The sequence below is a fragment of the Pogoniulus pusillus genome, chromosome 37, assembly GCF_015220805.1.
Source record: "Pogoniulus pusillus isolate bPogPus1 chromosome 37, bPogPus1.pri, whole genome shotgun sequence".
NCBI lineage: Eukaryota > Metazoa > Chordata > Aves > Piciformes > Lybiidae > Pogoniulus > Pogoniulus pusillus.
In genome coordinates this window covers 1,452,025-1,675,949 of record NC_087300.1, presented here as the reverse complement: position 1 = coordinate 1,675,949, position 223,925 = coordinate 1,452,025, and the positions used below count along the sequence as shown (strand labels likewise).

Sequence of the window (223,925 nt, the reverse complement as noted above, 5' to 3'; positions counted from 1 at the left end):
AGAGTCTCACCACCCTCACAGCAGGACAAATCTTTCCCCTAAAGGAAGGCACACAGAAGGAAAATAGCCCAAGGAAAGGCACTTTCAGGTGCACAGCCCAAACGCTGGCTCCCACCCAGAGATCCAGGCTTTGCTGCCCAGCTGGTTCGGCTCTATCGCAGCCCATGGGTGCCACAGCCCTGCCCCATCCCTAGCTGGCACCAAGCCCACGTCTTGGGCTGTTTCCTCACCACAAGAGGGAAGCAGCAACGCCGAGAATTGGACAGATCCTGGGCCAGCTCTTACCAGTCCTCCAGGATTCACAGCTCAGGCCAGCAACGATGGAAGGGGCAGCTCATGGAGACATCATGCCATGGCCAGGGACAGGCCCTGGAGGACAGCTTGTCCAAGGGAGGCTGCTCCAGGAGATGGCTGGGATGGAGAAAGCGCTGCCAGAGTCTTGGTGCAGCTCATCTGGGAACACAAAGTGCACTCTGCAGCATTTTCTCTTCATCAGAGCTATGTGAACACATCAAAAGGCCAGGCTGGGCTGGTATTTAAGCTTGCCCACTGCAGACTGATAAAGCTCAGGCTTATTAAAGTTGTGTTTCTCCCTCCACAATCCCTGTGCCCTGAGTCAGCCTGTCCCATGGTCAGGCTGAGCAGCAGTTATTGTTTAACATCAGGATTAGGGGACAGGCTGCACATAAAAATGGGGACATGCAGGAGTTAGAGCACCTGAGCCCAGAGCCCCCCCCCATGCCCAGGGTCAGCATCGTTCACTTCAGCTGTGATGTTGGTGGAGAGGAAGCCCTGGGCAGGTACTGAGCCCCTCTGTGGCAGCACAGCTGTGTTTTTCTCCACCCTTCTGAGCTTGGTGCATTTAAATCTCTTCAGCTTTGTGACACTGATGAGCTCTGTCCTTCAGATGTTGTTTTTCTCCAGTCCTGGCTCTTGCTGTTGTCCCTGCTTTAAGCCAAGTGCACTTGCACCGAGGGCTCAGCTGCCTCGTGTTGCCTCGTGGAACAGGGGAACAAGGTCCTCCCGGGCCAGGGTGCAGGCAGCAGAGGAGGAGGCAGGTGTCAGGTACAGTAAAGCTGCCTCATGAGCAGTGAGATTCACCCATGGTCGGGTCAGGCTGCCCTGCTGCAAAAGGCCATGGGACCAGAGGGCTGCGAGGACGAGGAAGGGAACAGAACATCTCTGGCAGGAGGAAAGGCTGAGACCTGAGGCTTAGCCTGGAGGAGAGCAGCCTGAGGGGGGGGTCTGATCAGTTTGCAAGTACCTGAAGGGTAGGGGGCAAGAAGATGGGGCCAGGCTCTTTGGGGGTGTCCACTGACAGGACAAGGGGCAGTAGGCACACACTGGAACCCAGGAGGTTCCCTCTGAACATGAGGAGAAAATTTCCTTACTGTGAGAGTGCAGAGCCCTGGAGCAGGCTGCCTGGAGAGGCTGTGGAGTCTCCTCTGGAGACATTCAAACCCCACCTGGACGTGTTGCTGTGTGAACTGCTCTGGAGTGATCCTGCTCTGGGGCAGGAGGGTTGCACTCAATGATCTCCACAAGTCCCTCCCAACCCCTAACACTCTGTGATTCTGTGGGGCTGGATCCCCTTCCCTGGAGCCATCCACCTGACTCTGAGTATCCAGAAGCCCCCATCCAGGCAAGGGCACCACGAGTGCCTGCTGCTGGAGGGAGGTGCCGAGCCGACAGCTTTCCCTTTGCCCCAGAGCAAACAAAGCAGGCTCAGGGGCGCTGCCTGCCCTCCTCCTGCTCTGAAAGAGGAAATGCCCAACCCGTGGGAGCCACAGCAGACAGGACCTGTGACCAATGCAGCCACCTGGAGAGGGAAGTGAGTGCCCAGGAGGGGCAGGGGCCAACCATCTGTGGTTTCTGTCTGGTGTTTGCAATCCAGCAATGGCAACGTCTGTCTTGAGAGGTGACAACAGCCAGCAGTGACCCACAGGCTGCAAACCTCTGCCCACAACACCTGAGCATCTTATGTCCATCTTTGCTGCTTCCCTCCCCACTGCTTCCCTGCCCCCTGACACTCAGCACTGTTCCTGTGATCTGCAGGAGCTGCAGAATACCCCTAAGCACCTGGAGATGCTGCTCAGGAGGTGATGGAGGAGAGCCCAAGCCCTAAACTTTGCTCTGCCAACCTGTCAGGGCTCAAACATCAGCAGCTGCAGGGAATTGAAGGCAGGTTCCAGCCAGGGCAGCTCACCCTGATTTGCATTTCTCAGTCTGGAGGAGTGCTGGACTTTGGGCTGCAATGTGGCTCAGTGTTGCAGCAAAGCTCTCTGCTCTTACATCAGGCCCTGGCATGAGGCAATCACACCGGGCAGGGGATGTTGCACTCAGATCTCAGCACTTCTGCTTCCTGCAGCTCTTCACAGGAACAGTTACTAACTGCTCCTGTCGAGCATGACACCTCTCCCTCCAGAGAGAGATGGCCTTAGTGAGCAGATGGACTTTGACAGGGCTCACCAGGGGCCCCCAGGGCAGCAACTGCCTCTTGGAGTCTCCAAAACTCCTCAGCCAAATCCAGCCCAAGACTTGCCTCAGTGAAGCAGAGCCCAGTGTCACTGACATCTGCTGACTGCAGCCAGCATCCCCAGCACCATCCACAGCTCTCAGTACCTACAGTACCAAGGAATAAACTCCAGATCTGGGAAGCTCTACTGAAGAGCAGAGAGAAGACTGAGGGCAAGCAAAATGCTGCTTTAAGTTGGTCATAATGGCAAAGGAACTCCTGCAGAGTGTTCTGCTCTGGTACAGCTCTCTCCACTAAGCTGACCTCACTCAGATAAGCCCTTGGGTTTAAATCCCTGTGCTGGGCTTGGAGCTGTCAGCCTGCCAGCCCAGACCTTCTCTGCCCACATCTGTTTTGTCTCAGGCTGCATTACAAGCACAAATTTCATTGCAGTTTTCATTGAGCCCTCCCAGAATCCTCCTTCCAGCTCCCCTGTCTGTGAGGGAAAGCAGCCAGGGCTTGGCCCCAGCACCAGACCCTTTCTGCAGAGGCTTTGGAACATGCTAGCAGGGGCAGTGCCATGAGTCCCTCTCCTTGCACTTTGTCCTTGGTTGGTTTTATTCCAGACCATAAGGCTGCTTCTTCCTGCCCAGGGCACATTTTCCTCTTGTCAGCTGGGCTCCTGGATCCAGCCATTTGTTCATCCCCAGTGCCTCCTGCATGCTTCAGCTCCTGGCAGAGAGGTCAGCCCCTACCTAGACCCCGGGGGAAAGCTGATCTGTGGCATCCTCCATGGGGCAAATCCCTCTTCAGGGCTCTTTTGAGGGGCAGCAGCTCCACCTCCCAGGCACAGCCATGCAGCCCCACCACAACCAGCCCGAGAAGCCCAGCGAGGCTCTGGTGCTGGGCTGAACTTTCAGCCAATTCCCCCTCCCCTTGCATTGGCTTTTACCCTGAGGAACGTTGGGAATCTCCCCGTGACAGCCCCCCCAGGCTGCCTGTGTGGTGGGCTCAAGGGTAGGATGTGTTTTGCTGTGGCACAAAGGATCCCCCCAGGGGCTAGCAAACACAAACCACTCACTCACCTCCTCTCACTCGCCTTGTGGGCTGGGGATGTTTGGGAACTCCTCAGCCTTCGGCTCCCAGGGGACTTTGTGCAGCTGTGGGTGGTGCCTGCTTCCCCCTCTCCTTCCACATCACTTCTGGTTTCTTCCAGGAGCCTCACACCATGCTGGGTTTGCTTCCCCAGGCTGGAAATCCACCAGTGCAGATCCTTCCTTTGGTTTCTTGCTCTCCTCCACATGCTTTTGGTGAACGTGTGTCAGGTTTTCTCTCCTCCCCACTTCCCCTCTGGGTTTATCTCTTCTTCTTCTGGCTGCTGGTGTCACTTCTCACAACCACCCCAACCCTCTGGCTTGCTGAAATGATTTGCTCAGTCCCTCTGATCCCTCCATGCACCTGCAGCAGTGAGGCAAGAGACATTCAGGGGCTTTTCCTGACTGCTCTGGGGAAGAGGAAGAGGAGGGCAAGGAAAAGAGCTAGAAGGCAGCCATGAAAAAAATCTGGGTACACCTTGCTGTGTGCAGGTCTAAGGGCAAGCACAGACCTCTGCCAGCTGTGCCCTTGCCTGGCACCATTAACAGCAAGAACCTCACCTGCCCACGTCCCACGGAGCAGGCAAGCCACAAACCTGCCACAAACCTGCTCAGTCAGGCAGCCATAGCCCTGTGGTTGTGATGGAGCCTGAGGTCTCTGCTCTGCCAGCTCTCACTCCCCTTCCTCACAGCCAAGCTCCTCTCAGCTGGGCAGCAGCTGCCTGTAGCTGGTTATGAGGCTGTGCTGTTGCTGCTTGAAGCAGAGATGTCTGGCAGGTGACACCAGGGCACTGAGGAGAGCATCTCCTGCTCAGGGCTCCCTGTTGGGGGGAGGGGCAGGTTTGCCCAAAATCCCCAAGGCATAGACTGTGTTATGGTTGGATCAAGGCCACACAGCCTCTTACAGAGCCACAGAATGGTTTAGGTTGGAAGGGACCTCGAAGCTCAGCCAGTTCCAACCCCCCCTTGCCATAGGCAGGGACACCTCCCACTAGGACAGGTCACTCAAGGCCTCATCCTTGAGTCCTGAACACCTCCAGGGAGGTTGTGGAGCACAGAAGCACTGAATGGGATCTTTGATCACATTGGGTGCTTCTGTGCTCCACAACCCCCCTGGGCAACCTGTGCCAGTGTCTCACCACCCTCACTGCAAACAACTCCTCCCTAACACCCAGTCTAAATCTCCCCTCTGCCACTTCAAACCCATTCCTCCTCCTCCTGTCATTCCCAGACCTTGTCAGTAGTCTCTCCCCAGCCTTCCTGTATCCCCTTTCAGATCTTGGAAGGCTACTCCAAGGTCTCCTCGAAGCCTTTGCTCCTCCAGGCTGCAAAGCCCCAACTCTCATAGCCTTGGATTCCATTTCCCCCCGCTTTGGTGGATTTGGTCTGGGGCAGCAGCTACACCTCCTGCTCTGCAAATCTTCGTCTCTTCGTCGTTGCCTGTGGCTCTGGAGCTCGCCAGCAGCTGCTGGAGCTCAGCGTTCAGCGATGCTCGATCGCCCTCTCCAGGGAAGCGTCTGCGGCACTCGCAGGCATGGCCTGGGGCACGGCTGAGGAGGCAGAACTGAGCAGCCGGCGATGCCCTGACAGCCTGTGATGGAAAGGTGAGTGCCAGGAGGCTGGAGCCAGGCTCTGCTGGCTGCACTGGGTGGAAGCGGAGGCAGAGGAAGCTTCATTTAACCACGAGGAGGATTTATTTTCCCCTGTGAGGGTGACAGAGGATTGGAACAGGCTGCCCAGGGGGGCTGTGGAGTCTCCCTCTATGGACATAACTCAAACCCTGCCTGGATGTGTTCCTGTTCTCGGAGATCCTGCTCTGGCAGGGGGGGGTTGGACTGGATGAGCTTTGGAGGTCCCCTCCAGCCCCTGACACTCTGTGATTCTGTGCCAGGAAAAGGAGGTTCCCCTGCTCATTGGGGTGCTCAGGCACAGCTGAGACCTCTCTGACCTTCTCCATGCTGCCTGGGGCTGGGTGGTTTTGATGGAAGGCATCCAGAGCTGCATCAGCAGCAGGGAAGAGGGAGGTTATCAGCTCTGCCCCTCAGTGACAGCTTCCAGTTTGGTTCCCATCAACTGACAACTCTTCCTCTGCAAGAATGAACACAGCACTGCAGAAAACACCCCAGAAAGATAATTTACAGCAGTCCTGAGCCAGGAAAGCAGCACTCAGCCCCAGGCTATTCCCTGCTCTGCCACAGCTCCACAACCAGCAGGATCCTGTCCAACGGATCCAGATTTCCTCTGGCTACAAAGAGGGGTGGGGTAAGAAAGCAGCAGGACTGCAGCACAGCTTAGAAGCTTCTCCTTTGGCCCTGGGCTCTCTTTTCTAGCAGAAATTACCCTGCTAGGGTGAAAGAAAAACATTCAGGGCTGACTTCTGCAATCTAAGAGCTTTTTCTTCCCCTCCAGCTTGGATTTTTTCTCCCTTGGCATCAGCTGCAGCTGACCCAGCTGTGAGCAGCCCTGCCCTGGGAAACTCTCCACAGCACTCAGCTTTGCACCCCCACGAAGGTCACATCCTGCACTGAGCACTCAGCTGAGAACTCCTGGGAACCAGGGGAGCAGCAGCACTGAGGGGAGGGCTGCAAGACCTGCCTTGCCTGGCTGGACATCAAGTGGCCTCTCTCAGCTGGGGGGAGTTGGCTGAACTTGAGCCACCTGATTTTTGGGGTCCTTATGCCAGAAGCACAGGGAGGTGTAGTTGAGCTCTTCTGTAGGTGCTGGTGTGGGGTTTTGCTGGGCCCCTTGGGACAGTCCTGGCAGCAGCTTGTCCTTGCTGCCTGTAGCTGTGCCAGATCCCTCCCACGGGAGCGAGGCTGAGCAGAGCTGGCAGGGGGGAGGATGCCCTTGGAAGGACTGAGCAGTACTCAGGTACTGGCTGTGGCTGCAGGGGTGGCTGGCTCGGGGATGCAGGATGGGATGGGGCTGGGTGAGCTGCTGCAGTCCTGCAGCCTGCTGGAGAGGAGGCTTAGAGGGAAGCTGTGCAGGCAGTGGTGAGGAGGGCTTGTGAGCCTAGGCCTCCTCAGGAGAGTGGCCCTGGCTCCAGAGCAGCCGGGAACAGCCTCTGGGGCTGCTGTTGAGTTGCAGCTCATGTGATGAGGCACTCAGCCCCCAGCAGCTGCAGGAGCTGCAGCTCTGCCTTACATGAGGGCAGTGACTTGCTTGGAGCTCTCTGACTTTGGTGTTTCTGGGGCTGAGCTTGAAAACGGAGCAGCCCAGAGGTGGCTGAGGGTAGAGGCTCCTGGCAATAACGTGTGAATCAGGGAGCCAGAGTGACTTTATACTGCACTTGTGAGGGGAGGGCATGCTCAGTTCTGGGCCCCTCCATTTAAGACGTTGAGGTGCTTGAATGTGTCCAGAGAGGAGTCCCAAGGCTGGGGAGGGGCCTGGAGCACAGCCCTGTGAGGAGAGGCTGAGGGAGCTGGGGGGGTGCAGCCTGCAGCAGAGGAGGCTCAGGGCAGAGCTCATTGCTGCCTGCAGCTGCCTGCAGGGAGGCTGTAGCCAGGTGGGGTTGGGCTCTGCTGCCAGGCAGGCAGCAACAGAAGAAGGGGACACAGCCTGAAGCTGTGCCAGGGCAGGCTCAGGCTGGGTGTTAGGAGGAAGTTCTTCATGGAAAGAGATTGGCATTGGAATGGGCTGCCTGGGGAGGTGGAGTGCCCACGGCTGGAGGTGTTTAGAAGGAGGCTGAACGAGGCACTTAGTGCCATGAGTTAATTAGAAGGGTTAGGTGCTAGGTTGGACTGGGTGATCCTGGAGGTCTCCTCCAACCTGGCTGTCTCTGTGAAACAAAACCCAACTGTTTTGTGTTGTCTAGCAGAGGTCACCCGAGCAGAGCAGAGCTGGTGCCCTCCGTCTGCCCTCTGTGCCCTGGGTGGGGTGCCCGGCTGGAGACCCAGCCCTGCTTGCTCCTGTGCAGTGAGGCGGGCAGAGGGTGGAAGTGTTTTTCCCTGCTTGTTGGTTTAACTGGGCTGAAGGCTCCTGCCGGCTCTGGTGACTCAGTGCCGGTGCAGACCTGAGCAGGGAGCTGCTGAAACAGAAAACCTGCAGGGTGTGACTCGGGAGCCAGGCCTGGATGTGTTTACAGAGCTCAGACATCAGCTGCCAGGAAGCTGCTTCAGCACAAATCCTTCCAACTGCCCCTGGGCCAGAGAGCTGAGGGCTGGGCTGGCTGCTCTGCAGTGAGCTGGGGGGGCCGGGGGGGTCTGCTCTCGGTGCTGACTTTGCTGTGTTTGTGTTGTGTGCACACACAAGTGAGGGCTGCAGCCCTGCGGAGATGTCCTCAGGCACTCCCCAGTCTGTAACTGCCTTCAGCAATGCCGGAGCTGGAAGGCAGCTCTAAGGTCCCCCCCGGAGTCTTCTCCTCTGCAGGCTGCACCCCCCCAGTTCCCTCAGCCTGTCCTCACAGCAGAGCTGCTCCAGCCCTTGGCTCATCTTTGTGGCCCCCTGGACTCCTCCCAGCAGCTCCGTGTCCTCCTTATGCTGGGACACCAGAACTGAAGGCAGGATTGGAGCTGTGGTATCAGCAGGGCAGAGCCAAGGGGCAGAATCCCCTCTGCTGCCCACACTCCTCTGGCTGCAGCCCAGCACACAGCTGCCTGCTGGGCTGCATGAGAGCTCCTGGGGAGCTTCTCAGCCACCAGCACCCCCAGATCTCTTTTCTCAGAGTTGCTCTCAACCCACTCTGCACCCAGCTTGGATTTGTTCCTGGAACTGGCCTGCCTGATTGTTACCCTGGTTAATGTTTGGCTCAGGTGGAAACCTCTACCTAGTTTCAGGTGTGTCACAGGACTCTTAGTAACCCCAAGGTGTTTACTTTTCACAGCTCTAAACGTTGTGCAGCACTGGAAGTTCATCACTTGTGCAATAGAAGCAGGGCAGTGGCTCACTGCTGACTTGCAAATGATTCATCTGTGCTGCCTGCTTCCTGCAGCACCCCTCAGAGGGGAGCTCCCTCGGAACGCTCTGGCAGGAGACTGTGCCTGGTTAGACCCAGCACGATGGCAGCTGAAGCACTGCAGGCTGGGGCTAATGAAGCTCTGCAGACTTTGTCTTCACTGCATCTTGTGTACAGATTGCTTGGTGGTTGTGGCAGTGCCAGCACAGATGGAGCTGAGCTGCCTCCCTGGGCTGCTTTGAGAGGCAAGGGAGGTGCTGAGGGGGGAAAGCAATAGTGACAGGGGAAAGCCTGGAGCTGTTGGCACTGTGGCAGCAGAGGTGTGATGGAAGGCTGAGAGGAGGAGCTGAGTAATGCACAGAATGCAGCACGTTGGAAGAGAGCTCCAGGCTCAGCCAGCCCAACCTAGCACCCAGCCCTGCCCAAGCAACCAGACCATGGCACTAAGTGCCCCAGCCAGGCTTGGCTTCAACACCTCCAGCCACAGCCACTCCACCACCTCCCTGGGCAGCCCATTCCAGGGCCAATCACTCTCTCTGACAACAACTTCCTCCTAACATCCAGCCTCAACCTGCCCTGGCACAGCTTCAGGCTATGTCCCCTTCTTCTGTTGCTGGCTGCCTGGCAGCAGAGCCTAACCCCACCTGGCTACAGCCTCCCTGCAGGCAGCTGCAGGCAGCAATGAGCTCTGCCCTGAGCCTCCTCTGCTGCAGGCTGCACACCCCCAGCTCCCTCAGCCTCTCCTCACAGGGCTGTGCTCCAGGCCCCTCCCCAGCCTTGCTGCCCTGCTCTGGGCACCTTCAAGCACCTCAACATCCAGGTGCTGCTGGGGTTGCCAGAGCTCTGGGAACATCTCCCTCAGCTCCCCTGCAGGAGGAGAAACCTGCCCAAGCTTTCAGCAGCTGCAGCCTGAGGCCTGAGTTTGCAAGCTGGCAATGGTGGCTTGGCCGTTCCAGGATGCCTGCCCCTCTGAGCTGCAGAACCTCCTCCCCTTTGTGCTCCTGCCTGACCTCTGAGTGACTCCACCGCAGCCTTCAGCTGCTGTCCCGGCGTGTTTCAGGGAAATGCTTTCTGCACAAGCCCAGGATTGGTTTACCAGGAACATTTTCTACTCCTCTCTGGCTAAATGTCAGCCTGACCCCAAAACAAGACGGCTTTGGGGTTTTCTGAACTATCTAAACGATAGCGAGGAAAAACAACCCTGCAGCCCTTGTGATGCCCTTGGTCTGAACTGCAGAGTGCCTTCCTGGGGAGCAGAACCGCCGAGAGAGCAGATCTGCAGGCAGCAGAATGCTATTCCTGCATCTCGGGGGCATGCCCTGCCTTCAAAACCGTCTCCCCAGCGAGAGGAGATGCTGCTGTAGCAGATACCAACACGCTAAAGATAGCAGCAGAGCAACCCCCCCAGCAAAATCTGCTGACGTGAGGCTCCTTGAGATAATTCGGTGGAATTTCGAAGCCTGAAGTGTTTGGTTACAGCAGATTCTGTTTGTCTTTCGCTGAAAGGAAAGGATCTCAGCCTCAGAGTCGTGCCAAGAAACACAGAGCCAAGGGAGGGGGAAACAAAACCATCTCGGCTGGGTTTGTGCAAACACACAATGAAGAGCAGGAACAAAGGTCTGGGTTGGTTGTGTCTGCTGAAACAGAGCAAGTCCTGTCCGAGTCCATCGCAGCGCAGCACCCAGACCTCTCCGGTGTCATTACCTTCGTGTCTGTAGTGCCCCGGGGGGGGTTAGAGCTCTGCAGCCTCAGGTCCCGGTCACTTAAAAACAGCCTTTGGGGTGTGCAGAGCTAAACCTGCCGAGCGGCTCAGCGGCCCCCAGGTGCGTGTTGTGCCTCAAAACAAAACCTCTGCCTGCTGATGCTGCTCTGGAGAGCTTCCTCCTGCCTTGCTGCTACTTAAACTGCGGTTTACTTCAGCTCTGGGTTGGGGTTTTGAGCTGCTTTATTTCGGGATTTTTTTTTTGAGGTTCTTATTTCTGGTTTGGGTTTTTCTGAGGTTCTTTATTTCTGGTTTGGGTTTTTTTGAGGTTCTTTATTCCTGCATTGTTTTTGTTTTGGGTTCTTTATTTCTGGTTTGTGTTTTTTTTGAGGTTCTTTATTCCTGGATTAGTTTTTTTTGAGGTTCTTTATTTCTGGTTTGTTTGTTTTTTGGAGGTTCTTTATTTCTGGATTTTTTTTTTGAGGTTCTTTATTTCTGGTTTAGTTTTTTTTAAGGTTCTTTATTTCTAGCTTTTTTTTTTTTAAGGTTCTTCATTTCTGGTTTGTTTGAGGTTTTTTTTGGAGGTTCTTTATTTCTAGATTTTTTTAAATAGGTTCTTTATTTCTGGTTTGGTTTTTTTTAAGGTTCTTTATTTCTGGTTTGGTTTTTTTTAAGGTTCTTTATTTCTAGCTTGTTTTTTTTTTTAGGTTCTTCATTTCTGGTTTGTTTGAGGTTTTTTTTGAGGTTCTTTATTTCTGATTTGTGGGTTTTTTTTTGAGGTTCTTTATTTCTGGTTTGGTGCTTTTTGAGGTCCTGTTTCTGGTCCCGGAGGCCTCAGCTGAGCCCTCAGTGAGAGGCAGGGAGTTGGGAGGTGTCTAAAGCCTGCAGGATTCGGCTGTAAAAGGGATTTTGATCCAGCCCGGACAAGGTAAAGGCCAAATCTGGTCGGGTTTTAGTGGAAATGATCCCTTGAGGTAGAAGAACATTCGAAGGTAACTGAGGGCAGGCAGCAGGCAGTGCCAGGGGCATCTTCCCACACCAGCAGCCTTCATCTCTGCCATCTCCTCAGGCATCTCGCTGTGTTTTGGCAGGGGAAATCTCCACTTCTGCCTTGGACAGCTCAGCTCTGGAGTTAGGCTTCCCTGCAATAGACACGGACCTGAGCTCCGGGCTCCATGGGCCCGAGCTGCTCTCGTTAGCGACCTGACAGCTGGGGGGGGTCGGGGTCTCTACAGGGCTGGATTTCGCTCTTTGTTTCGGTGAATCCTCCGCTCCCGAGGACCCTCTCGCAGCCGGAGGGGCGGGTTTGGGGCTTGGTTTTGTTGTTCATTATTTCGCCTCTTCGAAGCCCTAACCGGCAGCTGGCGCAGCTGGCGCAGCTACCCCCCCCCGCCCCCGCCTTTTTGTTGTGCTAATTCCCGAGAGAGGAGGCGGAGGGGAGCAGGCGGTGCGGCCCCGGGGTGGGGGGAGGGCTGGCAGGCGCCGCCGGGGACCCTCGGCCCGCCCGCGGCCGCTGCCCTCCGAGGGAGCCTCCGAGACAAAGAGCCGCGGCCGCGGCCGGCGCCGCTCCCGAGCTGCTCTGCGCCCGGCGGATTCAAACGGCGGCCAGGCTGCCCCGCCCCGCCCGGCAACAGGCGGGGCTTGGCTCTCATTGGCCGAGGGAGCAGCCGGCGTGCTCCCATTGGCTGGCGCGGGGCGGGGCGGGCCGGGCGGGGGCGGCCAAGGGTATTAACGGGTGAGGGCAGCGGCCGCCATTTTGTGTGGGAGATCGAGAGGCAGAGAGGGGCCGCGGCAGGAGTTGGAGCGGTTGGAGCTGTGCTTGCGGGGAGGGGGGGGTCGGAGAGTGACGGCGGAGGAGCAGCAGCAGGGTCGGTGTCTAAGGGCCCGGGTGTGTGTCTGTGCTTGTGGGCGAACGAGACGAGCAGAAGTCGGTAAGGGAGGGGCCGGGCGCAGCCGCCGCCATGTTGTGCGCCATTGTTGGGGAGTGGGGCCGGGGGGGTCCGGGCCGGCCGGGAACTGGGGGCAGGGAGGGGTAGGTCAGAGAGGGAGGAAAGAATGGTTGGAAACGAACAGATGGAGCTTGCGAGGGCCGCCCCGGTGGAAGCGCAGCAGCTTGGGTTGTGCTAATGACGTTGCCTCGGCCCTTGGCTGCGGCGGAAAGCTGACAGTGGGCATGGGGCGGCTCTGGGGGAGAGGTGGCCTGGGGGTGCCGCTGGTCGCAAGAGCTGACAGCTCGGGTAGGGGGAGGCGAAGAGATCGGAGTGCGCTCAGATTACAGCCTTGGTGTGAGGAGAGGACGAGCCGTGGGCTGGGCAGGAAATGATTGTAAGAGTTAATCACTTGGCTAGGGAAGGCGAAGGAAGCAGCTGCCAGAGGAAGGGAGCTGTGTTGTAACGGCTGGAGAAGGCTTTGGGGCTGCCATCGGCTTCAGGGGAAGCGTTGGGACGCTCGGGGTCTGTGCGCAGCAGTCCAGGGCGGTGCTTTCCTGGGCTGGCCCCACAGAGCCAGGCGGATGAGTCCTCAAGGGGTGGTTTTCCGGGAGGGTTTCTTTGTGCTCAGTGTCACATTGAAGCCCAGGTTTCCTAAGAATTCATCTCAAAGGATTTTCCTTGGAATTTGACTTCTTTTTTATATTCCTATTAAAAAAAGGGCTTTCGATTGCCTATTAAAGTCTTAAGTTCTACAGAAAGCGTGATAAAAAAAGCTGTCACTTAGGAGCTGTTAGGTATAATGTTGAAGTTGGTAGAAAAGTAAGATAAATAGCATCGTGTCTTAAACTTTGAAGAGTTTTGTCACCTTTTAACAAGTAAGAAACACAACTTTATGAGTTGTCTGAAATATTTCAGCCTTTAAAGTGATTTCCCCCCCTTCAAATTCGAAAGAGAAGCAGTTGTTGCCACAGCCTGAATTCTCGTTCTCTTTCTGTGCAGTGAGACTTCTCCTTTGGAGCTTCCTTGCCGAGAATCCGATGTTGGGCTCGGCTCCCTGGCTGAATACAGAAGATCAGCCCATGAAAACTTCTATTCCCAGCCCAAGGAAGAAGTCCAGCAAAAGGCAGCACCTACTTTTTCAGGCTTGGAAGCAAGAAAGGGGACGAGAGTTGGAGAGTGTGGAATCTGAGAAGACAACTGAAAGGTAAACAGGAGTGGGGGGAAGTGGGAGATCGTTTCAGTGCTTTGTGATAGTATTTGGCTGCCTGGAAGTTGTTAAAGATGATAGAATTGCAGAATAGATTGGAAGGGATCCTAAAGGTTGTCCAGTTGCTACACCTCTGCCACAGGCAGGGACATCTCCACCTAGACCAGGTTGTTCGAGGCCTCATCCATCCTGGCCTTGAACACCTCCGGGGAGGGGACATCTGTACCCTCACTGGGCAGCCTTCTCCACTGTTTTGCCACCCTTGCTGCAGAGAGTTTCTTCTTCGGTTGTTTTGTCTATATAGCAAAGCAGGCAGGGAGAAAAAAACAGAGCCAGTGAGTAGACACAGCCCCAGCGTCTGGTGTGCACGGCGTAGGGTCTGGAACCCCACCCAGTCCCCAGGACAGGATCTGTGGAAGCTCTCCCCCGCCTGGAGAAGTGGCTGCTTTCCATTTGAGGTTCCTCAGTTCGCTTTGGGTTTATCAGAGTCGTTCTCGTGATTTGCCAGAAGTGGGAAGTGGCTTTATCAGGGCAAACTCTGCCCAGATCTTTAGGTGTAACAGCCTTGGTTTAACTATCTCCATGATCAGATTTGGGACTGCATTTTGTGAGTTCTGAGCAGAAAGGAAGGGTTTGTTTAGCAGTTGAGCTGCCTGGAGGAGCAGGGATTTTTTTGTGACCAGGCAGCTAAAGCTGTGACTGCTGATAAGAGCACTGGGGTGCAGTTCCCGAAGCAGGGATTGGTTTATGACATGCTAGTCAGGCAGCAGCAGAATTGATAAGCCACTGCAGAGTCAGTAATCTCTGTTTGGATGATACCCTGGGTTATCATCCAGCCCTCGAGGGGTGTCAGAGCAGTTGTTCAGGATCACTGAAGTGGCATCCAGTATAAATGAGAAAAAAGGCTACTCTGAGTTGATGGGACAAGAGGGAATGGTGAAGTTGAGGCAGAACAGGGTTAGACTCGAGCCAAGGAAGAAGCTCTTCAGTAGGAGGGTGGTGAGAGCCTGGCACAGGCTGCCCAGGGAGGCTGTGGCTGCCTCCTGCCTGGGGATGTTCAGGGTCAAGTTGGATGAGGCCTTACGCAGCTGAGGCTGGTTGAGAGGTGTCCTTGCCCGTGGTGGGGAGGTTGGAGCAGATGAGCTCTGAGATCTCTTCCAACCTGAGCCATGCTGTGATAAATGGCAGTTTTGGTTAGGTTGACTTCAGTTCCCTTGCTTAAAACTAAAATTCACTGAACTATTGTGTTTAAAAAACCCAAAAGCAATGATGCAGACCTCCTCTGACTTGTCCCCGATTTTACAGGTGACATTTAAGTTGAAGATGGGTGGTGGAGAAAGATACAACATTCCAGTTCCCCAGACTAGAAATACCACCAAGAACCATCAACAACTGAAAAATAGGCAGAAGAATAAAGACCAGAACTCCCAGATGAAGACTTACATGAAGAAGGAAAGAGGACACAGCTGCAGTTCATCACCCAGTGCATGGCAGGCCATGCAGAAAGGGGGGAAGAGCAACATGCACTTCCCCAGCAACCAGAGCTGGAGTCCTACCTTGGCAAATCGTAACCTGTTCTTCACACCTCAGACCAACCAGAACTATGCTGGAGCAAAATTTAGTGAGCCACCCTCACCAAGTGTTCTTCCTAAACCACCAAGCCACTGGGTACCCGTTCCTTGTAAACCTTCTGATAAGGAAATCATGACATTTCAGCTGAAAACCTTACTGAAAGTCCAGGCTTGAGCTGTAACTTTGGGTATTTCTGAAGTTACTCAACTTCACAGGGTTCCAGATTGGAGAGTTGTTCCTAACTCAGCTGCACAGGTGTACAGAATCAGATGTTCTTGCTTCAGGTAGTTTAAGTCACTTGGAAGGGAAAGGGGCAGAAGTTTACACTCCCCTCGTGTTTTACCTCAAGAGTTGTGTGCTGTGTTCACTGTGAAATAGTTTTGTTTTCTCTAATGAGTCGAATCCTGAGCAGTCAGCACTTAAGTGTTTATTGCGGGAGTCAGTGGGACTGCCTCCCAGCACGGCCATTGTGACTACTTGGTTAGTGTGGGGTTAGAAAACCAGCTTTTACCTGACTTAATGCAGCATTAACTGGAAAAAACCCAGGCACTGAAAGCTCTTCAGGTATTTGGCTGCTTTTCCAACTTGGCTAACATTTGCTAGTTGAGGAAGAACCCTGCAGGAGAGGGTTTGAGGAGCAGAGCTCCAGCGAGGCACTAGGCAAAGCACAGAGAGTTCTTGGTTGTAGCTGTCAGCTTCCTTTAGCACTCCTGAACTGGTGGCCAAGCGTTTCAAGCCTGTGACCAAAAGAGATGCAGGAAAGGTCATCAGTGCATGTTCCTCAAGGGCTGGAAGAGCCTCTGGGGCAGAGCTGTCCCTGCCCCTCTTCAGCTCAGCAACATTCGAGCGGGATCTCAGCAAGCCACTGTGCCAACTACCAACACTGCATTGCCAGGTGACTGCCAAAGGAAGGAATCCTTTTGTTCCCCTTGCACTGATGAGTTAAAACTCTGCATCTTTGTATCCCTTTTGGATAGTTTAGAGCCCTCTTCGACTTGGGTTACCCTGTGAGGCTGAAGTTCCAGTAGCTTGTGGCAGGTGTTCAGATGTTTCTTAGGGAAGACAGAGCCATGTAAATAAGTGTAAAACTTTGTAGCATATGTAAATGGATGCCAGGCTTTCCTGCACAGAAGTATTTTTAGTACAAAACTGCTGAATGTAAGATGACCACGCTGAGGACGTGGCCTGAGTGGAGAAAAAAAAAATATTTTGTTAAAAAAAAAAAGTTAAAAAAAGAAGAAAAAAAAAAAAGCCATTTGTGGCTGTGCCCTTGCACTTACCATCTGTGAACAGACATTTTACTGGGCTCTGAGCTCACGTTTGAGGCAAAATCAGTGCCAAAAGAGGCTTATTTAGAAAGTTTAAGTAAAATAAAATTTTAAAAACCTTAAAAAAAAAAAATTCTGAAGTTTTAGCTTAGGTGCTGGTGTTTGTACTGGACAGGTGTGAGTGATGGGATGGAATCACACCAAGGTGTGCAAAACCAAATGGAATGTTCTGTGTGGCGGAGGTTTGAGTGCTTCCCAACACCGAAGCACTGAAGAACTTCTATTTCTCAGACAGCAATTGGCATTTATTTTTTGTCCCCAAACTTGCAGAGTGGGGACAGAGGCGTCTTTGGGTGTTGTCACAGTTCAGCTGAAGCTGTAACAGAAACAGCTGAACTGTGATGACAGGCTCCAAGGTGATTTCAAACTAGAGCAATAATTAAAGTGCTGTAATAAGTTCAGCAGAGGGTGGGATGTTCTCTGAGGTGTCTCTCTACATTCAACCCCTGTTGGCAGCTGGCTGAATGTTTACAGATCTATTGCTCCAAATCAGGTGAAATTGGCATTCTTTAAACAGGTCTCTGTGACCTGAACCCTCACCAGTTTATGAACTGTGTCCCAGTTACAATTGTGTCGAGTTCAAATTGTCAGTGGAGAGTGGTGTGTGTACCAATTGGAAACCAAAAATGCAATAAATTAACTTTTCACCCCCTAAAGTATCTGTCTGTTTGGGGATGGGAAGGGGGGATGACAGCATTCTGGCAGGTCAGGGAGCTCTGTAAAGCTCCCATCACTTCAGAACACTGACCTGAAACGTTCCCTTAACTGGTGAGAATCTGCAGTTTACAGGGTAAGAACCAGCGACCTGAGTAGCTCCACTGGGTTGGGTCACAACAACCTCAGGCAGCAGCAGGAGCTGGGAGACTTCCTGAGCTTGCAGCCCTCTGGTCCAAACCTTGCCAGTGCTTTGTGATCAGGAAGCTCAAGAAGGAAGCAGAGCAAACCAAAGCCATCCCAGCACAGCCAGGCTGGTCTCAGCAGAGCCCCTGCCCCCGGGGATGGGTGGCTGGCTTATGACTCCAGGCCAGAGGCTCTCTCGGGCAGGCAGTGCTCAACTTTCAAGAGACTAATTAAGTCAGAAGGTGCTCTCGAGTTATAGTCAAAACTTGTACATTTTATTCCCAATTCACAGGGTTATTTGCACAGATGGAACACAAAACTCAAGGAAAAAAAAAAGGATGTGTATGAATAAAACATTAGCATCTTTTGATCAAACACACTACAGGGTACAGAGTCTTCCCTTCCTAGAATAGTCTCCTCAGTAAGAGCATCTTTAGACAAATACTACAGCAATGGACTACAGACTTTTTAAAGCAAGTTACAAGATAATGGAGAAACCCAGCAATTGTTAATGGGTGATTACGTCCTAAAAATGGGTCGAATTTATCCCTTTTGTACTTCAAAATGGTTCAGCTGCAACACCCCTGCCAAAAAAAAAACGAAAACCAAGTAGCAGTGGTGTGATGCGGATCGATCCAACTGCCCTTCTCTGAACAATGTCAAGCTGTTACCCCAGACTAAACAACAAAAAATTCGAGTAAGAATAATAGTAAAAAAAGGGCCAACTCTTTGCGAGAAGAGAGCTCCAAGTAACAGCTGAGAGCTCCCCCTCTCAATAAAGCCATTGTACTGTACATTGAAACATCTTGAAAAGACACAGAAAGGAGAACATGGAGCTTTTCAGAGACCAGTCTATCACAGTCCCTAATTTAAACACCCAGCTACTTAACCACTGAATTTAGGATCTGGGTGCATGGCCTCGAGGTGTAAAAGAAGTTCCAACAGAGCCTTCTGTGACTGCTGAGATCACTCGGTAACGCTGCAGATACTTGGGAGCACAGCCAGTTACTTTCAGCAGACATCACTGGATTTATATATATATATTTATGTATTTTTCCACACACTACTTCAATTCTAACAAATGTTTGCAGGAATGACAAAATCTAAGTTCACCACAGAAAAATAAAACCATAATCCCCACCCTTCTCGAGACTCCAAAAGAAAGATGCCTACACACATGATCTTTTGCAGCCTGCTTTATGTTCTTGCATTCCAGCTGTGCATAACCTGCAGGTAGCTTGCACAAGACAGGCTCCTGCTTTTGCTTTTGTTTGTTTTCTGTTTTGTTTTGTTTGCTTTGTTTTGTTTAGAGCAGGACTGGGACACCTGCACCAAGGGAGGGAGATGTTATCTAGGTGGGCTGTGGCTTGACTTGCGTGAATGCGTAAACCATTGCCTGCCCTTTTGGCCACATCCTGCTAACTCGTCCCCAACTCAAAGGCCCACAGAACAGCTTCTTCACAATTTTTCCATGGGAGCAAGAACTAGGACAACATCTTTATTCATGCACTCTTGAAACATCGTGGGTTTGTGTTCGGCTTTTCTGGCTTGTTCATATACACAAGTCAAGTCAAAGTTTAGTCCTACCTCTGGGAGAGAAAGAAAGAACCATCAGAACGGGCAGACACTACATGACACTTGCAATGAACTGGCTTTGCAAAACAACTTTAAACTCTGCTATACACAAACGTTGAGGCACACAACATAAGGACATGCTGACAAAATCATTCAGGTATAGTTACTCGGCACTCTTCCATCAGAACCTCAGCCTGGACACAGAGATCTCCTCCTCTCTCCTCCTCTCCCTCCCCTCTTAGCCAGCTCTAGCTGGACTGAAGTCAACCCAGCGACTGCCTGCAGGCTGCGGACTGCAACAGCCGCACTTGCCCTCCACACTCTCAGGGGGACCACTTTTAAGTGGGATTTTATCCATGAAGACTGTATTCATGGAGGAAAGCTGCCAATGGGTGGCGTCTTCTGCTGTCGGGAGCAGAGAGCCACAAGCTAAGCGCAGCTCATCTTACAGAGCCATTAAGTGCTCTATTACCAGAACCATTAAGTGCTTTTCGGTGTCGTTTTCCTTCCCCAAGTTGCACAGACAGATGCCAGGAGGCAACTGGATTTCTAGTGTCAGCAGCCAAAGTTTTACCATCTTCTGCACTGATGGTGCAGGTTTAGATATGGCAAATATAAACCCATAAGGCCAGACCAGAAATTCACTTCTGTATGAATCTTAAGATTGATTTTAAGCAGTTCCTAAACTGGTTCATTATATCTGAATGTAACCCCAAGGCAAGTTCATCCAGCAGTAACTCCAGTTAGACTAATCCAAGCTCATCAGTCTGATTTTTGTCTTGTACCCCTTTCAAAATGTGAAATGTTTTGGTTTTTTGTTTTTGTTTTTTTTCCCACTCAAGACATCAAATGATCATTTCCTGACTCTTCCTGAAATACCACAGCAAGGATTTTACTCCATAAAGGGCTGCAGAGCTCTACTCTGGAGTCCAACTGTAAGGCTACAAGAATTCCAGTGGATCAGTATTTCCTTCATTTCTGTTTTGATTTTATTACAGCAACGTTGGCTAAATTTACAGCAAGCAGAAAATAAAGCTGGGTCTGTAGTTAATTTTTGATCAAAACATCCGAGCTTTGAAAGGTAGTACACAATATTTGTTTAAAAAGAACATATAAAAATACCTTTTTAGAAGCCTCTATTAAGGAAGGAAATACAAAGTTTTAATCCCACAACTTTTTTTTCCCCTTTGCTAGAGCTGCACACTACTTGCTACAGGTTTTTTATATAGACTTTTTTTTCCCTTTTTTTGTTATTTTTAAACTATACATCCAGGAAAAGGCTACAAAATGAAAGGAACGTGCATATAAATGATTGCATAGCAGAAGATGAACATTAACTGCAGAGTAAAAGGGGAAAAAAAAACACCCACAAAAACTAAAAGTTAGAAACTCTATCAAATGTACAAAGATTCTTGGATCAATCCCCTAAGCACTTTTTGCTGCTGGGATTTTGAAGCCATCTGAACGTCTTGAAAGGTCCTTCTGGAAACACTGAACTCCAAAAGCTAAACCATTTATCTTAAAAGAAAACTGAAATCAATGTCTTTACAAACTGCTACAGAAGACAGTGAGGAACACCAGGGGCTGGACACTGGCTTTGGAAGGTAGAGAGGAAGTCCAAACCCAACCCAATACCACCAAAAGCCATTTTCCTAACAAATTAATGTTGCCTTCTAGAGAAATACTGGTAAGGGTACAGAAGGCTTTTGTTAATTTTCACATCCAATTTGCTAAAGAAACTGTTCTTAGTGATAAACTAAATAGCTAGAGATGCAGCTCCTGTTCATATCCAACTCCAAACATTTGTTCTGAAGGAAAGCAAAATCTTTGTAACCAAATCACTATCTGCTCTGAGGAAGAAGTGATTCAGACTTGCTTGCTCAATTGCTTATTGTTTTTGCTGTATAAAAGCAAGGCTTTGTTGCTCAGGAAGAGATGGCTACACTTTGATACCTAGGAATACACCAACTAACCACAGGAGTCATTGGCATAAAAAGTTTAGTTCTTATATACTGTACATACACAACTCCAAACAATCTACTGGTATCTAACAGCAGAAAAACTAAGCACTTTTATGGTTAACTGCTCACTAAAATTTAGAATAGATACAAAAACTGCATAAAATGTACACACAACCTAATATTTAGTTGCTGATCTGAACTGAATTTTCCATTTTCGAGGTGTGTTTCCCCCCCACCCCTCACATGTTCAGTACTAGCAGCCAGTTCAAACGCAGTGAGGCCTCTATCCTGACAAGTCACCACACTGCACCACCTCTGAACGAGCTTCCAAGACCAACTCTCTCCCCATGGAGTACAGGCAGTGTCAGCACCACCTCTTCAGAGGGCAGGCTCAAAGAGAAATCTCAACATCATCTCCCCACAGGGCTCCCTTTACCAAGCTACTGGTGTCAGTGGGCACGGGGAACAGAGAGACCTGCCTCTGAACAACGGAAGCAGAGAGCTGCCAGTCTGCATTTCACAGCAGTCAGTGTTGCACTACAGCTGTCCAGTTTCTTTTTTGTGTGTGTGTTAGCACAAAGCTGAGCATCACAGAACAAGTTAAACAGCTGGTTTAACTGTTCAGCACAAACTGGTACCAATTTCTCTGTGGGTATTGACATTTTTAATAGGACAATGTTGCAAGTTACGATCAATCAAGTCATCACCAATATCTAAGCATTAAAAATGCAAATCTTTACAAAAATATACATAGAGACACCACAACCAAATCAGTAGCTGCCCAAGACATGTAACCAAGTGGACATTCTCTCTCTCTCTCTCTCGCTCTCTCAGTGGCTTCTCAACACTGTTTTAATTTTAACCATTGTTGGCTACAGGGAAAACTGACAAAGAAAATATTTTTTAGCACTGTTGCAACATCATATTCCTGATAATTTAAGTAAACTGAACTGTGTGTAAATGAATCTTACATGCCTAGAAACAACATGGATACGCTGTTAGTGGCCACTGGACTTGGGACTAGTCCACGACCGTGATCTGGATTTTGACCTAGATCTAGAATGTGATCTTGACTGTGATTTGGATCTAGCTGGTTCTTTTTTTCTCGATTCCTTTTCATATCTTGAGCTGGACTTATAGTGTGTTTTAGAATCTGTTTTAGAGGTGCCTCTAGATTTGGTGTGAGATGCAGACCTAGACCGTGATTTAGCCTTCATTTCTTTCTTGGGCTGTGACTTGGATCGTGATCTTGAATTGGACTTAGATCTTGAAAAAGATCGATTGCGGTGTTTGAACCTAGCAGAATAAAGGGGAGAGAGGAGATTTGAATGTAAAAACACTATTCTTAGACATCTAGTACATTAAAAATTGTTCACCTTTTTTTTGAGGATAAAAAATTTTAAGCCTACAGTTAAAGGAATACAATGAACTAGGTTGCAATTTAAAGGGTGTAAAAAGTGTTTTACCTATCATTGTCCGAATGGCTTCTGCTACGACGAGGTCTTCCAGTAGGTCTACTGCTAAAAAGGTACATCAGAAAAGGTAAAAAGGTGACAAAGAAATAAGCATGGATACAAGTGCTCAATAAATTAGCTGTGCATTTGCTTTTAGTTATTCTCCAGCAAAGCACTGAACTGTTTTCATTCAGTGTTTCTGATTTGATTTGGCATGCAAGATACGCAACTCCCACAAGTTACTCCCACAGCAGAAGAGGACTATTCAAAGTAATTAAGACAGTGGAGTTTCTCCTCCAACAGAGTGCTGTGCAGCTGCAGTCAAACACACACACACACCCCTCACTTACTTTCTGGGACTATAAGATCTTCTGTAGCTGTAATCAAAGGAACGACTTCTAGAGCGTCTCCTTTCGTAACTCCGACTCCTAGACCGCCTGTATCTGTCATAGTCATCATAACGAGAGGAGCTGTACAGGTTTCTCCCTTCCTTGGCTTTCATTTGATTTGGTGCTGTAGAAACAAATACAAAGCAGCAATATGGAACATTTTCAGTCCTCTCCCTTTGGTGACACTACCAATCTATAGATGTGGTATGTAGCAGAAGGCTGTCTGGCAATAGGACGAGGGGGAACGGTTTGAAGCCTCCAGGGGGACCTCAGAGCTGCCTGCCCATACCTGAAGGGATCCTATTGGAAGGCTGCAGAGGGACTTCTGATAAGAGTGTCTAGAGACAGGCTAAGGGGGAACGGTTTGAAGGTGAGGCAGAACAGGTTTAGACTGGAGCTGAAGAAGTTATTCTTCAGGAAAAGGGTGGTGAGACTGGAACAGGCTGCCCAGAGAGGCTGTGGCTGCCTCCTCCCTGTGGGTGTTTAAGGCCAGGTTGGATGAGGCCTTAAGTCTAGTTGAGAGGTGTCCCTGCCCATGCTATGGAGGCTGGAGTAGGTGATCTCTGAGATGCCTTCCAACCTGAGCTACTCTGTCATTATTGCATGCCTTCTGTGACTGCTGCATGCCAGTTGCTTTTTTGCTGCTCTGGACAAGAATTAATGCAGCCTTGTGGCCATTATAAATCTTGAATAAAAACCTCAGCTCCCCTTCCCAGCCCCAAATCAGTAAGAAGGGATTAACAGCTCCATAAACACAGAACACAGACCTGGCTAAGGTGTTTTCAGGTCACTTGGAAACTGTTCTCATGTGCCAAACCTATGACTGAAACATTCTAACATTCCTGAATTTAGCCCAGAAGTGAAAGCTCACAGGGACTCAATTAAGAACCCATCTCCTTAGCTGCACAGCACCACACATCACACCTGATGCAGAGCCTTGACTGACTCACAGGCAGCTTACACTGAAGCACGGGGGGATGCCACACAAAGAGTGGCCAGATTCTGGGAGTGCCCTTCCTGCCAGTACAGCAAAGCACAGGCACTCTGGAGCTTGCTTTTTAAAATAATTATCAGGGATGAATGAAGAGCTCAGCCTTCTGTTGTGTCTCCTCTCAGCAGCACATCTATCTGTCCTTCGCACGAGATCCCACTCCTGGCCAAACCCAAAGCATTTCAAACACACTGTACTGTGATGAAACAGCCACAACTGTTCTGCTTTAAGTGCTGCTGTCCACAATGCTGAGGGAGATTTAGTTATTTTGTGTTCAGAAATCTACTGGAAATCCCAGGGCACATAAACAGGACAGAAAAGTTGCCCTTCAGAGCAGGTAATTTCTTCAATAAAAATTATGTGCTCTTGAGGGAAATCCTGGCCATTTAGGTTGTTTCTTTCATAGTTTTATTTCCAGGCTGCCCATGAGTATTATAGTCCTGATTTAGATCAACAAGTCTGTGTTAGGTTCACCAGCAGCCTGCTTTATTTTGATTTGATACCTACTTCATTCTAGTCATTAAGAATACACAAATGCCAGGTTTAAACAGGTTAAGTGCTCTTTCAAGTTAAAGATATGTAAATTCTCTTTACCATTCTCTGTTCACATATTCCATGCTGAACTGAAGTACCTTGATATGTGCTTTTATCCCAAAGCTAAATGAAAATGAAGCTTTTACCTCAGTCCTGGATATCAGGCTGCACTGGGAAATGCCAACAGGAATGACTAACCGGCTTCAACACATCAGCAATGCAATACACGAGAGCTGGGCTACTCATTTGGACAGGGAGAATCTCAACAGCCAACTTTGCAGATACACAGAGAGCTGCAGAGAAAGCTCTTCAGAACTCTCAGCTAGCAGCAGCCATCAGATTGTGCTAAGTGACCGTTGTACTTGGCGATCTGCTTTTAATTAAAGTGAGTCATTAATTGTTACTAGCTAGAAACACCCCCATACGATTCACACAGAAGCAAGCACACATCACTACACATGTAAGGATGCCTGGCATGAAACAGGAAGGCTGAAATGAGAGTCAGATCAAGCAGAGCCAAGGCACTTACTCTTTCGATCCCCCTGTGCAAACTGGATTTCTATTTGCCGACCGCAAATCCATTTTCGATCCAAGTTATGGAGAGCATCTTCTGCATCCCGGACATCTTCGAATGTGGGGAGTGTTAAGGTACTTGGGAATTTGAGAAGCTTACAGATTTGGTATTTTGAATAAAATCAAAAGCTCCAAGTCATTTTCTAGTTTTACAGGTTTTTGGTTGGTTGGGTTTTAAGCTCTTTTGGTCATGCTACAGTACACACTGGAGGTATTTTTGTTAACCAGCAGCTATCTGAGCAGTCTGATAATAAAATTCAAGTCTCATAACATGACCAGGAACTTGGCTATCAGCAAGCAGCTGCTATGCAATACCTTTGCTTTTTTCCTTCTCCCACTTGTACTTAAGCAAAGTAGAAAGCCCAGTGGTATCCTTTCCAAAACACAATTGTCTCTAGTCATTCAGTTCTCTCCATTACAGTGACTTTAACAAAATTCAATTCTATAATTTTAGAATTGGGATAAAATTTTCCCTTTTTATTTCCTCCCCACCAACTGATGTTCAGTTTAAATTATGTCATGCCACAGTCATGTAACAGACCTTCAGCAGTCTGAGGTAAAAGCATAGTCTAAAGCCCTGTGCCGTGGGTCAGGTCAGGTACTCAGTAATTCAGACATTACTGATTTCAATCCCTGAGACTGACCACTACTGCAATTCACACACCAGCTATGGGACCTGAAAGAACAAACTGCCTTTCTCCTTGTAGCAACTCAAGTCATCACCAGCATCATCTCAGCAGAGAATAAGCTATGGTGCTGCAGGAATACATCTGGAGAGCCCCAAATGAATTCAGACCACAGGTACAGTAGCACAAGAAATATGACAGGTTTTGTCAATGGACCAAACCAGAATCATTCATCAACTTACTGCTTACATGACAAACAGAAGAAAAAATGTTATTCTGTAGGATACATCAGGTATGACTCCTTTAATCTTGGCCACCATTCAACTTCATCTTGACCTTTAACTCTTTAAGTGCTTGTCAGAAGGACTTGTCATGAGATGCTTGGCCAAAAATGACAGATGGCTTTATCTTTAACTTTGAAAAACAACCTTTTTCCCCCTTTTGTGGATAAAGCGAAGCTTTGTCTCCCATTATGGCTTGTCCTTCTTCCAGCTTTTCTTTATTTTTTCTTTTCCCAAACTCTCCCTTCTCTTCAAGCCTGATCCTTAAGAGGTCTTTGGCTTGTCTACTTGCCTTAATTGTTGAACTCTACTCTAAAGGTTCTTTCATGCTTTCTCTTTGGGGTCGCCATTACTGTACAGCTTTACATTCTGAGGCAACAACAGAGGACAGCAAATTAGGGGACAATATTAAAGAAAGAAGTTCACCTCATTTTTTACACAATCTGATTTTGATCAAGTGATTCCAGTTCCCATTTGTTAAATTAACAACGAATACCAGCCACAGATTGCTAAGCACAACTTTTACTTACACACCAGTGATAACAAAAACGTGCTAGACAGTTTCGAGGCAGTGAATAAATTGCTCATTTAAATCATAATAGTATTAATTTCAGTGACATAAGCAAGCTCTTATATTACGGAACTCCATTTAAGTTTTGGCAAAAATAATAATAATAATTAAAAAAAAAGGCAAAGAACAACTGAGAGAAGTTAATCTTCAAAAATAACGCAACACCACAACAGAAGTAAGACACTTATTAGATACAAGACAAAATTAAACTGCTTTTTCATTTAGATTTGTTACCTCTTACACAAACTTGAATTTCAAAGGTCAACACCCCTCACTAATCAGCCATCTGAAGAAAGGATATTGAACATAAGCAAATCCTCTGGGACGCCGAGTGTAGAAGTCAAGTGGAACGTATACATCAACTATAGGTCCGTAACGACCAAACTCACGGCGCAAGTCTTCAGACCTAGAACATCACAAACATCTTAAATCAGTTTTTCCCCACTATAAGGCACATGAAACATGCAGATTAAAACAACGAATCACCCTTCCAGACTACACACCTAGAACATCACAAATATCTTCAATCATTTCCCCCACTACTTAAGGCACACAAAACAAAGATTGAAACAACGAATCACCCTTCCAGTCTACAGATCTAGAACATCACAATTATCTTAAATCATTTCCCCCGCTATTTAAGGCACAAAAAACTTGCAGGTTAAAACAATGAATCACCCTTCCAAAATCTAAAGACCCAAAACATCACAAATATCTTCAATTATTTTTTCCCCACTACTTAAGGCACACAAACCATCCAGATTAGATCAATGAATCACCCTTCCAAAAATCTACAATCAGTGCAGTGAACTACAGTGAGAAGTTTTTAGATTCTGTGTGAAGCTTCAGTGCTAGCTGGAGCTGGGTGTTCTAGAATCAGACTACAGCTCTTGGCATCCGGCAAGAGTGTGGAGAACAGCAAAATTCTTTGTGGTGGGACGTCTGAAGCACGAAATGGCTTCATAAGGACATGCTACAATACTGCAACAGGTTGCCCAGAGGTGTGGTCAAGATCTCGCCTCTGAAGACATTCAAGATCAGACTTGATGCAGCCCTGGGCAGCCTGCTCTAAGTGGAAGTGTCCCAGATACTGCAGGGGGGTTGGACAAGATGCCCTTTGAGGGTCCCTTCCAACCCAATGCTATCTGTGAACCAGTGAATGTGATCACTCATCTTATTGGAAGTGTTTGGTAGGGGATGAATGTAGCAAAACATTTTGGAGGAAGAAAATGTTTGAGCAGTTGGTTGTTAAGCAACACAGGAGGCTTTTCTGAAACACTCACGACTTGGGATGCTTAAGATACATCCTGACATTTGGAAACCAGTGTTCAGCAGAACTCTACCACAGAAGTATAAACTGGTAAGTGATGCATTTAATTCAGTGCAGGATGCACTAGCAAAGGTGGGCAGTAAGTGAAAAGGAGGATCTAAGATTTATTGTTATTCCAGTACCTCAGCTCAAGTCTTGAGAGTCATTTTCCAACATGCAAATATCAACTGTGAGGCCCAAAATAAACAGCAGGGGAATATACCAGTCACACCAACTCATATCCATAGAATAATCAATACTTACAACCACGTCAGATAGAACAATACTTGGATGAGCAACCACTCACACCCTTAGGACAGCTTTTCCAAAGAGCTGAGCACAAAACCGGTCAACAGATCCGTAAGCACACTTGGAAAAACGACTGTCCTTGACAGAGAGCTTCCTTCATCACATCATCTCCTCTACAAATGTTTTTGTATCATTTGAGGCCAATAAGCTCTAGGAAAAAGGTCGATGTAATGCCGTATTTATGTGCTATGAAGGAGTTACTACTATAAACTTCCTCTGCCTCATCAGCTGGGTGACAATCTACAGTGCATAGTGAATGATGGCAGAGAGGGAATTATGACAACCAGCGTCACGGGCTCACAATAAGACCATCTCCAGTGTACCATCTAATCCCAAATTTCTAGTGAAAGCCTGAATAGGATCCATGCTATTTTCAAAAGGTTGGAAGTCAGAGCTCTCACTGACTGTTCTTACAGTAAAATAAGCCACTGGAAAGACGAAAGAAAATCCACGTAAAAAAGAATTCATTTGAAGCCCTTTACACTTTGGATCACAATAACGTTCCTAATTCATTCCGCCGTGCCCACACTACTGCTATTTGCTGAATAACTTCGGTGCAAGCTGCCTAGGCAGCACGTTCGAAAATTCAAGGCTTGCATTTTATACAGCTGGACCTCACAGGGCCTCCCCCATAAAAACTAACAACATCGGAGTCCACCTTCTACGTTAATAATGCTTTAGAAACGTTGTGCAGTTGATAACAGACACAAAAGGGAGGCAGCAAACTGCAGAACGGAAATTTGGCCGTTTCCTAGATATATCCAAGCACTAAATGAGAAGCATTGCACAGACTGAAATTCTTTCAATTCACTACGAGAAGTTATTCCGCTAAGCTGCCTTACACATTCGGTCCTTGCGGGATTTTGACACAATACAATTCGCTACGGAGAAAAAGCATTGTTCTGCCCCACCGCACCGAGAGCCCGAAGAGGACACAGCACATAACAATTAATGCAATCACATTCCAATCGAAATAGCTGCAATTACCGTACTAACGGAACCAACTACGTCAAGGATTTTGGGGACACCCACAGCAAACTCGCCGTTTTCTCTCTCCTAGCAACTACCGCCGTGTTTCAGGAGAGCATTCAAAACTCCAGCCGCCGCTGAGCATCGCCAAGGGACACAGGCGGCTCCCCCCGAGGCGTGCACGCAAATCCCGCCTCGATCTCCCGCTGGACAAACTCAAACGCGGCCGCAGAGAGTTCCACTTTCTTCTGGCCCAGCTTTGTTCTGTCTGGACATTGTTTTGAAACCGATCCTCGTGGAGAGGAGGGAAATAAAGCAGCATGGCGAGGACGGAGGAAAATGGAGAAGGGCGACGACAGCGCAGCAAGGAGAAGGGTGAAGCAGCAGGGAGCAGGCCGGCTTCCCTCCGCCTCCCCGCCCATCGCTCCGGGAGGGCTCCCGCACACCTCCGGCGGCAGCCGCCTGCGCGGCCTAGCGAGCCCGCCAAAGCCTGCGCAGCCCCCGCGCCCCGCTGGCGCCCGCCCCCACTCACCGGGTGTCGTCGGCCACGTTCCGAACGAAGAGCGAAGTGTTGGGGGGACGGAGGTAGCGGGACATGGCGGCGCTGGCAGCGGGGGGGGAGGGAGGGAGCGAGCGAGCAGCAGGGCCCAGGCGCTGCGGGGAGCCGAGCGGCTGAGGCGACCCTCCGGAGCTGCACGAGCGCCACCGCCGCCCGCGCGCCGCCTCTCGCGAGACTTCCCGCGGGGCTTCCGGCACAGGAGCGGAGCGGCGGCGCCAGGGCCCGGGGCCTGCCCCACTGCGCATGCGCCCAGGCCCGCCCGGCCGCGCGGCGCTTTGGGCGGGAGCCGCCTGCGCACGCGCCGCGGCCGTTAGCTTTTTCCCGCCCAGGCAGGGCCGGAGCGCGAGCGGCGGTGTCCGCGCGCCGGCGTGAGGGAGGCTGAGCGGGAACGGGAACGGGAACGGGAACCGCAACCGCCTGCCCCCAGCCGGCTCCTCTGCCCGCCAGGGCTCCCTGCTCTGTGCTCTTCTGCGCCGCGGAGTCATGGAATGGGTGAGGTTGGAAGTGACCTCAAAGTTCCAAGGCCTTCTGCCACAGGCAGGGACAGCTCCCACTAGAGCAGGTCGCTCAAGGCCTCATCCAGCCTGGCCTTGAACACCTCTAGGGACGTTGTGCTCCACAACCTCCCTGGGAAACCTGTGCCAGGGTCTCAGCACCCTCACTGAGCCCCCAGCACAAGCAGGACCATGGAACTGTTTGAGCCAGTCCAGAGGAGGCCACCAAGATGCTCAGAGGCTGCAGCAGCTCTGCTATGAAGACAGACTGAAAGAGTTGGAGTTGTGCAGGCTGGAGAAGAGGAGGCTCCCAGGTGACCTTCTTGTGGCCTTCCAGGATCTGAAGGGGGCTCCAAAAAAGCTGGGCAGGGACTATTGATGCTGTGAGGGAGTGCCAGGAGTGGGGGGAATGAAGCAGAGCTGAAGCTGGGTAGAGTCAGCCTGGATGTGAGGAGGAAGTTGTTGAGAGGCTGGAATGGGTTGCCCAGGGAGGTGGTTGAGGCCCCATGGCTGGAGGTGTTTCAGGCCAGACTGACTGAGGCTGTGGGCAGCCTGCTTTAGGGTAGGGTGTTCCTGGCTATGGCAGGGGGGTTGGAACTGTCTGCTCCTTGTGGCCCCTTCCAACCCTGACTGATTCCGTGACTCTGCTCCTCCCTATCCTGTTCTCCAGACCCTTCAGCACCTTTGTTGCCCTTCTCTGCACCTGCTCCAACTCCTTGTCCTTGTGGTGAGAAGCCCCAAACTGCTCACCAATAATGTATCAAAGCAAATAATTATTTTCTAACAGGTTTTAAAAGTGAAATGCTCCCAGTGAGAGTGATCTGTGCTAGTTCAGAATGTTTCTTCTGTTGTGTCCTACAACTTAGTGATGCAGTATTTAGCCACCAAAGGCTTTGCAGTGTTCTCTGGGTTTGCTCGTAGTGTTTCACTGTGTGGTTAGCAGCAGTTACCCAGCAACATCCAAACAGAAGTGTTTCAAGCTCTTATATGGCTTTTTGTGGCACTTAAAGCAGCCTCTGCCTGGGCCTTACCAGTGTCCTGATTTCTGTTGATCTTATTTACATGTAAATCAGAGGGCATTTAATTTAGTCTGCAAAAATAGACTTAGCAGTAAACTGCTATGAGAAAGCTGGGAGGGGACTTTTGACAAGGGCTTTGTAGAGATAAGATGAGAAGGAATGGATTAGAGCTTGAGGAGGGAAGATTTACACTGGCGGTTAGGAAGAAATTCTTTCCAGTGACAGTAATGAGACACGGGAGCAGGTTGCCCAGGCAGGTTGTTGGTGCCCTCTTTCTGGAGGTCTTCTAAACCAGGTTGGATGAAATTGAACAACACCAAGTGCAGGGTTCTACACTTTGGCCACAACAACCCCAAGCAGCACTACAGGCTGGGGCCAGAGTGTCTGAGATCAGCCAGGCAAAAAGGGTCCTGGGGATGCTGGTAGAGAGGAGCTGAAGATGAGGCAGCAGTGTGCCCAGGTGGCCAAGGGAGCCAATGGCATCCTGGGCTGGCTCAGCAGCAGTGTGAGCAGCAGGACAAGGGAGGTTCTTGTGCCCTTGTGCTCAGCACTGCTCAGGCCACACCTTGAGTGCTGTGTCCAGTTCTGGGCTCCTCCATTGCAGAGAGATGTTGAGGTGCTGGAAGGTGTTGAGAGAAGGGCAGCAAGGCTGGGGAGGGGCCTGGAGCACAGCTCTGTGAGGAGAGGCTGAGGGAGCTGGGGGGTGTGCAGCCTGGAGGAGAGGAGGCTCAGGGCAGAGCTCATTGCTGCCTGCAGCTGCCTGCAGGGAGGCTGTAGCCAGGTGGGGTTGGGCTCCTCTGCCAGGCAGCCAGGGACAGAAGAAGTGGACACATCCTGAAGCTGTGCCAGGGGAGGTCTAGACTGGATGTGAGGAGGAAGTTGTTGTCAGAGAGAGTGATTGGCATTGGAATGGGCTGCCCAGGGAGGTGGTGGAGTGGCCGTGGCTGGAGGTGTTGAAGCCAATCCTGGCTGGGGCACTTAGTGCCATGGTGTGGTTGGTTGGGCAGGGCTGGATGCTAGGTTGTGCTGGCTGAGCTTGGAGCTCTCTTCTGACCTGCTTGATTCTATGAATTGAACAACCTGGGCTGGTAGGAGGTGTCCCTGCCCATGGCAGAGGGTTGGAACTGGATGATCTTTAGGATCCCTTCCAACCCAACCCATTCTATGAATCTTATGAACTGCCTGGGAAGCAAAACAAGCACTTCCAGAGCTGCAGCAGTAAAACTCCCCCTGAGGACAGCCTCATTCCAGAACAAGAATACACCTCCCAGCTTGCTCGTGTCATCTTTTATGAACTAACAAATCACCTCCTCCCTCACAGACTGCTCTTCTCCTAGCACAGATGCAGACTCAGCACTCTTCATTGGCATAAAACATCCCCACGAGGTTTTTAAGTAACAGACTCAGTCCAGCAACCTTTTTCTTTCCTCCATGGATTTCTTAACAGCCAAAACCAAACTTAACAGCTCTGTGGTAACTGAAGTCTGACATAGGCCTGCGGCTGTAATAGTGAGATCCAACCAGCAGCACAGAGAGAAATGGTTACAGCTGTGGGCCCTGTGCACTCTGTCCTCCAGCAGAGACACAGAATCTGAACACAGAATCGTAGAATGGTCTGGGTTGGAAGGAATCTCTGCAGGTCATCTAGGCCAACCCCTCTGCAGTAAGCAGGGACATCCTCAACCAGATCATAGAATCATAGAATGGGTTAGGTTGGAAGGGACCTCAAGGATCATTCAGTTCCAACCCCCCTGACATAGGCAGAGACACCTCCCACTAGAATGAGCCACTCAGAGCCTCATCCAGCCTGATCCTGAACACCTCCCTGGGAAACCTGTGCCAGTGTCTCACCACCCTCACTGTCAAGAAATTCTACCTAAAATCCTCTGACACTTCAAACACATTCGTCCTCCTGTCATTACCAGACCTTGTCAGTAGTCCCTCCCCAGCCCTCCGGGACTCTAAGGTCTCCTGGAAGTCTTCTCTTTTCCAGGCTGCAGAGCCCAAACTCTCTCAGCCTGTCCTTAGAGCAGAGCTGCTTCAGCCCACTCAGCAGTGGAGTATGAAAAGGGTCTGGAAGTGTACTCAGGAAAAGCAGACTCTTATGGAAATCACAGAGTGTTAGAGGTTGAAAGTGACCTCTGGAGATCATCCAGTCCAACCCCACTGCCAAAGCAGGGGCACCCAGGGCAGGGTACCCAGGAACACATCCAGGTGGCTTTGGAAAGTCTCCAGCGAAGGAGGCTCCACAGCCTCTCTGTGCAGCCTGCTCCAGGGCTCTGCACTCTCACAGGGACAAAGTTTTCCCTTCTGTTCCCCTGGAACCTTCTCTGCTCCAGCTTGCCCCCAGAGCCCCTTGTGCTGTCCTTGAGCAGAGCCTGGCTCCTGCCCTGAACATCTTTAGCACAGCAATGAGGGCAGCCCTCAGGCTCCTCTTCTCCAAGCTCCAGGTCCCTCAGCCTGGCCTCCGGGGAGATGTTCCACTGGATCTGCAAGGTGTAGCCAGGGAGAGCACAGCCTTAAGGGAAAGGGTAGGGATGTGTGTGTGAAAGGGGAGGAGAAATCAAAATAGTTTGCTCTGGTTTTTCTTTCGGATAAAGATGAGAGCCTGTGGAAAGTGCACTTTATTTTGGCTACATCAGGATGGCACAACAGAGGTAAAATGTCTTCAGACCTTCTTGCTTCTTCTGACCAGTGTTACTCCACCAACAGTCATAGTCTGTGGAAGACAAATATAGAAGACTCATTACAAAGGCAGGACATGGAACTGTTTGAGTCAGTCCAGAGGGGGCCACCAAGATGCTGAGAGGGCTGCAGGAGCTCTTCTCTGAGGCCAGGCTGAGTTGGGACTTCGCAGCCTGGAGAAGAGAAGGCTAGGAGGAGACCTTGGAGTGGCCTTGCAGGATCTGAAGGGGGCTACAAAAGGACTGGTGAGGGACTATTGACAAGGTCTGGGAATGAGAGGAAGAAGAGAAATGGATTTGAAGTGGCAGAGGGGAGATGGAAACTGGATGTTAGGAAAGGGTTCTTTGGAGTGAGGGTGGTGAGAGACTGGCACAGGTTGGCCAGGGAGGTTGTGGAGCACAACCTCCCTGGAAGTGTTCAGGACCACGTTGGATGAGGCCTTGAGCAACCTGTTCTAGTGGGAGCTGTCCCTGCCTATGGCAGGGGAGTTGGAATTGGATGATTTTTGATGTCCCTTCCAACCTAAACCATTCTATGATTCTGTTATTCATTTAGTCTTCAGGAAGTCTGTTTGCAGGTTGAAATTCCTGTAACTCGTGGAAATCCATCTCATTCCACAAGAAAATATATCAAGGGCTTTAGAGCAGAGTGAGAGGAGATGGTCTTAAGTTGTACCAGGGGAGGTTAACGTTGGTAGTGATTTCCACTAACTGTGGTTAGCTTGCAGTACTGAAATCCTGCATCTGCAGCTGCTGAGGGATTCTGTGGGCAGTGCAGTGATTTGGGGGCCAGGATTTGTTGAAGAGCCCTTAATTAGAGCTAATTACTGCAGGATGTTTTTATTCCTTCAGTGCTTTCCTTGCTGTGCCATGATTTTTGAGCACTTACCTCCACCATTTCATTTCCTTTAACTTCTTGCTCATGAGAGAATTTTTCTGACTTGCAGACAAGTTTCCCATTTACCATGTTCACAGTGCACTGTTGGAGCAGATTTAGACATGAGAAAACATCTTGGACATGAGGAGCAAATTCTGCTGTGAGCACAGGCTGAGGGAGCTGGGAGTGTGCAGCCTCCAGGGAAACCTCAGAGCTGCTGCCAGTGCATGAAGGGATCCTGCAGGAAGGCTGCAGAGGGACTTTGCATGAGGGAGTCTAGAGACAGGCCAAGGGGGAACGGTTTGGAGCTGAGACATAGCAAGGTTAGGCTGGAGCTTAGGAAGAAGTTCTTCAGGAGGAGAGTGGTGAGACTCTGGCACAGGCTCCCCAAGGAGGCTGTGGCTGCCTCCTGCCTGGGGGTGTCTGTGCTGCTTTGAGGAGCCAAATTGGAATATTTGCCTCAAATATTTTGGAATGTTTTGGCATATTTTATTTTAAAATATTTTGGAACATTTGAGGCAAATTGGAATATTGTAAGCACCCAGCAACAGAAGAAGAGGACACAGCCTCAAGCTGTGCCAGGGCAGGTTGAGGCTGGATGTCAGGAGGAATTTGTTGTCAGAGAGAGTGATTGGCATTGGAATGGGCTGCCCAGGGAGGTGGTGGAGTGGCTGTGGCTGGAGGTGATGAAGCCAATCCTGGCTGGGGCACTTAGTGCCATGGTCTGGTTGGTTAGGCAGGGCTGGGTGCTAGGTTGTGCTGGCTGAGCTTGGAGCTCTCTTCCAACCTGCTTAATTCTGTGATTTCAATGAGAGAAATTAGATGATAAGCTGTGAAAAGGAAGCACTGCTGATGTCTGCTGCGCTCCCAGGTTCCCTGAGACATATAAAAGCAAGAACACAAACACAGATAAGAGAGTGTGTGAGAGTCTCTATCTGTTAGAGTTGGTGTCTCTGCCTTTCTCCCTGGGCTTTTGCTGTGTAGCCCAACTAGTTCTGCTTCTAAGCCCCCTTGCCCATCCTCCAGACTCAGCTCACATGTAAGGCAGACTCTGGGATGAGGTAGAGGGGTGGAACAGTGGTTGGGAGCCCCTCCTGGGGGCTCTGGTTTCTGGGGGGGCTGCTCTGTTTCTGCATTGAATTTAACTTGTGTATTGCTGTATAGAGCTGTAGATATTTGTGATACATTGTAAATATCTGCTCCTATATTGTGCTCAGCTCTGGATATAAAGCTTCATTCCTTAACGTCCAGCTGTCTGAGTCTAGTCTGGGTGTTTTCATAAGAGCTGGGGGGCAGGTAACTACCAAACCATCACAGTGTTCAAGGCCAGGTTAGATGAGGCCTTGAGCAGCTGAGTCTAGTTGAGAGGTGTCCCTGGGCATGGCAATCTGTGAATCTGAGAGTTTTGAAGTTCAGTTAGGGCAAGAGGAACAGGTAAACAGGAGCTAAATGCTACTGATGTTTCAGAAGCAGAGCTGCTGGTTTAGATTTGAGACAACAGCATTTTGGTAGGAGTTTTAGAAGCAAGGTTTATGTGTGTTGGACTGATAGAAATGGAAAACAATGGGAATGGAGCAGGCAAGGTTCACCTGCACACAGAAACTGAGCTGTGAGGGTGACTGAAGGGATGCCCTGAGCCCTGCAACAGATTTACCTTCAGCTTCCTGCCGTCCATAGTAGTGATGTCAGCCTCCTTTCCCAGCGTGAAGGAGTTGGTTACAGATTGTTTGGGTGTTTTGGATGTCACAACGAAGTCATTTCCTTTCTGTTGTATTTCAACGACAGGCTTAATGTCTTTGGCCATTTTGATAATGTCATCTGGCATTGCTGTGAAAAGGGCAAAACAAAGCACTTTGGTGGGCAATCAGGGAATTGATGTCTGCCTCTAGCCCACATCTGGGGCTAAACTCCAGCAGTTGCTGTCACCCAGTGACCTCTCCCCAGCAGAGAAGGGGCGTCAGGAAAAGAAGTTCCACGACTTGAAATGAGAATGGACTTGTTCAGCCTGGGGAAGGGAAGGCTCCATGGAGACCTTTTTAATGGTCTCTCAGTACTTAAGTGGGTGAATAAGCTGGGCACAGGCTTTTGAGCAGGGCCTGTTGTGACAGGACAAGGGTTGATGGTTTGAACTGAGAGAAGTAGATTCAGACTGGAGGAAAGGAAGAAATGTTTCACTCTAAGGGTAGTGAGACCCTGTCCCAGGTTGCCCAAAGAGGCAGACCTTAAAGTTAACCTAATCCAATGCCCCTGAGTCAGCAGGCACACCTGCAGCTACAGCAGGTTGCTCAGAGCCCCAGACAATCTGACCTCCATAGCAGTGGAGTCATCACTGCTGGGGGGATTAAAAAAATGAGTGGATGTGGTGCTGAGGGACAAGGCCTAGTGGCAGAGGCTTAGCAGCAGTAGTGGGATTATGAGGTAGTAGCTGAGCATGAGGCAGCAGAGTGCCCAGGTGGGCAGCAGAGCCAATGGCATCCTGGGCTGGCTCAGCAGCAGTGTGGACAGCAGGACAAGGGAGGTTCTTGTGCCCTTGTACTCAGTACTGCTCAGGCCACTTCTGGAGTGCTGTGTCCAGTTCTGGGCTCCTCCATTGCAGAGAGATGTTGAGGTGCTGGAAGGTGTTGAGAGAAGGGCAGCAAGGCTGGGGAGGGGCCTGGAGCACAGCCCTGTGAGGAGAGGCTGAGGGAGCTGGGGGGGTGCAGCCTGCAGCAGAGGAGGCTCAGGGCAGAGCTCATTGCTGCCTGCTGTAGCCAGGTGGGGTTGGGCTCTGCTGCCAGGCAGCCAGGGACAGAAGAAGGGGACACAGCCTCAAGCTGTGCCAGGGCAGGTTCAGGCTGGATGTTGTTAGGAGGAAGTTGTTGTCAGAGAGAGTGATTGGCACTGGAATGGGCTGCCCAGGGAGGTGGTGGAGTGGCTGTGGCTGGAGGTGTTGAAGCCAAGCCTGGCTGGGGCACTGAGTGCCATGGTCTGGTTGGTTGGGCAGGGCTGGGTGCTAGGTTGGGCTGTCTGAGCTTGGAGCTCTCTTCCAGCCTACTTGATTCTAAAATTCTCTGGTTCCATGATTCTCTGGTTCCATGATTCTCTGGTTCCATGATTCTATGATTCTAGGTGAGCATGAGAGGAAATTAGCCTCAGGCTATGCCAGGGGAGGTTTAGGTAGGATATGAGAAGCATCTTCTTGACTGAAAGGGATCTCAAATACAGCAGTGCAACCAAAGATGTCTTGCAGAGGCTGCCCTGCAGCTTGAGCTGATTGTTTGAAAGGCAATGAGTCACTTACCAAGAGCTTTCAGGAAGGCTTCAAGGTTCTCCTGAGCATAGACCTGCCAGGTCCCGTTGAAGGCCATGGTGGATGCTGAGGGCAGTGGTGCTAGCAGCAGAGCGAGGGCTCTCCCTGCTCCTTCCCATGCTATTTATAGAAGGGGAAGGGCCAGCCCAAATTGTGAGGTGCCTGGTTAATTATTAGCTGTGAGACAACAATTATTAATCAGGTTATTTGTTCTTAATGATCATAACCTCTAGTTCATTCTGCTTTGTAGAAAGTCTCACCTTGACCAGCCAGCTTGGGTGGGGGTGTTGTGTTTATGGGGTGGGGGTTACTGACCTTGAGTAACCATAAAATGTTACATGGATTGATTTGGTTTGTTTTTTTTTTGTGTTCACAGCTTTTGGGTTTGTCATTTTCTGTTGGATAGAATTCCTCAGACAAAATGACTCAATTCACAGTAGGTGGGAGGCAAGGAACTGCCTAACTCTCACATTGTTCTCTGCTCTGGGCACTTGAGCTTTAAATCATAGAATCATAGAATGGCTTAGGTTGGAAGGGACCTCAAAGCTCATCCAGTTCTAAGCCCCTCTGCCAGTGGCAGGGACACTTCCCACTGGAACAGGTCGCTCAAGGCCTCATCCAACCTGGCCTTGAACACCTCCAGGGAGGTTATGCAGCACAGAAGCACCCAATGTGATCTTTGATCTTTGATCACATTGGGTGCTTCTGTGCTGCACAACATCCCTGGGAAACATGTGCCAGTGTCTCACCACCCTTACTTCTTCCTAACATCCACTGTCAATCTCTCCTCTGCCAGTTTAAACCCATTCCTGGTGGGAATGGTCCCAAACTGTGGACCTCCAATTGCTTGAGAACAGGGAAAAATCCTGTTGGAGTGGGACACTGAGCTGGGGCTTTGTCCAGCAGATGTCACTGGTGTGCATCTAGAACCATTTCCTTATTAATCCTTGTTAACAGTCACTGCATACATGGAAAATTAGACCTTAGGTTCTGTAGGGTCCATAGGATCCATAGGGGTCCTTAGAATCTCTTGGGTCCATAGGGGTCCCTAGAGTCCATAGGCATCCATAGGGATCTATATGGTTCATAGAATCCATCAGGTCATTAAGGTCTATAGGGTTCCTAGGGGTCCATAGTGGTCCATAGGGGTCCCTAGAGTCCATAGGGGTCTATAGAGTCTAAAGGGGTTGATAGGGTCCTTAGGGTCTATGGGGGTCCATAGGGCTCTATCGTGTCCATAGGGGTCTATAGGGTCTAAAAGGGTTGATAGGGTCCCTAGAATCCATAGGGGTCCATAGGAGTCCATAGGGATCTATGTGGTCCATAGAATCCGTCAGGTCGTTAAGGTCTTTAGGGGTCCATAGGGGTCTATAGAGTCCAAAGGAGTCAGTACGGTCCTTAGGGTCAGTAGGGGTCCGTGAGGGTCTGTATGGTCCATAGAGTCCATCAGGTCACTAAGGTCTATAGGGTTCATAGGGGTTCTTAGGGGTCCATAGGGGTCTGTCACATCCATAGGGTCCATGGACACACAGCAAACCCCGGGACATTGCCTGGAGACTGCCAGGAAGGCATTAATGAGGGTGGATCATTTCCTTCTCACCAGAACAGGTTGCTCAAGGCCTCATCCAACCTGGCCCTGAACACCTCCAGGGAGATTGTGCAGCACAGAAGCTTTGATCACATTGGGTGCTTCTGTGCTGCACAACCTCCATAGGCAACCTGTGCCAGTGTCTCACCACTCTCCTGGGGAAGAGCTTCTCCTAATGTCTCATCTCAGTCCAGCTTCTTCCACTCCAAAGCCATCCCCCCTCATCCTCTCACTCCATTGCCTTTGTCCGAAGTCCCTCCTCAGCTCTCCTGTAGCCCCCTTCAGATCTTGGAAGGCAGCACAGAGGTCTCCCTGAAGCCTTCTACTTCTCCAGGCTGTAAACCCCCAACTCTTCCAGCCTGCTCTGAAAGGAGAAGCACTGCTGGGTGATCCTTGCTGTCTGTGCAAACAGGGCTGTGGATTTTGGAAGACATTCATTGGAGTTTGTGTCTTGCACTGATGTTGCTCAATTCAAATAAAGTCTATCCGAGGGGTAGGTGACCTCTCCAGGTTAACTTTTATTACTCCAGCCCAGTCAGTAATTCTATTTTAATAGAAAACCCAGTGCTGGACTCTCTTACAAGTTCAAAATGAGCATCTAACTTTAAAGAAGCTCCCCCTCCTAAGAGCCAGGTCTGGAATTCCATTGGGATGTGATAATAGCTGAGTAGTGAGGGTGTGGTGTTGATAGTGCCTGAGGCTGTATTTGTGCGTGGGGTGTTCCCCGCATGGCTCTGACAGCTCCGGGTTGATACTGGAGTTATTCTAGGACCAGGAACTGATGGAGAGAGGCCAGAGGAGGGCCATGAAGATGATCAGGGGCTGGAACAGCTCTGCTGTGAGGACAGGCTGGGGGAGCTGGAGGTGTTCACCTGAGGCTGAATGTGTTCCTCACTGCCTTGTTTGCTTCCTGTGTGCCTTAGGTTTGGAAGGATCCCTCCTTCAAGGCCCTGATCCAGCACAGAGCTCAGGAAATCTACCTCGTACACACAGGGTCCAGCAGGATTCCAGGTGGACTTATTGAGGAGAACACTGACACCGGAGGTGAGAGTTTAATAGCAATACGCACAAGCATTCGGCAGCTACAGAAGAACTGGCTACAGGGAGGGCAGGGAGGGGTCGGTACAGAAGCAGTCCACTGGGAGGTGAATCCTCTGCCATTACCCACACAGATTGACTGGGAGAGAGCTCCTCTGGAAGGTGACCACACTTGTGCACACACACACTTGTGCACACACACATGCACATGCACACAGCAGAATTCTTTTCTCACAGCTGTCACAATGAACATGCTCCAGTATTGCTGAGACAAAAGCAGAGAGGAACCTGAGCCTTAGAAGAGAGGCACTGCAAAGCAGCAGCAGCAGGAGCTCACTTCTAGCTCAGTGAGGGTGCCTGGATTCATTTAGGCTTTTTCTTTAGCATGCCACCTGCGACTTCCTCCTCTTCCATCCCCACTGGGATCTCTCCATGCTTAAATACACTGATAGTAACCTGCCCTGTTTCAGAGCCATATTTATTCTTGACATAGATGCTGTACTTTCCTGTGTCTTCATTGCAGACTTTCTCTATGGTGATAGTGACAAATGTCCCCTTCACCTCCAGCTTGTAGCGGTCTTTGAAGACAATAACCTTCTCGTTTTTGAACCAAGTGATTTCTGGGTAGGGATCTCCAGATACACAGCAGGTTAAACACAGGGTCTGTTGTCAAACAAAGCAGAAAGAGGTTATGAAAATAGAACTGAGGAAAGACACAGAGTTCAGAGGAGAACACAAAGATGAGCCAAGGGCTGCAGCAGCTCTGCTGTGAGCACAGGCTGAGGGAGCTGGGGGTGTGCAGCCTGGAGAAGAGAAGGCTCCAGGGGGACCTCAGTGCTGCCTGCCAGTGCTTGAAGGGATCTTGCAGGAAGGCTGCAGAGGGATTTTTCCTGAGGGTGTCTAGAGACAGGCCAAGGGGGAATGGTTTGGAGCTGAGGCAGAGCAGGGTTAGGCTGGAGCTGAGGAAGAAGTTCTTCAGGAGGAGAGTGGTGAGAGTCTGGCACAGGCTGCTCAGGGAGGCTGTGTCTGCCTCCTGCCTGGAAGTGCTCAAGGCCAGGCTGGATGTGACCTTGAGCAGCTAAGTCTAATTGAGAAGTGTCCCTGGGCATGGTGGGGAGGTTGGAGGAGATTTTCAAAGTCCCTTCCAACCTGAGCCATTGCAGGATTCTGTGAAATTGAGTTGAGGAGGAAAAATAACAAGATCTTCTCTTCGCTTTCCAGTGGGTGAAATTCCATGACTGCCCACTCCTTTTCCTGATATCCTCCATCTGATCAGGTGGTGCCCATGGAAATCAGAGGACGCATGGGCAGAGGAGAAGTGGGCAGCAGAAAGCAGGGAAGCCCTTAGGGAGCCTGTCTGCCACAGTCCTGGAGAGCAGAGGAGTGGGAGGGCAGCTGCTCCTGGGACATCTCCAATCCTTTTTGGGCCAACAGAGCTCAGAGATGGAGTTCTCTGGGCCTGACTCCTATTTGTGCTCTTTTTAGAGCTTTCCCACATTGTAAAGTGACTCTTACACAGGCACAGGGAGAGTGTGCAGTCACTTGACAGGATTTTCACTCTGCCTGTGTACCAGTGAAGGGGAATCTGACACACAAGTGTAAGCAGCAGGTTGGTGTGATGGGAAAAATCAGATCCAGCACTTCAGACCCTTACTCTGATCACATCCAGTGGGAAGACAACAAAAGCATCTGGCTGTGAAACAGACTTGGGAAGCAGTAACGTCTCAAACCTGCCAGAAAGGGACTTCCGTGCCACAAAGAGTAAAGGGCACCTCCAAGAATGTAGGGGGCTGACAGAGGTGTTGTGGCTGGCACCACTTCACACCTCTGGCCACTGCAGTGGCTCAGAGAAGCTCCTGAGGAGCATAGAGGAACACACACAAGTTGTTTCCTCCTCAGTTATTCTTCTGTGTCCTCGCAGGGGCTGATCATATGAACAGTTACTCAACGTTACCTTGTCCTCCATGATGGTGGCAACATCTGGCAGACCTTGAACAACTCTGGCACGATCTGGCAATGAAAAAGTATATCAAATATGACCTTTTTGTTCTACTCAGCAGCCTAGCACCTGGCTTTGCTTCCCAGAAGGAAGGAAAGTAATTTACTTACACTTCTCTGCTATTGCTGCTTCCCTGAAAGTGAGAGAGAGAGAGAGAGAAATATTCCAGTGGCTTTTTCTTACTCTTTGTATTCTCAGCACAGAAAATGCAATTCAAAATAGATTTAGCTGTGAAAATATTAAGGCAGGAACTTACTTCAGCCTTCTGTGCTCAGCCAGGGCATCTTCAAAGGCTGCAGAGAATGAAGAGGCTTTAGTGCAAGTTGCCATTTATTGAATCTTAGCAGGTTTAGCATAATGCATCAGTGCTGGACTTGCAGGAGTCAGTGCACACAGGCATCTGCAATGAGCATCTACAGCTGCCTGCAGCAAATACCTCTCTGCTTACAGAGAGAAGTGGTGGGATATAGACTCACAGAATTTAGAATGTTTAGACCTCCAGAGCTCATCCAGTCCAACTCCCCTGCCAGAGCAGGATCACCCAGGGCAGGTCACACAGAAACACATCCAGGTGGGTTTTGAAGCTCTCCAGAGAAGGAGGCTCCACAGCCTCTCTGGGCAGCCTGCTCCAAGGCTCAGCACCCTCACAGTAATGGAGTTTTTCCTCATTCTAATAGGGGATTTCCTGTGACTGAGTTTATGTCCATTGCCTCTCATCCTGTCACTGGGTAGCACTGAAAAGAGCCTGGCACCATCCTCCTGACACCCACCCTTCAGGCAGTTCCAGACATTGGTAGAGGCCCCTCTCAGCCTCCTCTTCCCAAGACTGAACAGCCCCAGGGCTCTCTGTCACTCCTCATAAGAGCAGTACAGAATTCCCTCTCCAGTCAGAAGTCCAGCAGAGGAATAAAGCTCCATCTTGAGAACAGTCTTGAAAAGCCTTTGTGACCCCAAAACCACATCCTCTTTTCCAGGATGTCACCTGCAGGCCCTGTTGGCCCAACCAGGGTTTGGACACATCCCAGAAGCAGCTGCCCTCCAACTCCTCTGCTCCCCAGGAGCGATTTGGACTCTGGCAGCCAGGCTCCCTGCAGGCTTCCCTGCTTCCTGCTGCCCACTTCTCTCTGTGTCTCCTCTGACTTCCCTGGGCACTTCACTTTCTTTCTTCACCTAATTCTGTAGCAGGCTCCAGCTCAAAGAAAGAGAGAGGAACCACTGGCCATGCTTTGAAGGAATCTTGGAAAGCAGCTCAGCGATAGCTCACTCTTAGCACCTCCCAGCGTTATTTGGCTCAGCTTACCTTGTCCAGACAAGTCAGTTGAGAGTTTGTGAGAGCTCTTCCCATCAAATAACTCCAGGGTATATTTTCCCTTATCTGCATCTGTTGGGTTCAGGATGTGAAGCCAGACCTGATTCATTGTGCTCCCAGCTTTCAGCCTGTCTCGGCTTTCCACTTGCTTCTCCCTAGGGAAACAAATGATATCAGCCCAGGAGGACTTAGCAGAGCTGCAGAAATCACAGCACTCCTTTTTTCCTTCTCTTCAGACCTAAGCTGAGTAAGAGAGTGGGAATCAGGACCTCACTGTTAATTTTATGGAGAGTTAAGTGCTCAGTCACTCTTGAAAAGCCCACAGGGCATCTGCCTCTGCTTGAGGGCAGATTGCCAAAGCTCTGCAAACTCAGAGTCACAGAATGGTAGGGGCTGGAAGTAGCCTCCAGAGATCATCCATTCCAGCCCCCTGTCAAAGCAGGGTCACCCAGGCACATATCCAGGAGGGTTTTGGAAGTCTCCAGAGAAGGAGACTCCACAACCTCTCTGGGCAGCCTGCTCCAGGGCTCCAGCACCCTCACAGTAAAGAATTGTCTCCTCGAGTTGAGGAGGAACCTCCTGGGCTCCAGCTTGTACCTGCTGTTCCTTTCTTTACCTTAAAAAGCTCAGACTCAGGACAGCTAATGTTGATGATAAAGAGTCACAAGCAACAGCACTCCAGAAGCCTTGCAAGTATCTTTGGGGGCCTTACTTGTGATACCAGCTGGTTTTCATGTAGTCTGTGAAGTACTTCACATCTGTGTAGATTTTGATGCCTTCTTCAGTGGGCTGAATTTTCAGAGGTGTGGCAGAAAGAGCTAACAGCATAAAGGAAAGACTGAAATTGAGAAGGACCTTCAAGAAGGCTCAGTTTTACATGGTAGGACACTCCAGATCCCAGGCAACCTCTCACCATTTCTCAGTGGAGAATGTGACCAGCTGAAAGCTGGCTGAGAAATTTGCCTCCTGAAGACCCTGAGTCATAGAATCATAGAACAGAATCAAGCAGGTGGGAAGAGAGCTCCAAGCTCAGCCAGCCCAAACTAGCACCCAGCCCTGTCCAGCCAACCAGACCATGGCACTAAGTGCCCCAGCCAGGATTGGCTTCAACACCTCCAGGCACAGAGACTCCACCACCTCCCTGGGCAGCCCATTCCAATGCCAATCACTCTCTGACAACAACTTCCTCCTAGCATCCAGCCTCAACCTGCCCTGGCACAGCTTCAGGCTAGGTCCCCTTCTCTTGCTGGCTGCCTGGCAGAAGAGACCATCCCCACCTGGCTACAGCCTCCCTCAGTCTTTTGGCAGGTGGTAGAAAAATGTCAGAATCTCTTCTGGAGCCCTGAGTCTCAGACAGAAACAGTACAGCTTGTCCAAATTCACCTTGCCAGGGATGTGTAAGGAGCCTGCTGGCATCAAACTGTCACAGAATTAATTTGTTAAGTGCAGAGAGTTTTATGTCCCTCAGTTTATTTCCTGACCACCCGCCTTGACAGTTTGAAGGGCTTCTAACACTGAAGGAAATCAGTGCCATGGTCCCTGACCCAAACCCAGCTCCTGAGCAGTTTGCTCTGACTGTGGCACCACAGCCTTCCCCCCTGCCACTGTTCTAGGCCAGCTGTGTGCTGGTCTGGGGCAAATTGGAATCTTTTAATGAGAGAAGTTAGGTGATAGGCTGTGAGGAGGAAGCATTGCTGATGGCTGCTGCACTCACAGCCTTGTGAGGTGTGTGAAGACAAGCACACAAATGGAGATAGCAGAGTGAGAGTCTGCTGGGGTCTGTGTTTCTCCCTGGGCAGCTTCTGTGTCACTAATCCTTCTGCTTCTAACCCCCCTGCCTGATCCTCCAAACTCTCCTGGCACACAAGGCAGACTCTGGGGTAAGGTAGAGGGGTGGGAAGAAGGTGGAAGGGTGGTTGGGAGCCCCTCCTGGGGGCTCTGGTTTCTGGGGGGCTGCTGTGTTTCTGCATTACCTTTAACTTGTGCACTGCTGTATAGAGCTGTAAGTAATTGTAACTGTCTGCTGGGACCTTGTGCTCAGCTGTGAAAGCAAAGCTTCATTCCTTGGCTCCCAGCTGGCTGAGTCTAGTCTGGGTGAGCTCTTAAGAATGTGGGGGGTGCATGACTCCCAGACCATCACAACTGGTGAGACATTGACTTACCACTGAGCCTGCACAGCTCCTTGAGGAGGTCTTCAAAGGCTGCAAAGACAGAAAGATTTGTGGCCATAAATAAACTAGCTAGCAAAAGTTAGGTCTTGCACCCAGACTGGGGGATGAGGAGATTGAAAGCAGCCCTGCAGGAAAAGACTTGGGGGTGCTGGGGGTGGTGAGAAGCTGGGCATGGGCCAGCCTTGGGCACTTGCAGCCCAGGAGGCCAATGGCAGCCTGGGCTGCATCAAAAGCAGCGTGACCAGAGGTGGAAAGAGGGGACCCTGCCTCTCTGCTCTGCCCTGGGCAGACCTCACCTGCAGTGCTGTGAGGCACTTAGCACATGATGGACATGGACCTGATGGAGCAGGTCCAGAGTAGGCCATGAAAATGATCAGGGGCTGGAGCAGCTCTGCTCTGAGGACAGGGTGAGGGAGCTGGGGGGGTTCAGCCTGGAAAAGAGAAGGCTCCAGGGGGGGCTTAGAGCTCCCTTGGAGGTAGCTAAAGCCTCATCCCTGGAGATACTCGAGGTGAGGCTGGACAGGGCTCTGAGCAAGCTGATCTAGTGGAGGATGTCCCTGCTGAGTGCAGAGGGCCTTGGAGTGGATGAGCTTTGGAGGTCCCTTCCAACCCAAACCATTCTGATTCTAAGACTCATCTAATCTGCCAGGTTAATTTCATTGGGTTTAGAATGTGTCAGAGCTGGAGTTGATCTTTTTCCTTTGGGAAGCTCCCTGGGAATGGAGTTTTTGCCACTGGCTCCTTTATTTTTAGATGCTGGGCATTTCTTACTAAATTTAGCTGCCTCTCACTTCCTCAGCACTCCATGTGTGCAGCAGACTGCCTCTCAGAGCAGATTTATGGCTCAGCTTTAAATGATGGATTCCAGATGTCAGGGTAGGATTTAATCTTGGGAACCAGAATCTTCTGACTGACACAGAGTTGAAGTGGCTGAAGCATTACTGAGCTCTTAACTGCAGTGCTTGACAGGATTTATGGCACAGTCCCAGGCTGAGGAATGGTTCTGTGTGGAAATGGCACCAGAGGGGCAGACCTGCAGATTTATTTCCCAATTTCCAGAGCATTTTCAGAGCACAGGAGGGAAAAGCAAATGAAGTGTGCTATGGACAGATTGTGGAATCATAGACTCACAGAACAGGAGGGGTTAGAAGGGACCTCTGGAGACTGAGTCCAATCCCCTGACACTTGACCAATAACTTTCCCTGCAGGTTTTAATCCCTAGAAAGGCATCTGAGTCCCCTGGTGGTCGCTAAGGTGCTAGAGTTAGGAAATATGGGTTTAGATCCAAACTTAACCCCAGGCAGGGCTGTGGGTGTGTGGTACTGCCTGACACAGGCTTCTCTCTTACCTCCTTTTGTGAGATCAAGCTGAGTGTAGTCCTCTCCTCGGTCATCTGAAACCACTGCTTTGTACTGGCCCTCATCTGCTTTGGTTAACTGCCAAAAGTAGGGAAGATTTGTTTAAAAAAACCCACCCCCCTCCAAACCCAAACCTCCCCCAGCAGGGATGGCATTGCAGAGAGGCAGCATCTGGAAAGGCTGAAATTTTCCTCTTCCCTCTCAAGGAATTTGGCTTTGTTCAGAGACCTCTGTAACAACCTCAGTAATTTATTCTTTCATAGAATCAGGCAGGTGGGAAGAGAGCTCCAAGCTCCTCCAGCCCAGCCTAGCACCCAGCCCTGCCCAACCAACCAGACCATGGCACTAAGTGATCCCCAAAGCCTCAGAGCTGGTTTGTTGGTTTGGGGTTTTGTTGCTTTGCTTTTACCTTTTTAATGAGCAGAGCTCCTGCCCCAGTCTGTGGGTCAAACACACCATCTGCTCGGCCTTTCTTGTTGAAGAACCACTGGAAGCTGCTGTCCTTCCTCAGGTTTGTTGCCTGTTTGAAGACAACAGTTACAAGTCAGAGCCTCCAATGCATTTGACTGCTGCGTGCTTGGATGTCCTCCTGCTATCAAGCACCATTTGCATTACAGAATTCCTACAGAGCCTCAGCAACTTCCTCCTCGAGTCAAATTTCTGCCCAAGACAAACATCTCTTAACTGCCCCTGCCCTGCAGATCAGCATTTGGGTGAACACTCTTCACCCCTGCCCCTAACCCTCACATCTGCCATTCAGTGCTAAAGGAACTCAGCCTGCAGCTGTGTCACGGAGCTGGATGTACCTTGCAGGTCAGGAGGACTTCACACTTCTCTGTCACCTTCCATGCCAAGTTCTCTATGAAGTGCGGCCCTGCAAAAGAGAAGAACTGAGCCGAGCAGTCCTGCGGCTCCCAGCCTGGCCTGCGGGAGTGCTTCCATCTAGAGGCGGATGCCTGCAGTGCTTCCCTCTGCACAGCAGCCACCCGGCGTGGAACCATAGAATCAGGCAGGTTGGAAGAGAGCTCCAAGCTCCTCCAGCCCAACCTCCTACCAGCCCTGGCCAACCAACCAGACCATGGCACTAAGTGCCCCAGCCAGGCTTGGCTTCAACACCTCCAGCCACGGCCACTCCACCACCTCCCTGGGCAGCCCACTCCAATGCCAATCACTCTCTCTGACAACTTCCTCCTAACATCCAGCCTCAACCTGCCCTGGCACAGCTTCAGGCTGTGTCCCCTTCTTCTGTCCCTGGCTGCCTGGCAGCAGAGCCCAACCCCACCTGGCTACAGCCTCCCTGCAGGCAGCTGCAGACAGCAGTGAGCTCTGCCCTGAGTCTCCTCTCCTCCAGGCTGCACCCCCCCAGCTCCCTCAGCCTCTCCTCACAGGGCTGTGCTCCAGCCCCCTCCCCAGCCTTGCTGCCCTGCTCTGGACACCTTCCAGCACCTCAACATCTCTCTGGAATTGAGCAGCCCAGAACTGAACACAGCACTGCAGGTGTGGCCTGAGCAGTGCTGAGTACAGGGGCAGAAGAACCTCCCTTGTCCTGCTGCCCACACTGTCCCATGCCCAGCTCTGGAGTAAGTACAAAAGTGACATGGAACTGTTAGAGCAGGTGCAGAACAGGCCAGGGAGATGCTCAGAGGGCTGGAGCACCTCTCCTGTGAAGACAGGCTGAAAGGGTTGGGGGTTGTTCAGCCCAGGGAAGGCTCCAGGGAGACCTTAAAGCAACCCTCCAGGATTTGAAGTGAGCTGCAGGAGAACGACTTTGTACAGAGGCATGGAGTGACAGGACGAGGGCAGTGGCTTTGAACTGGGAGAACCTTGATTTAGGTGAGACATTAGGGAGAAATCCTTCCCCATGCGAGTGGTGAGGCCCTGGAACAGGTTGCCCAGAGAAGCTGTGCAGGCTCCAAGCCTGGAAGTGTTGAAAGCTGAATGAATGTGGTCCCGAGCAAGCTGCTCCAGCAGGAGGTGTCCCTGCCCACGGCATAGCTGTGGCAAGTCCTGAGCCCTCAGCTTCTCTTACCCTGCTTCTTCTTCCACTCTCTGCGCTTCGCTTCGGCTTCCTTTGCAACTTTATCAAAACCTGGGAGGAGAGCAATGGCCAAAGTTAAGATCCTCCCTCCAGTGCTTCCCGAGCACAAAAGGGCTTCCCCTCAGAGCTGTGATGTTTATTGCTAGGGCATCTTTAGGGCATGAGTTAACTCCGGCTCCCACCAAGGACCCTGAGCCATCAATCGTGGTGGTTGCTCAGAGCCTGAGGCTTATTTGCACTGCAGGAAGGGAGCCTGTGAGGAGCTGACTACTCAGGAACCAAAACTGGAGGTGAAAAAATGTGGACTAGAAACTCTGAGGTGAAATTGTTTGCAAAGTAAGCACAGGAGGTGGCAGAAAGCATGGAGCTTGCCTCTGCTTTGCTGCACCTAACTTCTGTTATTTCTGCTGCCTTCATTGTCAGGAAATAAAAATGGGCACTTCCACAGCACAAAGCATCAAACTCATCCCATGTCCTGCACTCAGCATGTGCTGAGCCACTCTGCAAAGCTGCTTAGGCTTCGTGTTCAGCTTGCTTTGTTGCAGGGCCTTGCCCCCCAGCACAGCTGATGCTGGGTCCTGAGCAGCATTCACTGTAATGCAATTAACCACTTGCTTAGTACACTGAAAGTGCAGCCTGGTCCTGCCCTGGGGTAAATCATAGAATCACAGAATCAAGCAGGTTGGAAGAGAGCTCCAAGCTCAGCCAGCCCAACCTAGCACCCAGCCCTGGCCAAGCAACCAGACCGTGGCACTAAGTGCCCCAGCCAGGCTTGGCTTCAGCACCTCCAGGCACAGAGACTCCACCACCTCCCTGGGCAGGAGCCCAGAACTGGACACAGCAGTGCAGGTGTGGCCTGAGCAGTGCTGAGCACCGGGGCAGAAGAACCTCCCTTGTCCTGCTGGCCACACTGCTCCTGAGCTAGCTCAGGATGCCATTGGCTCTGCTGCCCACATGAGCACTCTGCTGCCTTGTCTTCTTCAGCTCCTCTCTGCCAGCACCCCCAGCTCCCTCTCTGCCTGGCTGCTTTCAGCCACTGTCCCCAGCCTGTACTGCTGCTTGGGGTTGTTGTGGCCAGTGGTGGATGTGACAGCACATTGTGCCCTGTCAGACACAGACACTTTGCCAGGCTAGTCTGGAAAACATCTGAACTCATAACTGGGAGTTTCCTTTAGCAGCCCATTTTTATCACCAGAGAGGGCAAAAGCTTCGATCTGTGTTCAGGAGAAATGCAGATCATTTCTGGCAGGATTCCTGGACCTTAAATGGGTGCTGAAATGTCCTCTCCCCATTCCCAGTGTGCCATTCAGAATGGTTGGGAATGCTCTGAGGCCTTAAATGCCTGGCAAACTTTCCACTGAGCATGGGAGTCTATATTTGCTCCTGAATTTCCACTTACATTCATCCACAAGAGCAAGGGTGAAGTGGTTCTTAGCCTTCCCATCTCGCAGCTGGGCTGTGTACATCCCTTTGTCAGCCTCACAGAAGTCCTGGATGATCAACTCCACCAGGCCTTGCCCTCTGACAAAGTTGATTTTGTGTGTCTGTGAAAAACAAAGGAAATAAACCCAAGAGAACAGTTAATTGCTCAGGTCCTGGCACAGCATCTGCTGCAACACTCAGTTATTACAGCAGGGTCTGTGTACAGGGAGGGTTTGTGTGCAGGCAGAGCAGGGTTTGTGTAGAGGCAGAGCAGGAGTCATGAGGAGTTAGAGGCCAATGGGATGAGATTGAACAAGGCCAAGTGCAGGGTTCTACACTTTGGGCACAACAACCCCAAGCAGCTACAGGCTGGGGACAGAGTAACTGAGAGCAGCCAGGCAGAGAGGGAGCTGGAGGTGCTGGGAGAGAGGAGCTAAAGATGAGGCAACAGTGCCCAGGTGGGGTTGGGCTCCTCTGCCAGGCACCCAGGGACAGAAGGAGGGGATGCAGCCTCAAGCTGTGCCAGGGCAGGTTGAGGCTGGATGTGAGGAGGAAGTTGTTGTCAGAGAGAGTGATTGGCATTGGAATGGGCTGCCCAGGGAGGTGGTGGAGTGGCTGTGGCTGGAGGTGTTGAAGCCAAGCCTGTCTGGGGCACTTAGTGCCATGGTCTGGTTGGCTGGACAGGGCTGGGTGCTAGTTTGGGCTGGCTGAGCTTGGAGCTCTCTTCCAGTCTGCTTGATTCTGTGTACAAGTAGAGTAGGATTTATGTATAAGGTAGGATTTGTGTGCAGGCAGAGCAGGATTGCTTAGAGCAGAACTTTGGGATAAAGCTCCTGTTGCAGCCACCCCACACAGCAGCTTCATTCTTGCTGATCTTGGAGACCTTTCATCTCCCTTCTGATTTTCAGTGCCACAGAAGCATGGCAGTTCCCTGCAGCTCTGTGGCATGCAGGAGCATATCTGGGTGACGAGGTGTAACGTTGCCACCCTCCTGCCCTTGTGCAAACACTGCTGCAGCTTTTCAGCATACACCCTGAAAGCTGTCAGGTGCTTACACACAACCATCCTCCTGCTGCCCTGCTGCCTTGTTTGCTCTCAGCAAATATTGTCCTTACAGAGAGCTCAGCAAAGGCTTTGTGCTCAGCCACAACATCTCAGCTCTCCAGTGCAGAAGAGGCAGAGCCTGCAAGACATTTGCTAACCATTGCTTTAACACACACACCCCCCCGGCATGGCAGTAACAGCTCTGAAATCCTCTGCTCCAGCCCTCTCCCTTTGTTCCAGCTGCTGTCTGTGTTCCCTGGGCACTGAACACTGCACTGAACTGACAGGAGGATGATTTATGCTTCTCTTAATTCTCAACTGTTCTCCCCTCTGGCCCTGTCACTCCAAATGTTCTCTAAGTGTTGGACTATTAACTTGATAGGGGAAGGCAAGGAGAGGCTGAAGCAGCTTCCAGTCGGGATCAGGAGGTTGGGGTGCACTGTAACACATGGTGCAGGGCCACAGACTGAGGAAGAAGTCACTTCCCTCACTGCTTTTAGCCTGCACCAGAGTGAACTGTGCACAGGTCAAAGAAATAGAATCATAGAGGCAGAGAATGATTTGGGTTGGAAGGGACCTCCAAAAGTTGTCCAGTCCAACCGCCCTGCACTCAGCAGGGATATTCTGCACTAGAGCAGGTTGCTCAGAGCCTTGTCCAGCCTCACCTTGAATATCTCCAGGGACGAGCCCTCAGCTACCTCCCAGGGCAACCAGCTGCAGTGTTCCAGCAGCCTCCTGCTGCAGAACTTGTTCCTAACAGCCAATCTCCCTCTGCTCTGCTCCCATTTCAAACCATTGCCCTCATCCTGTCCCTGCAGGCCTCTGCTAAGAGTCCCTCTGCAGCCTGCTTATAGCCCCTTCAGCTCTAAGGTCTCCCCAGAGCCTTCTCTTCTCCAGGCTGAGCACCCCCAGCTCCCTCAGCCTACCCTTGCAGGAGATCCTGTCTTATGCTGGCATTTCTTTAGCAGCCACTGAAGTGAGCTGAGTTTCTGCATCCCAGATGAAGCTGCAGGGATGGCTTTGTGGCATCAGATGAGTGATGAGCAGCTGAGGTTTGCTGGCAGAAAGTCCCCCTCTAAAGGGCAGAAAATTCCCCTCTAAAGGGCAGCAGGATTGTCAGAGCCTCTTGGGAGTGGGGCAGCAGGAAAGCTGGGCAAGGAGGGGATGTTCACTGCCACAGCACTGAGGAATGTTACACTGCCTTTAAATAACACCCTCAGTGCTGCAGCTTTGCTTCAGCCTGGGACTGGACAGCTTGAGAAACAGCACAGAATGCTTTGGATTGGAAGGGACCTCGAAGCTCAGTCAGTTCCAATCCCCCCTTGCCATAGGCAGGGACCCCTCCCACTAGGACAGGTCACTCAAGGCCTCATCCAACCTGAGGTTGGACACCTCCTGGGAAGGGCATCCATGACCTCCCTGGGCAACAAACATATTCACTTGCTCTGTGTTCAGCAGGGGGAAGGTAAAGGCAGAACTAAACCCAAAGCAAACCACCCAGCACACACAGGAGTGCTTGTGAGCTCCTTGTCATTGAAGACCAAATGCAGCTCTGCCTTTGGTGACAGCTTTTCAACCTCCAACCACAGCCTCACTTCTCCTTTCTCCAGAACATCAACATTCCATCCAGATAGCAGCTTGATCACTGCAAAACAAAGAGAACCACAGAGGGGAGTTCACAGACAAACCACAGGCCTGGGCTCAGCCAGGGTTGTGCCAAGGTTCCCCTTTCAGGCTCCACACATGAGGTTCCCACTCACAGGGGTTCCTGATTTCATGGCTGCGTTTCAAGAGCTTCTCCAGATCTGAAATACAAAGAAGAAGTCATTTAGCTAAGTGCAGCTGGGCCAAAGCAGATTCATCCTCTTGGCTTAATTGAATTTGTTAATAAGCTTCATTTATGTCTAAAAGAGGATAACAATGACAAAGCAGCAGGTGGTGGTGGGGACCAGAACGGGTTGTGAAGGGACTTGTAGTGATAGGATGAGAGGAGATGGATTGGAGCTGGAGGAGGGGAGACTTAGATTGGAGAGTGGAAGAAATCCTTTAGAGGGAGGGTGAGGGAGACACTGGCACAGATTGCCCAGGGGGGTTGTGGAGCACAGAGAGTGAGGGTGAGTGAGACGCTGGCAGATTGCCCAGGGGGGTTGTGGAGCACAGAGAGTGAGGGTGAAGGAGACACTGGCACAGGTTGCCCAGGGGGTTTGTGGAGCACAGAGAGTGAGGGTGAGTGAGACACTGGCACAGGTTGCCCAGGGGGGTTGTGGAGCACAGAGAGTGAGGGTGAGTGAGACACTGGCACAGGTTGCCCAGGGGGGTTGTGGAGCACAGAATCACCCAATGTGATCTTCGATCATACTGGGTGATTCTGTGCTCCACAACCTCCCTGGAGGTGTTCAAGCCCAGGTTGGATGAGACCTTAAGCAGCCTGGGCTGGTGAGAGGTGTCCCTACCCGTGGCAGGGAGGTTGGCACTGGATGATCTTTGAGGTCCCTTTCCAACCCAACCCATTCTCTGAATCTCTGAACCCAATGTTGATTGTACCAATTCAAGAAGCATGTTCAGGAAGTTTGCAATCTCTGGGATAGTGTAGCTGTGAAATCTGAACTGTGATGGAAAAATGACTTTCTAGAAGCATGGAAGCTTTTCTTAGTGGGGCTGTAAAAGAAGCCAGCCCTGAGCCTTCAAGGAATGAGAAGCATCTTTCTAATGATGTCACTCCCATGAAGTGAACTCAGTCCCTTGCTGTTGCTCTGCAGGAAACTTGACTCTGAACATCCAATCTTAGCCAATTGTGCTTTTTGTTCTGGTCAGTTCTTAGCTTTTACCTTCTTTTGTTAAGGTGCAGCTGGCAGAGATATCATCATCCACATCTGTGACCTCCACTGAATAGATCCCCAGGTCCTTTTCTGAAGGGTCTTTCAGTTTGAGCTTAGATCTAAGAAAGAAAGAAAGAAAGAAAGAAAGAAAGAAAGAAAGAAAGACAATCATCATCATGTTGGAACAAGCCAACCTCATGAGGTTCAACAAGACCAAGTGCAAGGTCGAGGCAATGCCAAGCACCAATCCAGGCTGGGCAGTGAGTGGCTGGAGAGCAGCCCTGAGGAGAGGGACCTGGGGGTGCTGCTGGATGAGAAGCACAACAGGAGCCAGCAGTGTGCACCTGCAGTCCCTTCCAACCCTGACCATGATTCTCTCATTGTCATCATCATCATCTTTTCTTCAAGCCTGATGCCTTCTGCGGCAGACACCAATGCCTTTGTACACCTGGGCCACCCCAAGGGAGTGCTCTTTGTCATTTATGTGTGACACTGAGGAGCAAAGGGACCCTCAGAGCTGCCTTTTGATACCTTGAGGGGTCCTCCAGGAAGGCTGCAGAGGGACTTTTCATAAGGGTGTCTAGAGACAGGCCAAAGGGGAATGGTTTGAAGCTGAGGCAGAGCAGGGTTAGACTGGAGCTGGAAGAAGTTCTTCAGTAGGAGGGTGTGGAGAGTCTGGCACAGGCCGCCCAGGGAGGTTATGGCTGCCTCCTGCTTGGGGGTGCTCAAGGCCAGGCTGGATGAGGCCTTGAGCAGCTGAGTCTAGCTGGGAGGTGCCCCTAGGCATGGGGCACCTCCCCATGGCTTCCATGAAAGAAGAGACCTTCAAAGCTCATCCAGTTTCAACCCCCTGCCATAGGCAGGGACACCTCCCACTAGAACAAGTAGCTCAAGGCCTCATGCAGCCTGGTCCTGAACACCTCCAGGGAGGTTGTGGAGCAGATGAGCTCTGAGGTCACTTCCAGCCTGAGCCATGCTCTCGTTTCATGATTCACAATATGTTGTCTGATTCCTACCTTTGAGACCTGAAGATTGCACTGAATGTCTCATTTCATGGACACCAGAGCTGAGAATCAGGGATTGCAGCTGTGTGTTGTAGCTGCATGTTGGAAGGAGGGAAGGGAAGCATTTGGCTTCACTTCTGTCTCAGTGTTGAATGTGTTCTTCAGTCAGCAGTCCACAGCTCGCTCACTGTGTATGATCTACTCACTTATTGCCTTTCTCCTCAGCCTGCACCCTGTCAGCATCTGGTGGTCCTTTGTAGTCCTTTGCCCAGATAAATTCAGAGGAGTCATTCTTCTCAGGTGCTTCAAAAGCCAGATAAATGAACCCCTCCTCATCCACTCCAAGTTCAATTTCATTTGTGCCTGCATGATGGAAAAACCCACAGGAGATTCCTTACCACACACATCAGAGCTCAGCTTCTGGACACCCAACTCAACAAACCAGTGTCCAGCTGCAGCCAACTCCTTTAGGCAGTTTGGTTTGCTAATTGGCCCCTTTGCTCTGCTCTGCTGAGGCTCAGCTTCTAATACTGTGTCCAGGTCTGCTGTCCCCAGCATCAGAAGGACACAGAGCTGCTGGAGTGGGGCCAGAGGAGGCCACAAAGATGAGCCAAGGGCTGGAGCAGCTCTGCTGCGAGAACAGGCTGAGGGAGCTGGGGGTGTGCAGCCTGGAGAGAAGACTCCAGGGGGACCTTGGAGCTGCCTAACAATAGCTGAAGGGATCCTGCAGAAAGGCTGCAGATAGATTTTTCCTGAGAGTGTCTAGAGACAGGCCAAGAGGAAATGGTTTGGAGCTGAGGCAGAGCAGTGTTAGACTGGAGCTGAGCAAGAAGTTCTTTGGTATCAGGGTGGTGAGACTCTGGCACAGGCTGCCCAGGGTGGTTGTGTGCTGAGGTTCTTGGCAGCACACATGTGGCTGATGTTTCCCAAAGCAGTTCTTCAGCAGAGTCAGCACAGGATTCACTCTCACACAACCTCATATCTCTCCCTTTCATACCAGGTTTGGTTTTAGCCACCACAGGATCTGAGGGGAGCGAAGGAGGTCCAACTCCAGCCTTGTTCAGTGCTCTTACTCTGAAAATGTAGCACTTCCCTGCCTCCAGATCTGAAACCTGCAGGAAACAACAGCAGCAATGAACAGAGAGCTGGTCAGGAAGCAGTAGTGGGATGCTACGTGCAGATACAGACCTTCAGGTGAGTGCTGCCTATGGGCTGCTTATTTATTTGTTTCCACTCCTCTGAGCCTTCTTCACACATCTCCACGGAATAGCCTGTGAGTGGAGCTGCTCCTGTGTAGAGTGGAGCTTCCCAGTGGAGCATCAGGGATGAGTCTCTCACTTCAGTGCACTTCACATCATAGGGAGGACCTGTTCAAAGAAAGGCAGGCTGGCAGGCACTGGCCTCAAAAATGCAGCTGGCAGCACTTTGAGTTGGAGGTCAGAAAGTGGAGAGGGTTAAAATAACAAGTCTCTGATCTAGGCCCACCTGCTTTGTCAGGGGGGTTGGACCAGATGATCTCCAGAGCTCCATTCCAACCCTCCCCCATGCTGGGCCTCTGGGGAGGCCTTCCCATCCCTGGAGGTGTTTAAGGCCAGGCTGGATGAGGCTGTGTGCAGCCTACTCTAGGGTACGGTGTCCCTGGGCATGGCAGGGGGGTTGGAGCTGGCTGATCGTTGTGGTCCCTTCCACCCCTGACTGATTCTGTGACTATGATTCTAATGGACTGCAGAGGTAGGCTCCAAAATAAAGCATGCAGCAGTTGGCTTCTTGTTGCTTGCTTTGGGGTGACATACAAAGACTTTCAGCTATTAGATCCAGATTCTTCCTTCCCTGGAAGCAACAGCACTAAAATGTCTGAGTGCTCTCTCTTCCTTGAGTGTCCTTAGCTACTGGGAGCCTCCTCTACACAGGCCTGGAGTTCTCACAAGCCCCTTGAATTCACAGAAGGGTGATCTGGTGGAACTGGCAACACTTTGCTGACTGTTTTCACTCAAGAGGTACCTGGCTCTGGCATTGTCCACTCCTCACATTTGAACAAGTCGCTGGGCTCTGAGAGCTGCCCAACGCCAGCCATGTTCATTGCACAGGCGCGGAACTCGTACAGGTGACCTTCCCTGAGGCTGCTCACCTGGGGGTGCAGAGGAGCAAAAGGTTATCACAGCCCTGCATGGGCACAGTCCTGAGAGGAGAGGGAGAGAGTTCTGGACTAGAGGCAGTAGAACAAGCCCTGGGGCCAGACTCTTGTGCCCAGTGACAAGACAAAGGCCAAGGGGCACAAACTGGAATCCAGAAGGTTCCACCTCAACAGAAGGAGAAACTTCTTAGATGTGAGGGTGCTGGAAGCCTGCAGCTTGTGGAGTCAGAGAATGGTTTAAGCTGGAAGAGGCCTGCAAAGCTCAGCTATAGACCGGGACATCTCCCACTAGAACAGGTCACTGAAGGCCTCATCCAGCCTGGTCCTGAACACCTCCAGGGAGGTTGTGACCTTCGATTACATTCTGTGCTTCTGTGCTCCACAACCCCCCTGGGCAGCCTGTGCCAGTGTCTCACCACCCTCACTGCAAAGAACTTCCTCCTAACATGCAGTTTCAATCTCCTCTCTGCCACTTCAAACCCATTCCTCCTCCTCCTCTCATGACCAGACCTTATCAATAGTCCCTCCCCAGCCCTTCTGTAGGTCTCTTTCTCTGCAGAGCTTCCAACCCCCATTGTGCTCCTGGGCAAGCTGCTGTGGGTGCCCTGCTGGAGCAGGGTTGGGGGTTGGACTAGGTGATCCCCAGAGGTCCCTTCCAACCTCCACCGTGCTGGGATTCTGTGCCATGTCCCTTGCTGGAGCTGCGTTTCCCAGCGGCTTGGAGGGCAGCGCTGGCGCCCCTGGGACACAGTACCCTGTGCAGGCGCCGAGGGATTGGCTCAGCGTTCACTTCATGCCAGTCTGGCTCAGCTGCGTCGTGCTGGTCTAGGAAATAGCCCAGGATCTTTGTGCCTCCCTTGTGCCTTGGGGCTTGCCAACTGATGGTCATCTCTGCCTTCCCGCAGTGCAGGAGAGCAAAGCCATAGGGTGCTGATGGACAAGCTGCACATCAGGGGAGAGAGAAGAGGCAGACTTAGGCTCTAGGCACAGGGAGCAGAGGTGCAGGGATGGGATGGGATGGAGAGAGCTGAGGAAATCTCTGTCTGCTCCTACCCCGTGTGGTTCTGTCTGTGGTGAGGTCTCCTAACTCCTGCAGTGTAAGTTGTTAGAAACTGAACAGAGTTTTGTTTGGAAGTGACAGCAAGTCGGAGATGTGGCTCAGAACGTTCCTTGCTTGTCCAATAGGAAAGGTGGAAGCAGTGGAGGGATGCAGTGGGGAAGATCGATTATGGGTGTGGAGGAAGGCAAGGCAAGGAGGCAGGAGAGGAGGGAAGGCAGGCAGGAAGAGGTTGCTAGGTTGTGGTTGCCCTAGGGAAGTTCACAGCCCTGACTGCAAGTGACCAGCAGAGCCAAACACTGATGCTGGCAATGTCACACACTGCTAAGCCCAAGTACTGATGAACTCTGCCCACTCTTGACGAGTGTAACTGATGACAGAAGCTGCAGGGCACAAGAAACTCATCTCCCTGGTGCTTTGCTTCTCTGCTCAGCCTGATTCCTGCTCCATGCAGTGAAGGCTGAGTGTGAAAGCTCAGCTCTCAGGGCCTCGTGTGGTGTGCAGGGCAGCACTCACCTATGGCTGGCCTCACAACGATGGGATCTGTCTCTGGTGAGCTCTCACTCAGTCCTGCCTCACTGACAGATTTCACACAGAAGACATACTCCTTTCCAGGCTGCAGCCCGGGAACAGTAAATCTAGGAGAGCAAATGCAGGTGGTTGTGTTTCCTCCAAGGAGAGGGGAAGAGGCTTTGGAACAGCCAACAAAGCCTCTTAGAGAATCAAGGGACTTCAAGGATCAACCAGTTCCAACCCCCCTGCCATAGGCAGGGACAGCTCCCACTAGAGCAGGTTGCTCAAGGCCTCATCCAACCTGGTCCTGAGCACCTCCAGGGAGGTTGTGGAGCACAGAAGCACCCAATGTGATCTTCTGTGCTGCACAACCTCCCTGGAGGTGTTCAGGACCAGGCTGGATGAGACCTTGAGCACCCTGGGCTGGTGAGAAGTGTCACTACCCATGGCAGGGAGGTTGGCACTGGATGATCTTTGAGATCCCTTTCCAACCTAAACCATTCTGTGACTCCCTAAAGGAAACTTTCAGCTCCAGAAGAGGCTGTGGTGGTTGTGTGAGTGTGTGCAGTGAAGGAAGTTCTGTACTTATCTGAAAGAGGACTCCAACCCCAACCAGAAGGACCCAAACTGGCAGCATCAGTGAAGCACAAGAGCTGAACTCACTCATTGCAGGTCACAGGCTTGTTGTTGACTGTTTGCCATTCCTCTGTCCCGGTCTCCCGGCAGTAAATGTAGTAGCCAAGAGGCTCCAGACCATCCTTTAACTTATCCCACTGCAAAACCACAGATGTCTTGGTGTCTCTGAAAGCTAAAACCTGAGATGGTGGAGGCAGAGTAGCTAAAGACACAAAAAAAATGAGTGGGAGGGGGGAAAAGAAAAAAAAGAGGGAAAAAAAGATGTAGAGAAAAATGATTGAAGGTTCTAGAAAGCCAGCAGGGAGTTGGCCTAGTTGGTTCATGCTCCCACCCAGCCAGCCTGGCAAGGTCCCTCTGCAGGACTCTTCTACCCTCCAACTTGTTCTGGTGAGAAGAGCCCAACCCTCACTTGGCTCCAGCACTGATTTCAAAGCAGAGCAAAGTACCAGAGACATGCAAAGGGTTGCTAAGGTTGGAAATGGCCTCCAATATCCTGGGGGCCAGCCCTTACCCCAGCACTGCCAGGTCACCTCTGTCCCATTGCCCTCAGCACCACATCTCCACGGGTTTCGAGCCCGCCCAGGGATGTGGTGCAGGACTTAGTCCTGGTGATCTGCTCCAGTTTCAAGCCATTGCCACTCATCCTATCACCACACAATCATTGAGGCTGGAAGAGACCTCTGAGATTGAGTCCAGCCTAACACCTGTGGTCAGCAAAATTGCTGAGAGTCGGTGTTGGTTCCAGGGTGGGTGACTCCACCACCTTCCTGGGCAGCTCACTCCAGTCCCTGACCACTCTCTCCATGCCAACCTTTCTCTTAATGTCCAAACCAAACCTCCCCAGCTTCAGCTTGAGGCCATTCCTCCTCCTTCTGTCTCCAACTAGCTGTGAGCAGAGCCCAGCAGCAGCCTCTCCACAAAGTCCCTTCAGGTGGCTGCAGCAGCAGTGAGCTCGGCCCTCAGGCTCCTCCAGCAGTGCCCTGTGGAGCCTCTTTGGCAGGCGGTGCCGGAAGCAGGCTGGGATTAGCCACAGGCTTCAACCCTTTCTGATTTCATTAAAAGTGATTCCCTGCTTAGATTTACACTGCCATGACCAACTGCAGAGTAATTAAAGGGGGATTTAAGGCTCTGAGGGTTTCCTGCTATCAAAGCCGCTGCTGTGTAACCATATCCCCTGAAGTTCGAAGGGAAGGGAAGGCAGGGCAGGGGAGCCAGACACTGATCCCGTCCTGCCTCTCCCTTCCCATTTCATTACATATTCATGGGCTCATTACCTAGCTTTGCTCCAGCAGTTACAGGCTCGCTGGGCAGGGATGGGTCACTGATTCCATACTTGTTAGCAGATCTCACACGGAAGCAGTAGGATTTTCCCTCCACGAGGTCAAAGAGTGCAAACCGCGGGGAGCAGGCTGGCAGCTCCTGGTTCACCACCTGCCAAGAGCTGCTGCCTGCCACCGACTGCAAAAGAAAAGGCCTGGGTTAAACTCATGCTTTTGCCTGAGCCTAAGAGCTTCCTGAGCAGTAGCAAATCTGATTTTTCCCAGATGGTCCTTGGGGTCCCCTCCAACTTGGCACTATGTGAAAGACAAGAAAGGAACCTTGGGATTTTGATAGGATCATAGGATGAAGGCTGAAAGAGAGCTTAGAGATCATCCAATGCAAGCTAGGATCATAGGATCAAGGCTGGCACAGACCTTAGAGATCATCTACTGCAACCTAGGATCATAGGATGAAGGCTGGCACAGACTTTAGAGATTATCTACTGCAACCTAGGATCATAGGAGGAAGTCTGGCATAGACCATAGGGATAATCTACTGCAACCTAGGATCATAGGATGAAGGCTGGCACAGACTTTAGAGATTATCTACTGCAACCTAGGATCATAGGAGGAAGTCTGGCATAGACCATAGGGATCATCTACTGCAACCTAGGATCATAGGATCAAGGCTGGCACAGACCTTAGAGATCATCTACTGCAACCTAGGATCATAGGATCAAGGCTGGCACAGACCTTAGAGATGAACTACTGCAACCTGGGATCATAGGATGAAGGCTGGAAGAGAGCTTAGAGATCATCTACTGCAACCTGGGATCATAGGATCAAGACTGGCACAGACCTTAGAGATCATCTACTGCAACCTAGGATCATAGGATGAAGGCTGGAAGAGACCTTAGAGATCATCGACTGCAACCTAGGATCATAGGATCAAAGCTGGAAGAGAGCTTAGAGATCATCTACTGCAACCTAGGATCATAGGATGAAGGCTGGAAGAGAGCTTAGAGATCATCGACTGCAACCTAGAATCATAGGATCAAGGCTGGCACAGACTTTAGAGATTATCTACTGCAACCTAGGATCATAGGAGGAAGTCTGGCATAGACCATAGGGATCATCTACTGCAACCTAGGATCATAGGATGAAGGCTGGAAGAGAGCTAAGTGATCATCTACTGCAACCTAGGATCATAGGATCAAGGCTGGCACAGACCTTAGAGATCATCCAATGCAACCTAGGATCATAGGATCAAGGCTGGCACAGACCTTAGAGATCATCTACTGCAACCTAGGATCATAGGATGAAGGCTGGAAGAGAGCTTAGAGGTCATCTACTGCAACCTGGGATCATAGGATCAAGACTGGCACAGACCTTAGAGATCATCTACTGCAACCTAGGATCATAGGATCAAAGCTGAAAGAGAGCTTAGAGATCATCCAATGCAACCTAGGATCATAGGATCAAAGCTGGAAGAGACCATAGGGATCATCTACTGCAACCTAGGATCATAGGATGAAGGCTGGAAGAGACCTTAGAGATCATCTACTGCAACCTAGGATCATAGGATGAAGGCTGGAAGAGAGCTTAGAGATCATCTACTGGAACCTGGGATCATAGGATGAAGGCTGGAAGAGACCTTAGAGATCATTTAATGCACCCTAGGATCATAGGATCAAAGCTGGAAGAGAGCTTAGAGATCATCCAATGCAACCTAGGATCATAGGATGAAGGCTGGCACAGACTTTAGAGATCATCTACTGCAACCTAGGATCATAGGATCAAAGCTGGAAGAGAGCTTAGAGATCATCTACTGGAACCTGGGATCATAGGATGAAGGCTGGAAGAGAACTTAGAGATCATCTACTGCAACCTGGGATCATAGGATGAAAGCTGGAAGAGAACTTAGAGATCATCTACTGCAACCTAGGATCATAGGATGAAGGCTGGAAGAGAGCTTAGAGATCATCTACTGCAACCTGGGATGATAGGATGAAAGCTGGAAGAGAACTTAGAGATCATCTACTGCAACCTAGGATCATAGGATGAAGGCTGGAAGAGAACTTAGAGATCATCTACTGGAACCTAGTATCATAGGATCAAGGCTGGAAGAGAGCTTAGAGGTCATGTAATGCAACCTGGGATCATAGGAGGAAGTCTGGTACAGACCTTAGAAATCATCGACTGCAACCTAGGATCATAGGATCAAAGCTCGAAGTGAGCTTAGAGATCATCCAATGCAACCTAGGATCATAGGATCAAGACTGGCACAGACCTTAGAGATCATCTACTGCAACCTAGGTTCATAGGATGAAGGCTGGCACAGATCTTAGAGGTGAACTACAGCAACCTGGGATCATAGGATGAAGGCTGGAAGAGAGCTTAGAGATCATCTACTGCAACCTAGGATCATAGGATGAAGGCTGGAAGAGAGCTTATAGATCATCTACTGCAACCTAGGATCATAGGATCAAAGCTGGAAGAGACCATAGGGATCATCTACTGCAACCTAGGATCATAGGATGAAGGCTGGAAGAGACCTTAGAGATCATCTACTGCAACCTAGGATCATAGGATGAAGGCTGGAAGAGAGCTTAGTGATCATCTACTGCAACCTGGGATCATAGGATCAAGACTGGCAGAGACCTTAGGAATCATTTAATGCACCCTAGGATCATAGGATCAAAGCTGGAAGAGACCATAGGGATCATCTACTGCAACCTAGGATCATAGGATGAAGGCTGAAAGAGACCTTAGAGATCATCCAATGCAACCTAGGATCATAGGATCAAGGCTGGCACAGACCTTAGAGATCATCTACTGCAACCTAGGATCATAGGATCAAGGCTGGCACAGACCTTAGAGATGATCTACTGCAATCTAGGATCATAGGATGAAGGCTGGAAGAGAGCTTAGAGATCATCCAGTGCACCCTAGGATCATAGGTTGAGGGGCTGGCACAGACCTTAGAGATCATCTACTGGAACCTAGGATCATAGGATGAGGGCTGGAAGAGAGCTTAGAGGTCATCTACTGCAACCTAGGATCATAGGATCAAGGCTGGAAGAGAGCTTAGAGGTCATCTAATGCAACCTAGGATCATAGATCAAGGCTGGAAGGGAAATTAGAGATCATCTACTGCAACCTAGGATCATAGGATGAAGGCTGGAAGAGACCTCAGAGATCATCTACTGCAACCTAGGATCATAGGATGAAGGCTGGAAGAGACCTCAGAGATCATCTACTGCAACCTAGGATCATAGGATCAAGGCTGGCACAGACCTTGGAGATCATTTAATGCGAGCTAGGATCATAGGATGAGGCCTGGAAGAGAGCTTAGAGATCATCTACTGCAACTTAGGATCATAGGATCAAGACTGGAAGAGAGCTTAGAGATCATCTACTGGAACCTAGGATCATAGGATCAAAGCTGGAAGAGAGCTTAGAGATCATCTACTGGAACCTAGTATCGTAGGATCAAGGCTGGAAGAGAGCTTAGAGGTCATGTAATGCAACCTGGGATCATAGGAGGAAGTCTGGTACAGACCTTAGACATCATCTACTGCAACCTAGGATCATTGGATGAAGGCTGTCACAGACCTTAGAGAACATTTAATGCAACCTAGAATCATAGGATCAAAGCTGGAAGAGAGCTTAGAGATCATCTACTGCAACCTGGGATCATAGGATGAAGGCTGGAAGAGAGCTTCGCGATCATCCAATGCAAGCTAGGATCATAGGATGAAGGCTGGCACAGACCTTAGAGATGAACTATAGCAACCTGGGATCATAGGATGAAGGCTCGAAGAGAGCTTAGAGATCATGTAATGGAACCTGGGATCATAGGATCAAGGCTGGCACAGACCTTAGAGATCATCCAATGCAACCTAGGATCATAGGATCAAGGCTGGCACAGACTTTAGGGATCATCTACTGCAATCTAAGATCATAGGATCAAGTCTGGCACAGACTTTAGGGATCATCTACTGCAACCTAGGATCATAGGATCAAAGCTGGAAGAGACCATAGGGATCATCTACTGGAACCTAGGATCATAGGATGAAGGCTGGAAGAGAGCTTAGAGATCATCTACTGCAACCTGGGATCATAGGATCAAGACTGGCACAGACCTTAGAGATCATCCAATGCAACCTAGGATCATAGGATCAAGGCTGGCACAGACTTTAGAGATCATCTACTGCAATCTAAGGTCATAGGATCAAGTCTGGCACAGACTTTAGGGATCATCTACTGCAACCTAGGATCATAGGATCAAAGCTGGAAGAGACCATAGGGATCATCTACTGGAACCTAGGATCATAGGATGAAGGCTGGAAGAGAGCTTAGAGATCATCTACTGCAACCTAGGATCATAGGATGAAGGCTGGAAGAGAGCTTAGAGATCATCTACTGCAACCTGCCTGCTGTGGGCAGACACCTCTCAGCTATCCAGGTTACTGCAGGTCCCATCTGACCTCGCCTCGAACATCTCCAGGGAGGAGGCATCCACAGATTCTCTGAAGAGTCCATTCCAGAGTCTTGCCACTCTTGTAGTGAAGAATTTCTCCTTCAGCTCCAGTCCAGTCCCCCTTGGCCTGTCTCTAGACACCCTCATGTAAAGTCTCTCTGCAGCCTTCCTGTAGGACCCCTTCAGGCACTGGCAGCAGCTCTCAGGTCCCCCTGGAGTGTTCTCTTGTCAGCCCAGTGCAGAGCCTGGAGCAGCTGAGAAATCAATGATTCTGTTCTGCAGCTTCCCTCCTCTGTGGTTTCCTGCTCTTACCTTTTCCACATAGTACACCAGTGGCTCTCTGCCTCTTGGATCTGGTTCGTCCCAGGCTAAAGCCACATAATCTTCTCTGACCTCCTTTGCGTGGACATTGGTGGGTGGCAAAGGAACTTTGATATGTCCTGTAGGTGAAAAAGGTTGTTCTTGAGTTACAATGAGGCAGGGGAAAGAGTTATTTCACAGGAGATTGTTCTCTGACTGCAGAGTGAGGTTCTGCAGTACAGAGCAGGAGACTTAAACCCTTTGAGGACGTACAAACAAACCAGGATTTTTTAGACTGTGCTGCTCAGGAAGCTTCTAATTGTGGAGTGGGTCAGGGTGGAAGATACCTCTCAGAGCTCCTCTGCAACAACCTCCCCACCATGCCCAGGGACACCTCTCAGCTAGACTCAGCTGCTCAAGGTCTTATCCAGCCTGGCCTTGAACATCCCCAGGCAGTAGGTAGCCACAGCCTCCCTGGGCAGCCTGTGCCAGGCTCTCACCACCCTCCTACTGAAGAACTTCCTCATCTCCAGTCTAACCCTGCTCTGCCTCAGCTCCAAACCATTTCCCCTTGGCCTGTCTCAGACACCCTCAGCAAAAGTCCCTTTGCAGCCTTCCTGCAGTTTCCCTTCAGGCACTGGCAGCAGCTCTGGGGTCCCCCTTCTCCTCTGCAGGCTGCACACCCTCAGCCTGTGCTCACAGCAGAGCTGCTCCAGCCCTGGGCTCATCTCTGTGGCCTCCTCTGGACTCCTCCCAACAGCTCTGTGTCCTCCTCGTGCTCCTTGTGCATCCTCCCATAGCATCTCCCTTAAATTCCTGACCTCATGCTCCTGTTTGCCCCAGAGCCATGGCACTGCAGGACAAGGACTCAGTGTAAATCCCACCTTACCTTCCAGGTCATCCTGGAGTATTTCTATTGTCCTGCCTTCATCATAGGGGATGACTGGAATGGCAAAGAGAGCAAAGTTAGCCAGGAGGAGAAGGTGCCTGGGGCTTGGCAGGAAAGGCAGAGCCCAGGCCTCTGACCTTCTGTTCCTCTCAGAGCCTCTCACACCTCAGCACACAAACGAGGCAGCGTTGCCACTGCTGAGTTACTCTTTCCTTTCCTCTTCAGAGCAGCACTAAGCAGGACCATCAAGGCACAGCATGGTGCAAGTTGGAAGGGACCTCTGGAGGTCATCTGATCCAACTCCCCTGCTAAAGCAGGGGCACCCACAGCAGGTTCAGAGAAACAGAGAATGGTTTGGGCTGGAAGGGACCTCTAAAGGGCATCCAGCCTGAGCCCCCTGCACTCAGCAGGGACATCCTCCACTCGAAGCCTTGTCCAGCCTGACCATATCACAGTATCACAGTTATCACAGTATCACCAAGGTTGGAAAAGACCTCACAGATCATCAAGTCCAACCCTTTACCACAGAGCCCAAGGCTAGACCATGGCACCAAGTGCCACGTCCAACCTTGCCTTGAACTGCTCCAGGGACGGTGACTCCACCACCTCGCCAGGAACATGTCCAGGATTGGAGCCTCAGCTGCCCTCCTGGACAACTGCTGCTGTGTTCCTCCTGGTGCAGAACTTGTTCCTCACACCCAATCTCCATCTGCTCTGCTCTCATTTCAAACCACTGCCCCTTGTCCTGTCCCTGCAGGCCTTTGGGAACAGGCCCTCTGCAGCCTGCTTGTAGCCCTCTTCAGCTACTGGAAGGCAGCTCTAAGGTCTCCCCAGAGCCTTCTCTTCTTCAGCTGGTTCAGGATCACCTCCAGACTTGGAACCTCTCAGAGGAGACTCCACAACCTCTCAGGGCAGCCTGCTGCAGGGCTCAGGACCCTCTCAGCAAGCAAGTTTGTTGCAGAGCTGTTTGTGAGGAGCTGGACAACCTGCATGCACTGCTGCCTGCAGCCTCAGGCTCTACTCGAGGAGCAAAGAGCCCTGCTTTTGGTACAGACCTGTCACTCTCTTGTCCCTGCAAGAGTCAGAGGTGGTAACTGGAGCAGTGGGTTTTGAGGGGTGACTGATGCCCTTCTTGTTGACAGCCTTGACTCGGAACTGGTATGGCTGCCCCTCAGCAAGGCCCAGCACAGGGTACCTGCAGGTCTTCACAGGCCTCTCATTGCATGGCAGCCAATCCTCTGACCCAGCAACACACCTGGAACAAACCACAGCCCATGGCATTCCCGTGGGTGAGCAGGAGCTCTGCTTTGCTCTGCTCAAGGGTGCTTAACAAACAGACCTTTCGATGTAGTAGCCCAGCACTGGGCTCCCTCCATCACTGCTGGGGGGCACCCAGCAAAGGGTCAGGCAGTCTTTGTTGACATCCTGACACTTCAGGTTGAGTGGAGCTCCAGGTGCACCAACTGCTGCTGCTGCAGCATCTGAAGAAACACCAAGTGGCACTGCTTAGGTTTTCCTCATCTTTTCACAGGATCACAGAATGGGAGGGACTGGAAGAAACCTCCAGAGGTCATAAACTATTCAATCAGGGCTGGAAGGGACCTCCAGGGGCCACAGAATCATAGAATCAGTCAGGGTTGGAAGGACCACAAGGACCATCCAGCTCCAACTCCCCTGCCATGGGCAGGGACACCTCACACTAGAGCAGGCTGCCCACAGCCTCATCCAGCCTGGCCTTAAACACTTCCAGGAATGAGGCTTCCACCACCTCCCTGGGCAACCCATTCCAGGCTCTCACCACCCTCCTGCTGAAGAACTTCTTCCTAACATCCAGGCTGACTCTCCCCATTTCCAGCTTTGTTCCATCTCCCCAGTCCTATCTCTACCTGGCATCCCAAAAAGTCTCTCCCCAGCTTTCTTGTAGCCCCTTTCAGACACTGAAAGGTCACAGTAAGGTTCACCTGGGAGCCTTCTCCTCTCCAGCCTGAACAGCCCCAACTGCCTCAGTCTGTCCTCACAGCAGAGCAGCTCCAGCCCTTTGCTCACCCTTGTGGCCCTACCCAGCTCAGGATCTAGGGCAGAAGCTTGCTCATACCTCTAACAAACACGTAAGTGGTCTGCTCCTTGAATCCCTCCAGCGAAGGCACTCGCACGGTGTAGAATCCCTCATCCTCTTTGTGAGCACTTGGCACGGTCAGAGAGGCCTCCTGGTCTTGGTACTTCAGCTCCAAACCTTCTGAGCTCTGCAGCAACTCACCTGTGAAGCATGAGAAAGGCTAAATGGACTCCACCTGAAGTGGCTGAGTCAGGAATGGCTTCTTTAGAATCATAGAAAGCTTTAGGCTAAAAAGGACCTTTAAAGCTCATCCAGTCCATCCCCCCTGTGCTCATCAGGGACATCTGCAGCTAGAGCAGGTTGCTCACATTCTCAAACAACCTGGCCTGGAAAGGCTTCAGGGATGGGGCATTTCCCACCTCTCTGGGCAACCTTTTCAATGCCAATCACTCTCTCTGCCAGGAACTTCCTCCTGACATCCAGCCTCAACCTGCCCTGGCACAGCTTGAGGCTGTGTCCCCTTCTTCTGTTGCTGGGTGCCTGGAATGTTTGCACTTTGCAGAACCTGAGCCCTTAACCTCTTCTGGCAAGCAGAGATATCATCACCTCCAAACCACCTCAGTGCTGTCTGCCTTTTGCAAAGGAGGAAGCCTGCCAATGCAGCAGAACCATCTGCAGGTCAGTTGAGAGGGGCTAAGGGGCAGCTCTAGACTCTGGCATTCCAGTTCTACAACACAGCTATGAACTCAAGGCTGATAGTGATACATGTCTGTGAGCTCAGCTGTGGCATACAAACCATCTCTGAACCAGGCAATGTCTCGTTGGTGTTCAAGCAAGTCAGAAGAGAAGTAACAGGAGAGAGTGAAAGGCTCCTTCTCTCTTGAAAACAGAGGCTGCAGGGGGAAAGCAAAGTCTGCCTCTCTGGCCAGGAGGGATCCTATGAGATAAGAGCAAAAATCAGACTGATGAGGGGACTTCCCACAGCACTGCCACTGTCTTCCCACAGCATTCCCACAGCCTTCCCACAGCTTTCCCTCTGCCTTCCTCCTTGGGATTAGATTATACTTTGATTGCTACTTGAGCCTTGTACTTCCCCTGTGCAGTCAGGCTCAGAGGAAAAGCTAAATCTTGGAGAAAGAAAATCATAGTCACAGAATGGTTGGGTTGGAAGGGACCTCAGGGATCATCCAGTTCCAGCCCCTTTGAATCTGAGTCACAGAATGGTTGGGTTGGAAGGGACCTCAGGGATCATCCAGTTCCAGCCCCTTTCTATCACAGAATGGTTGGGTTGGAAGGGACCTCAAGGATCACCCAGTTGCAACCCCTTTGAGTCTGAGTCACAGAATGGTTGGGTTGGAAGGGACCTCAAGGATCACCCAGTTGCAACCCCTTTGAGTCTGAGTCACAGAATGGTTGGGTTGGAAGGGATCTCAAGGATCCTCCAGATGCAAGCCCCTTGCAGTGAGGAGGGACTGGGGTAGGCTGCTCAGAGCCCTGTCCAACCTGCTCTTCAAACAGCTTCTGACATAAAACTGCAGTGAAGAACCACAGCAAACCTTTACTCACTTCTGTATATTTCTGAATCAAATCCTGACTCCTTCCCATAATATTCTGTAAGACAAGGAGAAAATCCATTCAGCAAACCTCCTGCCAGGCTTTGCTTTCCCCTCCAAAGCACACAAAGCTTTTCCCTCAAACCAGCTTTTAACATGAACAGTGCCATTGTGTGCCAAGCCGTGGCTTCATCTGGCAGCTGATGAGCTGCAGGAGCAACTGAGGAGGTGTCTGCATGGAGAGGGAGTGTTGGTGTCACAAGCAGCACTGAAAGCAGGAGTGTGGCCAAACCACTGGCTGCAGACAGCTTTCTCAGAGGAGGAAGACTATCAGTGAGTAGCTCCTCAGGCTTTAACCAGAAGAGAACTGCTCTGAGACACTGATGGAACTCCTGCAGCCGGGGGAAGTGTTTCCCTACCAAATGCCTTGTTCCAGCAGCCCTGGGTTCTGTGGGGCAGCACAGGTGAGTGCTGGACTGCTTCACCTGGCCTGTGAGAGCACAAAAGGGAATGATCCAGAGCTGAAAGCTAAGACCTACTGCACAGCACAGGATGAAACTGAGAAGCTTTGCTTTGGTTTCTCTAGAAGCCACAAGAAATGCACCTAAAATCCTGGCTGGGCTGTGGTGAATGCAGCTGAGCAGCAGCTGGGCTCAATCACAAGTGAAAAGATGAGGGCTGAGTGTTAACAGCTGCTGAGGAAAGGAATAGAAAGCACAAGAGGTGAAACACAGCCTCATGCGAGGGCCTGGGAGGGCCTCAGAGATGTCTCCAGGGCGACTGAACTGCCGGAGGAACCCCGGATCCCAGAGAGCCTCCCCTGGCACCAAGGACATTCCAGACAGCCTGGGGCCAGGGAATGCCATCAGCCTGCCGGGGGCTGAGGAATGTTTCCAGTGGAGGCAGGATTAAGGCCTTGGTGTAGTCTCTATTTTCAGAGTGGTAAATGCAAAGAGCAAAAGGAAGAATCATGTTACTGGGCTGGCATGAGGCAGGCTCAGGGCAGGAGGAGCCTGCCACAGAGAGCAGTGTCTGAGAGCTGCCTGAATTGCTGCTCACACCTGGTGAAGGACACTAACCAGGCACTAATCAGGTCCATAGTCCATGGACCTTATCCTAGCATCATTCCTGCTCTGCTCCACAACCTTCTTGGGCGGCCTGTGCCAGAGTCTCACAACCCTTCTGCTGCAGAACTTCTTCCTCAGCTCCAGTCCCTCTCTCCCTCAGCCTCAAATCATTTACCCTTGGCCTGTCTCTGGACACCCTCAGGCAAAGACTCTCTGCAGCCTTCCTGTGGGCTGAGGTCACCAAGAGAAATTCTCCCCTTCTGCCACCAGAGTTCTCACTTCCTTAGAGTCATGGATTCATTGGGCTGGAGGGGACCCTAAAGGTCATCACCAAACCCCTGCTATGGGGGACACCTCCACCAGCCCAGGTTGCTCAAGGCCTCATCCAACACCTGCAGGGAAAGGACATGCACAACCTCTGTGGGCAGAATGCCTTCCTAGCCTTCAGAGAGCGCTTGCCTGCTGCTGTGATCTGATGTGCAGCATGGGAAACACCTGGAAGAATCCCGAGAATGTGACACTTTGAACCCAGAGGAGCATTTCCTACTCACTCCTGACGAGCACTGTGGCAAAGGAGCGAGCCTGCCCATGCTGGTTCTTGACCTCAACACTGTACTCAGCAGAGTCTTCCAGGGAGCATCTGGAACAAAACAAAGCATTTCACAGAGTCCCAGAAACATGCAGGCTGGCAAAGCCCCTCAGGGTCACCAAGTCCAACCTAGAACCCTGCTCTGCAAGATTCACCATAGCCCCAAGCACCACATCCAAACCACCCTGAAACACATCCAGGTGGGGTGACTCTAAGAGATCTTTTCCAACCACCAACCCAAGAGCACCATGCCCACTAAAGCATGCTCTGAAATGCCATGGCCACAGCTCTTCTGAGCACTTTCAGAGGCAGTGACTGCTCCACCTCCCTGGGCAGCTCATTCCCCTCCCATTTAGCTTTAAGTTACTGTTGACAGAGAATCATGGAATCATAGAATCATCCAGGCTGGAAGAGAGCTCCAAGCTGCTCCAGCCCAACCTAGCACCCAGCCCTGGCCAATCAACCAGACCATGGCACTAAGTGCCCCAGCCAGGCTTGGCTTCAACACCTCCAGGTACAAAGACTCCACCACCTCCCTGGGCAGCCCATTCCAATGCCAATCGCTCTCTCTGGCAAGAACTTCCTTCTACTATCAAGACAATTCAAAGTGGGAGAGCAGGTCTGCTTCCACTGAAAACACCCCCAGAGTAGAGCAGAGCTGTTACCTGCTGATCTGCAGGGTCAGCATCCCAAAGGTGTTCCTTATCTTGTATTTTCCTGCTGGGGCTAGGCGAGGATCAATCTGGACTCCATTCTTGTACCTGGTTGGACACAAAGGAAGCAGAGCTCAGGAGAGGACAGGGAAACTGCCTGGGGAAATGAGCCCTGGCTGAAAATAAGCCATGCCAAACACAACAGAGGCTCAACAAAATGAGGAATGGACACAACTTCTTTGGCAGGTCTCCCACACCAATCTAAACCAGCTCTGCAGCTAACCCAGATTCCTCCCCATCATGGAATCATAGAGCCAAGCGGGTTGGAAGAGACCTCTGAGCTCAGCCAGCCCAACCTAGCACCCAGCTCTATCCAAACAACCAGACCATGGCTCTAAGGGCCCCATCCAGGCTTTGACTGAACACCTCCCAGGAGACAACTCCACCACCTCCCTGGGCAGTCCCAGGGCTCCTCTGCCTGCTCGCTCCCTGGGGCAGCTTGCAGGATGTCTACAGGCAGCTCAGCTTGATGCTTCCTCCTCAGTTTCTACTCCCTGCTTCTCAGGTTATGTGAGGGAGCTGAGGCAGATGCCTCTTGCTTCTTTGTGTTCCCTGGGGACCTGTGGGAGGTTTGTGTTCTCACTGCTCTTTGAATAACCCCAAGAGGTTGTTCTGGAAGGACACAGGACACCAGGAGCTCAGATGGAGGTGTCCACAAATAATCCAAATGGTTGCACAGCTCAAACCTTCCCTGGAGAAATGGTCAAGCACTTCAACAAAGTGATCCAAGCACACCTTGCACATTGTGGGGGTTTTAGGAGCTCTTTATTTCCAGCCCTCTCCCTGCTATGGACAGTAAATGCTGCAGCCAGGCTCAGTGCATAACAGTTCCACAGCATCTTCCACTCTCACTTCCTCTCCTGTGGTCTGGTGAATGCTCAGAGCTGAGTAAAGCAAAGAGCTGGTTTGGAATTTACAAATGATAGAAGCAGCAGCAGCAGTTCAGTGCTGAAACACTCCTGGTGGCCACAGCAGCCAAACCTTGATGGTGTGTCTGTGTGGTGATGTAGTGCTGGCAGGAGGCTCAGGTTTCTGAGGCTTAAATCTCCATGAATATAGGTCCTGCCCCAGCAGAAGTCCTGCAGGAGTGTCCACTGCCTCCACAGCCCACTGGACACTTTGATGTCTTTGCTGGTTTTGATGGTGGAGAATTGAAAGTGGTTTCTGAAGCCTTCCCTTCCTTCTTTGTGGCAGCACACAGCTGTTGCTCCCCTGGCACAGGGCTGCTACCCACACAGGCAGCAGGAGTCCTCACTGCCCTCTGACCTACCAAGTGGCCTGCGGCGGGGGGGAGGCCAGGGCCGTGCATGCCAGCGTCACCTCCATGCTCTCCCAGACCGTGTGTGCTCTGAGGGGCACCCAGAACATCGGCGCTCGCCCCGACAGCAGCTCGATGTGCTCCTTCTCCACCCGGGCCTTCTCCACAGCCTGTGGCAAGGACAGACTCAGTCAAAGCAAGAGAAGGGACTGGACAAAAGGGACCTCTCTGGTAGTGCTTCAGTGGCAGCAGTCAAAGGCCTTATAGAATCCTTAAGGATTCTACCTAGGAGCACCAGTGCCCACTAAAGCATGCTCTGAAGTGCCATGGCCACAGCTGTCCTGAGCACTTTCAGGGGTGGTGACTCCACTGCCTCTCTGGGCAGCCTGTGCCAGAGTCTCACCACCCTGGTACCAAAGAACTTCTTCCTCAGCTCCACTCTAACCCTGCTCTGCCTCAGCCTCAAACCATTCCCCCTCAGCCTGTCTCCAGACACCCTCACGCAGAGTCCCTCTGCAGCCTTCCTGCAGGATCCCTTCAGCTATTGGCAGGCAGCTCTGAGGTCCTCCTGGAGTCTTCTGTTCTCCAGGCTGAACACCCCCACGTCCCTCAGCCTGTCCTCAGAGCAGAGGTTGCTTAGGAACAGAAACCAACACCCAAGAGAAGAGAGCAGCACCCAAGGTAGGAGAGCAGCACCCAACAGTAGAAAACAAGCCCCAGAAAAGAGAACAAGACCGAAGAGAAGAGAGCAGCACCCGAGAGAAAAGAACAAGAGCCAAGAGAAGAGAACAAGAGGCAAGAGAAGAGAGCAGCACCCAAGATCAGGGACCATCACCACTGTCCTTATGCCTAATGGTTTGAGGTCATCCTAACCCCTGGCTGGGTGTGGGCTCCCCTCCATTCCTCTGCCCTGACCTTCCTCCGCAGTGCCTTGCGGTCGGCTCTGACGCGCAGCAGCCTGCAGCTCCGGATCACCTCCTCCTCCAGCTTCTCCATCTCGTTCCCAAAACGAACTCTCTTCTCTCCCCTCTGTTCTAGCTCCAGGACGGCAGCTTTTCTTCTTGCCTTATAATCCCTGGAACACAGGATGAGAGAAACCAGCAGAGATGGGGAGAATGCTTCCCCCCCACTCATTTTGCAGTACCCATCTGTGGCTCAGACAGCTCAGGGTGAAGCACAGCAGGGGCAGTTTGCAGAGCAGTGTGGGGCCAGCATGGCCTGGGTGATCTCTGAGATCTCTTCCAAGCAGTTATATTCTTTGCTCTGTTCTGTCTTGCCATGGCCCAAGAAGGGGACCCACTTGGCTACTTCAACCCTGGGCAGGGAACTGGGAGAAGGATTAGAGGGAGGAGGGATGTAAGAGTGACCCTGAGGGGGGGCTGTGAGAAGGATGGAGAGAGACTGCAAAAGCCTGCAGGGACAGAAGGAGGGCAATGGCTTCAGACTAGAGAAGAGTATATTCAGATTGGATGTGAGGAACACATTCTGCACCATGAGGGTGCTGGAACACTGCAGCAGGTTGCCCAGGGAGGTGGCTGTGGCCCCATCACTGGAGTTGAGGTTCGACAGGGCTCTGAGCAACCCAATCTAGTTGAGGACTGCAGAGGGCTTGGGCTGAGTGACCTTTGGAGGTCTCTTCCAGCCCAACCCACTCTGTGATTCTATCATTCTGTGTTGCTGAAGCTCCCTTAGGCTGTTCAGCCATCACACAAGGATGGACGGCAGGACAAGTCTGTAGAGGGAAGAGGAGTTCCACCTGTCAGTAGCAGTGTGTTAACCTGGCTCCATTTCTCCCCCTGCAGCCTGTTTTCCCCGAAGCCCTCCCAGGGGAGCAGTCCCCAAGCAGAAGGCACTGGGGCTTAGTTTCTTGCATTTCAGTTGGGATCTGGCATCTTTCTTTGTAAAGAGGGAAGCTTTTGACTGAAGCTGCTCTTTATGCTTCCAGCAGAGTGAGCTGGGACCTGTGAGCTCCTCAGCCAAAGGTGATGCTGCATGCAGTGGTGGTGCCTGACAGTGCCTGACTCACTGCGGCAGTTCGGAGGTCAAGGCGAGGGCAGCTGCTATCGACAGCTCTGCAGGGCTGAAGGTCTCCTCTTCCTCACTTCCAGAGGCAGGAACACATGAAAGAGTCCAGACAAAGTTGCACAGTTTCATTAACTCACAATTCAACAACTCTAAATCTGTGAAGGCTCAGTGCTGAGTGTAGGAAGTCCTGCCTGGACCTGATTTACACAGGCTCACAGGGGCTGGAAGGGACCCTTTGAGCTCATCCAGTCCAACCCCCTGCCAGAGCAGGACCATCCAATCTAGCCCAGGGCACACAGGAACACATCCAGACAGGCCTGGAAAGGCTCCAGGGAAGGAGACTCCACAACCTCTCTGGGCAGCCTGTGCCAGGCTCTGGGACCCTTGCAGTCGAGAAGTTTCCCCTTGTGCTGAGCTGAACCTCCTGTGCTGCAGCTTCCATCCACTGCTCCTTGTCCTGTCCCAGGGAGCAGTGAGCAGAGCCTGTCCCCCCCTCCTGACCCCCAGCCCTCAGATAGTTACAGACATTGGTTCAATCCCCTCTCAGGCTTCTCCTCTCCAGACTAAGCAGCCCCAGGGCTCCCAGCCTCTCCTCACCAGGCAGTGCTCCAGTCCCCTCCTCATCCTCACAGCCCTCCCTTGGACTCTCACCAGCAGATACCTGGCCCTCTTCAACTGGGGAGCCCAAACCTGAAGGCAGTGCTCAAGATGAGGTCTCGCCAGGGCAGAGCAGAGGGCAGGAGAACCTCCCTGGATCTGCTGGACACACTCTGCTGAATGCCCCCCAGGCTCCCATTGGTCTCTTGGCCACACTTTACTTGGCCTGTGCCTACCTCTGTGGCTCACCTGGACTTGAACTTTTTCTTTCTTGTTGTGGAGGTCATCTGCAAGCTCTGCTGCCTCTCTTCCTTCTGCTCCTCCTCTCTGTGGTGGAAGAAGGTTCGGGTTCCCATGCTGGGAAGTGGAGCAATTCCTCCCTGGAATAGTCAGACATAAAGTGGCTGTCAAATGAGACACCTTAACAGAATCTCTTTAAGGTGTCACCAAGCCCTTGCTTTGCTCTGGCATTCCTGGAAGCTCATAAACTACAATCTCCTGCCATTCAGACCTGGAAGGGAGATTGTTTTGTACTGCTTGTGTAAAAATGGGATCAGAAAAAGCAGTCAATAAGTCTTTAGAGGCAGCTGAAGCTGGAACAGAACAGGAATTAGGCAGCATTTGGGGCTAGAGTTGTTTTCTTAGCACTGATCTGAGGCTGTAAATCTGGTGGGCGCTCTGCCAGGCAGTCCCATTAGATCATAGATCCTGTCCTATGGGGACAGACTGAAAGAGTTGGGGCTGTGCAGGCTGGAGCAGAGGAGGCTCCCAGGGAACCTTCTTGTGGCCTTCCAGGATCTGAAGGGGGCTACAAAAAAACTGTGAAGGGACTTTTTAGGCTCTGAGGGAGTGCCAGGACTGGGGAGAATGGAGCAAAGCTGGAGGTGGGGAGAGTCAGGCTGGATGTGAGGAGGAAGTTGTTGAGCAGGAGAGTGGTGAGAGCCTGGCAAGGGTTGCCCAGGGAGGTGGTTGAGGCCCCATGGCTGGAGGTGTTTCAGGCCAGGCTGGCTGAGGCTGTGGGCAGCCTGCTCTAGGGCAGGGTGTCCCTGGCCATGGCAGGGGGGTTGGAACTGGCTGCTCCTTGTGGTCCCTTCCAACCCTGACTGATTCTATGACTCTATGATCAGACAGCCTGGAGATGCATGAGGAGCACCATGAGAAGGGAGATCAAAGGGCCATGGAGGATTAGGGGCACAATAAAGCATGGGAACATCAAATAGTGAGATGCAAGGGGGAAAGGTTATAAAATAAGTAGATTATTGGTCTGGAAGCTCTATTGCAGGGGTGACTGATGCCAGCTCACCTGTGACCTGCCAGCCAGGTTGTGATCACAGCCTTCTGCCCCTGCCTGGGTGTGCCAGGGGTTAGCTAAGGCAATGCTGCTGCCTGTGGCAGGTGGAAAATCCAAGTGGATTCTCTGGAGCTAAGCAGTTGCTGTTGCCAAAGCAGAGCACTTATGCAGCCTGTGCCTCCATCTGTGTATCCAGGCTGCTGACAAGAACAGTTGTGGCTCAGGACTTGAAGAAGATAATGCTTTCTCCAGGCCCTTGAGTGCATCACAGAATGGTTTAGGTTGGAAGGGACCTCAAAGCTCATCCAGGGACACCTCCCACTAGAACAGGTTGCTCAAGGCCTCATCCAGCCTGGTCCTGAACACCTCCAGGGAGGTTGTGGAGCACAGAAGCACCCAATGTGATCAAAGGTTTTCCCCAGAGTGACCAGAGAAGCCTTCCCAGAGGGATGCCTCTGCTGCAGGTGAACACGGGGAGCAAGCACAGAATCATAGAATCAAGCAGGTTGGAAGAGACCTCCAAGCTCATCCAGTCCAGCCTAGCACCAGCCCTATCCAGTCAACCAGACCATGGCACCAAGTGCCTCATCCAAGTCCTTTTGAACACCTCCAAGGACGATGACTCCACCACCTCCCTGGGCAGCCCATTCCAATGCCAATCACTCTCTCTGACAACTTCAGCTCCCTTGGCTCCCATCCTTGGCTCCCATCCATCTCCTGCAGTAGCTGCTGAAGAACCAGGCTGCAGCAGCAGCCCCTCCCCTGGGGATCAGCAGCACTCTGCTTTTAGGCACTGAGTAAGCAGCAGGCATTAAACAAAAGTCAGTTTTAAAAGTGCATCCCCCTTTATCCCACCCTGTCCTGCAGCTGACCCAGGAACACACAGCACAGTCCTTCAGCTGGTCTGGTTTGCAAGCTGGAAGAGCTTAGGCTGCTTTCTAAAGACAGCTTTGCTGGCTAAGATTTGTCCAAACATGCTTCTGAATCTTTCCTGAGCTCATCTTCCATTGTTGGTATTTTCCCTGGGCCAATTTTCCACCTGGATTTTCACTTTTACTGCTTTTTAGTCTTCAAAAACAAACCCCAAACCAACCCCCAGCTTTTACCAGCTGTGTAAATTCTCTGCTCATGTCAACCAAGTGCTTAAAAACCAGCCCAGGCTAAAGCAGAGTCGTGGCGGAAGAGCAGAATTGTTGTGGTAAATGCAAAACAGCCCCCAAAATGCTGATGGAAATCCAGAATCCTCCTCAAAACACTGCCTCAGCAGGTGTGAGTTTTGGAAGAAACACTGAAACGTTGGCAGCCAGAGGAAAGAGCAGGCAAGGAACCAGGCTGCTGTGGCAAAGAGCTCTGCCATTCCCCAGGCTGCTGCTCGCTGCGGGACTGCTTCAGCCGCAGACTCCTGCCCATCAGAGGTCTCTTTCCCGTCTCAGGGCCAGCTACTGACCCAGGTTCATTGTTGCTAAACTGTGATGGGTTTTACTCCCTCCACAGAGGAATGTCAGTAGTGTTCATTGCACAGATCCAAAGCTCTGAGCCCGTTTAGCCCTTCCACTTTCCAACCCTTTTTCTCCCAGCAAAGCAGCAAACCAGAAAAGGTTATGAAGTAAATCAGGATCCTGAGAGCCAGAGCGGCAAAGCAGCAACACCTGAGAGCAGGCAGACTGCTGAGGCAAGATCCCTCCCTGGAGTGCAGACAATCCAAAGTGACCACCCAAAAAACCCAACTGCTGCTGCTCTGCAGAACTCCCAAATTCTGGCTACAAAAGAGCAGGTTAGGTAGAGAGAAACCAAACTCACCCTGCGGAGACAGCAGCGAGAGTGCCTGTCCTCGGGAGAGGGAAGGGACAAAGGAGCACTCCCTGCTCCCTGCCGCTCGGGCTGAGGATGACTCTCCCCAAAAGAATGTTCCCCATGTTTGAGTGCCCCCCCTGCAGCCGTAAATATAGCAGCCTGCCGTGCCAGGGCAGTGACAATGGGGGGACCCGGGCAGGGCTGACGCACTCGGGGCTGTTCACTGCGATGGCAACTCCTCGCTGAGTCCTTTCCAAGCCGGGCAAAAGGTTGCCTTTGCCAGAGGGCAGAAGGACAGAGAGGTGCCTCCAACCTTCAGGCCCCGGAGGGAAGGCTTGAGTTGTCCTCTGCTCCTTTAAGAGAGCAGTCCCCGAGCATTTAGAGAAGGAATATTCTAATCTCCTCCAGGAATTTCCCCTGGGCTCCCGTGGCCATCGCTGCATAATGATCATTGCCTCTGACATCTCTTTAGCGAATGCCAACCCAGCCAAGTTGTGGCAGTGTATAATTAGAGCAGCAGCTAACAGCAGCTCTCGTGTTTTGGCTCCCTCTGACCGCTCTGCTTTCCTTATTAGAGGCAGATGGAGGTTTGCTGCCACGATGCTGCCTGGGCTGACAGATCCAGCTGCCCGCGGGGGCGTCTGAGCTGCTGGGACAGGCTGAGAAAACACAGCCTGCTGGCTCTCCACTTAGGCTTGCAGCTTCAGCAGGCAACATCAACCCTGCCCACCCCACAAGCTGGTGATGGTTTTATTTGTAGCATCAGAGTGAAAAAGAAAGTTTTGAAAGTAGCAGAGCCCTGAGGCTGTGGCACAAGTTTGGGAGGCAGATGTTTTCCAGCTGTGTTTTGTCAGCTGAGGACTCAGAGCATCAGAGAAACAGTGGTGGAGGCTGGAAGAGATCTCTGCAGATCATTTGGTCCAACCTAACACAGGTTTGCCAGGAGCAGGGCATACAGTAACACATCCAGGGCTGCGAGCTGGGACAGACAAGATAAGTGTGGGACAAGGCACTGCAGGGCTGGCTTAGGTGGGGAGACCTTTGACACAGTGGTGAAGGGACCTTGGCAGGCTGGGTGGGCATAGACCAAGGGGATGAGACTGAACAAGGCCAAGGGCAGGTTCTACACTTTGGCCACAACAACCCCAAGCAGCACTACAGGCTGGGGACAGAGTGGCTGAGAGCAGCCAGGCAGAGAGGGAGCTGGGGGTGCTGGGAGAGAGGAGCTGCAGATGAGGCAGCAGTGCCCAGGTGGGCAGCAGAGCCAATGGCATCCTGGGCTGGCTCAGGAGCAGTGTGGGCAGCAGGACAAGGGAGGTTCTTCTGCCCCTGTGCTCAGCACTGCTCAGGCCACAGCTGCAGTGCTGTGTCCAGTTCTGGGCTGCTCAATTCCAGAGAGATGTTGAGGTGCTGGAAGGTGTTTGGAGCAGGGCAGCAAGGCTGGGGAGGGGCCTGGAGCACAGCCCTGTGAGGAGAGGCTGAGGCTGAGGGAGCTGGGGGTGTGCAGCCTGCAGCAGAGGAGGCTCAGGGCAGAGCTCACTGCTGCCTGCAGGGAGGCTGTAGCCAGGTGGGGTTGGGCTCTGCTGCCAAGCAGCCAGGGACAGAAGAAGGGGACAGAGGCTCAAGCTGTGCCAGGGCAGGTTGAGGCTGGATGTTAGGAGGAAGTTCCTGGCAGAGAGAGTGATTGGCATTGGAATGGGCTGCCCAGGGAGGTGGTGGAGTGGCTGTGACTGGAGGTGTTGAAGCCAATCCTGGCTGGGGCACTTAGTGCCATGGTCTGGTTGGTTGGGCAGGGCTGGGTGCTAGGTTGGGCTGGCTGAGCTTGGAGCTCTCTTCCAACCTGCTTGGTTCTATGAAATCCTGGTTTTGGTCTGGGAATGTTCTTGCACAGAGAGGCAGACCCTTAGGTCCTGCTGTGCTGTGTGCTGTGATGCATGTGGGAGCAAACAAGGTTAGCAGTTTGGTTGTGAAAAGCCACCAAGCAGGAGGCAGCAAGGGCAGCACAGGCTGGTGGGGACTGGATGAGCCTTGCACAACACAACAACCCTCTACAGCAGCTTCAGCAGCTGTTTCCAAGCTTTTCCCAAAGAGAACTAGTTTTAGAAGGGATGATCTTCCTGTTACATCTAAGAGGTGACTCAGGAGACAAGAATTGGTCTCCTCCTGCGCAGCATGACAAGGCCTAGAAGGTAAATATTGACTTAGCCATGATGAGAGCAGGAAGCTGTGAGCCCTGCTGTAAATCACCTCTGCCAGGCATGGCCCACAGGGTGGATCTCCACTGCCTTCCCTCTTCAGGCTGAATGAGGCTGTGGACAGCCTGAGGTAGTGTGAGGTGTCCCTGCCCATGGCAGGGAGGTGACCTGGACGATCCTTGTGGTCCCTTCCAACCCTGATGGGTTCTGTGATTCTATGATGTGATGGTTTCGGAGTTACCTTAGGAGCTCACCCAGACTAGACTCAGCCAGCTGGGAGCCGAGGAATGAAGCTTTGCATTCACAGCTGAGCACAAGGTCCCAGCAGACAGTTCCAATGTTTACAGCTCCATACAGCAGTGCACAAGTTAAAGGTAATGCAGATACACAGCAGCCCCCCAGAAACCAGAGCCCTCAGGAGGGGCTCCCAACCACCCTTCCACCTTCTTCCCACCCCTCTACCTTACCCCAGAGTCTGCCTTATGTGCCAGGTGAGTTTGGAGGATCAGGCAGGGGGGTAAGAAGCAGAAGGATTAGTGACACAGAAGCTGCCCAGGGAGAAACACAGACCCCAGCAGACTCTCACTCTGCTATCTCCATTTGTGTGCTTGTCTTCACACACCTCACAAGGCTGTGAGTGCAGCAGCCATCAGCACTGCTTCCTCCTCACAGCCTATCACCTAACTTCTCTCATTAAAAGATTCCAATTTGCCTCACACCAGCACAGATGATTCTAGGATCCAGCACAGTTGCTGCTGTTTGGGATGGATCAGACAGGGATGGAATGGGACAGTAGCTGGAGTGTAAGCCTTGAATATCATCCCAGCCATTGACTGTAGGCAGAGGCAGTGTAGGCTTTCAGGTGTCTGAAGAAGAGCTCAGTGTGCAGCTGAGGGACCCTTTGCCTCCTTTGAGGGACCCTTTGCCTCCTTAGGCAGCTGCACACATCCTAAACACCTGCTCCTAGGCTTCCTGTGCCTCATTCCCATTTCTCCTCCTGCATCACCTTCATAGAATCAGAGGATGGTTTAGGTTGGAAGGGACCTCAAAGCTCAGCCAGTGCCAGTGGTCCCTTCCAACCCTGACTCTGTGGTTCTGTGATTCACAGGGGGTGAAAGGGCATCAACATGTGCAGGGTCTGGGCAGAAGCTGCAGGACACCTCCACTGTGCCAGCTTTACCTCATACCATTCAGCATGAAAGGTTCTGGGGAATGTTTGAGCCTTTTGGTGCTCTCTGTGGCAGAAGGGGCACAGCCCAGCAGTGCTGCTCCCAGGGCAGGTGAGAGCCCAGGGGTAACTTTCTGCCCCACTGACTCTTGCCTGCAGCAGCTGCTCTCCAAAGCAGTGGTGCCAGGGCTGCCTGGGGCTGCATATCTTGTGTCAACAACATTCCCAGTGGTGCTGCTTGGGGACTAAGCACTTGCCACCTTGCCCACATTTTAGCTCATGTTGTGAAACACAACCCTGGGCACAGCATGGGCAGTGTGGTGTGGAAGGCAAGGGGACCTTTGGAAAGCATTTGAAGATACTGCTATAAAACACAACATTGCTGCTTAAAAGCCTTTCCAAAGCCCACTGCAGACTCCCTACCACAGGGGCTGGTCACATCCAGCCCTTAAATGAATTGGAGAGCTGTGCCCAGGCCAACCTCATGCCATTCAACAAGGCCAAGTGTGCACCTGCGTGGATGCAATCCCAAGCACAGCTCCACGCAGAGTGGGGAATGCCTGAGAGCAGTCCTGAGGAACAAGACCTTCGATCACATTGGGTGCTTCTGTGCTGCACAACCTCCATGGAGGTGCTGAAGGCCAGGCTGGATGTGGCCCTGAGTGGCCTGTTCTAGTGGGAGGTGTCCCTGCCTATGGCAGGGTGGTTGGCACTGGCTGATCCTTGAGGTCCTTTCCAACCTAAACCATTCTGTGATTCTGTGATTCTATAATTAGGAATATTTTCTTTCCTTCAAGAGCAGAACAGGCTGAGGGAGCTGGGGGTGTGCAGCCTGTGGAAGAGGAGGCTCAGGGCAGAGCTCATTGCTGTCTGCAACTCCCTGAAGGGAGGCTGTAGCCAGGTGGGGTTGGGCTCTGCTGCCAGGCAGCCAGAGACAGAACAAGGGGACACAGCCTCAAGCTGTGCCAGGGCAGGTTCAGGCTGGATGTTAGGAGGAAGTTGTTGTCAGAGAGAGTGACTGGCATTGGAATGGGCTGCTCAGGGAGGTGGTGGAGTGGCTGTGCCTGGAGGTGTTGAAGCCAAGCCTGGCTGGGGCACTTAGCAGTGGAAAGAGTCTGACAGCTCTGTGCCATGCCCAGACTCTGTGCCATGCCAGCACCTCCAAGGTCAGCTGTGTTTATTTGCCCTGCACCCTCTGCAGGCCTTGCCTCTGTCCTGTGCAATCAATTACCTGGACTTTAACATCACTGAGTCATCCCAACAGAATTCCATGTTCCCACCCTAGTCCCACACCACAGTCAAGTTCAGGTCCTTGAAGAACATAGTGAGGAGAGTGTCACTGTCCCCGGCTGAGCCAGCGTCCTGGGGCTCAGCACTGCTCAGCTCCTCTGCTGCCCTTAGCTTGGCTGCCTCTCGAGTCCCTGGGAGCTGTGCGGGCTGTGACTGTGACAGCAGCCACTGCTCTGTGCTGTCCTCTCCAGGGCAGGGGCTCCTGGTGCTGACAGAGGAGAGGAGAGCTGATAGCGACTCCTGCCCCCTCAGGCAGTCTGTGTCAGCTGTCACTGGCTGCTGTCTGTAGCATCCTCCCTGTTCCAGCAGGGCCAGCGACAGCCTGGCTGTGTGCTCGCTGCCTGCCCCCCCTTCGCTCTGCCCTGGCCAGCAGATTGACTCTCTTGTGTCGCTGCTGATCAACGCTGCCCAGGCTGGTGCCTGCCCTTTGTAATTCCAATGGCTGCAGCTCTCATCCAGCACCTCGCTTAGATTTCCACCTGGAGAAACTTCCTTCGGCATTTGCTTTGGCTTTGAACTCTTCTGGTCGCTGTGGTCGGAGCTCTCCACACACATCCCATAGGCAAGGGACAGAATCTTGCTGGGGCTGGCAGCAGGGACACTTTGCTCACCTCTTTGAGGAGCATAGCAAGTGGGAGCTGTGCTTGCCAGGCAGGGTGGCTGCAGCGTGGGCACATCCATCTGCTGCTGATAGGCACCTGCTGGGGGATGGAGAGACCATGGTGGCTCCAGTGCTCTGTCCAGCTGATGGCTGATGTGTGGGAACTGCACTTCAGGGAAGAGGAGTGAAGATTTGGGTAAACTGATGGGCTTGATGATGTGCTCCACTGTCAGTGTAAGAGGCTGGAATGGTGAAATCCCCCTGAAGTCCTGTGGAAGCAGAGAGAGGAACATGAGACATCATCAAAAAGCTGCAACTTTGGAGGCTTGTTTTAGGTTCTGTGATTTTTCCTTTGGAGAAACACCAGAAAAGGCCAGTTACAGCCACAGGGACCTGCTCATAGAATCCAGCAAGTTGGAAGAGAGCTCCAAGCTCCTCCAGCCCAACCTAGCACCCAGCCCTGCCCAACCAACCAGACCATGGCACTAAGTGCCCCAGCCAGGCTTGGGCACCTCCAGGGATGGGCACTCCACCACCTCCCTGGGCAGCCCATTCCAATGCCAATCACCCTCTCTGACAACAACTTCCTCCTCACATCCAGCCTCAACCTGCCCTGGCACAGCCTGAGGCTGTGTCCCCTTCTGTTGCTGGCTGCCTGGCAGCAGAGCCCAACCCCACCTGGCTACAGCCTCCCTGCAGGCAGCTGCAGGCAGCAATGAGCTCTGCCCTGAGCCTCCTCTGCTGCAGGCTGCACCCCCCCAGCTCCCTCAGCCTCTCCTCACAGGGCTGTGCTCCAGGCCCCTCCCCAGCCTTGCTGCCCTGCTCTGGACACCTCCCAGCACCTCAACATCTCTCTGCAATGGAGGAGCCCAGAACAGGACACAGCACTCAAGCTGTGGCCTTTTGAGTCTTGAAGCTCTCTGCTGTCTGCAGTGACTGCCTGGGCAATGCTCTCAGCTCACCCCCGCAGTTAGCAGGGCAGGTGAGGTGCATGCAGGCAGCCCCCAGCATTTCAAAGGCTTGCTGCAGACTTACCAAAGACGTGGGCTGGGCACTCTGCTGCTTGATGTATTTGTAGATCACGTAGCTGATGGCAGCAAACACCAAGCCAGCACAGAAGGCCAGTGCCAAGAAGCAGTAGAGAAGCCAAGTGTGGTCTGGTGAGAGGGGAAGAGAACAAGTGGGAAATGGAGCTTTAGAGAGCTGGGCTGGAAGCACACACAGGAGATTAGCTAAGGAGATGCTCCAGCTCTGCTGTTACAGGACCAGTGCCTTGGCCTGCTCAGTGTGCTGGTGTTAGGTCATGGACTGGGCTTGGGGATCTCAGAGGCCTGTTCCAGCCTCAGTAATTCTGTGGTTCTGTGGCTTGATGTTCACATGAGAAAGGTCAGTGTTGCTCCATGAGCTTTAACAAGGCTTTGCTCACACCCTGCAATGGTTTATCTTGGAAGGGACCTTAAAGATCATCCAGCTCCAAGCCTCCTGCCATGGCCAGGGACACCTTCACCAGACCTCATAGAACCATAGGATCAGGCAGGTTGGAAGAGAGCTCCAAGCTCATCCAGCCCAACCTAGCACCCAGCCCTGCCCAACCAACCAGACCATGGCACTAAGTGCCCCAGCCAGGCTTGGCTTCAACACTCCAGGGACAGACTCCACCACCTCCCTGGGCAGCCCATTCCAATGCCAATCACTCTCTCTGCCAACAACTTCCTCCTCACATCCAGCCTCAACCTGCCCTGGCACAGCTTCAGGCTGGGTCCCCTTGTTCAGTCGCTGGCTGCCTGGTAGCAGAGCCCAACCCCACCTGGCTACAGCCTCCCTGCAGGCAGCTGCAGATCGCACTGAGCTCTGCCCTGAGCCTCCTCTTCCACAGGCTGCACAGCCCCAGCTCCCTCAGCCTCTCACAGGGCTGTGCTCCAGCTCTCACCCAACTTAGCCCCCACCGCAAAATCCCAGCCTACACCACATGAAAATCTCTTCTACAGATCCAGTACCCCAGCTGGAGATTCCAAGCAGCAGTTGACCACCTCACCTGCCTGTGTTCTGACCCAGAAGAGCTGAGCTTTGCTTCTCTTCTGGAAGAGGCAGATGTAGACTGTTCCATTGTACTCAGTGTCAGGCTCCAAGTTGGAAACTTCAAACTCCTTCTCGTGCTCACTCTTTGTCCACTGTCATTAGAACAAAGGCAAATTCTGTGCTTCAGAATGTCAAATCCACAACTTCCTGCAGAATTCAGCCCCCAAAGTTCTTTCCCAGTGAGCTGCTGCAGGCCTGGGATGATGTTGTATAGGTGGAGGTCTAAACAAATTTGCTCTCTGCTCTTGCTGCATTGAACTTTTGCATCTCAGCTCCTTATACCTTGAGCTAATGAAGTCGTTCCCTGCCTTGCTCACCAGCAGTTTAGCTTACCCTTGGGAACTCCACTTTCTTCCCCAGGGGAATGCTTAAAATCCCTTTTCTTTTTCCCTGCTGAGACTCAAAGGCTTCCCCTTCTACATCAGAGATCTCCTTCGTGGCTGAGCTCTGAGGTCCTTCTCCATCTTCCCCAAACTGTGGTGTACCAAAGGTTGTGGTTACCTTTTGGTGTGTCCTTGGGTTAACTATGGTTAAGTGATAATCAACAGGACCAAATTTGCTGTAGATGTCCTCCACAGTTAGCTGGTGACCACCCTCACCCCGCAGGGGGGTGTAGGGAGGCTGTATGAGGAACTTGATGGACCGGACAGAAGGAACAAATCTCACTCCTGGGGCTCCTATAGCAGCTGGGGGAGAAAAACAGAAGAGTGTCAGCTGTTGGGGTTAAAGCTGATGCATTATCAGCTCAGCTTTTACACATTCCCCCCAGGCTCACTCTGAATTATCACTTCTGTTTCAGCACAGGAAGGTATTTGGGCTCTGTCTCACTGAGCACAGCAGAAATGTGGCAACTGCAGATCTCAGCTTCCCTGAGGTTCTGCCTCCTGCAGCCACTGTTTGTCCCTGCACTTCTCACCCCAAGCTTTGCCAGTTCTGGGCCACTCAGTTCAAGAAGGACCTCAGGGAACTGCTTGAGTGAGTCTAAAGATCCCCAAAGCTGCTGCAAGCAGTGGAACATCTCCTCTGAGGCCAGGCTGAGGGGGCTGGGAGCTTGGAGCAGAGGAGCCTGAGGGCTGCCCTCAGTGCTGTGCTGAAAGCCCTCTCCTCTGTGAGGAGATGCTGAGGGAGCTGGGGGAGTGCAGCCTGCAGAAGAGGAGGCTCAGGGCAGAGCTCGTTGCTGTCTGCAGCTGCCTGCAGGGAGGCTGTAGCCAGGTGGGGTTGGGCTCTGCTGCCAGGCAGCCAGAGACAGAACAAGGGGACACAGCCTCAAGCTGTGCCAGGGCAGGTCTAGGCTGGATGTTAGGAGGAAGTTCCTGGCAGAGAGAGTGATTGGCACTGGAATGGGCTGCCCAGGGAGGTGGTGGAGTGGCTGTGGCTGGAGGTGTTGAAGCCAAGCCTGGCTGGGGCACTTAGTGCCATGGTTGGTTGGGCAGGGCTGGGTGCTAGGTTGGGCTGGCTGAGCTTGGAGCTCTCTTCCAACCTGTAAAGATGTGCAGGGCAGGAGCCAGGCTCTGCTCAGGGGTGTCCAAGGACAGCACAAGGGGCACTGGGGGCAAGCTGAAACAGAGGAGGTTCCATGGGAACAGAAGGGAAAACTTTGTCCCTGTGAGGGTGCAGAGCCCTGGAGCAGGCTGCACAGAGAGGTTGTGGAGCCTCCTCTGCAGACTTTCCAAACCCACCTGGGTGTGTTCCTGGGTGACCTGCCCTGGGTGCCCCTGCTCTGGCAGTGGGGTTGGGCTGGATGATCTCTGGAGCTCCCTTCCAACTCCTAACACCCTCCCTTCATAGCAGTTCTTCCTTCAAGCAATTTTCCTTCTCTCTAACCCCACTCTGATGTCAGCCCTCAGGGCAGATCCTGTCCGTTTGCCCCTTTGTCTCCTTGTCCAGTATCAAGTCTTCCTCAGGCCTTCACCCCCTGCCTATCAAGCACAGAGCCTTGCAGTGCTGCAGCTGAAGGCAAAGCTGTGCTGAGCACGATGGAGGCTGAGGGTCAGTGCCTCCAGCAGCAGTACCTACTCTCTTTGCGGGGCTCGAAGCGCTCGGAGCGCACCCAGCTGGAGGAGCAGCTCTGGCCGGTGGCCCTCACCCTGCCGTAGTAATGCTCTGTGAAGTTCTCTGTTTCCCGAGTGAGGTTGCAGAAGGGCTCTGTGATGCCCTGGCACTCGGGCTTGCTCAGCCAGGTTTTGTCTCCATACCTTAAGACAGAAAGAAAAAGCTTTTAAGGTGCTCAGCAGAGCAAGAACCAGGCAAGCAGCTCAAAGGAGCTTCTCCTCCCTCCCTGCTCTGCCCTGCTGTGGCCTCACCTGGAGCACTGTGTCCAGTTCTGGGCTCCCCAGTGCAGGGCACTGCTTGAAGGGGCACAGCAAAGGGCTGTGCAGATGATTAGGGACTGGAAGATCTCTTATGAGGAAAGGCTGAGGGACCTGGGGTTATTTAGCCTGGAGAAGAGCACACTGAGAGGGGATCCTGTCAATGACTGTAAATCCTTTAGGGGTGGGTGCCAGGCGGTGGGGGCAGGCTTTGGTCAGCAGTGCCCAGTGACAGGACAAGAGGTGGCACAAACGGAGGCGGCAGTGCTGGCCTGGCTCTGCCGCAGTGATGCAGCCAGAGGAAGCCAATTGCTGCTACCTGCACTGGCAGGTGAGGAAACTTCAGAGAGGAGGAGGCTGCTGAGGACAAAGAGCAGCTCTGTCACGCAGCAAAGCTGCAGCCCAAGGTGTGACTGAGCCACATCTGCCAGCTGAGGTTCTGTGGCAGAAACAGCAAAATCTGCTTTTCTTTCCTGGGCCTTCTCCGCCTGAGAGCCTGAGAACAGCACTCCAAAAGGAAGCAGACTTCACCTACTGCTTGTATTGGACATCAAACACGGTGCCAGGGGGGATCTGTGCTTCAGTTTCCCACGTCAGGATGTTCTCTAAGTTTGTGGAAGCAAATGTTGCATGCTTCAGGCACGATGACCTCTCTGCCGCCGCAGTGCCTAGGCAAGCAAAGAGACTGGCGTTAGAACTGCCTGCCCTAGCACCTCAGCCTCGGCTGAGCGTGGGCCCAGCACTGCCCGCAGTGAGCAGGAGTGCCAGGGCATGCCACTCCCTCTGCAGAAGCCTGGCAGAGCAGCAATTCAAACCGGGCACACACATCCACCCTGCAGCTTGTTAACTCATCCCAAAGAAAGGCCAGGCAGGAACCTTCGCAGAGGGAACCCAAAACCTCCAGGGGCCAGAAGGAGACTTCTCGAATTTCTCATCAGTTTAAAGCAGTTCGATGCCTGCCAAAGGGGGCACCAGAGCTGTTTGTTCCCAGCTCTGCCAAAGGGAGCACCAGAGCTGTTTGTTCCCAGCTCTGCCAAAGGGAGCACCAGAGCTGTTTGTTCCCAGCTCTGCCAAAGGTAGGACCATGAGCTCTTTCCAGTGCTGGCAAAGGAGGACCAGGAGCTGTTTGTTCACAGGGGTGGCAAAGGGAGGACCAGGAGCTGTCTCCAGGGCTTACAGAGGAGCACCAGGAGCTGTCTGCAGGGCTGATTGGTGCCTGTGGATGTCTCTGCCTGCTGCTCCTACCCCAAGCAGCAATCCATTCTCCCATCCCTGGGGAGGGGGCAGCCTCTGGCCTCTGCTGCTCTGTGTTTTTTTGGATGGAGATTTCTTGTGTGCAGCGACAGGCAGAGACCTGGTGCCTGGACTCTGATCTGGGTGTGCCAGGCTGAAGGCAAACAACTCAACTGTCTGCTTCTGAGCCCTGTGCCTCTTCCTCACAGAGGATGGGTTCTGGCTTTGGCAAACAGAAGTGCCACTTGTCCTTGGGTCTGAGCTGCCCACAGAGAGCAGAATGCCACATCTGCAGCAAATGGGCTCAGAGCAGGCACTGCACAAGAGGCTTTTGGCTCTCTCTGGTTGTGAGAATAGCCCAGACCTGGCACAGGAAGCTTTCCAACTTGCAGAGTAACCTCTACAATTGGTAATCTCTGTAACTCTGAGCTACAGACACAGCCCCAGAGGTCATCTCTGCATTCCTTCTCTGGAGGCTTTCAAAGCCAATCTGGATGTGTTGCTGTGTGGCCTGCCCTAGGTGACCCTGCTTTGGCAGGGGGGTTGGACTCGATCTCTGGAGGTCCCTCCCAACCCCTACCATTCTGTGCTTACTCAACTCTTGGCCTGCAGTGTTGATAAACACCTTGAAGGTGTCTGGGTCTCAGCCTGCTCTTGCTGCAAAGGAGCAGCTGATAAATGGACACTCAATCAAGGAGTGCTTCCAGGCAAAAGTGGGGTGAAAGGCAAGTTAAAGCAGCACTCCTTTGCAGAGGGGGGAGCTGGGGGGCAGGATGGGGATGACTTGCACAAGAGCACTCTGAGCAGCTGTGGTAGCACAGAGTCTGCTCCTGCCTCCTCACTCCAAGCTTTCCCCTCCAGCTGCCTCCACACAGGGCAGCTGTGTGCCAGCAGGTCAAAGCAGCCTGCTCTAGGGGAGGGGAATGAGGCAGACAGGCACAGAGAGTGATTGGCACTGGAATGGGCTGCCCAGGGAGGTATTGGAGTTGCTGTCCCTGGAGGTGTTCAAGCCAAGCCTGGCTGGGGCACTTAGTGCCATGGTCTGGTTGCTTGGCCAGGCCTGGGTGCTAGGTTGGGCTGGCTGAGCTTGGAGCTCTCTGCCAACCTGCTTGATTCTGTGATTCTATGACCTGGTTCTCAGTCATCTTGGGCATGGCATTTGGGCAGGGAAGCAACACAGGAATGTCTACAGCCCAGTCCAGATTTTGTCCTCACCTGGGTTCATCTCTCACCTCTGCTAGCACCAGGCTCAGCCAACACCTCCTTGGCCAGGCAGCCCTGCAGCAGCTGGCACAGAGTGGGTGGGCAGCCCTGCAGAGCACCACCAGGGCTGAGCCACCAATATCCTGATCAGATTAGAAGTGGGAAACCTCTATCTTCCCACCCTCATCCATGCTGAATGGAGTCATGCAAAGCAGCCTGACACAAGCACAGTCAAGTGTGGGCAGGGAGCAACCAGGATACTCCACAGCATGAAAGTCCCTTGGCTTCTGCCCCTGCCCTTCCCTCCTGCTTAAGCTCACAGACACAAGAGCAGATGGGTGAAGAGGCTGCTTGCTGCAAAGCTGGCACTGGAAATTCCTGATTCACCCAGAGGAAGCCTGGCACAGCTGGAGCAGGACTCAATGGCAATTAGGGTCACCTCCTTTGTCCCTCTTGTAAAGTCAGACCTGTTCCTGTTCTCATTGAGTCTCCTCTTAAGGTACAGAGGAGCTGATCCAAAAGCCCTCCTGTCCTTTACTCCATCAGAGCTGTTCCTGTGCTCATTGAGTCTGCTCTTAAGGCACAGAGGAGCTGATCCAAAGCCCTCCTGTCCTCTGCTCCTGTAGGCTCTGGCACACACCAGTGGCAAACACTTCCATGTGAAGGACTCTTTTCTTCTCCCCACTAATCCTTTTAAAGCACTGAGCACACCAGCTGGGCTTTAGAGCAGCAAAGAAGAGGCCTTTTGAGCCACCTCAGACAACAGCTCATTCTCTAGGTCTCACTTAAGTAAACAGGACTGAAGCAGGGGGTCAGGCAGCAGCAGCCACGACCGGCAGCAGGGAAGCAGTCAGGACTCACCAGCCAGGGAAAACACAGCGCAGAGAGTCAGGAACTGCTTCATGAAGAAGTGCACAGGCTGGGCTGGGAGAGCAGGCAGCTGAGCCTTCCTGTCTGCAGGTGAATCACCTCTCACCGGAGCTGAATTCCTCCTCGTCAGCCCGGGTTGGGTTTGCTTCTCCGTGCCAGGCTGTGGAGCTGCTCTCCTGCCTGCGCTGGGAGCGGAGCGCAGCGAGCCACAGGTCCCTGCGCATGTGTGGCAGGCAGAGTGCAACTGGCAGCGCCTCTGCCCTGCCCAGGGCACACACCTCGCTGTACAAAGGTGCACAAGCCAGAGGCTTAGCACGGCCCCAGCTCTCCAGAGCCAGCCAAACGCTGTGCTGCCGAGAGAGGGCTTCCTGCCTGCCGCCAGCCCTCGCCGAGCTGGCGCAAGTTTGGGGCTTGCGTTTCTGGTTGGGTAACTTTGGCTTGTTTTAAGCTTCTAGAAAGGGAAAGTTGGGGCTCTGCACACAGCTTGGCTGATACCTGCTGGGGCTGAGGCAACTATTTCCTCCAGAAATGCCTTCCAATGCTTCCTTCAAATGAAAGTCAGGCTTAGGAAGGAATCCTCGGAGAGGGTGAGGAGACACTGGCACAGGCTGCCCAGGGAGGCTGTTGTAGGGATCTGGGGTAACCTGGAACCCCTCCAACCACGACATAGGATGGGGATGTTCCCTCCCTGGAGGTCTTTGAGGGCAGCTTGGATGAGGTGTTCAGGAAAAGCCTGGCTGAGGCACTTAGTGCCTTGGTCTGGTTGATTGGCCAGGGCTGGGTGCTAGGATGGACTGGAGGAGCTTGGAGCTCTCTTCCAACCTGGCTGATTCTGTGATTCCTCAGAGCCTTCTCTTCTCCAGCCTGAAGTTGTTTTTATTCCCTGCCCTGCTTCATGCTGAATGCCTCAGCCCATGCCAGTGCTGCAAAGCTGTCATTTGGGCCTTTCCAACCTCCCAGCTCTGTTGGGCAGGACACACCTACCCAGCAGCAGCTCTGGCATCTAATTAACTCCAGCTCCTCAGCAGGGTGTTTCCTGGAGAGCTCCATGAAGCATTTCCACTTTTGATCTCCCCTCACATCCCTGCCTCCTGCCTCTGCTGTTTGGTGAAGCCATGGGAGGGCAGAGGTTAGGCAAGTTGTAGTGCACCTGAGAAATCAGATCTGAGAACATAACTCTGAGCTTTACTTCTGCCCTTATTTCTAGGGAGATGTTACCTTTTGGAGAGCTCTGAAGGCTTTAGGTACCAAAAGTCTGCTTCCAAGTCTCAAATTAAACCTCTGCCTTTCAGCTTCCAAACTGTGGAAACTTTGCCTGTGTCAGGAGGTAGCTCCTAAGGACAAAGGATGATCCAAGGGCTGGAGCACCTCTCCTGTGCCTCTCCTTGCCTGTGAGGGCAGGCTGAGAGAGTTGGAGTTGTTCAGCCTGGAGAAGAGAAGGCTCCAGGAAGACCTCAGAGCTTCCTTCCAGGATCTGAGGGGGGCTACAGGAGAGCTGAAGATGGACTTGTACAAAGGCAGGGCATGAGAGGATGAGGGGGGATGGCTTTGGAGTGGAAGAAGCTGGACTGAGATGAGACATTGGGAAGAAACTCTTCCCCAGAAGGGTGGTGAGGCACTGGACACTGCCCAGGGAAGCTGTGGAGGCTCCACAGCTGGAAGTGCCCAAAGCCAGGCTGGATGAAGCCTTGAGCAAAGTGGCCAGCAGGAGGTGTCCCTGCCCATGGCAGGGGCTTGGAACTGGGTGGTCTCTAAGGGCCCTTCCAACCCAAGCCAGCCTCAGACCCTGTGCCATGGGTGACTTCTCTGGAGGAGGCAGCACTCTGCTCTGGGTGTTCTGAGCCCTGCAGTGGAGAGCAGGTTTCAAGGCCTGCAAAGAGAATTCCTTGGAGGAGCAGGATGCTTCCTCCAGCAGGAGCTGAGCTCTCCTGCAGCCTTCCAGCCTGGCAAAGCCTGGACGAGACAAAGCTGCTCCAGGACGCTGCTGGCAGAGCTGTGACATGTCAGAAGAGTTTGGCAGTGGTTACACAACCTGAGAGCTTCCTGTAAGTCACAGCCTGGGGCTTTCCCTGGGTTGCACAAGACATTGGGTGGTGATGGGATCAGGCTGATCTGTGTCTGCCTGAAGGAACAGGAAGGATTCCAATGCAGGATGTCCCTCGGGACTCTTCGTGGAGGATAGGTAAGGGGGGGGGTGGAATTCTCATGGATGAATCTTTTCTCCCAACTCCTTTTCTGCTTTACTCCAGGCCTTCAGTTAGTATCTCAAGTTGAGTCCTGAGCAGGGCTGAGCACAGGGGCAGAAGAACCTCCCTTGTCCTGCTGCCCACACTGCTCTTGAGCCAGCCCAGGATGCCACTGGCTCTGCTGCCCACCTGGGCACTGCTGCCTCCTCTTCAGCTCCTCTCTCCCAGCACCCCCAGCTCCCTCTCTGCCTGGCTGCTCTCAGCCACTCTGTCCCCAGCCTGTAGAGCTGCTTGGAGTTAAGATAGTGAAGGTGAGGCTCAAGAGGACAACCTCCTCTGGGGGAGGATGTCCCTGGTGACTGCAGGGGGCTTGGACTGGATGACCTTTGGAGGTCTTTACCAACCCAAACTCTTCTGTGATTCTGATTTGATTCTTTGCTTAGAGAGATGCTCCAGGGCTGTGCCCTGATCTTTCAGAGGCCCAGAGGGACCAGGCTGGGCAGCCTGAGAGGATTTCACTCTGAGCCCTGTTTTCAGATGGGATATTTTTGCAGGAGGAGCTGCAGTCACCCTTGGTAGTTGTGGGAAACAAAAGGAGCAGACACAGGTGGAGTTGTGTATCCAAATATTCTTGCCTCTGCACCCAGCAACTCTCAGCCACTCTGCACAGCAGAAGGGATCCCAGCCCCAGCAAGCACAGTGGTGAAAGCCCTAAATAAATAAAGCAGCAGCCCTGTGGCCCATTGATCACTTTGGCTTCAGCTCACCCTCTTGGGACACAGGAGGTGCTGTCTGCAGGCTGAGCTGGAGACCTCCTCATGCCACCAAGGGCAAAGGTTGGCAATGTCTCTGTGAGCTTCTTCCAGCCAAGCAGGGCTGCAGCTCCAGAGGCCCCAGTGGGATGCCAGCAGGGGCAGCCTGCCCCAGGCTCACCACATGGGCACAGCACTCAGCTCCCAGAGCCCAGCTGCTGCTTTTGCCCAGCTCCAGGCTGGGGTTTTGTTGTCTCAGAGCTGCTTTTGCCTTCCAGAACTCACACCTCAGAGCCACCTTGCTCTGAGCACAAGGCACTGAGGGGTTGCTGTGTGGCCTCTGCAAGAGGTCTCACTCCAGCTGGGTTCATGGCTGCTTTAGCAGCTTAGCACAGCACCAGCAGAGGGGTGGTGAGGGTAGAGCAGCAGTTGCAGCACAACCACAGCGTTTGTGTCCCTGTGCCTTGGTAGGTCAGCAGGGGAGAAAACCCTGCTGAGGTGAGTGCAGAAACCAGCACTAAAGCTTCTTGGGCCTTGCTCAGGGCTCCTTGCTCAGTGTCTTGGCTCAGGTGTCCTTGTTCAGGCTCCTTGCTCAGGTTCCTTGTTCAGGTGTCCCTGCCATGTAGCTGGATGTCTCCAGCACTTCCCAGGCACACCACCCAGGCAGGACCCTCTAGCTCCTTGACATGTAATGTGCATGCTCGTAGCCTTTGAACTCAAACTTTGGCTGATGCATTCCCTCCCCATGAGAGGTTTGGAATGCCTCACACAGCACCCCGGCGGCGGGAGGCGTCCCTGCTGCCTCGGTGTCGCTGTCCCAGTCCCAGTCACTGGCGATGCCTTCATCTTCTGCCAGCTGCAGCGGCGGGGAGGGAGCGAGGAGCTGGCCGCTGGGCTGCTCCCGGCGCTGCGCTGTGCCTCCCCACCGGGTGTGCAGCTCAGCTGCCCTCTGGTAACACCTGCAGTGCAGAGCCTGCCCCTGGGCCCCGAGGGTGGCACCGCTGCCCTCAGTCAGCGTCTGAAGGGGGGTCACATCCAGGCATCCCTCCCTGTCCATGTCACCCTGTGCTGGGAATCTGACGTCAGTGAGAGAGATCCTTCCCAGAGAGGAGCTGTGAGAAAGGGAAGACTTCTCACTGGCCTGGGATCCCGAAGTGTCCACCTCACTCTTTCCCACGGGAAAGAAAGTAAACCCCAAGGCACTCAGGTCAAGCTCAGACTGACTCCCCACTGAGAGGTCTCCAGTACCAGAGTCCAGGCTGGTTTTCCCCTGATCTGCTCTGGGTGGGTGGCAGGTGAGATGTCTCTTTGGAAAACGAAGCAGTCCAGTGTATGGGATGAAAGTACTGCTGCCTTCCTCCTCCTCCTCCTCCTCCTCTGATGATGATAGGAAAGAAGCCACCTGTGGCAAGCTGTGCCTTGCTGAAGCTTTGTTTGCCTTCCTTTGGGACACTGCAATCTCCGTGCAGATGAGATGGTCCCTGGAGAACTCCTTTGCACTGAGCTCACAGTGGAAGTCTGCTCCAGCAGCTGTCAGAGGAGATAAATCCTACCAGGGGAGAGAATCAGTGAGTTAGTGATGCTCTGGGAAGAAAGGTTTGGAAATGGGAGAGCAGAGTTCCAGTGGCACAGCTGGGAGCTCTCCCACTCCTCCCCAGTTACCCTCTGAACATCAGCCAGAGTCGCTGAACCATGGGAGCACAGAGCTGGCAGGGCTGGAAGGGAACACAGGGAGCATCCAGTTCCAACCCCTCTGCCATGGGCAGGGACACCTGTGCTGCTTTGAGGCTCACTGGAATATCTTAACGGGTAAAATGAGATGCTAGGCTGTGAGGAGGAAACAGAGCTGAGGGCTGCTACACTCACTGGGAGTGTACAAGCAAGGACACAGACACAGATCAGGGAGTCTGTGGGGCTCTGCTGGGGTCTGTGTTTCTCCCTGGGCAGCTTCTGTGTCACTAATCCTTCTGCTTCTAACCCCCCTGCCTGATCCTCCAAACTCTCCTGGCACATAAGGCAGACTCTGGGGTAAGGTAGAGGGGTGGGAAGAAGGCGGAAGGGTGGTTGGGAGCCCCTCCTGGGGGCTCTGGTTTCTGGGGAGCTGCTGTGTTTCTGCATTACCTTTAACTTGTGCACTGCTGTATAGAGCTGTAAGTAGTTGTAACCTGGGACCTTGTGCTCAGCTGTGAATGTAAAACTTCATTCCTTGGCTCCCAGCTGGCTGAGTCTAGTCTAGGTGAGCTCATAAGAGTAGGGGGGCAGGTAACTCCCAAACCATCACAACACCTCACACTAGATCAGGTTGCTCAGAGCCACATCCAGCCTGGCCTTAAGCACCTCCAGGCTTGGAGTTTCCAGCACCTCCCTGAGCAACCTGCTCCAGAGTCTCACTCCCCTCAGGGTGAAGATCTTCCTAACATCCAATCTGACTCTACCCACTCCTAGTTTTGCTCCATTCAGGAGAGGACCCCCAGGTTTGAGCCATACCAAAGTCTGAGGCATCTTCTTCTGCTTAGCATCTTGTTTCAGCAGGCAGACAACGAAGAGGCTGCTCAGAAAGCTGAGCAGCACCAGCACAGGGATGCTGGCAGCAAATGGGAGCTCCCATTCCACTGCTGAGGAAGGAAAAGACAACCAAAGTCTGCTGTTGCTGGCACAGTTTATGGTCAGAAGAGGCTCCCTGAGTCAGCTTTTCCCTCAGAAAGCTCAGAAGGCTCAAGGTCCTTATTTGACAAATGCAGAGGAAGGAGAAGAAACCTCCCTGGGGTCAGGCTCTAAGAGCCAGAGCCACAACAAGCACTGGCAGCAGGCACTGCCTGGCCAGGAGCAGGCCAGGCTGGGGCTCCAGGCACTGCTTTGCAGGAGAAATGGGAATACTGCCAATCTTTCTTGGTGAGCACAACTCCAGCACAGTATTTCACCAGCTCCAAACTGTTCCAGGGTTCCTGCAGGGAGCAGAAACCTTTCCCTAGCACACCCAAGCAGTTCTCTTGGGTGGTTTGGAGTTTGAGGGTTTTCAGGTGGGGGAGGGGGTGTTGAAAAGCTGATTTGGGTAGAAATCTTTGCCTTGCCCCAGTCCCCATTTGATGTCTGAGCAGCTCCTTTCCCCAGCAGGGCCATACCTTTGTGGTTTAGCAGCACACAGAGTGGTTGGGAGAATTTGCTGTACTTGAAGTGAATGCTCTGGTAGGAGGCTCTGGCACTCAGGCAGTAGTTGCCTCGCAGTGCAGTGGTGTTGATGGTCACTGCTGCCTTCCTGGAGTTCTGTTCATATGTCCTCTGCTCACACACAAAACGAGCAGAGGGTTGGGGAGAAGATTCTGTCATTAGCTGGGGAGGGTTCCCCATCTTTGTTTACCCTATAGCATGGTTTGGGTTGGAAGGGACCTCCAAAGGTCATAGAACCATAGGGGTGCTGGCAGAGAGGAGCTGCAGAGGAGGCAGCAGTGCCCAGGTGGGCAGCAGAGCCAATGGCATCCTGGGCTGGCTCAGCAGCAGTGTGGGCAGCAGGACAAGGGAGGTTCTTCTGCCCCTGTGCTCAGCACTGCTCAGGCCACACCTGCAGTGCTGTGTCCAGTTCTGGGCTGCTCAATTCCAGAGAGCTGTTGAGGTGCTGGAAGGTGTTGAGAGAAGGGCAGCAAGGCTGGGGAGGGGCCTGGAGCACAGCCCTGAGAGGAGAGGCTGAGGGAGCTGGGGCAGCAGGGACACCTCCTCCAGCCCAGCCTAGCACCCAGCCCTGCCCAACCAACCAGACCATGGCACTAAGTGCCCCAGTCAGGCTTGGCTAAAACACCTCCAGCCACAGCCACTCCACCACCTCCCTGGGCAGCCCATTCCAATGCCAATCACTCTCTCTGCCAGGAACTTCCTCCTCACATCCAGCCTGAACCTGCCCTGGCACAGCTTGAGGCTGTGTCCCCTTCTTCTGTTGCTGGCTGCCTGGCAGCAGAGCCCAACCCCACCTGGCTACAGCCTCCCTGCAGGCAGCTGCAGACAGCAATGAGCTCTGCCCTGAGCCTCCTCTTCTGCAGGCTGCACACCCCCAGCTCCCTCAGCCTCTCCTCACCAGCCCTGTTCTGCAGTCCCTTCTCCAGCTCCCTTGCCCTTTCCCTGGACACACACATGGATACTTTCCCCTCTGCCTTTGGTCTCCCTCTGCTTTGGCTGGCTCATTTTCTCAGGCTTTCAACCCAGTCCCTCCTTGCCCAGAAACTGGAAACTATTTCATTTAATCTTCATTTAGCCTAAACAGTGTCACTGCTACTGACCTTGTCCTCAGACCCAGCTTCCCACAGGTTCAAGTCATACATCCAGAGCAGGTTCTGCACACAGGGGGGCAAAGGGAAGGAGGCATTCACCTGGATCGAGTTCTTCTCCATGCTCAGCTTCAGCTCTGGGGGAGCCAATTCCACTGCAATGGAAGGTGGATGCTGGCTTGTGCCTCAGCTTCACTGAGCTAAGGCTCTTCTCTGACTGCTCTGCACTTAGAATCACATTGTCGGGGCTGGGAAGGACCTCAAGGATCATCCAGTTCCAATCCCCCTGCCATGAGCAGGAAAACCTTTCCAGTTCCAATCCCAATCCCACTACCACGAGCAGCAAAACCTTCCCCTAGATCAGATTGTCCAGAGCCACATCCAGCCTGGCCTTAAAAACTTCCAGGGATGAGGCTTCCACCACCTCTTTGGGCAACCTGCTCCAGTGTCTCACTCTTATGGAGAGGAACTTCTTCCTTCTGTCATCTCCTGAGAGAGGAAGGAAAGGGGGAGGCAAAGGAGGAGCTTTTCTGCTCTAGCATCACCCCTCTGGCACCCAGAAAGCTTGCAGCCAGTGTGCACCCAGGGCATCAGTGGCCACATTCTGACCCTCACTACCAAGTTAATGTGCACATGGTGCTGGCTCCTTGTCGCTTCTGCTCACCCAGAGCCCTGCCACAAGCTGCTGGTCCCTCTCTCTGCGGCGTGTGGCCTGCTCCTGCCGGCACTCCTGGAGCTGTCCTTTCACCCAGGCTGCAGCCCAGCAGCCACTCACCGTCCAGATGGTAGCCTTTGAACTGGGACTCCACCCATGGCGACTGGCAGCGTCCCCAAGCAGCTTTCACTCTTCCTCGGACTTTAACAAAGTAGTTTGGGAGCTCACAGGTCAGGTTGCAGGAGGTTCTGTGGATGTTTTTGCAGTGAGGAACCTTCAGCCACTTTTTCTGCTGCTGCATGCTGTGAGGAGAAGCAAACACTCCAAGCCATGAGCCACACTGCTTTGATACAGCGTCCAGAGCAGGGCAGGGAACCTTCTGCAGGATGGCTACCAAATCTGGCACAGGCTGCCCAGGGAGGTTGTGGATTTCCCCTCCCTGCAGGTGTTCAAGGCCAGGCTGGATGAGGCCTTTGAGCAATCTGGACTAGTGGGAGGTGTCCCTGCCCAGGGGGACTGGATCTGGATCATGGAATCAGTCAGGGCTGGAAGGGACCACAAGGATCATCTAGTTCCAAACCCTGCCATGGATGATCTTTAAGGTCCCTTCCAACCCCACCTATTCCATGGATCTCTGAAGCTTGCTCATCTTGGAGCACTTCACAGATGGATAAGAACTGAGTTTTGGTGAAAGGATCTTCATTAGAATCCTAGAGAGGCTCAGGCTGGAAGGGAGCTCAGAGATCATCGATTCCAAGCCCCTGCCATGGGCAGGGACACCTCTCAACTCTACTCAGCTGCTCAAGGCCTCACTCAGCCCAGCCTTGAACACCCCCAGGCAGGGGGCATCCACAGGCACTCTTTTATCAGCCATCCTCCAAGCACTTACCTCTGATACCTCACAGTGTAGGTCACACCTGCTGGGGAGCCTTCTCCTGGAGCCCAGGTCAGGATCATGTCAAAGTCCTTTGAGAGCAGCGTAACGTTCTGAGGGGCAGGGAGCTTAGCCTGACCTGGTGGTGACAGCAGGGGTCAGGAGGTTGGTGAAGGGTGCCAGAGGGCCACAGAATGGGTTTGAGTTGGAAGGGATTTCTAGAGGTCATCTGGTCCAACCTTCCTGCAGCGAGCAGGGACATCCCCAGCTAGATAAGGCTGCTCACTCTGCTCTGGCTGCAGCCCAGGCTCTGCTTGCTCTCTGTGCTGCCAGAGCACACTGACAGCTCACACTGAGCTTCTCCTTCACCAGCACCCCCAAGTTCCTCTCCTCAGGGCTGCTCTCAAGCCAGGCACTGCCCAGCCTAGATTGGTGCCTGGCATTGCCTCGACCCAGCTGCAGGACCACCCTGCTCTAGTTTCAAACCATTGCCCTTGTCCTACTCCTACCAGCCCCGGGAGCAGTCCCTCCCCAGCCTCGTTCTAGGTACTGCTTGCTTTCTGCAGGCGCTGAGATGCTGCTCTAAGGCCTCCCAGAACTTTCCTTTTCCCCTTCAGTGAATCATTCCCTTTCCCCTGCCCCAGCTGTGCCCATCCACACCTCTCCTCACCCGGCAGAGCCAGGCGCAGGGTGCCCGAGTCGCAGACTGTACCTGCGGCCGGCCGCAGCAAGCAGAGCGCCACCAGGACGCCGGCTGCCCAGCAGGACATGCCAAAGCGCAGCTCCGCCGCTCCAGGCAGCCTTTGTCTTCCTTGCTACCTTCTCATCTCGCTGCTGTGCCGCCCCGCACGCCCCCGGCTGGCAGCGACCGCTCCGCACGGCCCCGGCTGCGCTTCCCGGAACGGCCCCGGCGCAGCGAAGCGGGCAGGGAGCGGCGCAGGGGCGCTGGGGTGGCAGCACAACGCCCTCCAGTGTAGCACAGCTGATCTCTGCCCCAGGCTGGCTGCCGGCACGGCCGAGCAGGCTGAGCTGTGCCCGCTGGGATCCCTCAGGAAAAGCCTGACCTTTGGAATTCGCCTCTGGGGCTGTCAAAGATAACAGAAACCAAAGAAGCTTTTATTGCCCGAGAGAGCCGAGAACAGCCCAGCAATAATAAGCCCCAGCGTGTGATGTTGTGACAGCCTGGTGTTTGCAGCTGGGCAGGGCTTTCGCCTTCACTTGCAATCATGAATCAGTCAGGGCTGGAAGGGACCACAAGGATCAGCCAGCCCCAGCACCCTTGCCGTGCCCAGGGACACCTTACACTAGAGCAGGCTGCCCACAGCCTCATCCAGCCTGGCCTTAAACACCTCCAGGGATGAGGCTTCCACCACCTCCCTGGGCAACCCCCTCCAGGCTCTCCCCACCCTCATGGTGAACTTCTGTTAGCAGGGTGACAATCACAGAATCCCAGAGTGGCAGCTGGGAAGGGGCCCCAGGGATTGCCTGCTCCAACCTCTCCAGATGATGCTGGAATTGCAGTGAGCTGGCTCAGCTCTCTGGCAGGCTGAGCCTTCAAACTGCCCAGTGCAGGGCAATCCACTGCTGCCCTTGGGAGATGATTCCAGTCTCTGACTGGTCTCATGGTGAATGCCAGGGGGTTTACCAAGGCCAAGGGCAGGTTCTGCACTTTGGCCACAACAACCCCAAGCAGCACTACAGGCTGGGGACAGAGTGACTGAGAGCAGCCAGGCAGAGAGGGAGCTGGGGGTGCTGGCAGAGAGGAGCTGCAGAGGAGGCAGCAGTGCCCAGGTGGGCAGCAGAGCCAATGGCATCCTGGGCTGGCTCAGGAGCAGTGTGGGCAGCAGGACAAGGGAGGTTCTTCTGCCCCTGTGCTCAGCACTGCTCAGGCCACACCTGCAGTGCTGTGTCCAGTTCTGGGCTGCTCAATTCCAGAGAGATGTTGAGGTGCTGGAAGGTGTTTGGAGAAGGGCAGCAAGGCTGGGGAGGGGCCTGGAGCACAGCCCTGAGAGGAGAGGCTGAGGGAGCTGGGGGGGTGCAGCCTGCAGCAGAGGAGGCTCAGGGCAGAGCTCATTGCTGCCTGCTGTAGCCAGGTGGGGTTGGGCTCTGCTGCCAGGCAGCCAGGAACAGAACACAGGGACAGTCTTAAGCTGTGGCAGGGCAGGCTCAGGCTGGATGTTAGGAGGAAGTTGTTGGCATTGGAATGGGCTGCCCAGGGAGGTGGTGGTGTTGAAGCCAAGCCTGTCTGGGGCACTTAGTGCCATGGGTGATAGGTTGGACTCGATGATCTTGAAGGACTTTTCCAACCTGATTAAGTCTGTGAAACACTTCCTTCTGCCCCTAGCTTTAGGCTGTCCCAGGAGAAGCCGAGGGCTGTGCCGGTGCCCGGGAGGGCTGTGCCGCGAGGTGTCGCTGCCTGCCCGGCCAAGGGCTCCGCAGCGCCGCATCCTCCGGCAAGCCCCCGGCACCTCCCGACGGTGCCCTGCATCGGTCTCCTCCTCTGGAGAGCCTCCAAACCCGCCTGGGCATGGCACTCACAGGCTCGCAGGATGTTAGGGGTTGCAAGGGACCTCCGGAGATCATCGACTCCAGTCCCCTGCCGGAGCAGGACCATAATCTAGCTCAGGGCACACAGGAACACATCCAGAGAAGGAGACTCCACAGCCTCTCTGGGGAGCCTGTTCCAGTGCTCTGGGACCCTTCCAGTAAAGAAGTTCTTCCTCGTGTTGAGGTGGAACCTTCTGTGCTGTAGTTTATGTCCTTTGCTCCTTGTCCTTTCACAGGGCACAGCTGAGAAGAATTTGTTCCCTCCTTGACCCCCAGCCCTCAGATATTTATACTCATGGATTAGATCCCCTCTAAGGCTTCTCTTCACCAGACCAGACAGCCCCAGGTCCCTCAGCCACTCTTCAGCAGCTTTGCAGCCTTCCCCTGGACTCTCTCCAGCAGGTCCCTGTCCCTCGGGAGCTGGGCAGCCCAGAACTGAACCCCAGTACTGCAGGTGAAGGTCAGAGCCTCCTGTGCTTCATGGCCATTCAAAAGCCTTTTTACCCTGAGGCACTGCACACTTGTGTGAAGCTAAATCGTCCCCACTCAGCATCACCCCAGGACTATTCCACCACCTAAGGCAGCTGCTTGGAAGCAGACACACTCCCGGGCAGCCTGCTCCGACTGGCCCTGCTGCAGTGGGGGTGGGGTTGGACTGGATGACCTCCAGAGGTCCCTTCCCAGCCCCTCCCGTGCTGGGGTGCTGGGGGTCTGTCGTTTTTAACGGTGAGCACTGCACCTGTGGTGCACACACTGGAGGTTTGCTCTCCTCTCTGGGTAGCCTTCCTCTCTGGCCTGCTGTCCAGGCAGGCACTGCCAGGAGCAAGAGTTGTCAGCCTTGGGTGCAGGGCAGGAGACATCACTGCAGCCAGAGGTGTGCTGGGAGCCTGCTGGGGACTCTCCTGGCCTGTGATGAGTTTTAATCTGTGGTGACAGGACAGGGCCAATGGTTTGAAACTAAAGCAGGGAAGACTTAGACTGGACATAAGGAAGAAGCTCTTGACTGTGAGGGTGGTGAGACAATGGAATGGGCTGCTCAGAGAAGCTGTGGATGCCTCATGCCTGGAAGTGTTTAGGGCCAGGCTGGATGAGGCCTTAAGCAACCTGGGCTAAGGGCCCCTGTGGCAGGGGGTTGGAACTGGAAGAGCTTTAAGTCTATGAATCTGTGACTTTGTGACTGCAGGCAGAGCTGTCTGCTGCTGCTGCTCAGGACCATGCTGCCTGCTGCTGCAGAGAGCTGAGCTTGCTAATACTCTGCATTGCTGGGCAAACCATGGCACTGTGCCTGTGCTCTCCCATGGAGCAGAAGCGTGTTGGGATGGGGCTGTTGCTCCTCAGGGCAAAGCCTCATTTCTAGGTGGGTCTTTGCATGCTGCTGTAGCAACTGAGGGCTCCTGGGGCACTCTCCATGTGCTGCCTGTGTGCAGCAGGTGATTCAGAGCATGAGGGCAAACCCTGCAACCTCTCCTGAGTCAGGCTGATACCTTCTCTCCTGGAGGATGGGCACTGCAGGAAGTGCAGCCCTAATCTAGTGAGGAAGGCAGAGTTTGGGCTGTGGTTTGGTTTTGTGAAACCCTTGGAGGCAACAGGCAGCATCAGGCAGTGTCACATCAGCTCCTTCCCTTTGCTCTCACCCCGCCCAGGCAGGTGTGCTGTGAGCTGGGGAGGGTGCCTGAGCCCCACGGGATGGAAAACGGAGCAGGACATTGCTGGTGAGAATGGCACCAGGGAAACAACCCAAGCACTGAGCCCTAGGCATGGCCAACCTTGCTGATGTGCTGCTCCACACTGCAGGAAGCTCTCCAGTCTGTCTTGGAACAGCCTCCACATGCAGCCTCCTGCAGCTGATTTGTGTTTCTTTCTGAGGGGTTAAGAACTTCTCCTCTTTTACAAGCAGATGTGTTTGGAGAAGGCTTTTATTGGAACACTACAAAGTTTCAACTCAGTGCTTTTGGGGAAGGAAAAAACCTTCCACTTCTGCAGGACAAAACTCATTCTGCCCTAGCAGAGTCCTGTGCTGGGTGAGGAGGCTCAGCCTCGGTGGATGCTGCAGGTGGGGAGAGGAGGTGGCAGTGGTCACAAACATTCTGGGCACTGCTCAGGGAGTGAGGGTTGCATTTCCCAGCAGCTCTCACTGAGTGAGCTGAAGAATTTCTGAGGGGAAGGTGGTGCAGATAAAAATGATGTTGAAGGGAGGGTTTGCCTCAGAGCTTTGTAAGCGACTGACTAAGACCTTTAGTCACTCAGCTCTTCAAATGGCCTTTTGCTCTCCTGCCATCTAATTAACTTCTCTGCTCCACTCAGGCTGTGATGCTGCAGACAGCTCTGGCAGCACCTGCTGAGCCTCAGCACGGCCCCTGCCTCCTGCCAGCTCCGTGCTGGCTATGGCCTCTGAGGCAGCCCACACCCCACGCAGCATTCTCACTCCCCCTCCTCCTCCTCCTCCTCCTCCTCCTCCTCCTCCTCCTCCTCCTCCTCCTCCTCCTCCTCCTCCTCCTCCTCCTCCTCCTCCTCCTCCTCCTCCTCCTCCTCCTCCTCCTCCTCCTCCTCCTCCTCCTCCTCCTCCTCCTCTTCCTCCTCCTCCTCCTCCTCCTCCTCCTCCTCCTCCTCCTCCTCCTCCTCCTCCTCCTCCTCCTCCTCCTCCTCCTCCTCCTCCTTCTCCTCTCTCCAGCACCTAGCCCTAGATCCCTCTCCACACAGATGTGTGCCCAGGAACCAAGGCACAGAAAACAGGAGTCACTTCCCCATAGCAGTTCAGAGGCATGAGCCCAGGGCTTGGCAGCTGGAAGGTCACTTCTTTGCCTTGGGAAGCTTCCTGCAGAGCTTCCTATCAGAGGTTCCACCTTCCAGCAGTGTGGGGTTGCTTTTCTTGGCTCCGTGTCTCTGTTTCTGGAGGTGGTGGAGCTGATGTAAGCCTGGGCACACAAATGGGCAGTGTGGGCTTGCCTGTAGAGCTGGGCAGAGTCAAACCAGAGGGCAGAGGAGGAAGACTTCCTTCAACATTCTGCACCACCTGTTTGGAGAAGTGAGTGAGCACGGCAGGGTCTGAAGACAAAAGCCTCTTTAGCCCCAGACTAGACAAAACCTCTAATCTGAAACTGAAAGTGAGACCTCAGCCAGCCCCAAGCACTCCTCTGGAAACCACTGGCAGCTTTGGAGGGGGACAGGCTGCTGCTCCCCCAGCACAGTCATGCTTAGGGCAGGGGCAGGGAAGGTCCAAACAGCTCAGAAGTCACTAAGTTTGGAAAGGGAATGGGGGGAGGGAATGGGATGGGCAAGGACCAGAATGCTGTGGAGAAGCAAGAGGTTAAAACCCCCGCGGAGCTGAGTGCTAACTGCAGCGAGTGTCCCCCTGCCCCAGCCAGGGCAGCCTGTCACCAGGGGGAGACCAGAATGGGTTTGCTTTGTTTCCAAAGGAGGCTGAAAAGGCTTAAAATGAAAAGCAAAAGCACAGCCACGAAGTGCCCCACACACAGGTGCTGTGAATCCTTTGGTGCCCTGCCTGTTTCCTGCCGGGCAGGGCTCTTGGGGGCTCCGGAGGCTCTGGCCGCACGCCGCAGCTGCGCTGGCACCGCTGCTGGCAGAGGCTCACTGTGTCAGGGGTTTGCGTTCCACATCCTGCTCCTGCACGGTGAGGAGAGCGCAGTGACCTGCCAAAAACATCTGGTTCCATGTTTATGGGATGCCCAGAAGGCTTCGTCCCCCTTTGTAGCAGCAGTGCCTCACACCGCAGCTCCCAGATGACCTCCTTTTGCCCTTGCCTGTGACCTGCTCTCCGTGTGCAGCTCTGTGGGGTGCAAGCACTTCGCTGCTCTGCCGAGATCCTCCTGCAGCCACCCTCCCTGGGCTGCACAACGGCTAAGGCAGCAGCTCCCCTCTGGAGCGGGGGCAGCACTCCTGGCAGCTGCAGCCCAGCTGAATCCCTGCATCCCGCAGGGACCAGTAAAGCAAGGGGGAAAGCATCAGCCCTGGTCTAACTCGGCTGACTTGGTCCTGCCAGCAAGCAGAATCTTTTACTGCCACAAGTGGCACAGATCTGTTGGAGTCTGAACCACAGGCAGGCAGACAGGGCTGGGTGCTAGGTTGGACTGGATGAGCTTGGAGGTCTCTTCCAACCTGGTTGATTCTGTGATTCTATGATCTGCTAGAGACAGCTCAGTGGAGAGCCTCTAAGTTGAAGGGGTGCCAGGAACATCTCCCTTAGGAGGAGAGGCTGAGGGCCCTGGGGCCGTTGAGCCTGGAGAAGAGCAGCCCCAGGGGAGATCTGATCAGTGCTTGTATATAGCTAAAGGGTGTGAGGAGAATGGGACCAGACTCTTCTCAGCTGTGCCCAGGGACAGGAGAGGCTGGGCAGGACAGGACAGGGGTGAATGGACACAGGCTGGAACCAAGGAGGTTCCACTTAAATAAAAGGAAAAAAGATGCTTTCCTGTGAGGGTACCAGAGCCCTGGGGCAGGCTGTCCAGAGAGGTGGTGGAGTCTTCCTCTCTGGAGGGATTCCAAACCCCTCTGGACGTGATCTGTGTGGTTCAGTCTGGGTGTCCCTGCTGTAGCAGGGGGATTGGACTCGATGATCTTCAGAGCTGCCTTCCAGCCCCTACCATTCTGTGATTCTGTGGGTCCCAGCCTGAGGTCAGATAAACCTCTGCCTTCCCTCTCTGCCTGCCCAGGCTTTGGGGCAGGGACCTGGGCTGGTGCTGCTTGGGCAGAGGGCTCAAGCTGTCAGCCCCCAGCGCCGCTGCTCCTCTCCCGTTGCCTGGAACCTGTCCCTTCCCCTTCCCAGCGCCTTTGTGCTCATGCTGAAAGCAGCTGGGGAGCCTGCCTGGGCTTGCAGCAGCAGTGAAACTCCTGTGCACAGAGACTCAGACATGTGCTAGCCCACAAGGAGCAGATACAACAACACGGGAACCTCCCGGGGGCACCAGGCCTCCCGAAACCCCCAGCCCTCAGCGTGGGAAAGGCGCTGGGACCCTGCGTGTCCCGGCAGACAGACACAGCCTGCACCCCAGCAGCCTGCCTGCTGCGCTGCCTGAGCCGAGCTGTGCGCCTGGGGTCACCCACAGCTCTTGCCTGCTTGCTGAGCTGCTGTCCCCCTGCCTGCTGCCAGCACTTTCTGCCTCTGCTCAGGGCTGTGGGATCGCAGGGTCACAGGATCAGAGGATGTCAGGGGTGGAAGTGACACAAAGAGCTCATCCAGTCCAAGACCCTGCCAGAGCAGCACCACACAATCGAGCTCAGGGCACACAGGAACACATCCAGACAGGCCTGGGAAGGCTCCAGGGAAGGAGACTCCACAACCTCTCTGGGGAGCCTGTTCCAGTGCTCTGGGACCCTTCCAGGCAAGAAATTCTCCCTTGTGCTGAGCTGGAACCTCCTGTGCTGCAGCTTCCATCCACTGCTGCTTGTCCTGTCCCAGGGAGCAGTGAGCAGAGCCTGTCCCCCCCTTTTGACCCTCCTGGGATGCAGAGGGACTGACCCTGGCTGTGAAACTCTCTCCTGCATGGGCAGGGGATGCAGAGAGCTCTGCAGTCACCTTTCAAACAGGAAAAACATTTTACCCTGTGTGTGTTTAACCCAGTGGTAGAGTGGGAGCACAGCTGAGGAGGAGGAGTATGGAATCATGGAACTGTTTATGTTCCATCCAACCTAAACCTCCCCTGCTGCAGCTTGAGGCCATTTCCTCCTCTCCTATCATGTAACAACTCCCAGCTGGCTCCAACCTCCTTCCAGGGAGTTGTGGAGAGCAGTGGGGTCTCTCCTCAGCCTTGTCTTCTCCAGACCAAACCATCTCAGTTCCCTCAGCTGCTCCCCACAAGACTTGCTCAGCCTTAAGGACCCTTCACCACCTTCCTTGCCCCTCTGAGGCAGTGATGTGGAGAGGCCCTGTGTGGTCTGTGCCTTTCATTTGGACACCACCAGGAGAAGAGGAGTGGATGTGCAGGAGTCCAGGGAGCATGGCAGAGCCTGGCCACGGCTGTGGGATGCTCTTCCCCAGCAGTCAGCAGTGGCAGCAGCTTCCTGGTGGGGTGGGGAGCCTCTGTTTGAATGTTTGCAGTGTTTTGCATTGCTGCATTTGGATGCCAGAGCTGTAGAAGTTAATTAGGCAGATAACTAATTAAAGGCTTCTCCCTTTTATTGTTGCCAGCTTGCAATCCAGAGAGGGGCTTGTGTCAAAGTCAGCCCAGCCTCACATCCTAGTGTGATAAACCATTCAGGATCCAGTCACATGTTCAGGAGACTGGTGAGGGAAAATCCCATCCCTGCTGGGGGCAGTAAACGTCCCAGGTCCAGGCAGCTCCACAACGACTGCCCTGGCTTGGGATGTCTCTCCAGAGGGGCTCCTGCTGTGGAGGGGAGGGCTGCAGCCTGGAACTGAGCATGCAGGACAGGGTTTACAAGTGCCAACAGACACTGTGATGTTGGAGGGGCTCCCATGAGGGTGACACGGCCTTGAGGACCTGTTTTGATCTCCCTGGGGAAGGTCCAGGGTGTGGTTTCCAGGGCTCTGAGCTAAGAGGGGATGCAGCTTGCGAGGCTGTGCTGCTGGCTCCGCAGCTCTCCTCCTCTGAGAGGGTCCCCATCTGTGGAGGGCTCTCACTGGAGCAGAGGAAGGTCTCTCTGGACAAGCAGATGTTGCCAGTCCCCCCTGCACAGCAGGGTCCTGGCATGGCTGATTTTCATCACCAGCAGCTGCACATTGGCACTGCTGCGGGGCAGAGGGGTAGGAGAGCGCAGCAGGAGCCTCAGCGGCATCCTGACCTGACAGTTGCTGGGGTCATTTTGGCCTTAGGGTATGTGCAATTAGAGGGGTGGAGGGTAGGAGAGCTAAGATGAGGCTGAAGGCAGCTCAGCTCTGGCCAGCAGCCAGCAGACGTGCTGTAAGCAGGTGGCACAGGCCCAGCATTTCCAGGAGGGCTCAGCGCCCATCCGAGCTCAGCAGAGGGGCCCAAGGCTCCAGCAACGCTTTTGCACAGGGTCTGAGCTCTTGTGAAATCCCAACCTGGCTGAGGCTGGTTGAGTGTTTGAAATTCCACCCAGCTGCCTGTCCCTCCCTGCCTCCCTCCCCACTGAAGAAGAGGAGAATTGAGCAACTTCTGCCAGCGCTGCTCTCCTGCGCGGCTCACGTCCTCGGCAGGGCAGGCACCCAGAGGAGTCACTGAATGGGTTAGGTTGGAAGGGACCTTAAAGCTCAGACAGTTCCAACCCCCTGCCATGGGCAGGGACACCTCCCACTCGACCAGGTTGCTTCATCCAACCTGGCCCTGGACACCTCCAGGGAGGTTGTGGAGCACAGAAGATCAAAGATCACATTGGGTGCTTCTGTGCTCCACAACCTCCCTGGGCAACCTGTGCCAGTGTCTCACCACCCTCCACCTGTGCCAGTCTCTCACCACCCTCACTGCAAAGAGTTTCTCCCTAATCCCTAGGCTCAATCTGCCCTCCTCAGTCTTAAATCCACTCCCTCTCCCCCTGCCACTCCAAGCCGTTGTCAAAAATCCCTTCCCTGCTCTCTGGCAGCCTCCTTCAGGCACTGGCAGGTTGCTTTAAGGTCCAGCTAGAGCCTTCTCTTCTGCAGGGTGAACAACCCCAACTCTCCCAATAGGGGAGGTGCTGGTTTCACCCAGCAACTTGCTGCCTTCAGAGAGGGGAAGGCTTTAAAGGTTGGCAGCTTTGATGACATGAGTGCTGAGATCAGGCCCCTGGCACCCATCTATGCCAGATGAGGATCTGGCCAGAGTCCCGACAGCGGCAGAAAATGCTTCCACCCCCGCCACTATCAGGCCCAGCCCTCAGATGACAAGAGCTTAATTTAAAGGCTCAATCTCTTGTCTGAACAGCTCCCTCCCTCTCTCCCTCCCCCACTCTGATGAGAGGAAAATCTTCGGAGAGGCACCCAGGCGAGTGGGAAAGCTTTGGAGAGAGCTGTCTCTTGCCCTTTAGCCATCCAGAGAGGAAGAGCTCATCTGAATGAAATGAGGATCAATCAGAGGAGAGGCATGGGAAAAGCTGGGAAAAGGAGCCTCCAGTGATGTATATTCATGGGGGGGAAAAACCTCCCCCAGACATGCAGAAGCTTTGATGAAAACCCTCCCAGCTGTGCTGTGCCTTTGAAGTGACACAGCAGAAGTGGATTCACGATTAGCCGAGAGATAGAGGCAGATGAGCTCTCAATCAGCTGAATCCTTCTATTCAGGGGAGCCTTTAAAGCTGACTTTTTATAGCTCCTTCCAACATTAATGAGAACCTCAGCGTCCTCCTGCCCTGCTCCCTCCCCCACCCCACCCTAGATAACCTCCAAAGCCAGAGCTCACACTCCCAGAGGGCAGGGGGTGAGGTGGCCCTGGTGTGTGTGCTGCAGAGGGGAAGAGCCCTGAGCAGGCAGGGGGAGGCTGGTGGAAATGGCTTCTTTTGGGTTCTGCTGCTGGGTTTGGTTTTACCAGAGAGTAGGCTCCAGAGATGCCATCACACAGCTCATGTCAGCCTCACACAGCTCCAGCAGCAGCTTGGTTCATCTCCTGCCTGCTCCCCCAAGCTGAGTCTCTAAGAGCTGAATCTCAAACCTCTGCTCTGGTTCTGGAGCTGAGCAGTGTCAGGGCTGCTTCCACCCGGGAGAGCTTTTGCATGCAGGGGGTGGCAGGGATGAGTCCCCAGCACAGCAGTGTCCAGCAGCATCTGCTGCCCCAGGGCTGAACCTCATCTGCTCAGCTTCCTGAGCTCCCAAAGCCTGTGAGAGCTGTTGGAGGTGGTTTTTTTTCCCCACTGCTGGAAAGCTTCTCCATTCATAAGCACAGTGGAAAGGTCAACTCCTGCTCAAAGCCTGCTCAGAAATGCACTTTCACTTGGCCTTGGCTTATCTGGGCTGGCTGACAGCATAAACACAAAGCTCTGAATGCTCCTCCTGTGAAAAGCACCCAGGAAGCCAGAGCCAAGCTGCTTTCTCCCTGGCACTGCCCCTTGCAGAGAGTGGCTCCCTCCCAGGGCCACTTAATGGCAAGGGGCAGATGCAATCAGCCAGGTGCTGTCTGGCTGCAGGCCTGGAGGTGTGCTGGCAGCTGCAGCTGGTCACAGCCTCTGCCGTGCTGCAGTGGCACTGCCAGGCTGCTCTCTTTTCACCCTGCCAGGGAAGTTGAGAGAAAAGTCAGCAGGCAGTTTGGATGCTGTAGGAAACCAACCTGGGAATGGCCAGGGACAAAACCAAGCCCTGCTCGAGAGCCGAGTTAGCCGAGCAGGGGCACTGCTGGGGGGGCCTGCACACTCCCTGCTGCTTTGGCTGGGCTGGTTTCGTGCCCTGCAGCCAGTGCACAGCTTTACCACGTGCCAGTGATTTGACATCCCAGAATGGCAGCTGGGGAGGGCCCCCAGGGGTCATCTGCTCCGACCTTCCCCAGCTGCTGGTGGAGTCGAGCTGAGCTGGCCCAGCACCCTGGCGAGCTGAGTCGCAGGAGCACCCAACGGAGGAGGCTCCACTGCTGCCCCTGGGAGATGACCCCAATGTCCAACTCTTCTCATGGGGAAATATCTTCTTCTGGGGTCCAGTGGGGATGTTCCCAGCAGTAGCTTGTCCCCATCCCCTCTTGTCTTCTCCGCGGGACTCCTCATAGAAAGGGAGTCTCCTCCTTCTCGGCATCCACCCTTTATGTGCTGGTCCACGGCCATAAGGTCTCCTCTAAGCCTTCTCTCCTCAAGGCTGAGCAAGCCCAGCTCTCAGCCCCTGAGAATCACCCTCCAGCCTCCTCTGGCGACCTGGCACTATGCTAAGCCTCCACCCAAGAGGCTGCACCTGCCCAGGCTCTTGTTCTTCCTCTTCAGTGCCAGCGGCACTTGGGCACTTGCAGCCAGCAGCGAGAGAGTCCAGCTGAAGGCACTGAGCTGCTGCTGGCTCTGCACTGCAGCACCCCAGGAGACCTCACTGCCACCCCTCTGAGCTCTCCTAAGCTGCTAGGAGCTCAGGCTGGCTTCCCTGAGTTGCCACTGTGGAGATGAGCTCTGAGAGTCCCACATCTGAAAGGCCTTCACTTTAGACCTTCTTCTTTCTTCCAGCCTAGACCAGCTCCAGTCCCAGCCTTTGGCTACTACAGTGAGGAGTGAGGAAGTGATGAGTGGAGGAGGCTCCTGGCATGACCATTAGGAAATGCCTCACAGCACCAAACCTTCCTTCCCTGTGAGAGCAGAGGAAGCTCCTCTGGCCTCCACCTGTGGTGCAGAGTGGAGCAATAGCTGAGCAGAAGTCTTGCCCAGCCTGTTTGAAGGCATCCAAGAGCTGTTGCTGCATCCCGCAGGAGTGGAAGTTGTTCTCCCTGCTTCCTTAGGGCAGGTAGGGATTTCCTGGAGCTGTCCTTTAGGAACTGCCTGTGTCCCAGCTGACTCAGGTGCCAGCTCAGCACCCTGGTACTGCTGCCACCAGGTGTGTCCCTGCCTCATGCTGCCTGGTCCCCAGGCCACAGCAGCTCTGTTCCTTGGAGCCAGCCTGCTGTGGGGTGAAGGTGTGGAGAATGAGGAGAGGAAAGTTGTGCCAGGGCAGGCCTAGGCTGGGTGTTAGGAGGAAGTTGTTGGCAGAGAGAGTGATTGGCATTGGAATGGGCTGCCCAGGGAGGTGGTGGAGTGGCTGTGCCTGGAGGTGTTGAAGCCAAGCCTGGCTGGGGCACTTAGTGCCATGGTCTGGTTGGTTGGGCAGGGCTGGGTGCTAGGTTGTGCTGGAGGAGCTTGGAGCTCTCTTCCAACCTGCTTGATTCTGTGGTTCTGTGAAAAGGAGCTCAATCCCACCTGGAATCCTGACATTCCCACCTGGAATCCTGAGCTGCTGGCACCTCAACCTGCAGAGGCTGTTTGCTGAAGGACAGAGCACAGCTACCCACACTCTGCTATTGTCCTGGGCACAGATCCCAGGGGGTCTCGCAGCAAACGGGCCCAAACCTCTGCCCGTCCCACAGGGACTGCTCTCTCTGTGCCATGGGCACTGCTGGGCAGGCTCTGCCTCCCCCATCACAGAACAAACCCTCTGCAAAATCTCTCTCTTGGGAAGGGCAAAGCTTTGTCTGCTCTGTGCTGTGCTCATGCATGAGATCCTCAGAAAGGCATCGGATGCCTTCCCCTTGCACCAGCCAACACAAATGTCACGTCTTGAGAAAGTGAAATGAAATCTGCAGTGTCCTCTGGGGCAGGCAAACACCATCCCAGGGCAGGTTTGAAAGGGGCCTCCGAAGTTTCAGTGCCTGGCTGCAGTTCCAACCCTTCTTGAAAGGCACCAAGGGGGAAAATCAGGACTCAGCACTTTGAGTCTTTTTTTTACGGTGGGTTTTGTAGACACAAAGACAACTTTGGATGCCTGCCCTGAGCTCTGCTCAGCCCAGACACACAAATGTGGCAGTTTAAACCTGCTGATGTTTGTTCAGGCTCTGCAGGCTGAGTTCCCTGACAGGAGAGTGACTGCTGACACCCAGGGGGGTTGGCCAGGGAGATAAGAGGGATTTCAACCCCTGGAGAGTAGCTTTGTCCTTTACCAAAGGATTCTGCAGGAAAAGCTTTGGAAGAACCTTTTCTGCACTAGTTTGTGGCCCAGCCCAGAGCAGAATTGTGTGGAAAGCAGGGGAACAGCAAGGGCTGGCTTGATGTAGAACCATGGAATCACCAAGGGTGGAAAAAAGAGCATCACAAACAGGGCAGGAGAGGGGATTCTGCCCCTTGGCTCTGCCCTGCTGAGACCTCACCTCCAATCCTTCCTCCAGTTCTGCTGTCTCCAGCATCAGAAGGACACAGAGCTGCTGGGGGAGTCCAGAGGATGCCACAAAGATCAAAGATGAGCCAAGGGCCAGGACAGCTCTGCTGTGAGCACAGGCTGAGGGAGCTGGGGGAGTGCAGCCTGCAGAGGAGAAGGCTCCAGGGGGACCCCAGAGGTGCTGCCAGTGCCTGAAGGGATCCTGCAGGAAGGCTGCAGAGAGACTTTGCATGAGGGTGTCTGAGACAGACCAAGGGGGAATGGTTTGGAGCTGAGGCAGCTGAGGCAGAGCAGGGTTGGACTGGAGCTGAGGATAGAGTTCTCTAGGGGCAGGGTGGTGAGAGCCTGGCCCAGGCTGCCCCGGGAGGCTGTGGCTGCATCCTGCCTGGAGGTGTTCAAGGCCAGGCTGGATGAGGCCTTGAGCAGCTGAGTCTGGCTGAGAGGTGTCCCTGGGCATGGCAGGGAGGTTGGAACAGAGGAGCTCTGAGGTCTTTTCCAACCTGAGCCATTCCAGGGCTCCACAATCCAGTCCAACCACCAACCCAGCCCACTAACCCACGTGCCTACGTGTTTTCTCCCACCTCCACAGGTGGTGACCTCCCTGGGCAGCCTCTTTCAGTGCCTGACCACTCTTGGCAGAGTCCCCATCCCCAGAGGTGCTCCAGAAGCCTGTGTCCCTGGCACCTGTGCCCGTGGTTTAGTGCCCGGGGCAGTGCTGGGTGGCTGCTTGGGCTGGCTGACCTTAGAGCTCTTTTTTCAGCTGAAAGACTTCTCTGTGTGGCATCAGCCTCGGCTCGGAAGGGTCTGCAAAGCTGCCTTGGGGCTGGCAAAGCTGAGCTGTCCTTGCCCCCCCCCAGCCCTGCCTGCCGCAGCTGCTGCCAAGCGGCGCTGGGGTTGCGCCACGCCGGGGCTGAGTCAACGCCCAGCAAGAGGCAGCGCTGCCCGCGGCCGAGGCTGCTCATTACCTGCTCCAATTAGCCCCCACTTCATTAGCAGCAAGAGGGCCACTCGGGGCAGCGTGGGCGGCAGGAGGATGCTGCCTCCGCTCCCCGGCGCTGGTCGCTGGTTTCTGTGGCTCTGCAGACAAACAGCCGCACCCCGGGCGCCTGCGGGGCCGGGCAGGGCAGGCAGCGCCCCCGGGCACCGAGCAGCGCCCCCGGGCACCGAGCAGCGCCCCGGGCACCGAGCAGCGCCCCCGGGCACCGAGCAGCGCCCCGGGCACCGAGCAGCGCCCCCGGGCACCGAGCAGCGCCTCCGGGCACCGAGCACCTGCCGCTGCCCACCGGGGAGCCACATCCGCTGCGGCCGCGCTGCTGGCTCCGACCGGCGTGGGGAGGAAGCCTCTGCCGCTGGGCCGGGGGTGGCGAACCTGTGCCCGGGTGGGCACTGCGGCAGCCTGGCAGCTGCTGGCTGCGCTGTGCCCCTGGGCTGAGATGCTTCGTGCGGCTTAGCTTTCCTCTTTGCCCTTCCGCTTCGCTCTTCTTCCTCTTCCTTTTCCTTCCTCTTCCTTTTCCTTCCTCTTCCTTTTCCTTCCTCTTCCTTTTCCTTCCTCTTCCTTTTCCTTCCTCTTCCTTTTTTTTTTCCTTCCCCCCTTCTCTCCTTGTTCCTTTTCCTTCCCTCCCTTTCCTTTCCCTTTCCCCCCTTTCCCCTTCCTTTTCCTCTTTCTCTTGGCTTTTTTCTTTTCCTTTTTCTTTCCCTTTCCTTTCTTTTTTCCTCTTTTATGCTTTTTCCTTTTTGTCTTTTTTTTTTCCCCTCTTGTCCTTTCCCTTCCCTGGGAGGCAGCCTCTGGCCTGCACTGGGCTGCCTGTTGTGACAGAGAGTTTCCAGCAGACAGACCTGTAGCTGTGAGCTGTGGGCTCAGCTAGAACCGAGGAGGATCAGGAGGCAGTGACTTTACCCCTAAGGATACTCACAGTGCCATACCTTAGCTGCATCCAAACCTTAGCCCTTCTGCAAGCAGTGAGTGCTGAGCAGGCTCTGTTGCTGCCTTTGCCAGGCTTACATCGTCTTCCCTGGGACAAAATCCCAGCTGAGAGCAGCCCCCAGCAGGGAGAAGTGCACTGTGAGCAGAGCTTGTCCAGCTGCAGGGGAATTCGTTAGGATCAGGAGGGATGAAGTTATCTGCAGGGCAGAGCTGTTCCCAGGGCACCTCCTCAGTGGCTTTTTACTGGGGGGTGTAATTTTCTGGGGTGTTACTTCTCACTGTGTGGGGGGGAAATTCTGTTTCAGGCCTATTCCTTTGGCCACTGAGGTTGCAAGGCTCTGGTGTAGGGGCTCTGGTGGAAGTGGCTCTGCTGGCCCAGGAGTGCAAAGGGCTTTGGCATTCACCTGCAGCTCCTCCCCTATCCTGACCCTTTCTCCTGCCTCCCTTTTGGCAGCTGCTCACCAGGAGCTGAGGGTGAGGAGCCACTGGCACAGGGTGCCCAGGGAGCTTGTGGATGCCCCCTCCCCAGGGGTCTTCAAGGCCAGGTTGGATGAGGCCTTGAAGAAACTGGGCTGGTGGGAGGTGTCTCTGCCCATGGCAGGGGGGCTGGAGCTGATCTCCAAGGCCCCTTCCAACCCAAACCATTCCCTGAATCTCTGAGATGTTTTGCTCAGCCTCTGTTAGGCAGCAGGCTTGGGAAGGCAGCAGGCAGGACTTCTCCAGCATCATTTCCCCCTCCTGGTAAAATTGCATTTATTGAATGAAAAATGAGTTCACTTTAGCCAGAGTGAGTTCACCACAGCTTGAGTGAGTTCACTGCAGCTTGAGTGAGTTCACTACAGCCTGAGTGAGTTCACTACAGCTGTGCTGAATTCACCACAGCTCAGCTGAGTTCACTACAGCTACATTGAGTTCACTACACCTAAATTAATTCACTACAGCTAAACTGAGCTCACCACTGCTAAATTGAGTTCACTACAGCTACACTGAATTTACTGCAGCTCAGGTGGGTTCACTAGAGCTAAATTGAGTTCAGCACAGCTAAATCAAGTTCAGTACAGCTCAGGTGAGTTCACTACAGCTACATTGAGTTCAGCACAGCTAAATCAAGTTCAGTACAGCTCAGGTGGGTTCACTACAGCTAAATTGAGTTCAGCACAGCTAAATCAAGTTCAGTACAGCTTAGGTGGGTTCACTACAGCTAAATTGGGTTCAGCACAGCTAAATTGAGTTCACTACATCTAAATTAAGTTCAGTACAGCTCAGGTGAGCTCACTATAACTGAAGTGGCTTCACTGCAGCTCTGGTGAGCTGGGGTTAACACCAGCTGTGCTTTCCAGCCCTTCTCAGACCACCAAGGCCCAGCCCTCTGGTTGGTGCTGATGCATCACCGCTGACAGCAGTAATTTTTAGTGACAGATACAGAAATGTCCTTAGGGAAAAGACAACAGTGACAGAGGTTTCCTGTGGGAAAAAGATCCTTTTCTCCCCTTTCTTCTTTTGTCTCTCTCTCTGTGTCTCTATGTCTCTGTGTGTCTCTATGTGTCTCTCTGTGTCTCTGTGTGTGTCTATGTCTCTGTGTCTCTCTCTGTGTCTCTCTCTGTGTCTCTCTCTGTGTCTCTGTGTCTCTCTCTGTGTCTCTCTCTGTGTCTCTCTGTGTGTGTCTCTCTGTGTCTCTGTGTGTGTCTCTCTGTGTCTGTGTGTGTCTCTGTGTCTCTGTGTCTCTCTGTGTCTCTCTGTGTCTCTGTGTCTCTCTCTGTGTCTCTCTCTGTGTCTCTCTCTGTGTCTCTCTGTGTCTCTGTGTGTGTCTCTCTGTGTCTCTGTGTGTGTCTCTCTGTGTCTCTGTCTCTGTGTCTCTGTCTCTGTGTCTCTCTCTGTGTCTCTCTCTGTGTGTCTCTCTGTGTCTCTGTGTGTGTCTCTCTGTGTCTCTGTGTGTTTTAAAGTGCTTCCACCTGTTCTGCTCGCTGTCTTTAGGGGTGGTTTCTCCACGCACTTCCCAAGGCTCCCAAGCCCATTCATTTCACCACGGCTCAAGGTCACTCCACATCTTCCAAGGAACAATCCCTTCCAGGGCCAGCTGGCAGTGATCTCCACTGGTGCTGGATCCCAGTGCCAAGCCAGTTGTGGTCTGTGTTTGTTGCAATCGTTGGGAAGACCACACCTGGCTATGAAACATTGTCCTTTGCATAGCAGCTGATACTGTGAGTTAAGCTGAGTTGCACAACGAGGGCTCTAATCTCGCCCGGGGAGATCTCATCAGCTCTGAGTCAGAAGCATCTCAGGGGCAGGAGAATTTGGGGGTTTTGGCATAGAAAAAAACTTAAAAGTTAAGAAAAATTTGCATGCATGCAAATGGGTTTCACATCCTGATCCCCCTGCCCCCTGCCGAGTGACCCCCGTGCTGGGGAGGTGTCCACTGGGTGCAGCTGTTTGTGGATCCCAGGCTGGATGAGGCTGCTGCTGCTTGCAGCACCTCACAGGGCAGTAAACAAAGGGGAGGAGACTCAGAGGGCAGGGTGAGGGTTACAACAGGGAGAGATCCTGAGATTCACCTGTTGCACAGCCCAGGAACCCAAAATGGTCCTGACAAAACACCAGTGCCAGCTGCTGCTGCTGCCCTGAGCCCGGCATGGCCATCAGTGCTGAGCTGCCCATGGCCAGGCCCTTGGTCAGGAGCCTCAGCTGCCAGCAGCAGATGAAGTTGGCAGCCTGGAAGTCCACTAGGGCTTAATAAAATCATGGAAGCATGGAATGGCAGGGTCTGAAGCTCTGGACATCACAGAGTCCCTGAGCTGGTCGGGTTGGAAATGCCCTGGAAGATCATCGACTCCAACCAGCAGCCCAGCACCACCATGGGCACCAAACCCCAAGTAAGTGCCATGGCCACAGGTTCCTTGAGCACTTCCAGGGCTGGGGAATCCACCACCTCCCTGGGCAGCCTGTGCCAGTGCCTGACCACTCTTGCAGAAGAGAAAATGTTTCCCATAGCAAACCTACCCCTCCCCTGGCACAATTTCAAGCCATGTCCTTAGCTTTGACCTGGAAATTGTTGCTCTTCTCAGCTCTTTGAGCTCCTCCAGCCTTGGTGCCATTCCCACAACATGGTGAAAGGGAAGAAAACAGTTAACTGCTACCCTGACTGCCCTGCTTTGTGTCCCCTGCTGTAGCAGTGGCAACTGTTACCTCTTGATAGTAAGGTGCAAGTATCTCAATGGGAAACTTAATTGCTGTTGTAGTGGTGTCTGCAGTGCCAGCCTGTTGGAGCTGCTCAGGGCAATCACAGAGTCCTTCAGGCTGGAGAAGCCCTTTAAGGTCATCCAGTCCAAGCCTTAACCCAACACTCCCAAGCCTGCTGCTAAACCATGGCCCTCAGCAGCACAGCTCCAAGGCTCTCTGGCCCCTCTGGGGAGGACAATCCACACCCTCCCTGGGCAGCCTCCTCCAGGCCTTGGCAACCCTTTCATTGAAGGATTTACTCCTGAAGTCTTGCAACCCAGAGGCAAGCAGGGCCTGGGCTGCAGCCAGAGCAGGGTGGGCAGCAGGGCAGGGAAGGGATCCTGACCCTCTGCTCTGCACTGCTGAGACCCCACCTGGAGTACTGCACCCAGTGCTGGAGCCCCTGGGACAAGAGGGATGTGGAGGTGCTGGAAGGGGTCCAGAGAAGGGCCAGGAGGATGAGCAGAGGGCTGGAGCTGCTCTGCTGTGAGGAGAGGCTGAGGCAGTTGAGGCTGTGCAGTCTGGAGAGGAGAAGGCTCCAAGGTGACCTTCTTGTGGCCTTCCAGTGTCGTAAGGGGGCTACAAGAAAGCCTCCCCTGCAAGATGCCTCCTGCTCTTGTCAGAAGAGCCCAACCCCTCCCCAGCTCCAGCCTCCTCTCAGGGAACTGCAGAGAGCAATGAGGTCTCCCTCAGCCTCCTCTTCCCCAGGCTGGACACCCCCAGCTGCCTCAGCTGCTCCTCTCCAGCCCTGTTCCCCACACCCTTCCCCATCTCTGGACCTGCTGCAGCCCTTCGGTGTCCTTCTTGCAGTCCCTGTCCTGAAGAGAGTGCAGCCACCACGGGAAGTGCCACCAACCTGTCCTGTCCACGTCACCTCTTGCTTCTGCTCCGGGAGAGTGATAAACGGCAGCGATTTGGGTGATAACATTCCTGGAGTTGGTTTTGATCAGGGCAGTGACTGAGATCTCCTGCCCTAATGGGAGGTTGTTGCTCCCTATCTGATCAGTGCTGCTGCGGGAGGAGGCTGAGGACGCATGGAGCAATCCTTTGTTTTGTTTCCAGCCGGCGAAGCCCTGCAGAGGAAATGCCAAAGCCTCCTGCTGCTGCCCCTGAGAGGCTGAGCCACAGAGTCCCAGAAGCATCCAGGCTGGCACAGCCCCTCGGGACCACCAAGGGCAAGCCAGAACCCTGCTCTGCAAGATTCACCTTAAACCACATCCCCAAGCACCACATCCAAACTACCCTCACACACACCCTGGGTGGTGACTCCAGCACCTCCCTGGGCAGCTCCTTCCAGTCCCTGACCACTCTCTCCCTGAAAAACTTTTCCTAATGTCCAATGTAAACCTCCCCAGGCTCAGCCTGAGGCCATTCCCCTTTGTTCTGGCTCCAGTTCCCTGTGAGCAGAGCCTGGCAGCAGCCTCTGCACAGTGTCCCTTCAGGTAGCTGTAGCAGCAATGAGCTCTGCCCTCAGCCTCCCAGCTGCTGGAATTGTCTCCTGATCTACCACGAGAGTTCAGCTGCCTCAGCTGTGGTGTGGAACCAGAGCAGGGCAGACCTAAAGCAGACATCAGGCAGAAGTTCTTTGCTGTGAGGCTGGTGAGACACTGAACAGGCTGCCCAGGGGGGCTGGGAACTCGTTCAAGGCCAGGCTGGATGAGGCTTTGAGCAGCCTGTTCCAGTGGGAGGTGTCCCTGCCTATGGCAGGGGCTTGGAACTGGCTCAGCTTTGAGGTCTCTTCCAACTCAGACCATTCTCTGATTCTATGAACACTCAGAACCTGACTTGGCTCTTTTGCTGGAGACCTCTGCAGCAGGACTCACAGGGGCAGAGGATGTCAGGGGCTGGAAGGGACCCAAAGGGCTCCTCCAGTCCAACCCCCCAGTGCCAGAGCAGCACCACACAACCTAGGTCGGGGCACACAGGAACACAGCACTCAAGGTGTGGCCTCAGAGACTTTTCTTCTAAGCCCTGTAGAACATCTGCAGCAGGGACCCTGAGGTCTGGGGGGGTGCTGCAGTTCCCTCCCTTCCTCCTGGCCGTGAGGTGCTGCTTGGGGCTCAGGCTGGAGTGTGTGGGGGGGGTGGCAGGACTGAGCCTTCTGAGCAGGGAGCTCTACAGTTACTTTAATTGTGCCACCTCAGTGCCAAGGGTTCTGATGAGGCCTGGTTGTATTCATTAGGGATTGATGCTTATTACCATTAATAATAGACTGAAATTAATTACTGGCAAGAGAAGTGATGAACCCTCCACGTGGCTGGCACTGCCCCTGGCTTCTGTGGCACTTTCTTCCCTGGCCATTTGTGCTCTTTTCCTGCAGGGACTCAGCTCTGCAGTTCCTGCCCAGAGTGGCAGTTGAAGGTATTCATCTGCTGTAATTCATCCCCCAGCTCCCAGCAACAAAGCAGGAGAAAATAACTGCTCAACCACCCCTTAATCCACCAGGAGTAAAGGCAGAGACACTCTGAACTAGCCTGACAGGAATGATGACCCACAGAGCAAACTGCTGGGGGCCCTGGAGGGAGCTCTGCCAAGCTCTGCTCCTATAAAGCATCTAATCCCTCTGTGTCTGAGTGCCTTTGGAGCTGCTCAGAGGGGTCTGGGGCAGAAGATGCTGTTGGGCTCTTTTCACAGGCTCTGACTCCTGATGTCTGGGGTTTTAAGCTACTTATTATAGGGGGTGCTGGGAGTGGTATTACAAAGTGGCTCTGAGCCAGCTTAGGGCTGAGAAGAAGATATCACAGAATCACAGCACAGCAGGGGCTGGAAGGGACCTTCAGAGATCACAGCATCAGAGAGTGTCAGGGGCTGGAAGGGACCTCCAAAGCTCAGCCAGCCCAACCCCTGCCAGAGCAGGAGCACCCAGAGCAGATCACACAGGAACACAGCCAGGTGGTTTTGGACTGTCTCCAGAGAGGGAGACTCCACAGCCCCCCTGGGCAGCCTGTGCCAGGTTTCTGTCACCCTCACAGGTCAAAAATTCCTCCTCATGTTCAAATGGAACTTCCTATGGCTCAGCTTCCACCACTGCCCCTTGGCTGCCCTTGGGCAGCCCCCAGCAAAGCCTGGCTCCAGCCTCCTGGCACTCACCTCTGATGAGGTCAATCTGATCTCTGAGTCCAATCCCCCTGCCAGAGCAGGACCACCCTGAGCAGGCTGCACAGGATGCTGTCCAGATGGGTTTTGAATGACCAGAGAAGGAGACTCCATCATCCCTCTGGGCAGCCTGCTCCAGGGCTCCACCACCCTCACCATCAAGCAGTTCCTCCTCATCTTCAGATGGACCTTCCTGTGGCCGTGTCTGTGCCTGTAACCTCTTGCCCTGCCCCTGGGCACCAATCATACAGTCAGGGTTGGAAGGGACCTCAAGGATTAACCAGTGCCAACCCCCCTGCCATGGACCTCGCACCAGATCAGGCTGGCCACAGCCTCATCCAGCCTGGCCTTGAACACCCCCAGGGATGAGGCTTCCACCACCTCCCTGGGCAACCCCTGCCAGGCTCTCACCACCCTCCTGCTGAACAACTTCTTCCTAATCTCCAGTCTGACTCTCCCCGTTCCCAGCTTTGTTCCATGACTCTGACACCCTTGAAGGATTGATGAGCAGTGAGGAGATCCCCTTCAGGCTGCTCTTCTCTAGGCTAAACCCTCCCCAGGTCCTTCAGCTTTGCTTCAGGCCTGGATGCTGAGGTCTGCAGTGCTTCAGGACTGCCTGTTCCCCCCTTCCTCTCCTTGCAGGTCTCCTCAGCAGGCACAGGTGGCTGCACACAGACCTGCCTCAGCCCTTGCAGAAGTGAGATTCACTTGGAGCAGAGAGAGAAACTGAGGCAGAAGGACTCACCCCTTGGGTAAAGGCTGAAAGGTTGCCAGAGTAGCAGTGGGGTTGGAACTAGTTGAGCTTTAAGGTCCCTTCCAGCCCAAACCCATGTGTGAGTTGTCCAGCCTCACCTGGGGGCTCAATCTTACCCATCTCTTTCCCAGACTAAGCAAAGCAGTGTGTGCTGAGGGAATCTGCCAGCTCCCACCCAGACTCTGCCACCAGAAGCAGGGAAGGGTCACAGTGTTCTGCAGAGAGAGTGCAGTGACCTTCAGGAGCAGAGCAGCAGGAAGAAGATGACAGCACAGGCACCAACTGCAAACCCCTGCAGCCAGAGAGCAATAACTGAAGGCAGATTGGCAGTGAGAGAGCTTGGGGGGGGGAGGGGGTCCCAGCACAGGCAGCCTGCAAGGGTGAGCTTTGTGAGCCAGCAAAGCTGAGGGGGGAGGAGGTCACTTGATGCACATGGACCAGGAGGTGACCACTGGGACCATGAGAACTGTTTCAGAGGAAGGACAAAGCTGCCATAACCTCAGGGGGTTGCAAGTGGCCCTGGGTGGGTGCAGGCTGACAAGGAGCAGAGCCTCCTGCCCTCGTCTGGGGCCACCCAACAGACCTCACACCCTGCAGACTGGCAGTGCTCAGGAGGAAGAGGAGCCCAGCCCCAGCTGCCCAAGCCTTCAGCCACCAAAACTCAGTTCCCCAGAGGTGATTTGGCTGGGCAGAGCCTGGGGCAGAGCTCCAGCTCAGAGCCAGGACACAACAGCTGGGCTGCATTTTGCTTTTCCTTTGTGCCTGATGCCTTCACCTCTGCTCCTCGGAGAGCATCTCTGTCCCTTCCTTGGCACCCCAGGGCAGGACTCTCACCCAGTGTCCCCTTTGTTTCCTGACTCCTTGCTTGATTTTGTTAGATGGCCTCACCAAAGCGAGCCAGGGGCTTGTCCAGCACAGCAGCCAGCCCCCAGTGGGTGCCTGTGGGTGGTGAAACCCCTGCAGAATGCACCCAACTGCTCGAGCAAGGGCAGGAGAAATTCCTCCCCTGTCCCTAGAGGCCAGCAGCTCCTGCCCTGGAGCAGGAGCTTTCATTGCCCCTGCTTTTTGCCCATGGGTTAGATGACTGCCAGGGTTCTTTGCAGCCATAAAACCTTCAGCCCCAGCCAGTGCTGTTTGCCTCAGCTGCCGTCCCGCGGCTGCGAATTCCTCTGCTCTGCTATGTGCTGGACACAGCTGTTTCCTCTTAGCTGCCCTTTAATTTCCCTCCCAGGCCGCTTCTTTTCCCACAGGCTCTGGCTGAAGGTGCTCAGCACCTCGCAGGATGGAGCTCACTGCTCAGGGCTGGCCTCGGAGTCAGCAGGACTTCAAAGGGAGACGCAGAGGTATGGAAGGGACTCAGGGCTATGGGGCAAAGAGCCTCTGCTTGGCCCAGGCCAGGCTGCAGGAGCTCTTTGCTTTGTCTGTCAGCAGAGTGCAGCTTCCCAGGTGCCCTCCTCAAGCAGCTCTGTTGAGAGCACTCTGGGTCACCTTTCCACCACAGGCCAAGGGGATTCAGTGGTGTCCTCACCCTGCTTTGTTGCTCTGCAGATCAGCCTTAAGCACTCAGAAGTCCAGAACTGTGCTGTCAAAATCCTGAGGTTCAGGAAGTTTGAGTTGGTCTTTGGGGCTAGACTTTAGTTTTTTTCCCAGTAGAATGAGGACTTTCTCCTCTCCTCCCCTTTCCCCTTCTCCTTTCCCCCTTTCCCCTTTCCTCTTCTCCTGAGCAGGGACATTGTTCATCCTCCCTCCTGCCTTCCTCTTGCCTCTCAGCACGGTTGCAGCTCCCCAGAGCGGTCCTTGCTGCCAAGCACTGCACTCAGCAGGTGAAGTCGTTCCCCGGAGCAGGGATGTGTGGGGAGGGCTTCACCGCAACTGCAGTCCCGCAGCAGGACTGTTCTGGCTGAGCTCCTCTCTGCCGCCGTCCCAGCCCTGCTGCAGGGAGTCCTTGCTGTGGTGCAGCCCCGCTGGGGCGCTCAGGACCATCAGCTGGGCTGGCAGATCAGACTGCCCCCGGCCCTGGGTCTGCCCCTCACGCTGATGCCCAGGGCCAGGCTGCACTCGGTGGGAGCAGACTCTAACAAGTGTGAGAGCCAAGGGGGTGTAAAGCAGGCAGAGGATCTGTCCCTTTAGCCCAGGGGCAGAGCTGCTGCGGTGTTTGTCCTCAGCGCCCTGCCGCTGCGGGGGGCTGCTGCCAGATGCTGCGCAGAGATAGCTCCGCACATGCAAATCCCTGCTCCCGTCTCGGATCCCAGCGCCGCCGCTGCTGCCCCAAGCGCCAGCGCTCGCAGCTCTGGTTTGCATGCTGGGCTGGGGCAGGGAGGCAGCAGCAAAGGGCGCAGCTGCCTGCCCCGCTCTGTCTCCCAGATCAACAGATTCCTTCACCCCCCGAGGTGCTGGAGGCTTTCATCTGCAGCTCCACGGAGATGCTCCATGCAATTAGCACCTCTGCTTATTATTCCTCCTTGCTCCGTGCTTACCCCAAAGCTCTCTAGATAAAAGGGAAGACTTTTAAGGCTCAACGTTTTCTGTGGCAGCTTCCTACTTAGCGCAGCTTTGCTCCTCCTCCCCTCTCCCTGGCTGCTTTCTCCGCGGCTCTGAGAATCTCCCAGGTTTGTTTGTTTGTGGTTTTCGTTTCTTTCACAGGAAGTTCAGGCTCTGCTTTTCCTTGTTAGGAGTCTCTCTGATTCCATCTCCTGCACCTTCAGCTCATCATCCTTCAGTCTTCTTTTTTCACACACCTTCCTGCATCCCAGAGCCCAGCTCATTGCTATCCTCCCTCCTGTCTTAGAATCACAGAATCAGAGCTGCAAGGGACCACAAGGAGCAGCCAGTTCCAACCCCCCTGCCATGCCCAGGGACACCCTACCCTAGAGCAGGCTGCCCACAGCTGCATCCAGCCTGGCCTCAAACACCTCCAGCCATGGGGCCTCAACCCCCTCCCTGGGCAACCCATTCCAGCCTCTCACCACTCTCCTGCTCAACAACTTCCTCCTCACTCCCAGGCTGACTCTCCCCACCTCCAGCTTTGCTCCATTCCCCCCAGTCCTGACACTACCTGAGAGCCTAAAATGTCCCTCCCCAATGTGCAGCTTTCTGTGGCAGCCCAGGGGAAAAAATCACTCAGGAGTTGAGTCCTGACTCTTCCCAAGGGGTGAGGGAAGGGTATGGAGGAGCCAGAACGGGATGGGGATCAGCTCTTCTTGACCACAGGCTCCTGGGGTGAGGTTTGCATGGTGAGACAGAGCAGAAGCTCAGTGTCAGCTGGATGGAACCGATTGTGTCCAGAGGAATGGGAAACTCGGAGACCCTGGTGCAGGGACATGCTGAAAGCTGCTGCTGGCTGGAAATAGGTCAGCACCAGGGTGGAAGAAGTCACCAAAGCCTTGCTCCAACTTTCATGTGAGTTCCTTTGTGACTGTACAGCTGTGGGGTGTTGTAGGGATGGGTCAGCTCCCAGGAATAATCCTGGAACTGGTGAATTTTAAGGAGCTGGGATTTTAATTCCTGTAGTTTAGTTTCTGTGGTTTACATCAAAAGGCAGCAAAATGCTGGGAAAACCTCGGGAGCAGCCACACCTCGGTTCTGAGCAGGGCAGCTCCATTCACACCTACTCCAGAGCTCTTCCTTTCAAGCTGCCTTAATTGTTGTAATAAACAAAACAGTTTTCCTTCTGGAGTGTTCTGCTCCTTCAGCTGCTGCTGGCTCCAGAGGCGTCCCCATGTGCTGCCAGCTCCTTCTTGGCCTTTCTTTGTCTCCACTGAAAAGGTTGGGGATAGGCAAAGGCAAAACTCGAGAGCAGATTTGTTGGGGTCCAGACGGTCCTGGCCCCTCGCGGTCCTTCAGCTGCCGGCCCACAGCAGGCAGGCAGCCATGCAGACAGGGAAGCAGGAGGCTGCTGCCCTGATTTGCCTGCACAAAGGGACGTTTCGTGTGCAAATGCAGCCTCTCAGAGCGGTGGCTGCTACCTGGAGTTATTTCATCTCTCTTTAAAGGATCATAGAGTCCCAGACTGGTTTGGGTTAGGAGGGACCTTAAACATCAGCCAGTTCCAGCCCCCTGCCATAGGCAGGGACACCTCCTCCTAGCACAGCTTGCTCGGGGCCCCATCCAGCCTGGCTCTGAGCACTTCCAGGCTGGGACCCCTCACAGATTCTCTGTTCCAGGGCTTCACCACCCTCATGGGGAAGAATTTCTTCTTAAGGTCTCCTCTCAGTCCAGCTTCTCGCAGCCTGAAGCCATCACCTCTCATCCAAAGTCTTTCTCCAGCTGTCCTGAAGACTTGGAGTCCCCTTCAGACCCTGAAATGCTGCTCTAAGGCCTCCCTGCAGCTTTTCCTTCTTCAGGCTGAACAACTCCCAACTCTCTCAGCCTGTCCTCCAGCCCCCTGATCACCTTCTGGGTCTTCTCTAACAGTTCCATGCGTTGGGAGCTCCAGAGCTGGCCCCAGCACTGCGGGTGGGGTCTCAGCAGAGGGGGGCAGAATCTCCTTCCCCCTGCTGCTGGGGTGGGACACGGCTGGGGCTGGGCTGCGGGCACATGGTGCTGGCTCACCTTGGCCTTCTCATCAGCCAGCATCCCAGGGCTGCTCTCCATCACACATGATGTGTGTTGGATTTTCTCTATCCTACATCTCTCTCTCTCTTCCACTCTTTCCTTCTGCTGCTTTCCCTCACTGCAAATTAGGGTCAAACCAATCAACTCGGCGGAGCTGCCTCGATGAAAACCAGTATGAGCAAGAGGAGAGCAGGGTTTATTGTCTGTGAGATGGTTGTCACTGGAGGAAAGACAGCAAATCCATGGGCACTGTGCTGGGAGAGTTGACTTTGCTGCATAGTTGAGATAGTTCCCATTCTAGGGATAGGAAACACTCGAGCAAAGTCAACAGCAGAGCAGGCAGCCTGCAGCCCTCTTCGGCCACCACCGCCACCGGAGCTGCCCTCTGTGTGCTGACAGAGTGGATTCCAAAGGGAGCTTGGAGAAGTGGTGATTAATTTGCAGCAGCTCCAAAGAGGAAATTACAGCTGTTAAATCAATCTGGGTGAACTTCAGCTCTTGCACAAAAAGCCACCCTAATTGCAGCGGCCGAGCTGCAGCGCAGCGTGCAGGAAGCTCGCTCACGCCTCCTGCTATCATTAGTGATTGCAAAACAGCCCCAGATGTTTACTCACTCGACCAATAACATGTTTGTGCTCCCTCTGATTTGTTTATTATTGTTATTATTTTAACCTTGTTTAATTGCAGTGGGAAGGGGGCAATGGACTGAGCAAACCCTCAGCCGGTGCTGAGCCGCAGCAGCACAAGCCCAGCTGGGTGCAGAAAGTGCTCCTTGGCTCCAGCTGAGGATGTCCTGTGCTCAGCACTGCTCAGGCCACACCTGCACTGCTGTGTCCAGTTCTGGGCTCCTCAATTGCAGAGAGATGTTGAGGTGCTGGGAGGTGTCCAGAGCAGGGCAGCAAGGCTGGGGAGGGGCCTGGAGCACAGCCCTGTGAGGAGAGGCTGAGGGAGCTGGGGGGGTGCAGCCTGCAGCAGAGGAGGCTCAGGGCAGAGCTCATTGCTGCCTGCAGGGAGGCTGTAGCCAGGTGGGGTTGGGCTCTGCTGCCAGGCAGCCAGGGACAGGAGAAGGGGACACAGCCTCAAGCTGTGCCAGGGCAGGTCTAGGCTGGATGTTGTTAGGAAGTTGTTGTCAGAGAGAGTGATTGGCATTGGAATGGGCTGCCCAGGGAGGTGGTGGAGTGGCCGTGCCTGGAGGTGTTGCAGCCAATCCTGGCTGGGGCACTTAGTGCCATGGTGTGGTTGGTTGGGCAGGGCTGGGTGCTAGGCTGGGCTGGAGGAGCTTGGAGCTCTCTGCCAACCTGCCTGATTCTATGGTAATTCTAAGATCTGTGTCCAGCTCTGGGCCTGAGGACACCACTCAGGGGTTTGTTGTCGTTTTCAGCCTGCCCTGCTTTTGTGCTGCCGTTCCCCGTGGGGCAGCAGCTGGGCTGGGGGCGAGGCTGGGGGTCCTGGAGCAGTGGGTGTGTGGCCAGGCGGCACCGCTCGCTGCCAGCCTCGCCTCTGCCAGCAGCAGAGCACTGCAGCTATTAGCTGGCAGCCAATGAAGGGGAGCTGAATTCACGAGGAGTCTGTGGAGAAGCAAAGCAGCTGAGGAATGAGGCAGCCAAGTGTTTTGTGGGGCTGTGACTCAGCAGGCTGCAATTAGGACAGGCAGGGGAGCGGAAGGGATGGCCACTGGCGCTCCCCGGCGCGGGGCACAGCCACCAGGCTGCTTTGGCTTGGGCGCTGAGTGGTTCATTCAAGCCTGCCGTGCTTGGGGCACAAAGATGGGCAAAGATTTTCCGTGAGCCCCTTGTAGGTTCTTCACCAGCCCCTTGTGGATTTCCCCCCAGCCTCTTGTAGATTTCCATGAGCCCCTTGCAGTTTCCCACCAGCCCCTTGCAGGCTTCGCCCTCCCGGCTGCCAGCAGCCATGCGGGCGCAGCCTGGGCTGTGTCCCCGCCGGGGCAGGGAGGTTGTGTGTGGTCCCTGTCACTCCGCTGGGCCTTGGGTAAACACCAATTGCTTTGTTATGCGCTGAATGGGAAAGTTAGCCCCAAATTAGCACTAATGTGAGGTCATTTAACCCTTACGGGAGGTCTTTGGGAGAAAAATCATAACAGAGGCAGGCAGGAGTCAGGACAAAGCAGCCGCAGAGCCAGGCAGGTTTGGGGCCAGGCTGACAAAAGTGCACAATTATGGCTCAAAAATGTGAATGGTCCCAGGGCAGCCCAGGGAAGCTTCGCCCCTGCTGCGCTGATTGCTGCCCGCACAGGTGCTGCTCCCGGAGCCCTGCGCCGGCCGCAGCCTCCCCGGGTCGTTCCTGCGGGGCTTCGGGTCGGGGGAATGAGCCTCAGCACCTCTCAGTCCAGCGCAGTCATGGCCACAGAGGCTGCTGGGGCAGGGCAGCTGCTGGGGCAGGGCAGCTGCTGGGGCAGGGCAGCTGCTGGGGCAAGGCAGCTGCTGGGATAGGGCAGCTGCTGGGGCAGGGCAGCTCTGCCTGCAGTTTCCTTGTCCAGCCCCTGGAAACCAAGAGCTGCCCTCTGATTGCCCTGGCAAAGAGCTGTGCGGGGCTCATGTGGGACCCAAGTGGAAGCTCTTGTAGGAGTGAGGCAGACGCTGGTGCCCTCCTTCCTCAGGCAGCTGTGAGCCAGGGCTGCCAGCCTGCCTTGCTCCTCAGCACTGGCACCGACTGTCTGCTGCTCAGCATGTCCCAGATGGGGTGAGGGTGTCTCGGGTGGGGTCTGTATGTGCCTGGGAGTTGGCACTTGAGCCAGGCCCATCACGGGGCAGAGCTGTGATGAGCTGTGGGGCTGAGCAAACCATCAGGGAGCCACAGACCTCCTGAGGGAGGCTTCTCATTTGCAGGAGTTATCAGAGAGAGCTCTTGGTCAAGCCACAGAGGTGGGGTGATGGGAGAGGAGCCCAGTGCCAGTGGGTGCTCCTGGCATGTGGTGGGTGAGGCAGTGGCTGCAGGTCCCAGCCGAGGGAGGAGCCTGGGCCAGGCTGTTGTGGGGTGGCACAGCTGGCAGGTGGGTGCAGACAGCCCCAGTGTGGGGCACAAAGAGGTCACAGAGTGATGGAAGGAAGCAGGGAGGGTGCAACACACTGAGCTGGAGGGAGGGAAATGACTCAAGGAGCCATGGGCTGGCAAGAGCAGAAGGTGTCTGCCCCTGCTGCACCCACTGCCACACAGCTCAGAGTGCAGGGGCAGTCTGCAGGGTTCTTTGCATGGCCCTGGGTGCATTGGATCTGCAAGGGCCCCTGTGGCTGGCAGCAGGACACCCACTGTGAGTGGCACTGGGCTGTCCCCTCTGGTAGTGCTGTGCAGGGGGTGAACAGTTTGGGTCTCCATTTCGCTGGGACCCCTGCACTGCTGTGTTGCCAGGGAGAGAGGAGAGCCTTGCCCAGCTCTATGAGAGCTGCCATTGGAGTGTGGGACACCTGACAGAGGCCACAGGCAGGAGCAGTCCCTGGCCACAACTGCAGGCCTTGCCCTGCCAGCTGGCTGCAGCACCCAGCACAGGGCCAGTGGATGGTGCCCGCTTGGAGCGCAAAAGCAGGGAGAGAAGCCTCGGGCAGACTGCCTGCTGCAGGCCTGCCTGTCCTCTGCTGAGTGCTGCCTCTCTGCTGAGTGCTGCCTCTCTGCTCCCAGCCTTGCCTGGCTGCCTCTGCAGCCTGCTGTTGGGAAATGCTCCTGTGCCAAGCAGTCAGCAGGTCCGGAAGCTCCAGATCCCTGCAAAGGCAATCAGACAAAATGCCAAGCCCAGGGGGCAAAATTTCAGTGCTGGTGCCAGTCTTGCTCATTAGCTCCCTGGGTTCTGCAGCCTGGTAGACTTTCATCATGTAATTTATTTGCTCCTCAACATCCCTGCAGTTATTAAAAGCCTGGTGCTGGGAGCTGCCACCCCAGGGCTCCCTGAGGAGTGCATCTGCTCCCGGGGCAGTCTGCAGCCTGGCCTCGGGCTGCCGGTGGCCAGAGCTCCATCTGGGCTCCTGCTAGCCAGGGGAGCTGCCTGGGGTCTTCAGGACACAGGAGGTCAGAGGCAGAGAGAATCTGACAGTGCAGGGAGGGGCTCTGCAGAAATGTCAGCCAAAGGCCACGCTGGGGTCAAGAGGCAGAGGCCCCAAGTGCCCTCGCTGTGCTGTGCCAGGCTGTGCTGTGCCAGGCTGTGCCCACAGGCACTACAAGGCTCTGCAGCTTTCCCTCGTGGGGAGAAGAGAACAGGCCCTACCCCATGGCATCCCTCGGGGAGGCTCACAACAGCCCTGCACTGCCCTGCTCCAGTGCTGGCTCCCCAGCCCTCACCTCCTGGGGCAAGGAGAACTCCCCAGGCTGTGTTCTCTCCCTCATCGTGGTCCTGCTCCATCCAGAGCCTGCCTGAGCTCAGTCTGATGCAGCTCATCCCAGCAGCTGGCATGCAAGAGCAGTGCAGCCCCAAGCCAAGGAGTGAGCCTGCCCCTGCCTACCTGCTGAGCACCACTGCGTGCAGGGACCCAAAAGCAGAGGCAGGGAAGGCAGGCAGGAGCCTCATGACTCATTTGTCTGACCTTAATTTACTCAGGAATAGCTAAACCCATCTGCATTCTCCTCACAGGGCTCCCTCTGACCACCTGGCATCCTTCAGCTGAATCCAGTCTTCAGCTCTGCCTCTCCTCTGAGCTCTGAACCTGACTGCTCCTGGGTCTGACTCAGCTCAGAGCTTCCTGAGCTCGCCCTGGACACTGGAACTGGGAGCAGCAGGCACCAGTTCCACTGGCAGGCTCCAAGCTCACAGGAAAAGCTCTCCCTGCCCAGCTGAGGAATCCTCCAGGTTCAGCTGCAATTGCAGCTTCCTTTTTGTGCCTTCTTAGGCCTCCTCTGTGCTTGGGGTTTGGCCCCAGCTGCCAGTTCCGGCTGCAGCAGGGCTCTGGTTTGTACTGGGGCAGCTCTCATTTGTTTGATCTTGTTTCAAACTGGGCTAAAAATGCATGGCTGAAAGTCACATCCCCAGCAGTGGTTTACGTGGGTGCCCAGACACAGGGTAGGCAAATTCTGCTCAGACTCACATCAAATTACTCCCAGTAGGGTCATGGTTGTAAATCCCATGAGAGCCCCGGGGGTGGCACCTCTCCTAGTGTGGGACTGCCCAAACAAGCCTCCAGCTGGAACAGGCACAAAGGTGGTGAGAGGCAAAGCTCAGGCACAGCCATGCGCAGCGAGCAGCGTTTTGGTCTCTGCTTTGCATGGCACTGCCTTAGGGAATGGCTGTGGCCACAGGCCCTCCCTGCGTGCCAGGCAGGAGGGCCCTTGCTGCTCAGAGCCAGCACCAGAGCTCTGTGGGTGCCATGGTTTGAGGGGTCCCAGGTTATGCCAGGGTTTGCCATTCCCAAGTGTCCCAGCCAGCCAGCAGCATCCAAGTGCCACACAGGCGCAGCAGCGGCACAGGCTGCTTGGGGTTGGAAGGGACTTTAAAGCTCCAGTTCAGACCCACTGCCACGGGCAGGGACACCTCCTGCCAGCCCAGCTTGCTCCAGGCCCCATCCTGGCCTGCAGCAATCCCACAGCTTCCCTGGGCAGCCTGTCCCAGTGCCTCACCACCCTCCTGGGCTGGAATTTCTCCTAATGGCTCATCTCAGCCCAGCTTCTTCCGCTCTGAAGCCATCACCTCTCATCCTACCACTCCATGCCTTTGTCAAGAGTCCCTCTCCAGCTCTCCTGCAGCCTCCTTCAAATCCTGGAATGCTGCTTTAAGGTCTCCCTGCAGCCTTTTCCTCAGGCTGAACACCCCCAACTCTCTCAGCCTGTCTTTGTACAGGAGGTTCTCTCTGATCCTCTTGGTGGCCTCCTCTGGAGCTGCTCTGGCAGCTGCTTGCCCTCCTTGTGCTGGGACCTCCAGCACTGCAGAGAGGAAAGGTGAAAGCCTCCTCTGGAGCTGCTCTGGCAGCTTCTTGCCCTCCTTGTGCTGGGAGCTCCAGCACTGCAGAGAGGAAAGGTGAAAGCCTCCTCTGGAGCTGCTCTGGCAGCTGCCTGCCCTCCTTGTGCTGGGAGCTCCAGCACTGGCCCCAGCACTGCAGAGAGGAAAGGTGCAAGAGTTGGCTTCGAAGGAGGACCTGATTCCCAGCTGCTGCAGCCAGAGGAGGCTGATCCATGCAGCCAGAGTGCAGCAGCAGCAGCAGTCTGTCTGTCCGTGGCTGCCTGCCTCTTGCAGGAGGCATTTTCCACCAGGAAGGAAAATCCCCAAGCCCCCAAGGGCCAGCAGCCCTCTGTGTGCTAACTGCCACCCAGGACATTCTTGGTTGCAACAGGTTGCAAAACCAGCTGATATTTTCCCACCCCACGGGACAGGTGGTGCCTTGCAGTGAACTTTCTGTCAGTCCCCCCCCCCCCCCCGCCCCCAGCAGCCTGCCCTGAGAAGGGACTTGCAGCCCTGCAAAGGGTGGCAAAACCTCCAGGCAGGTCTAGGTCCAAGACACTGGACCCAGATGCTGGGCAAGCCAGCAACAACCTGGGGAGGTGTGGTTGGATTTGCTGCCTGAGGAGGCAATGCACTGCCAGGGCTTGGGGTTAGGCTTCAATTCAGAGGGGCAGATTTGTCACTGGGGATGGTGGATTATGGCCTGGCCAGGAAGGGAAGGCAATGTGGGAGGGCAGAGTGAGTCAGAGCTCAGAGGGACTTTATTTGGTATCAAACATGACAGGCAGGTGCCAGCCAGGGAGCAGAGAGCCCTTGCCCACTGCCAGGGGGTGGAGGAGATGGGGATCTGCTCCACTTCAGAGCCATGGGGAGGCTGTTTGAGAGGGAGGATGTTGGGGGCATGCAGTGCTGGGGGAGCTGCCATGTGCCTGCTGAGGGCAGGGCCCCAGCTCCTTGTTGGTCTCTGTCAGAGGTGTCAGCAGGAGGTGGGCTGCAGCGTGGGGGCTCTGGCAGGTGAACACCTGAGAGCTAACTGGCATCACCTGTGCCCAGCTTCACCCAGGGCTGGATGCAGGTGCAGTGTGGATGGAGGAGGTGCAGCTGAAGGGGAGCTGGAGAGATTCAGGAGGTTCCAAGGCTCCCTGATAGAGTTTCCCCTACTGCTCCTCTGTGCTGGTGTGCAGCCAGAGAGCCACTGACTGCCTCACACTGGCATCTGAAGAGGACATCCTGCAACAGCTCCAGATAGAGTCCCAGGGGTCAGGATTCTCCTTTCTCCACCACAGAACTGTAACTGTCACAGGAGGCTTCAACACTGCCAGCTTGGCTGGGGTCTGGCCACATGCTGCAGGTTCTGCATGGCACAGGTGGCTTGGGCTGGAAGGGGCACTGGGAGGGAGGTTGGGCACTGGGAGGGAGGTTGGGCACTGGGAGGAAGTTTGGACATCAGGAGCAGGCTCTTTGCAACGTGGGTGGTGAAATACTGGAACAGGTTGCCCCAGGAGGTGGTGGAGGCCCCATCCCTGGAGGCATTCAAGGTCAAACCTGACCTAACTAAAGATGTCCTCTCAGTGCAGTGGGGTTGGACAAGATGACCTTTGAGGGCCCCTTCCAACCCAGTGCCTTCTGATTCTATGCCCTCCAACCCCCTGCCAATGGCAGAGACACCTTCAGCTAGCAGGGGACTCTCCTTCCCCTTGGGTAGCTCCATGTTAGCAAGACACAGCTGGAGGAGGGCTCAGGGTCAGCCCTGGGCCTGTTTGCAGGAGATGCTCAGAGGGAGATCCCTGCCTGCCTGTGAGGAGCCCCAAGCTCGGGGGTGCTGCTGCCAGCCCAGGCTGCTCAGGGGCCTGTGCTGTGCTCCCTGTGCTGCACAGGCAGCGAGCAGAGGTGGGTGACTCAGGCAGGGCCCTTGGCAGGGGTTTCCAGTTTGCTCAGTGGCAATGAGATTCAGTTCCCACAGCTGCTGCAGCAAGCCCCTGCCCAGCCTCGCTGCCTCTCCCCTCCCGCTGCCTTCTCATTTGGATGCCTGGGGAGCGGAAGGAGCCTCCAGATCTGGGCTCTGGGCAGGGAATCTCAGCCCCTGGGATGATTTTAGAGTCAAATCAAAAGCAAGGAGCCAGCTTCTTCCTCTTCTTTCTATAAATAACCAGCTCCAGCAGCTCTCTTCTCAAGGTGTTGTGGGAAAGGCAGCTCCTGACAGAGCACCGAGGCAGGGAGAGGCAGGACAGCTGCTGCCAGCTCCAGCCAGCCCCAAACGCCCCTGCCCCAGCACCCCACCACTGGGGCAGCTGAGTGAGGGCAGGCGTGGAAGAGGAGGGAGAAAGAAGGAAAATCTGTGGAGTACTTTGATGGTTCCAGCACTGAGCAGCCTGAGAGCTCAGGTGCCAAGCTCAGGAGCCAGGAGCCCTGCTCCTGCCAAGCTCAGGAGCCAGGAGCCCTGCTCCAGCCAAGCTCAGGAGCCAGGAGCCCTGCTCCAGCCAAGCAAAGGAGCCAGGAGCCCTGCTCCAGCCAAGCAAAGGAGCCAGGAGCCCTGCTCCAGCCAAGCTCAGGAGCCAGGAGCCCTGCTCCAGCCAAGCAAAGGAGCCAGGAGCCCTGCCCCGGCCAAGCAAAGGAGCCATCAGCCCTGCTCCAGCCGAGCTCAGGAGCCATCAGCCCTGCTCCAGCCAAGCAAAGGAGCCAGGAGCCCTGCTCCAGCCAAGCTCAGGAGCCATCAGCCCTGCTCCTGCCTTGCAAGCCACAAGCCTGAGCCTTGGTGGTTGTAAGATTGGCTTGAAAATTGCTTAACTTGGTGGGGTGTGTGAGGGAGTTATTTTTCTTCCTGCCTCTCCATTCCTGGAGCCTCTGAGGCTCTGAGGGATGGTGCTGGAGGTGTTTTGCAACAGCCACACAGGATGGAGCTGCTCCTGCAGAGAGAATTTTCACACGGCCGTGTGCTTAGAGCAGGTCAGGCCTCAGGAAGGCAGCTAAATAAACTAATAACAGCAGCAAGTAGCAGCAGATTTGTGATGAAACCATGAAAGCTGGCAAAGCCCAGGTGTGAGGAGCTCCAGAGGTTGCACACAGATAACTATCTCTGGCCTGAGCTTTTCTCATTAGCTACAGAAACTCACTTGTCACGGAAGGGTTCCACTGGAGCCTCCCCGAGCAGCTTCACTGCAGGCCCCCGGAGCAGCCTGTGGGGTTCCTTCACCCCATCCCCCTGCTTCCTTTCCTTCACCCCATCCCCCCTGCTTCCTTTCCTTCACCCCATCCCCCCTGCTTCCTTTCCTTCACCCCATCCCCCCTGCTTCCTTTCCTTCACCCCATCCCCCCTGCTTCCTTTCCTTCACCCCCCCCTGCTTCCTTTCCTTCACCCCATCCCCCCTGCTTCCTTTCCTTCACCCCATCCCCCCTGCTTCCTTTCCTTCACCCCATCCCCCCTGCTTCCTTTCCTTTACCCCATCCCCCCTGCTTCCTTTCCTTCACCCCCCCCTGCTTCCTTTCCTTCACCCCATCCCCTCTGCTTCCTTTCCTTCACCCCCCTCTGCTTCTTTCAGAGCACTTTGGGGATTGTTTGCTGCACAGACACCTGCTGACTGAAATCCTCTTTCTGTGCCCTGTCCAGACCTCAGATCACAGCTGGCACCTCCATGACCGCCCGAACCGAGCAGGTGCTGAGCTGCAAACAGACTTTGGGCTTCAGCTGGAGTCTGAGGCCCAGCCCAGCCTCTGCTGCTGGGCTCTAAGCCCCTGGCTGATGAGGCTGATTTATTCTGAGCAGCCTGGGACACCTCTGCCAGTGGCATTTCCATATCTCTGCTCAGGAAGGGCTGGTTAATGATGAGTGGAGTCAACTGAGGTACCCGAGACCAACCTCATCCCTGCTGCAGCCTCCCCAGCTGACATCAGATAACTTCCTGGAGGGAGGGAGGCAGCTTTGATCAGCTGCAGCAGTGGGGGAAATGGTTGGGAGCAAGCCCTGAAGTTTTGCATCTGGTCCATTCTAAAAGCTGTTTTCATCTTTGAAAGAAGTTTCTCTGAGTGAGGAGTCAGAGCTCCACGGGGACTGTGGGCACAGCCTCAGCCCTTCCTTGCTCTGCTGGCATCACTGGGCAGCCTCTGCTTCTGGGGTGGCAACCACTGGCAGAGGGAATGCAGCTGCTCACTGGCAGAGGGAATGCAGCTGCTCACTGGCAGAGGGGGAGTGCAGTTCCTCACTGGCAGAGGGAATGCAGCTGCTCACTGGCAGAGGGGATGCAGCTGCTCACTGGCAGAGGGAGTGCAGCTGCTCACTGGCAGAGGGGATGCAGCTGCTCACTGGCAGAGGGAATGCAGCTGCTCACTGGCAGAGGGAATGCAGCTCCTTGTGTTTTTGCAGAGGGGAATCTGCTTTTTGTGCTTGCTGTGTGGAGCAGTTGCTGAGGGAAGCCTCCTGAGTGAGGTTTGGCTGCAGAGCTGCAGCCTGTGCTGGCTGTAGAGGACAAGGTTTGCTTGGAGCTAGTCTGAGATGCCCTTTAGAGAGGACCCAGATTTCCTCTTTGGAAGCTCCTCCTGGCTCCTTCCCTGCACAGATTTCTGGCTGAATATCCCAGGGCACCTTGGTGACATCTGGCTTGAATGGGGGCTCCACAGACACCTCTGTTGGGCTGAAGGAGGAGATCAGGGTGCCCTGGGAGTCAGAGCAGTGGTTGGAGTGCCCTGGCCAGACAGAGAGGAGTTTGGGGCTCCCTGGGGCTGGGGCAGGTGTTTGAGCTCACCTGGTTCTTGTGACAGCTCCTCTGAGCCACTCCCTTTAGAACAGAGCTGCTGTGGCCGTGCCCTGCTGTGGCTTCCTCCTAGCTGGGCTTGGATGGAGAAGTGTCAGCTCAGCTGGCAGAGGGAGAGCTGGGACAGGCTCAGGGACAGGCTCAGGAGCTGGCTGAGGTGGGGGCAGGGCATGTTTTGCTTCCCTCAGCTGAAGCTGGCTGCCCTGCAGACTGTTAGTTGGGTCAGTTGTTTGCAACCCAAACTTGTCACTGTTGCACCAAACTGGTAGAACTAGCTGAGGGCAGGAGGAATTTTCCTAGAGCCCCCTGGGCTACAAGAGATAATAACAAAGTGGCCTGGCTCTATTGGGCAGGCACTGGAGCACTGGCTCCTGCTGTTTGGTGCTGCTGGGATCCAGCTGCCTTCCCACAGCCCCTGCAGACAGAGCTGGGAAACAGCAGCCCAGAAAGGGTCACTTTGGCTCTCCTGCTCCCTGCAGAAGGCCAAATTCTCTCTCTGCCTTTCCCCGTGGTCACACTGAGAGTGACTGGATGACACTGTGGCACTGGGGCTGGACTGGAGGATCTCTTTGGGTCCCTTCCAGCCCCTGGCATCCTGTGGCTCTGGAGCTCTCTGCTCTCTCTTGAGCTCTGCCAGGCTCAAACTTGCAGGTCAGGGAAGTCCTAAGTGCAGCTTTTTTGTTCTCCCTTCCCAAGGAAAAGGCTCTGGGAGGCAGAGGGAATCTCGCTGGGACAGTGTCTGGTCTGGATATCAAAGGTTCCTGGAGACATCTATGGCACCAAGTGGCTTGTTTTGTGCTGGAGAAGCACCCAAAGCAGCCACGTCTGCCTCTGGAGGACAGCTCACTGCAGCCTGCTCCAGGCTGCTCCCTCTTCCTGCCTATTAATTGTTGTTTCTAACAACCTTTGGTAGAGGAGAGCATTCCTGGCACGTCAGAGGACAAGTGGAGAGGATGCCTGACAGCTGTCAGTGGGAAAAGCTGCCTGTCCTAGAGGGACTGAGCTTTGCTTTGAAGTGCCTCACCAGTTAGGCAGAGAAGGAGCCAGGCTGGGAGCAGGCAGCATGAAACCACTGCTCCGAGGCCAGTGGCGGAGGGAGGAAGAGGAGCATCAGGACGCCACGGCCACAGGACTGCCGCACACCTCGGGCAGCTCCCCCAGCCTGGGGCTGCGGCAGCAGCGGCTGCGGAGCCGCTGAGTGATGCTGTCGGCAGCCGCGGAGCTGCTGGGCTCTGGCGAAGCAGCTGCAGCTAATCGCAGGCTGCCCCTGGATGTTTGAGGAGGGTTTACCAATCCAAACACAAGTGCAGCCCTGTTGCCTTAGAGAGGGTGTAGCTGGCAGCAAAATTTGGCCCTCTCCTTTCAGCTTTGCAGTTTGCCTTGACTGCTTTATTTTTAGAGCATCATAAAGGGCTTTTGTTCCAAGGTATATTTAACAGGGGAGTGGAAGGGGAAGTAGGAGGGTTCTGTGCATAGAGAATGTATCTCTTGGTCTCTTTCTTCTAACCCACCCCCTCAGCAGATACTCGTGGAGGGTGGAGTGGAAATGGGGAGGGGAAGGGGGGAAAAAAAGTGAAATAAAAAGAGAGAGAAAATAGTAATTAAACCCTCTAAAGTCACAGTCAAAGGGACTGTCTGGGAGCCCAGGCCTGGAGGCCTCTCAGGCACCACCGAGCAGCCATTAGCACAAAAAAGAGAGTGGAAGAGGCAGGCTGAGGGTGGTCCTGCCTGGAGGGCACTGGAGGCAGCGCAGGGCTCAGGCAGTGCTGCTCGTCCCTGCTTCCCAGCAGGGCACATCACACCCAGGCTGGTGGGCACCTTGCTGGGGTGCTCCTGCCCCTCCTTTGGTGTAAAGCTAAGTCCAGGGAGGCTGTGGGGGGATCCTGTCTGTAGGGAGATCATTGAATGCCCATCCCTGGAGGTGCTGCAAAGAGGCTGAGGGGTGCTGAGGGGCATGGGTTTGGCACCAGGCTTGGCAGAGTCGGAGAATGGTTGGGCTGGAGGATCCTAAAGGGCTTTGCCAACCAAAGCCATTCTGTGAGAGGGGTCAGTAACATTTACACCTGGCCTTGGAAAGGTGCCTGGGAGAGCAAACTCCAGGTGGTGTTGGCACAAAGAGCAAGCCCAAGGAGGTGTTACCATGAGGAGTAAACCCAAGCTGGTATCCCCATAAGGAGTAAACCCAAGCTGATGTCACCATAAGGAGTAAAGCCAAGGAGGTGTTACCATGAAGAGCAAACCCAAGCTGGTGTCACCACAAGGAGTAAACCCAAGCTGGTGGCCCCATGAGGAGCAAACCCAGGGAGGTGTTACTATGAGGAGCAAACCCAAGGTGGTGTCACCATAAGGAGGACAAAGGAGTGTGTGCCCCGCAGTAGCCAGGCAGTAGCAGACCTTAGAGGAGCTAATGTCTGCTGTGAGTGACACTGCTGAGCTGCCTCAGCTCCTGGGGGCTGGGAGAGAGCCCCACGCTGCTGGGAAGAGCAGAGCCAATTGCATCACAAGTGAGACTGTGTCTTCCCACCTGGCAAAGTCTCCCATTCCACCACTGCTGCCAGGTCCTTGCAGGAGGAAGGTGAGGTCCTGGATCAGTGGCAGCAAAGCCAAGAAGAAATAGCAGTGCTTGGAACCAGAGTCAGTAACACCAAGGCAGACTCACAGCTGCCCTTTGGGGTCCCACTGGGCTGGATCAAAGGAGGCTTTCTGTCCTTCCTGCCAGTCCCTCCCAGCTTCCCAAGGCACTTTGTGGCTTCTCAGGCAGTCTCCAGGCACACCGGAGCAGGACAGGGCACGCAGCCTCGTGGGTGCTCACCAAGAAGCTGATGAGCCCAGAGCAGCCCTGCCTGTCCCCTCTCCCAGGTGGTGGCACAGGAGCTGCAGGCGCAGCCGGGCCAGGCTGGAGCCCCCGGAGGGGCCCTGTGCCCTGCCACCCCTGGCTCTGCCTCCCACAGCCTTTTCTTCTCCTTCACTTTCGTTGCTGGCATCTGCCAGGTCTCACTGAAAGGTCAGGAGAAGCCTGGGAAGCCTCGGGGGGGATGTTGCTGTGCCTTGCACCCCCCAGAGCCAGTGAAAATCCTCCCTGCCTGGGTCTGGGGAAGGGACAAACGCCCAGGGCTGAGCTGCGCTCCTCAGGAGCTGGGTGAGGTTTCCTCAATTCAGAGATACCATCAGAGTGCCAATCAACTCATGCCACACTGCACCAGCTCTCTGCTTTCCTTGCCTGGGCAGGTGGCCACCTTCTTCCCTTTGCCTTTTTTTTGACCTCTTTCCCCCTCCCAGTCTCTCCTGGCACCTTGGTGCTGACCATCAGCCTCATTTGGGTATCTCTGTCCTCTGCTGTAGCAGCTCTAAGCAGCTGATGCTCCCCAGCGATCCCAAGTGGGTTTGCTTTGCTCCAGACCTTTGGTTTCCATTGCCAGCAAGCAGGCTGTGCCGAGCCCCTGGGTCCCTGGCAGGCAGGAGCCTGCACAGCAGAGGGGAGGGTGAGAGCTGCTGGCTGGGGCAGGCAGAGCTCAGCCCAGCAGGTCCTTGGTGGCCACAGTCAGTCCCCATCCTGCCCTCCGAGCTGGCCACGCTCGGAGCCAGGAGCCACAGAGAGCTGTCTGAAGGGTGTTGTACCCAAATCCTGTGCTCTGTCTTCACTCCTGCCTGTGCAGACATGCCTGGTGCCTGCCCCCGTGGCTGGCAAGGTCATTTGTCACCAGGCTGGAGAGGCTGAGTTACTGTTATGTGAAGGAAGCCTTCGCAGCCTCTCCTGTGTTCACCTGCTGGTGCAGGGTGCTGAGTGGGACAGAGCCAGGGAGTGAGGTAGTGCTGGGGGCTGAGAACAAGTGGTAGAAACCTTTCTTTTTCCCTTTGTTTTAAGGCTTGTACCAACTTGTCTCACCAAATCCTCTCCTGCCTTCCAGGCCCAGCCAACATGAGTCACCCTCTGAGCCCATCCTCTGCCTGCTCATTGCAACACGGCTGACAGAAACCTTCCAGCAGCAGCGCCTGAATCCCTGACGAGTTTTGGTTCTATTGCACAAAGCTCTGCCCCGTGCACAGGTGAGTTGCTCCAGAGCTGCTGGCTGAGTGCTCTGCCTGCAGCCCCTGCCTGAACGGTGGCGTGTGGCTGCCCTGCCTGCTGCCCTGCCTGCTGCACTACCCTGCTGTCCTGCCTGCCTGCTGCACTGCCAGCAGCACTGCCCTGCCTGCTGCCCTGCCTGCTGCACTGCCTTGCTGCCCTGCCCTGCCTACTGCACTGCCAGCAGCACTGCCCTGCCCTGCCTGCTGCCCTGCCCTGCCTGCTGCCCTGCCCTGCCTGCTGCACTGCCAGCAAGCAGCACTGCACTGCCCTGCCTGCTGCACTCTCCTGCAGAGAGAGCTTCTCCCCCAGACCTCTTTACACACCCAGAGCAGGGCAGAGTCCCTGAGCCACTCTATCTGTGTGCCTGGAATCTAAAGTTAGAACTTAAACTTACTTTTAAGGTGGAAAAAAGAAGTCAGCTCATGGAGAGTTTGTGGAGCTGACTGAGGTTACTTTCAGAGAAAAGATAAATCCATCTACAGGGAATTTCTGGAGCTAAGAGAAGGTACTTTAAGAGGAGGGAAAAAATCCACTTGTGGAGGGTTTCTGGAGCCAAGAGGAGGTGAGGAAAGGACAGCCCAGGTTAGCTTGTCAGCACTGTCACTGGGATGCAGAAGAAGCTCCCAGGGTTTTCTCTCCCCTAATTTGTTCCTTTCTCCATCCTGTGTGTTTCTGGCTATGTATTTATAGATAAAGACATAGCAGAGCACAGCTCAACCCCCAGGTTCAGAACCATGACAGCTATTTGGAAGGCATCCACCAACCTGAAACTAATTATCCCTGGGATGAATAACTGATTCCACTCCTCTCCCCTGCCTTCTTTTCCTTTTCTTTTATCTTTTCTTTTCTTTTCTTTTCTTTTCTTTTCTTTTCTTTTCTTTTCTTTTCTTTTCTTTTCTTTTCTTTTCTTTTCTTTTCTTTTCTTTTCTTTTCTTTTCTTTTCTTTTCTTTTCTTTTCTTTTCTTTTCTTTTCTTTTCTTTCTTTTCCTTTCCTTTCTCTTTTTTCTTCCTCTTCTCTTCTCTTCTCTTCTCTTCTCTTCTCTTCTCTTCTCTTCTCTTCTCTTCTCTTCTCTTCTCTTCTCTTCTCTTCTCTTCTCTTCTCTTCTCTTCTCTTCTCTTCTCTTCTCTTCTCTTCTCTTCTCTTCCCTTCCCTTCCCTCTTCCCTTCCCTCTTCCCTTCCCTCTTCCCTTCCCTCTCTTCCCTTCCCTCTCTTCCCTTCCCCCTCTTCCCTTCCCCCTCTTCCCTTCCCTTCTCTTTCTTCTTCCCTTCTCTTTCTTCTTCCCTTCCCTTCCCTTTCTTCCCTTCCCTTTTCCCTTCCCTCGCCTCTTCCCTTATTCCCTTCCCCCAAGAGCTTTTCCCTCTATCCCCACCCTCCTCCTCCTCCCTCTCCTCCCTCCCCCTCCCTCCCCTGGCTTCGGCAGGCAGAGGGTTACTGCACCTGCCTGGGTGTACCTGTCCCACGGCACCTGTGCCGGCAGCCAATCCCCGGCGCTGCCAACCCACCTGTCAGCAGAATACCTGCACCCGAACCTGCCCATAAAGCACTCCGCTCCCGGGCAATGTCTGGCTCCAGCAGCTCCTAGCAGAGCGCAGGCGGTGGAGCTGCTGTGTCCGCACGGCCGCGGCGGTGCGGGGGGAGGATGTCGAACGACCTGGAGTAAGTAAGCAAGCAAGCAGCGGCTGGCTCGCTCCGTGCCCGCTCCGCTCTGCCAGCTGAGTGCCTTCTGCCCGGCCTGGGCAGCCTTGGGGCTCCTGGGGGTTGCTGCAGCTGTTGGCAGGTGGAAGAGCGAAGCAGAGGATGGGAGCGTTTGGCAGGCTTTGTGTTGCTCGCTGACCCCTTGCTGCTCGCAGAAGTCACTGCCGTGTCCTTACTGAGTTGTTTTTAGTGACCTTGATTAGTGCTGTTATTGTTGTATACATTCGAGTCACTTCAGTTGGCTTTAGTCAGGATCGGGTTTCCCCCCTTGAATTTTCTTTCTTTCCTCCTCAGACTAAAACTTGACATCTTTGCTCCTTTCCCCCCCTTTAAATCACTTTACTGAGCTGATTTTAATCATGAGCCTTTTACTTCCTTCCCCTCAGACTAAAACTTGGCATCTTTGCCCCTTTTTTTCCCTTTAAATCACTTTATTTAGTTGATTTTTAATATTAATATTTTAAAGTATTCTTTTATTGTATTTCTTTCCCCCTCAGACTAAAACTTGGCATCTTTGCCCCTTTTTTTCCCTTTAAATCACTTTATTTAGTTGATTTTTAATATTAATATTTTAAAGTATTCTTTTATTGTATTTCTTTCCCAATCAGACTAAAACTTGGCATCTTTGCCCCTTTTTCCCCCTTTAAGTCACTTTACTTAGCTGGTTTTAATCATGATCCTTTTATTTCCTTCTTCTCAGTCTGAAATTTGACTTTTTTTCCCCCTTTTGAATCCCTTTATTTAGTTGATTTTAATCAGGGTCTTTTTATATTGCTCCTTTTATTTCCTTCCCCTCAGACTAAATTTTGACATCTTTGCCCTCTTGATTGTGGCTTTTTTCCATCACTTTATTCAGGTGCATTAGTCTGGATCCAGTTTATTTTGGTTTGCATCTTTGCTTTATGTAATTTCCTTTTATTTCATTATTTTCTCTTTTTTTTTAACCTTCCCTCAGACCAAAATTTGACACTTTTGACCTTTTTTCCCCCCCCCTCTCTTTCTTTTTAATCCCTTTATTTAGTTGGCTTTAATCAGGATCTTTTTAACTGACATCATTTAATTTTCTTCCCCCCCCCCCTTGATTTCAATCAGGATCCTTTTTATTTGTATTATTTTACTCCCCCCCCCCCAAGACTAAACTTTGACACCTTTGCCTTTTTCCCCTCTTTTTAAACCACTTTCCTTAGCTGATTTTAATCAGGATCCTTTTCCTTTTCATTTTATTCCCTCCCCCACACTAAAAATTCACACATTTGCCCCCTCCCCTTTTTAAGTTGATTTTAATGAGGGTTTTTTCCCCTTTTCTTTTATCCCCCCCAAGACTAAAACTTGACAGGTGGATTTTTTTTTCCCCTTAATCACTTTGCTTAGCTGATTTTAAGCAGGATTTTGGTTTGTTGTTTCTTTGGGGTTTTTTTTTTGTTCCCATTTCTTTTCTTTTTTCCCTCCCTCAAACTAAACTTTAACTCCTGGAGCCTCAGCCTAGAGGCAAACCTGCCCTGCCTTCAGCTGGCAAACTCTAACCCCTTGGGGTGGGGGGGGGCTTGGGTTGGTTTCTTTCTCTTAGGAAACACCACTTGGAATATTTATCAATTTAGGGAAGAGTCTGAGGGATCTGGGGGCTGGAGCTTGCTGTGTGCTGGTCCTGGTTACTGCTTTCATTGCTATTCTGTTTCTTGCAGTAAATAAATTCATATTGTCATAGAATGGCTTCAGCTGGAAGGGGCTTGAAGGCTCATCTAGCTCCAGCCCCCCTGATTCTGTCATGCTGTGAGGGTTGTGAATCATCACTGTAGATCATGAAAGTGCATAAAAGTAACAGAGAGAGAATAAAATCCTGGCTGGCAACAATCAGGTGGCTAAAAATAAGAGAGAGAGAGAATAAAATCCTGCATAGAAGTAATCAGGTAGCTAAAAGTAAAAGAAAAGAGACAAAATCCTGGCTAAAAGTAATCAGGTGGCTAAAAGTAAGAGAAAGAGAAAATAAACTCCTGGATAAAAATATTCAGGTGGCTAAAAGTAAGAGAAAAGAGAATAAAATCCTGGCTAAAAGTAATCAGGGGGCTAAAAATTATATATATATATATATATATATATATATATATATATATATATATATATATATGTATAATAGAATCAGTCAGGGCTGGAAGGGACCACAAGGATCAGCCAGTTCCAACCTCCCCTGCCATGGGCAGGGATACCCTACCCTAGATCAGGCTGCCCACAGCCTCATAATAATCATGTGTAGATATAGAAAATGATCTAATCATACAGAGAGGTAATAAAATCACATCTGGATCATAGAACCAAGCAGGCTGGAAGAGAGCTCCAAGCTCAGCCAGTCCAACCTAGCACCCAGCCCTGCACAATCAACCAGACCATGGCACTAAGTGCCCCAGCCAGGCTTTAATCCAGCCTTAGATCATAGAGCTCCATGATGTAAGACTGGATATAACAATCAGATAATAAGTGATGAAATAAAATGCATCCTGATAAGACAAAGTGCAAAGAAAAAGGATCCTGATTAAAATCAGCTCAGTGAAGTGCTTTAAAAGAAAAACAAACAAAAAAAAAAAAGGGGGGGGGGGGGGGAAAGGATTAAAAACCCCCAAACCAAGAGGGCAGAGGTGTCAAATTTTAGTCTGAGGAGGAGAGGAATAAAAGGATAACTCTTTTTTCTCTTAAATCAACCTCTGAGTGGCTCTCTAAACTCTTGCTTCTCATCTTGAGACTTCCAAGCTGCTGCTTCCTACAGAGGGGGGGTTGAGCAAGGTGACCTTGAAAGGTCCTTTCCAGCCCATTCTGTGCTGGGGGTATGGATTTAGAGTGTGCCATGCCTTGTGCCCCCGGGATGGAAAGAGGCAGGTGCAGTAAAGGCTGGGAGGGGGATGCTGAGTGATGGTTGTGGCTGCTGCTGTCCACCCAGGTGCAGATAAACCTATATCTGTGTGAGCATAGAGGTGCACAGCTCCATGTGCCTAGGCACAGCTTTCTGCCCAGGTGGCTATCCCAGGGCATATTCCAGCCTGGCAATGCTTGTGTGGGATGAAATGTGGCACGGAATGGATGTGCTGAACAGAATACAGATCGGTGTCCACCCCTAGACAGAGCCGAGCACAGCCAGCAGGCTTCGGGTGGTGCGTTTGGAAACAACTCCCCCCCCTTCCCCTCCCCCAGTGCCTGCCTGTGCTCCCCAGCCTGGCAGGGCTGTTGTGCCAGCTGAGCACCCAGAAAAGGGGCAGCATCGGTGAGTGGTGTCTGTACACCCTGGGAGGGACCTGCCTGCTTGGGTTGATTTAGACCAGCTTCTAGGCTGGATGTTAGGAAGAAGCTGTTCAGCAGGAGGGTGGTGAGAGCCTGGCAGGGGTTGCCCAGTGAGGTGGTGGAGGTCCCATCCCTGGAAGTGTTTCAGGCCAGGCTGGCTGAGGCTGTGGGCAGCCTGCTCTAGGGTAGGGTGTCCCTGGCCATGGCAGGGGGGTTGGAACTGGCTGCTCCTTGTGCTCCCTTCCACAGCCCTGTTTCTGTGAATCGGTGAGTTGATTTTTGTTCCCTTTCCTGGACTCTTTGGGTGATGCTATTTGCAGGCAGGGGCAGGAGGTGTGGGTTTGCCCTGCCGGTGTGTGCACAGCTCAGCTGCAGCAGGAGATGGATGCATTTGCTGATCAGGGACCGCAGCGCTCTGTTAGGTGCCGATTCCAGGGCTCTTGGCTGCTAATGGGCTGCCAGCCCCCCCTGCTCTCACACGGCCTGGGGGCGGCAGCCGCCTGTGATTCACACCTCTCAAGGCTGATAGCACAGGGAGGGCTGCTCCGGGTCCTCAGCACATCTGAGCAGCCTCCTGCTAGAGATAGAATCAGTCAGCGCTGGAAGGGCCCACAAGGATCAGCCAGTTCCAACCCCCCTGCCATGGCCAGGGACACCTCACACTAGATCAGGCTGCCCACAGCCTCATCCAGCCTGGCCTTAAACACCTCCAGGGATGAGGCTTCCACCACAATCTGGATGTGTTCCCCTGTGATCTGTGATAGACTGTGTGGTCCTGCCCTGGCAGGGGGTTTGCACTCGATGATCTCCTTGGATCCTTCCCAACCCCTGACATCCTGTGACCTCCTTGGGCAACCTCTTCCAGGCTCTCACCACCCTCATGCTGAAGAACTTCTTCCTAACATCCAGGCTGACTCTCCCCATTTCCAGCTTTGTTCCATCCCCCCCAGTCCCATCAGGACCTGACAGCCTAAAAAGTCCCTCTCCAGCTTTCTTGTAGCCCCCCTCAGATACTGAAAGGTCACAACAGGATCCTTTCAGATCTCTCTGCAAAGTTCACTTGGATTCACTAAGCCACAGCTGAGTGACGTTAAAAAGCCTCCTCCGGGGGTGTAACAGCTCCAGCCGGTGCCTCCTCGAGGGGCAGGAGCAGGGGCAGGCTCGCTGGAGAAACTCACAATGGGCCTGGAGCACCTCACCCAAAAACTCCCCCAGGGGCCGATGGGGAGCAGTGATAGGAGATAAGGGAGCTGGGAATTTCGTGGGACCAAAGGCAGAGCTGAAAAGTTCAGACAGCTTTTGGGTTTGGTGGGGTGGGGGAAAGCTGTCAGCAGGGGGGAGGAACTCTTATGAAGAGCTGCTAAAGCCCACGGGGGTGCTGCGGGAGCTGTTAGCCTCTGCTTGATCCCCCCCGGGTGTAGCTCTGCAGGAAAGGGCTCCCAGGAGCAGCGCTTGGAGGAGCTGATAAGGGCAGCGCTGTGCAGCCCTGGTGCGTTGCAGGGGTCAGGGCAGCGCTGTGCAGCCCTGGTGCGTTGCAGGGGTCAGGGCAGCGCTGTGCAGCCCTGGTGCTTTGCACGACCTCCCCAGGGCAAGCCGAGCGCGGGGAGGACGGGGCCGGTCGGAAGGGAGCTGCGACAGCCCCGCAGCAGGCTGCGCACAGGGCAGGAGGCAGAACCGCCTCAGCCCTTTACCTGCAGGGGAGGACAGGGAGGGAAGGAGGCTGCTTTGCCTGGCACCAACTGTTCCGACCGACCATTTCCATGAGTCTTTCTGCGCCGAACCTCTGTCTTAGCTCCTGCTCTGCGTGGGCTTGAAAGAGTTAAGCAGGAGTTACTCCCAGTTGTGGTTTTGTGGTCGAAACCATGATCGCCAGAAGCAAATTTTTGTCATGCATAAGGTGTGTTATTAAAACTTGAGTTATGCTGCTGGTGAATGAAAAGTTAAAGCCCTTTTATGAAACGCTGGCAGCAAAGCACACAAGGGCTCCCCGTGCTGCAGCGAGGGAACCTTTCAAGCCAGAGCTGGGCTTTATTTATTTATTGGCCTTTTATTTCCCCCCCTCCCCCTCCTCAGTTATGTAAAGAGAAGGAGAGATTTGTAAATTAAAGAAGCAGCAATCAAATCGCTGCTGGGTAGCTCCCAACAAAGAGGTGAAGGGGGGGGAGGGAGGGCAAGCAGCCCTCTGAATAAACTCCAGACTCAAAGCAGGGAGAAATCAACATTTACACAGCTTTGATGCTTTGGGTGCCACTGGTTTGGCTGGGGTCGTTCCAGAGAGATGTGGGGAGTAAAGGCAGAGTGAGGAGGATCTGCTCCTGCCTGGCTCGGTCCTCAGTCTGCTGCCTGAGTTGGTGAGCACTGTGCAGAGCTCAGCCAAAGATGCACCTGCGAGAGCTTGGGCTCAGCTGCCTGCCAGGAGCCTGCTCCCAGTGCCTGCTGTCAGGCTTCGATGTGACCTAAGCTATTCTCTGGCCCTGCTCTGGCAGGGGGGGCTGGACTCGATGATCTGTGGGGGTCTCTTCCAACCCCTGACATCTGTGATCCTGAGACTCAGGGGTGGGAAAGGAACGGCTGGAAAATGCCTTAACCAGGGGGTGTAGGACCCTAGAATGGCTCAGGTTGGAAGGGACCTCAGAGATTGTCTGCTCCAACCATGCTCAGGGACACCTCTCAGCTAGGCTCATCCAGCCTGGCCTTCAGCACCCCTGGGCAGGAGGCAGCCACAGCCTCCCTGGGCAGCCTGTGCCAGACTCTCACCACCCTCCTACTGAACAAGTCCCCCCTCAACTCCAGTCTAACCCTGCTCTGCCTCAGCTGCAAACCATTGCCCACGCTGCAGCAGAGGGCTCTGTCCTGGCTGGGGCTGCACTGCTAACACCCAAGTGCCAGAGCTTGGAAGAGAAGAAAAGGTAGTGACTTGTTTGCTGTTTCCATGTGAGGCTGCCCTGGCTGGGAGCTGTGCTGATGGCATGGGTGAGGGCAGCTCTGATCCACAAATGTCTCTTGTCCCCAAACCCTCCTTAGCCACAATGTTGTGAGGAAAAGGGCAGATGCCACTCACTTGGTTCCTGGGTGCCAGCCACCTTCTGTGCCAGGTTTTGGGTTCTTTGCCTGCTCCTATTCTTGCTGTCTAAGCTGTGATGCTTGCCTGGTGTAAGAGGGCAGCAGCCAGCACGGGATGAGTGCTCTTTGCTTGTCATAAGCCTTGTCTGAAACACATCTGCTCTGCTCTTGTACCTGAGAGCAAAGCAAGAGGCTTGCCCGGCCCTGGGGGCTGCAGGCTGGCAGGAAACTGAGTCAGGCTAGGCTGGGGTGTAGGTATGGAGCACACCAGCCAAGCACGCCCCAGGAGACCTGAGAAACCCCTCCAGGATGGGGAAAGGAAGAGAAAAGCCCAAGGGAGAGGCAGCCCTGCCTGTGTCTGCAGCTGTGCCCTGGCACAGCTGAGGGCAGGTCCAGCTGCTGCCAGCCGCGGGCGAGGGCAGGCTGACAGGGCAGGGGAACAGGCTCGTGTCGAGCGTCCTGCCCTGACACAGCCTTCCTCCATCCTCTTGGGCAAGAGCTGAGCCTTCACCTCACCCAGCCCCAGCCAGCTGTAGCCCTGCTGCCAAGTGTGTTAGCTGCCTGAATCTGCAGGCAGTGGGAAGAGATCAGCTCAGCCCAGCCTCAAATGGGAGGCCCAAACTGGTCTGCTGAGCTCCCGTGAGGTTAGCTCCAGTCTCTGCTCTTACACTGAGTGCTGAGGTTCACACCCTGTGACCTGGCACTTCAGGACGTGGTCTGATGGCCATGCTGGTCTTGGCTTGATGCTTTGACTCTTGGAGGTCTTGCCCAGCTGGAGCCATTGCATGATTTTGGGTTGCTACTGCAGGATCCTCTGGCAGGATGTGAGGAGGGAAGGACAGAAACTGGGGTCAAAAGTGGGCTGTGTTCACAGCCAGGGCCTCTTGGCCCTGCTACAGCACAAGTAACCCCTAAGAGCTAACTGCTAAACTAAACCCAGGTTACCTGAAGAGCACTGAAAGAAGAAGAACTTTGTCACAGGAGATTTTCTTTATGGCAGCCAGGGGGGTTTTAATCCAACCAACTGGGTTTTGAAGCCCAGTTTTGCCCAGCTGGGGTTGGTTGATTGCTTTAAAAGGCAAAGCTCTGGGGGTCAGTAGATGTAGGCAAGTGAGAAGCTAAGCCAGCAGCTAGGTTGGTTGGATGTGGAAGGTGAGAGGGAAAAATCCTCCAGCATTGGAAGGAAGAAAAAAAATAACAGAGAACCCCTGGGGCCAGGCAGCTGTGGGGCTCTTCTCATCTGGTGCACTGCCTTCGTGTCTGGGAGCTGCACTGCTCTGTGCTGGAGGAGGTGAAGGTTTGTGTCCATGGGTTCCTGCTGCCTTCAGGTGTTCTTTGTCTGCACTGAACATAGGGAAGTGAGCAGAAGTTTAGACCTGGGCTTCAGAGGTGCCAGGTGAGAGCAGGTGCTAGGACAGAGGCATCCTGAAGGGAATCCCAGAGCTCCTCTGCGCCAACCTCCCCACCGTGCCCAGGGACACCTCTCAACTAGACTCAGCTGCTCAAGGTCTAATTCAACCTGGCCTTGAGCACCCCCCAGGCAGGAGGCAGCCACAGCCTCCCTGGGCAGCCTGTGCCAGGCTCTCACCACCCTCCTACTGCAGAACTTCCTCAGCTCCAGTCCAACCCTGCTCTGCCTCAGCTCCAAACCATTCCTCTTGGCCTGTCTCAGACACCCTCAGCAAGAGTCTCTCTGCAGCCCTCCTGCAGGATCCCTCCAGGGACTGGCAGGCATTGCAGAGCCTGGGTTTGTGCCCTGCCTCTGGAGGCAGATCACCCTGAAACCCAGGGCACCCCAAAACCGAAGCGTCTGACATCAGCAGTTGTTTCTGGCGCGCAGCAGCCGCAGTGCCTGGGCTGCCAAGGAGCTCTGTGCTGTCATCTGTTGTGTTAGGCAGGGAAGGCACTGAGGCAGGAGCCCTTTGTGCAATGTGCCTGTGTGGGTGGAGAGCTGCAGGGTGATGCTGTCAGCCCCAGCACAGCAGCCAGCTGGGGTCCCCCCAGACAGCTCTCAGCGCTGCCTCATGCAGCCCTGCAGGCTGGAAAGGCAGGAGGCAGCAGCCTGCTCGGGAGGCTGGCAGCAGAGGCTCGGGTCTGGCTCTCTGTTCTCTCTTCTTCACTGAGCAGCCTTGGAGAAGTCATTTTAATGTCGATCCTCATGGCCTGGTTTCCTCTCCTGTGGTGAGCTCCAAAGGCAGAGAGTTGAGCTGGTGGTGAAATGGAAGAGTAGTTCTGAGCTCAGAGTCATGGAGTCACAGCACAGCTCAGGTTGGAAGGGACCTCAGAGCTCCTCTGCTTCAACCTCCCTGCCATGCTCAGGGACACCTCTCGACCAGGCTCAGCTGTTCAAGGCCTCATCCAGCTTGGCCTCAAGCACCTCTGGGTGGGATGCAGCCACAGCCTCCCTGAGCAGCCTGTGCCACACTCTCACCACCCTCCTTCTGCAGAACTTCTGCCTCAGCTCCGGTCTAACCCTGCTCTGCCTCAGCTCCAAACCATTCCCCCTTGGCCTGTCTCAGACACCCTCAGGCAAAGTTCCTCTGCAGCCTTTCTGCAGGATCCTTTCAGGTACTGGAAGGCAGCTCTGGGGTCCTAAAGGGATGCAGGAGGGCAAGAGCCAGGCCAGTTCCTGACATCACCCAGGCAGTGTCTGTCCCTGGAAGCTTTGAGTCCACAGCTCCTTGCATTCTGCCAGCAAACCATTGCATGGCTTCAGCTCCCCAGGGCAGCTGGGCTGGGACATTCGAAGAGCTCAGCAGGGCTCTGGGTCCCCTGAGCATCAGCACAATGTGCACCACTCCCATCCCCACCGTCCTCTGCCCCACCCTTCGGGGCACACCAAACCTTCCCCTCTCTGGCCTCTCACCCTGGGTGATGCTGAGCACCTCTGGCTTCCATCAGCACCGAGGGCTTTGGGTGCCCTTTTGGTGCCCTTCATCCAAGGGGCTCCTCTTGGCTCCTTTCCTTCCCATCGCTGCCACTGCCCATTCCTGCTCGGCGCTGCTCAGACGCCAGCAGGCATCCTGCTGTGTGCATCCCTGCAGGATCTCTGCCGGGATTTGCCCTGGCTCCTGGGCTCTGCTCCAGCTCCTGCCTGTGCCAGGCTCTGCCCGGGCTGCTGCTGCGGGCAGCAAGAGAGGTTTGTGCCCTGTCCCTGTGGGTGAGACGGGGCCGAGAGCGCAGCCAACGCGGAGCTGCGGAGCTAAGGCTGCAGTGCCCCGAGGCTGATCCTGCTGCGATGCCCCCGCAGGGAGCCGGGGACAGAGTCCTCATTGTTAGGCACTGCCAGGGAAAACATCTCCGGCCTGGAGGCTCTGCGGGTCAGGGTCCCTGGGATTAGGGCAGCCTTTGAGGCTCCAGATCCAGGCTGTGTTGTCCTTGGCACCAGGACAAACGCTCTGCATTGTTGCTCTGGATGTTCCTCCTGCCCCTCGCGGGGGGGCTGCGTTGGGTTTACATTTCCCCGGTTCTGCCCCTTTTGGTTTTGTGCCTGTGTGAGTGGGTCTGGGGCAGCTGCTGGCAGAGGCTCTCCCGTGGCATCCTCTTCAGAGGTGCTCATTTGTCAGCCCTGCAGAGCCTGGGTAAGAGCAGGGCTGAGCTGAGGAGTTTGCCTGTGGCAAGGAGGCTGCTCTGTGGGTGCTGCTCTCCCTTGGCAAGGGGGCCTGGTTTGCCAGCTCACAGCTGGCCTCTGTCCTTGTGGTGCCCAGTGACAGGGCAAGAGGCAACAGGCACAGACATGACCACGGGAAGGTCCATCTGAAGATGAGGAGGAACTGCTTGATGGTGAGGGTAGCAGAGCCCTGGAGCTGCCCAGAGAGGTTCTGGAGTCTCCTTCTCTGGAGTCTCCTTCTCTGGAGTCTCCTTCTCTGGAGTCTCCTTCTCTGGAGTCTCCTTCTCTGGAGTCTCCTTCTCTGGAGTCTCCTTCTCTGGAGTCTCCTTCTCTGGAGTCTCCTTCTCTGGAGTCTCCTTCTCTGGAGTCTCCTTCTCTGGAGTCATTCAAGACCCACCTGGATGCTCTCCTGTGCCTCCTGCTCTGGGTGACCCTGCTCTGGCAGGGGGGTTGGACTGGATGACCTCCAGAGGTCCCTTCCAACCCCTGGCATTCTGTGATGCCTGCCCCAGAAAGCAGCCATGGTGAATGCTGCTCTTCATCTGCCCTCCTAGGAAGATTCAGGTTGGAAGGGACCTCAAAGCTCATCCAGTTCCAAATCCTCCTTCCAGAGCAACTTGCCCAAGGCCTCATCCAGCCTGGCCTTGAACAGCTCCAGGCTCTGAGCCTCTACAGCTTCTCTGGGTGGCCTCTTCCAGTGCCTCACCACCCTCACGGGGAAGAATTTCTTCCACATCTCAATCCAGCTTCTTCCAGTCTGAAGCCATCACCTTTTGTCCTGCCACCCCATGCCTTTGTCAAAAGTCCCTCTCCAGCTCACCTGGAGCCCCCTTTAAGTAGTGGAAGAGGAACTGAAGTGTTGATCCTTCCCCAGATGGCTGCTCTGAGGCTCCTGGGCAGCAGCAGAGCTGTTTCAGCAGAGAGGGAACTTGCCTGGGCTATCTCTGTGCTCTCTCAGGCCAGGGTCTCTATCCCAAGGCTTTGATTCCTGCTGCTGCTGGCTGTGGGTTCCCTGCTCTTTGCCAGGCTGCTGTTTCTCTGTAGCCACCAGCATCTGGCATGGATAATATTTAGGTTGGAGGCTTCATCAGTGGCAGGGGAGAGAACAAAGACAAAGCTTAAAGGGCAGCAAAACCACCCACTGAAACCCAACAAAAGGCAGGAGGAAGATGGGTGTTGCTTTCCTGCTTGGCTGATTTCCCCACCTAGACCCTTTGGGCATATTCTCCTCTCTCAGCATAGCCCTGAGTGTTTATTCACCCTCAGGAGGCCACTCTGCTGCTGGGCTTGGCAGGTGAATCAGAGAGACAGAGCCTGGGTGGGATGGAGGGGGCAAGGGGGCTGGGGTCAGCTGGTGGCACACTCCAGACTGTTTGCAAGCAGAGAGGCTGCTCCCTTCCCCAGAGGCTGCCTTGCTCTTGACCCCAGGCTGCAGCAGGGTGAGGCTGTGCAGGGCAGGAGGGAGGTCACTGGGCCCTGTGCTTGTTTCACCAACCTGTCCTGGCGTTGTCTGAGCCAGCACAGCGAAGTGGCAGCTTCTGAAGGGCACTTGGCATTGCCAGAGAGCAGGCAGAGGGGGCAGAGCCCCAGGGAAGGGGCACTGCAGGGGCTGAGGGGAGTCAAGTTCCTGTGTGCTTGTGTCTGGACCTCTCCTGCCCCTCTGCTTCACAGACTGCAGATGCTGAGGCCAAAGGAGGCTGCAGAAGCAAACTGACATAGAAACTTGGAACTGTTTTGTTTGGAAGAGGCCTCTGAGATCAGCCAGTCCAACATCAACCCAGGGGCACCAAACCCTGGCCCCAGGTGCCATGGCCACAGGTTTTTGAACACCTCCAGGGATGGGGACTCCACCACCTCCCTGGGCAGCCTGTGCCAGTCTCTCACCACCCTCACTGCAAAGAACCCTTTACTGACATCCAGTCTGCCTCCCCTCTGCCACTTCAAACCCACTCCTCCTCCTCCTCCTCTCATTCCCAGACCTTGTCAATAGTCCCTCCTCAGCTCTCCTGTAGCCCACTTCAGATCCTGGAAGGCCACTCCAAGGTCTCCTCCTAAGCCTTCTCTTCTCCAGGCTGCACAGCCCCAACTCTCTCAGCCTGTCCTCATAGGTGACCACAGAACCAAGCAGGTTGGAAGAGACCTCCAGGCCAACCTCTCACCCAGCCCTATCCAATCAGCCAGACCATGGCACTAAGTGCCTCATCCAAGCTTTTTCTTCAACACCTGAGCTTGTTCTTCCTCCTCCTCCTCCCTGCCTGGGCTGAGCACTGGTGGCAGTTTCACCCTGCTCAGGAGAAGCCTCAGCAGTGGCTGGGGAGTTTCGTTGCCTTTCCTCCTTCTCACGCAGCCCTTCCCCGGCGCCGCTGCTGCTCTCTGCGTGACTCAGACTGCAGCCTGGACCTGAGCTGCTGGCTCCTGCCTGGGCAGGAACCCTCAGCCCCTGCTCAGGCCCAGCTGCTGATCACATTGGGTGCTTCTCTGCTCCACAACCTCCCTGCAGGTGTTCAGGACCAGGCTGGATGAGGCTCTGAGCAACCTGTTCTAGTGGGAGCTGTTCCTGCCTGTGCCAGGGGGGTTGGGACTGGCTGAGCCTTGAGGTCCCTTCCAACCTAACCCATTCTGTGATCTCCCTTACAGCAGCACCTGGATGGAGCTGGCAGTGCTCAGAACTGTGCTACAGAAGCAGCTCCTCTCCTGTCCAGCTCAGATGTGGAGGGACAAAAGTGTCTTTTCCTGCAAGAGTGGTCAGGGATTGGAGCAGGCTGCCCAGGGAGGTTGGTGGAGTCCTCATCCCTGGAGGGGTTTGAGAACTGTGTGGCCATGGCACTTGGGGGCATGGCTTAGTGGCCATGGTGGGGATGGGTCAGTGATTGGAGTGGATGATCACAGGGTGTGAGGGGTTGGAAGTGACCTCCAGAGATTGAGTCTGATCCCCAGGGAGGCTCTCGGAGCACTTTTCCAGCCAAACAGTTCTGTGTTATAGCTGCAGCAGGGAAGCTGATTCAGTTAATCTGCCAGGGAGGATGGAGCAGCATCCTTCACCCCACCTAAAGTCCACCTCTGCACCCTTCCAGCCCAGGTGCTTCCAGGCAGGATGGGCAGCTCACCTCAGACTGGCAGTGGCTGTTAGCTGTAAGAGGGAGTCTCAGAGATGCCAAATTCCTGTCAAGAGGAACCATAGAATCAGGCAGGGCTGGAAGGGACCACAGGGAGCAGCCAGTTCCAACCCCCCCTGCCATGGCCAGGGACACCCTACCCTAGAGCAGGCTGCACACAGCCTCAGCCAGCCTGGCCTGAAACACCTCCAGCCATGGGGCCTCAACCCCCTCCCTGGGCAGCCCATTCCAGCCTCTCACCACTCTCCTGCTCAACAACTTCCTCCTCACCTCCAGCCTCACTCTCCCCACCTCCAGCTTTGCTCCATCCCCCCCACTCCTGCCACTCCCTCACAGCCTCAAAAGTCCCTCCCCAGCTTTTTTGTAGCCCCCTTCAGATCCTGGGAGCCACAAGAAGGTCCCCTGGGAGCCACAAGAAGGTCCCCTGGGAGCCTCCTCTGCTCCAGCCTGCGCAGCCCCAACTCTTTCAGGCTGTGCTCACAGCAGAGCTGCTGCAGCCTCTGAGCATCCTCCTGGCCCTGCTCTGGACACTCTCCAGCATCTCCACAGCCCTCTTGTCCCAGGGGCTCCAGAGCTGGATGCAGGACTCCAGGTGGGGTCTGAGCAGAGGGAATCCTTCTCCTCCAAAGGGTTTGCTTGGCAGTCCAGCCTGGGGCTGGTCAGACACACAGGGGAGTGGCTGCCTGGGACCAACCTGCTCCTTCCAGAAGTGCCACTCAAGTGCAGCATTCAGGAGCTGAACTCCTGCAGACTTTTGTCTGTGCATTCAAAACCCAAAGGAAGCCAAAAATCAGCAACTGCAAAACTTCTGCTCTTGGCAGCTTTGCTGAGAAGACTTCTTTAGGTCCCCTGCTTCCCTCTAAATCCCTTCTGCTGCCCAGCTTCACTTGGCCCTTCCTGGCCATTTCCTCTCAGCTGGACAAGATGCTTCTGCCCACAGAGCTGCTGTGGTTTTCTTCTCCATGCTGGGCAGGGTGAGCTGTGGTGGTGACACCAGAGCCACGTGGCTGAAGGACGTGAGAGGAGCAGAGCTCCTGAATCATCCTCTCCTCTGAGCAGGGTGAACCTGGGCAGTGCACGGAGGCTCTGTGCTGGCTGCTGGAGGAAGAGGAGGGGGAAGATGACCAATGTGTGGGTAATTAAGTACCTGACACCTGGAGAAAGTGGCCGAGGAGGGGCCAGGCAGGGCATTATTTTGGCATGCTCTCAGCTCACGTAGCCCCAGCAGCCTCACCTTGGCCAGGAATCTCTTCGAGGGGAAGGGAGGGTCCTGTGAGCTGTCTGCTTCCCTCTGAGCACAGCCATGTGCAGGTGCTGGAAGCCAGGCCAGGCTGGCTGGGAACTGAGCTCAGAGCCCCTGAAGAGCTGCAAAGTAGAGCTGCCAGGGAGCAAAGCTGGAGGTGAGGAGAGTCAGACTGGAGGTGAGGAGGAAGTTGTCCAGCATGGGGGTGGTGAGAGCCTGGCAGGGGTTGCCCAGGGAGGTGGTGGAAGCCTCATCCCTGGAGGTGTTTATGGCCAGGCTGGATGAGGCTGAGTGCCATGGTCTGGTTGACTGGACAGGGCTGGGTGCTAGGTTGGACTGGATGAGGAGCTTGGAGGTCTCTTCCAACCTGGCTGATTCTGTGACCTGGTGAGGCTCTGATCAGGGCAGCCTGCTCTAGTGTGAGGTGTCCCTGTCTGTGGCAGGGGGGTCGGAGCTGGCTGATCCTTGTGGTCCCTTCCAGCCCTGACTGGTTCTATGATTCCAAAGTGCTGAGGCTTGGCTCCAGCTGGGCAGGCCAAGTTCTCTGGACACTGACTGCTCTTTGCTGTTTGTGGCCTGCCCTGGTTGGTCTTCAGCTCCAACCTCACCCAGTCACAGAACTGCTGTGGTTGGAAGAGTGCTTCAGGATCAGGCTCATGCAATCCTCTTGCAGTTTCCTGGTGGTGATGCATCGGAGCTGCTGACCAGCACAGACCCCACCCCGCGGGCGTGAGCTGCCTGCCAGGACCTGCTTGCTGAGCAAGGAGAAGCTGCGGATGCTGCGCTGGAGCTTGGCACCCCTGGGGCAGCAGGAGGGAGGCAGAGGCTCAGCTGCTTCCCTCTGCTCTGCCCTGGCAAGATCTCACCTTGAGCACTGCCTTCAGTCTGGGGCTCCCCACTTGAGGAGGGACAGGGACCTGCTGGAGAGGGTCCAAGGGAGGGCAGTGAGGGTGATGAGGGGACTGGAGCAGTGCCTGATGAGGAGAGGCTGAGGGCCCTGGGGCTCCTTAGTCTGGAGAGGAGGAGCCTGAGAGGGGATTGAATCAATGTCTGTAACTATCTGAGGGCTGGGGGTCAGGAGGGGGGGGACAGGCTCTGCTCACTGCTCCCTGGCACAGGACCAGGAGCAGTGGATGGAAGCTGCAGCACAGGAGGTTCAGCTCAGCACAAGGGGGAACTTCTTGCCTGTAGGGGTCCCAGAGCCTGGCACAGACTGCCCAGAGAGGCTGTGGAGTCTCCTTGTGTGGAGCCTTTGCAGGCCTGTCTGGATGTGTTCCTGTGTGCCCTGAGCTGGATTGTGTGGTCCTGCTGTGGCAGGGGAGTTGGACTGGATGAGCTCTTTGTGTCCCTTCCAACCCCTGACATCCTCTGATCCTCTGATCTGCCTCTGCTCAGCCCCACCAGAGAGGCTCTGACCTGATTTTGTGCACAGCTACAGGCAGTAGAATTGGCAGTCCCAGAGCCTGTGGGAGCCAAGGAGCAGGGGAGCATTCCTCCTCCCTTCCAGCAGTGCCTTTGGGAAGCCTTCCTGCTTGCAGCTTGGCTGGCATGGAAGTTGCTGTGGGAAATCAGCATCCTTGACCCCCTGCCCCCCTCTGCCCGGCTCAGCTTTAGGTCCCTGCGCCTGATGAAGAATGACACCATGAGCTTCCAGAAGTTCCCCTACACCAACGAGGATGAGGCTTGGAAAACCTACCTGGAGAACCCCTTGACTGCAGCCACCAAAGCTATGATGAGGGTGAATGGAGACGACGACAGCGTCGCTGCCCTCAGCCTCCTCTATGACTACTACATGGTAGGTTCCCTGCTGGGGCTGGGAGCCTCCGGGGGGGACTTTGTCCCAGAGGAGAAGGGTGAAGGCAAAAGAGGTGCTCAGGGAGCTGTGCTCTGCTTCCCCCCCGAACAAAATCATCAGTAAGTGGTGGAAAAGAACTTAAGAGAAGGGAAGAGTTGGAGTGTGAAGGTCAAACAGGAGCCTGGCTCTGAGCTCTCCCTGGTGCTTGTGCAGTGATCCTCACAGCCCCCCCGAGCAGGTCAGCATCGGCAGGAAACTGAGGCACCAGAGCCCACTGCGGGGTGGAGGGCACCCAGAGCAGGGTGGAAAAGAGCCTGGGTGTCTTGAGGCTCAGGCTGGTGAGGTTTTACTTTCACCCACCAGCTTCCATGTGAGAAAGAGCAATGCTGTGAGACGTGGAGCTGCCACAGCAGTGTGCCCTGCACACCCTGGCATCTTCCTTGGACCAGCCCTGCTGCAGGAAGTGCCCTGGCACAGCTGTGTGCCCTGCACACCCTGGCATCTTCCTTGGCCCAGCCCTGCTGCAGGAAGTGCCCTGGCACAGCTGTGTGCCCTGCACACCCTGGCATCGTCCTTGGCCCAGCCCTGCTGCAGGATGCAGCTTCAGGAAGTGCCCTCCTTGGAGCCAGTGGCAATGATGTCCCCATCCATAGGATCACAGAATGGTTTAGGCTGGGAAAGGCATTTTGAGATCCTTGAGCCCAGCACTGCCAGGTCCACTGCCAAACCACAGCCACACATCTACCCAGCTCCTGAATCCCTCACTTGGGTGCTTTTGGAAGCCCTTCCAGACAAAAGGGAGCTGTGCCTGGCCTCAGATGCCCTTGGGCAGCCCAGCCAGAGAGCCCAGCTCTCCCCTGGCCTCACCCCGGGTTTGTTTTGGTCTAGAGCCTTGAAGGGTAATCTTACCTCTGTCTGTGCATTGGTAAAGCCCCAACAGCACTGAACAAACTCTTGGTTCTGCCTGCTCCAGGTGCCGAAGGAGAAGAGGATCCTTCCCCCCGCGATGATGGGACGCAACGACCTGGCAAAGAGGTTGGCTGCAGCTCCTGCTCTCTGCAGCTGCCTGCTCCCCCTGCAGCTGCCTGCTCCCCCTGCAGCTGCCTGCTCCCCCTGCAGCTGCCTGCTCCCCCTGCAGCTGCCTGCTCCCCCTGCAGCTCAGTGCATGCACCCAGGCTCCCCCCAGCTCGCACAAAGCAGGCATCAAAGCAGAGTGTTGTTAGCAGCAGCAGTGGAGGTTGTTCAGCCTGAGACATACATTAGAGTTCTTCAGGCCAGATCCCAAGCAGGTAGAAATGCAGCTCCAGCCATGGCCAGCGCCGAGCAGTGGCAGCTGGAGACTTCCTCCTGGCTTCCCACTTGGTGCCAGCTGGGAAGGGGAGCAGGGATTAGGCACTGACAGCAAAAAGGGAAGCACCAAGCCCTCTGCCATTCCCTGGCCTGAAAAGGGTCTCCCTTCCCCTGGCCTCCAGGGTCTCCCTTCCCCTCACCTCCAAGGTCTCTCTTCCCCTTGCCTCCAGTCTCCCAGGAGTCTCTCTCCTGGTGACTCCCAGGTGTCCTCTGAGGTTTCTGAGATAATTAACTGTTACATTAATGGCTCATTTGCCACTCTGACTTCAGCTCCCCTTCCTGAACGCTGTGTGCTTCAGCAGCCTTCTCTGCTTGTCTGTTTTTTAGCTCCTTGACACAACTAAAGCCTCTTGAGCAATGCTTTGTTCCCTCTGCCTAAGCTGAGCTAAGCTGTTTGCTGCTTTCTGCCTTCTGGGCAGTGGCTGTGGCCTCTTGTGACAGGGCAAGGTGGTGGTGGGGGGATGGTTTCAATTGAGAGAGGGAGGTTTAGGTTAGGCAGGAGCAAGACATTTTCCACACTGAAGGCAGTGAGAGCCTGGCCCAGGCTGCCCAGAGGGGTGGGAGCTGCCCCATCGTAGAATGGCTTAGGTTGGAAGGGACCTCAAGGCTCAGGCAGTTCCAACATCCCCCTGACATAGGCAGGCACAGCTCCCACTAGAACAGGTTGCTCAGGGCCTCATCCAGCCTGGTCCTGAACACCTGCAGGGAGGTTGTGGAGCACAGAATCCACATCTCCAGGGAGGTTTGATCACGTTGGGTGCTTCTGTGCTCCACAACCTCCCTGGGAAGCCTGTGCCAGGGTCTCACCCCCCTCAACTTGTGCCAAGGGGTTGGACTGGATCACCTTTAAAGGTCCCATCCCAAGGGATTTGGGCTCTGGATCTGCAGTCCCAAACCCTCTGGGTTATCCTTTACCTGCTGAGCTCCTCTGGCTCTTGCTGGCTGCACTCAGAGGTGTGTGGGTGGGTATCACCCAGGGGCTCGCCACATCTCCCACGTCAAGGGGCAGATGTTGGCAGCTGGCTCAAGGTCACCCCTGCAGCTGGGCTTTGCAGTTTGCTTCTCATCAGGGTGCTTGCTCCTTGCTGGGCTTGCCCATGCTGTGCCCTGCTTTGAGACAGGAGCCTTTCCCCAGCAGGCACTGCCATGGCATGGAGTACGACCCGGAGATGGCCTTCGACAGCTCAGCTCACCTGATGAAGCTCCTGTCTGAAAACGTTTCCATGAGCCAGGAATATTGTGAGCCACAGAAGAAGAGCAGCTTGAGCCTCGAGGGTGTCCCTGCCCCTCACAAGCCAGCCATGCTCCCACCGGGCACTAGCAAGCTGGATGCCACCCCGGACAACTACATGGTGCCTCCAGGGGATGTCTATGACAACAGCTCCTTGAACTCCCTCTTCGAGGCCATCCCTGTGGCCCCAGCACAGCAGAGGTGGCAGCCAGACAGCACTTTCAAAGAGGATCCCCAGGAGGTCAGAGCTGGCACTGGGTGCATGCTGGCACTGGGTGCATGCTGGCACTTGCAGCCCAGGGGGCCCTGCACGGGTCCGGCTCTGGCCTGGGGTTTGCTCAGGCTGGAGTCAGTGGGAAGCTTTGCTCCTGCACTGGGAGCCTGATGCCAGTCCCACTGGGGTGCTGGGGGGGCTACAGTGCCTTAGGGAGGAGGATAAGTCTCAGAGGTGAGAGCCCATGTTCTATCTGTGAGCTCTGCTGGCATGCCTGGGAGGGGGTGGATGGGCAAAGTGCTGAGAGGGTCTCCTGACTGCTCTGTTCCCACCCATCTGCAGTCCCTGCTCTTCAGTGACATCCTCAAACCCCAGCCAGAGCCACCCTGCCCCGAGAGCTATGCCACGGACGGCGTGAAGAGGTAACTGCCCCTGCGTGCCCTCTGGGCTGCCCTGGGCTTGGCTGTGGCCCTCTCCTGGTCCCTTTCCCTGCCCCAGTGCCAGCCTTGACAGTGGCCACTGTGAACTTAGAGCTCCCAGGCCTTTGCAGAGCCAGGCTGTGTCCTCCTGCTGCCAGGAGCAAGCGGCTGCTCCGTGACCTGTTAGACCCAAGGTGGAGGCTGTTGCTCAGGCTCTTACTCTGGGTTGAGCACTGTCCCTGGGCTTCAGAAGGGGTCTCTGCCCCTCATTCCCAACACAGGAGTTCTTCCTCCTTCCCACCCCTCTCTCGGGCAGAGCTCTCCTGCTCCACATACAGCACCAAACCTGCAGGGAGGGAACATTATTCCACCTCCCACTTTGTCTCTGCCTCCTGAGTCACCTGGCCCCGTGCCTCAGGTGTCAGACGTGGGCATTTTCACACAGCCAGCAGCTGCTGCTGCTGAGCAGAGGCTTTCTGCTTGCTGTTTGTTTGTGCACTGAGTCCTCTCCTGGCTCCAGATAAGAGCCTGCCCAGCCTATCTGCAGAGATGGCATCACAGGGAGGTGGAGCAGGAAGAAAGCCATGGGTGGGTGACTAAACAGGGCTGTGATCCTCTTGGGCACTTGAAGGGTCGGTGTGAAGCTCTGTACAGGTGGTGGCTTGCACAGCTCCCTCACAGAAGAAGAGAGCTTGAGCTTCTCGTGGTTGGGAAGTCCTTGGGTGCTGGAGGAGGCCCAGGGGCAGGGCTTCCTGAAAGCCAACCTCTGCTTCTTGATATCCCTGCCAGCAGTGCCACTTCTGCGTGTGCCACTGCCAAGCTCTTCTGAGGAGGCTGAAGCTGCTGCCCAGCACACCTGAGGCTGAGCTGCTGAGTAGTCCATCGGCCCCACCAGAGTCCAGCAGCTCCTCCTGCTTCTGCAGGACCCATTAGCAGAGTCTCCCTGGCTCAGCCCTTTGTGGCTGTGAATCTGGAGGCAGGAATCTTGGTTTGGGATGCTGGGAAAGCCTCATGGCTGGGACCTGATTCACTCCAGTCTGGTTTAGGCTCTCAGCTGTGTGATGGCTCAGGAGCCACCCATGGAAAACCTCTGGGCACAGCGATGCACAGGGAGAGGTTAGCCCAAAGCCAAGGGTGCAACGAGGGCACCAGAGAAGTGCTGCTCCCCCAGGAGGCTGGGGAGGATCACTCTGTGCCAGGGGGTGCTCGGGGGTGTGGGGCTGTGAGGTGGGCAGCAGGGCAAAGGCTGCTGTGCAGTGTCTGTAAGCTGAAGGGTGGAGCCTGCAGCTCTCTCCTTTTGCTGCTGGAGCCAGGCAGCAGCTTGTGCTTATTCACCACTCTGTCTTTGTTCCATAAAAGTGACTTTGAGTACACTCTGGGGTCACCCAAAGCCATTCACATCAAATCTGGGGACTCTCCCATGGCCTACCTCAACAAAGGACAGTTCTACCCCATCACGCTGCGGACGGCTGGAGACAGCAATTGTTTACACTTGTCCTCAAATAAAGTGAAGGTAAGAGCCAAGCTGACAGCTCTGCTGACACATGCTGCAACCAGACATCCAGCAATTGTGCTGGCCTGGGAACAGGGCTGAAGGTGAAGAGTAATGGCTTTGTGGCTCACCTTGGCTTAAAGCAGTGAATGGGATGGGTTCGCTCGCAGCAAGCTTAATCCTCTGGAGCACAGCAGCAGCCTTGGCCTTAGCCAGCAGCTGGAGCCTTTCACAGCGAGGTCAGAGGTGCACAAAAGGCCTCCTTAGCAGGTGGCCCTGCTGGGAAGGCTTCTGAGCTAGAGAGAGCTTCCCCATCTTGCTCCAGGCTCCAGCTGAGCTGGAGTCCCCAGCACAGAAAGCGCTTTGGGGCTAGGCTTTGGGCATCCCAAGCCTGAGAGGATGCCTGCAGCTCAGGATGTCTGAGCCCAGCCCTGGGTGTGTTGCAGAGTGTTGTGATGATCGTTTTTGACAACGAGAAGATCCCCACGGAGCAGCTGAAGTTCTGGAAGCATTGGCACTCGAGGCAGCCCACGGCCAAGCAGAGAGTCATCGACGTGGGTACGAGCGGGGCTGGGGCTGGGCAGCTTCCAGCAGCACTTCACTGCTTTGCCAGTGCCCAGCAACGCAGCTGAGGCTGCAGGGTCTGGCCTGGGGGAAGGTGGGCAGGGGCAGGCTGATCCTGCTGATTCAGGCCCTCGCTGGCTGAGCAGATCCTGAGGGTTTTAAGGTGATGTTTGCTAAGACACAGCAATGTGGAGCCTCAGAGAGATAGAAACTGTTAAACAGCTCTGGCTCTTAGGGGTGGGACTGCTCCTGGAGTGTAGGAATCTGAGCTGGAGAAGGCTTTGGTCCTGCTTGTCCTCCCTCACTGCCACCAGCAGGCTCTGCAGTGAGTCCTGCTTGGCCAGGCAAAGGCTTTGCCCATCCAGCTGAGCTCCTCACTGAGCACCTTGCAGCAGCCACAGGGCACTCTGGGCTTAGAAGCTGCCTACAGGAGGTCTGTGGCTCACAGCTGTCACCTCTGGGTCGTTGCTGGTCTGTCCCTTGCACACAGATGTGGTGCTGAGGGTGTGGGTTAGCACCAGGCCTGGGCAGTGTGGGACTTTGCCAACCCCAACGGGTCGATGGCTCTGCCTGCACACTGAGGTGTGTGCAGTGGTCTCAAGGGTGGCCTCTGCTGCAGGACAAGGCTTGGGGTGGGTGAGAGGCTGGCTTTTGGGGGGTGGGAGCCTGGGGAATGCCAGCATCACACAACTTTAGAGGCTGGGAGGCACCTCCAGAGACCATCGAGTCCAACCCCCTGCCAAGGCAGCATCACACAGGGCAGCTGGCACAGGAACACAGCCAGGTGGGGGCTGGAAAGCCTCCAGAGAAGCAGAATGGGAGCAGTGCTGCAGCCAGGCCATGACCCTGCTCCTCTGCTGCCTTTCAGCTGACTGCAAAGAGAACTTCAACACGGTGCAGAACATCGAGGAGCTGGCTTACAACGCCCTGTCCTTCGTCTGGAACATCCACGAGGAGGCAAAGGTACAGCCTGCTGCTGGGAGGGGCATGACAGCTTCGGAGCCTCCTTCCCGAGGCTCCCCCCGCCCCAGCCCAGCTCCTCAGCTGCCAGCCAGGGAGCTGCCAGTCCAAACAGCGACCCCGCAGCGGCCCCAGGTCGTGTTTGCCTGCCAGGACAGCAGGGCAGGGAGGACTCCTTGCTCCCCTGTGTGCCTGAGCACTGCCATGAGCTGGTAACAGCTCTGGGCACGCCCGAGGCTGGCTCCCAGCTGCTGCCTCAGTGCTGGGGGCTGACTGCAGAGAGCCTTCTGCAGCAGGGCCCTGCTCACCTGTGGGCAAACCTGCCCGAGTCAAGCCCAGCCTGGGCTCAAGGAGGCAGCGTTTTGATGGGCTGGGAGGGAGCCAGGCAGGGCACAGCAGCCCTCTGGCCCTTAGCATCTTTAAAGCTTCTCTCAGCATCTTTCCAGCTCTGCTGCCCTGTCCTCAAGGGTCTCTTGGTCACATTTTGTAGCCAGTGTGGATTGGAAGGAGCTTATCCAAAAGATGAAGTAACCCAGAGGGGAGGAGGAGGGGGAGGGGAGGGAGGGAAAGCCAAGCATAAATCCCACATCCCTTTGGAGCTGGCAGCTTGGGAATGCTCCAGGTTTGCTTTGGGATCTCCAAGTCCTTCATTTAGCCCAGAGGAGACCTTGGGCTTTTACAACCCAAGAGGTTAACAAGTGTCTCGGAGGCAGAGGTGTCAGCAATGGAAGTATGTCAGGTATGTGGCGAGCCCCCGGGGGCACCTGGGCACAAGTGGCTTTAGCTCAGCAGCGGCTCTGCAGAGCTGCTGGGCTGAGGCAGGCACAGGCGAGAGAGCTCGGGGAGCTGGCAGGGCTGGAGCCCGGGGGAGGGCTCAGGTCGTTGGGCTGCCTGCAGCCAGCACCTCTTGGTTCTCTTCTTGCCGTCAAGCTTCAGCCCCCGGCGCAGTGGTTTTTGGTTCTGCAGCTGGATGCTGCCCGGAGCCTGAAATCCGCAGCCAAAGAGCTCTGCCGAGGGAGCTCTGAGAGCTTCTCCAGCTGCAAATCTCTCCCCGGAGCCCAGGGGAATGTCAAGGTCACTGAGTTGGTTGTTTGGAGATGTGATGCAGATAGTTCCAGCTGTGCTCAGCTTTTCCGCTGCAGAAAACTCCATCCTAGTGCTGAAGGAGCCCAGGGAGCGATGCTGAAGCTCTGTGAGCAGCAGCCCTGCTCCGGAACGCCTGAGGCTGCCTCTCTCCAGGGCACTGCTCTCCGAGGGTGCCTTGCCCAGAGAGACCAGCAGCAGCAGCAGCATCTCCAGGCAGGCTTTGCCTCCCAGCGGATGGGAGTGGATGGTTTAAGTGTTAGTGAAGGGAGGGAGAGCTTCAAAAGAGGTGTGTGGGGGTGAGGCTGTGGCCGAGGGGCACTGGTGGGAAGCCAACAGCTGCCAAGCTCTGCTGATGCTGGAAGGGACCACCAGGATCAGCCAGCCCCAGCCCCCTGCCGTGCCCAGGGACACCTCACACTAGAGCAGGCTGCCCACAGCCTCATCCAGCCTGGCCTTAAACACCTCCAGGGATGAGGCTTCCAGCCCCTCCCTGGGCAGCCCCTGCCAGGCTCTCGGTGCTGCTCGGGCACAGCGCTCTGAGCACCGAGGAGCTGCAGCAGACTCCCTTCCTTTCCCCCAGGTGTTCATTGGGGTGAACTGCCTCAGCACCGACTTCTCCTCCCAGAAGGGGGTGAAAGGTGTCCCCCTGAACCTGCAGATCGACACCTACGACTGTGGAGGTGGCAGCAGCCAGCTGGTGCACAGAGCTGTCTGCCAGATCAAGATCTTCTGCGACAAGGTGAGGCTCTGCTGCTCACTGAGCGGGCAGCAAGCACCAGAGGGGCTGCCAGAGCCCAGAAGAGCTCAGAGCAGCAGGGAGGGTCGGGCCCCTGGGTGAAACACGACTGCCCAGGGAGGTGGTGGAGGCACTGTCCCTGGAGGTCTTCAAGAGAAGACTGGAGGAGGCACTCAGTGCCATGGTCTGGTTGGCTGGATAGGGCTGGGTGCTAGGTTGCACTGGATGATCCTGGAGGTCTCTTCCAACCTGCTTGATTCTATGATTCTTCTATGACAAATAAAGCAGGGATGTGCCTGCATGGCTGAAGCCTTTGCAGGACAGGCCCCTGGGAAGTTTCCCCCTCCCCAGATCAGACCCAGCTGGGATTCTATCCCTCCACTTTGATCTCTTGGAAGCTGCTGGTGGAATAATTAATCAGGAAAACCATTTCCAGGAATATGAAGGACAAGAAAAACCTCATCAGGAGCAGTCACTATGGATCCAGCAAGGGAAAGACAAAACCATTTTTGACCAACCTGATACCTTCTATGATGAAGTTATCTGCTTCATAGAGGTGTGGAGAGCAGTGGACTGGGGGGGGCAGAGCACTGGAAGAGGCTGTTCAGAGAGGCTGTGGAGTCTCCTTCTCTGGAGAACTTCAAGATCCACCTGGATGTGCTCCTGTGCACCCTGAGCTGGGATGTATGGTCCTGCTCTGGCAAGGGGGTTGGACTCGATGGTCTGTGGAGGTCCCTTCCAACCCCTAACATCCTCTGATCCTGGGATTGTGCCTCAGCATGAATTCCAGTTTGGACAAGTTTTCAGAGAGCAGAACAGATGAGAATCTCCTTAGAGGTTCTTTCTTGGATACCTTCCCATGGGAAAAGGGGGAAGAAAAAACCCAAGTAACTTCTCACAGCTTTTTTTGTCTGCACTGTGCATTTTTAGAAGCAAATTGTGGTTTGGTTTTGGTGTAGAAGCCTCAGAAAGTTCTGGGTGGCCTCTAGAAGGTCTCTGAGGTGAGCCCTGTGGGCTCCAGGCTGCCTTCATGTGCTTATCTCTCAGGGACCCCCACTAAACTCTCCCCTGCCAGGGCCAATGTCCTTAGCTCTGCAGTGTCCTGGTCCTCAGGTTTGCCTTCTCTTCCCACAGGGAGCAGAGAGGAAAATGAGGGATGATGAAAGGAAGCAGTTCAGAAGGAAAGGGAAGTGCCTGGACTCCAACAACAACGGTCAGTGCTGCCTCTCACCTACACCCATGCAGCCTTGGCTCTTGACTCCCACAGGCTCTGGCCCTGGCTCTTTCCAAGCCTGATGAAATCAGCCCTGTCCAGGAGCAGTTTGTCCAGCAGGTCCCTGCCTAATCTCTCACCAAAGCCCTTCATTAATTCTAACCAACCCTGAGCTCCCTGTGAGGCCCCACCTGGGACACCCCTCCAGCTCTGGGGTGCCCAGCAGAAGGACCCAGAGCTGCTGGAGAGAGCCCAGAGGAGGCCATGAGGATGGTCCAGGGGCTGGAGCAGCTCTGCTGTGAGCACAGGCTGAGGATGTGCAGCCTGGAGAAGGCTCAAGGGAGACCTCAGAGCTGCTGCCAGTGCAGCCAGGAGGGCTGCAGAGAGACTTTGCATGAGGGTGCCTGGAACAGGCCAAGGGAGAATGGTTTGGAGCTGAGGCAGAGCAGGGTGAGACTGGAGCTGAGGAAGAAGCTCTGCAGTGTGAGGGTGGTGAGTGCCTGGCACAGGCTGCCCAGGGAGGCTGTGGCTGCCTCCAGCCTGGAGGTGCTCAAGGCCAGGTTGAATTAGACCTTGAGCAGCTGAGCCTGGCTGAGAGGTGTCCCTGGGCACGGTGGGGAGGTTGGAGCAGAGGAGCTCTGAGGTCCCTTCCACCCTGACCCATTCCATGACCTTGGGCTCTTGGCAGGAAGCCTTCCCTCAGGGAGGCAGCACTGGGCAAGCCCTGAAGACCTCCTTCTGGGGGCGTCCTGCCTGGGTTTATTTTTCCAATGCTTCTGCTGGGGAGCCTTGGGCAGGACCTTTCCCCTCTCTGCATGTAGCTGCCTCCTGCAGTGCCACCTGAGCTGAGCTGAACTGCACTCTCCACCTGTAGGTCTGAAAGGCTGTTTGCTCTCTGGCTTCAGAGGGAATGAACTCACCTTCCTGAGGCCAGAGACTGACCTGGAAACCCAACCAGTCCTCTTCATCCCCAACGTCCACTTTTCAACCCTGCAGAGGTGTGGCACGGTAAGTCCCTGCAGAAAGCACCCCCTTGGAGCCCTCAGCTGCCTCCAACCACACTGCCAGCCTGCCCAGGCCCCCAGCTGGGACCCCAGACCACAGTTCTGTGGCAACCCCTGGTGAACTTCCTGGCATAGCTGCCAGGAGTGGCCTAGGAGGTGATGCAAGAGAGTTGGGCAAGAGAACCTCTGCAGGTTCCTTCCAGCCAGATGTTGCTGTGGGGTACAGGTAGCAGCTGAAGCTGCCCCAGACAGCTGCAGTGGTGGCAAAAAGGAGCTGTGGTGGCAGAAAGTAAGCCAGAATGTGCCAACATCAGCCCCTGCACGTGGGGGCCATCTCCCACTTGTCCTCTGCCCTTCTTTTTCCCCTTGAGCCTGAGGAAGCTTAGCCCCAGGGTTCTTCAGTGCCAGTCCTGCAGCATCCTCTCACAGTGGCTGCTGGCACTGAGACACCAGCACCAGAACCAGGAACCAAGAGAAGCTGGTTTGAAACCAGAGAACTGCCTGAGAGACCTGGGCCTGGATCCCAGGGAGTCTGAGACCTGACCTGCTTCGGGCTCCAGCTGGACCTGTGCCCAGCTGGACCTGTGCCCAGCTCTCTTATGGGCAGCAGGGGAGAGCCTGGGCAGTGCTGACCTACAGGCCACATGCAGCTGTTTGGGTTTAGCTGTGCAGGGATGGGCTGGGAGGAGGGAAAGTGTCTCTCAAAGTGCCCACTTTGCCTCCTGCCCAGCTTTACTGGCACACACTAAAAGATATTTCCTTTCCCTTCCAAGGTGCTTCCTCCTGCTGTTCCCAGCTCTGCAAACAGGTAAGGCTGCAGCAGCCACCAGCTTCCCCCTTTCCTCCTGTACCTCGGGGCTGGTTGGCACCCACAGGCAGAGTGTATCTCTAGGAGCAGAATGGCACAGCACAGCATTGCCCTGGTGCCCCTGAGTGCCACAGCACGGCTCAAGCTTTGGCCTGGAATGGACTCAGGGCACACAGAGACATGGATGGGGAAGGGAGAGCTGTCAGTGAGCCACTGCAAGGTGGCTGTGCTTGAAAGAGAGCTCACAGAGCTGTCCCTGAGGGGCAGGCACTGCTGTAAGCCACACTGGCATGAAGCTGCAGTCACACCTGAGATGTGCCCAGAGAGGGCAGAACCAGGATTCACCCATGGCCTGATCCCCCTCCAGGGATGTCAGCAGAGAGGCAAAGCCACAGAGGTGCAGGAGGGCTTTGGTTCTGAGGTGGTGCCAAACCCATTTCTGCCCTCACTGATGGGCACAGGCTGCCCAGAGAGGCTGTGGAGTCTCCTTCCCTGGAGCCTTTCCAGGCCTGTCTGGATGTGCTCCTGTGTGCCCTGAGCTGGGCTGTGTGCTCCTGGCAGGGGGGTTGGACTGGATGATCTCCTTGGGTCCCTTCCAACCCCTAACACCCTGTGAGCTGTGACCCACCTGAGTGTGTTCCTGTGTGACCTGCTCTGGGTGATGCTGCTTTGGCAGGGGGCTTGGAATCGACCTCCAGAGGCCCCTTCCAAGCCCTAGGCAGGAGGCTGCAGCTCTGCTGGGCACTGCTGCTGCCACCTCTAAGCTGATGGTCCATAGCTGGATGTCTGTTGGGGGTTGGAACCAGATGACTCTGAAGGTCCCTTGCAGCCCAAGCCCTTCTGTGGTGCTGTGGCAGTTGCTGTTCAGCCTGCTGGAGCTGCTGTGCTGGCTGCTGCTGCTCTGCCCTCCTGAGACTGTTGCCTCCCTGCTGCCCAGGCTGCCCCTGAAGCGCGGCGCTGCCTCCTTCGCCGACGACTTCGACCAGATACCTCCAAAGCAAACCAAGGAAGAGGATCCTCAGAGAGGTACCCCTGGGGTGGGAACTCTTCCTGAAGGTGGAGTCTCATTTGCTAGCCCTGGATCTCCAGGGAGACCTTAGAGCAGCCTTCCAGTGCCTGAGGGGGCTGCAGGAGAGCTGGGGAGAGGCTGCGAGGATGAGGAGGGGACTGGAGCAGTGCCTGGTGAGGAGAGGCTGAGGGCCCTGGGGCTGCTTAGTCTGGAGGAGAGAAGGCTGAGAGGGGATTGAATCAATAATACTGATAACTACCTGAGGGCTGGGGGTCAGGAGGGGGGGACAGGCTCTGCTCACTGCTCCCTGGGACAGGACAAGCAGCAATGGATGGAAGCTGCAGCACAGGAGGTTCCAGCTCAGCACAAGGGGAAACTTCTTGCCTGGAAGGGTCCCAGAGCCTGGCACAGGCTGCCCAGAGAGGCTGTGGAGTCTCCTTGTGTGGAGCCTTCCCAGGCCTGTCTGGATGTGTTCCTGTGTGCCCTGAGCTCGATTGTGTGGTCCTGCTGTGGCAGAGGGCTTGGACTGGATGAGCTCTTTGTGTCCCTTCCAGCCCCTGCCATCCTCTGGTCCTGTTTCCAAGGGCTTGTGGCAGCAGGGTGAGGGCAGTGGTGTGGAGCCAGAGCAGGGTGGGTTTGGGTGGCCATTTGGAAGAAGCTCTCTACCATGAAGGTGATGCAACACTGGAACAGGTTGCCCAGGGGGGTGGTGGAGCCCCCATGCCCTGAGACCCCCAGGCCTGATGTGGCTCTGAGCAACCTGCTCTGGTGGGCAGGTTCCTGCTTGCTGCAGGGGGATTGGGCTGGGGAACCTTCAGAGCTGCTTCCCAGCCCAGTGACTGCCACCAGGCCACGCCGAGGCCAGGCTCAGGCTCTGCTTTGTCTCTGCAGTGCTGCTGTACGTGCGGAGGGAGCCGGAGGAGGTGTTCGATGCCCTCATGCTGAAGACCCCAGACCTGCAGGGCCTCAGGACAGCTGTGAGTGTCAGCAGCAGCAGGATGCTGGCAGCTGCCTGCTGCCAGCTGGGCGTGAGGCTGCTTCTGTGCCCTGCCTGCTCTCCCCTGAGCATGAAATGGAGGTGTGGGCAGCAGGGCAGAGCACCCCTGATGGCTCAGAGTCAGCCTCCATGTCACAGCACCTTCACCTCTGCCACTCTCAGACAACCCTGCCCATGCTCAAGGCTGTGGCTGTACAACCTGGAGCCAGTGCTGGCCTGGTGCTGGCCTCCCCTGGGCTGTGTTTGAGCAGCACACAGGCACACTGCTGTGATCAGCAGCTCTGATAACCTCACCTCTCTCTGCAGCCTGCTGGGAGGGAAGCAAACAAGGAACCTCCCAGACCTGGGCTGCCTTTATGGCTGCACTTTCAGCTCTGTTGGTTTTACAAACCCTTAAAACCAGAGAGTTTGGAAGATGCCAGTGCAGAGGACTCGTTGCCATCTTCTCCCTCCCCCATCTCTCACCAGAAAGAGCCCCAAGCCTCTGCAGAAAATGCTTGTGGAGGAGCTGCAAAGCTGCTGCCATCCTCAGCTGGCCTGGGAGAGGTCTGCTGGGATGCTCTGCAGATCAGCAATGGCTGCAGCCAGATGCACCCTCTGGGGAGGGTCTCTCAGCCCTGGGGTCTGACAACAGAATCAGAGAATCATTTTGCTTGGGAAAGGCCTCTCAAGGCCTCTCCCCCAGTGCAGCCACTCTCTGAGAGGAGGCTGCAGCCAGGTGGGGTTGGGCTCTGCTGCCAGGCAGCCAGCAACAGAAGAAGGGGACACAGCCTCAAGCTGTGCCAGGGCAGGGTCAGGCTGGATGTTAAGAGGAAGTTGTTGGCAGAGAGAGTGTTGGCAGGGAGGTGGTGGAGTTGCTGTGCCTGGAGGTGTTGAAGCCAAGCCTGGATGGGGCACTTGCAGTCCTGCTTCTGTGACCCCATTCTGCCTCTCTGCCTTTGTGGTTGTGCCACAGCAAAGTGACAGAATCTGGTTGGAAGAGACCTCAAAGCTCATCCTGTCCTCATAGCACCTCAGAGCTGCTGCAGCCAGCTTGGACTGGATGAGCTTTGAGGTCTTTTCCAGCCAGACCCATCCTGTGCTTGTGCCACAGCAAAGTGACAGAGGCAGGGAGGCAGAATGGGGTTGGGGCTCTGCAGCCTGCAGAAAAGAAGGCGTGGGGAGACCTTGGAGTGGCCTTGCAGGATCTGAAGTGGGCTAGAGGAGGGCTGGGGAGGGACTACTGACAAGGTCTGGGAATGAGAGGAGGAGGAGGAATGGGTTTAAGACTGGCAGAGGGGAGGCAAACTGGATATCAGTAAAGGGTTCTTTGCAGTGAGGGTGGTGAGAGACTGGCACAGGTTGAGGGGGGTGAGACCCTGGCACAGGTTGCCCAGGGAGGTTGTGGAGCACAGAAGCACCCAACGTGATCAAAGATCCCATTCAGTGCTTTTGTGCTCCACAACCTCCCTGGAAGTGTTCAGGACCAGGCTGGTGGAGGTGTCCCTGTCATGGCAGGATGAGTTTTAAGGTCCCTTTCCAAGCCACTCTGTGACTCTCAAGCTAAGCTTTGCCCCCTGTGCTCTCTCCCAGATCTCAGAGAAGTATGGGCTCCCCGAGGAGAGCATCCACAAAGTCTACAAGAAATGCAAACGAGGGTAAGTTCATCTCTCATCTGCCCTTCCTGCTCTCCTCCTCCCCTTGGTAGCCTTCCCCAGGCTGCAGGAGAGGTTTAACAAGCCAATAAAAAGCAGAAAAGCAAAGCCATGGCTGCCTGGTGCTGCTTGCAGCATGCAAAGCTCAGCTCTGCCTTTGCCTTTATAGATCTAGGGAGGGGATAATGATCCCTTCTATCAGGTCTGTTTGGAGTGCAAAGTGTCCCAGGGAGAGGGAGCTGGATGAATTGAGGAGTTGTTTGGGGAGTTTAATAGAGGGGGTGCTGTGTGCTATGGAGAACTTATCTGGTTGGCATCAGAGAAGGAGAAATGTTTGCTGCTCCAAGCCCAGTGCCTGAACTGTGCTTGGCTGCAGCTGGGTATGGGCAGCACAGGTGGAGGAGAGCAACTGGAAGGGGAGTCTCTGTTCCCAGCTCTGCCATCCCGTCCCCACAGCAGGGAGCTCAACATGAAGGCTGAGAGATAAGACCCTTCTGGGCACTGGTCCAGTGCAGGAGTTCAGGTCCCAGCCTTGCCCGGTGCTGGTGGGAGGCAGCTGCAGGTGTGCAGGGGCAGGGACTGGTTTTAAACAGGGCCCTAACGGTCAGGCTGGGCCAGAGGGAGGTGCTGGGATTTGCCAGGAGGCTCCTCCCGCCCTTCCCAAGCTCACAGCTCTCAGAGGCTCCTTGTGCACAGCCCCACAAGTGCAGGTTTTCTCCTCAAAGAGAACCAGCAGCAGCGGTGGCCTCGGGGGAGAGGTCTTCAGAGAGTGCCCTGAGCCTGATCTTGGGGAGCAGCTGTGAGGGGCAGGGGATGGCACTTCAGGGTCACAGCCACAGGCAGGCTGCACTCAGGTGTGCCAGCTGTGGTGTGGGCAGCACAGGTCACCAGGCTGCCAGCAGGCAGCATCTCCTCTCAGGTGATGCCAGCCTGGGCTGGTGCAGTCTGAGCCAGCTGAGTGGGAGCATCTCCCTGGCAAGAGGGATCCAAGCAGTGATGAGTCTGCAGCTGGAGCAGGGAATGGCAGCTCGAGGGGAAAGGCCACGTGGAACCCAGGAGGAGAAAGCTGTTTGGTGTGAGGGTGCTGAGGCCTGGAGCAGGCTGCCCAGAGAGGCTGTGGAGTTGTCTCCTTCTCTGCAGAGCTTCCACCCCCCTGGGCATTGTGCTCCTGGGCAAGCTGCTGTGGGTGCCCTGCTGGGGCAGGGGGCTTGGACTGGGCGAGCTCCAGAGGTCCCTTCCAGCCCCCACCCTGCTGGGATTTGGTGGCTCTGTGAGCTGTGCCTGCTGCAGTGGTTTGTGCCTGCCCGCAGGCACTGGCACAAGGCTGGCTCCGGAGCAGAGCGGGCAGGGGGGCACAGCTCCCACCCCCACGCTGGGCCGGGGCTGTGCCAAGCCTGCCCTGCCTGCAGCTGCCGTGGCTGCGGTGACCTGCCCGGGACCCCGCGGCGGTGCCTGCGGAGCTGCTGACTGCGTCGGATGCGCTCAGCCTCTGCTCTTCCTCCTTTCCTTCCTCTTTTCTCCCACCTTGGCTGCTGCAGCGTTGCTCAATTAATGCTCTTGGCCCATTAATGACCCCAGCGGGAACCTGGAGGGGATTTCTCTCTGCAGGGGAGGATAATTTGTTCTCTTTGTTTGCTCTGAAGGGTTACAAATTCCCCTCCTGATTTATGGGAGCGCAGCGGCAGGATGCAGAGCTCAGGGACAGAGCCACAGCCTGGGCTGCACAGCAGCTCCTGGGACGTTTCCTTCTCTCCCATGGCTCCATGGAATTGATCCCAGCTCAGGAAGCTGCGGGATTTAGAGTCACTGTGTGGTGGGGAGGGAAGGGACCTCTGGAGCTCACCCAGTCCAACCCCCCTGCCCCAGCAGCCTGCCCAGGAGCACAGCAGCCAGGAGGGGATGGAAGCTCTGCAGGGAAGGAGACAACTCCACAGCCTCTCCAGGCAGCCTGCTCCAGGCCTTCAGCACCCTCACACCAAACAAGTTCCTCCTTGGGTTTAGAGGGCCTGGAGCACAGCCCTGTGAGGAGAGGCTGAGGGAGCTGGAGGGGTGCAGCCTGCAGCAGAGGAGGCTCAGGGCAGAGCTCATTGCTGCCTGCAGCTGCCTGCAGGGAGGCTGTAGCCAGGTGGGGTTGGGCTCTGCTGCCAGGCAGGCAGCAACAGAAGAAGGGGACACAGCCTCAAGCTGTGGCAGGGCAGGTCTAGGCTGGATGTGAGGAGGAAGTTGTTGGCAGAGAGAGTGATTGGCACTGGAATGGGCTGCCCAGGGAGGTGGTGGAGTGGCTGTGGCTGGAGGTGTTGCAGCCAAGCCTGGCTGGGGCACTTAGTGCCATGGTCTGGTTGGTTGGGCAGGGCTGGATGCTAGGCTGGGCTGGAGGAGCTTGGAGCTCTCTCCTAACCTGGTTAGTTCTATGGTTCTGTGATCTCCAGAGGTCACTTCCAACCCCCACAGTGATCCTGTGAGTCCTGAGCATGCTGCACTGCTCAGCCCTCCTGCCTGAGCTGCTCTGCAACCCTGCTGATGTGCTTCAGCTCTGACCCAGGCTCTCTCCTTGCCCTGCAGGATCCTGGTGAACATGGACAACAACATCATCCAGCACTACAGCAACCACATGGCCTTCCTCCTGGACATGGTGGAAGCAGAGGACAAGTTCCAGATCATCCTCAAGGAGCTATAAGGAGCCACAGGCAGCACTTAGCAGGACTTGTCTCCAAGCCAGCAAGTTTGACCCCAGAGGGCTCAGCCTGGTGCCTCTCCTGGGTGCCTTTACTTGAATCCACTGCCCTGGGCAGGGCTCCTGGCCACACGGTGCCAGGCCAGGGACTGCTGGGAAGATCTGTGAGTGCTGTGAAGGTGGCACAGGGACCTGCTCTCTCCTCAGTGTGTTATTAATTATTATTATTATTATTTTTTATTTTGTGGGATTGGATTCTGCCCTGGGCCTGAGCTCCTGCCACAGCCGGCGCTGGCACAGCCCTCGGCGCCCTGGCAGAGCCTGGGGGGGACCTCAGCTGCTGGCTCTCTGCCCCATCCTGCCTCAAGCCCTTGGCTCTGTCCCGAGCCATCAGCCACGCAGAACCTTCAAACCATTTCCAGCAGGGCTGAGCCCAGCTCTGAGCTCCTCTGTGCCCGCAGAGACCTGGGCAGGCTCCTTCCGCGCTCTGCTGGCGGTCGGACGCTGCCTGTGCCCCCACGGCCCCCCCATGTAAATACCCCCCCCGGCCCCCCCAGCCCCTGTTGATACATTTCTGATGTCTTTTGTTCCTTTTGTATTTTATACATGGATAAATGATTTGCATCCTTTTACTGCTGCCTCGGTTCGGTGGCACAGAGCCTTGCCCAGAGCTCTCTTCCAGCCTCCTGGCGTCTGTGACTCCAGGAGGAGAGCAGGGCTGGGGAGGAGCAGCTGCGGGAGCTGGAGGGGTCCAGCCTGGCGAAGAGGAGGCTGAAGGGAGCCCTTGTGGCTCTCTACAGCTCCCTGAAAGGAGGCTGCAGTGAGGTGGGGTTGGTCTCCCAAGCAACAAGGGAGAGAAGCAGAGCAAGCAGCCCGAGGGTGCACCAAGGGAAGCCTGGACTGGCTCTGAGGGGGAAATTCTGCCCTGCCTGCCCCTTGCTCTCCGTGCCCAGGGGCAGGAGGCAGAGCCCTGGGTGCGTTCTCAGGCGAACCTTGCCTCGGGCAGGTCTCAGATCGCGGTGGCTCTGCTGCCTGCAGGGTTGAGGCCGGGAGGGGAGCAGGGCAGGCAGAACCCCCTGGCAGGGCTGGCACTGTGGTGGGGGGTCGGCAGGGCTGGCACTGTGGTGGGGGGTCGGCAGGGCTGGCACTGTGGTGGGGGGTCGGCAGGGCTGGCACTGTGCCGGGGGTAGGCAGGGCTGGCACTGTGCCGGGGGTCGGCGGCGCTGGCACTGTGCCGGGGGTCGGCGGCGCTGGCACTGTGCTGGGGGGTCGGCAGGGCTGGCACTGTGCTGGGGGGTAGGCAGCGCTGGCACTGTGCCGGGGGTAGGCAGCGCTGGCACTGTGCTGGGGGGTAGGCAGCGCTGGCACTGTGCCGGGGGTAGGCAGCGCTGGCACTGTGCTGGGGGGTAGGCAGCGCTGGCACTGTGCCGGGGGTAGGCAGCGCTGGCACTGTGCCGGGGGTAGGCAGCGCTGGCACTGTGCTGGGGGGTAGGCAGGGCTGGCACTGTGCTGGGGGGTCGGCAGGGCTGGCACTGTGGTGGGGGTCGGCGGCGCTGGGCGCTCCCCGCAGCCGCTGCAGGGCGGTTGCGCAAGGCAGAGCTCGCAGCTCGGTGTGAGGACGTTCCCGGAGCCCTCGCCCAGAGCCCACCAGCTCCGTTTGAAGCCTGAGGTGGGAGCGATGAAGCTGCTTCAGCTCCCGGGCAGCAAAGGTCGTGTGAAAGAATGAACCTGCTGCTGCTGCTGCTGCTCTGCCTTCTGCTGACCCCAGGCACTTAGTGCCGTGGTCTGGTTGAGCAGCCAGGGCTGGGCGCTAGCTTGGGCTGGAGGAGCTTGGAGGTCTCCTCCAACCTGCGGGATTCTATGGTGCTAAGACAGCTCTGGAACCAGGGCAGTGATGCCAGAGGAGCCCAGCTGGGAGTTGCTTCCATTCTCTGCCACTGACTGCAGCAGGAGCAGGCTCCAAGCCCGGCAGCTGGGTGTGGAGTGTTTGTGTGTCTCCTGCTAACACAGGCTGCTGACCTTCCCTCCTCAGGTTTAATCTGCCCTTGCCTCCAGCCCTCTGTCCCTATCGAGCACCACTTGGCACCGCTCCCCTGCCAGCCCACAGCCTCCCACTGCCTCTGCAAAAGCTCTGTCCCAAGAGGCAGCTGCTGAGAGATGTAGTAAAGATACCCCTGGTGGGTGAGGAGAGCCAGAGGCTTTCTCATGGGCTCGTCCTGTCCGTGGGCAGGAATTTATTGTCGATGCTAATCTCTGGCCAGGGAACATCACTGCACAGGGACAATAAATTCCCCGGGGCCGTTTGCTGATGGGCAGATTTATTTGTCTGCTCAGGAGGGCACAGGGGGGAGGAGGGCTCGGGAGGAGGCAGGTTCCTGTCATGCCTTTGGAGCTCTCTGGAATGAGTGGCAGGATTGGGAGACGAGGGAATGGCAGCTCTGCGCTGGAGGAAGCACCTGGGGCTCTGCCAAGCCTCCTCCCAGCCCCCGCAGGGGCTGAGCAGCTGCCCAGGGCTTCTCCAGCAGCTTCCTTCAGAGGCTGTGCAGACGCAAACCTCCTTCAACGTTTCTGCCCAGTGCCCCCCGGACTGGGCTCTCCCTGCCCAGTGCCCCCCAGACTGGGCTCTCCCTGCCCAGTGCCCCCCAGACTGGGCTCTCCCTGCCCAGTGTATTCCTCTGGCACTGTCCCTGCAGACTGAGCCCAGTCCAAGGCTTGGAGCCTCTGCTGGGATCTGGAGGCTCCTTCCTTTTCCAGGTCAGGAGTGCTGTGTCCCATGGGGCTAAGGAATTAGTTCCACATCTCAGGGGTGGGGCAGAGTTTAATTACTGTTTGTAGCTGTCTGAGGGAGCAGCTGACAAAGGCATCTCTGATGCAGCTCAGGGCTGTTAGCAACCCACACTCCCCCTCAGGGCAGTGCCCAGTGGCACTGCCACTCCGAGCCGGTTCCTGTGGCAGGAGCAGGGGCTGCAGTGGGAGGCTGTGGGATGGTTCTGCTCTCTGACCTTCTCCTGTGTCTCATGCCAGTGCTGTGGCTTCCAGGCTGGACGTCCCTGGCAGGAGTTTGTGTTGCTCCCCTGGCAGGTTTCTGTGGCTGGCAGGTTGCAGCCTCTGGGGTCAGTGCTGCTGAGGTTGGAGGTGTTGGACCCGACCAAAACTTGAAGCAAGCAGGAGCAGGGCAGTGACTGTGCCCTGGGTTCAGCACTGCTGAGGCCACATCTTGAGTACTGGGTTCAGATCTGAGGTTGTCACTCCAAGAAGGACATTGAGGAGCTGGAGCAGGTCCAGAGAAGGGCAACAAAGCTGCTGAAGGATCTGGAGAGCAGAGCTGGGGAGGAGCAGCTGAGGCAGCTGGGGGGGTCCAGGCTGGAGAAGAGGAGGCTGAGGTGAGACCTTCTGGGTCTCTACAGGTCCCTGAGAGGAGGCTGGAGCAAGGAAGGGAGGAGCATCTGGAGTGGGGTACAAAAAAGCTGGGGAGGGACTTTTGAGGCTATGAGGGAGTGCCAGGACTGGGGGGGATGGAGCAGAGCTGGAGATGGGCAGGTTCAGGCTGGATGTGAGGAGGAAGTTGTTGAGCATGAGAGTGGTGAGAGCCTGGCAGGGGTTGCCCAGGGAGGTGTTTGAGGCCAGGCTGGCTGAGGCTGTGGGCAGCCTGCTCTAGGGTAGGGTGTCCCTGGGCATGGCAGGGGGGTTGGGACTGGCTGCTCCTTGTGGTCCCTTCCAGCCCTGACTGATTCTGTGAGTCTATGAGTTGGTTTCTTCTCCCAGGTGATAGAACAAGAGGAGATGACCTCAAGTGGCACCAGGGGAAGTTTAGGTTGGGCATTAGAAGAAACTTCTTGCCTGAAAGGGCTCTCAAACACTGGCACAGGCTGCCCAGGGAGGAGGCTGATTGCCCATCCCTGGAGATGCTTCAACCAGGCAAAGATGTGGTGCTGAGGGCTGTGGCTTAGCACCAGGCTGGGCAGAGGCAGAGGATCAGAGACTGTTCAGACTCGATGACCTTAAAGGTCTCTTCAGGACGAAAGGAGTCTCTGCTGGTGTCGAAGCCGGGGGAGGTTAACCACCCTGCCGAGGGAGCTGTCGGTGTCGTAGTGACCTGCAGGACAAACAGGAAAGGGATGTAAACAGCGAGCGGGGCCAGGAGAGTGGCAGAGGAAGCAGAGGGCATCAGTCAGCGAAGGCAAGAGGAGGGAGGAGAACCGGAGCGGCAGGGCTGTGGGGCAACCGCCCCGGGGCTGGGCAGAGCTCATCTCCGGGGACACTGATAAGGCAGCACTGAGCCTTGTCCTGAGCAAGGCAACAAAGGCAGACTTTAGCAGCTCTAAAGACCCAAAGAGAGCTGGCAGGTGGCACCCTCTGTGCCCTCACATGCCAGGTCCCAAAGCTGACCTGGCTATGAGCCAGGAGGAGACTTCTGCAAGCAGAGCACTGTGGAGCTTGGTGCAGGATGCACTGAAGTGGCTTCTGCTGAAGCATAGAATTGGACAGGTAGGAAGGGACCCCAAGGATCAGCCAGTTCCAACCCTGTGCCATAGGCAGGGACACCTCCCACTAGAGCAGGTCACTCAAGGTCTCGTCCAGCCTGGTCCTGAACACCTTCAGGGAGGTTGTGGAGCACAGAAGCACCCAATGTGATCTGGGCTGCACTCACACTGCAGGCTCATGCTGAGCTTTGCATCCCCCCAGAGTCTTTGGCATTTGCAGCCTGTTGTGGAGGGTTCCAGTGGGTCCTTACAGCAGTCAGAACTGTCAGGATGGTTTCTGGGTGGTTGTCTCATCAGAGGTTCAAAGGGCCCTAGCCAGAGCTCTCAGAAGGGACATCCCCTGGTGTCTTGGCAGCTGAGTAGCTCAGGCATGCCTCAGGAAGCTGAGTGACCTGGAGCTGTGTCTGATGCTGCTCTGCACCCCTCGGGAGCAGACCCAACCCCACCAGCAGCATCTTTCCACTCTGGCTCTCTGTCTGGTGCTGCTCTGCACCCCTCAGGAGCAGACCCAACCCCACCAGCAGCATCTTTCCACTCTGGCTCTGTGTCTGATGCTGCTCTGCACCCCTCAGGAGCAGACCCAACCCCACCAGCAGCATCTTTCCACTCTGGCTCTCTGTCTGGTGCTGCTCTGCACCCCTCAGGAGCAGACCCAACCCCACCAGCAGCATCTTTCCACTCTGGCTCTGTGTCTGATGCTGCTCTGCACCCCTCAGGAGCAGACCCAACCCCACCAGCAGCATCTTTCCACTCTGGCTCTGTGTCTGATGCTGCTCTGCACCCCTCAGGAGCAGACCCAACCCCACCAGCAGCATCTTTCCACCGCCTGAGAGAGCAGCGACGGCACAAAGGCTGCAGGTTCTGTCCACCTTCTCCTCCTCAGCTCTCTTTGGCTGTAGCCATAAATAATCAGCTGCTGCCATCTTTTAAATAGATAGTTTCCTGTTCTGCTCCTTGTAGGTGAGATATTATCTGCTCCAGTAAGTCCTGAGTCAGTGATTCCCTCCAGCAGGCCCTTCCCAGCAGCCAATTCTTATGCTGTTAGAAATCATAGGATGCAAATCCATTATAGCATGAGCTAGAAAATAATTATGGCCTGCAAACTAATTGAATCAGCTCAGGACAAGCTGGGGCAGGTGTTTGGCTGCAGTGAGTCACTAGAAGAAAGTTGAGGCTCGGCAGAGGGCTTGTGTGAGAGGAGCTGATTGCTCCACGCCGAGCTGCGCCGCGCTGACTCGCCCAGGCTGTGAGGTAAGACTTGTTTGTGTCAGACACCTCTGCTGAGGGTCAGCCTTTATCACAGGGCTCTGAAAGCAGGAGCTGCTTCAGGAAGAGGCAGGCAGGCAGCTGGGGTGGCTCAGCTGATGAGTGGCAGCTTATTAAGGCTTGTTCAACGCTGTCGTCCTCGCTCAGCCTGCAGCAGCCGAGGCGCAGTCAGCAGGTGCCGCAGCCATGGAGTCATGGAGTGGTTTGGGTTGGAAGGGACCTGAAAGCTCAGCCAGTGCCAACCCCGTGCCATGGGCAGGGACAGCTCCACCAGCCCAGGCTGCCCAAAGCCTCATCCGGCCTGGCCTGGCACACCTCCAGGGAGGAGGCATCCACAGCCTCCCTGGGCAGCCTGTGCCAGTGTCTGCCCACCCTCACTGGCAAGAATTCCCTCCTCTGCCCCAGTCTAGATCTCTCCTCCTGCTCCAATCCATCCCCTCTCATCCTATCCCTCCCAGTCCTTGTCAGAGGTCCCTCCCCAGCTCTCCTGGAGCCTCCTTCAGGTGCTGAAAGGCTGCGCTAAGGTCTCCCTGGAGCCTTCCTTCCTCCAGGCTGAACAGCTCCAGCTCTCAGCCTGGGCGCTGGGGAGGAGTCACCAGATGCTGCAGGCATGGAGCTGTGGAATGCTTTGGGTTGGAAGGGATCTTAAAGCTCATTCAGTTCCAACTCCCTGCCATGGGGGTTTGGCCACAACAACCCCAAGCAGCTACAGGCTGGGGACAGAGTGGCTGAGAGCAGCCAGGCAGAGAGGGAGCTGGGGGTGCTGGCAGAGAGGAGCTGCAGAGGAGGCAGCAGTGCCCAGGTGGGCAGCAGAGCCAATGGCATCCTGGGCTGGCTCAGGAGCAGTGTGGGCAGCAGGACAAAGGAGGTTCTTGTGCCCCTGTGCTCAGCACTGCTCAGGCCACACCTGCAGTGCTGTGTCCAGTTCTGGGCTCCTCCATTCCAGAGAGATGCTGAGGTGCTGGAAGGTGTTGAGAGAAGGGCAGCAAGGCTGGGAAGGGGCCTGGAGCACAGCCCTGTGAGGAGAGGCTGAGGGAGCTGGGGGGGTGCAGCCTGCAGCAAAGGAGGCTCAGGGCAGAGCTCATTGCTGCCTGCAGGGAGGCTGTAGCCAGGTGGGGTTGGGCTCTGCTGCCAGGCAGCCAGGGACAGAAGAAGGGGACACAGCCTCAAGCTGTGGCAGGGCAGGTCTAGGCTGGATGTTGTTAGGAAGTTGTTGTCAGAGAGAGTGATTGGCACTGGAATGGGCTGCCCAGGGAGGTGGTGGAGTGGCTGTGGCTGGAGGTGTTGAAGCCAAGCCTGGCTGGGGCACTTAGTGCCATGGTCTGGTTGGTTGGGCAGGGCTGGGTGCTAGGTTGGGCTGGAGGAGCTTGGAGCTCTCTGCCAACCTGCTGGATTCTATGATCAGAGGGCAGGAGAACTTCCCCTGTGGGGACAGGCTGAGGGTTGAAGTCATTCAGCATGGGGAAGAGAAGGCTCCAAGGGGACCTTAGAGCAGACTTCCAGTCCTGAGGAGGCTACAGGAGAGCTGGGGATGGACTTTTGACAAGGACTGGGAGTGACAGGATGAGAGGGAATGGATTGAAGCTGGAAGAAGGCAGCTTGGGACTGGAGATGAGGAAGAAATTGTTCAGATGAGGGGTGGGGAGACACTGGCACAGGCTGCCCAGGGAGGCTGTGGATGTCCCCTCCTTGGAGATGTTCAAGGCCAGGCTGTTTGAGGCCTTAAGCTCCAGTGGGAGGTGTCCCTGCCCAGGCAGGGGGGTTGGAGCTGGATGATCTCTAAGCTCCTTTTCAGCCCACAGCATTCTATGGATCTGTGAACTCTGAGCAGCAAAGCCCAAGCAGAGTGGCAGTGTCCCACGGAGCTGTGAATCTCACTTCCAACCTGAGCCTATTCTGGCCACAGCCTTTGTTCAGGGAGGCCAGAACTGAACAGAACATTCCAGCTGGAGCTGGCCCAGCAGCCCCAGTGGATTCCTGCAGTTCCTGTATCACTTCCCAGCCATCCATCACCTGCACCCCTGAATTTCACGCTTCAGCTGTAATTGTGCACTCAGGTTGATGTCTTCATTGTTCCCAAACCTTAATCTTTTAATGCAGGTCTCCTGTTGCAGGGCAAAGTGAGGATTTCTGAGGAGGAGGGAGATTAAATTTCTCTCCTGTCTGTGCAGTGATTTGCATGGACTGGGAGCCAGAGCAGCTCCCAGCCCTCCCCTGCCACATCCCAGCTGCAGAGGACGACTCCAGCGTGTGGGCAGGCTGCATGACTGGCAGCCACCACACCTGCCCCAGCTCTCCTCTGCTCCTGAGCTTCCCAGAGAGAGGCCTGGGTGGGATCCTATTTAGAGAGGCAAATCAATCCAAACCTGCCTGGGTGGTACCTCCAAGCTCTGCAGATGTGGTCCCAGGGAGTGCTGTGTGGCCTGGGTGGTGTTCCCAGGGAGGGGGGGAGAGGAAAGGGACTTAGGAGGGCTGGGACCAGGCAAGGTGAGGGAAGTTGCTCTGTGCTGACATAAATGTGAAGTTATTCCAGAGTGTGGGAGGGGAGGAGCTGCACTTCCTGAGCTCCAGGAGCGTTCTACCACGGGACCAACTTCAGCACTTGTCTTGACTGTCCTTTACCAAGGGGAAATACTCTGGAAGCAGCTTAGTTCCTCTCCTGATGATTTCAGAGCTGCATTCTGACAAGGATCAGACTCCCATCCCCCCAAAAATAGTACTGGCCTAACAGTGAGGGACATCAGGATGCATGGGATGGAAGAGCAAGTGTGCAGCTGAGAGCAGACAAAAAGGATGACTTTGGGCATTATTCTGCTGATGCAAAGCCAGGAGGCTGGAGGAAGATTTGGCAGGGTCAGGGAGGAGCAGGGAAGATGACAGGGGTCAAGAAGGAGCTGGGTAGATGCCAGGGGTTGACTCAAACCCACCACCCAGGCAGGAGCTGTGCTGATGGCTGCAGAGCTGCAGTGCCCCTGGGCTTGCTCCTCCTTGGGAAAGAAATAGCAGGGAGCAGGATGGAAGCTCTGCTCAACTCAGTTCGGCTCTGCCCTGCCTGGCAGAGCAGCTCCAGCCCTCTGCTCATCCTCGTGGCCCTTCTCTGGACACCTTCCAGCACCTCCACATCCCTCTTGTCCCAGGGGCTCCAGCACTGGATGCAGTACTCCAGGTGGGGTCTCAGCAGTGGGGAGCAAAGGGGCAGGATCACTCTGCTCTGGTTGCAGCCCAGGCTCTGGTTGCTCTCTGTGCTGCCAGAGCACACTGACAGCTCACACTGAGCTTCTCCTCCAGCAGCACCCCCAAGTCCCTCTCCTCAGGGCTGCTCTCAAGACAGGCACTGCCCAGCCTAGATTGGTGCTTGGCATTGCCTCGACCCAGCTGCAGGACCTTGCAGGGAGCAGGCAAGGATCCTGAAGCAGTTGGTTTTTATCACACACACACACAGAGCTCCTCCCTATCTCCAGAAGCAGGACAGACACTGCACATCCCTGCTCTTCTGCCTGCATCTCCGTGTGGCCCTGCCCGGTGGAAGCTTTGCCACGTGCTTGAGGTTCTCCTCCCTGCTCTCCGTGGGGCTGTGCTGAGCAGAGCAAGATTGGTGCAGCTTGCTGGAAGTGCCGATTAAAGTTGCAGCAGCTGACAAAAAGCTGCATCTGCAAGCTCCCCTGCTGCCCAGCCCTGCCTGCTCCCCTGCTGCCCAGCCTTGGCTGCTCCCCTGCTGCCCAGCCTTGGCTGCTCCCCTGCTGCCCAGCCTTGGCTCCTGCCTGCTCCCCTGCTGCCCGGCCCTGCCTGCTCCCCTGCTGCCCAGCCTTGGCTGCTGCCCTGCTGCCCGGCCCTGCCTGCTCCCCTGCTGCCCAGCCTTGGCTGCTCCCCTGCTGCCCAGTCCTGCCTGCTCCCCTGCTGCCCAGCCCTGGCTGCTGCCCAGCCTTGGCTGCTCCCCTGCTGCCCGGCCCTGCCTGCTCCCCTGCTGCCCGGCCCTGCCTGCTCCCCTGCTGCCCAGCCCTGCCTGCTCCCCTGCTGCCCGGCCCTGGCTGCTCCCCTGCTGCCCGGCCCTGGCTGCTCCCCTGCTGCCCGGCCCTGGCTGCTCCCCTGCTGCCCGGCCCTGGCTGCTCCCCTGCTGCCCGGCCCTGGCTGCTCCCCTGCTGCCCGGCCCTGGCTGCTGCCTGCTGCCCAGCCTTGGCTGCTCTACTGCTGCCCAGTCCTGGCTGCTGCCTGCTGCCCAGGCCTGCTGAGCCTTGGCTGGAGTCCCATGCTCAGCCCTGCCCCATAAAGGGCAGGCACTGCTCTGGCAGCACCTTCTTGGTTGGCACCTTCCAGGGCAGCACGTGGCAGGGAAAGAGCTCCAGAGCCCTTCTGCCACCCAGCTCTGGGTTTGCCGTGCCCGTGCTTGGATGTAATTGGAGATCAGACATCTCCACACCCTGGGAAATTCAGCTCCTGCTGCAGTGGCTGCACAGCTCTGTGCCCTCTGACTCCTGCTCTGGTAACACACAGGGGTGCTGAGCTGCCAGCTGAGTCCCTCGGGAGCAGCTTGCAGCCTCCAGGGTTCTGTGAGGGCAGTGGGGCACTGGCAGAGCTACCCAAGTGGGTCAAGCCAGCTGTTGGTTGTTGTAGGTCAGGCAGTAGGAGGAAAATGAGCTCTAAATTACAAGGATGCAAACCTCATGCCCTGGCATTTAGCCCTGACCGACCTGCTGCAGGAGTGTGCTTGTGCTGGAGAGGGCACAGCAAAGTGCTTTTGGTGGAGGGAGCTAAGTCAGCAGCCCCTCAGACGCTCTGCTCCTAATGGACCTAACGATCCCCTCCCCGCTGCGGCAGAACTTCTCCGTGGCTACAGCTTCAGAAAGCAGCAGCCAAACCCTTGTGGAGGTTGTGGTTTGGCTCCCTGCCTGCTCTGCCCTTCGAGCAGGAAATTCTCAAAGGCGAGGGAGTGCTTTGTGAAGCTACCTCCAGACTCTGCCTCTTCTCTTTTAGTCAGAACTTAGTGTCAGGTCATCCGGAACCGCTGGAAGCTGACCAGACAGACCGACGGCGCCTGCAGAAGGCATTTAAGCAGCTTCTCTACCTTGATCGTTTTCCCTCATCTTTTGTCCTTTAGGTCCTTGATTGCTGTTATTCAACCCGGAGGTAATACACCCCTGGTGTCACCCAGATGGGAGAGACAAGCAGGGAGGAAGAGATCAAAGGAAGGAGAAGAAAGAGAAGATGCCAAAGGCAGCAGAAGAAAGAGGGAAGATGCCAAACACTTCCCTGATTTACCTCTTTTACACACCCAGCACAGAGAGTTCCAGAAGTTCCCAGCACATTGCGTTTTCAGCCTTCTGAGGTTACCAAGCAGCCAGCAGCAGACTGTCAGCAGGGGCCACTGGCATCCTCTTCCCACCGGCAGGGGAAGTGGCTTGAAAGCTGGATCCAGAAAGCCCAAGAGGCCCTTTGGCACCCGTGAGTGTTGGCTGGAGTTGAAAAGGCAGGCGGCGGAGCGCGGCTGGAAAAGCAGAGGGCTCCGAAGCATCTTTCTGCTTCCCTCTGCCGGCCGCACCGCAGCCGCACCAGCGACCCGGGCTGGAGGGGACCTGCCGAGCTCATCCAGCCCAGCCCCCTGCCAGAGCACGGGCACCCAGGGACGCGTCCAGAAGGGTCTTCAAAGTCTCCAGAGGAGACTCCACAACCTTTCTGTGCAGCCTGCTCCAGGGCTCCGCACCCTCGCAGCGGCAAAGTTTCCCCTCCTGTTCCCATGGCACCTCCTCTGCTCCAGCTTGCCCCCAGTGCCCCTTGTGCTGTCCTTGGGCACCCTGAGCAGAGCCCTGCACATCTTCATCACAGCAATGAGGGCAGCCCTCAGGCTCCAAGCCCCAGCTCCCTCAGCCAATCCTCACAGGAGATGTTCCACAGCCTGCAGCAGCTTTGGGACTTTCCTCCAAGCCCGGGAGGGATCGGGGCGGGGGGAGGGGGGGGGGAAGCATGGCAAAAGACAGGAGGGGACATCTTGTGCTGTCATCACACAAGTGCCAACTCCAATCTGCCTTTCAGTTTGCTCCTGAAGCTCAGAAGGAATGCAGGACATTCACACATCCACCTCTACCTGTCCTGGAGAGCTCAAGACGATTGGAAGTGGGATCCAAAGCTAGGTGGGAGAGAGATGAGGAGATGCTAACAGAGGATGCTGTACCTGGAGTGATCTCAAGGCTGAAGCCAGCAATGCTGCATCCCCATTCCTCTCATCCTGTTATCAGGGATGATTACAAAGTGAATTTAACAACTTTGATCTAAACTTGGTTGCTCTTCTCCTTGCAAAACAGAATCCTGAGTTGCAATAATGATAATAACAACAAAAAAGGAATCCAAGCCAAAGACATCAACTTCAAACATTTTGGTTCCTCCCTTGCTTAGACTGAAACAGCTTTGGGTGAGAATGACATTGATGTTTTCAACCTGAGTTTATTTTCCTACAGTATTTGTAAGGATGGAAGAGCTCTTGACAGCTAAAAGGGAACAGCCAATGCTAACAACGACCTGGCTGTGGGGGTACAGGAGAGATGGAAGAGAATCACAGAGTCATAGAGGCAGTCAGGGCTGGAAGGGACCACAAGGAGCAGCCATCTCCAACCCCCTGCCATGCCCAGGGACACCTCACACTAGAGCAGGCTGCCCACAGCCTCAGCCAGCCTGGCCTGAAACAGCTCCAGGGGTGAGGCTTCCACCACCTCCCTGGGCAACCCCTGCCAGGCTCTTACCACCCTCATGCTGAACAACTTCTCCCTAGCATCCAGGTTGACTCTACCCATTTCTGGCCCTGTTCCATTCCCCTCAGCCCCATCACTATCTGCCAGCCTAAAAGCCTTCTCGTAGCCCACTTCAGACACTGAAAGGCCACAGTAAGGCCACCCGGGAGCGTTGTGGACAGGCTGTGCGCAGTAAAGGCCAATGTGCCGTGAGTGCGGGACGCAGCACTCCCTCCTGCCGGCCCTGCTGCAGTTCGTGTCCCTGACTGAAGGAGACCAAAGGGGGCAGAGAGGACTCTGACGCACTGCTGCCGATGCTAGCTTTTAGGAGCGAACCCCTGCAGTAACTTCTGCCTCACGCCGGGTAGCGTCTCACAGCGACACCGTGCCAAGGCCACCGCCGCCTCCCCGACGGCAGCTCAGCCCCGTTCCGAGCGGCAGCAGCTGCCCGGCAGCAGGGATGCCGCCCGCAAGCGACGCCCGGCCCAGGCGCGGCGGCCCGGGGCGTGCCGGGCCCGTCAGGTGGCGCAGTGAGCCCCGGGAACGTGCGGCGCAGCACCGGCGCTGCTCCAGCGCCTCACCGGGTGCGGTAGGGCGGCGCGGCCGGGCGCGGGCAGTGCCTCTCGGCGCGTTCCGGCAGGCGGAAGGCGGACCCCTGGTTGCCCGGACAACGGCCGAGCTCTCCTCCAATCACCGCGGCCGTTACTCTGGGCCCTCCGGCGGGTGTCCAATCACAAGCGAGCGCTCAGAGCGCACCCGCGGCTGGTTAAGGTGGCACGGAGAGGACTCATTGCGAACGCGGCTTAAGGTGGTGCTGGCGGCTGAGGGGCGGCACTCGGCGGTGCCTCGTTCCCCGCCGCTCCCAGGGCCGGGCAGGCTGCGGGGGATGGGCCCCGCCGGGTGAAGGTGGGGTGACACCGCGGTTGTCTGTGGAGCCCTGGGCCGGGGAGCCAAGCCTCGTCAGGAGCGGAGCTCCGGGGCCGCAGCCGGGCGCTGCCGCAGCCCCGCCCGGGAGGAGCGGCAGGAGCCGGCTCCTTCCTGCCGCCCGCCTCCTCCGAGCCCTGCGCCGCAAGCAGCCTCGGCCCATAGGCTGCGCCGGGCCCGACCTCCGCTCGGCAGCCAGTCCCCGCCGGCAGCCGCGGCACGGCCCCGGACTGACAGCGCCGGCGGCGAACCGCAGCGGCCGGACCGGAACCGACCCCGGCGCTCGGCCGGGAGCCGACCCTGGGGGCCCAAAGGCCCGGGCCATGGGGACGGAGCGGCGGGGGCGTTGTGTGCGGCCCTCTCCTTAGGGCAGCAGGTGAGTGCCGGGGCGGGCTGCCGCTGTTCCCTCGGCCCGGAGGGGTGCCGGAGGCTCTGCGTCGGCAGCGAGGGGCCGCTGGGGTGTGTCGGCAGGCAGGGCCTGCCCCGCGGTGGGTGTCCTGTCTAAGCTGCCTGCTAGCTCAGTTCCTGCCGTGCTCGGAGGCACAGGGGCGAGTCGTGAATCACGGCAGTCCCTCGGGGGGCTGGCCGGGAGGGTTTGCAGCTCGCAGCCTGAGCATGGGATGGGTCCCTGTACCCCGGGACGCGACCACAGGCTGACTGCCCAGGGGCTGGCTGCGAGGCGTGCACAGCTCGCCCCAGTTCAGTTAGTCTCTGAGTGGCCCTGGAAGGGTGAGGGTCACAACCCTGCACTGTCCCCCCCAGCACCCGGCCCACGGCAGGGCTGATGCTGATACTCCTGGAGGTCTCTGCTGGAAGGAGCCATCACAACACGCAGGGACCTGGGGCAGGCTTGCTCCTTTCCAGACAGCTCTGAGGAGCCTGGCTCTGAGTTTAGCCTCCAAACTCTGCTGACAGCAGCTGCACTGAAGCGAAGCTCTGTTCGCATGAAGAGCAGCACTGTGCCCCCCGCCCGTGGGGATGGTGTGACTGGTGTCAGGCTGTTCCTGAGCAGACAGCAGAGGTACACAGGCAGCGTGGGAATGGAAAGCAGGACTTGGAGAACTCGAGAGGCTTGTTCATAAGAGCTTTCCAAATGGCCAGGCCTGATGAGAAATGCCAGCTGCATGTGGCACCCTTGGGGCCAAGTGAGGTCCGTGCCAGTTTCTGGTGGAGGTTTTGTAAGCAGCCATTGCAAACTGACTTTGTCCTGCAGCTACTCTGATTGCAGGGAGCTCTCTGTGACCTGTCCTTCACTAGGGTTTTGCTGCAGGTTTTGAACTACTGAATTCATTTGACTTAATCCTACATATTTTGTTGCTTGTTTTTTTTTCTCTCTTAGCATCACCTTGGAGGAAGAAAACTTTGCTGTCCCCCTGGCTGGCTGGGAATCTTGGCTCATCTACACTTCTGCACGTGGTGCCTGCCCTGCCTTCAGTGTAACCTGACAGGGGAGGGAAAGCAGCAGGCAGGACACAGCAACTTCTTTATTTATTTGTCACTGAACTCCTTGTTGCTTGCCCAAAGAAACAGGATGGATGAGCCCAAGTGCTACAAAGATACAGGCAAGGCATTTCCAGCAGGCTCCAAGTCTCTTCTTTAAAGAGAAGCTCCAGCAACAAAGAGGCTGAAAAGCAAATGCTCCAATCAGCCAAAATGGAAGGAGGCAACAGTCCCAGTCTGCAGCTTCAGCAGCTCCCACTGGCCACAGCAGCAGTCTCTGTGCAGCCTCACACTGACTCCTTCTCTTACAAGGTCAGATTTGTAGCTCAGTTTAACCCTAGAAGTCCTGAACTAGTTGACTAAGCTGGTGACACTGCTGGAGGTTGGGTTGGCTCTGGTTTGGTTGTTTAGCCTCAGCTGGAGGCTGCAGTGCAGTGTATGCTGTGTGTGTAAGCCAGAGAGAAAGAAGTTGTGTCCTGAAGCAGCTGGAAGGTGTAGGTGCAAGAGAGAGTTAGGTGCAAGAAATTCTGCTAGGTGCCTTTTCAGACTGACCCCCAGAGCAGTGATGGAGATCATAGAAGGGTTTGGGTTGGAAGGAACTTTCAAGATCCTCCAGTTTCAACCCTCTGCCACGGGCAGGGACGTCTCTTACCAGAGCAGCTTGCCCAAGGCCACATCCAGCCTGGCTTTGAACACTTCCAGCCTTGCAGCCTCCACAGCTTCTCTGGGCAACCTGCTCCAGTGCCTTCACCACCCTCATGACCAATTCTTCCTTCTCATGAGGAAGAGTTTCTCCCCAGTGTCTCATCTCAGTCCAGCTGCTTCTAGTTTGAAGTATCTTCAGCTGCTTGAATTTCAGGTGGCTCAGGCCCACAGAGAGCCTGCAGCTGAGCTGGGACATGTTGCTGTGGCTTCGTTCTCCAGCTGCTAACAGAGCAATTCCCACATCTGTTTCCTCTGAGTCCCTCATTCTGAAGGTGCTTGCAGCAAGAAAGGCTCCTTTTGTGTTTTGTTTCCTTTTCACTGGAAAAAAGTACTTGGCTGAGAAGACAGAACACAGAACAACTTCTGCATCGTAGAAGTTGACCAGGCTGATGCTGCCTTGCAGCCTGAACTGATCACACAGTGATGGCTTTTCTGTCTGCCATGGGAAGAAGCCTCCAGGTGGTTTTGGATGAAGCTGTTTGGGTCAATCTCGTTTTCCTAAATCCCCATCAAGAGATGTTTGTTGTTGTTGTTGTTCCACTGATAAGAGCTTGAAGTCTTACAGTCTCTTATCTTCCTGTGCATGAAGAAAACCAGGAGCGATCTCTGTAGTGTGCAGGGAGGAGCAGGGATGTGAGCTGGGTTATCCCACCTCCATCCAAGGAGGTACCAGCCTCTGTGTTTGGAGAGCAGCACCGCAATGAGAAGTGCTAATGACAACTAATGAGATCTAGACACAAACGCGAAGTGGCCTGGCTTAGCCTCAGGCTCTTCTGTTCACTCCCAGAGCACATTTCCTTTGTGACTCAGCCTGCTTTACATTCTTCTGTGTTTCCAGTTCTTTAGACCGTGAGAACTGTTGCTGAGCTGGGAATGCTGATGGAATCACAGAATTAACCAGCTTGGAAAAGACCTTCAGGATCATCGAGTCCCACCTCTAAAGAGAAGGGGCTGGGGGCTGCTACCAGTCCCCTGTTGCTTTGGAATAATTGGTTGCTAGAAAAAGCAGCATAAAATGGGTGAGCACTGAGCTGCCTCATCAGATGGGCTCAGTCCTCATCACATGGGCTCAGTCCTCCACTGAACCGGCAGAGAAGAGCAGGGCAGTTTTGAAGGTGTGACCCACAGAATGCAGCTGTTCCTGCTTCCTACTCTGCTGAATTCCAGGGCAGCAAACATCCTCGGGAAGAGTTTTCCAAAGGGAAGAGTGAATGGATTGTTGTGTTTAGCTTTATCCTCTTCACCCCTGAGAAACTGCAGAGTCATGGAATCATAGAATGGTTTGGGTCGAAGGGACCAGAGCAGGGCAGCAAGGCTGGGGAGGGGCCTGGAGCACAGCCCTGTGAGGAGAGGCTGAGGGAGCTGGGGGGGTGCAGCCTGCAGAAGAGGAGGCTCAGGGCAGAGCTCATTGCTGCCTGCAGCTGCCTGCAGGGAGGCTGTAGCCAGGTGGGGTTGGGCTCTGCTGCCAGGCAACCAGGGACAGAAGAAGGGGACACAGCCTGAAGCTGTGCCAGGGCAGGTCTAGGCTGGATGTTGTTAGGAAGTTGTTGTCAGAGAGAGTGATTGGCACTGGAATGGGCTGCCCAGGGAGGTGGTGGAGTGGCTGTGGCTGGAGGTGTTGCAGCCAAGCCTGTCTGGGGCACTTAGTGCCATGGTGTGGTTGCTTGGCCTGGGCTGGGTGCTAGGTTGGGCTGGAGGAGCTTGGAGCTCTTTGCCAACCTGGCTGATTCTGTGACCTCCAAAGGTCATTCAGTCCAACCCCTTCTGTCCTTCCTGTGCTGAGGGCTCCAGAGCTGGACACAGCACTGCAGGTGAGGTCTCCCCGGAGCACAGGGGCAGGATCCTCTCTCTGTCTCTGGCCACACTGCTTTGGATGCAGCCCAGGCTGCCCTTGGCCTTCTGGGCTGCAAGTGCCCATTGTGGCAGAGCTGCTCTCAAGCTGCCCATCCCCAGCCCGGGCTGGCACCAGGCTATCTAGAGTGCAGCCATCTCACACATGTAGGTGTCTGTTAAGGAAAGCTGTTGAGTCTGTCTGCTGTCTTTCACCTGAGCTTCAGTGATCTGGAACATAGCCACAGGGAGCTTACCTGACTTGCCCTGGAAAAGCAGGAAGATAAACAGAGATTTTGGCAGGTGATCTGGGAGCTGCTCTGAAAGGCTGTTCTCTTCCAGGTTGTGCAGAAAGCTTCCTTCTGAGCCCAGTGGCCAGAATTAATGCCTGTGTGTTTGCTGTGTTGTTGCAGGAGAACTTGATTGGTGCACTGCTGGCTATTTTTGGCCACCTCGTTACCAGTATTGCCCTCAACCTCCAGGTGAGTGTCATGAAGCAAACATTCATCCTGCTTCCAGCATCCTGCATTGACCAGCAACAATCACAGAGGGTTAGAGGTTGGGAGGGACCTGCAAAGATCATCCAGCCCAGCCCCCCTGACAGAGCAGAAGCACCCAGGGCAGGTCACACAGCAACACAGCCAGAAGGGTCTTGAAAGTCTGCAGAGCAGGAGACTGCACAACCTCTCTGGGCAGCCTGCTCCGGGGCTCTGCACCCTCCCAGTGACAAAGCTTTCCCTCCCATTCCCGTGGCACTTCCTCTGCTCCTGCTTGCTCCCAGTGCCCCTTGTCCTGTCCTGGGACATCCCTGAGCAGAGCCTGGCACTGGCCTCCTGACACTGCTCTGCACATCCCTGCACAGCAATGAGGGCATCCCTCGGGCTGCTCTGCTCCAAGCCCCAGCTCCCTCAGCCTGCCCTCACAGGGAGATGTTCCACTCCCTCACTGTGATGCCCAAACCTCCTTTGCCTTCTTTCCTCTCCAGAAGTACAGCCACATTCGCCTGGCAGGTTCCAAGGACCCCCGAGCCTACTTCCAGACCAAGACGTGGTGGTGTGGGCTGCTGCTGCTGCTGCTGGGGGAGCTGGGAGTGTTCTCCTCTTATGCCTTTGCTCCCCTCTCCCTGATTGTGCCACTCAGTGCAGTGTCTGTCATAGGTAAGGGGGAAAAGAGGCAACAGCCATGCAAGGCTGAGTGTGCTGCAGGGGGGGTTGGCTGATGCACAGCTCATACTCTTCCTCTCTCCTTCTAGCCAGTGCAATCATAGGAATTATATTTATCAAAGAAAAATGGAAGCCCAAGGAGTTTCTGAGTAAGTTCCATGGTCCCTTCTCCTTTTCCCTCTCTGTTTACAAACCCTTCAACACATAACATGACCTCTCAAGGCTCCTCATTTGAGGGGTGGTGAGATCTGCCTCAGCTACGTGCAGCTTGATCTAGGCAAACCTGCTTTAGCAGAGGGCTTGGACTAGAAGGTTTCCAGAGGTCCCTTCCAACTCCTACCGTGCTGGGATTCTGTAGAACCTCAGACTGAGTTGTCCACTGCTTGTTAAAAATAGTTTTTATTGTTTTCTAACTTGTGCCAGACCCTCTGAATCTTAGAGGTTCTGGGAAAAGCTGGGAACATAGCAGAGAGAGCAGCAGGATTTGGGAGTCGTAGTTCATAGAACCACAAAATGATTTGGGTTGGAAGGGACTTTAAGGATCCTCCTCCCTCATCAGGGACACCTCCCACCAGCCCAGGTTGCTCAAGACCTCATCCAGCCTGGCCTTGAACACCTCCAGGGAGGGGACATCCACAGCCTAACCTGTTCCAGTGTCTCCCCACCTTCACTGTTCTCTGGGCTGAAGCTGCAGTTCAGGGCCTTGACTGTAACAGTGTAGGCACAGCAGAATTGCCTGGGAGCAATCTGCAGAGCTGGGAGCTCTCCTCCTGCCTTTTCCTAGACAGTGGGCTGTGGGCAGTGCCAGGCTAGGCTAAGGCTCAGATCTTGCAGCTCCTTTGTCTAGCAGCTGCTGCCTGCTGTGAGCTTTCTCTCTCGGCTGGCAGCACACACGTGGCCCAGGGTGGTTTTGGCTCTGGTATTTTGAAGGTAGGGCATGGAGGGCAGAGCAATGAATCACCCAGAGGAAGGTGCAGGATGCCATCAGGGCCCTTGTGCAGGGGCAGTGTTACTTGGTGCCTCCACACTAACCTCACTAACTTTGTCCTCTCTCTCTGTCCTTTGGCTGCCCAAGGGCGCTACCTTTTGTCCTTTGTAGGCTGTGGTTTGGCAATTGTTGGAACTTACCTGCTGATAACATTTGGACCTAACAGCCACGAGAAGATGACAGGAGAGAATATCACTAGGCACTTAGTGAGCTGGCCCTTTCTCTTGTATATGGTAAGGAGGCCCCTAAAACGTGGGGCAGGTTTCTGCTCTGTGCCTGACTGGCAGCTTCACTCCAAGCGTTGCTTTCCCTTATTGCTAACAGTGTTCCTTGTGCTTGCTAACAAACCTACCCCAGCTTTTCCTGCTGTCAGTTCCACACTGAGTGTGGACACACCTGCATGAACTTTTCCATCCTTTCTCTGATTTATTCTGTTAGGGCTTAAGTCCCTTTAATTGGAGATGTTTGATTAGCTTTGTTCTCTCCCTGACCTCTCTCAGCTTCAGCCTCTGGGATCAACGGCAGCTGGGAGCAGCTGCTCCAGAGGTGTCCAAAGACTCTGCCTGCTTCTGGGCTTTTTCTGGACTGACTTTCTCTGGAGCCATCAATCTGTTGTTGAGAAATCCTAGGGCAGCCTGTGGGTTTGGCTGGAGATTTGGCTGCTAACAAGATGTGTGCTCCAGGAATCACATCATGGGCAGTAGGCTGAGCTCTCTGATGTGAATATTCACTCAGGATTCTTTCATCTGCTGCTTTACCAGGAATACCATGCCCAAAATGTGCCATGCTTCCAGTTCAGCAAGGAGCTACTAAATATCTCATCTACATAGAAGCTAAGACCATGCTAAATAGGATCTGCAGTTGTGTAGGATCCTTGCTTTGCTTTGCCCTGTTGTGTAACTCCAGTGTTTGGCTGGCTCAATCCATTTGCTGCCCTCCCCAGCATGCACCTCCCTTTTTGAACATTCTCATTTCTGCTCTCTGTAGCTGGTGGAGATCATCATGTTCTGCCTGCTGCTCTATTTCTACAAGGAGAGAAATGCCAATTACATTGTGGTTATTCTTCTGCTGGTGGCTTTGCTGGGTAAGTTGATATGGACTCGTTAGGACATGGTGCAGATACAAAGCCTGGGGAGGTAGCTGGGATCTGCCTGGGCCTGCTGATACATACTTCAAGGGTGAGGGCCAGGAGGATGGGACCAGGCCTTTTTCAGTGGTGCCCAGTGACAGGACAAGGGGTAATGGGCACAAAGAAATTCCATTAGGAGGAACTTCTTTAAGGGTGACAGAGAACTGGAGCAGGCTGCTCAGAGAGGTGGTGCAGTCTCAGTCTCTGGAGACATTCAAAACCCACCTGGATGGGTTCCTCTGTGACCTTCTCTAGGTGAACCTACCTTGACAGGGAGGTTGGACTCAGTGATCTCCAAAGGTCCCTCCCAACCCCTACCATTCTGTGGTCCTGCAAGATCTAACTTAGGCTTAGAGCAATCACCTGCAGCAAATTGAGGCACCTGTGGCATACAGGGAATGTTGTTGGCTTTATTAATGTCACAAAATGCACCAATTCACTCCAGATTAGGATACCACAGTTTAGGTGAAGCCTTGCAGTGATGTTTAGGCTCTTTGCAAATGACCTTTGACCAACTCAGGTTTCTTTCCCTTAATGGCAAAGAATCTGCCCAACACAAAGTGCAGGTTGCTTGTTGGGGTTGTTTGCTCTGTGCATGCAAAGGACACTGCCATTTCTTATCTCCTCAGTGGATGGAAGAGAGGAGTTGACCTGCAAGAATGCTCTTGGCTCAGGGAAGATTTGCTGTTTGGCTGCAGACATGATAAATCCTCTGCCATGCCACTATGGCCCTGTTTAACTCGAGAGAGTCTCTGGGCATGAGATCAAGTGATGCTTTTGACACACAGTGACTTTGGGAGGGCCAAGACTTTGCTTGCACCTTCCTCTGCATTAGTCTGTTGAGGGTTTGTTTTTAAGTGGCTGTGATCAATTAAACTTTAGAAAGGGGTAAATAATAGCAAGGCAGTGATGCTGCCTGATGTGCTCAGGCTGAATCTGCGTCACACTCCTCAGTTTGTGCTGTTTATGCAGCCCCAACTACTGCAGTGTTTTCTCTTTCCTGATCTTTTGAGTTGTTTGGGGCTGGATTTCAGTGACTGGTGCCTCAGAGGCTGCTTGAATTAGAGACAGAGGAACTGTCCCCGTTATGCATGGCCCTGACTTGTGCTTTCAAGAAACGGGAATCACAGAATGGGTTGAGTTAGAAAGGACCTTAAAGATTATCCAGTTCCAACCCCCTGACATGGGCAGAGACTAGCCCACCTTGCTCAAGGCCTCATCCAGCCTGGTCTTAAACCTTTCCAGGGATGAGGCATCCACAGTATCTCTGGGAAACCTGATCCAGTGTCTCACCACTCTCACTGTAGAGACCTCAGAACTGCCAGGTGTAGAGCGAGCGTGCAGCATTCCTGTCCTGCTGAGCATCTGCCAGCTGCCTCTGCTGAGCTTTGGTGAACATTCACAGGTTCCATGACTGTGGTGACAGTGAAGGCTGTGGCAGGCATGATTGTGGTCTCCATCCAAGGCAACTTACAACTCGACTACCCCATATTCTACGTCATGTTGGTGTGCATGATCGCTACAGCGCTCTACCAAGCCACGTAAGACGTTCAGCTCTGAGCCTGGCGCTGCGCTGGGCCCAGTGGGTGTCACTCAGCAGTGGGCTCACAGTTACTGCAGTCACCATGGCTGCAAAAAGCCTCCAGGGTTCATGCATTCATAGAATGGCTTGGGTCAGAAGGGACCTTGAAGATCATCTCATTCCAACCCCATGCCATGGGCAGGGACACCTCCCACCAGCCCAGGTTGTTCAGGGCCTCATCCAGCCTGCCCTTGAACCCCTCCAGGGAGAGGGCATCCACAACCTCTCTGGGCAACCTGTGCCAGTGTCTCACCATCCTCACTGTCAAGAATTTGTTCCTAATCTCCCCTGATCCAGCTCAAAGCCATTCCCTCTCATCCTATCACTCCAAGCCCCTGCCAAAAGTCCCTTCCCAGCTTTTTTGTAGCCCACTTCAGGTACTGGAAGGCTGCTCTAAGGTCTCCCCAGAGCCTTCTCCTCTCCAGGCTGAACAGTTAAGTGCATCCATTATCATCATGTCCAACCATTATCTGATTCCAAGAATGCTAATTGAATTTTAGAAGAATTCTCTCTTCTTTTCTGTGACCTGCCCTCAATTCCATGTCACAGGAGCCTGGCATGGTTCTGTTCTTTGTGTTTCCAAGTGGTTTTAATCCCAGACCTATCCATCAGCCAGGCATTTGCAATACAATGGTGGCAAATCCAGCAGAGTGCCTGTGCCCTGGCTAAAATCAAAGTGCAGAACCAGGGTGGTTGGTCATGGGTCTGTTTTGGGTTTGGTCCTCTCCACGGCTGTAGTAACACAAACAGCTGATAACAGCAGAGAGGAAAAGCTGTTCAAAGTGGGAGTGACACTGCAGTGGCAGTAATTTCCCTGCCTTTAGTCAGGGCAACCTTAAGGTTCACTTTTGTGTTCTTTATGTTGATTCCAAAGGAGGCTGCTGGAGATTCAGTGAGAGAGGGAATAGACTTCTCTTGAATTGATGCATCCCTCTTGAAAGGTCTTTCCAAAAAGAAGACCTCTGCTAGTAGCCCATGAGAACTGCTCTACAATTTGTGTCTCCTTCCCAAATCACCTCCTGTTGTCTGTCCCTGTGTGGCAGGTTTTTGGCTCAGGCCTCTCAGCTCTACGACTCATCACAGATTGCCAGCATCGGCTACATCCTGTCCACAACAGCAGCCATCACTGCAGGTAAGTGTCCAGGCCACTCTGGTGGCCCTTTGGGAAAGGAAGGGAAAAGCTCTGGGAAGATAATCCTCCCTTCCAGATGAGGAAGAATCATACAATGGCTTCCACCTCACAGAGCTGAGCTGTAAGGACTTGGAATCATAGAATAGGTTGGGTTGGAAGGGATGTCCAAAGGTCATCCAGTCCAACCCCCCTGGAGTCAGCAGGGACATCCTGCACTCGAGCAGGTTGCTCAAACCTGACCTTGAATACCTCCAGGATGAAGTCTCAGCTCTCTCCCTGGGCAACCTGCTGCAGTGTTTCAGCACCCTCGTGGTAGAGAACTTGTCCCCAAGGGAAAAAGTGACCACTGCTGTGGTGAGAACTTAGCTCAGGCTTTGTCAGCACAGTGACTTGCAACACCTCCAGCAATGTTCACTTCACAGCCTCCTAAGCAAGCGTGGAAAAGTTTGTCCTAGTTGCAGTGCTGCTGTGAAGGTTGACTTACTGCTGTAACTGATGGAGATGCAAAACTATTTTGGTAGTGAAATTCTAAAGGATTTGTCAATGAGTTGTGTGAAAATGGAAACCAGGTCACCTTCTGTCTTGAGATCATAAAAACCTAAAGGTGATGACTACAGAAATAGGAATCCTGCATGATTTGGCTTCTGGAGGGCCTGGTGCTGGAGGTGCAGCACTGATTGCTCATCTGAGCTGGGAAGAAGGATGTCATGAGATATTTTTCTTTTGAAGGAGCAACTTTTTACTTGGACTTCACTGGTGAAGATGTTCTCCATATCTGTATGTTTGCACTTGGGTAAGTCTTTAGAGTTTCCTTGCTAGAAAAGTGCTTCATGAGACTGAAATGTTTCAAATGCACCACACTCACAGTGAAAAATTCTACCTCCTGTTCCCATGGAACCTCCTCAGTTCCAGCCTGCCTCCAGGGTCCCTTACGCTGTCATTGGACATCCCTGAGCAGATCCTGGCTCCTGCCCTGCACATCTCTGTCACCATGAATGAGGGCAGCCCTCAGGCTCCTCTGCTCCAAGCCCCAGCTCCCTCAGCCTGTGCTCACAGGCAGATGTTCCCCTGCCTGCAGCAGCTTTAGGACTCTGTGCTGGACTTTTCAAGCACTTCACCAAACCTGGCAGGGCTTCTGGAGCTCTGCTCTTAGGACAGAGGCAGTGGCACAGTGCAGATAGGATCAGTAAAATGTTACCTTTGTGACTCAGTGCTCAGCCCCAGTGCAGTGTCTTGGTGGGATGAACTTTCCACCATCAAGGGACATTCTGAAATGTCCTTCAGATTAGCAACAAACCAGCAGCTGGGAGATGAATGCCCTGAGCTGTGACTTCTCTGCCTACACACTGGAGACATCCAGATGGAGAAGTGTTAGTGAGCTTACCTTTGGGAAGCCTTTCAGAGGTCAAGCTGCTAAATCCTGGAATCTCCTCCAAGAAACCCAAATTTTGATGTTTTCTTTTGCCTTCAATGAGCCAAGGTTAAATAATCAATTAATATAAAACCTGCATTTGGAAATCAGAACAAATTCACCTTTTTTAATACTTCTGAAGAGGTTTGTGAACTGAGGCAGTTCTGCAACTGACTTTAGAGAGTTCTTTAGTTTCCACTTGTGAATTCTTTATGGTGCTACCTGATAGGCACTCGGAAGCAGCAACATACCATGTTCCCTCCTCTGCCTCCCAGAGTGATCTCAGGAGATGTTGTCTTCTCTCTCAGGTGCCTCATAGCATTTCTGGGTGTCTTCCTGATCACAAGAAACAGGAAGAAATCTGTACCATTCGAACCTTACATATCAATGGATGCTATGCCAGGTAACAGTACAAATAAAGTGCTTCAGCAGTCTTCCTTTCAATGTTGGGTGCCAGAGATCAGGCTCTAGGAGCTGGTGGCTGGCTGGGTGTATCAGGCAGCTCTGTTCTTTTCCAGTTTGTGCTTTGTGGGGGGGATGTACATGTTTGGCTTGGAGCAGAGAAGACCTGATGTGTCATATGGCTACCACTTATGCTGGCCCCTCTGATACCAGAGAGGGTGGCACATTTCACCAGAATCATACAGTCATGAAATGGCTCAGGTTGGAAAGGATGTCTGAGAGTATCTCCAAGCTCCCCACCATGTCCAGGGACACCTCTCAACCAGATTCAGCTGCTCAAGGCCTCATTCAGCCTGGCCTTGAACACCTGCAGGGAGGAGGCAGCCACAGCCTCCCTGGGCAGCCTGTGCCAGACTCTCACCACCCTCCTACTGAAGAACTTCTTCCTCAGCTCCAGTCTAACTCTGCTCTGTCTCAGCTTCAAACCACTCCCCCTTGTCCTGTCTCTAGACACCCTTATGAAAAGTCCCTCTGCAGCCTTCCTGGAGGATCCCTCAAGGTATTGGCAGGCAGCTCTGAGGTCCCCCTGGAGCCTTCTCCAGGCTGCACACCCCCAGCTCCCTCAGGCTGTCCTCAGAGCAAAGCTGCTCCAGCCCTGGGATCATCTTTGTGTTCTCCTCTGGACTGGGAAATGAACTAGAATCACAGAATCATTTTGTGTGGAAAAGACCTTTAAGATCATCCCCTAGTTTTGAGCATTTGCTTGGAAGTGGGCTCAGTGCTATCCAGCAGAAGAACTGATGGCTGGGGAAGGCTGAGATAGGTTACAAAAGGTAGTGGCCAAGGGGAGCAGACGTTTCTTTTGGGGAAGCACAGCCCAGCTGTCTTTCTGGCGAGCTGGAGCAAAGATGCCCAGCACTTGATAAATGACTGACTGCCACCCCTCATTCACTGCAGCTTCTTTCTTCATTAGCTGCTCCAGTGGCAAGCAGCAAACCCTGATGTCTTTCATTTAACACTGAAGGAACTGATGAGCCACGCATCACAAACACCCAGACTTCATCACTTGCTGCTTTAACAGAGAGCAGGAGGGATGCACTTTTGTTCCTAAGCATTTCATCTCTGTCTTTGCTCTTTTCAGGCATGCAGAACATGCACGACAAAGGGATTGCAGTGCAGCCTGACCTCAAAGCTTCCTTTTCCTACGGTGCCCTAGAGAACAATGACAACATGCCAGAGATTTATACTCCAGCTACCCTACCAATCGTGCAGGAGCAGCATGGTTCCAAAGGAGTCTCTGCTCCACCCTACCGGGTGTTGGAGCACAGCAAAAAGGAGTGAGTGACCTTTAAGGGACTGAGCTGAAGCCTCCAGAAGTGTGACCTTTATTTATTTACCTATTGAAACGTAAGCAAGTGTAAAGCCAACCCTGATATAATTTAAAGCTCGTCTCCAATCTTCACTTTCAAGGCTGATGATTCAAATAAACAACTCTCTGGGGCTGTGAGGTTGGGAGGGGGTTGTCCTGGCGGGGGGGAAATCGCAGCTCTCTGGTGGAGGCTGCTGTCTGGAAGCGGGAAGCTGTGGGTGCAGCAGCGTAGCAGCAGGCAGAGGCTGTGAAAAGGCAGAGCCGTGGGGACAGAAGTGACTGTGCAATATTGAGTCCTGCTGGGAGGGAGCTTATCACCAACCAGAAGCTTTCAGGAGCTGCTGACAGAGAGGGGAGGGCAGGATTTCAGCTTTCCTTTAGAGAGGCTGTGAGGCATGGCCAGGGGAGTTGTACTGCCTCTGCGTCACCACCAAGCTGCCTTCACCTGGCAATTAAATGGAATCTGTTTTGAGCACCAATCCTGCAAGTTGCTCTCTCTTTAGAGCAGCAGAGCTGGGCAGAGTAAGCAAAAGCTACTTTATCCTTCCCAAATGTGAGTCTTGAGCCCTTCCTGTCCAACTGCTCTCTGCTGTATGCACTGTGAATGTGAACTGCTTTTACAGCGCCGCTGGATTTGGGGGGCAGATTAGAGCAAAGATTATTTGCCAGTTTTCTGCTCTCACAGCAGGAGCTGACGTTGATTGAGTGGTGCAGGGGGGATTACTGTTAACCACAAGAACAAGAGGTGGATAGCAGCGTGGCTGGTGGGAATTTTTTGGTAGCTCTTGATAAGGTACTCGTTCTCCATCCCTTTCTCTTTCTGCTTGAGGCAAGAGTTCCAGCTGTTGGGTAAGCCGAAATGCTCGAAGGTGTTGGCATCCCTTAGTTGAAAAGCTCAGTTGTAGGCTCTTTTTCTTACAAGAACTGGAAAATGATGCTAGTCTGAGAAGCAGCAGCAATGAGTGTGCTCAGCCCTGCACTGAGTGAGGACTGTGAGAACAGTGCAGCTTTGTGGACTCATCAGGGCGACTTTCCAGCTTCCCAGAGATGCCTACGAGCTGATAAGAAGGGAGAATAGACTCGGGGAGGGAGGAACTGAAGTGAGAAGGACAAAGTACATTTCCTGGCCCAGGCAGGTTGGGCTGGCACTGTGACACCACCCTGCTCTCAAAGCCATGGTTTTGCTTTTCAGCCTGTTCTCAGCCATGGTCTCTGTGCACAGTGGAGTGGCTGAGGGCTGAAATGGGAGGTGTTTGTGTGCTCTGTGTTCTGGAGTGGTTACTCTGGTAGCAGGGTTTGGGTGCACCTTGCACTTGCAGCAGTGGCTTTCTGCATTTATTTATTTGATTTATACACTGACTCGTGGCCAGTTTCTGCTCCCACTACCAAACATGCCCAAGAATTCTACTGACCTGCACATGGGTCTTCTAGATTCTTCCTGCTGTACATGACAACAAAATGCATTTGCTTTGCCAGCTGTGAATATGAATTCACTTTGGAAAGAGTTGGAATTGTCAGGCTAAATCCAGGCTGGGTGCAGAGTGGGTTGAGAGCAGCCCTGCAGCAAGAGATTTGGGGGTGTTGGTTGCTGAGCAGCTCCCCAGGAGCCAGCAGTGCCCTCATGCAGCCCAGCAGGCAGCTGTGTGTGGAGGGCTGTGGCCAGCAAGGCAGGAGAGGGGATTCTGCCCTTTGGCTCTGCTGAGACTTCATCTCAAATATTGCCTCCAGCTCTGCTGTCCCCAGCATAAAGAGGACCCAGAGCTGCTGGAGTGAGGCCAGAAGCCACAAAGATGATCCAAGGGCTGGAGCAGCTCTGCTGTGAGCACAGGCCGAGGGAGCTGGGGAGGTGCAGCCTGGAGAGGAGAAGCCTCCTGGGGGACCTTAGAATTGTCTGCCAGTGCCTGAAGGGAAGGCTGCAAAGGGACTTTTCCTGGGGGTGTCTGAGACAGGCCAAGGGAAGTGGTTTGAAGCCGAGGCAGAGCAGGGTTAGACTGGAGCTGAGGAAGAAGTTCTTCAGTAGGAGTGGGGGTGAGAGTGGCACAGGCTGCCCAGAGAGGCTGTGGCTGCTTCCTGCCTGGGGGTGTTCAAGGCCAGGTTGGATGAGGGCTTGAGCTACCGAGTCTAGCTGAGAGGTGTCCCTGCCCATGGTGGGAGATGATCTCTGAGATCCCTTCCAACCTGAGCCTCTCTAGGATTCTTTCTCACAGGTGAGCTGACAGCTGCTGCCTCCACACTGTGGCTTTTCAATGCACCTGAGCACTTAATCCTTTCTCAGTGTCTATCTCACACATAACTCAGTGCTCCCCTGTTGGCTGAATGTACACAATGAGTTGCCTACAACGTTCTCTTGTTGACATCCAATCAAGCTTTCCAGTCTTGGACTCTAAGGATAACTGCTTAATTTCTCATAAGCAATGCTGCATGTCTATTTAATTTGATTTGTCTTTTAGGTGAGACCTTTGGAAATGAAACTCAATAAAAGATTGTGCTAAAACCTATAGGATTCTGGCCTGCTTCCTACTCTTGGTACAGCTCTAATCAGCCATAAATGACCTGGGAGAAGTTAAAACAGGATTTAGTTTACTATTGTAAGTACTAACTGCATTCAGAGACCTGTTTTTAACAGGCTGCTTGTAAATGAAATGCAGATTGCTCACGTTTGGGGCTGCTGCATTACTAATGCTTAGCATTTAACATCAGTCTTCAAGTCTTTTGTGTCAGCTTTAGTAATCACAGAGTTTACTTTAAAATCTGATTTTTACAGGGCTTTAAAAATACATCTTGGCAGCCACTCTTTTGGAGAAGAGCATGAAAATGTGATCCAAGTATAGCCTGAAGGAGTGGGGGACACACGTAAGATGAGCCAGATCACAGAAGCATGATCTTAGTGGTGGCCTGAGTCATGATTTCGTGTCTGCCAACTCAGTACTGAAACTGAGATTACAGCAAGCTTCTCTGAGACAGTAAGGACCTCTCATCCTCACGGGATGCTGTCCTGTGGAGGATGCCATACCTCAGGTACTGTTCAGGTTCTCCTCTGGAGAAGAGAAGGCTCCAGTGAGACCTTATTGTGGCCTTGCAGTATCTGAAGGGGGCTACAGGAAAGCTGGGGAGGGGCTATTTAAAATTTCAGGTAGTGATAGGACTGGGGGAATGGAGCAAAACTAGAAGGGGACAGATTCAGGAGAAGCTCTTCACCATGAGGGTAGAGAGATGCTGGCACAGGTTGCCCCAGGAGGTGGTGGAAGCCCCAGGCTTGGAGGTCTTTAAGGCCAGGCTGGATGTGGCTCTGATCTGGTGTGAGGTGTCCCTGTCCATGGCAGGGGTGGGGTTGGAACTAGATGATCTTTGAGGTCCCTTCCTGCCCTGACAATTCTATCATACAGGAGATTGTGCCTATGACTGGCAGAGCAGACAGCTTGAGGGCACTTCCAGTGCCATGAAGAGATCCAGACACTCATAAATCCAGAAGACTGGCAACATAGCTTCATCAAATGCTTGCCAACCTAATTAACACTCACCACATGGGTTCCAGGCCAGTGCGATAAGCAGAAGATCACCCTCAGGATGCTCTTAATTAAATGCATCTCCTGGGGTCCCAAACCACAAATAGGAAAAAATAAACACCAAGGGCAGCCTCGGGTGTTAAAGCTGCACTTCAGCACTAAAACCCTGGCTAGAGGTTTCTTGAGTGCTTGCAGAAACAGCAGACCTTAGCCCCAGAGCCTAATGATTGGTGTTGTGATGACTGGAGTGGTGCTGCTGGAATTAAAGCAGAATATATAGCTGGCTAGGGAGGAAGAGCATCATATTGATTAATAAAGCATGTGATTGCAGCAGGGAAAGGCTGAGGTAATTGAGACAGGCAAATTACTGCCCAAATTTGCACTGCATCTAAATGGCAGACTCCCTCCTCAGGCTAAGACTGATCTGAACCTTTCTCTAAGGGAATGAGTGAGCCCAGAGGAGGCCACGAAAATGCTCAGAGGGCTACAGCAGCTCTGCTGTGAGGACAGGCTACAAGAGTTGGGGCTCTTCAGCCTGGAGGAGGCTTGGAGAAGACCTTGGAGTGGCCTTCCAGTATCTGGCTACAGGAAGGCTGGGGAGAGACTATTGACAAGGTCTTGCAATGACAGGACAAGGAGGAATGGGTTTGAACTGGCAGAGGGGAGATTTAAACTGGATGTTAGGAAAGGGCACTTTACAGTTAGGGTGGTGAGACCCTGGCACAGGTTGCCCAGGAAGGTTGTGCAGCACAGAAGCAACAAATGTGATCAAAGATCAGGTTGACCACTCCAGGTCAGGCTGTTTAGGGCTCTGAACAACCTGCTCTAGTTGAAGATACAATCCTAGAATCATTTTGGTTGGCAAAGATCTACAAGATTTGAGTGCAAACAGGATGAGGCTGATGCCAAACCACTGATTGAGTCCAATCAGGAGACTGAGTGCAGCATCAGCAAGTTTGCAGTTGACACCAAGCTAGGAGCAGCTGTGGAGCTGTTGGAGGGTAGCAGAGCCCTGCAGAGGGACCTGGCCAGGCTGGATGGGTGGGCAGAGGCCAAGGGGATGAGACTGAACAAGGCCAAGGGCAGGTTCTACACTTTGGCCACAACAACCCCAAGCAGCACTACAGGCTGGGGCCAGAGTGGCTGAGAGCAGCCAGGCAGAGAGGGAGCTGGGGGTGCTGGCAGAGAGGAGCTGCAGAGGAGGCAGCAGTGCCCAGGTGGGCAGCAGAGCCAGTGGCATCCTGGGCTGGCTCAGGAGCAGTGTGGGCAGCAGGACAAGGGAGGTTCTTGTGCCCCTGTGCTCAGCACTGCTCAGGCCACACCTGCAGTGCTGTGTCCAGCTCTGGGCTCCTGAATTCAAGAGAGATGCTGAGGTGCTGGCAGGTGCCCAGAGCAGGGCAGCAAGGCTGGGGAGGGGCCTGGAGCACAGCCCTGTGAGGAGAGGCTGAGGGAGCTGGGGGGGTGCAGCCTGCAGCAGAGGAGGCTCAGGTGAGACCTTCTCTGGACACGCTCAAGCATCTCAATGTCCCTCCTAAACTGGGGGGGGGGCCAGAACTGAATCCCTCTGCAAAGCCAAGCGGGGGGGGGGGGGGGGGGGGGGGGGCAGCCTCTGCCCTATTCTCCTCGCCGTGAGGGGGGCGGCGAAGGGCCCCCGGCCCCACCGTCTGGTGGGGCCGGGGGCCCTTCGCCGCCCCCCTCACGGCAAGCATGGCAACCACCTCGCCCTCCCCCACCGCCCCTTTAAGCCAGCACAACGCATGCGCATCCTCCCTCCGTACCTCCATCCGGGTCACCGACCCTTGCCGCCGCTGCCGGAGGCGATGCGCGGAGCGGGGCGGGAGCAGGGGGGGGCGCGGACGCAGGCGCGGTCCCGCTGGCTCCTCACACACACACACACACAGGCACAGACACGGAGCGGTCGCGGGTGGGGTGAAGCGCGCTCCCGTCTGCCGCCCTTCTCCTTTCCCCCTTCGCTCCGCGGCCGGCCCAGGGGGTTCCCGCTGTGGTTAAGCCGCTGAGCGCTGAAGGCTTTGCCCCTGTGCCGCTGGCTGCCATCTGTTGCGTCCTCGGCTCCGTCCTTCGGCGGGAGTCCCGCGGTGGGGTGAGGTGAGGCGGAGCGGCGCGGCCCGGTGGAAGGGGGGGGGGGGGGGGGCTGGGGGCGCTCGGTGAGGGCGCGGTTGAGGCCTGGGTGAGTGCTGAGGTAGTGTCGGCGAAGTTGTTTTCTCCTGCAGCGGTTGGGCTGCTGAAGTCTGCCGAGGGGACTGCGGGGTGCGGGTGTAGGGGCTGAGGGGAGAGCTGCTGGTCCTCTGCGTCGCCCTGGAAGGAGGTTGGAGCCAGGTCCGCAGGATGTCAGGGGTTGGGAGGGACCCGAAGAGATCATCGAATGCAGCCCCCTTGCCGCGGCAGCACCGTGCAGCCCAGCTCGGGTCACGGAGGAGCACATCCAGCTAGGCCTTGAAAGTCTCCAGCGGAGACTCCACAGCCTCTCTGGGAAGCCTGTGCCAGTGCTCTGGGACCCTGCAGTAGAGAAGCTTCCCCCTTGTGTTGTGACCCTGCAGTAGAGAAGCTTCCCCCTTGTGTTGTGACCCTGACAGTGAAGAAGCTCCCCCCTTGTGTTGTGACCCTGGCAGTAGAGAAGCTCCCCCCTTGTGTTGTGACCCTGGCAGTAGAGAAGCTTCCCCCTTGTGTTGTGACCCTGGCAGTAAAGAAGCTCCCCCCTTGTGTTGTGACCCTGGCAGTAGAGAAGCTTCCCCCTTGTGTTGTGACCCCGCAGTAAAGAAGCTCCCCCCTTGTGTTGTGACCCTGGCAGTAAAGACCTTCCCCCTTGTGTTGTGACCCTGACAGTAAAGAAGCTCCCCCCTTGTGTTGTGATCCTGGCAGTAAAGAAGCTCCCCCCTTGTGTTGTGACCCTGACAGTAAAGAAGCTCCCCCCTTGTGTTGTGACCCTGACAGTAAAGAAGCTCCCCCCTTGTGTTGTGACCCTGGCAGTAGAGAAGCTCCCCCCTTGTGTTGTGACCCTGACAGTAAAGAAGCTCCCCCCTTGTGTTGTGACCCTGACAGTAAAGACCTTCCCCCTTGTGTTGTGACCCCGCAGTAAAGAAGCTTCCCCCTTGTGTTGTGACCCTGGCAGTAAAGAAGCTCCCCCCTTGTGTTGTGACCCTGGCAGTAAAGAAGCTCCCCCCTTGTGTTGAGGTTGGGCTCCTCTCCCGCGGAACAAGTGGTAGGGCAAGAAGAAATGGCCTCCAGTTGTGCAGGGATGTGGAGGTTGGATGTAAGTAACAATCTCTTTCACGTAAGCCCTGGAGCAGGCTGCCCAGGGCGCTGGTGGAGCCTCCATGCCTGGAGGTTGTTTCAAAGCCGTGGAGATGTGAGGGACCTTGGCTTAGTGGTGAGCTGGTAGTGCTGGGTTGATGATCTTAAGGGTCTTTTCCAACCAGAGTGGTCCTGTGGTTCTGTATCTGGGGGTTGTGGGGGTTTCTTTTATTATTTAATAATCCCAGAGGGTCTTCTGCCTCCCCCTGTGTGCTGATCCCATCCCACGTTGACTGAACTTGGTGGATCCCCAGCCCCAGTACCTTGCCCAGAGCAGCTCTGCTGGGCTGAACCCCAGTTAGGTAATGGTTAGCCTCGGTGATCTTTCCCAACCGAAACTCTTCAGCGATTCTGTGAAACTCCTCACAGCAGATTGGACTCTTGAGGTAGAAATTGCCACTCCATTTTTTTCAGTCCTTACTTTTCAGGCTTTCTGGGAAGCAATCTGCTGACTGCTCCCCGAAGCCATGGGATGTGAGGACGTGAACAAGCCGCTTGCATTTCAGCAGTGCCTGAAGAGCAGGTCAAGGTGATGCACAGGTAGAAGAAGCAGCAGCGTAGTCTGTGCCCATACCCTGAGGGACGAAAGGTATCGATTGCAGGAGCTGCATTTCCACCGTTTGCTCACTGTGTGGAAGGTCTCAGGCTTTGTGTGGAGTTGAAGAGTTTGCTTTTAAGTGCAGCAGAAGTACCTGTCACCCGATAGTTAAGTAAGCCGGTGCTAATTCTCAGAAGAACAAAAGACTTAGTGGAAAGGTCTTATCCCAGTGGATTTAGCTCTTGGGATCCTTTCAGTGCTGCTGTGGAAGGCCCTTTAACATCTAAGAGGGGGAGGGAGCGATCAAATAGCTTGCTAGAGAGTATTGCCAGATGTTTATGCAACGAATTTGCTTAGAATTTTGTACCTTTTATTGCAGTAAGAATTAACAGGTAGCAATAAATGATTAACATTTGCATTTGTTCCTTTAATTTCTTCGTTTCTATCAGACTGTGTGATAAATATGACTAGATTGGACTTCTGGGGAGGAGGGAAGTGATCATCTATTTGCACAGGCAAAGCTGCAGCAGTACACTTTGGCTCCTGCATTGGTACCTGTCACAGCTGGAGCATTTCTTCTGATTTTTGTTGCTTTCTGCTAGTTGCACAACAAAATAATTCTGTCTGGTCTGTTAAAATAGCTCTTCTCACAGAGCTGTTGCCATCACCAGTTCTTAACCCTCACCCATCAGTCTTACCTCTCTCATCCTTACTTTAGGGAAGCTCCTACACAGCCTTGCATTGCTCAGTAGCCAGGGGTGTTTTGATACTGATTTGGGTGAAGTCAGGAAGCACAATCTGTGGGAAAACCAAAATTAACCATTTAGGTTTCTGACTGGAAAAAATTAGAGCTGTGAGACATTCTGGAAACAAAGCATAATTGAAGTAGCTTTCATAGCTCAGTGCTTTCTGCTACAGCTGTTCAGGCTTTTCTTGGATACCCTCAAGAAATACCTTACTGTAAATTAGACAGAATTGTTACCTTGTTATCCTTAACTTTGCCTAAGACTCCTTCTATTAAATCACTTTCCCTCTAGACTGCTTGCAGGAATTCAAAGGAGTAACTTCATTGCCTTCTGCAGCTTAATAGGGAACAAGTTTCTTCTCTTGCCTTCTCCAGGAACAAGATGATTTCTGCTAATTCAATCTTTGTTACTAGTTGAGAAAAATAATAGCATCTGCTTCATGGCACTGAGGAAGTCTGAACAACCCCAGCTCTCCCATAGCCTTTATCCCCATCATTTGAGACCTGCTGCCTTTTTGCAGAGCAGAAAATACCTTCAGGTGAAATGTTTTGTTGCTGTGTTTAAGTGTAAAACAAGATGAGTTTGTGTATGATGAAACTTGAAGCCGGCACCGCTCTTTGCTGCCTGCAAAGCCCAGGCAGGTTTCTGTGTTTTCCTTCGGGCTCCTTAAACTTCTTTACAAATCTGCAGAGCCTCTCAGCTGTGTGGTAATTTGTGCCTCTGCAGAATTTGATGTGTTTCATAATACCACAAACTGCTGCTGAGCAAAAAAAAAGCAGCCTTTTCCCCTTGTATCAAGGGTGTTGAGGCTGGAAAAGGTTTGCAGGGAGATCTTTTGTGGAGAGCAGGCCTACAGTAGAGGATCACCAGGGCTGTCATCACAGCTCTGCATCTGAGCAGTCGTGCTTTGGTGGTTTGTTTCAATCTGGGGCACAGAAGACTGAAGATGTAGGGACTGCAGGTTTCATTTCTTCAGTGTTTGGATAGGGCTGGGTGATAGGTTGGACTGGATGATCCTGGAGGTCTCTCCCAGCCTGGTTAATTCTATGCTGACTGGACAGTTCCACTTGTGTCTGTTGACCAATTCGTAGTGAAAATTACAGTGACCTCACAGCCATCACTTTATTTCATAGGTTGCTTTAATCATTTCATATAAATGATTTTATCTAAATGAAATTGTCAAAAAAGCTACATCTTGTGGCTTTTTTGGTTGGTTTTTCTCCCTGTCCCTTTTTTCCCCCTTCCCATTCTCTCTTAACAGTGTTTGTGGTGTTCTGTGATATCCGAGCTGCTGGCATTTGTTGGCCAGCATTTCAGGTTGTTATTGATCCTTCTCCAATTCCTAAAGTGCTTTGGCAAACCTTGTGTTTTTCCCCTGGCTGTCATTCTTTTACTGCTCCATCTTCTTTTCCTTGTCCCCTTTTCATATACAGAATTGCCTTGTTCCGTGACATCAAACAGAGATGGAAATAACACTGATGCCTTTTTTTCCAAGTACAAAACAACACTTGCAGACTTTTAGCACCTCCTCACAACGGAACTTTGAACTTAATTTTAGTTCTCTGAATGACTTTAACATAATTTGGCAAAAGAAGGAAAAAAATGGTTTGTGTTTTTCCCCCCAGTGCTTTACATCTTTAAGCTGGTGCTTCAGAAAGTGTCTTGTGCTGCTCTTTTTAACAGTATCAGTTTCATTCTAGTTCCAAGCAGATCTCTGCATGCTTGTGTCGTTGATAAAAGGTGGTTCCTATTCAAGGAGCTTACAGAAGTCTCTTTGTGGAGAATATCAACCCAAAGCACAGATTTCAGGTGTGTTCTTTGTATAAACAAACCCTAAATCTGCCTTCTTTTTGTCTTTCTTTGCTCCCTTTAGCCCCACACTTCTGTCTGTTATGCTGACACACCAAACACAGAAGCACCTCAGGTCACTGCGGTGCCTGCTGTTAGTAAGCTGAACATTGCAGCTCCTTAAGTGACATCACAGATAAGACCAGGCTGGATGAGGCTTTGAGCAACCTGCTATAGTGGGAGATGTCTCTGCCTATGGCAGAGGGGTTGGAACTGGATGATCTTTAAGGTCCCTTCCATTCCCAACCTTAAAGGAGACTCAGTTGATAATCTGTGGATTCAGTTCTCTCTCATTTGAATTGTGCTCTGATTGAACAGTACTAAGAGTGAAGAGAGGAGCACTGCTGCAGGCCCACCGTAAGTCAGTGGCATTGTGCACTCCATCAGCCTGATTTTTCTTGATGCTTTTGCCTCCTGCTAATCTGCTGCTTTAACTTTTGTCTGCAGAGTATGAAACTCTGACAGCCTGAACTTTTTAAAGCTCTTCATAGCATGGCCAGCTTGACCCCAAGATTGATGTTGATTTGAATATTGCTTTACGTCCTTCAGACCTTTAAATTTGCTTGCTTGTGTTCCCAGACTCCCCTTTTTCTATGCCAGTTTGCTCTCCTGTGTTTGCAAGTCTCCTTGTTCTCTGGTTTGTCAGAAACACAGGCTTTTGGAGCAGTCACCTCTGGGTTGGGTGTTTGTTATTGTGATCCGTGCCCCTCTCTCAGGGAGGCAGGACCAAAGCCAAGATGAGGTTGGCACAGTGCTCTTGATTCTGTCTGCACCTACCCTGGCTTGGCTGTAGGTGTCTGTGTCCTGCTGTATGTGGGATCTGTTAGCCCAGAGCTCTCTTGGAGCCTGTGCTGCCAAGCCAGATGGTGGCTTTTGTTTTTACTGCGTTGACGTAGTTTCCTTTCCTCTTGTTGCATGAATCAGCAGGTACAAAAAATGAGGGTTCCACCAGCTAGATGTTTTCTTGCATTGCCATCCTCCTCCTTGTGATGCAAGGGAGTATTTCCTGTCAAAATGCTGAAACTTGCAGGGCTGGGACAGTTTCTGGTTTGAGTCCAGGTGTGACAGTGCCTTTGTGCAGTTGTGTGCATGTGCACACCCTGCTTCAGCAGCTTTTAGGTGTCCATGCTGAGGGCTTAGTGATTTAAGTCATCATCACACCCTGTGTCTGTCTCTGAGCAGTTTGTCAGGACTTAAAATAAGAACTCAGTTACTCTCTTCCTCATTTTCATGTGCTGGAAGTGTTTTGATTCCAGTTGGAAGTATTCTAGTTCCAGCCTCTCCCCTGCCATGAGCAGGAAGACCTCCCACAAGACCTGCTTGTTGTTGAGTTATTAAAGAAAAAAATGCTATTAACTGGAAAAAAAAAAGTGCTGAGGAGCAAAGCTTCTGCAAGGGTTCTGTAGCTCTTGATTGTGTCAGAGTAAAAAGAGAAGAAACTTGTATTTGCTGGCCTGAATGAGCTGATCTCCCTTTTCATGGATTGAACAGCAGAGTGGCTATTCCTGCCAGCCACTGGATACAGTGCTTCTGTTTGGTGGATGAGAGCACAAGTTCCATTTTGATTTCTCTTCTATTTTTGTTACTCCATTTGGCTTAAAAAACCATCACAGCAAGCTGTGATATCCTCACCTTCCCTCCTGGTTTTGTCTTTTGGCATGGCAGACCCCTACTAGAAACTGGAAGACAAGAGAGAGTTGCTCTGGGTGAGGGATGCTCAGAGACACGATGAAGTCCTGGAGCGACAGCCAGTCGGACCTCTACAGCAGTGACCAAGAAGAGGAAGAACAGATGATTTTTGGAGAAAATGAAGATGATTTGGAAGAGATGATGGATTTAAGTGACTTGCCTACCTCACTCTTTGCTTGCAGTGTTCATGAAGCTGTGTTTGAGGTACAGGAGGAAAAGGTAGGTAGAGAGAGGGGTACACTTGAGATGTAGGTTTGTAAGTATAGATACAGCTCTTGAACATTTTGTCTGGGTGTTCAGTGTGTTGCTGTATATTGTAACTGGGGAGAGAAAACCAACCCCAAGTATTTGCCTGATGAACTCAGAGTGAGTCTGGATACCACAGAGCAGATAACACTCCACTTTCTGACATTTGAAGATGTTAACAGACACACAGAGCTTCTCCTAGGAGAAGCTATTCTGATTTGTTTGTTTCTCTTTTCAGCAAAGGTACCAAATCCAAGGGCAGATTTAAATCAAATCCAAATGTTTGCTTAAACTTGAGTTAAAAGAACACCTTGGAAGTGGCTTAAGACCTTGGAATAAACTTAGAATTAACTAAATCTGCTAAAAAGTCTATCCCCTTTAAGCACTGAAAGGGCATCAGAAGGTCTCCCTGGAGCTTTCTCCAGATGGAACAACCCCAACCGTGTCAGCCTGGCCTCACAGCAGAGGGCTTCCAGCCCTTGGATCATTTTGGTGGCCTCCTCTAGATCCACTCCGATACAACTCGCTCCATTTCCTAGAAATGCTGTTGTTAAGGAGCTTGAGGATGAGATTCCTTCCCCAGTAAGCCATGAGTTGTTTTAGTTCTGTGGCTGTGTTGTACTGCAATAATAGTCTCTGCCAAAGCATCCTCTTTCATTCACCCTGGGAATGCTGTTAAGCACTCACTACTTTTGCGTATCTAATACAAAACATAACTGATCTGGGTGGTATTTTTGGAGGTGTTGGAGCTCAAGCCCTGTCTAAACTCTGCTCTTTTTATTGACATCTGCACCTTCGAGCCGCTGCCACGAGGTGGCAGTTTGTGTTCGCAGAGTTTTAGGGGCTCGTTCACGTCGGTGCCCTCGGAATTGGGTGGTAAAGAGTGAGACAGAGCAGCTCTAAGCACAGCTTTGCAGGTCGGGGTAGCTGGGGAGAACGGAATGTGTGGGTTTAAGTGGGTGGGACTCGGGAGAGGAAAGGGACCAGCAAATGTGTTTTCATTGAGTGAAAATGTTCATGTTTGTGCTTCATCTCTAGGAAAGATTTGAAGCTCTGTTCACAGTCTATGACAACCAAGTGACGTTCCAGCTGTTTAAAAGCTTCAGAAGAGTGAGGATAAACTTCAGCAATCCAGAGGCTGCAGCCAGAGCACGGATAGAGCTGCATGAAACTGACTTCAATGGCAAAAAGCTGAAGCTGTACTTTGCACAGGTACTATGGAACACTGAGGTGTTGTACATGTGTCCCCATTTCTCCTCTGTTCCATGCTGGCCCATGAGTATGTGATAAACACCTGAAATTAACCTTCAGCCTCATTCTTCTGTGACTTTCCCTCTCTGAGGAATTCGTGCTGTGGGGCCCAGCTTGGCTTTTCAGCTTGAGTTGTAGTTGGTCTGGAGCAATTATATAAATTAATTATTATATAAATAACAAACCCAGAACTAATATTTGTCATTCTCTATCTCCTGGTTTTGTCTTCAGATGCAGGTATCTGGTGAAATAGCTGACAAGTCCTACCTCCTTCCTCCACAACCTGTTAAGCAGTTCCTGATATCTCCACCTGCATCTCCACCAGTAGGATGGAAACAGAGTGAAGATGCAACTCCCCTGATAAACTATGACTTGCTTTGTGCTGTCTCCAAGCTGGGACCAGGTAGAGACATCTCCCTGCCTTTGTTGTGTTACTTCCAAAGTAGTTACCAAGAGAATTTATCTTCTTCCCATGAGAAGAATCTGAGTCTCATGTGATGTTTCTTACTTGATCCATCACCTTTATGTACTTAATTGGATAACTGATAGAAAGTCCATCCCAGAACCAGGTTGTGTGGTGCTAGCTCCATCACATCCACTTGCTGAGTTCTGTCAGCCTCAGAATCGAGAAACAAGCAAAGGAATGAAAGGTTCAGTCCCTTGCAGATGGACAGCTGCAGCTGTTAGGGATGCCAGTGTGCAGTTCCTGTACTTAATTGTCCATCTTGTTTATGAGTCTTCCTAGGAGATGTGCTGCTTGCTGGCTGTGAAAAGCAGGGCACCAGGAGGCTTAATGTCTTTAGGTACTGTTGGAGCTTTTCATTTACAAACATCATATGAATGTGAGGCACAAATGATGCCACTATGTGTGCATGCTGCTTGTATTCTGGTGCCTGCAGTCCTCCAGGACAGTTACCTGCCTCCCTCTCCTCACTCCTTTAAATATCAAATGAAAGCTTGACCATGCTCAGACTGCAGTGTAACAGATGCAGGACCTGTAACAGGTCTGGTGAAGTGTGGAAGTTGAGCAAATTAACGATGAGATGGCAATAGATGGATACTTAGTTGTGTTACTGCAGATAGGATGGAGGCATTGAGGTAAAATGGCTTTGGTGTTTTTCCTGTGTTCTTAGTATGGTTTTTGTTTGCTGCTTTTCAGGGGAAAAGTATGAGCTTCATGCAGGAACAGAATCGACCCCCAGTGTAGTTGTTCATGTCTGTGAGAGTGAGACAGAAGAGGAGGATGAAGTGAAAAACCCCAAACAGAAGATCCTGCAGACGAGGCGTCCAGAACCACCCACAACAATCCTGAGTGAATCCAAAGCCTTTGATTGTAGGCTGGAAGTAGGGGGTAGGATGCATTGTTAAACTGCTGCTCGAGGTAGTATCACAACTCAGACACTTCCTGAGTCCCTGTGTTGATGTCTGTACTGCTGCTATATCTTCTGTATAGCGACAACAGATTTTACTTGTAGTTGTCTCTCATGTTCAAGATTTTTGGATGCCAATGCTCTGAAAAGCACTTTAATTTTAGGGACTAGTCCCCCCAAGTGTAGCAAATCCACCTAACTTGAAATAGTGACAAGTAGGAAATCTGGCTGTGAGTATTTTTATTTCTTTTCTATTTTTTTAAAGCTGTTCCCCTTCTCTTTCTGTGGTGCAGTGTGGTGTACCGAGTGCTGAAGTGTTCCCTGTCACTGTGGATTTGAGGATGTTCATTCTGTAGCAGCTAAAAGCTGACCTGTGCTGGTGCAGCAGCTCCCAGTGAATAGAGCATTAAATGCAAGTGGAACATATTCTTTATGCTGAAGTTCCTTCCCACCTCGTAGCTTTCTGAGGTGAAGATTTGTGTCTGCTGTTCTCAGACATGCCAGGGACGTGGGTGTGGTTTGACAGGAGGCACAAGTACGCGCATGGAACTAAAGTCAAGGCCTTCTGCTGGCTACGCAGTGGAGAACGTGGGAGGAAGAACCACAGGCTGCTGAGGAGACAGACTGTAGTCTGTCACCCGCACTGCTGCTGCTCCTGCCCGGAGGGGACACTGCTGGGTACAATGCTTTGCACTGACACCTGATGAGGAGTGAATTGCAGCATCGAGAGATCGAGCTGCTGGCTGCATTGTGTCTGCTCCTCTCTGAAAACGTGGCCGAGGTTTGTTCCTGCAGGCCTAGAGATGGCTTCTGTTTATAGACCAATTCAGTGGCTGTTGGGTTCTGAGTTGTGTTAGGAGATAAGCACCATCTAGGGTGAACTTCAGCTTGTACTCTTCAACTCCTCCAGTCTCTTCAGTGTTTTTTTAGGACAATCAGTTGCCTGGCTCAGCCAGTTTTTATGCAGTCCCAGCCCTTGTTTGCTGTTTTCTGTGTGCTGTCCTGGCTGATAGAGCAGCTGCTGCCTTTTGAGACCAGGATGCATCTTTTAAAATACAGGTCTTTCATTTTGTGATCTTGTGTTGAGTCTTTTACTAGGAGGAAAACATGCCTCAGTATAAAGACACAGGCTCCTGTGCTTTTATGCTGTTTTATAACCAACCTTTTTTAGTCTAGACAGAGTCTTCTTTTTTCTATTTAAAAGAAATAAAACTACTTGTGAATGAACCAGGCTGCTGCTGTTCTTAGCTGGAAATCACTCAGAAATTGGCCTTTCTCAAATTCATTGTGGTGTGTTTCAGTTCATGATGTGCTTACTGAGTGTTCCAAAGTGTTTTCACTTGCTTGGATGGCAGAGAGAAAAAGGATTGGTGGTGAATTTGCCATGGGCATGGCAGTTTCCAACTCGGTGTTGTGCCAGCTCATGGTCCCTTCCTGCCACCAGCATCCAGCTGCAAAATGGGATCCTGCAGGCAGGTCCTTGTTCCAGAGGCAGGAACAGGCTGTATTAAAGAGGTAGGAAAGCTGGGGGTTTGTTCATCTTGCCTTCACAGGTGTGGTGTTTCTATCTCTTCATGTGAATACTTCACTACCTAAAGAGGTGTTAAAATCACTCCAAGCCTGACCTCTCTGTCTCACTGTTCCACCGAACCAAACAACAAACCCTTTGCCTTGTCCACCAGCCTTGTGTATCTCTTAACATTCCAGAAGGTCCAGTTGGGATTTTTCTGTGGTGTTTGTATATTTTGTTAATTGTTTCATTTCTATCCCACTGTAGAAGTTGCTGTAAGTAGGAATAAGTGGGGAAAAAAAACCCAAACCTTGGGAAACAGTTTTCTAAGGCAAATCAAGCAAAGTGATGTTGTCGATGTACCTTGTGTGAAGTGTTTAACAATTTGCATTCCAACATCTTCCATTGTGTAAGGACACTTACAATAAAAACAATGCAGTGCCATTCCCCTCTGGTTTTTTAACCCTCTTCTATACTGGCCTGAGGTTGAGCTTTTGAAGGCTGTTGCATGCTTGGGCAATTGAGTGAGCAGGCCAGAGGCTTTCTGGTGTCCCTTAATCGAATTAGTGGATAAATAGTGCTGAGGAATTGGGGGGGTTCAGCAGAAAAGTCTTGGGAAGTTGTGGGCTGAGGGAGGGTTTTCCTGGTGGGTTTGGGTGCCTGTCCATTGAGATGTGAACTTCAGAGGAACTTGAAGTGGGAGTTTGATACCAGCTTAGGCTGCTGGTGTGGGAGAGAATGTCCTGCTTGGGGAGCTTGGTTGTAGTGAAGGTAAATCATTGCATGTAGTCAAGAGTCAGAGTCACAGAATTGTTTGGGTTGGAAGAGGCCTCTAAGGTCATCCAGTCCAGCTATGAACCCAACTCCACCATGGCCCCAAGTGCCATGACCACACATTTCTTCAACACCTCCAGGGATGGGGACTCCACCACCTCCCTGGGCAGCCTGTGCCAATCCCTGACCACTCTGTCAGTGAAGAGATTGTTCCAACCAAAGCTTCCCCTGGCACAATTTCAGGACATTTCCTCCCGTTCTATCACCTGATCCTAGGGAAAAGAGCCCAACCCCCACCTCACGCCAACCTGCGTTCAGGGAGCTGCAGCAAGCAGTGAGGTCTCTCCTCAGCTTCCTGCCTCTGGAAGCGAGTCTGTGCAACAGAAGCGATCAGACCTGCTGCTCAGACGGAGTGTGAACCAACCTGCTCTCTCCTGCAGGTTGCCCTCTCCCGGGCAGGCTCTGGCCGTGGCTTAGCCAGCAGAGGGAGACTCTGAGCCCCTCTGCCCACACGCATTGGCGCCGCAGCGTTGGAGTCAATCGCATTCCTCTGCTGCCCCGCGTCTGTGCTGCTGCCAAGGGGCCCTCTTGTGCAGATGGCAGGGAGAGGCTGGCACAAGGTCTGTGTCCAAGCCGGGGAGCTGCAGGGAAGGAGGTGCCTGGCTTGCAGGTGCTGGCGTGGTGGGCAAGGAGGAGGCAAAGCAGAGGAAAGCAAAGTTGCATTTAGCCATTGCTCCATGTCAGAAGTGATTCTAACTCCCCTTGCCCGGTGCCCAGAATCTCCAGGGTGACAGAGCCTGCCTGCATTTGATGCCAGTCGAGTCCACTTTATTTACTCCCTGAGATTATTTCAGTGCTGACCATCAGAACCTGTTTCTCTTAACCTGCTCTCAACCAATGTACTATTTTTAGAGCTAGGCTTGCACAGAGGCACCAACTCAGCCCTTTCTGAGCTTGCACTCTGTATAAATAAATATCCCAGCTTCCTTTAAAGCATTCTTCTTGAGAGGCAGCTGAGAAGGTGGATGGGCTGTGCTTAGGGCAGGCTGCTTGGGTGTTCACTGAGGTGCTTTGGGTTTCTGTTATTACAGCTGAGAAAAGACCTTGGTTTTGCAGCCCTCTGGTGACTGCATCTCGTTCTGCTACAAGGATGATGAAGGGACTTGAACAAGTCTCCTGTGAAGAAAGTCTGAGAGCCCTGCCCTGGGGCTGCTTGGTCTGGGGAAGAGAAGGCTGAGAGGGGATCTGAGCAATGCCTGTAAATATCTGAGGGGTGGGGGTCAGGGGGAAGGTGCCAGGCTCTTGTGGGTGGTGCCCAGTGGCAGGACAAGGAACAGCAGCTGCAAGCTGGAACTCAAGAGGTTCCACCTCAACATGAGGAGAAACCTCTTTGGTATGAGGGTGCAGAGCCCTGGAGCAGGCTGCCCAGAGAGGCTGTGGAGTCTCCTCTGCAGGCTTTCCAGACCCATCTGGTTGTGTTCCTGGGCGACCCTGCTCTGGCAGGGGGTTGGACTGGATGATCTCTGGAGCTCCCTTCCAACCCTTTCTGAGTGCACACTGATAAAGGAAGCCTCTCCTGCCCTACAGAGCTCTACAGCCCAGGGCAGATGTGCAGCTGGTTTCCACTCCTCTTCCCAGAAGAGAGCCTCATGTTGGTTCTTGTTTGTGCAGGATGAGGCAGTAACTGTAAAGAAACCAACCTCCATTTATCCTCTGGAGAAGGTGCAGGGTGAGTAATCCCTCCTGAGA

At 54.2% G+C, this 223,925-nt stretch overlaps 9 protein-coding genes across 19 annotated transcripts; 4 read left to right on the top strand and 5 right to left on the bottom strand.

Moving 5' to 3' along the window:
* The first annotated feature begins 11,913 nt into the window (after positions 1 to 11,913).
* Positions 11,914 to 16,839, top strand: PNRC2 (proline rich nuclear receptor coactivator 2). Of its 2 annotated transcripts, none has more exons than XM_064172795.1 (3): positions 11,914 to 12,076; positions 13,076 to 13,280; positions 14,589 to 16,839. In XM_064172795.1, the coding sequence occupies exon 3, from the start codon at positions 14,607 to 14,609 to the stop codon at positions 15,027 to 15,029; it is 423 nt and encodes a 140-aa protein (XP_064028865.1). In that variant the 5' UTR covers positions 11,914 to 12,076; positions 13,076 to 13,280; positions 14,589 to 14,606; the 3' UTR covers positions 15,030 to 16,839. The 2 variants fall into 2 exon arrangements, with proteins under 2 accessions (XP_064028865.1, XP_064028866.1); XM_064172796.1 differs by having other exon boundaries at positions 11,917 to 12,013.
* A 437-nt stretch (positions 16,840 to 17,276) lies between these two features.
* On the bottom strand, positions 17,277 to 29,359 carry SRSF10 (serine and arginine rich splicing factor 10). 5 transcript variants are annotated; one of them, XM_064172792.1, is made up of 7 exons: positions 29,098 to 29,359; positions 26,280 to 26,384; positions 24,457 to 24,560; positions 22,364 to 22,526; positions 22,026 to 22,079; positions 21,754 to 21,855; positions 17,277 to 18,612 (listed from the first exon to the last, which is right to left on the bottom strand). In XM_064172792.1, the coding sequence occupies exons 1-7, from the start codon at positions 29,160 to 29,162 to the stop codon at positions 18,594 to 18,596; spliced, it is 612 nt and encodes a 203-aa protein (XP_064028862.1). In that variant the 5' UTR covers positions 29,163 to 29,359; the 3' UTR covers positions 17,277 to 18,593. The 5 variants fall into 5 exon arrangements, with proteins under 5 accessions (XP_064028862.1, XP_064028864.1, XP_064028863.1 ...); XM_064172794.1 differs by lacking the exon at positions 21,754 to 21,855 and having other exon boundaries at positions 22,026 to 22,076; positions 29,098 to 29,358; XM_064172793.1 differs by lacking the exon at positions 21,754 to 21,855 and having other exon boundaries at positions 29,098 to 29,354.
* Positions 29,360 to 33,219: 3,860 nt separating this feature from the next.
* On the bottom strand, positions 33,220 to 37,567 carry LOC135190833 (fatty acid-binding protein, liver). Its single transcript, XM_064172585.1, has 4 exons — positions 37,479 to 37,567; positions 35,853 to 36,025; positions 34,211 to 34,300; positions 33,220 to 33,356 (listed from the first exon to the last, which is right to left on the bottom strand). Exons 1-4 carry the CDS (start codon positions 37,543 to 37,545, stop codon positions 33,306 to 33,308), a joined length of 381 nt encoding a protein of 126 aa, XP_064028655.1. The 5' UTR covers positions 37,546 to 37,567; the 3' UTR covers positions 33,220 to 33,305.
* Positions 37,568 to 39,826: 2,259 nt separating this feature from the next.
* Positions 39,827 to 76,762, bottom strand: MYOM3 (myomesin 3). Of its 2 annotated transcripts, XM_064172502.1 has the most exons (37): positions 76,656 to 76,762; positions 75,817 to 75,885; positions 75,563 to 75,574; positions 74,700 to 74,859; positions 73,797 to 73,954; positions 72,479 to 72,574; positions 71,776 to 71,864; positions 70,171 to 70,215; positions 69,401 to 69,541; positions 68,644 to 68,805; positions 67,888 to 68,029; positions 67,604 to 67,803; positions 66,549 to 66,602; positions 65,672 to 65,799; positions 60,892 to 61,075; positions 59,645 to 59,819; positions 58,985 to 59,106; positions 58,166 to 58,353; positions 57,279 to 57,405; positions 56,466 to 56,644; positions 56,275 to 56,389; positions 55,484 to 55,640; positions 54,283 to 54,392; positions 53,215 to 53,259; positions 52,963 to 53,099; positions 50,388 to 50,532; positions 48,980 to 49,039; positions 47,757 to 47,824; positions 47,360 to 47,470; positions 46,941 to 47,028; positions 45,584 to 45,622; positions 44,134 to 44,239; positions 43,413 to 43,576; positions 42,369 to 42,405; positions 42,223 to 42,245; positions 42,068 to 42,123; positions 39,827 to 40,776 (listed from the first exon to the last, which is right to left on the bottom strand). In XM_064172502.1, the coding sequence occupies exons 1-37, from the start codon at positions 76,760 to 76,762 to the stop codon at positions 40,477 to 40,479; spliced, it is 4,299 nt and encodes a 1,432-aa protein (XP_064028572.1). In that variant the 3' UTR covers positions 39,827 to 40,476. The 2 variants fall into 2 exon arrangements, with proteins under 2 accessions (XP_064028572.1, XP_064028571.1); XM_064172501.1 differs by lacking the exon at positions 75,563 to 75,574 and having other exon boundaries at positions 75,811 to 75,885.
* GRHL3 (grainyhead like transcription factor 3) lies at positions 56,306 to 179,474 on the top strand. Of its 3 annotated transcripts, XM_064172506.1 has the most exons (17): positions 56,306 to 56,471; positions 143,501 to 143,639; positions 161,265 to 161,451; positions 162,425 to 162,486; positions 163,937 to 164,273; positions 164,589 to 164,668; positions 166,025 to 166,178; positions 166,604 to 166,715; positions 167,590 to 167,684; positions 169,348 to 169,506; positions 170,638 to 170,716; positions 171,591 to 171,724; positions 172,494 to 172,528; positions 173,466 to 173,554; positions 174,429 to 174,514; positions 176,107 to 176,171; positions 178,731 to 179,474. In XM_064172506.1, the coding sequence occupies exons 3-17, from the start codon at positions 161,284 to 161,286 to the stop codon at positions 178,843 to 178,845; spliced, it is 1,770 nt and encodes a 589-aa protein (XP_064028576.1). In that variant the 5' UTR covers positions 56,306 to 56,471; positions 143,501 to 143,639; positions 161,265 to 161,283; the 3' UTR covers positions 178,846 to 179,474. The 3 variants fall into 3 exon arrangements, with proteins under 3 accessions (XP_064028576.1, XP_064028575.1, XP_064028573.1); XM_064172505.1 differs by lacking the exons at positions 56,306 to 56,471; positions 143,501 to 143,639 and adding an exon at positions 145,131 to 145,318 and having other exon boundaries at positions 163,940 to 164,273; XM_064172503.1 differs by lacking the exons at positions 56,306 to 56,471; positions 143,501 to 143,639 and adding an exon at positions 145,131 to 145,318.
* On the bottom strand, positions 84,136 to 92,473 carry IL22RA1 (interleukin 22 receptor subunit alpha 1). The gene is made up of 7 exons (XM_064172445.1): positions 92,431 to 92,473; positions 89,669 to 89,801; positions 88,841 to 89,019; positions 87,326 to 87,510; positions 86,781 to 86,916; positions 85,781 to 85,902; positions 84,136 to 85,014 (listed from the first exon to the last, which is right to left on the bottom strand). The coding sequence occupies exons 1-7, from the start codon at positions 92,471 to 92,473 to the stop codon at positions 84,136 to 84,138; spliced, it is 1,677 nt and encodes a 558-aa protein (XP_064028515.1).
* Positions 95,239 to 101,944, bottom strand: IFNLR1 (interferon lambda receptor 1). The gene is made up of 7 exons (XM_064172526.1): positions 101,875 to 101,944; positions 101,178 to 101,301; positions 100,409 to 100,590; positions 99,646 to 99,788; positions 98,500 to 98,656; positions 97,865 to 97,992; positions 95,239 to 96,926 (listed from the first exon to the last, which is right to left on the bottom strand). Exons 1-7 carry the CDS (start codon positions 101,930 to 101,932, stop codon positions 96,051 to 96,053), a joined length of 1,668 nt encoding a protein of 555 aa, XP_064028596.1. The 5' UTR covers positions 101,933 to 101,944; the 3' UTR covers positions 95,239 to 96,050.
* A 12,631-nt stretch (positions 179,475 to 192,105) lies between the features above and the next one.
* On the top strand, positions 192,106 to 207,884 carry NIPAL3 (NIPA like domain containing 3). 2 transcript variants are annotated; one of them, XM_064172509.1, is made up of 12 exons: positions 192,122 to 192,611; positions 193,575 to 193,987; positions 196,624 to 196,692; positions 197,196 to 197,367; positions 197,463 to 197,522; positions 198,449 to 198,594; positions 199,349 to 199,445; positions 200,896 to 201,031; positions 202,116 to 202,204; positions 202,934 to 202,997; positions 203,924 to 204,018; positions 205,159 to 207,884. In XM_064172509.1, the coding sequence occupies exons 2-12, from the start codon at positions 193,871 to 193,873 to the stop codon at positions 205,356 to 205,358; spliced, it is 1,245 nt and encodes a 414-aa protein (XP_064028579.1). In that variant the 5' UTR covers positions 192,122 to 192,611; positions 193,575 to 193,870; the 3' UTR covers positions 205,359 to 207,884. The 2 variants fall into 2 exon arrangements, with proteins under 2 accessions (XP_064028580.1, XP_064028579.1); XM_064172510.1 differs by lacking the exons at positions 200,896 to 201,031; positions 205,159 to 207,884 and having other exon boundaries at positions 192,106 to 192,611; positions 203,924 to 204,013.
* A 2,893-nt stretch (positions 207,885 to 210,777) lies between these two features.
* RCAN3 (RCAN family member 3) lies at positions 210,778 to 221,846 on the top strand. Of its 2 annotated transcripts, XM_064172558.1 has the most exons (6): positions 210,778 to 210,998; positions 215,189 to 215,297; positions 217,002 to 217,244; positions 218,310 to 218,483; positions 218,754 to 218,925; positions 219,682 to 221,846. In XM_064172558.1, exons 3-6 carry the CDS (start codon positions 217,050 to 217,052, stop codon positions 219,888 to 219,890), a joined length of 750 nt encoding a protein of 249 aa, XP_064028628.1. In that variant the 5' UTR covers positions 210,778 to 210,998; positions 215,189 to 215,297; positions 217,002 to 217,049; the 3' UTR covers positions 219,891 to 221,846. The 2 variants fall into 2 exon arrangements, with proteins under 2 accessions (XP_064028628.1, XP_064028627.1); XM_064172557.1 differs by lacking the exon at positions 215,189 to 215,297 and having other exon boundaries at positions 210,779 to 210,998.
* Positions 221,847 to 223,925: the final 2,079 nt, after the last annotated feature.

Coding starts and splice junctions, on each gene's coding strand:
- LOC135190833 (XM_064172585.1), bottom strand. CDS start 37,545: ATGGCCTTCAACGGGACCTGGCAGGTCTATGCTCAGGAGAACCTTGAA. Junction 34,301..35,852: donor TGGACGGCAGGAAGCTGAAG/GTAAATCTGTTG, acceptor CTGCTCCAACAG/TGCACTGTGAACATGGTAAA. Junction 33,357..34,210: donor AAGGAAATGAAATGGTGGAG/GTAAGTGCTCAA, acceptor TGTCTTCCACAG/ACTATGACTGTTGGTGGAGT.
- IFNLR1 (XM_064172526.1), bottom strand. CDS start 101,932: ATGTCCTGCTGGGCAGCCGGCGTCCTGGTGGCGCTCTGCTTGCTGCGG. Junction 101,302..101,874: donor CTTGCTGCGGCCGGCCGCAG/GTACAGTCTGCG, acceptor TGTCACCACCAG/GTCAGGCTAAGCTCCCTGCC. Junction 99,789..100,408: donor CAAAGGCTACCATCTGGACG/GTGAGTGGCTGC, acceptor CTTCCATTGCAG/TGGAATTGGCTCCCCCAGAG.
- IL22RA1 (XM_064172445.1), bottom strand. CDS start 92,473: ATGAAGCAGTTCCTGACTCTCTGCGCTGTGTTTTCCCTGGCTG. Junction 89,802..92,430: donor CGCTGTGTTTTCCCTGGCTG/GTGAGTCCTGAC, acceptor TTGCTTGCCTAG/GCACTGCGGCGGCAGAGAGG. Junction 85,903..86,780: donor CTGGGTCAGAACACAGGCAG/GTGAGGTGGTCA, acceptor CCCTCTCACCAG/ACCACACTTGGCTTCTCTAC.
- PNRC2 (XM_064172795.1), top strand. CDS start 14,607: ATGGGTGGTGGAGAAAGATACAACATTCCAGTTCCCCAGACTAGAAAT.
- SRSF10 (XM_064172790.1), bottom strand. CDS start 29,162: ATGTCCCGCTACCTCCGTCCCCCCAACACTTCGCTCTTCGTTCGGAAC. Junction 26,385..29,097: donor AACGTGGCCGACGACACCCG/GTGAGTGGGGGC, acceptor GTGATGTTCTAG/GTCTGAAGACTTGCGCCGTG. Junction 22,527..24,456: donor TGCACAGGGGGATCGAAAGA/GTAAGTGCCTTG, acceptor TTGTTTCTACAG/CACCAAATCAAATGAAAGCC.
- GRHL3 (XM_064172503.1), top strand. Junction 166,179..166,603: donor TGTCCTCAAATAAAGTGAAG/GTAAGAGCCAAG, acceptor GGTGTGTTGCAG/AGTGTTGTGATGATCGTTTT. Junction 173,555..174,428: donor GGAAGAGGATCCTCAGAGAG/GTACCCCTGGGG, acceptor TTGTCTCTGCAG/TGCTGCTGTACGTGCGGAGG.
- RCAN3 (XM_064172558.1), top strand. CDS start 217,050: ATGCTCAGAGACACGATGAAGTCCTGGAGCGACAGCCAGTCGGACCTC. Junction 217,245..218,309: donor TTGAGGTACAGGAGGAAAAG/GTAGGTAGAGAG, acceptor CTTCATCTCTAG/GAAAGATTTGAAGCTCTGTT. Junction 218,484..218,753: donor TGAAGCTGTACTTTGCACAG/GTACTATGGAAC, acceptor TTTTGTCTTCAG/ATGCAGGTATCTGGTGAAAT.
- MYOM3 (XM_064172502.1), bottom strand. CDS start 76,762: ATGGGAACCCGAACCTTCTTCCACCACAGAGAGGAGGAGCAGAAGGAA. Junction 72,575..73,796: donor CCCCCGCCGCAGGCCACTTG/GTAGGTCAGAGG, acceptor GTGTCCAACCAG/GTACAAGAATGGAGTCCAGA. Junction 53,100..53,214: donor CCATGAAATCAGGAACCCCT/GTGAGTGGGAAC, acceptor TTTGTTTTGCAG/TGATCAAGCTGCTATCTGGA.
- NIPAL3 (XM_064172509.1), top strand. CDS start 193,871: ATGCTCCAATCAGCCAAAATGGAAGGAGGCAACAGTCCCAGTCTGCAG. Junction 197,368..197,462: donor CAGTGCAGTGTCTGTCATAG/GTAAGGGGGAAA, acceptor CTCTCCTTCTAG/CCAGTGCAATCATAGGAATT. Junction 202,205..202,933: donor AACAGCAGCCATCACTGCAG/GTAAGTGTCCAG, acceptor TTTCTTTTGAAG/GAGCAACTTTTTACTTGGAC.